General features: G+C 46.3%; 17 protein-coding genes and 8 gene segments (V, D, J or C); 9 read left to right on the top strand and 16 right to left on the bottom strand.

Annotated features, from left to right (window-relative positions):
* Window positions 1-412: 412 nt before the first annotated feature.
* LOC130601826 (olfactory receptor 49-like) lies at window positions 413-1,500 on the bottom strand. The gene has a single exon (XM_057414156.1). The coding sequence runs from the start codon at window positions 1,498-1,500 to the stop codon at window positions 475-477; it is 1,026 nt and encodes a 341-aa protein (XP_057270139.1). The 3' UTR covers window positions 413-474.
* Window positions 1,501-3,804: 2,304 nt separating this feature from the next.
* On the bottom strand, window positions 3,805-16,997 carry PLA2G4C (phospholipase A2 group IVC). Its single transcript, XM_057414191.1, has 15 exons — window positions 16,890-16,997; window positions 15,824-15,943; window positions 14,736-14,878; window positions 14,085-14,283; window positions 13,696-13,813; window positions 13,108-13,245; window positions 12,009-12,173; window positions 10,427-10,480; window positions 9,377-9,499; window positions 9,128-9,256; window positions 8,912-8,974; window positions 8,023-8,118; window positions 6,937-7,091; window positions 5,431-5,599; window positions 3,805-4,811 (listed from the first exon to the last, which is right to left on the bottom strand). Exons 1-15 carry the CDS (start codon window positions 16,899-16,901, stop codon window positions 4,636-4,638), a joined length of 1,860 nt encoding a protein of 619 aa, XP_057270174.1. The 5' UTR covers window positions 16,902-16,997; the 3' UTR covers window positions 3,805-4,635.
* Window positions 16,998-22,355: 5,358 nt separating this feature from the next.
* On the top strand, window positions 22,356-24,212 carry LOC130601817 (olfactory receptor 6N1-like). The gene has a single exon (XM_057414146.1). It carries the CDS (start codon window positions 22,589-22,591, stop codon window positions 23,537-23,539), a length of 951 nt encoding a protein of 316 aa, XP_057270129.1. The 5' UTR covers window positions 22,356-22,588; the 3' UTR covers window positions 23,540-24,212.
* A 4,076-nt stretch (window positions 24,213-28,288) lies between these two features.
* On the top strand, window positions 28,289-30,257 carry DAD1 (defender against cell death 1). The gene is made up of 3 exons (XM_057414144.1): window positions 28,289-28,601; window positions 29,383-29,532; window positions 30,071-30,257. Exons 1-2 carry the CDS (start codon window positions 28,361-28,363, stop codon window positions 29,511-29,513), a joined length of 372 nt encoding a protein of 123 aa, XP_057270127.1. The 5' UTR covers window positions 28,289-28,360; the 3' UTR covers window positions 29,514-29,532; window positions 30,071-30,257.
* Window positions 30,258-33,557: 3,300 nt separating this feature from the next.
* LOC130601796 (M1-specific T cell receptor alpha chain-like) lies at window positions 33,558-43,777 on the bottom strand. The segment is given in 5 exon segments: window positions 33,558-34,549; window positions 35,019-35,124; window positions 36,289-36,336; window positions 36,771-37,034; window positions 43,647-43,777. Coding segments are annotated over 5 exon segments (507 nt in total).
* A 9,301-nt stretch (window positions 43,778-53,078) lies between these two features.
* LOC130601805 (T cell receptor alpha chain MC.7.G5-like) lies at window positions 53,079-77,650 on the bottom strand. The gene is made up of 7 exons (XM_057414126.1): window positions 77,584-77,650; window positions 76,721-77,030; window positions 56,639-56,694; window positions 55,012-55,293; window positions 54,834-54,896; window positions 54,362-54,481; window positions 53,079-53,739 (listed from the first exon to the last, which is right to left on the bottom strand). Exons 1-6 carry the CDS (start codon window positions 77,633-77,635, stop codon window positions 54,363-54,365), a joined length of 882 nt encoding a protein of 293 aa, XP_057270109.1. The 5' UTR covers window positions 77,636-77,650; the 3' UTR covers window positions 53,079-53,739; window position 54,362.
* Window positions 59,478-60,402, bottom strand: LOC130601800 (immunoglobulin heavy variable 3-9-like). The segment is given in 2 exon segments: window positions 59,478-59,981; window positions 60,320-60,402. Coding segments are annotated over 2 exon segments (393 nt in total).
* LOC130601799 (Ig heavy chain V region 6.96-like) lies at window positions 61,224-62,289 on the bottom strand. The segment is given in 2 exon segments: window positions 61,224-61,841; window positions 62,202-62,289. Coding segments are annotated over 2 exon segments (399 nt in total).
* LOC130601798 (Ig heavy chain V region 914-like) lies at window positions 68,833-69,661 on the bottom strand. The segment is given in 2 exon segments: window positions 68,833-69,183; window positions 69,583-69,661. Coding segments are annotated over 2 exon segments (405 nt in total).
* LOC130601797 (T cell receptor alpha variable 9-1-like) lies at window positions 75,552-76,490 on the bottom strand. The segment is given in 2 exon segments: window positions 75,552-76,088; window positions 76,298-76,490. Coding segments are annotated over 2 exon segments (414 nt in total).
* A 1,560-nt stretch (window positions 77,651-79,210) lies between the features above and the next one.
* On the top strand, window positions 79,211-79,649 carry LOC130601804 (feather keratin Cos2-3-like). The gene has a single exon (XM_057414123.1). The coding sequence runs from the start codon at window positions 79,298-79,300 to the stop codon at window positions 79,598-79,600; it is 303 nt and encodes a 100-aa protein (XP_057270106.1). The 5' UTR covers window positions 79,211-79,297; the 3' UTR covers window positions 79,601-79,649.
* A 780-nt stretch (window positions 79,650-80,429) lies between these two features.
* LOC130601803 (T cell receptor alpha variable 1-1-like) lies at window positions 80,430-81,414 on the bottom strand. The segment is given in 2 exon segments: window positions 80,430-80,809; window positions 81,346-81,414. Coding segments are annotated over 2 exon segments (375 nt in total).
* Window positions 81,415-81,509: 95 nt separating this feature from the next.
* On the bottom strand, window positions 81,510-82,771 carry LOC130601848 (uncharacterized). Its single transcript, XM_057414192.1, has 2 exons — window positions 82,705-82,771; window positions 81,510-82,072 (listed from the first exon to the last, which is right to left on the bottom strand). The coding sequence occupies exons 1-2, from the start codon at window positions 82,754-82,756 to the stop codon at window positions 81,510-81,512; spliced, it is 615 nt and encodes a 204-aa protein (XP_057270175.1). The 5' UTR covers window positions 82,757-82,771.
* A 1,906-nt stretch (window positions 82,772-84,677) lies between these two features.
* LOC130601802 (T cell receptor alpha variable 1-1-like) lies at window positions 84,678-85,661 on the bottom strand. The segment is given in 2 exon segments: window positions 84,678-85,056; window positions 85,593-85,661. Coding segments are annotated over 2 exon segments (375 nt in total).
* A 95-nt stretch (window positions 85,662-85,756) lies between these two features.
* Window positions 85,757-87,006, bottom strand: LOC130601849 (uncharacterized). The gene is made up of 2 exons (XM_057414193.1): window positions 86,940-87,006; window positions 85,757-86,319 (listed from the first exon to the last, which is right to left on the bottom strand). Exons 1-2 carry the CDS (start codon window positions 86,989-86,991, stop codon window positions 85,757-85,759), a joined length of 615 nt encoding a protein of 204 aa, XP_057270176.1. The 5' UTR covers window positions 86,992-87,006.
* A 1,434-nt stretch (window positions 87,007-88,440) lies between these two features.
* LOC130601816 (T cell receptor alpha variable 1-2-like) lies at window positions 88,441-89,447 on the bottom strand. The segment is given in 2 exon segments: window positions 88,441-88,758; window positions 89,351-89,447. Coding segments are annotated over 2 exon segments (387 nt in total).
* Window positions 89,448-92,557: 3,110 nt separating this feature from the next.
* Window positions 92,558-106,682, top strand: MPP3 (MAGUK p55 scaffold protein 3). Of its 4 annotated transcripts, none has more exons than XM_057414139.1 (18): window positions 92,558-92,669; window positions 93,355-93,473; window positions 93,972-94,049; window positions 94,679-94,759; window positions 95,257-95,394; window positions 95,506-95,587; window positions 95,911-95,996; window positions 96,469-96,543; window positions 97,306-97,502; window positions 98,286-98,350; window positions 99,441-99,461; window positions 100,989-101,030; window positions 101,718-101,882; window positions 102,458-102,538; window positions 103,664-103,757; window positions 105,012-105,120; window positions 105,791-105,913; window positions 106,432-106,682. In XM_057414139.1, the coding sequence occupies exons 1-18, from the start codon at window positions 92,645-92,647 to the stop codon at window positions 106,612-106,614; spliced, it is 1,764 nt and encodes a 587-aa protein (XP_057270122.1). In that variant the 5' UTR covers window positions 92,558-92,644; the 3' UTR covers window positions 106,615-106,682. The 4 variants fall into 4 exon arrangements, with proteins under 4 accessions (XP_057270122.1, XP_057270123.1, XP_057270124.1 ...); XM_057414140.1 differs by having other exon boundaries at window positions 106,435-106,682; XM_057414141.1 differs by having other exon boundaries at window positions 105,012-105,093.
* Window positions 106,683-108,048: 1,366 nt separating this feature from the next.
* On the bottom strand, window positions 108,049-114,913 carry LOC130601813 (ras-related protein Rab-18-B-like). Its single transcript, XM_057414143.1, has 7 exons — window positions 114,780-114,913; window positions 114,650-114,705; window positions 114,392-114,453; window positions 112,323-112,395; window positions 111,290-111,408; window positions 110,389-110,455; window positions 108,049-109,970 (listed from the first exon to the last, which is right to left on the bottom strand). Exons 1-7 carry the CDS (start codon window positions 114,842-114,844, stop codon window positions 109,795-109,797), a joined length of 618 nt encoding a protein of 205 aa, XP_057270126.1. The 5' UTR covers window positions 114,845-114,913; the 3' UTR covers window positions 108,049-109,794.
* Window positions 114,914-115,053: 140 nt separating this feature from the next.
* On the top strand, window positions 115,054-119,307 carry DUSP3 (dual specificity phosphatase 3). Its single transcript, XM_057414152.1, has 3 exons — window positions 115,054-115,216; window positions 116,919-117,145; window positions 119,099-119,307. Exons 1-3 carry the CDS (start codon window positions 115,095-115,097, stop codon window positions 119,302-119,304), a joined length of 555 nt encoding a protein of 184 aa, XP_057270135.1. The 5' UTR covers window positions 115,054-115,094; the 3' UTR covers window positions 119,305-119,307.
* A 6,133-nt stretch (window positions 119,308-125,440) lies between these two features.
* Window positions 125,441-128,926, top strand: SOST (sclerostin). Its single transcript, XM_057414178.1, has 3 exons — window positions 125,441-125,658; window positions 128,229-128,232; window positions 128,300-128,926. The coding sequence occupies exons 1-3, from the start codon at window positions 125,459-125,461 to the stop codon at window positions 128,735-128,737; spliced, it is 642 nt and encodes a 213-aa protein (XP_057270161.1). The 5' UTR covers window positions 125,441-125,458; the 3' UTR covers window positions 128,738-128,926.
* Window positions 128,927-151,659: 22,733 nt separating this feature from the next.
* Window positions 151,660-156,106, top strand: MEOX1 (mesenchyme homeobox 1). Its single transcript, XM_057414164.1, has 3 exons — window positions 151,660-152,227; window positions 154,919-155,091; window positions 155,919-156,106. The coding sequence occupies exons 1-3, from the start codon at window positions 151,783-151,785 to the stop codon at window positions 156,039-156,041; spliced, it is 741 nt and encodes a 246-aa protein (XP_057270147.1). The 5' UTR covers window positions 151,660-151,782; the 3' UTR covers window positions 156,042-156,106.
* A 17,859-nt stretch (window positions 156,107-173,965) lies between these two features.
* On the top strand, window positions 173,966-185,019 carry ETV4 (ETS variant transcription factor 4). Of its 4 annotated transcripts, none has more exons than XM_057414186.1 (12): window positions 173,966-174,022; window positions 174,093-174,186; window positions 174,317-174,364; window positions 177,025-177,078; window positions 180,099-180,225; window positions 180,775-180,933; window positions 181,319-181,563; window positions 182,924-182,998; window positions 183,088-183,156; window positions 183,513-183,682; window positions 184,037-184,138; window positions 184,642-185,019. In XM_057414186.1, the coding sequence occupies exons 1-12, from the start codon at window positions 173,978-173,980 to the stop codon at window positions 184,861-184,863; spliced, it is 1,410 nt and encodes a 469-aa protein (XP_057270169.1). In that variant the 5' UTR covers window positions 173,966-173,977; the 3' UTR covers window positions 184,864-185,019. The 4 variants fall into 4 exon arrangements, with proteins under 4 accessions (XP_057270169.1, XP_057270170.1, XP_057270171.1 ...); XM_057414187.1 differs by having other exon boundaries at window positions 174,096-174,186; XM_057414188.1 differs by lacking the exon at window positions 183,088-183,156.
* A 2,440-nt stretch (window positions 185,020-187,459) lies between these two features.
* DHX8 (DEAH-box helicase 8) lies at window positions 187,460-200,063 on the bottom strand. The gene is made up of 23 exons (XM_057414184.1): window positions 199,912-200,063; window positions 199,522-199,607; window positions 198,745-198,817; window positions 198,396-198,481; window positions 197,713-197,822; window positions 197,302-197,613; window positions 196,887-197,031; window positions 196,263-196,466; window positions 195,597-195,684; window positions 195,188-195,285; window positions 194,522-194,669; window positions 193,971-194,152; window positions 193,393-193,587; window positions 193,004-193,189; window positions 192,322-192,532; window positions 191,814-191,995; window positions 190,942-191,082; window positions 190,498-190,653; window positions 190,202-190,339; window positions 189,654-189,782; window positions 188,461-188,657; window positions 188,189-188,368; window positions 187,460-187,709 (listed from the first exon to the last, which is right to left on the bottom strand). Exons 1-23 carry the CDS (start codon window positions 200,039-200,041, stop codon window positions 187,490-187,492), a joined length of 3,597 nt encoding a protein of 1,198 aa, XP_057270167.1. The 5' UTR covers window positions 200,042-200,063; the 3' UTR covers window positions 187,460-187,489.
* A 664-nt stretch (window positions 200,064-200,727) lies between these two features.
* Window positions 200,728-218,017, bottom strand: NBR1 (NBR1 autophagy cargo receptor). Its single transcript, XM_057414185.1, has 21 exons — window positions 217,905-218,017; window positions 215,914-215,976; window positions 214,646-214,664; window positions 214,239-214,261; window positions 213,512-213,727; window positions 212,904-212,978; window positions 211,579-211,796; window positions 210,340-210,504; window positions 209,657-209,863; window positions 208,841-209,000; window positions 208,054-208,341; window positions 207,475-207,627; window positions 206,965-207,040; window positions 206,562-206,672; window positions 205,896-206,084; window positions 205,643-205,777; window positions 205,027-205,384; window positions 204,657-204,748; window positions 204,027-204,105; window positions 203,345-203,450; window positions 200,728-202,987 (listed from the first exon to the last, which is right to left on the bottom strand). The coding sequence occupies exons 1-21, from the start codon at window positions 218,004-218,006 to the stop codon at window positions 202,811-202,813; spliced, it is 3,012 nt and encodes a 1,003-aa protein (XP_057270168.1). The 5' UTR covers window positions 218,007-218,017; the 3' UTR covers window positions 200,728-202,810.
* Window positions 218,018-218,556: 539 nt separating this feature from the next.
* Window positions 218,557-239,711, top strand: BRCA1 (BRCA1 DNA repair associated). Of its 6 annotated transcripts, none has more exons than XR_008972755.1 (23): window positions 218,557-218,781; window positions 219,292-219,345; window positions 219,664-219,744; window positions 220,239-220,327; window positions 221,327-221,469; window positions 222,090-222,198; window positions 223,088-223,133; window positions 223,612-223,754; window positions 224,227-227,463; window positions 228,086-228,171; window positions 228,641-228,812; window positions 229,255-229,387; window positions 229,574-229,740; window positions 230,197-230,522; window positions 231,184-231,271; window positions 232,411-232,488; window positions 232,679-232,719; window positions 233,503-233,586; window positions 234,002-234,056; window positions 235,210-235,283; window positions 235,777-235,837; window positions 236,869-237,025; window positions 239,119-239,711. XR_008972755.1 is itself a non-coding variant. In XM_057414179.1 (22 exons), exons 1-22 carry the CDS (start codon window positions 218,702-218,704, stop codon window positions 236,970-236,972), a joined length of 5,451 nt encoding a protein of 1,816 aa, XP_057270162.1. In that variant the 5' UTR covers window positions 218,557-218,701; the 3' UTR covers window positions 236,973-237,146. The 6 variants fall into 6 exon arrangements, 4 of the variants coding, with proteins under 4 accessions (XP_057270162.1, XP_057270163.1, XP_057270165.1 ...); XR_008972756.1 differs by having other exon boundaries at window positions 239,122-239,711; XM_057414179.1 differs by lacking the exon at window positions 239,119-239,711 and having other exon boundaries at window positions 236,869-237,146.
* The last annotated feature ends 2,565 nt before the right edge of the window (window positions 239,712-242,276 follow it).

A 242,276-nucleotide genomic window follows, 5' to 3' on the forward strand; every position in this document is an offset into this window, starting at 1 on the left:
TGCAGACAAGCCTGAGCACATGTGTATCAGTCCATCCTTGTGTGACCCTCATCATGAGGGTACAGGCACACCTTGGCTGGAGCTTGTGATATAGGGAGAATCATCAAGATCCTTTTCATGAGCAGATCCAGCAATGTCCCACTTTACAAGTGCAGAACCTGTTGTGCACTGACCACAACTCCCCAGTCCACATCCCACTGTGCTGCTTAATGGTGAAGCCACGAATGAAGGAGGGCAGTGGAGTCTGTGTTGTCCGGCTTGGATTTCACCACATCTCATTTTCAACATATCAAATACGGCTACTTCCAACTGATTAAGTCAAGGAGATGTATGTAGTCAGGGTAGAGAAACAGGTATCAATCATAGTTATTATAAACTTAGGTGTGGTGAATTCCATCTGTTTCATTCTCTATCCCCCTCTCCCTCACCTCCCCAGGGTACTGGGGGCTCTGCTAGGAAGTCATTCACATGCACTCACTGCTTTGTATGTCTGGATTTCAGAATATCATCAGAGCCTACAACACACCTTGCCACTAGATCGTTCAAGGCCTGTCTGACTTGTTGATTTTGAAGGGTGTAGATGTAAGGGTTACACAGCTGAGTAACCACACAGTAAAGGAAAGATACAACTTTGTCAAAATCCCTCCCGCCCCGTTGCCTTGGTCGGATGTACCTGAAGATGGAGCTGCTGTACAGAATAGTGACCACGATGAGGTGACTGGAGCATGTGGAAAAGGCTTTTTTCCTGCTTGCTGAAGACTGGATGTGTGTGACCGTGTGGATGATGTATGCATAGGAAAAAGCAGTTACTGACAAGGTGCCAGGTAGTATCAGAACACCAGTCACTAGCACTACTTTCTCAATGACGCCTGTGTCTGCGCAGGACAGCTGGAGCAGTGGTGCTATATCACAGTAGAAGTGGTTGATGACACCAGGCCCGCAGAATGGCAACTTGGTTATAACTGTGAGTGGGGAGATCATCAAGAAGAAACTCATTACCCAGCAGCCCAGCACCAGCTGGAGGCAAAACCTATTGCTCATGAAGGTAGCATAATGCAAAGGGCGGCAGATGGCCATGTAGCGGTCAAAGGACATGAGAGCTACATGGAAGAAAGTGCAGATACCCAGGATGAAGAAGAGGGATAACTGAAGGAAACATCCAGAGGGGGAAATTGTTTTTGCTCCTGTGAGGAGGCTGTAGAGAGTTCTTGGCATGAAGGTAGAAGTGAAGCAAATCTCCACAACGGAGAAATTCCTGAGAAAGAAATACATGGGGATGTGGAGGCGTTGGTCCACCAGTGTGATGGTAATGACAGTGATGTTTCCAAGGAGGATCAGGAGGAAGGCAACAAAGAGAATGGCAAATAGGATGATCTCCGAAAAGCGGTTGCTGGCAAGTCCCAAGAGGATGAACTCTGCTGTTGTCTGATTTGTCTCTGAAAGCTGAATAATAGTTAAAAAATAGTTAAAAAAAAATGTTAAAGTTGTTCCAAGAAGCATAAGCAAAAGACTAATCAGATGGTTACATGTGGTTGTCTTGACTAGAAGACTATTGTAAGCCAACAGTGAGTGATTTACATAACAGTTGACCTGAGTAGGCACCTGCCTGTGCTGCCCATATCAACTGGCCACAGGACAAACTTAGCATAATGAAGCAGCCTTTAGGCAGCTCCCACTTGGCACCAATAATGACACTGCCAAGCAGGTTCTTGTCCACGTTCTTAAAATGAAGCAGCATGCTCTCGTGTGGATATCCTTTTACCAGACAGAGGAAATCATGCACAGCATTTTTCAGTTCTTAAGAAAAAATGGTAAGAGTTCTAAATACCATAATGTGTGGGAATTACTCCGCAGACAGGATCCGTGTAACGGGCTGTGCCTTGGCTAGAAATCCATCCAGTGTGTCATGACTGCAGGTTCCAAGCATCTGAAGGGACACATTATCTATGCTATTCCCCTTCCCTTTTCACATTAGTTCAAAAAACGGCATTTTAATTAATACCTGTCAGAATCCGAGTACCTTTCTTAATAGTACCCATTACAAACCCCAGAGGCCATGCATTAGAATGCCTTTGAGGGCAGATTCCAAAGGAGAGGGCATACCCTTTTCCATAGAAACCTGAAGCGTTTCTTAACGCACCTGACTGCAGATCACTACTTGTCCAAGTACTGCATTCATCACTACTGCTGCATTGTCGAAGGCAGGGATTCAATACCTTCAGAGAGACTTTCTGCCAATCTTAAGATGAGTGTCAGAAGCACCGGTGTGTGTTCACCCCTGAAGATACAGACCCTACATGATGAGATAAGATTTAGATCCTCCCCTGTCTTATTTGTGTGCCACCACAGGTCAGGATCTGCAAGCACACCTTAGCATTTCTGCCCAATTCTTATCATTTCTGCCCAATTTCTGTTTTCCAGGCTGGCTTCCTGCCTTAGCAGACAAATATAAATTTTAGTGCTTTACTTTTAATCCCATTTTCCTATACTTATGGTAACATAACAACAAGAAGCTCCTGAATTCTTCCAGGTTACCAGTCTGCATCATCTTCCAGGTGGCAGTGAGCTGCCAAGGTCTCCTCATCACGTTTTAGCAACAGTGACAAACAGTAGAACTGTTGTCCACAAACAAAGCAAATGATGGTATTCCTTGACAAAACAGAAAATGCTAATAAATTATTCTCATTAAATGTCATTAATTCACCTTAATAAATACTCCTGGAGAAGAAAGCAAAACAAAAAGCCAACAATAACACCAATAAACATGATCTGTTGCTAGCAACGAATCCTAGCAAGGATTTCATAAGCAGTCTGCAAATCATCCCAGTTCTATATTATCTCAAGCCTTCAAACTCCCATTAGCATGCTCAAAGCCATTAAGTCACAATCCCTATGCTTGCCTTCTGAAGCTTTCTAGGTCTTTATTTTAGCATGAGAGGAACCCTGTGCTGGAAATTCACTCCATTAAGTGGAAAGGCTACCAGCCCACTGACGATGTCTCCCTTGTCTTTAGTCATCCCAAACAGAACACCACCAATAACTGAAGCAGAGCCATCTACCCCGCGAATTACATCACATCCCACATTACCTGTTTCTCACATGGAATACATCAGTTGTGCCTCCTTTCTCCAGCACATTTTATACTTCCAGTTAGTCCTTTATTTTACATCACTCTTCCAGCTTAGGGAATAATTAGGCACCTTGCTGATGGCACTGCTGGGACACATCGCTTACATGGCAGGGTGTGAGGAGAGCTGGTTTGTAGAACCATGGAAACAGAACACTGAAGTTTGGAAGGGAATTCTAGACATCATCTGGTCAAACCCCCCTGATCAAGCAGGACACCTACAGCATGTTGCCCAGGACCATGTCCAGTTGGGTTTTCATATCTCCAGAGGCAGAGGTTTTACATCCCCTGTTCCAGTGCTCAAGTCAGACAGACTCTCCTGTGTGTGTTTGTCCCCACTGCCTCTGGTCCTATCACCAGGCACCACTGAGAAAAGCTGGCTCTCTCCCCTTTGCACCCTTCCTTCAGGTATTTATGTACATTGATGAGACTGCTTCTGAGCCTAGATGACATAGAATCATAGAACGGTTTGGGCTGGAAAGGACCTTAAGATCATCCAGTTCCAACCCCCCTGCCATGGGGGGTTGAGCACAAGAAAGGTTTCCAGGAGGAGGATGTTTAATTAATGAATTTTTTTAATGTCACAGATACAGTTGTTCAATGCCAGATTATGAGAGATACATTCTTTGACTGGGATTATGCAGTACACTGTGGGACAAAGCGGAATATGTCTGCCATTAGGAACAAGCTATAGCTCATATTTAATAAACAATAAGGTTTAAATCTGATATATATGAAATGTGGGGGGAAAAAAAGAATAAGCAACAAATACATATAAAGAAAGAGGTTAGAAAAGCCAGTATCATGAGCAAATCAGAGGCTGGTATCAGTTCACGTTTGGTTGGTATAGACAGACATCTTGCTCTTGTACAGAGACACCCTAGTTTTACCAGGACGGTTTGTAAGTCTCTGACCATCAGACTTTTCATCTCTTTCATGGTTCTTCTATTATTCATCTTCCATTGTCAAAAGCAAATTATAGTGGCTCTTTTTTCCCTTTAAGACAGATTCATCTAATTCTTTATCATCTGTCGTGCTGCCTGGTGAGCTACTCTTCTGTGGAAAGCCTCTTTCTCCTTCTCCTTCTTCATCCCTTATTCTTCCTTGTGGTTATTTTTAGATTTTTTTGGCTGTTAGTTTCAGGCTTTCTTTGCAAACACCAGTGTGTCCATCTCAGCCACTTCTAAAGGAGCCTTTTCAGCCCTTCAGAAACTCAGACCATCTTAGTCTCACAAATACATTTAAAATGTGCCAAATAATTCACTCCCAAGAGCATCTTCTTGGCTCTTTTGTCTGTAGAGGAACTTCAAGAAGCAGTTAAGATGATAGAGAAATCTGTTATAGTTGTAGGAAGCACAGTGTGAAAACTCACAGCAAACGTCCAAAATGAGCAGTGCAGTGGGGTAAGTTTGGAGCCATTTGGAGCTTCATAAATCTTCGTAAAAAATAAAACTTACATTTGGAGTGATTCATAAATCCAGCATCTTGCACTGAAGGAAAAAACCCCCTCACTTTGGTAACTTATTTGTACGAGAGGAAGCCACAAGCCGCATTATCTCATTCTGAATCTTAACCTTATTGTTGGATACATTCAACTGTGCTTTCTTAAGAAGATCTTTGATGGCATCTCCTGGGAAAGACATTTGAAAGGTGGAAAACTGTTTTCTGTAATCTTCTATTTTACCTAGAAAATAGGTCAACAAAATATGTAAGTAAATGCCAAAGGGAAAACCACAGGATCATTCAAGAAAACTGCAAGATCTTTCTGCAAGATCTTTCAAGAAAAGCATTAATCATTGAACATCTGCAAGTTTCACATACAAATTCTTCACCATATTAGATCCTACCATAGCCAGTGAAGAGAGAGGAGGACATCAGTCATAGTCTGGAGGTACCTCTTTCAATATCTGTTTCATCAGGTGTCTGAGAGGGGGGGATACTGTTCCTCACCAATAACTATAAAGGGAAGCAGTGGTAAATATCCCAGGCTTGGATACTGTGGCTTCTAAATATAATGCCTTCCCAACAGCTCTTCAGTAGAAGGACCACAATTTAATCACACTGATTTACAGAACAAATCAAGAGTAGTGTAAAATCCTTATAGTTCAGGACATACATCTAGAGGGTGAGTACATTAATGCCTGTGCAAGCTTCTTCGTAGAGTCTGCCCTGCTCCTTCTCTTCTGTCTCCACTTGCAGCAGCAGCACTGAATAAAGGAGGACTCTAACATGCTTGGCACTGAATATATGTTGAGAATATGAAATGCAAAAATACAGAGACAACGCTGCATACAGCCTCTTACCAGGACAATTCACGTTGTTGAAGAGTGGAAAGTGCATGACTGTGGGGCATGACTTGTCTCCTCGGAAGATGTAGCAATCAGAAGGGTTGTTCTCATCCATTTTCTGATCCTTTATATTGGGAAATGGGATGTGGTTCTCCTGGCAGTATGAAGCCGTTTTCTTGATAGTCTGACACACAGAGAAGTTGTGTAAGCATTTTGTCATTAGCTTTTTCTGAACCCCAAGAATAAATCAGTCCTATCTCCAGTAATAAAACAAATTGCTACAGAACAATTTCTTGGGCTATACATATTTGTAACGTATATTTTATTTTAAAGTCTAAGTTTTCCACAAGAATTCTCTGAGGAACAGGCTAAGTCTAGAATATGAATGAAGACCAGGCACTCATTTCTGGGGTTGCTTCTAGCAGGAACCTTTGTTTAAGAAACTACAGCTACACCCAGCAAGGCAATGGGGCAGACACTGGAAGATGGTAAGATTAAAGGGATTTGGGGGCTATAAAATCATCTGGAGACATCACCAGGTTCCTCAACTTTCAGAACAAGTTTTATTTTCCAAAGCAACCCTTCCTGTTGCTCTACAGCTCTTACAAAATTCAACACTCCACCACTCCAGCAAAACTAAGAACTGCCCATGTCTCTTATGTGAATCTGACCATCAAAGGGAGACAACAACCTGTCTGATTTGAGGCACACATTAACTTTAACATTGGTTTAACTTTGCAGGAAAGCATTGACTGGGATAGGCTTTATGTTGGGAGTTTGCACAAAATGAGGTTCTGTGGTCTCCCTGAGCAGTATTATTCCCAACTGTTCAGGAGTTCAGAAGAAACAACCTTTGAGTCTTTTTCACTCTTCTCTGATGGGTTTGCAATAGTCTGCTTTAGATGGCACAAGGCCTGTGAACAGCAGCCACTTTATGTAAGCTTCCCAGAGTAAATGGCATATTACACGATTCATTCCAACAGCCCCTCCACAAAGAATGCACTTCACAGCAAAAGATGGGGTCTTAGGCATTAAGAACAGATTGGCCTCTCCCATAGACAGACTCCTAACTGATACTTTGGCATTTCTGTCACCAAATTGCCTCAGGGCTTAGATTATACAGATTTATTACTTTTCCTTAAGCACTCTTGGGAAAAGGTGAAGTTGTAGCTCAAGACATGATGACTCTTGCAGTCACAAAAGACAAACGTTTCACAAGATCTTTCTGGAATGATACAAAACAGCAACAACATTTTGCAAGCCTAGCAAGTTCTTTTTTAACTCAAGCTCCTTAAACTCATCCCCTAGGCATGAATGTTTAAATGGAAGCAATTACAGAAACAGGATTGTACATGTACCCTCATTTGTAATGAAACTTGTTTATAAAAGGAAATTGAGTATATTAGGAGGAAAAAGCCTACACAAAGGGAAACTGGGCAAGATTCTTACAGATCCTGACACAAGACCTCCTCAAAGGCAAAGAGGAATTTTGCTGTAAATACTGCCTGTCAAAGAGCGTACCTCAAAAGGATCTCCAGAGCTGAAATCAAAGGAGATGATCAGATCTGCTTGCCGCTGGGCTCGAAGTACCAGAGGATAGGCAGAATTTATCGCCAGACCAGCATCAATCAAAGAGATGATTTTGTTTTCGACCAGGTAAGAGGGCTTCATGTTAGCTAATCCAATGAAAGAAAGCAATGAGATTACATAAAGACATATATACAAATGTATAAAATATATACACACACATGACCAGCCCCCAAAATATCTATTGGTCTTCACTGATGATGCATCTCAGAAAGGTATTGAGACCCGCCTCTCCTTGCCTCTCCTGCCCAGCCAGATGTCTAGCTGTATTCTGGCAAGAGGAGTCCCCATCCTCCCGACCCACCTCTCTCTGACTGTGGTCAATTGCAAATCAGAATTCCCAATGGGCTCTTCAAGGTCAAACCTGGAACCATGCACCCATAGCTTTAATATAAGAAGATCATTGAGCAGAAAAATGAATGCATGAGCCAGCTAGAAATCACAACACCTAACTGCAGTTGATAAGTGCAGCTTTCTACTTCCATACTAGGTGCCAAAGCTTCTGTTATCACAATTGAACATACAGCTAGGGCAGGCAATGGAATCTAGAGACCAAAAATATTCCTCATGCATCAGGAGCACAATTCGATTTCATAAACTTAGCTGTCCAGTTCCATCTCCTTAGGTTAATTCTTGTGCCCTCCAGGTTCTCCTCCAAAACGACACAGGGGTCCTATAGGTTTCATTTTGTGTTTCCCAACTCAATGCTGTTGTCCCAGTCTGTACACAGGGACAACAGTCTGTGTGACATTAGATGCCTGTGTTTCTGAGACAGAATTGAGTTTATATATCTGCGATGATGTTGCAGATCTGGATTCTAGTAGAGTGTTGTTTATGACTAGTTTATTTGCTGCCCATAATAGGATGCTGTTAAGAGAGCAATGGAACCTGAAAAGCTATCTAAATCACTAAGAAGGAAAATGGCAAAGACAGCTGAACATCACACAAACATAGCATAAAAGCTCTGCTATACCCCATGCATTCTGCCCCATAGATCATTATTTAATTGGATTTTCTTACAGCATTTGTAGAAGAAGTTATGAATTGTTCCCCATTTCCAGGTCAGCACGCATTGGACTGTTTTATACACCACCCTAAGGACATCCCACACTGAGCCTGGGAGAGACAATACAATTCAGAACATGGTTAAATCCAGAGAACTTCACTTCTTGACTGGTGTTACAAAACCTGGGGGAGATGTATGGTGGTAGAAGAACATATGTGCAGATGCTGTACAGACATCCTGAGTGACAAGGCCCGAGTGTTTCAGAAGAGAACCACGCTTTCCTCTAGTTCAAATAATGAACATTAAGCAATGGACTCTTAGTACTGCTGAAACAGATCTGAGTAAGCCTTTCAAGGCACAAACTATCCAGGACTCTGGCCCTACACCAGCTGACATGTTCACCACGCTTGAGGCTCACAGGTAATGAACAGCCCTGGTTGCACCAGAGCTGTACATTAGAGAGGCCTGATCTTTTCTGGGCCTCTTACATCATTCTTGTGGTTCAGAAGGACTGTTATTTCTCTTCATCTTCTTTCCACCTGAATAAAGAACCATGCTACAACCCAATTGCACAACCTGTACAAGGTGGGGTATAGTAGGTGAAAGCCATGATAGCATCAAAAGATCTTGTGAGAGAATGTGAGATCAGGACAGTAAAAGAGTTTGGAGGACTGGACTGTGCAGACAGAGAACATCCAGGCTTTATCCATGAACACACTCCTTGGAACAGGCATTGGAGAGGAGGAAGACCTGTCTGCAATACCCAGATTTAACCTTGGAGCACTAGTTGGTTCACTCCAGAAGGAACCAGAATTTAAGTTCATAAAACTCCAAAGCTGGAATTTTTCAAAGCATGCACAATACAAAGAGTAATAAAAGATATTAAAAATAAGATACACTTGCCTAGGAGGACTGCTTGGGATGGTGGTAACTCTCCTTCCGGAAAACTTCCCTTCCCAAAATACGCTGAGGAAGATCAAGTGGAGAAAAAGCACAAAACCAACACATTAAAGAAACAAATTCATGGCAACCTTCAAGGTAACTTTTTATGCAGGTAGGTGTTTGTACCTGAGGTGGAGAGGGTGTTGTTAATGATAGGCATTAATATACAGTACTTGCCTCCAAATTCTTTTTCTATCTGTTTGCCCAGCTCAGCACAGCTCGCCATTCTTTCCTCCCTTGTTTTCTTTGCCCAAGAATCACGTATTGCAATGCACAGTTTCAAGGATTCACTTTGTCCCCCGTCTCCTTAAAAAGAGAGGAAAGAAGAAAAGGAAAATATGCAAATGCACAATAAAGGAATCACTGTTTGTAAAACCAGATGAGTAAAAATGCAGGTCCTAGGAAATCTCAGCATCATTCACTTGCCTGACAATACACTTATCAGTTTCTCGAAGACTTCCTTAGGATCACTCCCACTTACAGCACACAACTGAAGGTCTAGCAGAAGTAGAAGAGACTGACAAGCAATGGCGGTATCTGGGTTTCTTTCTAAGAAAGATAAGATGAAAGTTACATCAGAGTGGAATTTATCTTACCAGATATCAGATTATAAAGTAACTGATATATGAATCAGTGAAGATGTAGTCTCTACATTCAGTGGAATCTCTAGAAACACTGACCTCACTTCTCTTCTCCTGAAGAAGTTGTTTAAGCTCGTGAGAGGAACCATGTGCCATAGTATTTCTTGTTTGACAGTAAAACCACCTAACACTGAGCATTTGCAACTGGACAGATGTGCAGCTAGACCAGGATTCACATGGCCTTTGTGTTCATCTTGGAAGAAAAACTCCACGAAACAAAGTAATAGGAGGCGGAGCAGAAATATAGCTTGGAGTAAATGGGAATTATCTAATATGCTTCAAATACTTCATTCCCACTTTGAATTTAAAAAAACAAACAAATAAGTACATAAAGGAGTAAGAAATGTAATAACGATTTCATAGAATCATAGAATCACAGACTAGTTAGGGTTGGAAAGGACCTTAAGATCATCAAGTTCCAACCCCCCTGCCACGGGCAGGGACACCTCACAGTATTTGAGTGAGCCTGGTGTGATTTCTTCCAGTATTACCAAGAGAATACTGTAGGAATTTATTTTGTATTTTAGAGTCATTAAAATCTCCATTTTCCATGTGAACATTTCATAGAATCATAGCATCACAGCATCACAGTATCATAGATTAGCTCAAGTTAGAAGGGACTCATAAGGTTCATCAACTACCTAAAACTAGATCACACGACTAAGAGCATAATCCACATGCTCCTTCAACTCCAAATTGCTTGGTGCTGTAACCACTTCCCTGGGGAGCCCATTCTAGTTACTGACCACCTCCACAGCAGAAAAGAATGCTAAATTAAAAGCACCCCCCCCAAAAAAGCTACAAAAAATAAAGAGCAAGAAACACAAGAACTCACCGAACGCAAAGGAGAGGACGCTGGCCCGTAACTGCATTAAACTTCCTAGGGTGTCTTGGAAGAAATAAAAGGATGATTAAAATAAGAATACTCCTTCCAATAAAATACCCCTTCCCCTTCCTGCCAATGAAAGACATCAGGAAAGCAGCCATGCATCTAACCATAGATGTACAGTGCTGTTTCAGATGCCTTGGAGGATCCCACTTGCCTCGTGGCTGACACTCCAGAAGAGTACTTATTTCCTGCTGGTTCTGTTCATCACTCACAGATCCACGTTTGATGTCTCAGATGCCTGACAGCATCTCAGTCATCTCTTATTATCCCTCCAGCAATTTTGATAGTGTCCTACCTCAGAGTTTAAGATACCATCTCTGATACTTCCACATCATAAGGAATCTAACGTGGAGAAGATCAGTCCACATTCTACATGATATTCCAATCTGTGAACCTGTGGTACTGGCATGGACTTCTATGGTTCATGCTCATGCTACCATGGATTTATACTCAATGGAGAAGCATTTCTAGACAGTTTTGTCACCTCTTTAAGCAGGAATCCTAAGGTATCCATGAAGAGCACCTGTGAAGTTCTTTCTCACTCACAAAGAGACATTAAAGTGAGTAATACGAATGTTCACAAGAATGTTGTAAGTATCTAAAATGACATGCATGCATTCATAGAAATTGAACAGGATCCCCCTGAACTTTCCCTTCTCCAGGCTGAATAGTCCCAGCTCCCTCAGTCTGGCCTCATATGAAGGATGCTCCAGTCCCTGTGTAAGCCCATATCTTTCTCATACTGGGAAGCCCAGAACCAGATGCAGTACTCCAGGTGTGGCATCACCAGTGCTGAGTAAAGGGAAGAATCACCTCCTTTGACTTGCTGGTGGTGCTCATCCTAGTGCAGCCCATGATATCACTAGCCTTCTTTGCTGCAAGGGAACACTGCTGTCTCACATTCAACTTAGTGTTCCCCAAGATCCATAGGACTGATCTGAAACGCTGCCTTCCAGCTGGTCAGTCCCCAACCTGTCCTGGTTCCTGGGTTGCTCATCTCCATGTGCAGGACTTCAGATTTCCCTTTGTTGAACTTCATGGTGTTCCTGTTGGTCCATTTGTCTAGCCTGTCACAACTTCTCCAGATTACCAATCCAGTCCTCCCAGTTTCATGTTACCTGCAAACTTGCTGAGGGTGCACTTGGTCCCATCATCCAAGTCATTAATGATGATGTTAAAAGTATTAGATGTAGAATTCAGTCCTGTAATACACCACTATTCCTCACTGGCCCCTTATCATTAATGTGTTTGGAAAGGCTTTCCAGAAGGATTTGCTAAATCACCTTCCCACAGATTTAGATGTGGCTGGCTGACCTGAAAATTCCCACATCCCCCTTCCTGCTCTTTTGAAGATGGGAATGGCATCTTCCTTCCAGTCATCAGAACCCTCTCCCTATTGCCATGACCTTTCAAAAATGATTGAGAGTGGCCTAGCAATGACATTAACCAGCTCCACCTGCAATCATGGGTGTATCCCATCAGGTCCCATGGATTTGCATATGTCCAACTTGTTTGCATGTTCCTTAACCTGATGCAATTTGTTTACATGCTCCTAAGGATAAGGGGCTTCCTTGCTCCAGACTTTCCCACTGGTGCAACAACTCCTTTGAGCATACCAGCAACACAAAAAATGTAGTACCTCCTATGAACTTGATAATTTCTTCCATGCTTCCTAAAGCACTCCCCCATAAGCCTGAAACAACAAAAAGAAAATGTGTTCACAGTGCTTGCTTTAGCTGAGAATTCAACCCAAGTTTGTCTTTCAGTAGCACACTTTGCCTTAATGGAATTAAACAGTAAGAACTAGATTGTTTTTCTTTTATTCTTTTCCCCTATAGCATGGTGCCAAGGGTGCGTTTTGAGAAGAATGGGGCATGAAGTCATTAAACACAAGCGATGTTCAGTTGTGTCACAAACAAGTGAGAGGACACTTGCAGCTATACTGCTTAGGCAGGGAACGAAAGAGGTTTGGTCCCAGACTGAAACAGAGCGAAGCAAAATAGGAGCTTCGGGTCCTCACAAGAGGATGTCTCTAATTTGCAAAGCATCTCTCCCTGCAAAGCGAACATGCTGGGATGATAGAACGTTTCAACATCTGGGTTGGAACTATTTTATTAACTTCAGTAATTTACAGTATAAGTCTCTAACTTCTCATAACAACCATATAAACTGGTCAGTGTGGACAGTGGAGTGTAGAGAAGCATTCTGTAGTAGGGACTGTAGTGACAGGACAAGGGGCAATGAGTTAAAACTTAAACAGGGGAAGTTTAGATTGGGTATAAGGAGGAAATTCTTTCCTGTGAGGGTGCTGAGGCACTGGAATGGGTTGCCCAGGGAGGTTGTGAATGCTCCATCCCTGGCTGTGTTCAAGGCCACGTTGCAGGAAGCCTTGGGTGAGATGGTTTAGTGTGAGGTGTCCCTGCCCATGGCAGGGGGACTGGAACTGGATGATCTTAAGGTCCTTTCCAACCCGAACTATTCTATGATTCAGATGTTCCAGTTTGAACATGTGAAGTGAGAAGAACTGCTCTCCAGAATTCATATACTATTATGCATGCATTCATGGAATAATAGATGCATTCTTGTTACCTGCATTTTTTCTATGAAGCAGAATTAGGAAAATTCACCTTGCATATAACAAATGCATTTCTTCTTCTTTTTCTTCAGATTACCCTTCTCAAATTCACTTCCAAAGTATCTGGTACTCACAAAAGCACCCAAGGCACTATATCCAGCCTCATGGGGAGTGAATTCAAACCAGGTCCCTGAGAAAAATGAAACAACTTTTTCATTCAGTATTTGGAAACACATTTGACCTCACTGTCCCGAAGTAGCATCATAGTTGTTTTCCTTTTCCTTTCTAAAGTCCTCTGATGTTAGCTGACAAAGATGAACTGGCATATAGAGAATAAACTAAGTTGTAAGCATGTTACCACCTGCTCTATGATATGTTCTTGTTACCCCATACTATTCTAGGGATGGCTCACCTTATCCTACCATGAAAGCCACTTTTACAGAATGTGATTCAGACCTTTCGTGGAAGTGGCTGAATCACATGGAAGCCCATGGAAGCATATTTTCCTCCATTCTCAATAAACAAAGACATAGGCTCACAGTCAGCAATCAGGTATCAGCACAGTTAATGCCTGTTATTAAGTGAAAGGAATCAATACATGGTATTTAAGACACAGTTAGACTAGATGCCCATATTTTACCTGGAAAATTTCCACCTTTTTCACTCAGTTTTTCTTTGTCCACTGCTGCATAAATTGGGTACGGATTTATTCCAGTCTCTGAGGTCTCCTTGTGATCAGCCAGCTCATTCTCAACAAACTGAAAAATAAGCATGGACTTCTGAAGGAACATAAAATGCCCTTCCCCCCTGCTATAGCACTAAGGACACCCCCGCTTAGAAGACTTGGGTTAACCAAGGAGCTGGATTAACTGCTTCTGCTTTTTCATATCTAGAGATAAGATGTCATGATCCAAAGTATTGTTTCAATTTATACTACTACTCAAACAAACACCCACCAAGGTCAAATCCAGTTGCAATTACTCCGAGACCTTCAAAACAATCCCAAGGCATTTGCAGTTAGCTTCTTACCTGCTGCACTATTTGGTATACAAAACAGGCAGCCCAGAAGTCGGTCAGTGAGTAAAGTTCATCTCTTGATGCCTCCTCTAAGTACTTTTCTGCTTTTGCAATATGCCAGGAGGAATTACTGAGGCTTTTATACAGTTCCTCTTCTAGGGACATCAGTTTTTCTGACCATTTTCGATTCTCATACAGGAGGGACATGCACCTTTTAAAGAGAAGGAAAAGTCCTGTTTCCAGCATAGGGGAAATCAAACAGGGCTTTGCTTTTTGATCTGAATACACATGCAGGTACATTATCTGCGGTAGAATCACCACTGAGGTGCTAATTTCACCCTCTTTGGGGATCCAAGGTCAATCTTGTAGGACTGTAGTTAATGTCACAAATATTCCCTGTGCCTCCCACAATTGCACAGGCACATATCTCACCTACCACTCCACTGTGAGCCCAACAGGGAGTTATGAACAGTGACAACAGTGTTGAATATTCCCTGTGACAACAGTGTGAATATTCCCTGTATCTCCCACAATTGCACAGGCACATATCTCACCTACCACTCCACTGTGAGCCCAACAGGGAGTTATGAACAGTGACAACAGTGTTGAATTGCTATTGAATCTATAGAGCAGGAAAAGCATTCATGATCGCACCAGACCTACCAAGTGGATCCTGACACCCCACACAGATACGTGACAGCATCCAATAAATTTTGCTTCTTCAGCTCCACCAAGGTTCCTAGCATGGCTATCATGGCACGCAGGCCCCCGCCTGATCCCAGAACAACAATATTAGGCACCTTATCCTGGAAAGTGGACAGAAAACACATTTCTTTTAGACCAAAGGCTTAAACAGACAAGGATAAAGGCTACCGGAATTCTCACCTGACACGCTTCCTTGTTCTAAGACACATTCCATAACCTGCCTCTTTTCCGCTACTTTTTCCTTTACCTCACAGTCACAGAATGGGTTCTCTTTTATATTACGCTGAGATTTGCGCTGTGCTCCTGTGCTGTAGCTTCAAAATACACGCATTTTGAGCAGTGCCCCTTGTGTTCCTGTAGATGTCACATCTGTTACCTTTTTGTCACCAAGAACCGGGTTTTATTTCCAAAACAGGAAGGTAAAACTATGAGAGCCAGCCACAGGAAATTCTCAAGAACATGCAGTACTGCTCATGGGTGGAAGAGAGTCAACTTTCTACACAGCAGCTCATAGGGTGCTGTGCTTTCGATTTGTGGCTACAAAGCTACTGACAACACATAATGTTTCCTGAACAGTCTCCCACCTTCTCGTCTTCCATGTGCTTAGAGATTGCCTCCAGGTTTAGCTGTTCCATCACCTTTCCAGGGATGGAGGCTAACTGGCCTGTACTTCCGTGGCTCCTTATTTTTGCCCTGTTTGAAGACTGCGGTGAAATTTGCTGTATTCCAGTCCTCGGGCACCATTCCTGACTGTCATGACATGCATACAAGAGATATGCAAAGGCATGCAAATGATTAATTAGCTGATAGATATGGGAATTGCAGCTGGGAATTCCACTGATTGAATTCTCCTGCTCCCTTTTGTCTCCTTGGAAATTTCCAGCCTGAATCTTTTTCCCAGCAGTGGAAAGAAAGCCTGCACTGGAAAACTTGTGTCAAAAGATGATGCTTCCTTGGGTCTAGACCTCACTCCAAATGGCACTCTGTGTGCCACTCACATCACTGGACTGATACCTCCTTTCCTTACTAGGCATGTCAGTGCTTACCTGCTCACAACGAATCCCAAGTGCTTCCAGACACATCAGTACTTTTTCTCTTCTCTTATGGGTGGCTTTTATCTCACCTTCTGAGAGCTCAGGAGACTGACGGACCCAAGGGGCTTCATCCTGGCATACAAAGTGAAACACATTCAGGGTAAGAATATTTCTTACTGCAAGAACATCACTATTATGGGATCCATCCAGAGGACCCAGATTTCTGCAGACTAGCCAGTGTTCACTCTGACTCAATACCTAACAGCAGCATAAAGACCAGGGAAGTCATTTCTGTCTTACACTCTCAATCCAGGATGAAAGAGGCAGTATTTATGAACCAAACCACAAAGTGAAGAGGAAGGAAGAGGAACAAAAATTTTAGTTCTTCATGATTAAAAAGCCTCCAAATTCCTGACTGAAAACCCAGCCCCTTTTCTAGAGGAAACACTGTTGTGCCTGTCAGTGTTTCCCACGATGGTAACGCAAGTCTCTTGTTGGAGCAATTTCTGAAACTCAGTGAAATTTACTTGTTGATGCACTCAAGCCAATGGCATATTTGTCAGTTAGAAGCAAACGTCTAACTTGATCTAATGTTCAAGGTAGCCTAAAGAAATGCAACTTCTCCAGGTGAATCTTCATTGCTGAATCTTCATCTTCAGCCTGAGCTCTGCAGTCCTCTGAACATCCTTAAATATCATTGGAGAGGAAGAAGCACTTCCAGGGTACTACTCCTAAATCATAGTTCAGAGGTGCCTGTTTAACCCCAGTATGAAATGCATTCAGGACTAGCTCATCTGTAGAAACCTATAACACAGATGTTGGAAGTCAGGTGAGATGAATCCTACCCTTGTTATGATTCTTGTCCTGGAGGATCCTTTTTAGCTATCATCTAGAGAGGAAGTCTCAAAGAAATGGAGTTACTCCTTACACATACTTTGCAGAGTAATATTAGCATGAAGTACTTAGAACATCCATTTTATAAAACAATCATGACACAAGTGCCTTAGAATGTGGAAAATTAAGCAGCCAGGAGAGCGATTAGGAGATAGAGGGGATACCCAGAGTAGAAAGAGCATACCTTGGCAGCCATTGAGATGTCTGTCTTTACCTCCTGGAAACCTAGTGAAAATGGAATGCACAGCAATGTCTTAGCTCAGAATAACTTTCAAACGACAAAGGAGCTGAAGTTATTTCCCTACTGCCCTTTTCCAAGGTAAAATAACAAAAATCCCCCAACTCAAGTGCTTAAAAGGACTGAGTAATTTTGTATTTTATATATTGCACCATCCTAGTCATCACCTAGGATCAATGATTGATGCTACACATTGTCAATACTGTCAGTAGTGCTGCAACTTCCATGGAATACTGGTATATGAACAAGGAACTGTTGGATGTCAAAAGAATTTATGAATATTGTGTATATCCAAAGACTATCATTAGCCTGGACAGCTATACAACCTCTATCTGTCACTGCTGACCTGACTCAGACTGATTTTATAACATATATAAAAAAGCCCTTTCATGTTTCCAACATTCTGCTTCCAAAGGGGAAAACGGGAGCTTCCTGATACAGGTTGAACACCCCAGCTGGTCATTCAGAACCACACAGCCACTTGCTCACTCTCCCCTTCTTCCCCCCTGCTCCTGGGCAGCTGAACCCAGAACACCATCGTTCCTAGTCCTGTCACTGGGCACCACTGAAAAGAGTCCGGCACCATCCTCCTGGCCTTTGAGGTATTTTTATGCACTAATAAAATCCCCCCTCAGCCTCCTCTTCTCCAGACTAAACAGGCTCAGCTCCTGCAATCTCTCCACATCTCTACATATACCATACACATACTGCTTGAGGTGTTACCGGTATGGCACTCACCAAACAAAGCCTGGGCTGGAGCCACCCAATGTCAGAAAGGTCTCACTTCAAAGATGATCCGTGCCACAGAGTCCAGCGTCAGACAGGTCCTGTCCTTACGGAAGATCTCACCCACAGAGGAGCGCTTTGGTTGAAAATTTGCATTTATACTTTTGGTGTAGATACATAAATGGGTGTAAGCAGTGTAAATAGCTGGAACTTCCGGGAACTTTAGGTGTTGCCTTCTGCTTTCTCAGAAGGCTGGTTTGTTAGTGTGTTTTCTTTGTTCTGTATTTATCGCAGGCTCTGAGCCAAGTATATCAAGGATATCCTGGCCCCCCAGATAAGCAGTTAACCTTTTTTGTGTGGTATTTTTTCCATTATCATTGGCTTGCCTTTATGGCTGCTCCATCAGTGGATTTTTTTCAGTCTTAAGGAAAGGAGGCTCAACAGGACCTTATTGCTTTCAACAAGTGCCTAACAGAGGAGTAAGCTGAAATGACTCTTAGTGGATTCCATATCTTTAAAATGCCTCTCTTACTCTCGTTTCTCTTTCTCCCTGCATTGCTGAACAGTCACACCAGCAATGATATTACTTCTTACTATTGTTGCAGTTATCATCTTGATAACTTGCTTTTGTAGCAAACAGCATAGGGCAAATATCTTCTCTTTTTACTAATAAGGTTTGTACATTATCTAGCTGGAGAATGAGGTGATTTCCTGTATTCCCATGGGGAAAATGGGGGTGAATTTTTTCTTTTTCCAGTTATTTCTGAATTCTGTTCATCTCTGTCTTTCAAAGGTTTTATTTTCCTTGCAGAGACATCACTTAACACCCTTGAAAAGAGGCAGGTTTTCCTATAAGCCTATTTTTTCTGGGTGATAGTGAGGTGTTTGGGCTTTGCTGCTTTTACCTTGCCCCAGGACAGGATGTTGTCCCTCGCTTGCAGTGTAAGTGTTGAGAGTAAAGGAAGTGTGACTGCACAGAACCATCGCTCTTACCTGCATGAGTGGTTCAGAACATCCCTAACGCTCCGGGGGATGCCAAAGAAGGAAACTTTAACAACATTTCCAAACATGTGCCATACCTATGTTCTTTTACTGTCTAGACTACAAAACTAAGAAAGAGCAAGGAAGGAGGATGATATGCAGTCATTGTTCCCCCTGACAGTTCTCCCTATAGCCTTCCATTTACTGCTCTTCCTTTCCTTTTCTCCACCTCTTCTTACCTGCTCTGGCTCATGGGAGGTTAAGTTATTATGCACCCATATGTGAGGCTGTAATTCTCTGAGTGTAAAGTCCAGGTCTCAAGAATAGGACCACAAATATTAGAGGTTATACTTCTCTTATACAGCCATTGGGGCGCAGAGAAGGAACTCTTCTCAATCCCCCCATTAGTCACGGTTTACTTTCATCTACTCCTCCCCCACCGCTTAAACACTGCAATCTTTAACACCAACAACAGACATATACACACACAAAACATTTAGACACAGCACAAGACAAATACGCTTCGTCCGTCTCCGGCTGCTCTCCTCGCAGAGAACACAGAACCACGGATCAGGACTCCACACTTGCTTCATAGCTATGCCACGTCTCAGCCACACAAAACACTCAGACACGGGATCCCACAGACACACTCACACAGTGGTTCCGCTTACCCTTCTCCTGCTTACGACACAGCCAGTAGCAGGTCCTTCCTGGCTCCCAAAACCCTGGGATGCGGCGATAACCCGGACTCACCCGATCCACCCTCAGGATCGCTAGCAGCCACTCTATCGGTCGGCGAGTCCCCTGCTTGCAAGGCCTACCTGCCAAGGGGAACTACGCTGTGCACCAGACTTCTCTGCACACCTTACCAGCAGCCCCAGGCCACGCATATGACTTATAGGCCCCCTAAATTACACACCTAAATCCCAAGCATGCCGTTTTTCTGCAGCCCACAGAGGTTGGTGTCTGCCCCCGCAGTGAGCGGACAAGGAGCAGAGCTCCTCCAGGCAAGCGGCCTGGGACGCTTAGGATGTCCACTCCTCCCCTGATCCTGCAGCCGAGCAGAGGTCTCCTGGCTGGCTCACCAAACTGATACGCAGATTGACTCCACAACTCGTTAGAGTTGTAACATAGGGATGCTTTATTCAGCGCTGAGGCGCATGGGGGCTTCTCCTCCAAAAGCATGCGCGCCCCCCTTTGCCGCTCAGTTCGCTTATATTCCTTATAATGATTACCTAAACGTGAGATTGCTTCACACCTAATACATATGCAAAACCTATTCCCATCTAGTATTATAATTAGTTTTCTGGCATTCGTCCCATTGGTGCACCTGCGCAGTGCCTCCTGGTGGTGGTCGTTAGGGGGTCGTGAGGATGAAGGCCTGTAGTTCCTCTTCATCACCGTGAGTAACCTCTTGCTTTCACACAGACTCAGTAGGGTTTCGGCTCCTGTGCAGACCTCAGGTTCGGTACAAGCCAGTTTTATGTATCTGAAAGCAGAAACTTGTCAAGTGTGTAAATTTTGTTACTCTGGCTATCTTCTGTTCCTTTTCTTTCTAAAGATACTGTTTGAACAAGAATGTCTTAAATATTAAGCTATAAATCTTATCTACTACAATTCTGCCTAGCAGCTCTAACTCCTGCAATTCTGCTTCACCGTTCTGGCAACTTTGACTCCTACAGTTCTGCTTCACCAAGCACAGCAACTGCTTAAGCAAGCAGGCACAATGTTAACCCTTTATTTCCCAGTATCACTTCAGTTTCTTCATGTTCTCACAGGAAGGGTTTGTTAGTCAGCGAATGACCACGTTCAGAAAGGCTGAATGTAGCTGTATGGTCCTAGAGAATGGGCTCATCTTTCTACCTGTGTTGCACATGGACTTGTGTGGAGATGCTCTGTTCCTTGAGAAGCAAATTATGCCAAACACAATGACCTGAACCACTCCTCAAGAAGGCTGCAGGAGAGTTCTTAGAGCTTCATGTACTGGCACAGACATCTGTAGAAAATGGGTAACATGAGGCATTTTCTATGGAGGTGAATTGTACACTGAGATATCTACTTTGAGTAGTGCCTATATTTCATAGAATCATACAGTGGTTTGGGTTGGAAGGGACCTTAAAGATCATCTAGTTCCTATCCCCTGCCATCTGTATGCCTGTTCAGCCAGGCAAGAAATTGTGTCCTGCACTGTCTGTCACTCTGTTGCCTATACATAGGATCTAAATAGGTACAGCAAGTTTCATTTTCTTACAAAGGCAGCTATTGCCAGTTTAGACACATTATTTCTAACCCTAACTATTCTATGATTCTATGATTATGACATGGGACAATTGAAGAGGTCTGGTAGATAAGACAGAGGACCTGGATGAGATGCTCACCATTCTGGAGTGGCAAATAAGTAGCAAAAAAATGGAAGTTAGAAGTGTTTTGTCTCCTTAACATTCTACTCTCAAGGCAGTTCTTTGACCTTCTAAAACTTTCTTATTGTCTGAAAAGAAACATTACTCTTCAGAGCCTCCCACAGCCCCAGTTTTAAATGCCTCTAGGAGAAGTGCTAAGGGAGTTATTCTGCAAATGATGAAGGGAGATGCCAGGTTTTGCTTTTTTTTCCCCAAGGGAAAAATTACATGAATCACGAATCAATCTAGAGCTTTCCAGGCATAGGGAGGCTTATTTACTGAGCAGGTAGAAGGACTGTACAAAAGATGAAGAAGGAAAGTCTCATAAGATTTCGTAACAGTCTTTGAATATGACATGGTGAAAGCCTGGTGATGTTCTGCGCTACCTACACCCATCCACCAAGAAATGGGAAATGAGTGAACACGGTAAGTTATTTCAAGACCAAAAATTAAAGAGGAAAAGCTGTGTTAGATTTTTCTTGGGAAACAGATAGGAGTGGGAAAGGTCATTTTACACTTCTGCATTTACAATACTTTTCTGCATCGTTTTGCCTTTTCTTAGTTTCCTTCCTTACGAAAACATCCTGGTTTAAAACATAAAAACCTCTTTCATTTTCAACTGCCTCGTGCAGAGAGAAAAACAGGTCATTTTAGTTCTTCCCCATTTCTCATAAAACTTATGAGGAAGAAAAAAAGGGCAAAAAGATACCAGGAACCATTTTCAATGAACTGAAATTAACTTTTTTCATTTTCAATGAACTGAAATTAACTTGCTTTTTTAAAAATAAGGATATAAAAAAAAGGAGTCATTATTCTGATGCTAATAAAATACTGGCAAGAAAAATAAAAGTTTTTGAAAATAAAAATATTTGTAGGTCATGTAATAAAATTGATTTTTTTTTTTACTTTTCTTAGCCACAGCTGATCTTTCCAAGGATCTCTGAACAGAAGAGGTGGTTTGGTTCAGATAAAAGCAACCAATAAGCAGGACTTACTTATGCCCACTGAATATCTTTAAAACCAGCTTTATATACCAGAAAATACAGTAAAAGCTGAACATTAAATACTTTTATCTTTCCAAGCTGGTAACAGGAGAAATAACTTTATTACCTCCATTACTATCTACTTGGCCTCAAACATGGTTGTTTTATGTTTGGGAAATCGTGATAAGCTCCAGTCAATAAACACTTGACTCTTACAGGAAAACAGCATCTCAAGAAATGAAACTGAAAGCCACAAGAAAATTAAACATTTCCACTGCACAAGATGCAATCTATGGTCGAAATTCAAAGCAAATACATGTGAGTGTAGAAATTATTCTCTGAATACTCACTGCAAATTGACTTTTCCAAATCTCCAAAGAAAGTCGGGTCCCTGGCATTCACTGAGAGTGTGCAGTACCAGGCACAGATCCTTCTCATTTCACATGAAGCCTGCAAAGCAACTTCCTTTATTTTATTTTATTTTTCAACATCTGAATAATAGTTTAAAAGCAGATTAAGTTTTTATGTTAAAGACTTTACTATAACTGTTACAGTCATGAGAACAGAGCAAGTGAATAAAACAGCCGTCGTGGAATTCATCATTCTAGGTTTCCAAAGTATCCCGGCAGTACAGTTTACCCTCTTCTTGATGTTTCTAGTGATCTACATTACAACTGTGTTAGGGAACCTCCTGATCATGGTGCTGGTTGTGACTGATCATCACCTTCACAATCCCATGTTCTTTTTCCTGGGGAATCTGTCATTCTTGGAGACCTGTTACACTTCCACCATCCTGCCCAGAATGCTGGCGAATTTCCTGACAAACAAGTACGCTATTTCACTTCAGGGTTGCTTTTTGCAGTACTTTTTCTTCACTGGGCTAGCAGGTGCAGAATGCTGTCTCCTGACTGTCATGTCTTATGACCGGTACATCGCGATATGCAAACCATTACATTATACAACGATAATGAATAACCGGTGCTGCCTCCAGCTAGCAAGTGTCTCTTGGGCTAGTGGGCTGTTGGCTAGTGCCACAGTCACCTCTCTGATGCCACAGCTAACGTTCTGTGGCCCAAATGAGATCGATCATTTCTTCTGTGACTTCACACCAGTGGTAAATCTCTCCTGCAGTGATACCCATTGTATTGAGCTTGTAGAATTCATCTTGGCCTCCCTTTTGACACTACCCCTGTTTCTCTTGACACTCCTATCTTATGTGTACATCAGCAACACTGTCCTCAGGATCCCATCCTCCGCAGGAAGGCATAAGGCTTTTTCTACTTGTTCTTCCCACCTCACTGTGGTGACGCTTTTCTATGGGACCTTGATGGTTGTGTACTTGGTACCAAAGTCAAACAGGCTGAGAGACCTTCACAAAGTGTTCTCTGTCTGCTACACGGTTCTGACTCCACTGGTCAATCCCCTCATCTACAGCTTAAGGAATAACAACATAAGGAAGGCTCTGAGGACAGCAGTGAACAAATATAGCATTTTTCATAAGGCATGAACAAGCTCCTGTCAATGATTATGTGAAACTGAAATATCAGCCTTTAGAAAACTTCTCATCTGAACCTAAAGTTGTCTTTTTTCTTGAAAAGGAGACAAAAGGAATCATGTAAGGAAGCGCACTGGCTGCTGGACTCTTGTGGCAGCTCCTTTTATTGGACTAATTAATGTATGCCAACATCATAGAGCCATCATCATGAAATCACAGAACGGTTTGGGCTGGAAGGGACCTTAAAGCCCTGCCTCAACTCCGTGCCCCAGTGTAAATTGCAAACGGCTTAACTCACGAATTTGTGCAAAACTGGTTGAAGAACAGGAAAATCCCTCAGTGTTGTGAACAGATTCTGCCTTTAATGGTAAGCAACAAAGGGATTGATATAATTCAAGGAACCACGTCATTTTAATCTGATGAGAAAAGCCATGCTGAGATGCTTGTGCAAGCCAAGACTTAGTGCTGGCTACTGTCCAAACCCCTAAAGAAAATGTGTACAAGCAATCAAAGTTGCTGTCTCAGATGATGTTATCACAGACTTGAGCACATTTCCATGTCATTCCTTCCTTCAACTCTCATAAAGATGCGTTTCTAAATCATTTTCTTTTCCTCGTAATTTCACAGGGGATCTTCCAAAGAAACACTGCATTCTTGATGGAAGCTTTCTCCAAAAAGTCGAAGTGGGATAAAAAAGCAGAAAGAATTCATGAAGAAGGGTTAGCAGGAAAAAAACTCAGATCAAAAATAAAATCCTGACAAATGAACCCCAAACCATCCCCCCAGGAGACATGGACTGCTGGTACAGCCCCTCCTGGCTCACCCACACCAACCTACTGCCCTCCTTGGTGTTGACATCGGTGCAAGCAAGCCCCTGACGCCCCAACCCTGCTCCAGCTGCTGGCACACAGACCCATTTACACACAAAAACAAATCCACAAACACATAGGTGTGATGTACATGCCCAGAAACCAGCCTTAGATACCCACGCAGTAGCTGCATAGGTACCATGCTGAGATACCCTATGCAGTAGCTGCCCCTTGGATCCTCCCATCTTCACTTGCCACACGCACACAGCCACACACACAGAAATGGCCCTCCCAGGTGATGTCCAGACCTCATGGGCTCTACAGGGTTTGGCCTAGTCCTGCTTTTGAACCCTGGAATATGTCTGATACCTGGCCAAATGTTGCAGCCACTTCAATACCTGCTTCACAAGTCCCTTACCCTTCCCATGCAGGCTGCTGGCCTCTCCAGTTCCTGCCCACATGGGGCCCAGTGACCCTGCTTCCTGCACTTAGACAAAACTTTAATCTTTAATCAACGTTTAACCAATCTTCCACCTCTGAGCTGCCAGGTTCCTCTAGGGTTTCAACAGTTAAAGCGCACTGTGCTGCAGGCCACAGAGGGCACAGACACTGGTAAAGCAAACCACTTCGTGGGAAAGACCCATGCCCAGCTGAGGTTAGGCTGTATCTTAAAGATAACACAGGTATTTCTAATCTCATTCCGTGGCTGGTTTTCTCAGGGTTTGCAGTTTTTCACCAGGAAGTGAAGTCCCACACACGTTTCTCCTCAGGCCACCCTGCTCCTTCCATTTCCCCACCTCTGACCCTTCCTTTATCCATCCCCTAATATCTTTTCTACAGCCCCAAAATATGTTTGCTGGCATCCTGTTAGAAGTCCCCTCAGACTGCCGGTGCTAAAGTTCCTCAGCTCACAAGGGGCCAAAATTAAAGCCACATAAGAGAAACTGCAGGTCAGAGGCTATTGCAAGACAGTGTCTCCTGCTCCTGGACAAAGCCCAAAGCCAAGGACAGCGACACAGTGCAAGGACCCTTATCATTCAGTGCTGTGCTTGGTGTTGTCTGAAACATCTCCTCGGTTTGGGTCTGTGCTCCTTTGATATCACATTCTCATACATCACAGCAAGCAAAGCGGTTTGCAGCTTTCTGCTTTATCTCTTGGTAAAACAGACAGTATGTGGTTAAAAGGGCCCCAGGAAGCAGATTAACCTGAATGAGATGTCATGCTGGCAGGCTCCCAGGAATGAAAAAGTGAAAGTGAAAGCCAGCAAAGACGAGAAGCAGGCATTTTCTAAGAAGGCTGGAAAATTCCCGGAGCAAGTCTTCTGGAAATGCACATTAAAGCATATGAAGGAGAGGAAAGGGAGTGGAACAGTTAACATGCAGTTAACAGTTAACATTTTACCAAGGGTAAACCAGGCCTGACCAATGTGATTGCCATCTCTAAGTATGGCACTATGGATGGGGGGAGCAGTGGCTGTCATTCACCTTGACTTTAGCAAGACTTTTGACACTCTCTTCTCTCTAGGTTAGGACATTGTGCTCTGAGTGGACAACTGGGTAAGTAAAGAACAGATGGGATGATCAGGTTGCCATGTAATGACCAGCCCCAGCTGTGTCTTCAGCCATGCTCGTGCCTGTAACCTGCTGAGAACATCAGCTGGAGGGTCCTTCCACCACATCTCTTAACATTTCTATCACTTCTCCATCTCTCCATTGAGACAGCTCTTTCCAGGGTTCATGTCCTGAGGAAAGTGGAGTTCAAGGGGACCACAGTAAGAGACAGGATTATTTTTTTTTTTTAATTAAGATTTTTAATTTCTTTCACGAAAAGAAGGCCCTGGAATTCTTTTCCAATGGTGATAACTAGGCCTCCTGTTTCTGTGCATAGTGAGTACAACAGGTAAAGACAGTGCTAATTAGAGAAGGCAAAAGCTTTGCACATAAAGCCTTTGACACTGCTGTGGGTGGCAGTGATGAGAGAACAGACTAGAATAAGAACTCTTATTGCCAGCACATGAATCAAACTTAGGACTCTGGCCACTCATTGGTTGACCACAAACACACTTCCCCTCCCTCTGTCTGATCCCCACCAGGATATAAGCCAGAGTCATTGCCTTTCAAAATGTCTTCATTTCCATTCTTCGGGTCAGGCATAATTAAGACGAATGACAATCAAAAGTGATGCTGTTTGTGTTGACTGAAACACACCTCAGAGCTCCCTAATTAGCTACACAATGCTTAAAACTCTATGGGGAGTGGCAGAATGCAGAACTCTGTCAGCAGCTTAATGAGCCCCTTGAGGAACGTGCTGCTACCTTCCTGTTGTTTGTAGCTACAGCAAAACTTGGCAAGGCGCCTTCAAGAAATGACAGAGAGAAGCAGAATGCAAAGTTACTTGGAGTTTTAACAGAGCCCAGTGTGAGATGCAAGACCAGAAATGTCGCTGGACAATGTTTTCCCACCAGGGCTCATCAGAGCAAAACCTCACAGACTTTACTTACAGCCAGCACAGCAATCCATAGACTGCATCAAACTTCCCCTCCAGAGGTCAAACAGCAATCCTCAGCTATCAGGAAGGTGGTCCTTTCAGTCAGCGGTCCAAATACATGGCATGTGGAATGGAAACACTGTGGACCCACCTCTCCAAACCTGGAGATGCACAGGTCCTGCTCAGTCATAATGATCAGTGAAGACGCTGTGACTGCAACACCTGATGTAGAGGGTTGACCACCGTACAGGGGGGGTTTGTACAAGGGGGTCATACAAGGGAGTTGTGCAAGGGGGGATAAAGGAATTTTGCCTTTTTAACAGAAAGCATTGTTTGCAAATACCTGTCAAGCTTGCCATGCAGTGCCAGGACAATAGGCTATTGATAAGGGGGAGAAACAGACTGGTAAGGGGAAGGAACAGTTACTTAGTTCCAGTGAAGACCAGTTTTGTGGTTTGGACTTTGACCAGACTCCTAAAGAGCATGCATGACGGCTAGAGGTGAAAAGTTCAGGCTTGAGGAAGACTCATTTACTTCATCTTGAAGACCCCTCCTCACAAGAGGAAGACTCATTTACTTCATCTTGAGACTCCTGCCCATGACCAGAGGGGGCACTGCACAGGCGCAAAGGATCTTCTAGCTCATTAAAATACGAAGCGCGGATAGGACATGAATATGTATAGGCATATTGTGCAACCTTATGAATAACTTTAGAGAATAAATGTAGAGGGAAACAACACTGAGGCACGCATGCCTTTGGAGGAACTATCCCCCATGCGTCTCAGCGCTGAATAAAAGCATACCTACTTCACAACTTTAATGAGTTGTGGAGTCTATCCACGTATCACACCCACTGCTGACACATTCATGAACCACAAGCCAGGCTCCATCCTCAACCACACTGGCTCATCTCTGGAGCCAAACACATTCAGGCCTAAATGTGGCACCTCGTCCTCCCTTACATTAGGCACTGAACCCCCTCCTTCTCTGCTCTGTGCGATCAAAATCATGAGGTTAATGCCTGCCCAGTACTTAGGCCTATGATGCTTCCCTCCAGGGAAGTCAAGACAGGGAAGTCAGCATCGAGGCACCAAAGGAGTCCCTCCCTGGAGAGCTGTTCATTGTACCACACTAAGCAAAGCTCTGCTGCTGCTCTTGACGGGCACAACCCTGCTCTGGGTCAGCCAAACAAGAGGTAAGGGCTTGCCTGGGTTTTTTCTAGACTCCTTTTAGCTTGAACCTATTTCAGCTTGACCTTGCTGGCGGGGGCTGCAGCCGCTCCTTGCCCATCGCATCGGGAGCTGAGCTTCACCGCACGCCCAAGGCCACCCGGGACCCGCTCCCTCCCCGCGCCGCGCCTCTCGCACATGCGCACTGCGCCGGCAGCGCCTCCTAGCTCCGCCCCTTGACGGACCCGCGCCTGCGCGGCACCCTCCGACACGGCTGCGCGCTGGGCTTGCGCCTGCGCAGTACCGCCGCGGCCCGGAATCACTGCTCGCAGCCGCTTCCGCCCACCTCAGCCGGGCCGGCGGGACCATGTCGGGCGCGGCGGGCTCCGGTGCTGCGGGCGCGGGCTCGGTGGGCTCGGTGGTGCGGCGTTTCCTGGCCGAGTACGGCAGCGGCACGCCGAGCCGCCTCAAGGTGCTGGACGCCTACCTCCTGTACGTGCTGCTCACCGGCGCGCTGCAGTTCGGCTACTGCCTCGGCGTCGGCACCTTCCCCTTCAACTCCTTCCTCAGCGGCTTCATCTCCGCCGTCGGCAGCTTCATCCTCGGTGGTCAGTGCCCGCCGTGGCCCCGCGCGGTGTTCACCGGGACCCCCTCCGCGATAAAGCCGGAGCCCCCCGGCCGTCAGAGCGGTGCCTGGAAGTGCCCGTTTGCCTTGTAGGAAACGTAGGATTCCCTCAACCCGGCAGTCGGGGAGGTCCCATAGCACCCTCCAACACCCCTCGCTCCCCCTTGTGCTGCCGGAAGCCCCTTGGCTCCTGCCCCACAGCAGCTGTGACCCTGCAGGGGTCCTGCCCGTATGTCACTCCCAGGGTGTCCTCCCTGTCAGTCAAGGAGCCCTCCTTATTACTACTTTATATTTAGTAGTGCCCATGGTGAAATTCCAGCTCTAGCAACGACTTTTTCAGGGTATTGCTCACCCATAATACTCCCCAAAACCACCGTGCACCAGTGCAGCCCTCCTCAACGCACCCAGTGGAGGACATAGAGATATCCCTGTGTTCACCCCAAAACCACCTTGTGTCTGTGCAACCCTCGCCAATGCACCCAGTGGAGGACATAGAGATATCCCTGTGTTTACGCTAGTCCCATCTAAGCCTGTTCTTCAGATTCGCTTGGCCCCCCTGATGGTCTAGTGCTATGGCAGAATTGATTGTATAAAAGCCCTGCACAAATCCATTGCCAGTGCCCTGTTCATCTTACAGTAAAGATGGAGATACCTTTTCTTTTGGTAACCAGCTGGAATGGTGACCTAGACTGGACTGGGCTGCCCCAGGACAATTGTGCTTCTTTTTCTGGTCACTAATCTCTTATTCCTTCTCTACCGTACAGTCTGCCTCCGGATCCAGATCAACCCCCAGAACAAAGGCGAGTTCCAAGGCATTTCACCAGAGCGGGCGTTTGCTGATTTCCTCTTTGCCAACACCATCCTCCATCTCGTCGTCATCAATTTTGTTGGCTGAGCCTAGAAGAGACTCTAAGGTACTGATCCATGTGGTCACAAAAGGGGGAACCGCAGGTCACAGGACTGCAGTACTTCTGTCCCTGGGAGAGAACTAGAAAGATAGTGAATCCAGAAGGCCTAGCTCCCAGCTTTGTCTTGGCCAAGTACAGTAAAGCTTTTGGGTTAGGATTTATGGCTTTCTGGTTTCATGCGTGTACTTTTTTTTTTTGGCTTTTATCATTTAAAAAGCAGTTTAACTAAGAGTATTATGTAGACTCGCTCATGTTTCTCTCTTATGAGATAAATACGCTGTTCTTTGAAAGAGAGGCTTTGGAAGCTGGAAGTCCTGGGCTCTTTGGGTGAGGATTATCCTATTTGGAGGCCATGGAATGGCTGGCGTCTTAAGTCTGGAGTTTCTCAGCAGATGAGAGCAGGGAGTTTGGTGCTGGAAAATGGAGGATGTGCCCTGTTGTTACTGTTGCAAGGGGCTATAAGATCATTGGGGCCTGTGGGGTATTTCCTCTCCCATTGCAGAAGCCTTGCTCACATTGCCTTTATTTCTTTCTTTCCTACCAGGTCTTGAGCTCTGATGTCAAACTTGGCACTGGGAAGTGCTGTTCCCCAGCAGAGTCTTACCTACTTCCTTGGTGGAGGAAGGAGACCCAGGGCTCAAGATTTCTTTCCCTCAGACTGCCCTATGGAGGGGTCTGCTGCCTTGTTACAGTGACTGTAATCCTTTCTGTCAATAAAAACCTTTATGATACTGCAGTCTTTTCCCTATTGCTGATCAGTACAGAAGTTCTTCTGACACCTAAGTTCCCTCTCAGGCACAGCTCCCTGCCTTTTACATTTCTCCCTCCTATTCTACCCAGCAGGCTTTTTTCTGTGCCCCAGTTTCAGAGGGAAGCAGGAAACAAGTCATGGAAACTCGGTTGTCATCCACTCTTTTCATCTTCCTATTTCCTGCCCCTCCAAACCTTTGACTAGAGAATTTACTGGTGTTGCCTTCATGCATGAGGCTCTATCCTTGCTTCAGGCTTGTCCAGTTTGCTCTGCAGCAGAAGCACTGGATAGGTAAAATATGTGTTGAGGCAATGTGAAAAGAAATGTTTGTCTGCTGGCACTCGGGAGATCTGATATGGGATATGGGATCTGATAGCTTCAACCTCAGTGTTAGATTATGGCTTCTCTTCACCACCTTTTCCCTTCTAGCATTTCCAGATGTGCTACAGCCATTAAACCTGTAAAAGTGTGAAACCTGGGGCTCCTAAGTCTCTTGCCTATTATAGGCTCTGAAGAATGAGGTATGAGGGAGCTGGGTCTTTACTGTCACGAAGGATGCTCTCCGGGTCTGGTAGGAAAAGAGAATTCATGCCAGCTCTGACAGCACCATCTCCCTCCAGCCCCAGGCATTAAGCTGGGTTTGTACTGCTGGGGAGCAGGCAGGGAACATGACAGCAGGCAGGTCTTGTAAATGAGCCACCGCGCTCTTTCCCATAAGAGAGGCCCTCAGTCAGGCGGAGCAGAGCCAGCGTGTCCACAGGAAGCAAAGCAGAGCCCCATGTTCACAAGAGGCGGAGCAGCTCCGGCTCTCCCCTTTGCCACTGCTGTTTGTGAGCTGCTAGTGCCTCCGTGTGGTTTGCGTGACTCAAGGGCTCTTCTATGGCCACTTCTGCTTAAGGTCTACATGGAGCCTGTGGAAAAGGGGAAAAAGTGGGGATTCTGTAGGGTTCCTTCCCCCCCAGCTAATTTTTACCAGCTTGCAATGCCACTAGTTGCCATGAACTCAGCACTAACTAGAATGCAGGTCCCATTAGAGCTAATTCCACATGTGATAAAGTTTTAACAAGTCTGTAGATAACTTGAAGCTTTGTTCCTTACATAGACCATACTTTGGTGGCAGATGTCAGGGTCTTTTCTCCAACAAAACCCTAGAAAGGATGCAAATTCATCTCCTACCCATAACTAGGTATTAAGGGACAGGAGCTGGTGTTGGGGAGAGGGTGGTTTCTCCTTCCTTGCTAATGTGAGAGGACTCTGGCCTGCCCCATCTTCCTCCCTTCTCTTTTGAGTGAGAAGTGAAAGGATTTTTCTGCACAGATTCACTGCCTGTATAACAGGGTGCAGAGGCCTATCAGCAAATTCACAGTTCTAAGATCTCTTCCCCACCCCTTACCATGCTTTATAATGTATTTTTTCCCCTCGTTTACCCGGCCCACACTATAGATAGCTCAATCTTTCCTGCCATGCCCAGAACAACTTCCCCCCCAGAACTAAGAGCACCAGGCTGTGGGGAAGGGGCAGGAAGGGAGGGTGCCTTAACCTCATTCAATATTGGCTTGTGGCCTAACGTCTGCTGTTCTTTTCCACACACATCTCCTCCTCCCTGCCACGTGTCACACCAGCCCTGCTCCCCTCGCCCCCCGTTTTGTGCTCCACTTTCCAGAGGAAGTGGTTTATGTGGTTGGGTGTAGAAGAGCAGCGAAAGGTGACCCAGATCTTGTTTGTGGCATCATGGAACTGGTGGTGCAGCCTCTTCCTGCCCCACCTGGGCTCTCAGACCCCTTCCACATCCTGCCCTACTGTGTTATTTCCTGCCTTTGCTTTGCACTGCAGGCTTTCTTTCTTGAAATAAACAAGAAAGAGCAAAGTGGTGATGATATCTCCACTAATATCTCTAAAGTATATTTAAACTAGACCTACAAATTCAGTGTTTTGCAGATCGTATACTAAGAGTCACTTCAGTCAAAACATTTATCTATACACCCATTCCTCACTTGGCAAATCGTATTACTGGGGTCATTGAACCTGGAAAAGGCTGAGATGTGGAAAAAGAGGCAACACACTGTTCCTCTTTGACCATACAGCTAGGTGCAGGGTTGAAGTGCAACACAAAACATTTCAGATGGATAAAAGTAGTGAGGATGGAAACCCTCCTTCCCTGAAGGCTTCTGGAATGTGATTACTCCATTGGAAATCTGTGAAATGTAATGATTTGCTTTGTAATTCAAATCTGGTTTAGGCAGCTTCATCAAGTGACGTGACAGATCTCATCATGAGCAAATGTAAGCTTCAAGAGCTGCCTGAAATCTCATATTTAAAGAGCTGGAGAGAAATGAGTGGCTGTTGTTTCAAGGGAGAGGCAAGAGAATGAATCCCTGAGCATCTGTACCCAGAAAGTTTGAAGAGGTCAGTAACTCTGTCACCCTGTGACCTGCTAAATGGTCAGGTGACAGCACTGTGGCAGGAGACCAGGAAGACTATTGTGCTGTGGCAGGAATGCTGGCCTGGTTTCCACACAGGGCCCTCTCCCACGTGAAGCACCAGGGCTTTTGTCTAAAAGCATTTGAAGCATGAGCCTTTTCAAAATCAGAGTTCCTTGCAATTGCTGTGAATCCAGCAGGGTGAGAAATACCCGGGGAGGGAGAATCACCCCCATCATCCAGCAAGGCTTTCCCTGCCACTCAGTTTGGACCCTGGTGTGAGGTGTGAGCAAGGTTCAGTCTTTGCAGGAAAGGCTGTGTTTCTTTCAGAGCACCCTTCTCATTTCTCCCTCCAAATGCAGCTTGCCAGTAGCAGTCTGAGCCTGGAGACACAGTCTGGACAGTTGGTGTCATTAATGCAAAGCAGGGACCTTATTCTCCAGTGATGCTTGGGAGTGGGGAGCATTCAGAGGTAGGACACTTTAGGTTTCTGTGTTCTCCATAGCAGTAGGTATCTGCCTTCAAGAGCCTGGACTACTCCCCTTACTGTGGGCAAGCCATATTTTACCTTTGTCTTCACATAGTGCAAACTCTACCCTTGGAGGAGAGCTGCTTTCCACCATTCCCCACCCTCCAAGCTGTTCTTACCCAGACACAGCAAGGATGTTCTGGGAAGAGACTCTGTAGATCCCTGCAGTAGATTCCCCAAGTCCTGCAAAAAGTGCCTGGTGGCCAAGTCAGGCTGAAGGGAAGAGTCTGCTGCCCCTTCCCTCCTTCACCCTAAAGGCCAGGCTCATTCCTAAAGCTCATTGGAAGGGTGAAACAAGTGCCTTAAACTACAGATACAAAACACAAACAAGTTTCTTATTTTTGATAAGAACTGTTTAATAGCAGCCAAAGGCCCAAAGAAATGCCAAAGACATCAATGTGGTTGCCAATACAATTCAACCAATAGCAGCATGTGATTTTTACATGCATGCAGTGTTTCCAAGGAGCACAGACATGGGCAGGAAAATATTTCAGTGTGGTTTTATGCAATGATTATGAAAATACATTGGGAAATCCAAGATCATAAAATCATAGAATCCTAGAATGTTTGGGTTGGAAAGAACCTCAAGATCATCTAGTTCCATGGGCATGGGACACCTCCCACCAGACCATGTCAAAGATTAGAACTAAAGAAAAAGAACAAAAGTAGTTTGTATTTTTACTAAATGCAAAGCCAAATCTTCAGCTGATTTAAATTCAGAAAATGTTAAGGCCAGATAGACCCCAAAAAGTACTAAACCTCATTCTTTTGTTCTGTGATAATGAAGTGAGAAGTTCATTGAATTCAGGACTTTTGGGTGACCCGAGTAACTCTCCCTTTGCTTTTCAAACTGTTGCAACTGAAACGGTGTCTTTGGGTGTGCACCCTAAGAGGTGCATACCTGAAAGCTACCAAAATATGAAAAATTCACATTCAGGTAATATTTAACTTGCAGATTTCAACAAACACCACGTCCAAACAACAGAAATCGGATGTCATTTTAACACCAGTAGGTAAGAGTGATATTTGGTAATTTATAGTTATGCCAAACTGTGCTTTATGCAAAAAGAGGCATTGTCGTGCTAAATGAATCAGGCATCTGGGGGAGGAGAATGCTGGAAATTTTAAGCTTAGGTTTGAGTAGCTTTGGAACAATGCAAATAAAGCAATTTAGATTATAATGACTGGCTGATACACAGATAGCAAGTGATATCTCTTTCAATAGGAATGCCTGTGTGCCCTCTTGCAGATGGTGCTCTGGTAAAGGTTCCTCAGCAGACTTTTTTGATACTTCAGGCCTGCACCATCTAGTTACTTTCATTCCTGTAACAAAATAAAGGTGTGTTATATCATTATTTGGGATACAGCGACAAGATTGCAGACCTGAAGTGTCTAGGCAATAGAAAGAGGAGAGACACTAGACCAAAGCTAGTATATCAGGTGTAAGGTCTTAAAGTCAGTAAGCATCAAACATTCCCAGCTGGAGACTGGTCAGGGGATGAATTGAATGGATGAATGCAGACAAGAGAGGGATGCAGAAATAGAAGGGAGGGATATCTAGAAAGAAGGAAAAAGTTAAATTTGCATGTGGATAAGGAAAAGTAAATAGACTTCAGGGGTGGGCAAAAGCAATGATATGGCCAAAGGAGTGGAGGGATTTTACTGTTGGTATACAGAAAGGTGTATGCATAGACTGCATAAACACTTATTACAGAGAAGGGACACTCACAGCTAATGAACTGATGCAGATGTTTTCTGTCAGAGGCCTTGCCACCCCCCCATGCATACTCACTTTTTTTTCCACACCAGTATCGTCATCAGGACATTAAAAATTATTCCTTTCATTAAAGTTATTTTCAGACCCAGCTGTGATAAAGACATCGTGTTCAGGTTCTCATCTGTAAAAGGAGCAGAGGATGAAAGTCACAAGAGCACTGAGACATCCTCGCTTCCAGAAAGACTTACAAGCACTCTTAATGAAGCTGTTCTGCTTTGTATGACTGAGCCATCTAATAGGGTAGCTCCTGAGACAGTGAGTGGGACTGTCTCACACTTTAATTTCTTTCAATTGGTGTTTCAAGGGCCAGGTTTTCATTCAATAACCATTTACTCATGCAATATGCAAGTCTGCCGACCATCTAGCTGGCTTTAAATGAAGTGTTTTATAAACTCAGGATGCTGGAGGCATCCCTCTTTCTTCTCCATGAAGTTTTTTAAGATAGGCATGGGGATAACAAGTTTAATTTGATTCAAAGAACACAAAGGCTACTTGGAATTTCTATTAAGCTCAAGTTACAAAGCCATTTTCATTTGCAAATACATTGCTCTATATTGGGGAAGCAGGGAGCTGTCATCAAATAGTCATTTTATGTTTATCACACCCTGTAAAAAGACTGATCAAATCAGCCAAGTTTACTGGTGGGTGTTTCTCTGAAGTGGTGTTTTGGAAACATTTGGCTAACTGGGTTCTTTTGAGCAAGGTTTGCAAAAGCATAGCTATTCTGCAAACATGGCAAGAGCAGATGCAGGTCAGCTCCTTTGAACTAGCAGGAGCAGCAATTGCCTGGGCCCCAGCACTGGCTAGTATACTCCCACAGCCATAAGCTGAAGGAAAGCTTTCTCAGAGGCACCGTATCTTTAGTGCAACCCTGCTTCTGAGCACACACTGCAGAAACCACGTGCTTATCTTTTAGTTCATCAGGTGTTTGTGTACCCCAAAATAAAACTAACTCTTTTGAAGTCTGAAATGCAGGCAGGCATCCAGTAAGGCTGACTCATATTGGTACTTTCAGTCATTACAGGATGGGGAGCAGTGTTTGGCTGGTCTTAGCAAGGGCATGTAGGCACATGCTACACCAAATTACCAGCTCAGACCTGGAAGACTACATTAACCCAATGACTTCCAGCTTTGACATTTAAAGCCTCTGGGGCCCTTTCAGAAGTTTCCAGTCTGAGCTTTTTGCTCCAACAGGAGTTCTGCAAACAGGAAACATTAACCAAAACTTGGGAAGCCATTTCCTTTAATCAGGACAAGCTTTACCCCTCAAATGCTGTGTGCATACCTGTCCTGAATTGTAGAGACATTCCTGTAACACATAAAGCACTGGAACCTGCAAAAAGTAGCAATAAATGTAATTAATAACAGAAATGTACTTCCTTGGAAGTTCATAAAGAGAAATCTGCGCTGGCTGGATTAGAGTTTCTGGCTAGTAAACCCTCCCAGAAACACATTTCTGCTGGTTTCAGGGCAAGCATAAAACATGATCCAATTAAACTTTAGTGTTCCATTAGACAGAGGAATTTCAAGCTTTATATGCTCCACAGTGTGATTTTAAGAGCTCTTTGCTGTGACGGTACCAGTCTACCAGCCCTTAATCTTGTTTCCAGCAAGGGGGAACAGAGGCAACAAGTCAACATTCCTCTAGAGTCTGGGAACATAATGCATCTTTGCTTGCAGGGTTGGGAGATGTGAGTCCTGATCATACCACTAGCACAGAGACCAGAGTTCCACTAACCCTGTACAGACATGCAACAATGCCATTACCACTTTCAGGATCTTCCCCCTCCAGTGCTCCAAATCCCTTGTGATTTGCACCACACAGCATTTCATCTTTCTTGCCCCAGTAGGTTGACAGGTAGCTGGCTTCCTGTTTGTTCTCAGGTGTTGTCACCTCCACAACAGTATTTGTCACCTTATCAGCCCAGTTAAGAGTAAGCTTTTCAGGGGAATAATCTGTGATAAGGCACATTTCCACATTCTCATCATCTTTAGAGGTCAGCCTGTAGACTGAAGGAGATGGAGTAATGTCTGAAAAAGAAGAAGAGACATTAGATGAGAATACACAGTCATAGTTCCTGCTGCTTTTAGGGAAAGAAAGATGAAACCAATGAATGTTTCATCATGTTCCTCCACTTGATAGTGCAGGACAAGATTTTTTACTACATTTTCCCTCGCAGAAGAAGGGTGTGGGGAACTGAAGGCTGCAGATAGAAGACTAAGACACCTGGGGTTTATTTCTGTTTTCTTGCTTCAAATTCTGCTAGCAAGTCAGTTAGACTAGGATTTTCCACACATATCAAAACACGACCTGTGGTTAAACTCTCTTTGGCACGTTTAGCTTTGTAAACTGGTACCCTCAGCATACATTTCATCTTGTCTAGCTCTTGAAGTCTGATTCTTTGAGAAGGTGCTTTCCTAAATCTTTGCTTATGAGTAATAGTTAAATGTGATGGGCATTGTATTACTCTAATGATGAACAGATACCAAATATCATTGAAGGCTTACTGTAGCAAAGATGCAGGTTTGGGGGTCTCAGCTGCCCTCTGGCTGCATTTTCCATTGGACTTCAGAGTCACAGGTTTGAATGGGAGTTTCAGTTCACAACTCTTATCTTGTAGGGCTGAGAGTTTAGATTAGTATTTGCTTTGTGCCTGTTCACACACCACACTGCTAAATACTGTAGAAATACCAAGGAGTACTTAGCTCCTAGATGAAGAAGTTTCAATTTATTCCCATGGAAGAAATTTGAACTCAATCTTGGCTTTTAGAAACTGTCTCAAATCCTTATGCAAGTGTAGCCCCTACCCTGTCACTGAGATAAATGCTTTTCATCAGTTGTCAGCACCTTAAAGAAATAGCCTGCTTCTTTATTAGCATGATGTCAGAAAAAAGCCTAATCCACAAAGCTTAAGTATTCCTTCTCTGGCCCTTCTACTGAACTGCTCTCTATCTATCCCAGTTTTACCCTGGCTTTGAGGAAGTTAATGAGGCTTCCTCTTTCCCACCTGTGCAGAATACAGGCTAATGTATATTCTGACTCCTTCAACACCATTCCCAACTCCCATCCTCCCAGTTATTGGTTTGGAAATAGATTTCAGTGATGCTTGTTAGGGAAAGGAAGACACGAGCAGATAGAAAGCTTTATGGTAGATCCCTGTATAAAACAGAGATGAACCAGGGTACGTCATTGTCACGGAGTACATATATAGAAAGAAATAAGAAGGAGGAATTGATGGAGCTGTTCTGCTTCTCTCTCATAATGAGTATCATGCTTTCTGAAGAGCTACAGATCCAGCTCTCTCCAAATTACTGTGGTTTTCTCCCTTTCAATCTGTGCAATGCTTTTGCAGGCAGCTTCAGCAGCACCTATTTTGCAAAGTACTCATTCTTACTCAGAGTGGCCGCTGCCTTTGTTCTGGTACTAGAGTCTTTTTCCGATAAGGTCCTTTGCATATTTGCACCTTATGAAAGTTTTCAGCTAGTCTTGGTAAATGCCATCTATGATAACCACAGCGCTGTGACCTGTGCTTCCTGTTATTCCATCTGAATGAGTTGGCGGATGCATTGGAGGTGCTGTATCGCTATTTGTGACCTCTTCTTGTAGGAAAGATTGAGAAGGAAATCATGATACTCTGAGCTGTCCACCAAGCCTAATTTCATCTTTACTGGAGGATATCTTCCAGATGGAAGAACAAGAGCTCTTAGAATGCTATTCCTACCCACTCTACAGAGAAAGCCCACTCTGAAGACTGATTTCAGGGAGAAAGCAGTAGAAGATTGTTCCAACATCACACTGAAACCTATGCTTTTTTTCCAAACAAGCTGCAGTAGAAATCCTGAGCTGCTTTAGCACACAGCTTGTATTATGCAGATTTACATCACTCTCCATTCCCTCCAAAGCAAACTTTCTGTATCTCTGGTCAGACTGGAACTGGTGTGACAGAGATTAGATCCTCTTCCCGTTCTTCAGCCTGAGACATGAAATTCCACAACTAGAGTTAACCTGAAGCTGCTGCCCAACTCAGAGGAAATACACCTCCTCACACACTCATACAGGCTAATCTTGACCCCAGAGGTGCAACACCAGTGACTTAATGAGCACTTTAGTGATGGCTGTCCCCAGTGGAAGTTCCAAAAGGTCTGCCAGAGGTCTTTTATGGGCCCTGCATGGTTAGAGGTACTGTGCCACTAGGAGTAGCTTCGTGCCTGTGACATTGTCTAAGTCAGCTCTGTGTCATGGGTTTCCTTCCAATAGTTTCATAAACTGTTAAGAGTAGGAACTGACCTGCTGATTTCTCCAGGTATGTGAACTTCTCAAGTTACCCCACTACAAGTGGGGTACACTCAGTGAGAGATACTCACAGAAAACTCCATAGTTTATTTCTTCCCGTCAAAGTTCACACACCTGGAAGAGTGGCACGGAATGGTGCACCAACACAAGTTGTCAGTTTTACATCTTGTCTCCCAGGAAAGCTCCACAGCTGGTGGAACTCCATTCATTGCTCTGCAGAGCATCTCTGCGGCTCTGCAATATCCAGCAGAGACTGCAGTAACCAAGAGCTTGCCGGTGCTAAGTTTTGGGAACAGCTTCTGAACTGCAGCTCGCTGCTCTCCCAGCAAACATTCACCTTGGCCCTGGGGGGACTGAAGATTCCCCCTCAACAACTCAGTGTCCCAAACCTCAGCAATCTTACTTGGTATCACCACGAGCCTGGTCCCGTGTCCAAAGGTAAGTTGGTAGCTATTCACAGACACTGTGTTGTTTGCCATAGCAAAAACCTGCATAACACTTCTATCCACCCCAATCTGCCCAAGTAACATTCCTCAAGGAAATCCCACCATTTTGCATGAACATACTTCTAATGCATTACACCTTCCTTCCATGGCCATGGCTTATTTTTCTTCCTCCCCACACTACAGCCTCATTAAATGTGGCATTCCATGCCACAAAGAAGAGCCACAAGGCAATTCTCTTTCTACCTCCATCCTTGACAAATCCAAACCACCACCACTTATTAAAAGCTACTACAGTTTCTTTCTCATCTCTCTTCTTCTATTTCACTTACTTGTTTACCCAAGTTTTCACTTACTTTCCCCAGGATGGAGCTTTTCCTGGTCCACACTGATTAGAGAGGAAGTCTACCACTTCTTTAAAAGGAATACTAAAACCATCCCAAATAGCTCCCCAAAGCCAGTACAGTTATTTGTGAAGCTAGACCACAGAATTGTCTCTGTTGAGTCCATCCGAACATAGAGGAGACAGCTCACCTGGCACAACAACAAGTTTGGTTCCACTTCCCCACGTGAGTGTTTTCCATCCTCCAATATTGACACCGTGTGAGCTGTCTTTACAAAATGGGTCTCTTCCTTCAGCCACCTCAGTGGGTACTGGAGGCCTTGGATACATTCAAGCATCTATCTGGCTCTGCAAGAACCTATAAATACCCATACAGATGTCCACACATCCTCTAGCCTCTCTTTCTCAATTAGCTTTTTCCATGTTCAAAGGCATGGGAGCAACCAGATTTCATTACATCCACCTCAGGTATCAGAGATGGGAACACCCTGCTCCTTAAGAATCAGGGAAGGCTTTATGATCCCTTGACCCAAAGCCTTCTTCTTGTTCCATACAGAGTTTCCCTTTGCCTTTTCTTATTTTTAAGGCCTATCAGTGACACCTCCCTCCCATGAGAACGCTTTCCAGTATCAGGGGGACCGTGCAGCCCAAAAGTGCTGCTACACAGAGCATGGGGAAATTCATTCCCGAAACTGCGTTTCAAGTTGCACATCCAAGTGGGAGGTTTTGTGCATGTCCAGTATCCCTGAGACTCCCCTGATTACATTCTCTGCATTAAATGAAACACTGCCCATGTTCTCCTTCCCACCTACAACGTGACCCAGAGTAACTATGCCTAAGAGGGCAGTACAGTGAACAGCCAAGGACTATGGACAAAGCAAACACAGGAAAGATGCACACTCACTGGGTTGGACGGTCAGCCTGGTCCCGGAGCCAAAAGTCAGCTTGTAGGTGGACCCATAATCACACAGCATTTCCTTCCATAACAAAAAGCCTCTCAAGCCACTTGAGAAGCAGCACATCGCCCTAAGCCTACACCGAGTCATGCATAGGCAGTGGCAGCAGAAGAGTGGCAGTGCTTCCCACTCACTCAGATTCTTGGGCAAGGCTCTTGGAGTATATAGTCACAGTTTTCAAAGGAGGAAAGAATTTCTTTTGACACGTTTTCCCTTGCTTCTTTCCCCTGGGATGGAGCCTTTCCTCGTGCACATTGCTTAGATAGAAAGTCAACCACTTCTTTGAGGGGAATACTAAATCCATCCCAAATTGCTCCCCAAAGCCACTACACTCTTATTTGTGAAGCTAGACCACAGGATTGTGTGTGTTGAGTCCATCCGAACACAGAGAGGAGACAGCTCACCTGGCACAACAAGAAGTTTGGTTCCACTTCCCCATGTGAGTGCTGTCCATCCTCCAGTACTAACACCGTGTGAGCTGTCTTTACAAAATGGGTCTCTTCCTCCAGCCACCTCAGTGGGTGCTGGAGGCCTTGGATACATTCAAGCATTTATCTGGCTCTGCAAGAACCTATAAATACCCATACAGATTTCCACACTGCTCCTCTAGCCCCTCTTTCCCCTCTTTCTCAATTAGCTTTTTTCATGTTCAAGGACATAGGAGGAACCAGATTTGATTGCAGCCAGCTCAGGTATTAGAGATGGGATCACCTTACTCCCAAAGTATCAAGGAACAATTTATGATCCCTGCCCCAGAGGCTTGTTCTTACAGGAATGACAAAAAAGGGATGGGAATAAGAACACAATCCCAGTCCAGGGTGAGCTCCATCTTCAGCTGGGACTCCCTCCTTAATCTGGCTCTTGGGTCAAGAGCACTGTTAAACCTGTGCTTACAAATTCCATTTTGGAGGACTGCTGTTTCTGCCTTCAGTTACACGAGGGGGGATTTCATGAATACACCATCTGAGAGACTGCTCTTCATTGTCTGCCTGGAAATAGCACCTCTGTTCTCCTTCCCTAGGAAAGGTGAGCTCGATAGAACAAGTTTATCTGCAAGGCACCCTAAGGGGCTTTTGGCAAAAGGCACACAGAAAAGCTGCACACTTACAGGGCTGGACAGACAGTCTGGTCCCTGAGCCAAACGTCAGCTCGTACTTGCCGCTATTATAATCACACAACATTTCCTCCCATAACAAAAACCCCAAGCCACTTTTGAAGCAGCACATGTCCCCAAGCCTTTGCCCAGCTATGCCTAGGCTAGCAGGGGCAGCAGAAGGGTGGCAGTGATTCCCACTCACTCAGATTAAAGTAAGCAGTGCCCATGTTCTCCCTCCCACCTGTAACGTGACCCAGACAGAGTAACTATGCCTACGAGGGCACTATGGTGCACAGTCAAGGACTATGGACGAAGGAAACACAGGAAAGATGCACACTCACTGGGTTGGACGGTCAGCCTGGTCCCGGAGCCAAAAGTCAGCTCGTAGGTGTTGCCAATATTCACACAGCATTTCCTTCCATAACCAAAACCCCGCAAGCCACTTTTAGAAGCAGCACATGTCCCCAAGCCTTAACCCAGCTATGCCTGGGCTAGCAGTGGCAGCAGAAGGGTGGCAGTGATTCCCACTCACTCAGATTCTTGGGCAATGCTCTTGGATGTCAGTATATATTCACAGCTTCCAAAGGAGGAAGGCATTTCTTTTCACAAGTTTTCCCTTGCTTCTTTCCCCTGGCATGGAGCCTTTCCTGGTCCACATTGCTTAGGTAGGAAGTCAACCACTTCTTTGAGGGGAATACTAAATCCATCCCAAATTGCTCCCCAAAGCCACTACACTGTTATTTGTGAAGCTAGACCACAGGATTGTGTGTGTTGAGTCCATCCGAACACAGAGAGGAGACAGCTCACCTGGCACAACAAGAAGTTTGGTTCCACTTCCCCATGTGAGTGCTGTCCATTCACCAGTACTAACACCGTGTGAGCTGTCTTTACAAAATGGGTCTCTTCCTTCAGCCACCTCAGTGGGTGCTGGAGGCCTTGGATACATTCAAGCATCTATCTGGCTCTGCAAGAACCTATAAATACCCATACAGATTTCCACACTGCTCCTCTAGCCCCTCTTTCCCCTCTTTCTCAATTAGCTTTTTTCATGTTCAAGGACATGGGAGGAACCAGATTTGATCGCAGCCAGCTCAGGTATTAGAGATGGGATCACCTTACTCCCAAAGTATCAAGGAACAATTTATGATCCCTGCCCCAGAGGCTTGTTCTTACAGGAATGACAAAAAAGGGATGGGAATAAGAACACAATCCCAGTCCAGGGTGAGCTCCATCTTCAGCTGGGACTCCCTCCTTAATCTGGCTCTTGGGTCAAGAGCACTGTTAAACCTGTGCTTACAAATTCCATTTTGGAGGACTGCTGTTTCTGCCTTCAGTTACACAAGGGGAGATTTCATGAATACACCATCTGAGAGACTGCTCTTCATTGTCTGCCTGGAAATAGCACCTCTGTTCTCCTTCCCTAGGAAAGGTGAGCTCGATAGAACAAGTTTATCTGCAAGGCACCCTAAGGGGCTTTTGGCAAAAGACACACCGAAAGGCTGCACACTTACAGGGCTGGACAGACAGTCTGGTCCCTGAGCCAAACGTCAGCTGGGTGTAGCTGCTGCCATAATCACACAGCATTTCCTTCCATAACAAAAAGCCCAGCAAGCTGCTTGAAAGAGCAGCATCTGTCCCCAGGGCTCTGCCCAGCTTGGCCTTGTAGGAGAGGCAGCAGAAGGGTGACAAGAGACTGAAGGATCCCAGGGCAGGAGCAGGGGTTGCCACAATGCCCATGTGGGATGAGGCCAAGGCTGGGGACAGAACTAAGGGGCGCTCCTCAACCTCCTTCCCCTGTCCCCACAGTTCCTTCAGCTTTTCCCCTGGATTGTTGTTAAAGTGGGAAATCTACCCCAGGTTGATCAAAAACCAGTCAGGTGGTGCATGTTCCATAGAGCTCACCAAGCCTGAAAAGTGTCAGGCAGTCTTGGCTTGCTCAGCAAGCACTTTCTGGGCAACACAAAGAGCCTTGTCCCACTCCCAAAGGTGCCTTTGTGGTAAGCACCATTGCTCACACTCACATCCACCGCAGCACGAACAGTGCAGGGATACACGGACACTAGAACAGAAGGACTGCTGGAACAACTTTAGTATGGACAGGACCTGCCTCCATCCTTCTCTGGGGTATCAGTTCTCAAAAACCATACATCCATGAGTGCCCAGGCAGAAGAGGGAATTGGGAACAGGCTTCTAAAGAATCTTTGATTCCATAACAGACAGCACAGGAGCACAAGGCAAAGGACAGGCAGGAAAAGCAAGTCCAAGGGACACCTGGAGAACTGCACAATTCCCTTCCACGATTGGTCTCCATATAACTACTAAAAGCAAGATGAAAATTCAGCAATTCCAGTTTCCAGGACAAGTTGCTGCTTACCTGGTATCACCAAAAGCTCCGTTCCCTTTCCAAAAGTGACATGGGCTGCATTATTCACACTGTGACACATTTCATTACAAAAATGTCTGCATCAGCCCTGCACATGGCCTCAAACAGAAAGAACCTGCTTTCATGCCACAGCAAGGCTCCCTGACACAATAACCTTGAGTCCAGTGTCATTTCCTGGACAAGGGGAAAACTATTCCCAGCTCACTTGGGCTTTTCAGTGCAGGGTTTCCCTTTGCCTTTTCTTATTTTTAAGGCTATCAGTGACACCTCCCTCCCATGAGAACGCTTTCCAGTATCAGGGGGACCGTGCAGCCCAAAAGTGCTGCTACACAGAGCATGGGGAAATTCATTCCTGAAACTGCGTTTCAAGTTGCACATCCAAGTGGGAGGTTTTGTGCATGTCCAGTATCCCTGAGACTCCCCTGATTACATTCTCTGCATTAAATGAAACACTGCCCATGTTCTCCTTCCCACCTACAACGTGACCCAGAGTAACTATGCCTAAGAGGGCACTACGGTGAACAGCCAAGGACTATGGACAAAGCAAACACAGGAAAGATGCACACTCACTGGGTTGGACGGTCAGCCTGGTCCCGGAGCCAAAAGTCAGCTCGTAGGTGTTGCCAATATTCACACAGCATTTCCTTCCATAACCAAAACCCCGCAAGCCACTTTTAGAAGCAGCACATCTCCCTAAGCCTTTACCCAGCTATGCCTATGCTGGACTGTCAGCATCCTGGAGCACCATGTCCAAAGCACGTTCCCCTAAATAGCTGAACTCCACCACACGGAAACAATTTAAAGCATGACAGTACCTTGAAAGAGCACCTCTGCTCTCCTGCCCCTGTTAAAGGTGGCATGGATCTACCAGGTGCACCTACAGGCTGCTCTAGAGGACACTCAAGGGCTTTTGAAATATCAGACACGAGAAGCTGCACACTCACCAGGTTGGACGGACAGCCTGGTCCCTGAGCCAAAAGTCAGCGTGTCGGAGCCACTGCCATAATCACACAGCGTTTCCTTCCGTTACAAAAAGCCCCGCAAGGCACTTGAGAAGCAGCACATCTCCCCTGTACCCCCTGTACTGGCAGCCTCTGTTCCTTTGTTCACCCCAGCGAAACTGAGAGCAAGGAGGATTATTTCAGACCAAGCTAGCATGTTCCCTCAGCAAAGTCCATCACTAGATATAGCCAAACATACATGATCAAACACCCAGCCATGTCGCTGCTCTCAACCACCCCAAGAAAGGCCTCAAAGAAAGCAGAAAGCACAGGAGCAGTGTTGGACTTACATGGTCTAACAGAGAGTCTTGTTCCAGAGCCGAAGATGGGTGCATAAGCACCAGTTCCCGTGTTCACACAGCATTTCCTCTCTTTACAAAAAACCTTCCCAAGCCCTTGGCAAAGCTGGGCACCCACATCCTGAGTACACATCGCTGATTGTCACCGACAGTCACCTACATCCCCAAGTGAAGACCCCCTGGGATCAAGAGCACTGTTGGACCTATGGATACAAACTCCATTTGGAGGTCTTTTGCTTCTGCCCTGAGCCAAAGACTGTCCTGGAGGAGAGAAGGTGGCAAGTAACCCCATGGCTGAAGAACCATAAGCCCAGGAAGACTGATGCTGGGAATCTTGCTGGGCAGTGGGTAGCTTTACCCACCATGGAAGGAGACTACAATAAAGAGGTGGCACTTACTAGGGAAAACATGAAGTCGTGTCCCTTTGCCAAAGGTGAGCTTTCTGTCATTCACACAGTGGTTTTCAGCTCAACAGGAACACCAGCTCATCCACATTACAGAGACAGTCAGCTTGTGTTCGCATGGCCATGGCACAAAGTACCTGCCCCTGAGCAAAAGGGCTCAGGACCCTACACTGTTCACCCATTGGGATGGATACTCTTTTTCTCTATTCCTCTCATGAGGACAACTGACATCAATAGAGGCTGCCCACAAAATGATTATAGCCATTGCTCCAGAACCTTCATTGAACTCTGAACATTCACTAAAGTTATTGCTCTCCATGACACGTTCAGGAGAGTACAGGCCTCCAAATAGGTATTTAGATTTATAATGCTCTTTTTTCCCCTGAGGTAAGGTCAAACGTGACCTTCAATTGCCATAGAAGGAAAGAACAATGGAATTTTAATGTCTCTTTCACAGAAAAGGGGATTAGGCTTTCCTCCCCTTACTTCTTCTGGGTTTCTACCTACCTGGTTTCACTGTCAGTTGAGTGCCACTTCCAAATGTGACTTTCCAGTCGGATGCTGAATTCACACAGTGAAACAACGACTAACAAAAACCACACACAACTTTTGGTCCAGACAAGTATATGATGCATTCTTCAAGAGATCAAGGGGGAAAACAGATGTCACCCGTCACACACTTCCGACTCCAAATTAGGATGTTGTTGCAGTTGCATTCCTCTGATCTTACCATAGAAATGCAGATAGAAAAGATTCTGGAAAGTATGAAGTAGAAAATCAAGCTCATTATGCTGTGAGCATAACGTAGCTGAAGGTCTTTGGGCAGCTTTGAAGTAGAACAACTTTTGCCCTAGTTAGAACAGGAGAAACTCAGCCTTGCTTTTATGATATGAAACAGCTATTTGTTTCAAGATGTACCTGTGCCTCTCCCAAGGGTGATTTTCCAGAAGACCCAGTTGTCCCACAGTGATGGGCAATCAGAAATTGTAACAGAAAAGAAGCAAACAGATCTAAAATAAGCAAAAGAAGCAAAGAAAACAAGCAAACAAAACTGGAAAAGGAGAAGTTTCAGCCTTTAACCTTTTCTTTTAAACAACTAACAATAGTTTCTAAAACTTCTCCTGGTCTAAAGGAGTTCAGGCCAATCAGCCTGAGCCTATATACCAGACCCATAGCAGAAAGAAGCCAAGAAAAAATAAGCAGAAGGAAACCCCAAGAAAAACAGTTGAAGGTCCTATTTTCCCTTGTTTATCCCACTGGAACAAACCCAGTAAAAGTTCCAAATCTAAGCCCCAGAAGCCAGTTTCACCTAATCTTTGACATGTTATTCATGAACACTAATCTCAGATACATTCCCCCATAGGTTTCATTCTGACTAATATGATGCTTGCGCCACACAAAGGTCATTCACTAATCTTGCAGAACAATAGCAATTCCTGACCTGTTCCACACACGACAAAATGATAGAGAGGTTCAAAGGGAATTGTTTAGAATGTGCTCTTATTCCCCATGCCTTTTCCTTCGTATTTGAAAGAAGCTCTTCTGTCTGTGTTTCAAGGAGGGTCTGACAGAAGACCTGAAGTTCTCTGTCTTTCCTAACCGTATTGCTAAGAGATACCTACTGGGCTTTATCAGCAGCCTGGTTCCTCCTCCAAAGGTAGGTCTTGCTGTGTTTCCTGAATACACACTGCCAGAAGCTCCTTTACAAAATCTCCCAAGCTCTCCTGCCCATTTCAGGTTCCATGGCAGGAGACTCTGGTTACCAAAATGAAATGATGTGTGGGTGTTAAATATCTCCATAAAATAAAGGCTGGGTTGTCTCTTCTCCATCTCCTCGCAGGTTGATAGAGAGCAGTTACCAGAAGCACCTCACTCCCCAGTCCTGAACACAGCATTTCAGGGGAAATGTAACTGAGCAGTCAGAATGCCTGGCTAGTACACCTGAGCCAGGATTTCACAGCAACATAACTTCTACAGGCTCTTCTAGCTCTGTTAATGCATCTTAGATAGCATCTTTAAGCACGACAGAGAATTCCTGATCCTCTGAAGAGCCATTTTCTTCTTTTCTCTCTGTTTCTTGCTCATGTATAAGTAGCCCTTGAGATACTCTTCAGAAAGGATAACTATGAGCAGAAGAAAAGTCCATTCTTACACTGTGTGCAATGGCTCTCTCTACCAAAGAATACCATGAAGCTCCAGCTGCATGAGCAATGAGACAGTTCTTTAGCTTGGGAAAGATTTGTCACAGCTCTCTGACGCTGCATGCTGACTTACACTGGTTTCATTTGGATGGAATCTCATCCTTGCTTCTTTTGGGTGAGTAGAAGCTTTCCACTGTAGCTACTGTAAGAAGGACTCTCCATAAGCTGTTACTACCAGAGCTTACAGAAACTCCACTATTTTTTCTTGCTGCTTGTCTTTACACCGTATGTTCCAGCCACACTGTCATTTCAGCCTTAGGAGCAGTAGATACGGAAGAAGATCATTATGGACTACCAATTCCAAGCACTGAGTTCTCCAGTACTTCTCAAGGTACTTTTGTTCAGATCATGCACTTACCCGATGTGACGCTGAGCCTTGTTCCTTTGCCAAACTTCAACTGGTCCTGAGCTCACACATCATTTAATTCCTTTGCAAAAGCCTTTCCTCCTCTGCAATTCTACATAAACCAAGGAAACGGCAGATCTGTGATGATTTCTGGGCAGGAATGAACCAAGGTGATCCCATCCCAGGCTTACTCAACCCAGCAATGAAAATCTAGGCATATATTTGAAATCTCATTATAACATTCCCATTCTGCGAGCTACCTGGACAGGAAAATGCTTGCACCCTGACCACAAGCCTTCGTTCTTTGCTCTTCATGAAGATTTCAGATCTTATATGCAGACTAAAATATATGAGAGAAAGAGAACTTGCCTTTGCAGTCAAATAATTAACCATACTCCTAATGAATTGCTGTGATAGATATGAACATTTCACACTGTTGCATACAGTGCGGTCCCACATATATTTAAGTGGATTATTCGTTTAAATCAGATTTTTAGCAATGCAGTGATGAAGATGTCATGAATGCAGACCTACATAGTCCTTTTTGCACCTCATTAGGGCATAAATCACTCACTGCCTTTCAAATAGGATGCAGACCAATTCAAGTCTGTACCTGAATTAACCCACTCATTGTTACCTGAAATGTGACACATCCACTAACTGTGCAAACACAGACAGCTGGGGAATTTCTCACTGAGGGAACAAATGACCTTTAAATCCCCAAAAGCCGAAGTTCATCACAGCATCATCAAGCTCAGGTTTTGGGATGTTCATTTCTGGCACTTACTTGGATGAACAGCCAGCCTTGTTCCCATTCCAAAAGTCACCTTTGTGTAGGCACCTACGAAGTTTCACTGTGATATAGAGCTTTACCAAAATGCTGGCAGGAGGTTTCCACTCAAAGGCGGTTTCTAGCTTTGATGTGTACAAAGAGATCGCTCCGGGTGGTTCTTCTCAAGCTTCCTAGGGCAAACATTCTCATGACAGTTTGCTCCTGTGAATCCCACTGCTGTGGGATCCTACCTCACCAGCCTAGCTCAGATATATCGCAGAGGATAATGTAGTTGCATCTACCTATGATAACAGCAACTGTAGAAGTCAGAAAAATTAACTGTAGCCATGAAGATGAATAAGAAATTCAAGATGTTTTCTTTGCACGTTATGAATTGTAACTATTCCTTATCCCATAGAGGCATTGGTAATTTTCATTTTAAAACAAGTCGACAATTACACACAGCAATTAAGTATTCCAAGCCGAGACAAAGCCATTGAAATGAACAGCATCTCAAAAAACAGCCATGCATTTGTCTGCTGAGAAAAGGTAACTGGCAGAAAAGTGGTAAAATAAATAATTCTGCAGTAACTCTCTTAAAATACCTGAATATGTGCAGATGTTCTTCAGAGGAGGAAGAACATCTATTCAAACACTTTTGCTTTTCTCATCAATGCAATCTTTCTTCCTGTGTCACATCCCATAGAGAGGAATGGGTAATCAGGGTCAGCTATAAAAAAATCTGGGCATCACTTCCAGAATACCTTAGCTAATCAGATGCACTCCAGCCAAGCAGCCTCAAGGACATTTACTTGCAGCATTTGCATACATGAGAGGTTTTCAGGCGTTTCATTTCTCTTCTATTGCACACACACAGTGGACTCAAAAGGATGTCATTTTGCCAGAGACTTATAGCAAGTGACCGTCTCTATGGCCAGACCTATAACATCCACCCTCCCCATGACTGATTGCACCACTAAACCTGAGTATGTCTTGTTCAAGAGTATACCCCTTGGTATAGTCATTACTGTGACTTCAGTGGATCTAATATAGAGAAGGATTCCAATGTATGGCACCCTGAACTACCAGTCTGATGAACTATTACATACATAGGTTTGTGGCAAAATTCCTGGCTAAAAGCAAAAAGGCTTACCTGTTTCCAGAAGCAGCCAGGTCCATAGCCAGAACTTGATGGCACTGGTGTGGCTTGGTCCTTCTCCAGTGAGAAACCCTTCCACAGAAGATCTCAGAGTTCAAGGGAGTAGAGAGCTTCATCAGAGGAACGCAGCTTCTGACTGCCTCTCACCTGTAGCATTCCTGGATGCACCAACTTGCCCAGCAGTTCCGTTATCACAGGACACCAGACTCTTTGGCACTTGTGTTCATCCATCTTCCCATCAGCCTCTTTATTGCCTGAATTCAGAAAGTTTGTGCTGCTGTTTCAGACTTTCTCCTTGTTTAGCAAGATGTCTATACCTTGGGAGGACCCTAGTCTGCTTTAGACATAACAGCTTCTCAGAGCACAAACACATACCTTAATCCCAGCAAGACATCTTTTGTTCAACCTAGGACCACCAAGTTTCCTGAATAATTTAGAGTTTAAGCTCCCTTAGAACCACTAATGAATTTCAAATGCAGTGCTGTCAATGTTCCCTGTATTCTACTCCATTTTTTCCCGTTTCAAATCACCTACAACTGCCCAACTGTTTCAGCTTCCATCTTCGACTAAAGCTTCTTTGAATCTCAGTTCAACTACTCATCTTCTTTCACCTGTGCATTTCTGGCGCTGGACTTTCTAAAGCCTTTATATCACATAGCAGGGGCTTTCATCTACACCTGCTGGCAAGGCAAGAAGCCAAACGAAGAGCAAAGACTTTTGATTTGTGGCATGTGCAGAGACAACGCCCAGTGCTGGGGGTAGGGGTTTGGTTGTGGTTTGGGTTGGGGTTTTGTTCGTTTGACCTCTTTACTGGATGGCGTCAAACCTAAAACGTTGTAAGCACAATAAACACTTGGACCAGCAGGGAGCAGGAGAGATCAAGGGAAGGCAGGAAGTTCACCGCAATGAGCCGGGTTTCACCAGGCACTTCTTAGACTTTTGGGGGAACAGAACATAGAGGTCAAAAGATAGCGAGCAGAATGCAGGGATCGCTTTCTTATATTGTGTTTTTAATGCTATATGAGACAACAGAAAGATTCAGTTGTACAAGCAGACGTTTAGCATTTACCAGTCTCGTGTAGCTTGGTATTGTTTAGAGTAATAATAAGAAAATAATCAGTTTATCGTATTTGAAGTATCTGTAAAAGGTTGTATGATGAGAAGGTGAAATAGCGCCTGGTTTGCCATCTCAGTTGGCTTTCCAGTGGTCTTAAAAAACTGGCCATGGGAGTATCACTCAGGTCATGAATCCTCTAGTGATGGAGATGAAGGCTCTGGTGTCCTACACCAATGTGAATGAGTGTTTGAAACAGTAGAGACCGATGTCTTTACCTGCCTGATAAATTTCTGTAGGAGTCAACATTATTCCTCCATAGCCACACATTTGGAGATCCCATTCTTTGCTTGTGATGTGTTGCAGGATTTTAGTTCTGCCAAAGCTGCAAGGCACAACCAAGGACTACTGAGGAAAATGGCATTCCTTGATTTGCAGAGACACAGAAATGGTACTGCCAGTGTGAGTCTTGCCTGGGAGACTGGGAAAGGTGTGGGGAATAAGATAAAAAGGTTCAGAGTGTCATCAGAAAATGAGGATAAAAATACTAGTGAAACCTTCCCCCCGATATACATTATGTGGTAGAATGCACTAAATAAGCATTTTACTAGTTTGGGATTTCCATGCAAATTTCACCTATCTTCTGCATAGGTGAAGGTCTTCCTGTAGGTACCTGAAGGGTCTGAGAGACTAACTTTACAAAACTTAACTAAACAGACCTTACTATGCACTCTGTAGAGGCTGTCTTGAAGCTAGGAGCAACTCAGTGTGTGAAAAACCTTCTTCCCCCTTCAGGATGTGGTTAACTTGTTTTTCAAAACAAGAAGGAGTTAATCTTGCAGGGTGTAACTTAAATGTTGGCAACAGCATCCTGCCTGCTGCCTGTGAGAGGAAGACGAGTTGAGGAGTGTGTGTGGTGGGGTCTTTTTGACTGCTAACCAGGCTGCTATGGAAACTATCGCTCCATCAAACTACCATACGTTATTTCCTGTTGGCCTCTTCCTAGTATCAGTGAGTGGAAAAAAACACCGTGTTTTAGACATGCATCCCTTCTTGCTGTGATGCAAAATATCTTGCTGGGATCTCTTCAAAGTGATCTGAAAGACCAGACCTCATTTGAATCCCGAAGTCTACAATTCATGGCCCTGCTGATGCTTTTTAATGTGCCAATCTCCACTTCCTTGTACAAAGTCTACAAAATTCAATCAACAAGAAATCCAAGTTATCAAAACTGTATTTCTAATCTTAGTGGTCATCAGGACAGTTGGATTTCAGTAATCATCATCCCAAATTCAGAAGAAAAAGCACAAAACAAACCGCAACGTTTTGGCATAGTAAAGCTTTATTTTGGTCACTACCGCAGGAACCTAAAATGCACGTGCCATACACTTTGCAGAAGAAATACAGGTTTAATAAAGAAATGCTTCTATGGTTGAACATTATCTGGTTGAAGTGAATCACTTCAGATCCAAGCCAGGTCTTCTCTTCTACACTAGAAAATTATTGTTATTAAAGCTATCTAAGAAACATTAAAGCTGCAAATAGCATCTATTGTGCCTGAACTCTCTCAACAGCAATACACCAGCTCACAGACAGTAACACAATATGCCTGTAAAAGGTGTTTTACAAGTCTATATATGTCTACAATGAGGACTGGATTTTTCAAAGCTATTGAAGTAGGTGAGATGCTTTGAATCAAAAGCTATTCAAAGGGGAGATCAAATTCTACTTAGCAAAAGAATGAGGAAAAATACGCTCTCCTCAGGCACAGAGAGAAAAGAAACAGCAAAGGTGGTTACAACTCTTAAAACTAATTCAGCTAGGCAGGATTCACCTGTATAAAATGTCTTAAGGGGAAGGTGCTGCATTGTGTTCTGGATGGTTATAGTCAGCAGATTTGGCAGTGGCTGTTCATCCCATTGTGTTGCTGATACACTCTCCCTCCTGCTTGTTTTCAGGTTGCTGTTGCCTTGCTTCTTCACTGTCTGCAAGAGCAAAGTGTGGTTTAAACTACATTTAAGGCAATTGGACCTACATGCCACTGTTTCATAGCTGTCCGGATAAGACAGGTAGACTCACAAAACTTAAACTGCGGCTATCTTTTGCGCCTCTTTGGATGCCTTAATTTAAAACTCCTGCCCCCTTCACTCTTTCCTCCACTTCTTCACACCTTAGTGCTTTGGAAGCCTTGCTTTTGTCTCCTTTTTGGGGTTTCCTCCAGGCTTTGTGCTCTGCCACTTGAAACAGTCACTGAGATAACTCTGAGGAGCTTCTGGTAATACCCAACCTGCTCTCGCAAAGCAAGTTGGCTGCAGAGAAAATCTGGGGACCAGCCACCAAGACCTGAGCTTTGGCTACAGAAAGGGGGTGTCTTCTTTGTGATTTGTGAGGGAGCTCTTTAGTTGTCGGGGGTGGTTGTTGGTCTGGGGAGGAGTTTTTTGTCATGGTTTAGGGGGGTTCCAGAAATCTACAGGAGTAATTTAAAGGAAACAGGACCAGATGGAAAGCTATCGTTGCTTGTGGGGTTAGAGAGGTACACAAAGGCAAGTGGGCTTTCCTGGCATGTGCTTCCAGTATTTCTACTGGTCAAGCTGTGTGCTTCCTTACCTCAGAAAAGAAACAGCTTGATACTCATGAGTGTATTGAAGGCGATGCTTTTTGCCAGCAGGACTCTTATACCCAATACAGCCATAGAGAGCGTGTTCGCTTTTTCCACTTTGGTACCTGCTTAGTGATAGAGAAAAGATGGGAGAGATCATGGTCTAGATTTGGATAGTGTGATATTGGCAGAAAGTGGGGGGGAAAAAAAACAAACAACAGGTAATAGTTTAAGGGAAAGAAACAGCTACAAAGGAAAAGATAGTAGAGAAACATGGCAACACCAAGGGAGGAGGATGTCTGTCTAGGCTGGATTTTGCTTCCTGTTTCTTGTCTGTTACTAAACTAGCTACCTTGAAAAAGCAGGCTGTCTTTGATGAGTACGTTGTAGTCTGATTCCTCTACCCCTGAGGAAATACATTTCCATGCATTTATTCCCCAACATAGTAATGGAACTTCACAATCTATTTGGATAACTAACCTCGTGCAGAGGTGCCTGTGGTGTTGCAAACCTTCCCCATTTCTGGCTCTTCAGCGTTCTCTTCTGTAGCACAATAAAGAAAAGGAGTTATAAACATTATCTACATTTTTAAAATGATTAAACAAGGCATTCATATGACCCAATACAGCAAAAGCTGCACAAATGCACAGAATTGTACCTGCCAAGCTTGCGCTGGCTGTGATGGAGCTGCTGTTGAAATTGGCCGTGCAGTTCACCTCTGTGCCTTTTGTCACGCTCACCACCTTAAGAGTATCATACAACCCCTCTGATGTCAAAATGGGTGCACTCGGTTCATATGCGACTTCGTTAGAGGTCATGTCCAAGATGATGTTCTTCGTATAGACATTCCTTGCCAAACAAGCTGCTTTCCCAGTGCTGTCATCTTTCAGTTTCTTTGATTTCATCAAAATGACTTGTGGGACAGAACTTTTTTGGATGTCTGTGAAAATAGACATTGTTTGGGCATGATTTGATGAAGATCTTTTAGAAATTTGGGTAATGGACTGTGAACATTTCTTTAAACCAAGAACATTTTGTTGCAGTCAATGGGCTATGTGCTAACCTTCGGCTGAGGAGAAGAAAACCTTTTCTTGTCAGCAGAGGAACCAGTGTCCTAAACTCTTTTGAAAAGGCATAAAACCTTTTACGTGAGAGACCAGAGTATCACATCAGCATTTCTGTAAGTGTCTGAAATGGCAAGTTTGCTCAGTCCTCAAATATTACCTTCAAATCAATGTAGACTGATGGCAAAATAACAGAATTTGGCAGTTTCCTCTGGTCTTACATTTACAACTGAAGATTCAGTGGCTGGAAAAACAGATCTTTCTTCAGAATGGTAACTTTGTATTCCATTGTCCCTTTGGAATTGGAAGTGGCCTTAAATTGTTCCAAAACAGACATTTATTCCCATGCAAGATATCCTACAGACCTGTACTAGTATTAGGCAGCACCTAAGCAAACCCCGTACCCTTCTGGAATGAGAGCAAGATGGTTCAGGCATGCAAAATTACATGGGACATTTTTGCACCCCTTTTAAGACCCCTGAAATCATTGTCACAAGTCTTAAGGTGTGCACCTGGCTATTTAGGAAAACAAAGATCAACCCAACAAACTTCCCTGCTGCCCCAGCATTCTTGCTCCCACAGGAAAGCAGGGGGTGACAGCCACCTTTTTTGTACATGATGAAATTCCAGATAAAGACAGGAGGAGCTGAGGCTTTTTAGAACCTCTACGTACCTCATCCATGTTTTCAAAGCACAGCAATTTTGGTAGCCAGTTTTCATTTATCCTAAGTGGCCTTGGGTATGCAGCAGTTGTGAAAACTGAAGCCCAAGGATATTTAACCTCCTTCCTCCTCTGTCTCCATACCAGTGGAATTATTTCCCTGGTGTGGTGCCAGGGTCAAAAATTCACTTCTCATATCAGAGAGTTAAAGATCTGTCTCAAAACCTCTCTCCACTGCCACTGAACTCTGCATTCCTGCCCAAAATGAGGCAGTGAAAACCCACTGGAGGACAGGACACTTCACACCGGGCTCTCAGAGTGCTATCCAGCCTGGGATATGAGGTTCATGGAGTAATAGTGATGTACACAAGCAGCCCAGTTGTCCCTGTGAAGTCTTCCTAAGCAGATACAAGCTGAGGATTTAGCTTGAAGCCCCGGCCGGAGCGACTGCACTCTAGAGATTATTGCAGCAGAAAATTCTTACAGTGAACCCAAACCATCAGATTCTTTCCCCACCTTAATTTTAACATAGGTTTTAGAAATAAAATCCTGTTACTTACTTGGTTCAACCGTGAGCGTGGTACCACTTCCAAACACGAGCTTATGTAAGCCCACACTGGTGATACGTCCGTCAATAACTACCTCTTCCCCATGGCATTTGAAAGTGGTGTAAAAACAGAAGATAAAAAGCCAGCTATTTGTCCTACTTACCCACGTGTGCAACCCCAAAAGGGTATCCAGAGCCACATTTTCTTCCAAACACGGAAAGGGAAAAACAATCATTGAATAGTTCAGTGATTTCAAAAAGCTTGACTGAGCAAAACGTTCCCAAGTTCTTCCTTCTCTTTTCGAAACCCCGTGAGCTCTGTATTCCCAGGAGAAATAGAAATATTGAAATAATGTTATGTATGTCTCCTGAACGATTTCAGTCACCCGTGTCCTTTCTTCTCCTAGATATATTGCCTTTTTTCCTTCTCTGGGTATTTGTACAGAGCCCTGTGTTGTTCATACCACCGTGCTACTCCACGTCCCAGACACAGTGATACGTATCATAACAAAAACTACCTCTTCCTTCTTTTTCACTACGCAGATTACAGAGGCAGTCATATGACTTCTCAAGTGGTTTCTGAGCCATATGAAGGAACATGAGATGGCTTTCAAAGAAAGGTTGAAAATAATACCCAAAAGGTTGAATTATAAGTGAAAACATGGGGATTATGTGAGGCATCTGGAAAGCCTCATGGAGTTAAGCTGGACAGAAAGCAGGAAAGAAAAATCAGTACTTTTAGTGCTATCCCAAAGCATCTATGAAGCTGCTTCTGGGCTGCAGGAAGCTGTCCACTTTTTCACCTTGCGTTTGGTTTCAGTGCTCAGGAGCATGAGAAATGTACCTTATCTGGTCTCTTTGAGATGGTGTGTGCTGGTGATTTGGTGCCTTAAAAAGTCTTTGTGCTGTTTTAACCACGATGAGAACGTAGGCAAAATGATTGCTCTTTGTTAAGTAAAAGCACTGCACTCCTGGAAGTGGCTATTAAAGAGTAAAGGAATTGTTGCAGGTTGATCAAATCCTCCCTTGTTCGACACTGTACGGCACCGTGTTTCCACCTTCAGGAGAAGTGAGTGAGACAGTTTTGTGTGGTGGCTCAGGCTTTTTCAATCACTGTGGTACGTAGTACACACCATGGTAGGCAGTTTTACAAAAACATTTGGTTTTTCTCAGTGGCAGGTGGTGTCTTCTCTTTCCTGTCCTTTGAAGAGCTGGATTTTACTTTCCACCTACGCTGCTCTACTTCTGAACTCTCCAGCACTGATGCAGAGAGGTTGCTATACACTAAAAATAACGTTATCAGCATCGCTTTTTCTGGCAGATAGGGAGGGTAGTGTTAATCTCTCACTAAAATATTGCCCATACTGGTCAAAAAGAAAGAGTGTTCCCATTGAGTTGTTAGAGCTGCTCTCACTTAAAGGTTTGTCTTCTAAGAAACATCAAGAGAGTTAGGGTGAACTACTTTTCTGGCAGTCATTAACTTTCAGTTTAGTTTCATTCTACACTTTCTAACTCTTCCTGGACATTCAACTATTTATCCTCTCAAGGCCGATTTCATGCTGAATAAAAGTCAGTACATGTTTATGAATGGCTCAGAAGCGATCCTGGTTTAGCTGATGGTGGTTTAAGGGAATCTGTTTGTCTTGCTGTGTTACAGTTCCTTATTTACTCAAGAATTTGATTTTCAATATTTCTTGAGTGCCCTTTTTATAAGGGTCTTGGGAGGTTTTTCATGGTTATGTGCACCACTTTTTCTCAGTTTCTTTGATCCTGTGAACTAGATGATTTGAGTTGGCTTGGGACTTCTGATTCATTTGTATGTGCCTTTAACTGACTTTGAAGGTGGGGAACATTTAGTTGTGATTAACTAAAGTTGTTTTTTTAACTGGTTTTTATCTTACTTTAATGACTTTGATTAATGGCTACCTGGAATTGTGGAGGAGTTTCTGAACCCTCAAATCCAGTTCCAAGACACAAAAGGAAATAGCATTAACTCATCCTGCACACAAATCTGTGTGCCTCCCTGTCGCATTACTCAGTATTTTTATTTGCGTTACTGTTGTTACCAAAGGTATAGTTCTCATTTTTAATCACTGTTTTTATTCCTGCTGCTGTATTTTCCAGTGTTAACACAGGCATGTTCATCTGCTGTTCCCTTTATTGTATCAAATTATTTTCTCCTCCTTATTGACTCACTCTTCCAGGAAACTTGCAGCTGACTGATGTGATACTTCCAGTCTCTTGAGCTATTGGCAGGACAAAAAGAAGCTCTAAATACCTCCTGCAAATGACCTGGGTACTTCTCCCACACCCTTTCCAGTGAGACTGCATCCTCCTTGTCACTGAGATCTCAGATGCAGTTAAACAGCCTTTTTTCATTCCGGTGGCCACAGAAACACACCTGCCTTCACAGCCTCACACAAACCACACACTTGGATTTGGTTGGTTTAAAAGTTGAGCTCTGCCTTTGGTTTTTCTTTCTCTGTCCTCGTCCACCCCCCAAAAAAAAAGAATTGCAGAAGGTGCCCCAATACTGCCAGTGACGAATTAGAACATTTGGGCTATCGGTGTTCCACAAGATGATACTGAACATAGAATCATAGAATAGTTAGGGCTGGAAAGGACCTTAAGATCATTCAGTTCCAAACCCCTGCCATGGGCAGGGACACCTCACACTAAACCATCTCACCCAAGGCTTCATCCAAACTGGCCTTGAACACCGCCAGGGATGGAGCATTCACAACCTCCCTGGGCAACCCATTCCAGTGCCTCAGCACCCTCACAGGAAATTGTGTCCTTCAGTTCTGCTTCAGAGGAAAAAGTCTCCCTTTCCTCTAGAGAAGTGTCCTGTCATAGTGGGAACTGGTGGAAACAGCAAAACTTGTTTCCAAAGGTGAAGAGGTTTCAGACTGTGAGAGGCCTGAGGTTTGGCTTGAAGCATGGGAAGAAAGGTAGCAGAAGCTTAACCCCTATCCTATACAGCTCCAAGGCCCAATCTGGGACCCTGACAGCAGGTATGTGTTAAAGCCCAGGTGGATTTCGTGTCTCTGTGTGAACGGCACAGAAGTAGCGGGCAGAGTCCTGAGGCTGCAAGGCACGCAGGAACAGAGATGACTTGGATTGCGAATTGTCCCAGGATGTTGTGGCTCGACCTTCCACCGCTGCTGCGTACTCTGCAGCACCCAATGACCACGAAAGGGACACCCACTCGAGCCTGCCTCCGGGCGCCTGACGGTACCACCGAAAGGGGTAATCCTCGAAGTTGAGGCCGTATCCGCGGCAGGAGAGGAGCACGGAGTCCCCGGGCGCTCGCAGCCCTCCGCCGGTCTCCTCCAGCCTGAAGCGCGCCCGCACCCCTGTGGATGGAGAGCGCAGGCAGCAGAGCAGGGGGCAACCCCGATCCGAAGCCGTTCGCCCGCTCCCCCCGGCGCCCCACTCCCCGGCACAGAGACCGCCGCCACCCCACTGTCCCCCGGCAAAGCCCCGCCACCACAGCAGTGCCCGCCTGCCCTTCTCGGAGCTGAGCCGCGCCTGATGCCGACACCGGGGCCACGGCACGAAACCTTCCCTCTGCCTTCGGTCTTCCTTCCCCTTCTCTTCCCACCTCTTCTCTTCCCTCTGCTTTCCCTCCGCCAGTCCTGTCCCTCTCCTCTTCCCCAGCCCCGGGCTCGCTGCCCTCCCCGTCGGCCCTCACCTGCCGACCCCAAGGCCAACGCCAAGGCCAGCAGCCACGGGCCCAGCACGGGGACCATCACGGGAGAGCCGGAGAGGAGCCGAGGGGAGTCGGGCTCTGGACCTCTCCTGCCCGCTCCGCCTCCTCGGCCCCTCACCGGGCAGCGCCGCCGCCTCTGCCCGCCCCCAACAGACCCGCCCCGGCCCGGGTGACAGCACAGGGTGTGAGACATGGCCAGAGCAGGTCCTGCTCACCTCTCCCCAGCTCCTCTCTGCCCACACATCCGCTCTGCCCAGGTTTCACACATCTCTGGGCCGCTGACAGCACCCAGACACAATGAGACTCCCCCCGGCTCTGATCCCAGGCACAGCCTGCTCACTGACTTGCCACGGAGACGGGCCGTGACCCCTGCGAACATGCAGGAGGGGACAGCTGAAGAGGAGGAAGCTGATGTTGTTCAGACGCGCCCCAAGTATCTCCCACTGTGGTCCCTGCAGGGAGCAGTAATAGAGCGCGCTGTCCTCCAGCTCCAGCCCAGAGATGAAGAGTGTCCCAGAGCTGTCATCAGCTTGGCAGGAAAACCTCTTGCGAAAAAAAGGGGCTGTGTGGCTATAGGAGCCTCCCCGGCCTTTACTCTGCAGCAAGTACTGCAGGGGTCCACCCGGACGTTGCCGATACCAGGCCACGTAAACATAAGAGGCATTGGAGCTGTAAGTACATCTTAAGGTCCCGGTACTCCCTGCCTGCCACCACACTGCAGACACTGTCGCTTGGATCTCATCACTCTGAAATGCAACTGAAAAAAAACAAAGCAAGGGTATTCAGTTAGTGCTTTGCTCTCACTGACACAAGGCCCACGAAAGGGTCAATTGAAGGGGGCAATCGTTGCCAGACAACGAAGTTGCCGAAGTCCAAGAGCTTTGAGTACCCCAGAGAAGAAGGGGGCCAAGGGAAGAAGGAAAGGCACAGAGACTGGCTGGGTGACAAGGAATATTCTGAAACCCTCCACAGAATTCACTGCATCTGGGACTCAGGAGATGGGAAATGGCAGTGCTGGAAAAGGAGCTCTTGCTGGAAAGCCACGACCACCATGATGTGCACAGATGGCTCTCCCCTGCACCTCTCTCCCTGGAGCAGGCCTGTGATGCCACAGAACACTACTCCACTCAGCTTGTGCACCCTGGAGGGGCCCCAGTAGCTTTCTGTTAAAGCTCAGCTTGATTTATTGTCTCCGTGTAAACGGCACAGAAGTAGCGAGCAGAGTCCTGAGGCTGCAGGGCATGCAGGGACAGAGATGATTCAAGCTCTGAACTGTCCCGGGAGACGTTAGCTCGACTCTCCATGGACTGCGCAAATTTAGTGACTGAAGAATCAAAGCTGATGATGGACACCCACTCGATTCTGCCTCCGGGCGCCCGACGGTACCACTGAATTTCGTAATCCTCGAAGGTGAAGCCAATTGCCCGACAGGAGAGGAGCACGGAGTCCCCGGGCGCTCGCAGCCCTCCGCCGGTCTCTTCCAGCCTGAGCTGCGCCCACACCCCTGCGGATGCAGAGCGCAGGCAGCCGGGCAGGGCGCAACCACGACCCGGGGCGTTCACCCGCCGGGCCGGCGCCCCCACCCCGACACAGCGACCGCCGCCACCCTCCTCTGTCCCGGCAAAGCCCCGAGCCCAGGGCAATGCCCCGCCTGCCCTCCTCGGGGCTGAGCCGCGCCTGATGCCGACACAGGGGCCGCGACTGCGGGACGAAACCTTCCCTCTGCCTTCCCTTCCCTGCTCTTCCCTCAGTTACTTTCCCTTCTCTCTGCCTTCCCTTCTCCAATCTTGCCCGTCCCCGTTCTTTCCCTGTCCCTCTCCCTTCCCCAGCCCCGCGCCCGCTGCCCTCCCCGACCGGCGCTCACCTGCCGACCCCAAGGCCAAGGCCAGGGCCAGCAGCCACAGCCCCAGCCCGGGCACCAGCATGCGGGAGCCGGAGAGGAGCCGAGCGGAGACGCGCTAGAGCCCGCTCCTGCCGGCCAAGCAGCCTCGGCCCCTCACCGGGGCAGCGCCCACGCCTCTACCCGCCTCCAACAGACCCGCCCCGGACCGGCCCCCCGGTGCCGCGGCCGGAGAAGTGAGGGGGATATTGCGGGAAGGGTGGCGGTGCCCAGGAGGAGCGCTGCGCCCCGACGGAGGCTCCCGGCCCTCGACGTCTGGAGTTACGGTTTTTCTCTTCGCCTGTAGGCCCGAGGAAGGCCGGCTTTCCTGGAAATGGCCAAACAGCTGCCTGCGAATGGGAAGTAGGGAATGAATTCTTGGCTTGTGCGTGCTTTTTCTTAACCTGTTAAACTGTCTTGATCTAAACCTACGAGTTTTCTCTCTTTTACCCTTCCAGTTCTCTCCCCCATTCCTGCTCAGGGGACATTTAGCGAGCACCTCTATAGTGCTTAGCTGTCGCGGATCACCCACAATGGAAGGGGAAAACTCCTACCTGGGAACGATGCAAAGTACCAGACATGCTGGAGGCTGCTCAGCTGGAAAGGCTCTAAGGCTCCTAGTGGACACCAAGTTGAACATGTCAGCAATGTGACCTTATGGCTTTATTGGGTTTACATGGCAAGGGTTGTGAAGCCGAGCAGGCTGTGCATGTCTCTGCGCAAGAACAGGGCTGCCCCTGTGTCAGACATGGGTGATCAGCCAGCTCAGATTGGTCCATTGCTGGCCAAAGTTAAGCCAACCAGCTAAGCTGGCAGTGCCTTTGTGGAAGCATATTTGCAACAGGTAAAAAGTACTGCACAGCAGGGAAAAAACAATCCTGCAGACACCAAGGTCAGTAAACGAGGTTGAGAAGATGCTCCAGGTGACAGAGCACATTCTCCTGCAGCCTGTGAATGGTGAAACATTGTCCCGCCACAGCCCATGGAGGACCCTGTGCTGCGTAAGCTGGATATACCCTGAAAGAACCCGGTGCACTTAAAGAGCCCAGGGAAGAGCAGGCTTTCAGGAAGGATCTGTGGCCTTTGAGCGGTCCACACTGGAGCAGTCTGTTTCTGAACGACTGTATCCCATGGGGAGGTACCACAATGAAGTTCATAAAGGACTGTATACTGTGGGAGGGAAGTGACAGCACCTCAATCCAAGAGAATTGCTCTAAGCCTCACACCCCCTCCTCGACTATGGCAACTCTCTAAAAATCGGGCTGGGCGCAGCAGGTTTCTGTTAAAGCTCAGCTGCTTTTCCTGATTCCGTGTGTACAGCGCAAAAGTAGCGGGCAGAGTCCTGAGGCTGCAGGGCACGCAGGGACAGATATGCCTCAGACCGGGAATTGTCCCGGGAGACAGTGGCTCGACCTTCCACCGCTGCTGCGTATTCCGCGCTATCCGAGTAGCCTCTCGAGAAGGACACCCACTCGAGTCTGCCTCCGGGCGCCCGACGGTACCACAGAAGCTCATAACTTCCAAAGCGGAAGCCGTATCCGCGGCACGAGAGGAGCACGGAGTCCCCGGGCGCTCGCAGCCCTCCGCCGGCCTCCTCCAGCCTGAGCTGCGCCCACACCCCTGTGGAGGGAGAGCGCAGGCAGCCGGGCAGAGCGCAGCCCCGACCCGAGGCCCTCACCCCGACACAGCGACCGCCGCCACCCTCCTCTCCCCGCAAAGCCCAGCGCCCGGGGCAGTGCCCGGGACTGAGTCGCCCCTGATGCCGACACAGGGGCCAACATCGCCGGACGCAACCTACCCTCTGCGTTCCCACTCCTCCTCGTCTTTCTCTCGTTCTCCTCTCCCTCTGCCTTCCCTTCCCACCTCTATTTTCCCTCTGCCTTCCCTTCGCCAAACCTCTTTCCCCATCCCTTCCCTGTCCCTATTCCCCAGTCCTGGGCTCGCTGCCTTCCCCGCCCGGCGCTCACCTGCCAGCCCCAAGGCCAAGGCCAGCAGCCACGGCCCTAGTTCGGGCACCATCACGCGGAGCCGAATTGGATCCGAGAGAAGCGGAGAGGGGCACGGGCCCGATCCTGCCCGCCCCGCTGCCTCGGCTTTCTCTAGGCAGCGCTGATGACTCTGCCCGCCCCCAACAGACCCGCCCCACGGTACCGCGGCCCCTTCGCGGCAGTTGAGGGCAGAGGAGAGAAGGGAGCTCCGGGAGGGTCGCAGGTACAGGAGGAGCGCGGCGCCCCTGCAGACGGAGGCTCCCGGCCCTCGAGGTTTGGAGTTACCGCTTTTGTCCTCCCCGTAGGCGCGAGGAAGGCCGGTTTTCCTGGCAACGGCCAAACACCTGCCTGCGAATGGCAAGTAGGGAATCAATTCCTTTTCCTTCACCTATTAAACCCTCTTGATCTAAACCTACAGCTTTTCTTTCGCCCTTCCAGTTCTCTCCCCCGTCCTGTTGAGTGGGCATTGAGCGAGTGCCTCTATGGTGCTTAGCTGCCTGTCGGGGCTCACCCACAATGAGAGGGAAGGAACTGTGTCACGTGAAAGAGGGGGAGATTTTCTCAACCTCTGCTGCTCGATCTATCAGTGCCCCAGGAGAGCAGAGACCCTTGTGCCCAACCAGTCTCAAAGCATCCTTAATAAAGTGTTCTGTTAACTCAGTCCTTCATGGGTGCCAGCAGTCTCCTGCAGCGGGTAACATCAGGCGGGCAGACCCACTGAGGTGTCCCCCCGATGCTGCCTGTGCGTTTCCCTGAACCAGCCAGTCGAATCGGCCTCCGATCTAGCAGGACATCCTTGAAGAGTCTCTGTAATGGGACACAGACTGGCTGGGGATATCTTGGCTTTCTTTGGGTGTTAATGGACATAAACACCAGCGGCTGAGAAAATCACTCACGTGACAGCCCTGAAGCAGGTGGAAGAGACTAGAGATCCAGAGCCCCAGAGCCCCATGACAGGAGCTTGGAACTATGGAGAGCCCATTTTGTAACAGGTTTATCCCGAAGGACTGCAGCCCTTGGGAAGAAACCACCCGGGAGCATTTTCTGAAGGCCTGCTGACCACGGGAGGGAGGACGTAAGAATACCCCCAACCAATCGTCCCTGTGCCACCTGGAGAGAGGACGTAAGAAGCGAGGATGCATGAGGACAAGGTGGATTTAGTTTTCGCTCTGCTTTGTTCTGCTTCTCACATTTCTGCTTTTATTTTGACATCGATTATGTTTCCTTCACTATGCAAGAAAGGACAGGAATCCCTGTGATGAACAGTGATGGTCCCTCACTCCCTGCCAACAGCCTTGAGCTCTCATCGACGTTGCAGCACTCACACGTCCCACAGCTTTTGCACCTTGGGCAGGCTCAGCAGCTTTCTGTTAAAGCTCAGCTGCTTTTCCTGTCTCTGTGCGAGGAAGTACGGTGCAGAAGTAGCGAGCAGAGTCCTGAGGCTGCAGGGCACGCAGGAACAGATATGCTTCAGACCGGGAATTGTCCCGGGAGACATTAGCTCGACTCTCCACGGACTCCACAAATTTAGTGACTGAAGAATCAAACTTGATGTAGGACACCCACTCGGGTCTGCCTCCGGGTGCCTGGCGGTACCACCGAATGCCATATTCCTCGAACCTAAAGCCGTATCCGCGGCAGGAGAGGAGCACGGAGTCCCCGGACGCTCGCAGCCCTCCGCCGGTCTCCTCCAGCCTGGCCTGCGCCCACACCCCTGTGGATGGAGAGTGCAGGCAGCCGGGCAGGGCACATCCTCGGCACGAAGCCGTTCACCCGCCTCCCGGCGTCCCCGCAACGGCACAGCGACCGCTGCCACCTTCCTCTCTCTCGGCAAAGCCCCGAGCCGGGATCAGAGCCCCGCCTGTCCTCCTTTAGCTGAGCCGCTCCAGAGGCGGATAATAGGGCCACGACGGTGGGAGGAAACCTTTCCTCTGCCTTCCCTCTCCTTCTCTTCGTTCTTTCCCTCCTTTTCCTCTCCCTCTGCTTTCCATCTTTCTGCTTCCATTCCCTTCTCTGTTCCTTCCCTTTGCCAATCCTCTGTCCCCGTCCCTTCCCAGTCACTCTCCCCTTCTCCAGCCCTGAGCTTGCTGCCATCCCCACCAGGTGCTCACCTGACATCCTTAAGGCCAAGGCCAGCAGCCAAGGACGCAGCACGGGCACCATCATTCGGGAGCCGGAGAGGATCCGAGCGGAGCCGGGCACGGACCGAATCCTGTCCCCAACCCCGCCGCCTCGAACCGCCGCAACAGACCCACCCGGGACCGGCCCCCAGGTGCCACAGCCTCTTTGCAGCACGAGAAGGAGAGGGACGGGGTGGGTAGCAGGGCACAGGAGGAGTGCGGTGGCTCGGCAGACAGAGACTCCCGGCCCTCAACGTTTGGAGTTATGGCTTTTGTCTTCACCCGTAGGGGCGAGGAAGGCCGGCTTTCCTGGAAATGGCCAAACACCTGCCTGCGAATGGGAAGTAGGGAATCAATTCCACATTTTTCCTTCACCTATTAAACCCTCCTGATCCTCTAGGACTTTCTTTTACCCTTCCAGTTCTCTCCCCCGACCTGCTGAGGGGACATTGAGCGAGTGCCTCTGTGGTGCTTAGCTGCCTGTCAGGGCTCACCCACAATGGGAGGGAAGGAACTGTGTCACGTGAAAGGGGGAGATTTTCTCAACCTCTACTGCTCGATCTATCAGTGCCCCAGGAAAGCAGAGACCCTTGTGCCCAACCAGGCTCGAAGCATCCTTAACAAAGTGTTCTGTTGAGTCAGTCCTTCATGGGCGCCAGCAATCACTGGCAGCGGGTAACAAATGGGTAGATCCAACGAGGGGACCCCCTGATGCTGCCTGTGCGTTGCCTTGAAACAGTCGAATCTCCCTCGAATCCATTGGGACTGTTGGGTGAAGGGTCTCTATAACGGGACACTGACTGGTTGATCACACAGGTCTCGGCTTTGGGTGCTGATGGACAAAAACACCAGAGATTGAGAAAATCTCTCCCCCTTTCACGTGACAGCCCTGAAGATGAAGAAAACAGAGCCCCATGATAGCATCTTGGGACTGTGGACAGCCCATGTTGGAGCATGTTTATCCCGAAGGACTGCAGCCCTTGGGAAGAAACCACCCGGGAGCAATTTGTGTAGGCCTGATGACCAGGGGGAGGAGGACGTAAGGGTAGAAATGAAGTCACTGACGTACCCCACAACCCATCACCCGTGTGCCACCTGGAGAGAGGAGATGGATCAGTCAGGAGTGAAGCTAAATGTGGGGAGGATGAGGACAACGTGGATTTAGTTTTCACTTTCTGCTTCTCACATTCTTTTTAGTATAGGATCAAATATATTTCCTTCAGTGCGCAAGAGAGGACAGGAATCCCTGTGATGAACAATGGTCCCTCCCTGCCAACAGCCCTGAGCTGACCCGCACCGATGTTGCAGCACTCACTCGTCCCACAGCTTTTGCACCCTGGGCAGGCTCAGCATGTTTCTGTTAAAGCTCAGCTGCTTTTCCTGTCTCCGTGTGAATATACTGTGCAGAAGTAGCGAGCAGAGTCCTGAGGCTGCAGGGCACGCAGGAACAGGGATGACACAGACCGGGAATTGTCCCGGGAGACGTTAGCTCGACTCTGCACGGACTGCGCAAATTTAGTGACTGAAGAATCAAAGCTGATGTAGGACACCCACTCGAGTGTGCCTCCGGGTGCCTGACGGTACCACCAAACTCCGGTACTGTCGAATCTAACGCCGTATCCGCGGCAGGAGAGGAGCACGGAGTCCCCGGGCGCTCGCAGCCCTCCGCCGGTCTCCTCCAGCCTGGGTTGCGCCCACACCCCTGTGGATGGAGAGCGCAGGCAGCCGGGCAGGGCGCAACCACGACCCGATGCCCTTCACCCGCCGCCCCGGCACTCCCACCCCGACGCAGAGACCGCCGCCACCCTCCTCTGTCCCGGCAATGCCCAGCACCCGGGGACAGGACCCTGCCTGTCCGCTTCGGGGCTGAGTCGCGCCACCTGCCGATAACGGGACCGCGGGTCGAAACCTTCCCTCTGCCTTCCCTTCCCTTGTATTCCTTCTTCCTCTCCACTTTCCTTCTGCCTTCCCTTTTCATCTCTTCCATTCTCCCTTCACTCTGCCTTTTTGCCAATCCTTGTCTCCATCCTTTCCCTGTCCGTCTATTCTTCTCCCTCTGTCCCCTCCTCTCCAGCTCCGCGCTTGCTGCCCTGCCCGACCGGCGCTCACCTGTCGAAGCCAAGGCCAAGGCTAAGGCCAACAGCCACGGACCCAGCGCGGCCACCATCATGCGGGAGCCAGAGCAGAGACGAGCCCGTCTCCTGCCCACCCCGCCGCCTTGACCCCCCTCCAACAGACCCTCCCCGGACCGGGCCACCGGTGCCGCGGCCCCTTTGCAGCATGACAAGGGGAGGGACGTGGTGGGTAGTACGGCACAGGAAGAGCACGGCCCCCTGGCAAAAGGAGGCTCCCGGGCCTTGACGTTTGGAGTTACGGGTTTTGTCCTCTCCCGTAGGCGCGAGGAAGGCCGGCTTTCCTGGAAATGGGTGATCACCTGCCTGCGAATGGGAGTAGGGAATGAATTCCTTACTTCATCTATTAAACCGTCTTGATGGGAGGGCTCAGCACGTTTCTGTTAAAGCTCAGCTGCTTTTCCTGTCTCCGTGTGAGGAAGCACGGTGCAAAAGTAGAGAGCAGAGTCCTGAGGCTGCAGGGCCCGCAGGAACAGATATGCCTCAGACCGGGAATTGTCCCGGGAGACAGTGGCTCGACCTTCCACCGCTGCTGCGTATTCCGTGGAAGTCGAGGAGGGATTGATGAAGGACACCCACTGGGGTCTGCCTCCGGGTGCCTGACGGTACCACTGAATTTCGAAATTCTCGAAGGTGAAGCCACTTGCCCGACAGGAGAGGAGCACGGAGTCCCCTGGCGCTCGCAGCCCTCCGCCGGTCTCCTCCAGCCTGAACTGCGCCCACACCCCTGCGGATGGAGAGTGCAGGCAGCCGGGCAGGGCGCAACCCCGACCCGAGGCCGTTCCCCGCCCCGCCGGGGTTCCCCCTCTGAGGCACAACGACCGCCGCCACCCTCCTCTGTCCCGGCAAAGCCCAGCACCCGGGGCAGAGCCCCCACTGACCTCCCCGGGCCTAAGTCGCCCCTGATGCGGACACCAGGGCATCGGGGTGAAACCATTGTGTTCTTCCCTCCTATGCTTTCTCTGCATTCCCTTTCCATCTTTTCCCTTCCCTTCTATCTGCATTCTGATCTCTTCCCTTCTCCCTTCATTCTGCCCTCCCTTTGCCAATCTTCTTTGTTCTCGCCCCTACCCTGTCAACTCCTTTCGCAGCACCGCCCTTGCTGCCCTCCCCTCCCGGCGCTCACCTGCCGGCCCCAAGGCCAAGGCTATGGCCAGCAGCCACGGCCCTAGCGCGGCCACCATCATGAGGGAGCCGGAGAGGAGCTGAGCCGAAGCGGGCACGGGCCCGATCCTCCCCGCCCCGCCGCCGCGCGGACGCCTCTGCCCGCCCCCAACAGACCCGCCCCGGCGGTACCGCGGCCCCTTCGCAGCAGGAAAAGGAGCGCAGATATCGTGGGGTGGGCGGCGGGCACAGCGGGAGAGCGGTGCCGCGGCAAGAGGAGGCTCCCGGCCCTCGACGTTTGGAGTTACGGCTTTTGTGCTCGCCCGTAGGCGCGAGGAAGGCCGGCTTTCCTGGCAACGGCCAAACACCTGCCTGAGAATGGCAAGTAGGGAATCAATTCCTTTTTCAGCTATTAAACCCTCTTGATCTAAACCTACAGCTTTTCTCTCTTTTACCCTTCTGTTCTCTCCCCCGTCCTGCTGAGGGGGCATTGAGTGAGTGCCTCTGTGGTGCTTAGCTGCCTGTCAGGGCTCACCCACAATGGGAGGGAAGGAAATGCGTCACGTGAAAGAGGGGGAGATTTTCGATCTATCAGTGCTCCAGGAGAGCAGAGACCCTTGTGCCCAACCAGGCTCAAAGCATCCTTAATAAAGTGTTATTCTGTTAACTGAGTGTCAGTCCTTCATGGGTGCCAGCAGTCTCCTGCAGCGGGTAACATCAAGTGGTCATATCCAGCGAGGGGACCCCCTTATGCTGCCTGCGCGTTTTCCTGAATCAGTCAGTCGAATCTCCCTCCAATCCATTGGGACTGTTGGGTGAAGGGTCTCTATGATGGGACACTGACTGGTTGATCACACAGGTCTCGGCTTTGGGTGCTGATGGACACATTGAGAAAATCACGACAGCCCCGAACCTGGTGGAAGAGACCAGAGACCCAGAGCCCCATGATAGCATCTTGGGACTGTGGACAGCCCATATTGGAAGAGGTTTATTCCGAAGGATTGCAGCCCTTGGGAAGAAACCACCCAGGAGCTCTATGTGAAGGCCTGCTGACCACGGGAAGGAGCATGTAAGAGTAGAGATGTTTATTCCACAACCAATCGCCCATGTGCCACCTGGAGAGAAGACGTCAGAAGTGAAGCTAAAGGGAAGGAGGATGCGTGAGGACAAGGTGGATATAGTTTTTGCTCTGCTTTATTCTGCTTCTCACATTCCTGCTCTATTTTAGTTTGGGATCGATTATATTGTGTGCAAGAAAGGACAGGAATCCCTGTAAACACTGATGGTCCCTCATTCCCTGCCAACAGCCCTGAGCTCTCCCTCATCGATGTTGCAGCACTCACCCGTCTCACAGTTTTTGCACCCTGGGCGGGCTCCACGTTTCTGTTAAAGCTCAGCTGCTTTTCCTGTCTCTGTGGGCCGTACTGTGCAGAAGTAGCGAGCAAAGTCCTGCGGCTGCAGGGCACGCAGGAACAGATATGCTTCAGACCGGGAATTGTCCCGGGAGACATTAGCTCGACTCTCCAAGGACTCCACAAATTTAGTGACTGAAGAATCAAACTTGATGTAGGACACCCACTCGGGTCTGCCTCCGGGTGCCTGGCGGTACCACCGAATGCCATATTCCTCGAACCTAAAGCCGTATCCGCGGCAGGAGAGGAGCACGGAGTCCCCGGGCGCTCGCAGCCCTCCGCCGGTCTCCTCCAGCCTGGCCTGTGCCCACACCCCTGTGGATGGAGAGTGCAGGCAGCCGGGCACGGCGCAATCCCGATCCGAGGCCGTTCGCCCGCAGCCCGGCGTCCATACCCCGGCAGAGCGACCGCCGCCACCTTCCTCTATCCCGTCAAATCCCAGCGCCTGGCACAGGGCCCCGCCTGTCCTCCTTTAGCTGAGCCGCTCCAGAGGCCGGCAATAGTGCCACGACGGTGGGAGGAAACCTTTCCTCTGCCTTCCCTCTCCTTCTCTTCGTTCTTTCCCTCCTTTTCCTCTCCCTCTGCTTTCCATCTTTCCGCTTCTCTTCCGTTCACTTCCCTCTTCCCTTCGCCAATCCTCTCTGTCCCCGTCCCTTCCCTGTCCCTCTCCCCTTCTCGCTGCCCTCCCCTCCAGGCGCTCACCTGCCAGCCCCAAGGCCAAGGCCAGCAGCCACGGACCCAGCGCGGGCACCATCATGCGGGAGCCGGAGAGGATCCGAGCGGAGCCGGGCACGGAAGGAATCCTGCCTGCCCCGCTGCCTCTGCCCGCCCCCAACAGACCCGCCCCGGCGGTACCGCGGCCCCTTCGCAGAACAAGGAGAGGAGATATCGCGGGGTGGGTGCGGAAATAGGAAGACCGCTGCGTCGCGGGAAAAGGATGCTCCTGGCGCTCGACGTTGCAGCACTCACCCGTCCCACAGCTTTTGCACCCTGGGCAGGCTCAGCATGCTTCTGTTAAAGCTCAGCTGCTTTTCCTGTCTCCGTGTGAATATACTGTGCAGAAGTAGCGAGCAGAGTCCTGAGGCTGCAGGGCACGCAGGAACAGGGATGACACAGACCGGGAATTGTCCCGGGAGACGTTAGCTCGACTCTGCACGGACTGCGCAAATTTAGTGACTGAAGAATCAAAGCTGATGTAGGACACCCACTCGAGTGTGCCTCCGGGTGCCTGACGGTACCACCAAACTCCGGTGCTGTCGAATCTAACGCCGTATCCGCGGCAGGAGAGGAGCACGGAGTCCCCGGGCGCTCGCAGCCCTCCGCCGGTCTCCTCCAGCCTGGGTTGCGCCCACACCCCTGTGGATGGAGAGCGCAGGCAGCCGGGCAGGGCGCAACCACGACCCGATGCCCTTCACCCGCCGCCCCGGCACTCCCACCCCGACGCAGAGACCGCCGCCACCCTCCTCTGTCCCGGCAATGCCCAGCACCCGGGGACAGGACCCTGCCTGTCCGCTTCGGGGCTGAGTCGCGCCACCTGCCGATAACGGGACCGCGGGTCGAAACCTTCCCTCTGCCTTCCCTTCCCTTGTATTCCTTCTTCCTCTCCACTTTCCTTCTGCCTTCCCTTTTCATCTCTTCCATTCTCCCTTCACTCTGCCTTTTTGCCAATCCTTGTCTCCATCCTTTCCCTGTCCGTCTATTCTTCTCCCTCTGTCCCCTCCTCTCCAGCTCCGCGCTTGCTGCCCTGCCCGACCGGCGCTCACCTGTCGAAGCCAAGGCCAAGGCTAAGGCCAACAGCCACGGACCCAGCGCGGCCACCATCATGCGGGAGCCAGAGCAGAGACGAGCCCGTCCCGCTCCTTGCCCACCCCGCCGCCTTGACCCCCCCCTCCAACAGACCCTCCCCGGACCGGGCCACCGGTGCCGCGGCCCCTTTGCAGCAAGACAAGGGGAGGGACGGGGTGGGTAGTACGGCACAGGAAGAGCACGGCCCCCTGGTAAAAGGAGGCTCCCTACCCTCGACGTTTGGCGTTACCGCTTTTCTCCTCCCCCGTAGGCGCGGGGAAGGCCGGCTTTCCTGGAAATGGCCAAACACCTGCCTGCGAATGGGAAGTAGGGAATCAATTCCACAGTTTTCCTTCACCTATTAAACCCTCTTGATCTAAATCTAGAACTTTCTTTTACCCTTCCAGTTCTCTCCCCCGTCCTGCTGAGGGGACATTGAGTGCCTCTATGGTGCTTAGCTGCCTGTCAGGGCTCACCCATAATGGGAGGGGAAGGAACTGTGTCACGTGAAAGGGGGAGATTTTCTCAACCTCTACTGCTCGATCTATCAGTGCCCCAGGAGAGCAGAGACCCTTGTGCCCAACCAGGCTCAAAGCATCCTTAACAAAGTTAACTGTCCTTCATGGGCACCAGCAGTGTGCAACTGTGCAAGACAGGACAGGAATCCCTGTGATGAACAATGAACTCCCTGCCAACAGCCCTGAGCTTTCCCTCATCGATGTTGCGGCACTCACTCGCCCCACAGCTTTTGCACCCTGGACGGGCGCAGCACGTTTCTGTTAAAACTCAGCTGCTTTTCCTGTCTCCGTGTGAGGAAGCACGGTGCAAAAGTAGCGTGCAGAGTCCTGAGGCTGCAGGGCACGCAGGAACAGATATGCTTCAGACCGGGAATTGTCCCGGGAGACAGTGGCTCGACCTTCCACCGCTGCTGCATATGTCGTGGAAGTCGAGGAGGGATTGATGAAAGACACCCACTCGAGTCTACCTCCGGGTGCCTGAAGGTACCACAGAACGAAGTAAGTCCCGAAGTTGAAGCCGTATCCGAGGCAGGAGAGGCGCACGGAGTCCCCGGGCGCTCGCAGCCCTCCGCCGGTCTCCTCCAGCCTGAGCTGCGCCCACACCCCTCTGGATGGAGAGCGCAGGCAGCCGGGCAGGGCGCAACCCCGACCCGAGGCGGTTCCCCGATCCCCGGCGCTCCCGCCCTAGCACAGCGACCGCCATCACCCTCCTCACTCCCAGCAAAGCCCAGCGCTAGGGCCCAGGGATCTGCCTGCCCTCCTCGGGGTTAGCCTCCCCTGACGCCGATACCGGCACCACGACCACGGACGCAACCTTCCCTCTGCCTTCCCCCTTCCTCTCCTTCACTTTGCCTTCCCCTTTCCTGTCTTCCCTTCGGTAGTCCTGTCCCTGTCTCTTTCTCTTCCCTCTCCCCTTTCCCACCCCCTGGATCGCTGCCCTCCCCGTCTGGCTCTCACCTGCCGGCCCCAATGCCAAGGCCAGGAGCCACGGGCCCAGCGCGGGCGCCATCATGCGGGATCCGAAGAGCAGCTGAGCGAGGACGCGCTCTTGCCCGGTCCTGCCCGCCCCGCCTCCTTGCCCCCCCGTCATGGCAGCACCGACGCCTCTGCCCGCCTCCAACAGATTCGCCCCGGACCGGCCCCCGGTGCCGCGGCCCCTTCGCGCCCGGACAAGGGGTTTGGGGATATCGCAGGGAGGGCCGCGGGGCACAGGAGGAGCGCTTCCCCCGGGCAGACGGCGGCTCCCGGTCCTGATCTCCCACCACCGCTGCAGCTCTGTCCCGGCCCTGCCAAGCCCTGCCGAAGGGGGTCGGGCTCCATCCACCCCAACCCGCCCTGGCCCCGCTCCCATTCGCTGCTCGCGGGGACAAATGAGTGCGGAAACAACCTTCCGCAGCCTTGTCGCCTTGCCCCACACTCCTTTCTGCCGCTGTGAGGTCCCCCTTCCTTCTGCCATTGCAGCCCCTTCGAGCTGCAGTTCATCCAAGGTCTTGCAACTTACTATTCTTTGTTTCGTGCTTGGCCATAAAGCTGTCCTGTGTGTGACCAGTAACTTGGCATTCTGTCTTCCATGCTTTCTACGCAGAGGTGGACAGCTGGAGATGCTGCTAGAGATTTGACGGGGCTGCAGGGATCTGCTGGGGCTCTCAGGAGCTGAATCTCCTTGTCAGCCTTCTCAGGATGGTTACTAATCCCATGGACATCAGGGTCCACGAAGCTAGAACTGCTTCATCTTCAGCTTTCTGCACATTTGCCCTGCCTGTACCCTTGTCACCCCTGCCTCTCATCACACTATTCTTCAGTTAGAGCCCTGTTACCCCCTTGTTACAACTCTAAACCCAAGAGCCGAGTTGAAGGTAGTTGGAATTGCCAGGTCATTTTCACTATGCTTGCTTTAGCTTTTCCAAAGTAGACTTTGTGCTGACTGGGATGTATGTGGGAGGATATCTAACCATATGCAACACAGAGAAGGATATCCTGCATAGTGCTGAAGGCATTAAGGTAAAAGCTGCTTTCCTGTACCTTGGCTACTCTACAAGAGGAGCAAGAGGAGGGCCTGTGGTCCATCAGGTAGCTGTGCCAAGGGCTAGGGCTGGGTTGAGACCTCAGAACACTGTCACCCCAGCAGACTGGGGTGTGCAGTATCAGGTACTGGACAAACCAAGAGCAGGTAAGGACTGATGCTGCAGGTTAAGTCCAGGGAATATCGATCATTTCCTTTAGAAGTGTTGGTTTCTGTGTGAGGAAAGTTGTGTCCCCGCTGATCTGCACAGTCCCATGATCCTGTGTTTCTAAGTCCCTGGTCTGAATACCTCTGCTTAGATGGGGGCCTTTGAGAAAAGTAGGGAGTAATTGGGCTGGGAGATGTTGGAAAGGTTAATGTAAGGAGAGGATCATTTCAGGGACAAAAGCACTGCCAAGGCTGGAAGATGCAGAGGTTCACCCCTCCTATGCTGTTCTGCGCAATGCAGATTTTGCACGAGTGGAAATGTGGCTTAGTTTAATGTGGTACTTCAGAGCGCAGTAATAAATCGCAGTGTCCTCAAAAGAAACATTTGCTATTTCTAAGGGGGCTGTTTTATTTTTGTAGACCACCACAGAGAACTGGCCACTGCGGAACTTGTCATTCCCTGAATCTTTAAATGCTTGTAGGAGAAATTTCAAGGCTTCCCCCGGGAGCTGGCGGTACCAGAAGAAGTTCAGACCGCTGCCGCTGTCCTCGATGATGGACTGGCAGGGCAGAACCACTCGCTGCCCAACTGTGGCTGACACATTGGAGAGGAATTGCTTCGGGGGGTTACCTCCAACAAGACCTGCAAAACAGAAATGTGTCTGCAGAGCAGCTTGCTTCCTTCTCGCTTTGTGTTTAAGGCTGTTTGCTCTCCTTTTTCCGAGGGAAATTTCAGATATCTACTTCCACCACCCCTCTGCATTACAGCCTGACCTCATCTTGTCAGCACATAGCTGTGCACAGCCTACTAAAAACTGTGGGAGACGATAGGAAGCGCATGAATATACTCACCTGTCTGGATTAGCAGGACACATGCTGGCAAAGCCATGGTGAAGATCATTTTTCCCAGCTCCGGAATCCCTGTCCCTCGGAAGATGCTTAACACACTAGAGAGCAAGGCACAATGAAATCGCTGCTTCCTGAAGTGTGCCAGAGTGTGTGTGACAGTCACACCTCTGCTGTGAGGAGGGCAAGAATGAGGCCCATTCGCCTTTGTTTTCGCGGCTAGAGTGGACAGTCTCGGTGCCTTCCTGGGTTTCTGCCCGGAGCTTGGCTCCGGAGCCGCGTCCGGGGAATGCAGCGGGGCACGAAAGGGGGGTCCGATGCCGGTACCGGGCGGAGCAACAGCGCCACCTCGCGGGCCCGGGCGCCGCTGTCCGCGCCCCCGACACACGCGCCCGGCCCCGCCCGCGGCGGTTTTTGCTCGGCCGCAGCCCCGGCTCCTCTCTCCGTGCTTCCTGGGCGCAGTAGTACACCGCCGCGTCCCGGAGCCGGGGCCCAGAGAGCCACAGCACGTTGGACCGGCGATCTGCCGCCACCGAGAGCCGCCCCGGCGGGTCCAGCAGCACTTTGGAGCCTTGAAGAGCGCTCACGAGGAATGCGGGGCCACGGCCCGGGAGCTGACGGTACCAATGGATGAACTCGTTTAACCGTCTATTGGGGTGTGAGCAGTTGATTTTGATGCCGGTGCCCTCGGTGGTCTCTGCCCACGGGTCCTGCTGCACCTGGGCTCTGCCCACAGCTGCTGCCGACACAGGAGAAGGACAAACGTTGTCAAAGATCACCGAGATCCGATTTTCCCACAGAAAGGGTTAGCAAGAGTGGCAGTGAGAGTCAGACCAGATCGGGACACGTGCCCATCAACAGGGATGGAGTGATCCCGGCGTGGGTGGGAAAAATACACATGGAGAGAGAGAGGATGAAAGGTGCATGGGTGGGTGGAGGGAGGGAGAGAAAGGGGACGGGGGAGTTGAGGGTGCCTACAGTGAAGGACGGAGGGCTGAAATCCGAAGGAGAATAAATGCTGAATGCAGAAAGGGGTGAGAAGATGGAATAAATGCGGCGTGCAGGAAATAAAACTTGTGTCCAAGGCTGTGAAGGGGAGAAATGGGGGACGTGGTGGAGTAGGAAGAGGGTAGGAAGAGGAGACTCGGAGGGTTTGCAAAGGGGGACGAGGGGTGTCAGAGAGGCAGGGAAGGGGAAGGAGGCGTGGAACGAGCGGGAGAGGTTGGCGCTGGGCTCCCCGCGGAAGAGCCCGGGCACAAACCGGCCCCGCCACCGCCGCCAGCTCCGCGCACCCAGGAGCACCGCGGCCAGCCCCGCCAGCGCCGCCGCCCGGCACCGCCGCATCCCGCCGCTCCGCCGCCCGCGTCCTCCCTGCCCGCTGCAGCCCCGGCTCCGGGCTCCCGGCTCCTCCTCTCCGCCACCTCCGCCCCTTCTCTCGTCCCCTCCCCGCCGCCAGCTCCGCCCCGGGGCTGGGTCCTGCGTCGGCTTTGCTGGGGGTCTGAGCCGGCCTGAGGGTGCTCAGCGGCTGTGCGCGGGCAGAAGGGGGTCTTCGGGGAAAGGGACTGCCCCCCTCCTCCAGCAAGGACGCCCCATCAGGAACCAGCCTCCACCGCTGCAGGAGATGGAGCAGCTTCTCGGAGCTGTTTCCCAGCGTGGGGGCTGCAAACACCAGCCACGGATTTCCTGCGCAGGGCAGAGAGAAGGCTGAGCTCCTGCCTTCCCTTGCCCCTCTGCAGTCCCAGCACAGTGCCTAGAAGTTCTCTTGTGGCAGAGGGAGTGTGAGGAGTCCTGTGCCCATCGGCATGCAGGGCTCAGGAAGGCCAGGGCCGCTGTGGAATCACAGAAAGCAGGTCAGGAGGGACTTCCAGAGGCTGCTCGGAACAGATATCGTTAGATCGGGTTGCCCAAGGTCACATTCACTCCAGCCTTGAGCAACTCCCAGGACTGACATTCCACAACCTCCCTGGGAAACGTTTTCTCATCATGTGGAATGACCAAAAACACGCTCTGACCCTGGAAACCTGCTGCTCTGTGCTGCTAATGGACAGAACAGTGGAGAGTGTCCTCACTATGAGCAGGACATTTCCTCCTGATGAGGGGCACACAAGGACACAGACACACAGCTCATGCACATCAGTGTAGAATTATGTACCAATTCTTTTCCAGTGTGTACTCAGACATGCATGTGGCACATCCTCATAGACAGGAACCCTTGGGCTTCTTTCCTGCCGAGAATGGCTGGAGCTTCTTCCTGAGAAACTCGAGTGACCCAGACTAATGTCCTGGCCTTCTAAGGATGCATCCAGCACTTGAGCTAAGTCTTCTGCCAGGACTGCTGCATTCCTGACTCAGAAATCCCAAGGCCTTTCATGCCTGTGCTCAGAAGAAGCCTTCATTGGGAAATAGGCATGGCCCAAACCTGGAAATGAAAAGGCAGCAGTGTTGGAAACCAAAGCACAGCCCATATCATTAGCTGCAATGGTTTGCATCAAGATGAGCTTGTCAGATAATTGTTACCTCTGCAAAGGCACCTCTGGTCCTGCGGCAGTGATGGGCAGATATAAAAGGCAGGCCAGGTCCCTGCTCTCTCATCCACTTCTCTGGCCTCCTTCTCCTTGAGAACCAGGTGAGTCTGAAGCCCCTTGTCCTCCTCTTAGAAGCGCGGTCTATCCTCAGTGAAACTCTCAGCTGATGTTAGCCTTATCCTGTGCTGGGGCTTGCAGCGTTGTGCATAGGTGAGAGAAGTGGGGAGAATGTCTGCCTAGAGAAAGGCTGGGAAGTGGCTGAAGGGGCTTTTGGTTTACAAATTCCAAGAGACCCTCCCTGTCCCAGGCTGCTCTATATCGGCAATGGAGACCCTGTGGCACCTGGCGCAGCTTCCAGCTGTCCGCTCCTTAGCGGCCTTGGCTCTTTGCCACAGGAAAGCCAGGCTGCTCCTCATCCACCCTTGTGCTCATCCTCTGCTTGCCCCTGCCCTGTGTCCAGGTGAAGCTCCAGCATCCAGACATGTCCTGCTACAACCCGTGCGTGCCCTGCCAGCCCTGCGGCCCGACCCCGCTGGCCAACAGCTGCAATGAGCGCTGTGTCAGGCAGTGCCAGAGCTCCACTGTTGTCATCGAGCCTCCTGCTGTGGTGGTGACCCTGCCCGGCCCCATCCTCAGCTCCTTCCCTCAGAACACCGTTGTGGGCTCCTCCACCTCCGCTGCCATTGGCAGCATCCTCAGCTGCGGTGGAGTGCCCATCAACTCCGGGTGCTGTGACCTCTCTGGCATTTCCCGACGCTATGGTGGCAGGAGGTACCTCCTCTGATAAACGTGCTGGGAGAGCCCCGGGAGACACCTGCAGGAACTCAGGGCATGGTGCTGGATAGAGGATCGATCTTCTGGATGTTGTTTTCAACCCAGCTGAATGAGCTTTCCTTTCTCTCCCTTCTCCACAGCCAAGAACCGCAGACTCTTGGCTTTCCCCAGGGATCCCTGCACTGGGGCCCTCTACTCGCAGTCTTTGTTTCCCTCTTTTAACTTATTAAAGTTCTGCTTCACTGGCAAGCCTGGCCTCCTTGTGGTGCTTCCCCTGTGAGAGCTGCTGTTTCACCCTTCCTTCAATATGCTGTCACAGAGGCACTGTGTTGCTCAGCTTTTGGCAGCAGGCTGTCTTGGAGCCGGCTATTACTGGCTGTTACCTTCTCACAGAAGCCAACCCAGCAGACCCTTCAGTACCTGTACCTTGCCAGGTAAACCAACACACTATCGTGTGCAGAAACTGGCACAGAGGAACCTTGGCTGCAAGGCAAACTCAGCCACCTGAGTAACAGAAGAGGCAGCCGAAAGCTCCCTCTTGCTGCAGGCTGTTCCAGCACTGATATGCAAAGCACCAGGACGAAAAATGCCAGCACAAAGACGCAGGAATACTCACAGTGTACCCACATCATTTTCAGCTGCTTCCTAAAGTGTTGGTCCTGTGTTTTTTCAAGAGGGTATGTCTAGAGACAGGTTCACGACTACGTCACTTCTCATGTCCTAGTCTCAATGATTGTAAAATAAAAATTCCCTACTGTACGCTGCTGCAAATCTGGCATGTCCAGGACACAGAGTCCCTTGCTGCCATAGGAGCTCATCTCTGTGCCACCACCCCCTGTTTAGGACCTGGGGATAATCAAAGATCCCCCCAAGTCAAACCCTGCATCCCTGCGTTATTGCACAGCTGGGGCAGCTGCCTGCACCACGGTGTCTTGCCCAGCACAGAGGTACAAGGCACTGTCAGAGAGCTCGACCTCCTGCAGCTTCAGGAGGCTGTATTTCCCTGTGCTGTTCAGCAGCGTGCTGAAACGGCCGCTCTGCCTGGGGCCAGCAACTGCCTGATACAAGATGAGCTCTGGGGCTTGGTCTTTCTTTTGCTGGTACCAAGCCAGACCTTGAAAGTAGGATGTCTGGTATGTGCAAGTTGTTTGAAAGGTCTCTCTCTCCTTTACTGTGACTTGTCCTTCTTGCTGGGTGAGTGTGATCTGCCCCATGGTGCCTGCAAGAAAGGAAAGGTCAGCAGCTCTGCAGGGAAAGGCTTCAGGAAGCAAAGAAGGAATGGATACAAACCCAGCTGGTGAACGCTCCCTGCCCCTTGCCCGGCAGGAAAACACTGACGCCTGGGGATGCAAAGAGGAACAGCAATTTTGGGCAAAATGGGACACCCTATTAATGTAAGATAACTGTAAAGTGCCTGGGGCATCTTGGACAAGATCTGCTACCTTGTGTTGGAAAGGGAGAAATGTGGGACTGCAGAGCTGGATTTGATCTGCTATGGTGAAGTTGGATAGGAAGAGATAGGAAGAGAGATGGATTGAAGGGGAGAGAAAAGCAGGAGCAGTAGCATATCTCTCTGTACTAATTTCCAATAGGAATGGCATCTGGAGACAAGTGGTGCAAAGCCAAAAATGAGAGGTGATGCTTCCCAGATTTTTTCTGTTATTCAAGAGTAGTTCTTGGCATGACGCTGATAAAGCAGGCAAGGGTTCCCTGGGGAGAGGAAGAGGCATGTGCTTACAGAAGGGCAGGACTTACCTTGCAGTTGCCCCAAGAAAACAGTGAGGATGAGATATCCGAGTTGCATGCTGAGATCAACCCGCCTGTTTGCTGTCACAAAACCAGCTGCCAGCCCCGAGACGAGAGAGCTGCCGGGAACGGCTCTGTTGGGGCAGCAAAGAGAAGCGGGGAAGCGTTGTTGCTCAGCTGCCTGGGAGCAACGCCTCTCCCGCAGATGCCCCAGGACAGATGAACGCTGCCGTGCAGCAGTGCAGGCTCTCTGGCTCCGGAGCCGCGTGCGGGGGATGCAGCGGGGCACGTAAGGGGGGGCCTCGACGGGTCCGATGCCGGTACCGGGCGGAGCAGCAGCGCCCCCTCGCGGGCCCGGGCGCCGCTGTCCGCGCCCCCGACACACGCGCCCGGCCCCGCCCGCGGCGGTTTTTGCTCGGCCGCAGCCCCGGCTCCTCTCTCCGTGCTTCCTGGGCGCAGTAGTACACCGCCGCGTCCCGGAGCCGGGGCCCAGAGAGCCACAGCACGTTGGACCGGCGATCTGCCGCCACCGAGAGCCGCCCCGGCGGGTCCAGCAGCACTTTGGAGCCTTGAACAACGTTCACGAGGAATGCGGGGCCACGGCCCGGGAGCTGACGGTACCAATAGATGAAGTCGTAACGCCCTAGGTTGGGGTGTGAGCAGTTGATTTTGATGCCGGTGCCCTCGGTGGTCTCTGCCCACGGGTCCTGCTGCACCTGGGCTCTGCCCACAGCTGCTGCCGACACAGGAGAAGGAAAGGACAAACGTTGTCAAAGATCACCGAGATCCGATTTTCTCAAAGGGTTGGCAAGAGTGGCAGTGAGACAGAGCCGGACCAGAACAGATGGGGACACGTGAACGTCAACAGAGATGAAGAATAAATGCTTAATGAACAGGGGTTGCGTGGCTGCAGGGTGCAACTGGAATGCAGGAAACCAAAATTGTGCCTCCAGAAGGAAAGGAAGCAACGAGGGGTTTCAGAGCAGGAAGAGGAGCTTAGAATGGCAGATACAGGGAGAGATGTGTCATAAACTGACGGGATGAATGGATAAAGGGCAGATCAGGAGGGTGTATTACAGGTCAGGACAGAGGGCTGTATTCAGGGCAATAAGCTCTGAATGCACCGATGAAGGAGATGGTGCATGGCAAAGCAGGCGTACATGCAAGCAGGCTCGTAGCGACAGAGGCGGCGGAGAAATAGGGCGAGTAGGAAAAGGGGACTCGGAGGGTTTGCAAAGGGGACGAGGGGTGTCAGAGAGGCAGGGAGGGGGAAGGAGGCGTGGAACGAGCGGGAGAGGTTGGCGCTGGGCTCCCCGCGGAAGAGCCCGGGCACAAACCGGCCCCGCCACCGCCGCCAGCCCCGCGCACCCAGGAGCACCGCGGCCAGCCCCGCCAGCGCCGCCGCCCGGCACCGCCGCATCCCGCCGCTCCGCCGCCCGCGTCCTCCCTGCCCGCTGCAGCCCCGGCTCCGGGCTCCCGGCTCCTCCTCTCCGCCACCTCCGCCCCTTCTCTCGTCCCCTCCCCGCCGCCAGCTCCGCCCCGGGGCTGGGTCCTGCGTCGGCTTTGCTGGGGGTCTGAGCCGGCCTGAGGGTGCTCAGCGGCTGTGCGCGGGCAGAAGGGGGTCTCCTGCCAAAGGGGTTCCCCTAATCAGGCAGCACTGTCCTCGCAGCCTGGTACCTCTTGGGAGCACGTGCACAATCTTGTGTTTTGTATAATTAAAAGCTTCAGCTGAAATCTGATTTGTGTAAGACTCTGGAGACGTGAATATTTGCACTGAGGGATTTGACTCTGTGACGCTGTCGGTGGAGGTCCCTGAATATGTCAGATGAATCACCCTGCAAGCTGGTGACTGTCCAGGACATGGACAGGCTCGATGGGCACAAGGGTCTCGTTATTCCTGGGACCATGTTAGGCTGGTGAAATATGAAGGGTTCGAGGACCCCTCTGTCGTGGTTTAAACCCAGTCAGGCAACTTGTTCACTCACTTCCCCCCCTTCTTTCTCTCCCCCTCTCCCCTGGAGGGGTCGGAGAGGAGAATCAATGCAACTCCCACGGGCTAAGAACAGTTTAGTAACTAAGGTATAACACAAATCACAACTGCTACTACCAATAATGATAAATAACAAGGGAAGAGAATACACCGCAGCATCAGCTGACCAATAACTTGCCCCTCCAGCCCAACCAAGCTCTGACCGATGCCTCCTCCAACCCTGCCGTCGCCCAGCCCTTCCGGGTAACTCCGTTACATCCTGGCCATGACGTGCTGTGCTATGGAGTACCTCCTTGGTCAGCTTGGGTCAGGTGTCCTGTCTCTGCTTCCTCCCGGCTTCCTCTCCTCCCTGGCAGAACATGAGGCTCACAAAGTCCTTGGCCAAACCAAACCATCATTGTTGTCAGCTTTGTTCCCAGGCCGAAAGTCAAACCACAGTGCTGCACCAGCTACCAAGAAGGAGAAAAATTCTACTGCTGAACCCAGGGCACCCCCACCCCTTTAATTTGAAAGTGTTGGAATGCAGGACGAATATGGACAAGAAGGACAAGCACTCCACAATCCTTTAGATATAAACCTTTGACCAAGTCTAAGACCAAGGTTGGCTCCAGGTGCACCCAGCCCCTCTAACATCTGAGGATCAGCTGGAAAGCAAAGGGGTCTTTTCTGAAGCTTGTGACTCAACAGAAGGGTCTCTCTAACACATCTTGTCCACCAGCTTAAGGCGATCACGCGATCCATGACACTGAGGTGCCCCATGCAAACGCTCCCAGGATTGGTGCTAGTGGCAGTGTCCAGAAGGAAGTGGTGCCAAATGCATCTTTGCAGACTCCTTGTAGAACAGCTCACGATGGTGGAGCCCTGTCCAAGATATTTTTTAATTAAAGCACCAGCATGTGTTTAATCTGCCTGAAGGGGTAACAGACATTTCCCTTTCCGTACTGTAAGCTGCTGCAAGTCTTACATGTCCAGGACACACAGACCCTTGCTGCCAGAGGAGCTCACCTGTACGACACCGCTCCCTGTTTAAGAGCTGAGGATGATCATAGATCCCCCCCTCCAGCTCCCCTTAGTAGAGCATCAGGAGCCCAGGGGCTTGGTCGTAAAGTTCATTTTTATGTTGGTGTCTTGGCTTACTCATTTCGGACACAGAGGTCTGGGGTCTGGCTTCATCTACCTCATGAGTTCAGGTCTCCCTGGAATTTTCTTCCTTTGGTTGAGCAGGGCTGAGTGCAAGCCCCTAGCACCCTGGTTCCCAGCAGGCTCTGCCCTGTGGTCAGGCTCAGCCATGTCCAGAGCCACTGGGCATGGCCCCCGTCAGAAAGAGCATCTCGCTGTGCAGAGTTCTGGGGGCAGGGGAAACATCGCTGGCAGTGGAGAGTCGAGGCACCTTCCCTTCCTGCGTTATTGCACAGCTGGGGCAGCTGCCTGCACCACGGTGTCTTGCCCAGCACAGAGGTACAAGGCACTGTCAGAGAGCTCGACCTCCTGCAGCTTCAGGAGGCTGTATTTCCCTGTGGTGTTCAGCAGCGTGCTGAAACGGCCGCTCTGTCTGGGGCCAGCAACTGCCTGATACAAGATGAGCTCTGGGGCTTGGTCTTTCTTTTGCTGGTACCAAGCCAAGCCTCCGAAGTTGGATGTCTGGTATGTGCAAGTTGTTTGAAAGGTCTCTCTCTCCTTTACTGTGACTTGTCCTTCTTGCTGGGTGAGTGTGATCTGCCCCATGGTGCCTGCAAGAAAGGAAAGGTCAGCAGCTCTGCAGGGAAAGGCTTCAGGAAGCAAAGAAGGAATGGATACAAACCCAGCTGATGAACGCTCCCTGCCCCTTGCCCGGCAGGAAAACACTGATGCCTGGGGATGTAAAGAGGAACAGCAATTTTGGGCAAAATGGGACACCCTATTGTGAGATGAAAAAGTGCCTGGGGCATCTTGGACAAGATCTGCTAGCTTGTGTTGGAAAGGAAGAAATGTGGGACTGTAGGGCCGGATGTGATCTCCTATGGTGACAGCAAGTGAATAGGAAGAGAGACACAGCGATGAAGGGGAGAGAAAAGTAGTAGCAGAGGCATGAGATATCCCTCCTCTCTGTCCTCACTTCCAATAGGAATGGCATCTGGAGAGAACGTGCAAAACCACAAATGGGAGGTGATGCTTCCCAGCTTTTTTCCCGTTATTCAGTAGTAGTTCTTGGCATGACGCTGATAAAGCAGGCAAGGGTTCCCTGGGGAGAGGAAGAGGCATGTGCTTACAGAAGGGCAGGACTTACCTTGCAGTTGCCCCAAGAAAACAGTGAGGATGAGATATCCGAGTTGCATGCTGAGATCAACCCGCCTGTTTGCTGTCACAAAACCAGCTGCCAGCCCCGAGACGAGAGAGCTGCCGGGAACGGCTCTGTTGGGGCAGCAAAGAGAAGCGGGGAAGCGTTGTTGCTCAGCTGCCTGGGAGCAACGCCTCTCCCGCAGATGCCCCAGGACAGATGAACGCTGCCGTGCAGCAGTGCAGGCTCTCTGGCTCCGGAGCCGCGTGCGGGGGATGCAGCGGGGCACGAAAGGGGGGGCCTCGACGGGTCCGATGCCGGTACCGGGCGGAGCAGCAGCGCCCCCTCGCGGGCCCGGGCGCCGCTGTCCGCGCCCCCGACACACGCGCCCGGCCCCGCCCGCGGCGGTTTTTGCTCGGCCGCAGCCCCGGCTCCTCTCTCCGTGCTTCCTGGGCGCAGTAGTACACCGCCGCGTCCCGGAGCCGGGGCCCAGAGAGCCACAGCACGTTGGACCGGCGATCTGCCGCCACCGAGAGCCGCCCCGGCGGGTCCAGCAGCACTTTGGAGCCTTGAAGAGCGCTCACGAGGAACGCGGGGCCACGGCCCGGGAGCTGACGGTACCAATGGATGAAGTCGGTACGTGGTAAGTTGGGGTGTGAGCAGTTGATGCTGATGCCGGTGCCCTCGGTGGTCTCTGCCCACGGGTCCTGCTGCACCTGGGCTCTGCCCACAGCTGCTGCAGACAGGAGAAAGGACAAACGTTGTCAAAGATGACCGAGATTCGGTTTTCTCAGAGAAAGGGTTAGCAAGAGTGGCAGAGCCGAACCAGAACAGATGGGAACACGTGAACGTCAACAGAGATGGAGAATAAAGAATGAACAGGGGTTGCGTCGATGCAGGGTGTAACTCTGGAATGCAGGAAACCAAAATTGTGCCTCCAGAAGCAAAGGAAGCAACGAGGGGTTTCAGAGCAGGAAGAGGAGCTTAGAATGGCAGATACAGGGAGAGATGTGTCATAAACTGACGGGATGAATGGATAAAGGGCAGATCAGGAGGGTGTATTACAGGTCAGGACAGAGGGCTGTATTCAGGGCAATAAGCTCTGAATGCAGCCGTGAAGGAGATGGTGCATGGCAAAGCAGGCGTACATGCAAGCAGGCTCGTAGCGACAGAGGCGGCGGAGAAATAGGGCGAGTAGGAAAAGGGGACTCGGAGGGTTTGCAAAGGGGACGAGGGGTGTCAGAGAGGCAGGGAGGGGGAAGGAGGCGTGGAACGAGCGGGAGAGGTTGGCGCTGGGCTCCCCGCGGAAGAGCCCGGGCACAAACCGGCCCCGCCACCGCCGCCAGCCCCGCGCACCCAGGAGCACCGCGGCCAGCCCCGCCAGCGCCGCCGCCCGGCACCGCCGCATCCCGCCGCTCCGCCGCCCGCGTCCTCCCTGCCCGCTGCAGCCCCGGCTCCGGGCTCCCGGCTCCTCCTCTCCGCCACCTCCGCCCCTTCTCTCGTCCCCTCCCCGCCGCCAGCTCCGCCCCGGGGCTGGGTCCTGCGTCGGCTTTGCTGGGGGTCTGAGCCGGCCTGAGGGTGCTCAGCGGCTGTGCGCGGGCAGAAGGGGGTCTCCTGCCAAAGGGGTTCCCCTAATCAGGCAGCACTGTCCTCGCAGCCTGGTACCTCTTGGGAGCACGTGGACATCGCCGCCGTCCGGCTTCATGCCTCAGCAAACCATGGCTAGGGTGTGCTTTCGATGGAAATGGTGTAACCCCATAGAAATTAACTGACCACTCTGTGCGTGGTGGGAGGGTTACAGGGAGTTACTAACCTGAATCAAATCGTATAAATATCTGACATTAGGAATGGGAAAGTGGGGAAGACTCCATAGTAGCTCCGGGATCTGCTGAAAATGTCTTTTCCCACATAGGGATACCCGTTGGGTTATAACTCTATCTTCTGCCCTCTACCTACCTCACTCCTGGCTGTGTAGTCAAGCTTGGTTTCGCAGACAGTCCCTATCACTGGCAATCTCTGAACTTTCTCCAGTCACAAACTTTTGTATAATTAAAAGCTTCAGCTGAAATCTGATTTGTGTAAGACTCTGGAGACGTGAATATTTGCACTGAGGGATTTCACTCTGACGCTGTCGGTGGAGGCCCCTGAATATGTCAGATGAATCACCCTGCAAGCTGGTGACTGTCCAGGACATGGACAGGCTCGATGGGCACAAGGGTCTCGTTATTCCTGGGACACTGATAGGCTGGTGGAATATAAAGTGTTCAAGGATCCCCCCCTTGTAATTTGTTGGAATGCAGGACCAATATGGACAAGAAGGACAAGCACTCCACAATCCTTTAGATATAAACCTTTGACCAAGTCTAAGACCAAGGCTGGCTCCAGGTGCACCCAGCCCCTCTAACATCTGAGGATCAGCTGGAAAGCAAAGGGGTCTTTTCTGAACCTTGTGACTCAACAGAAGGGTCTCTCTAACACATCTTGTCCACCAGCTTAAGGTGACCACGCGATCCATGACACTGAGGTGCCCCATGCAAACGCTCCCAGGATTGGTGCTAGTGGCAGTGTCCAGAAGGAAGTGGTGCCAAATGCATCTTTGCAGACTCCTTGTAGAACAGCTCACGATGATGGACCCCTTTCCAATATATTATTTTCTATATTTTTATTTAATAAAGCACCAGCATGTGTTTAATCTGCCTGAATGGGTCACAAAAATTTCCTTACTGTGTCCTGCTGCAAGTCTGGCGTGTCCCAGATGTGGAGTCCCTTGCTGCCAGAGGAGCTCATCACTACACCACCACTCTCTTTAGCAGCTGAAGATGATCGTAGATCCTCCCCTCAACCCCTCCCTCCCTGTGTTATTGCACAGCTGAGGCATCTCCCTGCACCACGGTGTCTTGCCCAGCACAGAGGTACAAGGCACTGTCAGAGAGCTCGACCTCCTGCAGCTTCAGGAGGCTGTATTTGCTTGTGGTGTTCAGCAGAGTGGTGAAACGGCCGCTCTGCCTGGGGCCAGCAACTGCCTGATATGAGATGAGCTGCGGGGCTTGGTCTTTCCTTTGCTGGTACCAAATCAAGGCATCAAAGCTGGCACTCTGGTAAGTGCAGGTGGTCTGGAAAGTGTCTCTCTCCTTTACTGTGACTTGTCCTTCTTGCTGAGTCTGTCCCATTGTTCCTGGAAGAAAAGAGGAGGCAGTGACTGTGCAGGGAAGTCCTCCAAGGTGCAAAAAAGAGTGGCTGAAAAGTGTTGGAGGAGAAGGGTCCCTGTGTAACACAATGTCTTGGGACAGGAGATTAAGACTTCAGCTCAGTGTGGATCTCACAGCACAATAACATCAATTATTCCCCAAAGGGATACAGCTCAGAGGAGAATCTCTCATAGGAGAGCTGTGCTTCCATGCACGTCTTTGGTCTCCACTCTCATGCTGCCTGCAGTCTCCAGGGAACAGCTGCCTGCAGTGCCTGGCCCTCCTGTGCTGGCTTCAGGACACCTCCAGCAGTGTGAGGGGCAGATCAGCAGCGAGAGGCAGAGGGAGATGGAGAGTTGACAAGAAGGGCTCTAAGCTGATCAGGAGAGGAGATGATGCTTCTCTGTCTCTTTTCTCTGTCAGCTGTATCAGCATCTTGAGCAAGAATATGCAAAACCACCTGTGTGAGCTGATGTTTCCAACATGTGCCCATCGAGAGCTCCTCCCTGCAAGGAACTGTTGGGGTGAGGGTCTTTGGGAAGAAGAAGAATCATCCCATCAGTCAAAGCCAATGCTTACCCAGCGGTTTCCTCAGGAAGGCAGCAAGGATGAGGTACCCAAGGAGCATGCTAAGCCAAGCTTCCTGCATGTGTGAGAGAGACTCAGGAACCCACACGTCCCCGCCAAGATAGCGGAGCTGTCGGAAATGACTCTACAAAGGGAACAACGAATGATATGGGGAGGGGTAAATGCTGCTGCTGAGCACAGCTGAAATGCCTGTGCTGTGGTCTTGTCTCCTCCAGTAATGACACATCTTGCTTCTGCAGATGCCACCTTCTGCCATTCCTCTGCGAGTCCGTCCTTAGCTGATGCCTGTGTCCTCTCCCACCACCCCCACGCCCTTATCTGACTTGGTCTCTCCTGGATCCTACACTGTGTAAAGCCCCAAGCTCTTGGCAGCTCACACCAAGGCTCTCCAGCTCTCTCAGACCTTATGTTCAACAACCCCAAACCCTGCAGACACCGAGTGACCCCCTGCAGTACTGAGTTTTGGTCACAGGAAAGCAGCAGCGAGCCCTCCCAGTCCTGCAAGGCTTCCCATCCAGGGCTTGACTATGCTTTTGTGACTTGAACCCTTGGCTGCGTTGCCATAAAGGCTGCAAAAAGACCTTTTAATTCATCCCTCCCCTCAAAAAAGAAAAACCAAAACCAGGCACAAAATGAGAAAAACTTCCCCAAGCGGCATCTCATTACTTCGGTAACAGCCGTTTACATCGCGGCTAAACCCCTAAAAAATAAAGGGAGCACAGAACAAGTGCAAAACCCGAACAGTCTCAGCCCCCGCAGCCCCTGTTCCGCAGGCTGCGGAGGATGGTGCCACGTCTCTTGCTTGCCCTCTGCTCTTCTTTGACCCTCTTCTATTGCCGTGCTGAGACGGCCGCCCCAGGGCACTCCCTGTCCTCGGTCCCTGCCCACACGCTCTCTCCCCACCCGAGACCCCCCCCGTCCGTGCGTGCTCCAATGCCCCCCTCTTGGGATGCATCCCTCTATAAACAGATGCAGAAAGCCGCCGCCGTGTTCTTCCAAGGCTTCCAATGGCACAGCACACCCAGATGGGTGAAGCAGGTGCCTGTGCTGACCCGCTCCCCACTGGGCATTCAGCAAAGGAAGCTGTGGATGCCGGGGGCCAGGATCAGCCAAGCGGGCTCCCGGCGCGGACCCGGCCGGGCTGGAGGGAGAGATGGAAGGAGGGAGGGATGGAAAGAAGGAGGGATGGAAGGAGGCAGGGATGGAGGGAGGGATGGAAGGAAGGAGGGATGGAAGGATGGAAAGAGGGAGGGATGGAAGGAAGGAGGGATGGAAGGAGGCAGGGATGGAAGGAGGGAGGGATGGAAGGAGGCAGGGATGGAAGGATGGAAAGAGGGAGGGATGGAAGGAAGGAGGGATGGAAGGAGGCAGGGATGGAGGGAGGGATGGAAGGAGGCAGGGATGGAAGGAGGGAGGGATGGAAGGATGGAAAGAGGGAGGGAAGGAAGGAGGGAAGAAGGGGGGGATGAAAGGAGGGGGGGATGAAAGGAGGGAGGGATGGAAGGAGGGGGGGATGAAAGGAGGGAGGGATGGAAGAAGGGAGGGATGGAAGAAGGGAGGGATGGAAGAAGGGAGGGATGGAAGAAGGGAGGGATGGAAGGAGGGACGGATGGAAGGAGGCAAGGATGGAGGGAGGGATGGAAGAAGGGAGGGATGGAAGGAGGGATGGAAGGGAGGGAGGATGGGGAGGGATGGAAGGAGGAGGGAGGGGAAGGAGGGAGGGATGGAAAGGATGGAAGGAGGGGGATGAAAGAAAGAGGGAGGGGAGGGAAGGAAGGAGGGGGATGGAAGAAGGGAGGGATGGAAGGAAGGAGGGATGGAAGGAGGGAGGGATGGAAGGAGGGAGGGATGGAAGGAGGGAGGGATGGAAGGAGGGAGGGATGCAAGGATGGAAAGAGGGAGGGGTGGAAGGAGGGAAGGAGGGGGGATGAAAGGAGGGAGGGATGGAAGAAGGGAGGGATGGAAGGAGAGGGGGATTAAGGAGGGAGGGCTGGAAGGAGGGAGGCGGTGCGTAGAGCAGCTCCCAGGGCGCATGGGCGAGGGATGCTGCAGGCTGCCGGGACGCGGGCGCCGAGGAGCTGCTCTGCGACCCGCAGCCCCCACGGGTCCGCACTCGGGCTCGGAGCCGCAGGTAACGGTTCCCGGGCGGCAGCGCTGCTCCCGACGCGCGGAGCGGCTCCGTGCCTGCAGAGGACCGGCCCGGCGCCATTACGCAGCCGGGCGGGGCTGGGCCGGGCGCTGATGCTGCCTTCGAGGCGCGGGCCCCGATGGGGTGGGAGCCCGCGGGGCCGCTGGGGTTCACCGGGGGTTTCCGACCCAGGCCTCGGGCTGTGCTTGGCAGAAGCCCTCCGAGAGGCGGCGATGGGGCCGGAAAGGTGCCCGCAGAGCCCGGCCGCGCCTGGGGAAGCAGCGCTGGAAGCGGACGGGGGTGCGGGAGGTGCGGGCCGGGCCGGGCCGTAACCTCGCTCCGTGCCCGTCGCGCCTGCGGCTGGGTAGTGAGGAGGATCGGCCGCGCTTGCCTTGCCGCCGGTGGCCGAGCTCGGTGGAGAGCACGGAAAGGTCTCTGCGGAGCTGGGGAGCGCTGCCTGGCAAGGAGCATCCTTCACTGCCTGTATCGCAGTGACAAGAGAAAACAGCGATAAAAGCATCTAAAGGAATTCCTGGGTGTCGGAAGTAGCCTTATGTTGTAGCATCCTTAGTACCTGTGACCGAGGTTAACACTCCTATTAGCTCTAATGATTTGCATGTAATTGTAGCGTGGTCTGCATCAGAATGCCAGAGGGGTGTAAATGCCTTCGAGGCGTGCTTTTAGGAAGCCCCAGAACAACCTGTCATGGCAGCATCTTTCTGCTCTGTTTCTGTGCTTGTGGTGGTTTATTGGTGCTTTTAGATGTCCATTCTGTTTTCTGGCTTTTGAGACAGTTACTTGGGCCTTCTAAAACTGGCTGTCGTGAGAACAGAATAGGCAAGCTTGTGCTCTCTGCAGCATTGGCTTCACCCAAGATACCATCTGGTTATTAGATAACAGCATTTTTGTGTGCTTATTTGCATAGCAGAGCAGCTGCAGGGCTCTTCCTGATTCAGGGTAAACTGAACACTTGAGAGAAAGATGTACTAGGAATTTTCTAGTTTCACATGCTTGCCATTTTTGTTTTGAGTTTTGTGCTTGAGTTCAGGTATTACCTTTGCTCATTTCAGGGCTGCCTCTGAATCACAGTCCAGAAAGAAGAAACAATCAAGTTGACTGAAGTTGAGCGGTTGTCTCGGGGGATTAAGAACGAGGCCATGCCAGTGCTTTCGGAGGACTCAGGTAACTGATCTGCATGACTGAAACCTTGTGTATGTGTTTAGCACAGGAAATTAATTGGAGTTAATTAAAATAGCATTAAGATAGTTCAAGGAGACTTCTTAGTAACTGCCTGAAAGAACACAAGGAAGGTGCAGTATAAAAGGTGGAAATGAGTAAAGCTAGTTCAGGAAGTGCCTAGTTTTATGACAACTCTGTGGAGCCCCTGGATATATGCAAGTAGGCAGGCTCCTATGGGTAACCTTGGACCTCTCGGTATAACACTGGCTTCTGCGCCTGCTTATTAAAGATCAGCCCTTATGTCTCTGCTGCTTGCTGTGCCTCTTCTTCATGTTTTCTGAATAGGTGTTGTTAAGCTTCGTTAATATTCTTCCTTTCAGCTTCAAAAACCAGGGATTCGGTTTAAGGCTTGCTAGCCAGCTTCTCCAGTGTGCCACCCAGGGTGGGGTCATAGCTGCTGCTGATACTGAGTTTTAAAGCAGGAGTGACTTTGAGTCTCCCGCATCCAAATGCACTCTAAAATTCATGGAGAGAATAGCTAAAAAAGCAGAATTTAGCTGCTTCTTCCTTCCCCCCCTCGCAAACCTAATGATCACTAAGCTGGTTGTGTTATGTCATGTCTGTAATAGGAGATCCTGTGAGCCATGCTGTCTACAAAGCTTCTGTTCTGTGCTCAATTTACATTTAGGATTGCATGAAACTTTGGCCCTTTTGACGTCTCAGCTTAGACCAGATTCAAATCATAAAGAGGAAATGGGATTCCTTAGGGATGTCTTCAGTGAAAAGAGTCTCAACTACCTGATGAAGGTAAAGGTTCACGTATGAGCACGTGTTCCTTAGGTTACTTATTCTCTGTTCCCTTGATTGATCAACTGTTTACGATGCTAAAGCTCTCTGGTTTTTATTTTAGGAACCCTGTGCTGACCAAAGCATGCAAAAGCACAAACATTAAGAACATTCACTAACATTTAACATATCTTATTTGGAAAAAAACCCACCACATTTCTGCCTGGATTGCCACAATGCAGATCCAGTGCCCTGTATCTAAAAAGCAGTGTGAAATGGCTTCGTTTTTAACTTTACACTGCTGAGGTCTGAACAGATTCTCTGGCTGTCTGTGAAACTTAACGTGAGCAAAAAGAAAACTAAAGGACTTCTAAACAAACCAAAATAACCCCAGGAGAGGGGGTTCTGACACTTACCTCAGAAAAATTCTATTCCTTAAGTATCAAACTGTTCCAGTGGAGGTATATTCAGGAAGTTTTGTATCTCTCTGTAGTAATACACTTGAATAATCTTTTCCAGATTCATGAAAAACTCCGTCATTATGAAAGGCAGAGTCCAACTCCTGTTTTACACAGTGCAGCAGGATTAGTTGAAGATGTGAGTAAAAGTTTTTGTCTCCTTATTTTCCTATTATCTAAGCCAGCTTTTCTAACGAATCAAAGCTTTGGATTGTGCTACGTGGGGATGTATTTCTCATCTTCCCCAGATCCTTGGAATCTGTTGGCTAGTTTCACTCATGATTGATCAAGGAAATGAGAGCTGAAAAGTATGTCATTAAACGTCCAGTGAAGACAGACCCACAACAGAAGAGTGTTATTAATGGCCTTCATAAAGGAGAGGCTGAAGAAAGCATTCCGTCCTTTCCTGACAATAGACTATCCCAGCTAAGCATTCAGTCTTAAACCCATTCAGACTTAAACCCTTTACCCAAGCAGCATTGCTGTTCACCTAGAATGGTTTGGGTTGGAAGGGACCTTGCAGCCTAACCATGGGCAGGGCCACCATTCACTAACTCACATTGCTCACAGCCCTGTGGAACCTGACTTCAAACGTGTCCAGTGGTGGGCCATCCACACCTCTGGATCCAGCATCTCCCCCCCTCAAAGCTGTGATCGGTGCATGCTGCTTTGAAGGATGACAGAAGTTAGCAACACCAGAAACGCTTGCAAATATCTGATCTCCTTTGGTGGGCTCCTTTAATTTTGTGGTTAATTTTTATTTTAAAGGTAATAGAAGAATTGCAGACTGCACCAGTGAATCACGAAGAAAAAGAGCTGCTTCAGTTGCTGTCAACACCGCATCTCAGGGTAAAAACCCACCAGAGACCTCCATCTGATCAAATGTTTTCTATTTGGAGAAATGACATTGCAGAGTCCCCAAGAGAAAGGAAAAAACCTCCTGCAGGCTGTAGTTCTATTCCACTGTGACTTGTTGCAGAGGCTTTAGGATGCAAAGGGGATTGAGAAGACACAGGGTAGGCCCTTCATGCGTAATGCACGTAACTGTCTTCCCTCCTCCCCTTAATATTTCTGAGGGAGCAGAAAAGCAGAGGATACCGCTTCTCAACCTCCATTCTGTGAGCTTAGTTATGAGTTGTTATTGCCCAGATTTGCTTCCAATATCAACATACACCAAAATCTAGTTCACATGATGGGTAAGATAATTGCTACATCTTTTTTTGTGTTTGTGTTTATGGTGGGAGTGGGAAGGGGGAAGGCTAACTTTGCTGTAATGTTGGGAACAGGAGAACTGGAAACTGCAATATGACCCCTTTACATTACTGTTTCTTATTTCCTTTATGCAGGCAATGCTTTTAGTACACGACACCGTAGCACAGAAGAACTTTGACCCTGTCCTTCCACCTCTGCCTGATAACTTTGATGACGATTTTGATGAGGAATCGGTGAAAATTGTTCGCCTAGTGAAAAACCAAGAACCCTTGGTATATATAACATAACCTAGCTCTAGTCATAGAGCTCTGTCGTGCAAAAGCGTTGCTGTGAGTATGGAAGAGATCCTTGAAGATGATGCCAAATAGCCTGCTTTATTTCAGGGAGCTACCATCAGAAGAGATGAGCACACAGGAGCTGTGATTGTCGCCAGGATCATGCGAGGAGGTGCAGCTGATCGCAGCGGTAAATTGCTGAACAAAAGGGGACTGAAAATTGCATTTGTAAAGATTTTTAACATTTTCAAGCTTTTGCATGCACACATGTACCATATGCACATACCCAGCACGATAATTTCTTGCTAAATCTGCATGAAAACAAAATGCCATGTGGAATAAGGGCAAGAGACTTCAGAACGTGTTGCAAATGAGGCACTTAGCTCTAATAGGAAATCCATTAAGCTGGGGAAGGGAGGAGAGGAGGTACATGCTGTTGCCTTAGACTGGACATCAGAGGAGTGGTGCTTTCCATTCTGTAGACTTATTTTAATTTACCAACCATCTTTTCAGGTCTTGTCCATGTTGGAGATGAACTAAGAGAAGTCAATGGTATTACTGTGCTTCACAAACGACCGGAAGAAATAAGTCAGATTTTGGTCTGCACTGATTTTCATTTCACGATCTTTTGTGTTGGGGTGCTGTAGTAATTACAATAGGCAATGGAATTTAAGCAAGAGTTTAAAGTATGTATAGAGCTAAAAGATGCAATCCCTGCTTGTCTTTTGTGTTAAGTTTTTCTTTTCCCAGTATATTAGTCTTTTCCTTTTCACTTCAGAAATGTGTCATGCTAAAAGTCACAGAAGTATTTCATGCCCTGTGAACGGTAATCCAGAAATTAATGCAGGTCCGAATGTGTTCTAGCCAAGTAGTTACTGTGGATGTCTCCACGTGAAGGATTTGTGGGACATCGCAGTAGTCTCTGTAGTGAAGTTAAATAGTGGATTATGTTGGCCAGTCTAATTTCTGACAAGAAGAGAAAGATGCTAGCTCTCAACTGGAACTTGAATAGTCTGATTTGTGTCCTCGTGCTACTTTCAGAATAATAAAAGCCATTTCCCTCTTTTTCAGGCTCAGTCTCAGGGATCAATAACACTAAAAATAATTCCAGCCATCAAAGAAGAAGATCGTCTAAAAGACAGCAAGGTACCCAGCTTAGTGAAATACTGAGGCGTGCCTTTCCATATTCACACGCTTCTGGCACCTCTGTAAATGCAGGATTCCTGCTGTTTCAGTGAGGAGTGTCACAGACACGTGGGTGAACTAAAAAGATAGTAGAGCAGTTCCTTGTTGTAAAATGCAGTGCCCTTTTATTCAGTGGAATTACTCAGATGACTTCTCTCCATCACCTGGGCACATGTTCTATCCATTGCATGTCTGAGATCCAGCCCCTTGGTTTTGTTCGTGTGATCAAAATTGGTGTTTTAGGGAGCTGCTCTCTGCCCATTACCTCTGGCCATGGTTGCTGCTTGCTTGAGTCGAAACAGACCTACCTGCAGACCGAGCTGCACGTTCCCCCTCCCGCTGCAAACATCAGCACACACCTGACTGCTTCATTTGCCCTCCTTGATCAGCAATGACTTCTTGCTCAACTGGTCCCTTACAGGATTGCTCTGTCAGTCTCCATTTCTACTTCTCTGCTCTCATTTGCTGATATTTTCCTTGAAGCAATATATGTTCCAGAATACCAGTATAAAATGACTGGGCATGTGCTTGAAAATTAGGTTCTTTTTCTGCACAAGAGAGTAGGTCCAAATGCAGATGCAGCTTGGTAGATTTCGGTGGTTTTGAGTACCATAAAGCATACAGGAGACATGAAGAGTAAATGTAGTTAGTAATGTAAGCACTAGGTAAGCTTTTAAAGGCAGCTTTCTCCAAACCAGGACAATGTGTTGCTTTCTTTTAAAGGTGTTCATGAGGGCGCTTTTCTGCTATAATCCCAATGAAGACAGAGCTATTCCTTGCCAGGAGGCTGGGCTGCCATTTAAGAGAAGACACGTCCTAGAAGTTGTAAGCCAAGATGATCCCACGTGGTGGCAAGCAAAGCGTGTTGGCGATACCAATCTGAGAGCAGGCTTGATCCCCTCAAAACAGTTCCAAGAAAGGTTTGTTCATGAAGATTACAAATGGTGTCACACTGATTTGCTGCTGCTGCTTTTTTTCCACGGGACACAAAAGGCAGGATCATGCCAGGGGGAACAGCAGAGGCTTAGAGAAAAGTGCTAAAAAGCTCCATCTTCTCCACCTGCATAATAAACTTCCTAGCTTTCCTCACGTAGGTTGCCGTTGACTTACGCTTTGTAGGATGAAGACAGAAGCACCTGCTAAACAAACATATATGGAATGAAATGTGGAATAGCAGTCTCTGACTCTCTTGGTTTTTGAAGACACTGTATTTCAGACTCGTACTTTCATAGAATGGTTAAGGTTGGAAAGGACCTTTAGGATCGTCCAGTTCCAATCCTCCTGCCATGGGCAGGGACACCTTCCCCTAAATCAGGTTGTTCAAAGTCCTGTCCAGACAGGAATTTTGCCCATCCTTTGTAAACATGGTAACTAGGGGTTGGATTCTCAACAAGAATGGAATGGAATAGTGGGGGGTTTAATCTGCCAAAAGAGATTGGGTTGGGGAGAAGGGAATAGAAAAAGAGTGCCATTGCTAAAAGTAACATGCTGTTGATTTCTGTGCTCTGAGGCATGAAAGTGTTTTAGAATCTTCTCTCTCAGGCATGGGTTTAAAACCAAAAGTCTTTTAAAATGTTGAATCAGAGACATTTTATATTTTGAAAGGATTTGGTTCGCTGTTTTCACTGGTCTACGTAGAAGATGCTATAAATTCTTCATCATTCTGAGCTTATGTGACTAAAATGGAATTCTCTTCTCTTTAGACGACTGATTTACAGAAGAACAATAGGCACCCTGCCCAATCCGAGGACTGTGAAGAAACCAGTATGTAAGTCTGTCCTTGAGTGATGTCTTAGTCGATACCAACCTCTCAGTATTTCTCTGCTATTTTAGTAATGATATGTTTGAATGCATCTTGTGTAATCTGCCATGGATTCCATGCAGGGATAGAAGCTGCTACTTGAGAGGATTTGGGTTTGAGCTTTATTCAGTGTTGCTAGCGCCTGTTGTTTTCACAAAACACAGCTGTCCATCTCTTCCTCCTTTCAGGACCATGAGGCCTTACACATTGGTTAGATGCTTTAAAATTTGCCAGTGTTCAAGTGTTTTCTATGGTTTGAAACTTGAAGGCTGCAAAAGCAACCCAATGCATGAGCTGACTGTGACCTCATAGGAAAATAAAGTGTAGCTTTAAGGCAGATGAAAACCACTGGAGCATTTCAGCCTTAGTGTAACAGAGCTGGTCTTAAGTAGGCTTTAAAGTGATTCTTGTTTATAGCTCTCAAACATCTGTCAGCGAATAAATAGCACAACAATGCTGCTTGTGATGGAATTACTAGTCAGTGATGGAAGGCAGAAGACATTTGGGATTATCCCAGCATATAATGTTCATGTTGCTCTTGGGTACTTCAGCATGGCTATTATTGATGGGTGGGGAAACCCTGTGACTCCCTGAAGCCAGATATTGTGCTAGGAATACCATGTAGACTAGGAATATGGAAATTGTCCCTCCTCAGTAATAGAAGTGACTTTCTGTTCACTTAGATGTGCCATACATGGCACTTCTTGTGAGAAAATACAGGTATTCTTATGCTACAATGAGGGACGATGCTCAACCAAGCATCAAAATAGCATTACTGATTTAAATGAAGCTTTTCCAAATGATTTTCCATTGCATTCAGTGTTAGGAAGCATGCAGTGAGGACTGCTACTTAGGCTGTTTCTCAGACACTTGCAAGACAATGAAGCTGATAACTGGTTATAATACTGAATTTTAGTACAAAAGTCAATTAAGGGTACATCACTGCATTTCTTTTGAGACAGAAAAGCCCATTAAGCAAATCATTCCTTCTAATTTTATTCAATCATTTGCCAGTCTTTTAACATCATCCCAACTCTGCCTTTCATGCTAACTACAGATGATCAGTCTTCTGATAAAGGTAGGTACTCTCCTAACTCATTTTCTCTATGAATATAAATGACCAGTGCATTTTCTAAGACACTCAGTAAGCAAAGGGAATAGTGGATAGAGCTTGTTCCAACAGCAGTTTCTTCCTGAGTTAATACTTCATTTAGTTTGGATTGATGACTGAGGTAATGGTAACTTCCAAACGTACTTCTGATTGGAGAGAAAAGATTTGTGTCTTCTGATACGCATTTGCACATTCTGGGTTTCCGAGTGAGGCTGAAAGAGTTGCACCTTAAATGCAGCCTTTGTGTTGCTATATTTTTAAAAGAATAAGGAAATATTGGAGTTGAACATTTCTGAGCACCTGTATCAATCCAAATTGGTTTTTCTTCACTGTTCGCTTGGACTGTGTTATTTCATTATAAGCAACTGCTTTCAGAACTGTGTTATTTTCATTGTAAGCATTTCATTTATTGTTTTTTTCTGTGTTGTTTTCATGATGAACCTCTGTGTTGGGCTCAGGCATTTTATCACCTTTCCAAATAGCAAGCATTTTCAATTGAATTCTGCGCGCTGTGATTTCTTTCACGCTCCACCTGCTTCTTGAGAGTAATACTCCCAAGTAACAGCTCTGATCTTAGCTCTGGAGAGCTGTATATTGCTACTAGTGTCTGCTGTTAGCGTTGGCATTGCTTGATCGCACACCTGTGTGCAATGACCTGGCTTGGTGCATTTTGTTACAGGTTTAAACTGCACATATATTTGCCTGTGGCTCCTCCTTACAACGAGTAGAGAGAGCTCTGGGGATATTAGAGCACACAGGTGCCTGTATTTTAACAAGACAGGCAGCCCCCTTTCAGGAAGTAGCAGAACTTGGTATTTGGTTGGTTGCAATACAGTGTTTTGCAGCTAAGGAGCATGTTCTATTTTGCATGTTTTAGGGGCCCTGCGGGTGGTTGTAGCTTGAGGAGGGGTAGGTTGGCTTTTTCCTTAACATCGATTTGCATCTTATTTTACATCCATGCACATGACAAAAGCATCAAAGCTTTACCTTTGAAATAAAGCATTAATGCGCAGTGGTAATTTACCTTCGTCAAGATGGAAGGTGTTCAGAGCTCGTGTTTCAGTCATCTCTGCTTCCCCCTTTTTAAGCTCAAATGATATTAAAATGTCGCTATTCTTGCACAATCATACCCATTTAGAAAGTCATACCTGAAAGAAAAAAGCTTTGTGTGTGGACTCTTCTTTTTCACTCAAGTCTGAATACTCCTGTAGCAGCAGCACTGATCAAATAGAATGAATATTGAAGAGAATACCATAAAAAACAAGATGTAATTTTGTGTAATATTGACATCAAGGATGTTTTTCACATACAAGCCATGAGCCAAGGCAATTTCTTTATTATCATTAATACCGGTGTAGGAAAAGTGTGTGCACATAACGCAGGATAGAAACCTTCTCCTTCCCTCAGCAAGAAGGCAGGCTCATATCGCAGGCACTGGTTAAGGTATCTCACTCTCCTTTTTTACCTCCCCCTCCCCTGCTTTTTCATTGACAGAAGACTGTGACTGCGAAGGATATTTCAATGGCCAGTACATAGGTGAGAAACCAGAATCCCTTTTTCCTCTCCTTCCTTCTTCCCTGCATCGCCCCTGCCCCCGTAAAGGAAAGATAAAAGAGCACATGGTAAAATAACCTCTGGGTTATTTACATGAGAGTCAGTTGCCCAGATGTTCATAAACTAGATTAGCTCTGTGCAGACTGGACTGTGCATAGCCAACAATTGGTATGAAGGGGGTTTTATTATAGATGGAGTGGTTTTCTACCTGCTATGCATATTTTTCGTCTCTATAATTAGCACATAGGCACTGATGTGATTATTTTAAGAAACTCATTCAAAGACAGAGTAACTTCTGGCTGAACAAGCTTGAAAAGTGGAGACATGGTTCTTCAAGGATGCTGGCGAGGGACTCTTCATCAGGCACCACAGCGACAGGACAAGGAATGATGGGTTTAAAGTGAAACGGGAAGTTTAGGTTAGATCTAAGGAAGAAGTTCTTCCCTGTGAGGCTGGTGAGGTGCTGGAAGAGGGTCCCCAAAGAAGTGGTAAATGCTCCATCCCTGGCAGTGTTCAAGGCCAGGTTGGACAGACCCTTGGGTGACATGGTCTAGTGTGAGGCATCCCTGCCCATGGCAGGGGGTTGGAACTGGGTGATCTTAAGGTCCTTTCCAACCCAAACCATTCTATGATTCTATGGTTGAAGATACCTTTTGTTTTTCTCTACAGCTGGCTTACGCAGGAGCTTTAGATTAAGTCGTAAAGAGAAGGAGAACAATGTGAATGAAGGAAAGCAAGCGGAGCAGACAGACACAGCAGAGTTCCTGACTTATGAAGAGGTCACAAAATACCAGCAGCAGCCTGGTGAACAGCAGAGGCTGGTGGTTTTGATTGGTAAGATGCAGAATTGAGTCAAAATCTTTCATATATCTCCCTTTTCCCTTCTAAGAGGAACCCAAAACTAAACACCTAAAGGTTTGTGTTTAGTTTGAGGTTTCTGGTGGGAGGTTTTTTTGAGGCTTTTCTGATTTTGGTCAGAAGTTCTTTTCTTTTAAATGATATTAAAAAAGCCCACAAAAACCACTGAGCAAAAAAGGCAAAACTCAACCACACTCACTAAATCTTCCTAAAATAATGATGCTCATTTTTGTGACTCATTTTCTGTTGGTTCTCACCCAAACGTGTGCATGCTTGCGCTCGAAATCAAGGGTATCTCCTTAAACCGACTGCTAAGATTACAGCTTCCCTGATTTGGTGCCTGCCAAGTGTTTGTCCAACACTTGTTCAAGGGGGTTCAGTTTGTTTCTTGTATTCTTAAAGCAGAACGTGGCCGCTCATGAAGTCTCTCATGCACAGGTTTCTTCAAGCATGCTGCTGCATCAAACTGTTTGTGTGAGATCGATCTTACTTGTTCTCTTTGCAGTATTTCATTCCACACAGGAACGTGTCAGTCACTTCTATTTTATTAGGTTGCCTGGGGGCCAGATTAAGTGAACTCAAGCAGAAGGTCGTGTCAGAGAACCCGCAGGAGTATGGTGTGGCAGTTCCACGTGAGTAACATTGACTGGCTTTTGTGTGTCACTGCTTTATTCCATAGGTTCATTGGAATTCTGTCAGCGCAGTTGTTATTTTGTGGGTGTTTTCCCAAGTGAATAGATTGCATTTTTTTGTAGCGTCCGTTAAAAGAATTAGAAACTGAATACAGGAAGAAAAAAAGATTGTAAATTGCAAAAAGAACTCATTTGGAAGACTGGTAACTTAAGATTCAGCCCAAACATTCCGTGTCTTTAAAAGAGGATGGTTTTTCTTTAGCATATCACACCAGCTAAACTTTACAGAGAGGGGGAAAAGGGAAGGCGGGGAGTAGATAGCAATAACCCATGTCAGAAGTTCTACAAGATTTGCAGTTGTTGGTCAGTATATGTAGGCTAAGAAGCCAATCACAGTGGGAGAGAAAGCAGTGATCCTGCTCTGGAGTTTTGTGGCCAGGGTTACACAAATAATCCATCAATCTTTGTGTCCCACATTGAAAAATTCACCTTGAGGGCACTGTTTCCATGTCACTCCAGACATTTCAATAGCTGTCTGCCAGGCAGGCAGGCAGGCAGCAGTAGAGCTCAGGGATAATGGTTAGCTGTATTTAAATAGGTACACAAAAAAATAGCAGACCTCACTTTTATGGCCAGGCAGAGGTGCGTGGAATGCTCCCCAAAGCTTTTCCTGCTCCAGTTACTGAAAGAAATGATGACATCAAAAGGGAAGGGACACACAGAATTCTGCAAGTTCCACAGTCATGTGGGAAAGAGCCACTCGAAATTCAGAGGCAGGATAATAGAACTTCATGTATTTCCCTTTTTATTGTCAAAGTCTCAAAGGAAATGAGTCCAATATTCCAAAGAGTTAAGAGGTACTGTTCACTATAGGTTACACTCTGCTGCTTCTACCAGGTTAAGATGTGTGCCTCCTAATTTTGTGTTAGTTGTAACATGCTTGGGAGCAAAGCAGCTTCATTTTTGGTCTTAGAATTTGATTTATATTTTATGTTAACTTGCATTTGCCAGCGTGCAGCTGCCTTGTTTGTGGTCATGAAAATACGACTGGAACTAAACCAGAGAAGATACAGCTGCTGGCAAAGGCTGACCTGTCTCCCATGTCTCGCTTCCGTTCTCTTCTAGATACAACCAGGTCAAAGAAAAGTCATGAGAAAGAGGGAGTAGAATACAATTTTGTCTCTAAGCAATCCTTTGAGACAGATGTGCAGCAAAACAAGTGAGTTAACTTTAAAATACTGGCATAATTGACTGTATTTCAAACCCATTGCTAGTGAAATCTTACATCATGTGAATACCTACATCAGGTGTAAAGTTGGACTTCACTGCATTAGAAGGGTTCAGCTTTCCAAGTAAAAAGCTCTTTGTTCAGTCTGGACTTAGCGTTAACTCAGAAATGTAGTAAAAAGCAATTCAGAAATAACAGAGGACAAGTTCAGCTCTGGGCCCCTCACTACAAGAGAGACATTGAGGTGCTGGTGTGGGTCCAAAGAAGGGCAACGGAGCTGGTGCAGGGCCTGGAGCACAAGTGTGATGGGGAACGGCTGAGGGGCCTGGGGGGGTTTAGTATGGGGAAGAGAAGGCTCAGGGGGTCCTTATTGCTCTCTACAACTGCCTGACAGGAGGATGGAGTGGGGTGGGGTCAGTCTGTTCTCCCCAGTAACAGGTGACAGGACAAGAGGAACCGGCCTCAAGCTGCACCAGGGCAGGTTTAGATGGAGCTGAGGAACAATTCCTGCCCCAAAGGGTGCTCAGGCATTGGAACAGGCTGCCCAGGGCAGGGCTGCAGTCACCATCCCTGCAAGTGTTCACACACCCTCAGTGCCATGGGTTAGCCTTGGCAGTGGTGGAGTAAACGTTGGACTTACTTAATGACATTGAGGATCTTTTCCAACCTCGTTCATTCTATGATTCTAAGTAGGAGGATCGTAAGTTAGAATTTAAGCCTGCATATCCTAAGTAGTATTGGTCAGAATTGAATCTAGTGGAGGTAACATGCACTTAGCTGGGCTTACTTGGAACCCATCGTACTGAATGGAGATAAAGTTTTATTCCTAAGTCCACTTTAAAGTGTCTTGTAGGCTGAATCTGTAGTATGAAGGACTTTCTGTAAGATTGAGTGTTTCCTGAAAGTACAGATTCTTTTGGCTTCCATCTTCTGGCTTTCCAGAAGATGGAAAAATTGGAGTCCATTTCCTTGCCAGCTTTGTTCTGTTTTCTATGGGAAACATCCTCTTTCTTCTATTAGGCTTGAACATCAGTGAACTAAAGTAATGCAGGTTCTTCCTGTATCTGTCAGCAGTGCTGATAAGCTCTCAATGACATGGGAAGACTATTGCTACTAAGCAACCAGAGAAAGAAAACACACACTACCCCCCCCATTTGACTACTGTGACTTCAGGAAACAGCTGTATCTAATGTTTAAGTTCAGTATTTGTTCTGGATGCTGTTTAAAAATGTATTGCCTTTTTAGATTTGTGGAACATGGAGAATACAAGGAAAATCTGTATGGTACCAGTCTTGAGGCAATCCGGTCCGTGATGGCCAAAAAGAAGGTTTGTTTGGTGGATGTGGTACCTGAAGTAAGTTCTACAGCTTATTTTAAAGAAAGCAAGCATTTCTTAGTAGGCTGCAAGCTTGAGTAACTGATGCTGGTCACTATCTGTGGCTACTTGCCCTGCAAAGAACAATGATGCTCTTGGGACTTGTGTTTCTAACACATGGCCTGGTTGCTAGCGAAGTGGAATAGGGCTCTTGAGAAAGCAGTGCAGGGTTTCCAGCTCCTACGTGTCCATTGCTATAGCCTTGATGACACTTCTCAATAAAGTAAGTTCTCGCTGTGGGATTTTTCCCTTGCTGTAGGAGAAATGTGCATCACTTCCTAACCTGTTCCAAGTCCTAGAGAAAATACTGAGAGCATGGATAAGTATTTTGTTCTTGTTCATCCCTACCTCCTCGGAAGCATTACTGGGGTTGTAAGCAGTGCCAGTGTACCTACTCTTAATCCTTCCATACTGGGAGTTAATCTTTGACATTTTGATTCAGATTTTGTGCTCCAGGAAGCATATGTACTCCTGTAAGCTAGGCAGGACGCTGACATTAGCCTGTCTTTAGAAGAGGCAAAGATCACTGTGCTCAGCTGTATAGGACACAGGACTTTGCAGTGTGTACCAGTGAAACGGTTGAACCCAGTTTGAGTAGGCCTTGACAGATAACAGAAAACATCTGATAATGAAAGGTATCTGTTCACAGGCAGTAAAGCACTTGAGGACTCCTGAGTTTAAGCCTTATGTTATCTTTGTGAAGCCTCTTGTTCCAGAAAAGAAGAAACATGTCCTAAAGTCTCCCATGTCAGAAGAAATCTCAGTTCCTCTTGTAAGTATTCCAACTTTCATCTCTTCTTTCTAGATATGAAAGAAGTATTTGAGCTAGCATGTGTCTGATGTGGAAGGCCTCCTCTTCTGCGAGAGTGAGAGTGGGGCACTAAGTGGGTCTTAAGATGGACCTTAGAATGAGATATTTGACTCCCTTGTAACTTAACTATAAGCAACATGAAGCAAAGCATCCACGTGGATTTGTGTACCTCAGTCTGGGCTGCAGCAGGAGAAGCTGCTACTGAACTCAGGTAAACTAAGAATCATTTTACATTTCTGATGAGCAGTCCCATCAAATGGTAAGGGCAGCCACCTACTCCCAACACCTCCAGAGTGACCCTGTGTATCAGGTGCACTCAAAGTGCAGTGTATGGATGTCTTACAAGGACCAAACCGAGCCTGACTGCAAACTGGTGCTGTGTAAATGGGAACAAAAATACTGGAAGTGTGTAATGTCATTACTTTGGGTAATTAAAAAGACATGCTCGAAATTTCATACCATCTTCTCATGTTGATTAGCAGGATGAAGAACAGCAGGAAATTATTAATTCAGCAGCATTCATTGAAGAGCAGTATGGCCATTTAATTGACACTGTACTGGTGAAAGAAGATCTCCAGAGCGCTTGTAATCAGCTGAAAACTGTGTTAGAGAAACTAAACAAGGATTCATTTTGGGTGCCAGTCAACTGGGTTAGGTCATAGCTTGTTATCATCTGTTTAAGGCAAAGACACTATAAAAATGTCTTGTAAATACATGGATTAGAAAAGGGGACTATGTCAAATTCACCTCAAAACTGCTGGTCTGTCTAGAAGTTAATACATATAGACTGTATCGGGAAGAACTCAAAGTCAGAAGCAGACACTGCCTTCCTAAATGAGAATCTTGCATAACAGATGCTAACACTCAGCCTGAACAGTGCAGTAAAATATTGGAGTGACTTTTAGACTGTAAATAGTGCATTTTGTACAGTGAAGTTTCACAGAGGGCCCTACACTTCCAAACCATTTAAGCAGTGCTAGGGCACCAACCAGTGGAATCTTTAGCCTTTGGACACAAATTCTGTAGCAAGAGTTAAGATACTTTTCAGGAACCACTACGCCTACAGAACACAGTGCTTCAGGGATGGAGGGATGTCCTTTGGAGAGTGCTTACACAGTTACTGGTCATTCAGAAGTTCAATTGGCTGTCAGGCCAGCAGAAAATGCTTCCCTTCACTCAGGATCATTAATTGCAAATCCTCTCCCATTAGGCATTAAAACTAGGCCAGTTCTACAAGTTGTAGGTATCCTAGTGCCTGGGGGGGGTTATGTCAATCCCACATTGCCTCCAAGTTGTCTTGCACAGGTATGCTCATCCCAGTCTCTTCCTACTGCCACAGGACAAATGTTAAAACAACCTGTGAACACCCCTGTGTGACTGGGCAGCTCATAACCCAGAGACATTTTTTAGTCTACATGAGAATAACTGCATGTGACTTAAAACAGGACTTTTAAGAAGCCTATTTTCTACAAGACATCTTTGCAGATGCCACCTGATGGGATACCACCTTGACACCAACATAGCAGCTCCAAAAAGGGCAATAGAAGGAGGCTGAAGTACAAAGTAAATGAGCAACTGGCCCAAATCATCATACTTCCAGCATTTATGACTGTTCCAAATCAATTAAAGACATCTAGTTGGCTCCATCAAGTCCTGAAGAAGAAATCTTAATCGTGAAGAGGACTTTGTCTATATTTCAGGAGATTTGAATATACAGCATTTTTAGATGGGTGTTAAGAAAAGGCAGAGAGATGATTCTGGAAGCACCTAGGCTTTATTTGAAAACTGGATATTGTACAGGTATGTGTTAGTTGAAACTAGTTCCTGTTTGCCACTGCCTGCTGAGATCTAACCTTTCCCGTGTACCATGCCCCTTAACAAAACCTGTTGGTGCACCAGTCTCTTTCCTTGCATCTTAACAGTATGCTGTTATTCTTGTTCCACTGCATTTAGCAAAACCAACAATGTTGCATATTAAAAGCACTTTTCTTACATACCAGTCTTGCTGAACCTACTTAATCCTAGCCCAAGCGGTTGTGTAGAACAGTCACCGGTATCCATCTTCTCCGGATGCATACCCTGGCCCCTTTGATGCACTGAGGTTGCCATTGCTACAAGAACAAGCACTTCTCACAATCAGATACCTGCTCTGGCTCAACAGCACACAGCTGGTGTCAGACTGATAGCCTCAGCAAATGCACAAGAACTCCTTCACATGGGGGTGACCCATCACTCCTGCTATTCCCTCTCTCCAGCCCTATAATGTGGCTGACAAGAGAGACACTGTCAAGTATAGGACAAATGTACCTTTATCCTGTGAAAAACTGAGGGTAATATTTTATTTAAATAGCAGCACTTCAAACTAAGTGGTTTGATGAAACTATGAAATGGACAGATTGATCTCACTGTACATCTGTATTGCAGATTACAAGCATTTTTTTTATAGTCTGCAAGAAAAACATGTTGTTTAGAGGATACAGATTTAATTTAAAGAACACCAAGTAAGATACTGTCTAGGGGTCAGAATTCACTAATAGCAAGGTTGCTTCTAACATCTTAGAATATTCCAAATGACTAGCAGTAAAGAAGTTAATTTGTATGCTTTATGATCTAACATAGTCAAGTAATAGAAATCTGCATTAAGAGAAGTAAGGCAAATGACATACGGTGCTACACCTGAAGTTACAATACCTGAAAAGATATTAAAATACAGCATTGCTATTAAAAGTGAACTGAAATACTCGTTGTGAGTTAGTTTTTTAAGTGTATGCAGATAAGCTGTGTGGATGTACAAAGGCAGGTACTAACTCAAGATAGTGGCAGAAACATTGGTTTTGTTAATGAGGTTTGAAATAAAGGATGGCAAGAGGCTCTGTATTACATGCAAAAGATTGCAGGTAACTAAGATGAGCTTCAGTTGTAGGGGGAGGAAGAGAACACATTCAATGCTCCTATTTATTCTAAAGTGCTAGGAAGACGGTACATGCAGATGATTGTTCTGAAGACATGATTCCAGTCTTGCCAATGCTGAGTCCCTGCTGCATTAGCCATGCCTGGTAAGGAGAAAAAACCTTGAGAAGAGATTTTTGAAGACAGTCTGAATGCAAATTTACTTTAATCCCAAGACGTTGGCAGTAGTGCCTAAAGGTCTAAGTCAAAGTACTTGAACTCCTCTCCCTGTCTTGCTCACACCTAAAATGTACATAGTCTTTCATAATTCTTTTTTATGGTTTGTAGTATTGAAGGATGAGTCTTGGTTAACATCTACAGGGGTCTTCCTGTATCTGAAACTGATACAGGCTGTATCTGAAACTGCAGTTTTTCTGTTCTAACTTGACATCTTATATTGAACTGGGGACATGTAGCAATTTAAACTGCTTAAAGCCATGTGAAATAGGGAAACAATGCTCAGGGTGGCTCCTGTTAACTGCATTTAAGGGAACTTGGGTGCCTAAAAGACTCCCATACCATTCTGGGAAAGGAAAGCTTTTCAATAATCCTCCAAAATGGAATACTACCTTACTTTATGGCAAGGCAGGAATTTCAGAAAGAGTCCATGTTGAATGCCATCCAGCAAGAGCACGATACTCTTAAGAACTGTGACTTCATAGTGAAAAACCTGATAGTTACCAGAAAAATACCTGGAGATCTCAGTTGTGCAGCAGGGAAAGAGAAAGGGCATTTTGTTAACAAACAAAGAGTATTTTGCTCATCAGTGGGGGTTTGGATCCACTCAGCTGGTGACAGGACAAACAAAGCACAAACTAGTGCTTGGAACCACTGCTCCCACCCTGCTTTAACAAGAAAATCCCTTCCTTGGGGCAGAACAGCCACCTGTGAAGTTAAGCAAGTGGACAGTACGCAGCACAAAAGCTTTTATCCCGCTGTGCTGAGGATCCTGTCAGCTGCATTCGCTGCTTCTCTGCATTCCTACCCCAAACACTTGGGGTCTGCAGGATCTTTATGGCCAGTTCCTCAAAGGCATGTTGCACCCCATCCTGTGTCTTGGCACTGGTCTCTAGTTGAGGGGGAAGAAAACAAAAACGAGGAGAATTCCACTTTGTAAGAAGGTCTTTTGGGACCAGAGAAAAGAGGTTTTTTAATGATTGAACCTTCTCTCCGTTCTCTCTTAAAGGCACACTTAAATTGAAGGTGACAAACAGAAATGCATCCCAGTCTCAAGCACCACATGAAAACAATTCCACAGCTCCACTTTCTCTCCATAATGGAGAAACAGAAATTGTTCTAAGGTTGTGATAGTAAATCTACAAGACAATTACTCCCTAACTAAACCAGGAAACAAAGATTGCAGGAGGAGTTGCATGTTTTCCCCTAGGCATTTCAGTTGCTTCTGGAAATATTTTCAAGCTTCACTTCACACTTAGCAATACCAAACTAAACAGCAGTGTGCAAGGGTTTGGCAGAGAGCTACATACCTATAAAAAGCAGGGAGCGTTTCCTAGCAAACTGGAGTCCTTCTCTTCTCTCTACTTCACGATCAGGCTGCAGAGATGAAGAACATGACTAAAATAAGCCACACCTGCCACTTTTAGGAAGTCCCTGGAAGAGCACCGCTGGAGAAGGGAGGCTTTGTTGAAAGGAAAAGTCTCTAAACCCATGTAATAATCACGATCTTCCTACTCTACAGACAGCTTCCTGCTAGGCAGGCTGTTAGGGGTTCAAACTGAACAGCAGCAACATCACATCAGTTGGAAATTAATGTGTTGCTATCTTCTCAATCAACTAGCAGGAAAATACTTGCCAGAAAGAGGCATATTAGATCTGAGAACTGGCAGATGTGGAAGGGGGAAGAAGGGAACCTAGTTCAGGATACCACACAGGAAGCCTCTTGTGAAACATCTCATTATGTAACAGACACCTAAGTTATGTCAAAACACCCAAGAAACATGCAGCAACCAGTGCACCTCACACCTACAGAGATAAATACAGCCATCTGAAGAGCTGAATTCTCCTTCCCCACCACCTGTCCAAAACAGAGCCTGGTCAAAAAGAAAGCAGCAGTTGGGTTGCTTGTTGTGCTGCAGTTACATTCAGTGCGATACAGCAGTTCTTAGGTAGAACCTCACACTTTCTTAACAGAATCTCTCATCAACTGCATCTCTCCAGGTGATTTTCCATTCAAATCTTTTAAGATTTGCTTCTAAAACGACACAGTAAGTGGAGTCTGCCCAACCTAGCTCCCTCATTTATAGCAGCATCACCTCCTAACACAACAGATTTGTTAGTTTCAGCACTTATCTCACATTTATACTCTATAATGACTGAAAAATCAGTGGAAGAGTGCAAGAGAGCAAGCAAAAGCATTTTTAAACTGACCTTATCAGTTTTATTGCCAACTAACATCTTCACGGTGCTGTTTTTGGACGTATAGACTTCCAGCTCGTTCAGCCAGCCATCTAGTCCTGTGAATGTGTCTTTTCTTGTAACATCATACACTGGTAACAGAGGAGAAGGAGCTTAACTGCTGTAGAATCTTGGTATTATTTTTTTACTTGATTACAGCAGAACTTAGCCCTTCCTAGCTAACTAGTGCCCCCCCAAAGCAGTATTAAGGAATTCCAGAAGATGCATCAATCATACTCTCTTCCCAGAGCTGGAACACATTGGAACAACATCACTAAGGATTTAAGAACACGAGCATTTCTGCAATAGATCTGTGACTGGAAATCACACTTACCAGTCGTCATCTTATACATGTTACTAGTTCTGAATTGGGCCACAAATGCTTTAAAATAGGTATTTTGTCACCTCATTTCCCGTGTCATTACAGGCATTGCACTACTGCTAAAAACATGGATTCGGAGTAAAAAGTAACTTTTGGTCACTGGTAACTGCATTGATTTGATCACTTAAGGTTTAAAAAGCTGTACCCCAGTTGGAAAGAATATTTTGTAGAGCAAGGTCTTCAGCCTTCTCAAAACCAGAGAAAAAGAATCCCTTCTTTTCCTGAATGGTGCTGTTGCTCAGAAGGGACTGACAAGGCATCCATTACTTGTGCTACAAACCTCATGTCTTACAATCACATCAATAGTTTCAGGGGGGGAAAAACCAACACAAACCCCAATGTGCCTGATTAGAAGAAACTCCCTGAAGCAGGAAGTACAAAGCTGATAACTCACCCAGGCTGCAATGTGCCATCTCTGTATTTTAAAGTGTTTCGAAGCAGCATTACTTCCTGCCAGTGGTTTTGCATGCTGTGTTTGTGTTAATGATGTAGTGATGTGGTAAAAGCCACAATCACAAGCGTTCCTCTGACTCTCAGACAACCTCTTTTTGCAAAGATATGCACATATGTAGTAATAAAGACCACGCTTTTTGCAATCATGTTTTATTTCCATATACCTCCTACCTAAAACAACCCCTTGAGCTCCTCGGTAATAACTGGCAGTCAGTGTTCTAAAGCGCTCCTGTCCTGCTGTGTCCTACAGGGGGAAAAAGGAAAATAAAAGAGACAACACCACTCACACAAAATCAAATATATTTACAACAAAAAAGGTATTTTAAACTACTCAAGATATACAAAGTTAATTTTATCCTCAGCAAAAAGGATAACCATAAGACAACAGATAGAGGGAAGCAGACAGTAAACAGCAACAGCAAGCACATGAGGGAGGGTAGAAATGTATAGAAAGGACTTCACTGAAGGTTAAGGTGATGAGCACAGACATGAAAGTCAACGGGACTACAGTGAAATATGTGAAAGGTTATTGCTGCAAGCCAAGCAGCAAGGCTTCATCAGTCAACAATGAGCTGAACAAAGTAAGGTGAAGAATAACTGGTTTTCTAGTGACAAGACACTGCAGGAAAGGAGACATAGTGATTCCAAAGAGCTCCCTTTGCTCCCCCATAGCAGGAAAGGAGAATCCAGTTAGAAAGAACTACTTCAAGTCTGCCAAGAGTCTAAGCAGGTAAGTTTTAAATCAGCAGTCCCATTCGATTGCTGCTGCAGGATGACACATGCACTCGGTCACCATCTTCATATAGCTCCCAAGCGCAACATGAAATTCAAAAACTCAGAACAAGAAGGAGGCAGAAGAATTACACAAGTTTTACCAAAGAAATTTATTTAAGTTTCTGTACAGACTGCAATACAGACTAACAGCTATATTGTAATATACTACTGCTTGGTTAAAAAAGAAACTAAAATTAGCAATATAGGTATTTCATTTGTTTCATCATTACTAAAGAGACTGTATTATCAGGAACCTATGCACACAAGGGCACTAAAGCAGAAGCCTCTTTTTCACTTTGATGTGCTTTATATGTATTAAAAGTTTCGCACTGGTTTCCCCCACTCCCCATGAGCAGCTTCTCCAGATGCTGTTACACTGCTGCAAAAGTGCCCTTCCCAGTTACACAACTTGTGCAAGTTCTGGCCTTGCTTTTGATTTCATAGCAAGCAGATGCACCCTTGTATGATTATCAGGGCAAACATACCTTGGTTATTTTCAGCAAAGCCTCCGATCTGTGTGCAGCATGTTCAGAACACAGCCAATACTTATACTCACTGGCTACAGCAAGTGTGACTTTACCACTCCTGCTCTGCATTCTGCACACAAAGTGTGAATGAATAAAAGAATATAATCCAAGTTCTTGCATTTCTATTACTGTTGTTAACAGCAGGCTAAGGCACATTTCTGCTCACTTTACAGTAGTCACACTTACTTAATCGGTAATAGTGTGCTCTTTCTTAAATACCTACGACCATACACATACAATCTCATCCTTCTAGGGCTCTTTCATCCCATTCAGAACAAATGTGATGCTTTAATATTATAAATAACCCTGATCATACAGCTGCAATTTGATTTCCCATTTCGCAGGCGCTGGAAATACAGCTTCGGGAAGTTCAGGACAAATGCTCAAGTCTCCCACTAAATCTGACCCAGCCTTTAAATAGTTCAGGACTGAGTGTGTTTTCTTTTTCCATAGTTTTAACCAAAATAAAGCATCTGGACTGTTTCTGGTGTAACATACCCAGAGCTGCTGCACAACTCCTGCAGGCAATCATGCACTTCATCGCCCTGAACATCACTTTTCTGCAGTTTACCCGACTTCAGCGCTGTCAATGCAGAGAGCACTTCTGGGTCACACAGGCACGAAGTGCCTGCCTTTCCTGCAAGGCTAACTCTTAACAGAGGGTCTGAGTAACCCACTTGTATAACAGCAGGAACACGCAGTCACGATCTCTACCAGAACTGATGCCACAAACGTGGAGGAAGGCAGCATTTAGAGTTGTTTGGAATGAAGCCTGTCTGTAGCTACACTCGTACGGTCATGGCAAGGCATTCTGCGCGCATTTGCATCATCACAACACAATCTCAACATGCAAAAGAGTTTAGCGGAGGCCAAAAGAAGCTGGAGAAGTTTTTACATCTGCCAAGAGCAGAACCTATCCCTCTCTGGGACAAAACCTACCCATATCGCAAGCTGCACTGCACGGCCGTCTATCACCATTTTCTTCACTCTAAAATCAACACCTAAGACGTAGCAGAACGGAATGAAGGTCTGTAAGAACGAACCGGCTCATGCCGCCCCCCCCCCCCGCCCCTGCCTGCGCCCGGTCCCGGCTCCCCCCCCTTCCCCGCTGCCTCTCGCCAAAGGGACCCAACCCAAACCAAGCGGAAACACTCCCGGTTTGAAGGGGCGGAGGAACGGGAGGGGACCCGGACTCACTGATGGTGGGTTTCAGGCTCGGCTCAAACGCGCCGTCAGCGAACCGCAGCAGGAGGCTGTGGGGAAATGAACCCGAGAGCTCAGCGCGGTGCCGAGAGCGCTCCTCCCGCCCGGCCCGCGCCCGCAGCACCTGGACTTCCCCACGGCGCTGTCCCCGATCAGAAGCAGCTTCAGGGTGAGGCCTGCAGCGTCCATCCCCTGCGCTGCCCGGGTCCGGGTCCGCCCGCAGCCGAGGGGCGCCGGAGCCGCTGGGCCGACGGTACCGAAGCCCTGCAGGCGGATGAGGCGGCTGCGCTGCTCTGGGGTAGGCCCCGGCGGGCACCGCCACCAGAACCACCGGCCGCGGCTCCGCCTATGAGGGCGGAGCTGGGCGGGCACGAGTCGCTGCGCCGGGGCGGGCGGGGGAACCTCCGGCTGGCCGGCGGGGAGCGGCTTGGGCCCGGCCATGTCGGATTACCGGATCTCGGTGGAGGAGCTGAACGATCTCCTGGCCAACGGCAGCGGCTGCTACAGCCTCCCCAGCGCGCACAGCAACGAGGTGGTGCCGCGCATCCACGTGGGGAACGCGTGAGTGCGCCGGGCCGAGGCGGGCGGCTCGCGAGAGGCGAGGCTGGCCCCGGCGGAGGACGGGCCCGGCTCTGGGAGGCCCTGAGCGCGGAGGGCCGGGTTGGGGCCGCGCACGGTCGTGAGGGGCAGGGAGTGCACCGAGGAGCGGCCCGAACGGCAGCCGGGGTCGGAGGAGGAGGAGGCCCTCGGGCTGCTGCGCGGAGCCTGGGCAGCCCGAAGGCCCCGAGTGCTGGGGCGCTGTCAGCAGGACCCCCGCGGCTGCAAGGCCCGAGCTGCCGATGGCTCGGAAATGTCACCTGCTGAAATGTCCCAAATCTAAGCTAAAATCACGGCGAAACAAGGTTAAAACTAGTTAAGTAGCTGCAGAATGAAACGGCTGCGCAGTTGGGTCAGGACCGGGCTTTTTGCTGCTCCTGATGTTTCTTACCCCTGCTAACAAGCTGTGGTGATTCACACAGAAAAGGGAGGGGGCACAGGATGGCATGAGGTGTATGCACCATATCGTCTGCAGAAACCCAGTCACAGCACTGGTGTAGATGAGTGGAGTGAGCTGGAACATGGAGAACAAGCAAAGTAGCAATGCAGGTGTTAGATCTTGGTTTAACCATGGTCAGAATTACCCAAAGGAAGCAAGACTGTAACAGGAGCCTCCCCCCCCGAATCTCCTCTCTTTTAGTTTAAAACCATTACCCCTTGTCCTGATGTTACCATTTGGAGGAGTTAGCATTTCAACATTGAACGTGATGCAGCTGGAATGAAATGTTAAAGAGTGGGAGAGATCCAAGAACTGTTTGGAAAGGGAGAAGAAAAAGGCATACAAATCCTCCCCTTTTCACCTCTAGCTGTGTACGAAAATAATCTATAAAATCTACACAACTCATTCACTGGGAATGAGTTTGCCTCCAGGGGAGCCAGATTTAATCACAATTCCAGGACATGAGTTCCTATTGTTCCTGAGCAGTATATGTACCAATCTATATACTATTACTTAAGCTGTATACTCGCCCTGCTAAGAATAGGAACTCACAGCTGAATTAATACATTTTGTTTTGGCCTTGCACTGTAGGATTTACTTTTGTGTTGCAAGCAGGATCCCCCGGACACTGATACTTGTCCCCTGGCACAGATGATGTCCTGCCAGATGGAAAATCTGTCAACATTTGTTTGGGTAATGAAGTCTTTACAAATATTTGTCTCATTGCCATAGTTGTTTGGCACAGACAGCAGAAAATGCAGAAGCTTCAGTCATGCATAAGGATTCATCTGCTTACACTACAGTTTAAGGGGTGAAGAGTCATTAGGAGAAAAGGAACGCTCCAGATGTTCATTTAGCTTGTGTAGATAACAGTTAACTACTGGGCTTTCTGTAATCTGCAGGATTTTCCTACTTTGGTCAGCATTTTAGGTTCAGAAAGAGTTACATTTTTATGCCATATTAAGGTCTAACAGATTAAGTTTCATGTGTGCTCTGCTCAGTTGTCAGCCAAGAAAGAAGCATTTTCTCATGCACAGCTGATGACCATGGCTCTAAATAGTTCTGTGAATTTATAATCTGTATCTGATCGCTTCTGGGCACAGTATATTTAGCATCTGTTAACAGAAAAAGCTGAGGTTTTGCTTATCAATACCTTATGGGGACATCATAAATACTGAGATGATTCACCAAGTTCTAATTGTTTTCTTGACACTTTTTATCATACAGGTACGTAGCCAAGAACATTATGAAGCTGCAGCATCTGGGGATAACCCATATTCTGAATGCAGCAGAGGGGAAGTCATTCATGCATGTGAACACCAATGCAGAGTTCTATGAAGGCACAGGCATCAGATACCATGGGATTAAAGCTAATGACACGCAAGAGTTTAACCTCAGTCGCTATTTTGAGGAGGCAGCTGATTTTATTGAGAAAGCACTTTCCCAGAAGGATGGTAAGGCAGACTGCAATATCTTGCTGTCCTGTTTTCTGGCTACTGCATATGTTTCCTGGCAACTTCTTTTACTGTTTAAAATGGCTCTTTGCTCAGATTATCAGCTAAACAACCAAGTCAGGAATTCAGATCAAGGCTCTGTATCAAGACACCAGAATACATAATAAGACATCATAATCTTCTGTCTTTACATGTAGATCTCCAGCATATGACAGATGGAAGTCTGTCGCTGTAGAGGTGACTTGGAAGCTGTTGTGTCCTGTGATGGTGCTTTTTTTGGAAGGTGTTACCTTATTTTTCCATAGAAGTGGTGGATCACATGCACAGTCAATTTTTAGGAAAAACATTCAGGACCTGGAAGTTGTTTTAGGATATTGGGAATTACAAATTAAAGGCAAAAGTGATAAAAGTAATGCATTGCTGAAGGGTGGTTACAGCCTGTTTTTCTTCCAAATGTACAGTAAGGGTAGAGATTGGTGATGGTGACCTTTTTATTCCTGCAGGATTGCAGAAAGGCTGGAGATGAGATTTGCAATGTTGATTGCCACATTTCTCTCCTGTGTGTTTCCTCAGAGCAGAAACCTCAGGACATAGTGCAGTGGGCCAGATGGTGTTTGTTCTATTTCAGTATACCAGTTATTTCTACATAAGCTTAATTTCTTTCTTGCTTCATGACTGAACATAAAAAGGGAGGAACAAGAAATCCCACAGTTCTCTTAAGTTCTTTCTCTGAAATGGGCAAAGGGAATACACAAGATGGAGAACCTCCAGTTTGGTGGAGCACTGTAACTCACTGGAACAGGTTGCAGAAGGGAAGAAGAGTTTAACACTGCTATGACTGTCTCTGCTCAGTTTGATCTAAACACTTGTAGAGGCAATCTGAATTTACAGTACCATTTCTGTTTGCTGATTCTTTCAGTCTCAGTAGTTGTCTACCGTGCCTGCCACTGTGTTCTTATGGTGGTACACAAAGAGGATTGTGTAGCTAGGTGATGCTGGAGCCAGTTTTAAGGTTAACTTGCTATTGCACTTGGATAGTTTTGTTTGATGCTGAAATGTAGAGTAAGGATAGTGAAGTGAAGAGGTATGCTGTAGCATTTCCCTTCAGATTCATTTAGCTTTCTAGTTGCTTGAAGTTCTAAGACACTGCCTTCACAGAGCTAGAAACCCTTTTGCTTCTGATCATTTACAGAGGGGAAGTCAATTCTCTTGCACATATATGACCAAGAGTCTCTAAATCTTGCTAGTTTAGCACTAGAGGCTCTCAAGAGCTGTTGAGAATGCATTGTTTTAGCTATTGTAACGTGCTATTGGTGAGAAATTTGCCTTGAGCTGAGAAGCCTCTGCAGCTCAAGGCAAATGTGATAACAGGTTTTCTGTTGCTGTGGTTCAAAGCAAGTTATGGTTATGATTCTAGAGTGTGTGTATAGTTCATCAGTTCTCGTCTCAGATTTACCCTGGAGAGTAGCCCGGGGCCATATCTCCCATTGCATTTGAAAAGGGGAAAATTTTGTGTCTGGAACAGCAGGTCAAAGAGGAAGCAGCTGAGAAGCAGTAAAGTCGAGTTAGATGTCCTAAAGGGAGTACTGCCCTGCTTTATTATTGTTGGTTATGGTGCTGGGTGGAGAATGGATTAAGAGCAGCCCTGAGGAGAAGGACTTGGGGATGTTGTTTGATGAGAAGCTCCTCATGACCGTGCAGTGTGCACTTGCAGCCAAGACCTGTGTGCTGGGCTGCATCAAAAGGAGTGTGGACATCAGGTCAAGGGAAGTGATCCTCTCCCTCTATTCTGCTCTCGTGAGACAAACAGGACAAACATCAGTGAGGTTAAATGATTCGAGAGGAGTATCCATAAATCATAAATATTAATGTGCATTGTATCCTAACTATTTCATGTTGCTTTTCAAACCTGTATTCCAGAATAACCCAAATTATGACCTGTCTTCCCTGCAGGACAAGTGTTTGTGCATTGCCGTGAGGGCTACAGCCGTTCTCCTACCCTGGTTATTGCCTACCTCATGCTTCGCCAGAACATGGATGTCAAGACTGCGCTGTGCACGGTCCGGCAGAAGCGAGAGATTGGCCCCAATGATGGCTTTCTAAGGCAGCTTTGCCAGCTCAATGAGCGCTTGGTGAAGGAGGGCAAACTGAAGCCCTAGAACTGGGCACTGGAGTATTTTTTGAAGTTTCTCAGAGGATGTCTTAGATGCTTTAGATTCTCAACCCCCAAGCACCAAGCTCAATCGTTTCCTGTGAGGGAGACAGAATTCCTGCTCTTGGCTAGTGAAACTCTGGGTCTGTCTTTCAAGGAGGCACAAAACTGTGTCACTGTCCTGAGCTGTTGCAATGAGGAAGTGTTTTTAGAGGGGTAACTGCAGTGATAGCAGCTGTCTTCTCACATATGCCAGAGCCCCCTGCAGACTCTGTTGCATCTGTGGTTTGCATTGGCATTGAGTGTGATTCATTTAAGCCTTGTCTTACATCCCACCAGAGCACCATTTTATGAGAGCCCCAACACATCACTCACTTTTAATTAAAGTACTGTATTTTCTAAAGCTTCTTTTTCATGCACACAGTGCCTAAAGTTTGAGTGTAGGAGCTTCAAGGAATGGAGAAGCATATATATATAAATTCACAGAAGCACTTGCTTGTAAAATGAAGTCTATGCAGTGTTGTGTTTAGTGTGGATTTACGCAATACACAGTGTGTGTTAGTAAAGCCATTCAGAGCCCAATCTTGAGGCACACTATTTCCAAGAGTATTTGTACCTCTTGCTCTGGTGATTGACAAGAAATAGTTGATATTAAATGCTCTTTTATTTTTGTTTTGAAGTCGTACTAGAAAACAAAGTCAAGAGCAAATGTTGAGGAAAAAACTTGAGCAAGGAATTAAAAACGGTTTATATTTGGGAGTGCTTGTACTGAATGTGTGATAAAGTCCTGAGTGGCAGAATATAATGGCTCCCAAGGCTTGTGTGGAATTACAGTTTCTCTCTCCCTTCTTCCCTATCATTGTTCATTAACATAGGATAGAATGACCACATATGCAGATTACTTCCAGTAGGGCAGCACAGCTGTGCCTACAAAGCAGTTTGCAGATGTACACTCAGGAGTTCTTGGATTGCTTGCATGGAGTGATTAAATAGAAATGAGCATTGTTCCGTACCACACTGAATAGGAAACATTTCCTTTGTGTTTAAATAAATGATGTCTTCATGCTGTTTGACATAAAGTTGAAACGAGTCATTGCAATGTTAGGAGAGGGAGCTTTGTTTATGGTATGCCTGATGGTGTGTAGGTGTGTACCTGGGAGTTAGAGCACAGTATTAATGCAAAGGGCCTTCTCTGCAAACTCAGAGTTGTTGGTTAAACTAACAGAACTTGAGATATATCTGTTCCTTTTTTATCTGTGTTTTAACGTGGTTCTAGATTAGAAATCTTACCACTATCTTAAGCAAACACTGTTGTATTGGTAACGTGTAAGATCAGATCTACTTTTGTATATTCAGTTCGCTAATCAAAAAATCACAAAGGACGTACACTGTTTTGCTTCTGGTTGTTGGGGTTGTGTGGTTTGGGGGGGGGCAGGTGGGAATGTTGGGAGGGAATCCTGAATAGCTATATAACTTCTTTGAAGTTAAACTCCAGAAGTGAGTATTCTGGTTGAAGACCAGGCTTATTTCTGTTCCCTTGCACAGGATGGGAACTGGCAAGTCCAGTAGCCTTTTCTTATGTGTCCTTTAAAGGGACAACTGGAGAACACTCTCCATAGTGTTTTCTTTCATCTCCCTACAATCAGTATTTAGTGCTTGCTTTGAATCAAGATGGTTCAGTAGTGAGGAGCTGTAAGTAGTTTCATTGGCTAATTACATACCTGTACATCAGTATTACATAGTCATACACTGTTAGATCCCATTATATCAGTATTAAGTGAATAGCTTCTCTTTCTATGTTGTCTCACACCATGTATTCCTGATACCTCTCTGCACTACAGGGAGAAAAAAGAGCTTCATAAGCATGTACTTTGACCTGTTACTTAAGAAGTCAAAAATTCCAGTCCGTTAAAAAGCCAAGAATGCAGTAGGCATCAGACTTCTGTTGCTCTTCCATAGCTTGTAAGAAGGCTGATAGTTGTCAGATTAAACCAGAACACTTTAGTAAGTGGAGTCTCTTTACCTGTTTTTGTAAGAAATCCTGACAAATCAAGACATACAGGAATTTGTTCTCATATTCAAGATACTCTTTGAATTCATAGGACACTGCTCACTTCTGATGGGAACTTCAGTGCTAATGTGGCCCATTTAGCTTAGCGTGACAGAAATGATTTAACAAATGTTTTGTAGTAGGAGAGCGGAGAGAAATAAGACAGTGCTATAAATTGATCTGACAATTGAGCTGTAAGATGGTATGTCCTATTCTGAGTTACTGATGGGTGACTCAGTAATGAAACCATTCCTAGCTCTGCTTTTAGAGTAGGCTAAAAATAGTTTAGAATGTCAGTCCCCTGCTCCATTAATGGACCATAGGCTGCCTCTTTTATCTTGCTGTTTGAGTACAGTAATGTTTCGAATTCTTCTTGCCTATTTTAGCTTGCCAAGAAGAGACTGTATGCTTCGAATCCATTGTCATATGCTCTATACTTCTAAATCTCTTTTTTTGATTGTAGAATGAAAGCTTGTATAAAATGGGAATGAGAACTTTCTTTCCAGCTAATACAAAACCAGGAAAATACTGGAAGAAATGCACCTTTTTTGACCTTCTGAAGTGTGAGATGTTCCTTACAAACATGCTAATTGGGGAAGGTATTTCTTCAAATCACTATTGATTGCAACACTACATTTCTGGAGTTGAAACCTCTTGGTTATAGCTAAGATAGTGTGATGTGTTTATCCTGAAGAGCGGTGTGGTGCTTCTTGGGTAAATAGCAGTCTGGAGAATGGATGGAGTTTCTGTGAGATATGCATTTATCATAGACAAAATGTGTCTACCATGTAAAATCCAGCACAATGAAGGAAAAAGCAATGGCTTAGGGGTTTTGTACTTGAGAGTTAGTGAAGTTGGAGAGTGGGAAGAGTGGAAGTGAGAAGCTATTCGCATTGCATAACAAGTTACAAAGAGGAACCTCCGGATAGATCAAATGATGATATATGTAAAACTAAATTCACCTTCTACTCAGGCTGAACTAAATCTTTCTTGGCCTTTCCATAAGCACAGGAGAGAAGTTTGTAACTAAAAGTTAAAATTCAAAGCAAAACCCATGTTTTCTGGGTGCTTTCTTTGTCCTTTGGTCTTGCAGCTGAGATTGCAATGTTGACAACAAGAGTAGGAGCTAGCATGAAGCTCTGAACCACAGGTATTGACAGAACACACATAGGAGAATGTTGGAATATGTCCCTGCTGAAAAGTGACTATTCCATGAAGTTTCAAACTTAGAATGAGTAGCATCCGAATGCAGGATGTTTTTAGCACAGAGGAACTGTCTCATGGAATCTCAGTACAGCACAGAGGCTTCTTCTAAAATGACTTTCTGGGCTTTGCCAGTGAGTAAAACCAAAACTAGAATAAGCCTGAGAGGTCTCTTCTAAGGATTTGTCCATGAGAATTAGCGTCCTGTTCATTTTGCAAATAAATCCTGAAAATGAATTAAGCTGTTGTGGGGGTTTGTAATTTCACTATGCCAAGGTTCCTGGCTGGCTGACTCACCAGATGGAGCTGTAGGCTTGTTATTCTTCTCCAGATAGTCATCGTTCCATCCCTGAACAATGCTGCTGTGTAAATCTAATGTAGTCCTGTCCTATTGCTGAAAAAGGCAAGCCAGCAGTATGATTTATCAGTGCATTTGCTGGGCTCTGCTGAGAGAACACCAAGATTCCATTTATTCTTGGCTACTTGGAGGAGATCACACCATAGCGTTCTGCTTCACAAGGTAGTGCATGATTCAGCAATGAGACAAAGCTTGCTTGGGCAAGAGTGGCTTAGCAGCAGCTTAGAACTGTTAGAGAAGCAAATAAGTTACTGTTAAACATGTCAGAAGCTGAATTCAAGTGCAGTGTGTAGATTATAAGCCGCTGGCCACAGATAAGAGCTTAAGTTGCACACATGTATTATAGGGCTTGGATTCCAAACAGCACCTTGGCCATACCCATTGGCCAGGTATGGGCAGAGGGGGTGCATAGTGAGCACCAGATGTTACAAGTGACAGAACTGATTTCAGAAACTGGTTTGTATGTTCATGCCCTTATAGTAAGGAGTACAGTGGTGCAGTGCATGCACAGCAGGACATGAGTCAGAGTCCAGAAAGCAGCAGCAACACATTCAGGCTAAATATACAATGCCAATTTGTTCCTTGTACCTGCTCCCTTGATACGTCTGGTTCCTTCTTAGAATGTCTGTGGGATTTGGATTCATTTCCTGCCTCTATCAGGCTTCCCTCCACACCTGGGGACAAGGAGTTTTAAGCCAGAGGTTAAAGAGCTTCTGATTCTCACTTTCATAGATTTTCAGGTTATTTCTCCCAGTGGGTAATACAGGGAAGTGTTAAGACAGTTACAGAGGGGATTGTTCAAGTACTTAGAGAAGCTATGTCAAGAAAAATGTGATGTTTTATGTAACAACTGATGACTGTAAGTGCAGTTCTCTATAGCAGTTCTCTATAGCAGGCCTATAGTGCCAATGACAGCTTTTAGAAATAGTCACTACACAGACATTAAGTGAAAAGGAATTCACAGAAACTGAGCTGAGGGATACATACAATTCCGAAGGCATTTAACTAGGGGAGTGAGCAGGTAGCAGTGGCTCAGTGGTTATCAGTGCTCCATTTTCTTCTCCTCTCCTGTTGTGCTCTTCAGCTGTACGCTGTGCCACAAGCTGTGATCTCACTTTGGACAGGGTCACTATTGGTGAATACCAATACAATGTGGTATTCCTGTCTGACAAAAACAGTGTGTTGCATTTCTCCATGAAACAGTCATGTCTTAGATAATTTCTTATCGTCAAGGTCACCCCAAGGGAGGATGCACCTCCACTTTAACATCAGTGACACCCATTTTCCCAGGTCAGGGAAGTTGTCCGAATGGAATGCGAGCCTTAGGTAAAGAGTCTTGGAGCATTAGGGCACAGTCAGACAGTGAATCTCTTCTACATGAAGTATTTTTGTGAGGATGTATGTGACAAACATTGTAATAACACACATGGGTGTCTCTCTACTGCTGCAAGCAGTGTTGCTTGCAGTAGCTATGGTGAGCTCAGTGTAGTATCTAACCTTACTAAAACCTGAGACTCTTTCCAATTAGCCTGCTGTCATTTGTAAGTTACTGGAAAGTGTATGTAGTCTGAGACAAAGAAATGATGCAGCTTTTACTGCTATCATCTGATTTTTGCAAGGAAGAAGGATATCAGAGATGAGATTTTAAAACACGACACATGAATACATCTTGGGCGTAGGTGCAATGGACATAAGGGACATCAGTTCTCTCTTTTTGTTCGTTGCATCATGAATGGCAATCAATCTGGTCATGTTCTTGTGTTTGAAATAAGCAGGTGTCCTATATTCAACACTGGTGCAGAACATCAGCAGAAGCAGTAGCGTGCAGTGAGAAAGAGCACATCCGAAAGCACGATGTACGACATCCTGGCTGTTTCCCCGTACTCACATATTCCAAGTAGCTTATTTTTTTTTAAGGAAAACCAAACAAACCCCTTCTCATGTTGAAAAGAAGCCTTTCCTGGTTCCTGCAGGACATTGGTGAAACAAAATGCAGAGCTCCTTGGTTTGTAAAGTGGAAAAAAAAGCTACATTCTCCCACCCCCAGTAGTTTGCCTGCAGAGACTGAAAAGCAGAACAGTGTACACTGAACTACAGCTTGAGATTTGCTTTGTACCAGGGCAGGAGGGGAAGAACAACAGTAAAATTACAAAGTCTGAAGAACCTTTGGAAAAGACAATAGCCAAAGATGCCAATGTGGAGGCTGGTTTTAATTATACCAGCGTTAGAAAGAAACTGCAGAGAGGCTCGTCAGCTCCCGGTTCATCCCGGTCTTGTCAGTCACCATTGTTGCCAGGCACAAAACTGGACACATATGAGAAGTTTTGACATAGAAGTTGTGGAATATTGTTCACTAACCCACCCCCACACACCCATTTTATTCCACACTGACAAAAGCTGAGATGAATGAGTTGTTCTCTGGCCCTTCCCACTTTGCATAGTCATTGGCTGGCTTGGTTCTAAAAGGGATTTAAAAAAGGGGAATAATGTGCCTTTGCCTGGGATCTGAGACTGTCAGGGTGCTGAAAAGCTAATCTGCGAGCTGCCACCATGCAGATCCCTTGGGCTGTGTGCTCTGTCTGTGTCTTAACACAAATGGCATTTCGATCTGTGGAAGGGTGGCAAGTGTTTAAAAATGATGCTACAGAAATCATCCCTGAGATGACTGAAAACACAGAAACACCGATGGAGCAGACTTTCAGCAACAACAACACGATGAACCAGGCAAAGCATGGAGGAAGACACATACAGCAAGCTCCAGACCCTAACGGTAAGAAAAATACCATCGTTATTACAGTATTGGACCCTAATAGACAGTTTGCAAAAGAATACTTGTTCTTATCTATTTCTTATTTATTTAATATATATATTTAATTAAAACTTGCAGTGTGGATCTAATGCTGTAAGTGATAGGGAGTGATATCTACTGTAGAAGAAGTATCAATGTAAATGTTAGAAGGGATGCACTGGGGTTTACTGATGAAGAACGTGGTCTATGTATTGAACAATCCTTAGGTGCTACAATAGGCTTTGCCCATCTGCTCTCTGCAGACACAACTCCAATATAGAAAACCTGCAGAAATGTTACTTCAATTTCTCTGTGTTTTGTGCTTGCAAGGAGGAACTATCACAGATTGACTTTCTGATGTCAGGATGGGGCGATGGGTTGACACTGGAGATAATATACATTCTTGATCTTTAGAAAGAGTGGCACTAGTGATGCCAAAGATCACACGGCAGAAATGGCACATGGAGGCTGTGTTCAGCTAGAGGAGAAGTGCTGCTCACTGCCCTTTGCCCACAGCCAGGTCCCAGCAACCAGAAAAGCTGCTACAGAGAGTTAAAACACTCCCAAGGCGAATTCTTGCCCAAGTGAATTGGAGGAACTTTATTTTGCAGAGGTGTGCAATCTTGGAATCAGTTTGGCTACTTTAACAGCACACATTGGCACTGCATTTCCCCAAATACATAACATTTGCAATGATGCAAAACACAAGCCTTGTGAGGAGAGATGGAAGATGAGGAGTTGGCACCAAACAGGGAAAGGTAGTTTTAAAGAAGTGGCTTACTGGCAAACAGGACAACCCTGGTCCTCCAGATTGACACGTGCCTACCAAACACAGAGAGCAACAAGATCGAGTTTCCACTATTGTGCACTGCAGAGCTAGCCTTCTGCTTCCAAGGACAACTGGAAGGGAATCATGGTTTTCTGCTTTCATAGCATTAACAGTATTTTAAAAGCAGGTTTTGAGAGTGTAACTTTACAAAGATAGTAAATGCCTAAAAGGGGGGAGCAATCTGCTGCTCACAGCAGCCCTGGCAACCACCAGGTCAAGGCAGGTTGGTTGTGTTGTTACAGCTGAATACCTTCATTCTTTAGCCTCTTACCACTCTGACATCAGTGAGGGGGGGAAATCTGTCCCACTGATATGTGCATTTACTTAAGCAAGAGAAGGTGGAGGAGCCTGTGCAGGTATTCAAGATATGAAATGGTTTTACATCTTATTTTAATGTCTTTAATACAAGAAATCAAGAAAATGATGCAAAGTAGCCCAGTCTTCCCAGGACACATGAGTTTGCACCAGACCATGAATACTCTTGCAGTATTGCACTGACAGAGGACAGGACATATATGCTTGTCACTGATAGAGTCAGAATCCTCTCTTGATGTACCAAGGAGGGGACCACCTTGTGAACAGCAAGGAGAATGAGCCTAACAGACACAGCCTTCTATTTGTAACGTGACCTTTGAGGATTTGCACCACAAGTAGCATTCCTGAGTTAAACTATCCTGTTGGCTAAGAGCAGAACGTTAACATGAGCGTATCTGGTGAAGTTCTTTGACAAACACCTTCAGAAATCAAAGTATGTGTCCTCCAGACAAGTCAATTAACCAAGCAGGTCACCTGGCAAAAGAGATGCCTTCAGAATAAGCCTGTTCCTACAATTCCCTACAATTGGAAAGTTCTTCTAAAGCCTTAATGTTAAAAAGCTCTTGTATTTCCCAATGTTTCATTTGCCTGTATCTGTTGAGGAAAAGGAGGAAAAACCACTATAAGATTCCTAATCAGCCTGAAGGTGCCTCTAGCTGTCTGAAGGAAACTATGTGGGATATGTAGAATCATAGAATAGTTCGGGTTGGAAAGGACCTTCAGAGCATGCAGTTCCAACCCCCTGCCAGGGGCAGGGACACCTCACATTAAACCATCTCACCCAAGGCCTCATCCAACCTGGTCTTGAACACTGCCAGGGATGGAGCATTCACAACCTCCCTGGGCAACCCATTCCAGTGCCTCAGCACCCTCGCAGGAAAGAATTTCCTCCTTAGATCCAATCTAAACTTAGATTGGGATTATCACAGAGTGCAGTAAACACAGAAAACCTAATGCCAGAAGAGTGGGAATCCCTCAGCACTGTTGTTGCCTGCTCTTCTCTGGCACGCACTATAGTGGTTGAAAATCACTTAAGGAACACTTAACTTGTTACACAACAGGTTTAAAACTGGAGTCAACCTCTGAAGCCAAGAGAGTTAAAGCAGAGCAATGAGGGGAGGTTTTGCCCCCAGGTAAATGAAGCCAGGAGAATCCCATCCAGATTTGCCATGAAGTAGCCGCGGCTGCAGGGGTTTCACTTCAGAAGCTCTGCTGCCCGCATGCACAAGTCTGAGCTGGAATTTACCCAGTGAGGAGGATTTCAGTCATCAATTCGTACACTGCTAGTCAAGGGCCTCATAACTAAATAGCCGAACCTTCCAATGCTGCCAGGGTGATCTGGAGTTACTCTTCCCCTTCAGGATGCGCAGCTTGTGTCTAGCTCCAAGCCACGTTACCTGTGACACAAACACCAAAGTGCTTTCTCAAGGGTGGGGAGAAAAGGAGTCCGTAATTAAAGTGTTTCTCGTTTGCAGACGCTTCCGACTTCAGCTGCAGGGAGATGCGCACCACCCGCTACGTCACAGAGGGGCCCTGCCGCAGCATCAAGCCCGTCAAGGAACTGGTGTGCTCTGGTCAGTGTGTCCCCTCGCACCTCCTGCCCAACTCCATCGGCAGAGGGAAGTGGTGGCGGCAGAACTCCCTGGATTATCGCTGCATCCCCGCGCACACACGCACGCAGCGCATCCAGATGGCCTGTCCTGACGAAGAGACTCGGACTTACAAATTCCGAGCTGTCACGTCCTGCAAGTGCAAGCGCTACACTCGCTACCACAACCAGTCCGAGCTGAAGGACTTTGGGAAGGAGCCTGCCAGGCCTCAGAAGAACAAGAAGCCCCGTCTCTCCAGGGCAAGGAGCAGCAAATCGAACCAGCATGAGTTAGAAAACGCTTATTAGAAGGCGGCTCCGAGCGGTACAGCCTGGCAGCTCTGGATATCTGACGAGACATCGACTGGCACTCACAGGCCACAGCATCACGTTCTGACTGCAGTAGGTTTTAATTCCTTCTGCTAAGCGGGGTCAAAGGCTCACACAGTGAAAAACCTGTCCGACTGTAGCAGCTACGGTGTGATAAAGGAACGAGAGAAACTGAGCTGGAGGTAGCAACACCTAAATTCAGTCCGAGAGGAGAGGTACACCTTGGAGGTCCTGTGGCTTGTACAAGTAGGAAGGCAGAAGAAAATGAAGCTGTTATGGTGACAATCACACTATATTAGAAGTCATTCTACTCTATGTGAAAAGAATACTGAGATCTCTTTCCCACTTCTGTAAGTGCCATGATGCAGGACAAGCATGAGATTAGGAAGCACCAGGAAAGCTGCCACTCTCTGAATGAGTTGTAGGAAGTTAGTGATAGCAGGGATTTCCACAGTAATGGTGCCTGAAGTCAAGTTGTCGGGATGTCAGATGCCCTCATGACCCAGTTGTCTCCTCCAAAACACAGAAATCAAACGATGATGCTCATGTTCTCAAAAGTGTGACAAATCTGTTTCATACTGTAGGATAGAGAGATTGAAAACTGAGATTTGACAACTAAAACCACAGAATCATGGAATGGTTGGGGTTGGAATGGACCTTAAAGCTCACCCAGTTCCAACCCCCTGCCACGGGCAGGGACCCCTTCCACTGGAGCAGCTTGCTCCAAGCCCCTGTGTCCAACCTGGCCTTGAGCACTGCCAGGGATGGGGCAGCCACAGCTTCTCCGGGCACCCTGTGCCAGGGCCTCACTCTCATAGCAAAGTTTTTTTCCTACTATCTAATGTACATCTGCCCTCTTTCAGCTTGAAGCCATTTCCCCTTGTCCTGTCACTCCATGTCCCTGTAAAAAGTCCCTCTTGTAGCCCCCCCTTAAGATATTGAAAGGCCACGATAAGGTTTGTATTAGGGACAATGGTTTAGTTTAGGAACCATTAAACAAACTCTACTAAGTGGAAGGGGATTTATGAAAGGATGCTCCTCTCAAACCATTTAACCTCACTGTTGTTTGTCCCCTGAACAGCTAACAATGTGTAGGATTGAACATAAAAGGTACTGATTATTCCTTATTTCCTAGAATACAACTGACTTTAGCATCACCTTAGATGTACCAATTTACATTTTCTATTCTATGGAGTTTGGGTTATCTGGCCACACACTTTCTAGTGCTGAGACTGTGTAAGCCAAGTTCTGGGAGTAAGGTGCTGGTTAAAAGTGAGCCTCTGCTAATCTTAAAGTCATTAATTCCTCTAGAAAAGTCTTTGGTATGTGCAACTTTAAGTCCTTAGCTTGACAGCAACTTTCCCTTTGTGTTTTTACAATAAAGAATAGTATTAGAAAGTGAATCATCACATGCTGTATCTATCCTGTAGAAGTGCTAAGCCTAGTATCAGATGAACACAGTTTGGGATGAAGCCAGTTCCTCACTGTTCTTATTTTCTATGTAGAGTTTATGATGAAATCATATAAGCTATGGAAGTTTGCAATGTTGTTAGATTTTATGTGGGACCAGAGCCTAGAGATGGAAGGTGTTGGTTCACAGAGGGAATTACGTATTTATTTTGTCCTCAGAAATTATTTATACAATGTTTTTCCTTGTAGACAATGAGAAGTAAAATCGCTTTAAAAATAATAGGCTGTTCTTTTTTCATTTCAAATACACTGTTAATAAAGTGGAAACAATGATTAATTGCAGGAAGACTCATTGGTTTGAAACTATAGGAGCTAGCTGATTCACAACAAAGCTGGGGAATTACAGCACAGTCAGGGAGTTGCCTCCCTTTTCTGTCATAAAGTGTCAGGGTCCTTAATTCTCCATCAATCAATAACCCACAGAGCTCCAAAGAAATTCCATCCTGGAACTTCTTGCTCCAATGCAGGACGTTTCTCATGGAAAAAGTCTTCCTGGGCAGAACTCTTTCAATATTCTCCTGTCTACTTGCCCTGGGGAATTCAAACTCAGCCCATTTCACTTTCCCTTTACTCCCAGTGCCACCTCCTGATTCATACGTTCCCACCCTGATAAAGCCACCCAAGCAAACAAGAAGTCTGTGAACTGCCCACTGAGATTGCTCCATTGCAATCTGACTGCTTCAGGCTTCTCTCACTGAAAAAGGAAGAAGCCTGGAACCCCCGGCAAGTGCCAAGCAGCAGTTTGTCTGTTTGACAGTTTGATAGCGTGGACTTGTGCCCATTTTCATTTATAAGACCATATCCTGTGAGAAACAAAGACATTTTCCAATGAAGTCAAGGGAAACTGAGCTTGAGCTTGGACTGCCCATAGCATGCAGGTCTTCCGGTACAGCTATGAACAGCTTTGTCAAGACAGCCATAGAGAAGGTGTCCTTGCCCTGCAGTTATTTGATACCTCATATAAAACCATAATGGAAACGGCTGCCAAACCTGTGATAACATTTCCCAGACTTATCTTTGACTTTATGAATTTGGCACCCAGGGCTTCATTCGCAGAACTGAGCGCGGATACCTGCAAGCGCTTCTTAAGCAAGAAAAGCAGTTCAGTTCCTCTGCAAAGCGATTCCACGGTCTCACTGGCATCTGAACTCACTAGAATATGGAGTTTAAAGCGTTGGCTGCGATAAACCAGTGAAAGCACTCACTCCACTATCTGGGACTGCACGCTGGGTGCCAGGCAGGGCTGAAGTACAGAGCCTGCTGCCTTTGGGTGAGCCCCTGACATCTTTCTCCCACATGGTTCACCTTAAAGGCATCCTTTTCAGAAACCAAACCAGTGCAGAAACCTAAACCCAAAGAAACACAGGAGCCCCCAAGCCCCACAGAGTCCCCCCACCCCAGCTCTCTTCCACAAGAAGCGCCTTCTGCCATTCAGAATCCTGCAGGTTTCTGATTTACAATGTAAGGATTGGTTCTTTGCACGTTAGAAAAGCTTTTACAACAATGCCAATGGCCAGGCAGTCTGGAGGCACTGCTGCATTGCCTCTCACTGCCCATCCTGTTTAGGGGTGCTCCTCACTGGTTTCTTACCACAGGTTCCTTGCAAACACAGCATTTGGATTTTCTCTCCCCTCTAATAAAGGTGCACATGGTTTTAGCTCCCCATTAGGACACATTACTCACAGCTCTTAGTAGGGCTCTAGAAAAAGGAGATTTAGAGACTTCCTGGTCCAATAATCTATGCTGGTGTTTGCTGGAAGCATTATTGTGGCTCAAGGGATGTGGTGTGCACAAGAGATGCTCAAACTGGGGCTTGAGAATGAGCGTCTGCAGGTTATTTCAGCTTGTCTTTCACACCAAATCTCTACACTTCCAGTTCTTCCCAAAGAAGAAAGCTTGGTGCTGGACACAGAGGGAATAACTGAAACCAGAGCGACATCATAGATTGTCCTTCCCTCAGTGCAGCATTACTGAGCATAAACCACACATGGCACAGGAGCTTTCAGAGAAACAAATACTGCAAAGGCTTGGCAATGGGATGGGACCTGCTCTGGGCTCCTTTTACAGAAAGGGGCTTGGAACTAGATGATCTTAAGGTCCTTTCCAACCCTAACTATTCTATGACTGTAAGCATTAAACAGTTTTTCTCCAGGGCTATAAATTTCTCAGGCAAAAGTGAGCTTCTTCACTGTAATTTTTGCAAGAAAATAGCACAACAGAATGCAACTGAAGTGCTACTGAGCTATAAGTAGCAACAGGTCACTGAATTTGTCTTCACTTGGCTGGAGAGAGCTGCCTGTCAGCAACGGGGCAACTGCCACGACGGGCAGCCCACAGAAGAGCAATCCCATTGCTCTTTTCCAGACGGGATTCATGATTTCCCCAAATCAGCTTTGAGCATTCATCCCTTTGCCCCCCATTTTTATTCCCACTTGTGCAGAGAACAAACCATGGCAGGTTCTCTGCAATGCACTCACACCAGCAAGTGTGCCAACTCTTTCTTCCACTGTCTTCTGCTATGTAAGACGAACATCCCGGCAGCACAAACAGCCACAGGGTATCCACAGGGTCCCACAGGTTTTGCATGAGGTTCAACGTTTCGATTACAGATTGCACAAGAAAGGACATAACTTTCCCCAGGGAGGCCCTAAGCCCAGCAAACACAGCGTGTGTGTGTTCTGCACCCGTGGTTGACAAAGTCAGCATTGTGAAACACAGAGGGAACAAACACGTATGTTTTTAGCCATATGACATCAACTTATAATTAGCTTCTTTCACCCGAATTAGTGCAGTATATGGGCACACAAAACAACTTTTCTATAGTAAACAAGCTCGGGAGTCTTAAATTAACATAGAACACAGTTGTATGGAAGTTGAGTCGGGATTGAACGTACCGTGAGCTGTAACCTGAAATGTGAATACACTAAAACTGCCCCTGATAGGCAGTTCGAAATAAAGCCAGTCCAGCTTGAGTGAACTGGATGATCTCCAGGTCCTTTCCAACCCGAACCATTCTATGATTCTATTGCCAGCTCATATTGAGTTTTTCATCCACTAATACTCTAATTCAAGCTCTTCTCTGCAGGGTTGCTGGTGATCCCTGCGTGGCTCAGCCTGTACCATGGGTGGGTTTGCCTCAATCCATGTGCAGGAGCTTGCACTTGGCCTTGTTGAACTCCATGGAGTCCACACAGGCTTACCTCTCTAGCTTGGCAAGGTCCCTCTGGATGGCATCCTTTCCCTCTATAGTATCAGCCACACCACTCAGCCTGGTGCACACTTTAGTATCCAAGCTTGTAATCCCAGCCCTGCCTCTCCTTGCTGCTACCAGGGTCTGCCTGGATCATGCTGATGCCATGAACATCCCTTTTAGCCCAGTGAGGTGAGGCGGTGTGTGATGTGAATCCCTTTTTCACCACATATTGGTTACTCAGGTTCTAACTGACACAGATGGGGCACTTCAGATTGGAATTGTCCCTTATGAATTTGTATAGCACCCTCTGGGTGCTGGAGAAACATTGACCTATACTTGACGTCCATAACGGCAATACCATCGCTTTCACCTTTAAGGGAAGCAGCCCCAACTCCTTGACTGTTACAAGGCCAAAGTCATGCATCTCCCTCCTGAAGACTTCCACATCAGGCTGCTCGTACTGTAGTATTAACCTTCAGACTCAGGCTTTCTTGTTCATGGCTTTTTAGGCAGCTCCCAAACCAAGAAATACAAGTGTATTTATTCTATGGTTATCAAGCCCCTAAATTAAACAGGCATCTTGATCAATTCACTAGCAATTTAATGCTCGTGGCATGAGGTTATTTCAATGTCTTAAGAAAATAGCTCAGCTCTGGCTAAATAAATAAGTGATGTCATTCTTCATTCAAGCTACCAGATTCTTTGGTATAAAAATTTCCCTTAGGAGAGGCCTTGGGACACAGTGGCTCCTCCGAGACTATTTACATCTGTCGGATTCTCTAATCTCTTCTTCCTTCCTCCTCTCCATTTCCTTCCCTTTCCCTACAAAATGGCCAGTATTTAACTCTAATGCTCCCAGTCTGCAGGGCATGGGTTAGAACTGGGTGGTGGTTGGTTTCTTTCGTTGTTTTACTGTTGTTTTGGGGCAGGCTTTTTTAGTGGTTGTTTTCTTGTGCTTGTTTTCTGGTTGGTTTTGGTTGGGTTTTTGTAACCAGGAATGAGGCTTAATTTCAGGTAATTGCTCTCCCATCAGGAGGGGTTTGCTATTTGTGGGGCCTGCTTTTTTTTTCCCCCTGTCAAATTAGCAGGAGAAGTTAATTTTAAGGGTGATAGTTTGCTCCTAAAATTGCTCTGCAGATTAAAGGTGTGCTCGGGACCAGAAACCTTCCACTCGTGATGGGTTTCTGCACGTGGAGATACCAAAGAAGCACCATCAGGAACTCAGGGTTGAGGGGGAGAGGGGATAGACAGCTGCAGGCTTGCAGTGAGCTGAGGAAATGCATGGGAAATTTCAGCCTGCTCCTCCAGCAAGATGGGCTTCTGAAGAAGTAAAGCTTCAAATCAGAGGTGCCCACATTCCTCGAGGGCCCCAAAATAGGCTTCATCATTTTAAAAGCTACATTTCGCTAGCATTAGTTTTTATTGACATCTCTAATACGGCCTCAGGAGCTGACAATCTGTCCGAAGGGCTGTTCTTTGGACTTGCCCTTGCAACAAGAACAGAACAACGGTACTTTATGGAGAGAAAAGTGCTGATAAATGCATCGTTCAATCATAGAATTAGGGTTGGAAGTTAAGATCGCCTAGTTCCAACCCCCTGCCATGGGCAGGGAGCATAGCCCAGTGGCAGGAATTCGTGTGTAGGATATCCTTCGTGGGAAAACTGTCAGAACTTTGGAATTCAAGCACTGTATCCTCAAACATGTCCTTCTCCTAGGTGGAATGCTGCCTAAGATGTGAGGGTTTTAGCTAGTTCTCCATTATTTTGGGGTACTTCAAGCTCAAAGTGACCATCAGGTGTGCGCTGCTTGAGCTTACTGAAGCAGAAAGCCTGAAGAGAGTCTCCTGGTCCTTTTGAAACGATGATGATTAATAACTGTTATTTACAGCACTGGGTGTTTGTCTACCTTATTTGTGTGGCAAATGCAGACAGAAGGCATCACACTCTGGATTAGGTGACTGGATTCACAGCAGGCTGTTCTTACACAACAGAACATTCAAAAGGGGCTCTAAATAATACCCTAAGACTTCATTCAGCAACCAAGCTGGTGAGAAATAAATAGGGTATATATTAAGTTCTGAGTAACGGAGCAGTATGTAGACATACTTAGCTCCAAGTAGGACATACATGAAGGATATAGATTGGAAAGAAACAAATGAAAACAGAGCAGGATAAATGCATTGCAATTGTGGGCAATGGATTTTTTTAAGGGAGAAAGGCTGGAATGGGTGTTACACCCCTGCCATGAGTCCATTCTGTTCTGAGCACAGCCTCGAGTTCTGGCTCTGCTTGGTGTTCTGTAGCGAAATAACAATATCTGGTTAGAGAAAAATAAAGGCCAACGAATCTTTTCCTTTGATCCTCAGTTAAAGCAGAGCGAGAAAATCCCTTTATGGTTGGTTAATAGTTCATGGGGCTGAAACTGTTGTTGTAGCACAATCTGTGGGAAAAACACAGGAGAAACATTTCCTGCAGAAGGAATGCTGCAGTTTAATTACCACACATCGCCTGAGAGAGGATTTCAATTTATAGGGCCCTGTGTTCAGGCAGTTACTAGGTAGCCAGCTTGTACTGGAATATTGATGCTTCAGTCTAATCTCTGCTGTGCCAGAGAACAGTGGAGGGGCCTCATTCTCATGATGGGATAGAAGGAATGCTGCACATTTCTTAGGTCTTATCATGGTGCACATTGCTATGGCCTGCAGTTTAATTAATAACTGTCGACGTCTTGTCATTTATCATCGCCAAAAGCGGAGGTGAGGACCCTGCCACATGCATGCTGTACAAATAAATTAAAGCTGTCTCAACCCGTCTCCAGGGTTATCTGCTGTCAGTCACTCGTGTTGTCCTTCCTGCGCTTCAAAGACTTGCAGCTTATCTTGCTCTCGGGCCCAGGCAGCTGTTTATATCGTGTAAACCAAAACCAGATGCACGGGCAAGCCTGGTGGAGAACCAAGCCCAGCTGATGTTGCTGCAGAGGGTTCGCAATAAGACGTTTGCTATGAGGTCTGAAATGCACATCAAGGAAGAACGCTTCGGGAGCAAAGGCATGCGTAGGGATTGGTCATTGAGAGAGTGGGGAAATGCTGCAGTCAGATACTGGTGGTGGTGTAAGCTTTTTCACTGACTTCAAAAGGCATTAGAGCAGTACCTTCATTTCCTGTGACACAGCTAAATGCTCAGTAGTTCACTATAGAATGGTTCTGGGAACTAGGCAGGATTTTGGTTCTAACAGTCAAGCAGGAAAACTTCCTCTTTGTGAATCTGGATTCCTGGAGGTGGTTTATAGGAAAGACCGATTCCAACCGGAACGAGCAGGTGGACGTAGGTGGAGGGGCAGTGCGACCCGCTGCCAGACACAACCCGCTTTGGGACATAGAAATAAGCTGTTCAGTAGAGGTGCAGCTCCATCCTCGGGGGCACAGTTTGCAAGGGGTTCACGTACACAGAGAAACAAGCTCCCCACGGATACTACTGACGCTAAAAACCCCAATTAAAGGAACTCTGGTTACTCTGTACAGTAAACTGAATGGTGAGAAATGTTCATGGTAACGTGTGGGTGCAGACAGAGCTTCCTGTGCCTGCTGAAGCAAATGGGGGAGCATCTCTGCTTTGGTTTCTGGTTTTGGAGATATGTTTGACTGACTTTGAGGGACCTGCATCATTCCTGGCTATTGAAGGCCAGTATTAAGTGCTGGAAACTGCCAGAACCTTCCTTCCAGAAGGCAGGTGAGGCTGCCTTTAAAGAACCATATGAAGCTGTGACTCACTAAAGTACTTGTTAAAGCCTCCAGCCTGAGTCAGGTCACACTTCCACTGACATGAGGAAAACAGTTAAGCAAATTGTGGGATATGGCAGTGTGGCCACACCGAGTATCCCAGCTCTTTCCTTGTACTGCTTTCATGTGGGGGTTGACCCTACAGACAGGAGAGTTCCCATAGCACCGGGTAATACCTGGTTTTCATGCACAAGCTGCGCATCACTGCATGCAGATTTGCAATGAAGAACATGAGGAATGCGGTCGGATGGGCACTGCACACAGGTAAGTGCAAAGAAGAAGATCCTGCCCCAGAGCCTGTGAATGTCACACATTTAAAACGCCAAAAGGACAAAAAGTGACAGGCATAAGGCAGACCAGGAAGACAGAGACCTGTCACCGCCATCCCTAGCAGGGGCCCATGGCAGAACTAATACTCAGGGGTCAAACGGCTGAACCAACCATGAGAGCGTTCTAATAATGCGATCTGGTGGTAATTATGGCTCCTTCTGGCCACAGTAAATTGCCCTGTTTGGCTGAAGGCAAGCTGAAATAGCATGTTGTGCATGCTGCAGGAAATGAGCTCAGGATATACAAAGCCTCAGTCTGGAGGTGATAAGTAAGGGCCCAACAAATTAATCTCATCAGCTGCATTCAGCCCTGGGCGCTGCTCTGTGCCAGGCCACAGTGTGTGGGCTGGAGGCTATATTTTCAGTTGTCTGACTGAAACAGGTAGTTTGAATTACCATGATCCGAATGTTCTATTCTGTGCTGTCTGCACTGGAGATTGTTCTTGCTGAAACGGGAAGCATTATCATGTCATATTTTACAGGCAGGGAGACAAATCATTATGCTGACAGCTTACTTGGGGCAATATGTTTGGAATTATTCACTCTGGAAGTCTAATTAAGTGCATTTCTTGTTTTCCTTAGACTTCTCCTCTTTAATGGCAAGCATCTTTAGGAATAATTGTAATTGAGTTATTTACGATGCCGTTCCGAATGCACCAGGTTCTACAGTCTATCCTTCAATTGCATTCCTCACGATATAGAATAGAATCAGAGAATAGTTCAGGTTGGAAAGGACCTTAAGATCATCACGTTCCAACCCCCCTGCCGTGGGCAGGGACACCTCACACTAAACCATCTCACCCAAGGCCTCGTTTGTTATGAAGTCCTTTCAAGATCAGGAATCACATCGAAGTGGAATGGTGCCTTAGGCACCCTTTAGCAGATAGCTTGCTATTAAATAAGGAAGGGGGAAAAAAAGAACACTAGAACACATTAATTTCTAGAGAACAGCCCCCCCCCCCCCATCTGAAAGCAGCACATCGATCTTTCCAAAACATGCAGGTAAATTTTGCTCTCTTCAAGCCCTAATTACTGTGCTGGCCCCACACTCTGAGTGGGTTTCTAATTGGTTGCATTTATTTGCAAAGCCTCTACTGCACAGTGATAAATATAATCACACTCGTGGCTAATTCGATGGAGTTTTGGGGGGTGAGAGGGGAGAGTAATTTCATGGTAAACCATAATTACCAGTACAAGTAGTACCTTCATTGCCAGCCCAATCTGAGAGGGAAGCTGAGGCTCACATCAGCCTAATTCGAATTCTACTTGTTCATAAGAAATAAGTGGCAATTGCTAATTGCGTGTAGCCAAGTTATTTTCAATTGGAACAATTTAGCAATGTGAATTTAAGGTCAGTTTGGGTTTAATTTTGGCCATTTCCTACTTGAATTAGGCTGAAAGTCAGAGAGCTGAACAGAGCAGACATCTGAGTTTTCCAGGTCTTCTACTGCTATTAGCTTACAGTGGCAAAAGAGAGGACTTAAAGCAGCCTATTGCTCTGTGTTGAGCTCTTTTGACAACCTAGTTCCAGCTATAGGGGCAATGCATAGCAAACGTGGTCCTAAATGTATTGCCTCCAGCTGTAGGGTAACTCAATCACCATATGGAAATCTACTTTTGACTTTCAGGTCCCCTGTTTCTCAACTTTCCTAATGAAAACACACTCCTTCCCAAGTTATTTGGATCACTGATGGCCAGAAACCATGAGTTCCCATTGACTCCAAGTAAACAGAGGGATTACCACTACGATATACTCAGAACTTGACTCCAGCTGTACATTCAATATGTGTTTAATCACAAGGGATAATATGAGCAGATTGTCCACACTTTTCCTCCACAGTTCACTGACCTAAATACCTGAGACATTCTCTCTAGGAACAACACTAGCCAGCAATGGGAATATTGAGTTAGACCTATAAATTCATTCTAACTGCCAATTGAGACACATGGTCAGCTGATTTGGGAATTAGACCACAAAAATTCAGTCAAAGGTTTTTCATTTCAAGTGAACCTTCCCCTTCTATTATCTATTGAGTACGTGCAGGGACTAGGTTTGTTAAGCATGGCAGGTATAGTAGTAGTGGCTTTACGAGTCCCCTAAAAAACTATGGGTAAGAAGCAACTGTGGGAATTAGACCAAAATGCACATTGTGGCATCAACCTGAAGCATTGCAGTCTTTTTAATGAGTAATTTTCACAGCCAGACTGACTGGCCAAAAGACAAGTCCCTTCTCCAAGTCCTCCCCAGCCAGCTGGCCTGAGGATAATCTAGAACCTTTAATGTATTAACATGCTACTCTTGACAAGAGTAAGAGAGTTCTGATTTGTAAGCAGATCCAAATATATGGCAGACACAGGAAGACATAAGCATCAGGGTGTTTAAACCTGCCAGCAGCAGTATATACTCCTAGCTGCAGCTAGTCACAGCATAATGCATGCTCTGGAGTGGATGGATCAGTAGCTCTTTTTGCCCCATTTTTAGCTCTTTTTATTGCCATTTGGAACCCTTCAGAGAGAAATGGAAGAATTCCTTGGGTTTTTTTTTAGATAAGCTTCTGTTCTCATAGCTTCTGGGCAAATACCTCCTTCTTTGCAAGAGGGCTTAGGGCCCTGGGAACCCAGCGAGGGGCATGTGGAAGAGCTGCTCACAGTCTTTCTTACCAAGCTAAAAATCACTTTTTCTATCAATCAAACCCCACATGAGGCCTCCTTCAACTCGCAGGCTCCTCACCTTTGTGTTATGATCCTGCTAGTCACTGTCATGGCAACCGCAGAAGCCATTCCAGCAGGGAAAACTGCCTTGGCGATGGGGAGGGGGGCCTGTGGGCTGGGAGTTATGGTCCAAGGGATCGCAGGGCAGGGGTGAGGAAGGAGCCAGCACAGTGGCAGCTTTGCATGGAAACTGCCATGTCAGTAAAGTAAAAAGTAAGTAAAAAACCCCCCTAAACCAAACCAAACCAAACTAAACCCCAAAACCAACCTGGCCAGGACAGTAGTTTCCTTGACAATGAATCGGGATGCACAGAGAGCCCTTCTGGCTGCTACTAATAGGAAAGACTGCACAACGATGCCATCCTTACCCTTCCAGAAGTGGTACCCTGCTCATTACACAAGCACCTACTGCTGATGGTCCCCACGTACGCTTTGGAGACTCCTCAAAGACATTTGTGCCCTTCACCACATTCCTCCAACTGCCTAAGAAAGAGCAGATCATCATCCCGGAAAGCTCGCATCCCTAACTGGGAGGCTACTCAAAGTCCTGATTTAGGTGAGGCTTTCACCAGGCTCTTCCTGACTCTACAGAACGCAGCTGCACTTGGATTTTTTGCATCTTGTTTTGGTTGCCCAAGCTTCTATTTACTTGTCCTTCTCTTCTGAAGCTCCTAAGAACCAAAGATGGCTTTAAACCATAGAAAATACACGTTCTTCAATGTCTGGGGACTTTCACGTGAAAATGTCTTCAGGAAAAGAGAGGTTTTCTCTCTTAAGTAACCTCTTCACAGCAGTCTCTATAGATAATGCTGCCTCATTTATCTTCATTCTTACAGCCAGGCTTAAATAATTCTGCCCTTTTGCCCACAGAGGACTGACAGCAACAACTGTAAAGTACCTGATTAAGCAGCCCAAGTGCCCTACAGAAAAAGCTCATTTCATCTTTTGGAACACATTAACTGCAGTTTCTTGATTTCTGCTTAGAGAATCACTGCCAACAGGAGGAGAGTGTCCATAATGTCTCATTTTGATGTGTTGCAGCAGTAGGACTGATCAAAGCCTCCCAAGACTTTTATAGCTTCTGCTATAGATAGGTCTATTAGATGGTCCTTTATAGACGATATTAAACTTAGAGCATTTTGGCAACATTTGATGCAGTTTATCTGTGTCAGATTCTGCAGCAATAAGAATCAACTCAGCTCCACTCTAAGCTTTTAAGAGCTTTTGCTTTCCATTGCGAAATGTGAAGCTTTGAACCGCAGAGTGTGGTTGTTTCATCTTTCCATAAGAAGGCTAAAGCTTCCAGCTCTGGAAAACAATCATTTATCTGGAGCTAAACAGGTTTCTTCAGCCTGAGCTGGACCCTCCTCCCTCTATCAAATTCAATATTGATTCATTCCCTTAGTGGCTGATTGCAATGTGCTGTCCCTTGGTCATTTCCTGTTCTGGCTCATCTCCTGCAATTGCTTAGTAGCTCTTCTCTGGTTTAATACGGGTTTTTTGTTCTAAACTGCCATGCATCTTTATCCTATGTATTTCTATACTATAGCATCATTCTGTACTATATCTTCTATACTATGTACAAGAGCATCATTATCCTGTGCACTTCTGCCTCTTCAGCATGTCAGGCACTGCATGCGAATAGTTAGTGTGTGTGTGAACACATTTGACCTCAGTTTCCCTGATCTTATGCACACATAAAAGTTACATGGCTTTTTTTTTGGGGGGGGGGGGCAATTGCTCAACATGTAAAAAACACGCCATCCACTAGAAACATCTTAATTTGCTTTTTCATCCATAGAACTAAGCAGAGCAAGACGTGTAGTGCTCAAGACAATGTGAAAATCGAGTTTCCCCCCCCTAAACCATAACTGGTACCTCCTGATTCATGGTGGGAACCACAGCGCCTCACGGTCTTCGAGCAAAGGACCACAGGAGCGGTTGTCGTGGTCACCTTCTAGCAATGGGCTTTGCTCCTCAGACACGTTTCTCCCACAGTGGCGACAGTCCAATGACAAGACAAAAACCGGCTTCTTCCCTTACTCCCAGGCAACAATCTGGCAAACGCACTCATAATTTGCCTGGAATGTGTAAGCCATAAACGTAAACCCCAGTGAGGAGACAGCCATGAGGCAAAGGTTGTAGCTGGGGAGAGATGAGCATGAATTCAGCAAGCCTTATGGCCACGCAGGACTCAATGAGCCCAGACAGGCACCAGCTCCTGAGCTTGCCCTTGTTGGCCTGTTGCAAAACCAAGCCTTCACTTTGAGTAGCCCAGGAGAATTGTCCTGTCTGAAGCTGTGATTTCCCCTCACCCTTTGCCATTGGTGCCTGAACTGGTTTGACTTTGCTAAACTGAACAGAAAGCATAGACCTTTCCTAAATGATTTGGTCCAGCTGGGAATTTATTAACCACTTCATATGCTTAGGTGTGGACTTCTTCCATGCAAAGGTGATCCTCCCTGGTTTTCCTTAGCACTCAATGCACGCTCCCCAGCTCTCAACCGCAGGCTCAACAAGCAGATCTTGCCAGTGGGTCTACAGAACGGACACTGCAAAACGACGGGGGAATGCTCACGTCCACATCCACCCAACTGTGGAGAGCTGCAACAACGCAGTGATTTTTTTTAATGTGGAAAAGAATAATGGAGCTGCTTGATAAAGCACCTGCAGACTTCCTTTCTATTTTATTTACTTATTTTTCAGTGCAAGGAGGGGAGGGGGAAGGCAGCATTTTATTTAAACCTTAGCTACAACTTGCCAGTTAAGTAGGGCCGATTTAGGAAGACTTGCAAGTAGACATCTCCACCTCGTGGAATGAAATGGGAGTATCTTTAGAAACGTTCTGAAATGGTCTTCTATGCAAAGGCAACACGTCAAATTCACCTTTGTAAGTTATGTTCCAAGGGAAACTGTACTTGTCAGGGCGTGCTCATGTGAAAAGGCAGGAGGGAAGAAGGTTGTATAGAAAAATGGCCATGTATATGTGTGTTACGGTGCATCATATAACATAAATGTGCTGCACTCGCCCTTTCTATATGCGCAGATTCATACTTTGCACATCATGAAGAGATTTCTCATAGGTTTAAAGCGTTCTTGTCTTGTAAGTATTTCTTTTGATTAAAACCAGAATCTTTAAGCATAGAATCGTTTCTATTAGAAGGGAGCTTAAAGCTCCTCCAGCTCCAACCCCTGCCACGGGTAGGGACCCCTTCCATAGAGCAGCTTGCTCCAAGCCCCTGTGTCCAACCTGGCCTTGAACACTGCCAGGGATGGGGCAGCCACAGCTTCTCTGGGCACCCTGTGCCAGCGCCTCAGCACCCTCACAGGGAAGAGCTTCTGCCTAAGAGCTCATCTCAGTCTCCCCTCTAGCAGGTTCAAGCCATTCCCCTTGGCCTGTCCCTAAGGCCTTTGTCCAAAGCCTCTCTCCAGGTTTCTTGTCTGAACACAGCAGAGCAGTGCCCAAATCAAGATGAAAATACAGGTCTTAGGAGTCGATTCACGAACCACATTGTATCTTTAGAAACAAAAATGTCTAGCAGCTGGTATGAGGACTTTGTGGTTTGACACACTTCTAAGTAGGTATCGAGCAAGGGATGTGGGAAGCTTTAGACTACACCCAGTCTCCAAGTCTATAATCACTGCATTTTGTTTTCACTTCCACTGATGGGGTAGCGGCTTGCAAATACTATTGGAAAACAGAGGATTTAAAAGGAGTTATCAACAAAATTATCAAATCCCCATTTTTCTCAGTCAGTCTCTTTCAAACACACCATCCCCATGTGAGAGGAAAGGCTGTAGGAGGAGCCTTCTCCCAGTTTTCTACCTGATAGTCTAAAAATAGGAAAAATCAAACAGTCTTTTCATTCTGCTTAAGGCACTTCCTCTGAATTTCATTTCGAAAGCACTCATTTGGAAAGAACCTCTTGGAGGAGAGGTTGTCAGGCAACGGAACAAAGGCAGTATGGTTCAAGCTTTGCCTACAGACAAAAAACACCAAGAGGAAGGTCAGGACCCAACCTCTACTCTCGCAAGCAGACACGACCCGCATCCATCAGGGGCTTGATTTCCAGCTGCAGCTCTGCTCAGTGGAAATGTCCTTACACGGGCCACAGAACTTCCGAAGATCGGGAATTGGTGCTCGGCCCCATGGAAGCCGCAGGTTCATTGCTTTTTCAAAGGCTGCCACAAGAGGGGAATACTCACCCACTAATAGCGGGGAGAAGAGAGTTTAAATCGAACCGCAACAGATCCTCATCGCTCCAGCTCTAAAGCGTAAGGCGATATAATACAATAGCTGCGATGTGTCCGATGGTTTCAGCAGAATTCCCTAACGCACTGACAAATGGTAATGACTGAACTTTAATTAACATGTAAGATACCATGAGACATTCAAGGCCAGGTTGGACGAGGCTTGGAGCAACCTGGTCTAGTGTCCCTGCTTATGGCAGGGGGTTGGAACTGGATGAGCTTTAAGCTGCCTTCAAACCCAGTTCAGTCTGTGAGTCTGTGATTCTTAATACCAGAATTAGAATCATAGAATCATAGAATAGTTCGGGTTGGAAAGGACCTTAAGATCATCCAGTTCCAACCCCCCTGCCATGAGCAGGGACACCTCACACTAAACCATCTCACCCAAGGCTTCATCCAACCTGGCCTTGAGCACCACCAGGGATGGAGCATTCACAACCTCCCTGGGCAACCCATTCCAGTGCCTCAGCACCCTCACAGGAAAGAATTTCCTCCTTAGATCCAATCTAAACTTCCCCTGTTTCAGTTTTAACCCATTACCCCTTGTCCTGTCCCTGCAGTCCCTCATGAAGAGCCTGATGCTGGCCTCTTCAAAACTAGAAACATCTTGTGACTATATTCAAAATAATAAAAATTTGAATACTTTTTTAATTTAGGCAAATTAAAAAAGTAAGTAAATAATGTCAATGTCCATAACAGTCCTTCAGCATAGAAATGAATCCTGGCTCTCCTGGAAATCTTTTCCAGAGTTCTCATTTAACTGCAGTTAGTTCAGCTGGCCCCAGTGAAAGAGATCACAGTGCCAGGATAAAACCAGCAGCAAAGGATCGTCTCAAGAAAAACAGTGCAGAAGTCTTGGCACTGAAGAAGTTTAAGAGCTTATTACTTGGCAGATAACCCTGTGACTCGATCGATTGGGATCTCCAGAAACAGATGGGATTCTTACTACAACAAGAACTCAACGTGAAAACGTTGCTCTCTGTCCCACCTCAAGACACATGAAGCACACACTCAAGTATGAGGGCAGATCTGTTAATCTGGACCCACAGAAAGGGTTTGGGAAGGTTTAATGTTCCGTTCCTATCTGCTCCTTGGGGATGCCACGGTTCCTGTTTCTTTCGTGTGGTCTGATGAAAACAACAGATGAGTTTCACAGCCTGCCAAAAGCTGAGCTAATTCTGGATCTTTCACAGTGTTTGCCCATCAAGTTCTTTAACCATTCCTTTGCTGATCCCCAAAAGTATTCTGGATTTAATAGAAAGCTTCTGGTGCTTTGGACCTTGTTCAGGACATTCAGCCCTTCACGAACTAGCCACAACAGCATGCACAATGGAAAGACAGGACTCATGATAAAAGGACGATTTATCAAAGCTATTGGCAAATGATCTTTCCTGTCTGAAGGATTAATGTTGTCGTTGAGGCACTGCTTGCTTTTATGACCTGCCAAGGAAAGGATATTCCTCATCTTTACAGGGTGCTGGGCCTCAAATCCAGAAAAAGAACCTGAAAGAGGAGACAGACAAGCAAGGAATACAGAGGTTGGGGTCCAGACTTGCAGGCAAAGATCTCTTCTCCCTTTGCACATCTTAAGACACCGCTGCCGAAACAAGTGAACATATTTTGCGCCTCCTGCAATTGTCAAGCCTCAGGATAAGGATGTATGCTTACCTATTTTTCATTATATTCATTTCTTAACAGTAAATAGAAACCAAAGACAATGTCTTAAGCAAACGGCACAAGAAAATCCCAGTTAAGTGGGAACAGATCCAAGGTACGAGAAGAAGGTGAACACATCTGCCTACCCTAGGTTTTACTGCATTGAGTTCCTCAGTTTCAGTGGCAGCAGCACCACCAATTGAGAGCTACCTGTCAAGTTTTTAGGCAAGAGACATTGTCAGTGTCTCTGCCAGAGGTTCTTTCTCCACATCTCGGATAATATTGCTTGCTTGTCTTCTGCACACTCCAGTTTCTTCTCGTCTACTTACAGGGTTAGAATTAGGTAGGATTAGTGACTACTTCAGTGGGAGGAACAGGGATACTAGTTTTATCCTGGACCAGGGAAAACCAAACTGAGTAAGACAGAGATAGAGCTCATTTATTCCATGGAATTATTGCAGATGGAACTGTGTTTTTCTGCAAGCAAAACCACTCAATCCGCTTAACCCAAGATCGCCATCATACGCTATTAACTCCTATCACAGCTTTCACTTAAAGCCCAAACCCCTCGTTGTAGTGAACACAGTGATGAAACCAGGTTAAAAACCAAAATAGGACACAAAGAAAAAACTCACACAAAAAAAAACCCAACAAAACTAAATGACCTTTCAAACAAGAAGTGTTAAAAATGACAGACTCTGCGTGCACTGTGGGATGGGATTGAGCAGTTGCCAGCTAATGTTTCTTCCTTTTACTATTCCTGCAACCTTAAAGCTAGCTGCCCCTTTCGTCTGCTTCCTCTTCTACTGCTTTCTGTCCTAAGATAAATTACCATGTGTCTCTGCACACATCTTGATGTTTCCTGTACCTGAAGCGGGTTCTTTTCACTCCTGCAAACCCATCAAATTTAATGAATACCGGAAATGTTGACTTAGTGCTAAGAGAAAGGTTAGCATTGCATTACAAGTCCTAGTGGTGGGGATGCCAGGTCCCCATCGGCAGAGCTGGTCACACCCTGGGTCTCACTAAAATACAGATGAGACTGTGGAAGGAAGACAGCTTTTCATAGTTCTGCTCAGTGGTTTGACTGCACAGCTTCTGTCAAGCTAATAAAGGTTATACCAACACCTCCAGTCTTATAGGGAATCTTCCTGCTAAGGTTCAGAGAGAGCTTATTCATGACGCAAGTTTGCAAAACGCCCCTGAAAATGAACTTCAGAGATGCTGAGTATTATGATCCATTCTTTAACATGCAAAAGCTGCCCAGCAGATGAGGCAAACCCAGGGCCAGCTCCAGTCTTTTATTTAGACTCCCCATCCTTCCTCTTTCCTGCCAGTGCCAACACATTGTTTTAGCTACACAGCATCATGAAAGCAGGACAAATATGACATTGCCATATGAGCAGTCCTACATATGAGAACAGTGCAGGAGGAGTAGCTCAGTGAACAGGCAACAACACATTTCCTCACATTGCAATCACTTGTGTGACAGAAGATGACTTCCTAATGGAATATTGAACTGTCTCCAGGAGCATCTGCTGTGCCAATGAGTGTAATCTCATACTGCTATCAGTGCACTTACCAGAGGGGCTTTGCTGATACAGCAGCTTCAGGCAGCAGTATTAATGTTTTCTCATCTCTGTCTCTGAATGTCTTGTTGCAATGGCTTTTAGCCTCACATCACATTCATTCTTTAAGGCCATGCTGCTGTTCAACAGATACACAACATTTGGTATAGGGGAACACATCTCACACAGAATCTGTTGGAAACTGGGTTTCATGATCTGCAGGTCCCTTCAGGAATTATTCTCCCTTCTTCCCTAAAACCACCAACAATCCCAGCTTGGTGCCAGTGAATATTAATTCCTAACACTGCAGCTGAGAGAGAATTCATAGCACCAGAAACATGGTTAAGAGGCTGCAGTGATTGACTTAGAGGAAATATTAAGGGTCTGAAATACATCTGGCTTGTGTTTAAGACGGCTTAGCACAGATAACACAGACTTTTAAAACATGCTGGAATAATCACTCTGCACCTGCACAGTGCCAATGTGTCAGCTCGAATAATGAGATGGAGGCAGTAAAAGCGAGAGCTGAGTCTATACACGAGGAAAGAGCAAAGAACTGGCTTCCCAAAGGGAAAGTGGAAGACTGAAACTGCAGCAAGTACTCAGGGCTGGGCAGTACCCTAGAAAAGGACACTGGCACAAGGTGCCCCATCCCTGGCAGTGTTCAAGGCCAGGTTGGACACAGGGGCTTGGAGCAAGCTGCTCCAGTGGAAGGGGTCCCTGCTGTGGCAGGGGTTGGAACTCGATGGGCTTCAACCCAAATCATTCCCTGATTCTATGGAAATGTCTAATAGAGAAAAATAAAACAGTCCTACCTATAGGGAGAGCAAGTAACCCAATAAACTGACTCTAACCTCTAACTAACTTCTACCTTCTGCAACTAAGCAGCAGCTGCCTGGATTTAGTAGTGGCTGTTTGCTGCTCTCCAGCTTCCCTTCATCAGTGCTAACATGACAGTATGGTCAACAACGAAGGCTCTGCCATGTAGGAGGAATTCCCCAGGCTTGGCCCGGTACCCGCACGGAGGAAAACTCCCCCAGTTGCTTCAGTTGCACACATGGCAGGTCAGAGGGTGGCACTGCTTTGGATTTGTTAAAAACACACGGTTCCTTTATAACGAAGGCTGTTGTTCCTTTGCACTTTAATAGCTCATACAGCTTCAAGGAGACCGTGGTGCCTGGAGCCTCTCCATGATGTGTGCACGCTTTGCTTAAGCAAGGCAAGCATCCAGCCAGCGTGGGGAAGCGAAGGCTTCCTTTGCCTTGCGAACAGGGTAAGATCTGGCGTCTAAGAAATCATTTTGCATTTGAGGTGCAAACGCACCAGACAATTGTAGAGGGGCAGGTGCAGCAGAGTGAGACCAGGGCTCCTGCCCCACAGAGCCCCCGTGTTCCAAGAAACAGCACGAGCAGGAAGGTGATTGAGAAGAGGACCCCGTTCGAGTGGGCTGAGGTTGGTCAGGTCTGTCTTTATTGTGAAATAACATTGCCTTGCCAGAAAAAGGGGGAGGAAGCCATGGCACAAGTTTCGTCCTTTCGCCCTCATGAGGTCCTGCAAATTACACTGCAAGGTCTCAGGGTGGGCCAGACCTCAGATGGCTGAGAAATGCTTTCCAAGGAATGAGCTGATAGGAAAGCTCAGAGATAAAACTCCGCTTTCCAGCCTTCAGCTTGCTCTGGGAGCGTTCATCACCACAACCGATCTCCACCCATGCCATTCTTTCCTACCCAGCACAGGGCTTGACTGAAGAGATGTTGACTTTACAAAGGTTAAAGGTGGCTGCCTCAACCAACAAATGGGATTTAGCAAGAGGGAAGGGTTGTTGTTCTTTCTTCTTTCAGGAATGAAGTGTCAGGAGGATGCAGAGGTCAAACAGGCCCCTGCTGAGCGCTGAGCGACAGCACCAGCTGTGGAGGGTGCTGGAGTGATGCAAGACCCGAGGGTTCTCACATTTGGGAGGGGAATGGCATCTCCTTTTCCCACGTCTGAAGTCAGAGGAATAACAGAGAGAGCTCCATTGGGAAAACAGGGCCCAAGCAGTTTGGAAAGCAAAGTGATGGGCAAGAATCGAGTCATGCCCTACAGCCAGACCTCTGGCTCAGAACTCATGGAGATTCCCAGATGGGAGCCTGAAGCGACCACTAGCCTAAGGGTCAACCCTCCCTTCCCTTCTACCCCCCCCCACCAGGTATATGTGCAAGGACATTAAGGTTTGCATAACTACCTAGGTCATTTTGTAGTCTGAATGTAGGACAGCGCTAGGCTTGGGTTCCTACAAACCCCCAATAACCTGTGTGACTGAAACGAGTGTTACACACATGACAACACCCACACACAGGCTGTGAATGAGATGCTTTGCATTGACAGAAAGTTCTGGACTCTGACTTCAATTCTGGCACATTTGAAGTATTCCTGAATTCATTATAAACTGCTCTTCCAGAAGAAGAGCTGCCTGCCTGGGAGCTTTCCCCCTGCCAGTGAGTAGGAAATAGGTTTGGGTGTCTATCCTCTAATACAACGCAGCAGCAGATTGAAGTGTTTAGGAGACTTTTTCCCTAGAGGATTAATGAGGTGTCAGAGGTTTAGGGTTTTGCAGTAAAGTCAAGGTTCACGCGATAGAACAGAAAGATCTGGACTAAACGCACCTGATTTCTTAGGCTGAGCTCAACGAACCAACAGCCACATCAGGGTAAGCACAAATCCCCCCTAACCCCACCAGTTCCTTGAAATTCGGAATTACACAGAAGCCAAGTAGAGAGGTGTCACTGAAGGCCCTGGGACAAATGAAGGCTCTGGGTCCATCTGCTGCACACCTGTGCCTGTGAGAGACCACAAAGCCCAGCACAAATGGTGGGAGAGGGGAAAGATGAGCACACAACGTACAGCAGGGCCCAGTGGAGACAGTACTGGGAATGGCTGCAAGCAGATCATGGAGAAATGGAAGACCTGCACACGTGAGTTGTCATTAAAACCATGGAGAACAGCCCTGCAGCAGCCCTGGCCTAGCAGGGTTCGGTCACTGCCAGCTGCTTCGTTGCTGTGAGAAAGGGATTGAGAACACGTTCCCTGTTGATGTGTTTTTGGGATAGCTCTGGGGTCGAGGAATCTGCTTTCTGTTAGGAAAACCCATAAAACTTTCAACAAATGATGAAAAACATATCTTCCATTGGCATAAAAGCAGATTTCCTTGCAGGAAGGGGTGGCATATTGAAACCCCCCTGGAAAGCAGAATACAGGAAGAATAACTGCCACTGGCAGCAAACTCCGGCTCCCAGCAAATACATGTGTTACAAAGCTAACAAAACAAATTGACTCAAGACCTCGTGTGTGTGCACAAGCCAGCTTTAATGCTATTTTCAGCTTAAGATTGGGCCTCAAATTGTCTGTAATCAATGAAGTCCTTTCTGACTTCCATTTCCCACTTTAGTTGGTGTCTGTTGAATCCTGTGTTAGGGCTTTTTCCAAAGCCAAGACTTGGGGGATTTTGTTAACAGTGCAATAAAAATGACTTCCCAATGTCAGAGGGGAACTTTAAAGCCTTTTTTTTTTGTGTGCTGCTCTTTTCTTTAAAAAAAAAGAAAAAAAAGCACAGACATTGTTTCTTTAAAAGGCTCCATCTGCAAATCCCATTAGATGTGCATATAAGGTTTCGGATGATTAATAGTTGCTGCTTGGCTTTGGTTGGAGGACCTGGGTGCATGTACATTAACCCCTCCCTCCCCTCTCTCACATTTCACTTCACAAACTTGTCGCTCTCTCCCCAGCACCGTATTTAAAAGTGTTTCCCTCATGTCCAGCGCCTCACAAGGAAGGAAGCTCCAGGCCTCGGGAAGCGGTTCAGAGCAATCACTGCCCACACCTGGTTACTGTTCTCCAGTCAGGACAATGAAGACATTCAGAAGAGTTCCCATTCTGCAGCAGCCTAAAGCCCCCAGCGAACCTGTTGTTTAGGGATGAGATCTGTTCTGTAAGGTTTGGAAGATTTCCCTTTTGCTCCTTTGCTGATTTTGAAGCCTGAGCTATAAGCGGTCACCAGCACCGGTGTGGGAACAGGACTGGAAGCACATGGATCCCACCAGCAGCAGCTGCATGCGCGCTCCCCAGCCTCCTGCCCCGCTCTGGGGGTGCCTGCGGAGCACCCACATGGATGTGACCCCGGCGTCAGGGCTGAACCACTACCCCCCAGCGTCCTTCTCCTTCCATCAAAAGTCAGATTTCGCTGCTTACCCCGATTTCGCAACCTCCTGCCTGGTCACTGCTCCCCACAGCTTCCCGCAGGAGGAGCGGACGTTCGTGGAGCAGCATCCCTCCTTCCAACACTCTGACTGGCATTTTGCAGCAACCGAAGCCAGAAGACGACTGAAGCCAGGACTGGCTTCTGGGGAGTCGGAAGGCAGCAGCCCAAATGTAGTGAGTGCAGCGGTGGGGATGAGTGAAGATGATGAGGTACCAGTAAATACTACAAATGAGACTGAGAACAAGGCATCGAAAAGGAAAAAGGAGAACTCAGGTAGGTGATGCGAAATCAGGGTTGTGGGATAGCACAAGCTGGAGAGGAGAGCATCTGTAGGATCAGGCATTAAGAAATAAAGCTGATGAGGAAAACCCTTGGTAAGTCTTGACTGGGGAAGCTGACACAATAACATTGAGACTAAATGGCTTATTCTGTGATGACCTCTGGTGTTTGTATTCCACTCCTGCAGATCTTGTGTAGTGAACCAGGCATTTCACCCCCCCCAGCACAAGGCACATTTGCTGTAACTAAACAGGAACCGCATGGCATGTGTACACTGAGCTGGAAGTCCTAGGATGGGGAGCTATATATTGCATACCTGCCATTTGTCCAAGCGTAAGGAAGCAGCAGTCAAAGAGCAAAGATCTCTCACCTTGAGCTGCCTGTGCTGGCTGGAAATGTTATAGTAGGGTTTTGACATCTCACTTGATAGTAAGAAATACAAGATGTGAAGGCTCCCTTCAGAGAGAAATTCTGGTTTGGTCTAAATACGCAATGCTTTTCAACTCAAAAGACCTACAAAAGGTTTCCCCATCAGGACGATGCCCAGCGAGACAGAAAATGTAGACCATTTTCATTGTGTCATCCTAACTAGCAAAAGGCACTCTACAGAGTCACAAGCAATCATTTCATAGTTAAAGAAACCCCTGATTTGCTGCTCTCTCAAATGAAGATATGTGAAATATGCACAAAATTGCTTTCTCCTAAGGAAGCTGTTAAAAATTAATAGGCTTATATACATCCATTTGCTACAATATTCATTTACAAGCTACAGCATCCTTTTTCCCACAGCACTGCTATGAAGTGGGGAACATTTTCCAGTATCCCCATTTTACAGGTAGAGAGCACGGTGATAAAAGTATTTATCTATTTATTTCTTTATAGGTTTTATGGGTTGGCTACAGACCAGCAACCTTTCCCCCCCCTTTCATTTCTCCAGGTGTTCTCTTTAGAAACCCAGCTTTGCCAAATTGAAGTTCATTTTTTCCACAACGTAAACGTAAAGAAGTTTAGAAAATAAATAATCAAAGCGAGTGATGCTTTTGTTAAAGCATTTGCAAGTCATAGGGAAACGGTGATTTCAGTGTGCTCAGATTAGAGGGATAGCCTTATTCTTAAAGAGACTGATTTCAAAGCACGTCTCCCTGTTTTAAGTAGAAGACAAATGTTGCTTCTATTCTCTATTACCAGCACCCCCAGAGTTTCTTGTCATACTTGCTGCTGTCCCATATACTTTTCATTATAGGGGAGCTGTAAGCAATGACATCACTGACAGATCCAGTGTTTCCTGCCTCCTAGCAAGTGGTGCTGTCTGTACACGTTATTACTTGAGCGAACGCAGAACAATGAAAACATCCCAAAGGGGATTCCGTGGCTTTTCATTTCACTCCTTTCCTTGCTTACTGAGCAGCAGACAGAATTATTTGATATCCCTCCTGCAAGCTTTTCCTTCCTTCTGTCCCCAGCCGGAATAGAAGGGGAAAGTCTGAGCAATTTCATTGTGGTTTCTTTCACTTTTACAGCTGTTCCAGAACTGCAGCTGGACATAGCACGTACTGACTGGTTGTTCTAAGTAGAAGATAAGTCTTTTCTCTCCTCCTGATAATCTTCCTAGATACCCAGGACCTTCTCCTCGGAGACTAGGCTAGTAAAGAAAAATGCCTCGAAATCACTTCATGACAAACCCCACAATATAAACTATTCCCTTTTAGCTGGTGCCTGATCCACTACAAGTTTCCCTGAGCCGCAATATAGACACAGCATTACCATGATCTGTACCAGTGCATGCAAAACCCAGTGAGGGCTTTGGAACGTGGCTCTGCAGTGTTCTGAGAACAGTCTAAACTGAACCCATTTCTCAGACAAATAAGCAGGTTGTTATAAAAGCAAGGAAAAAGCTTGTCAATCTTTAAAACTTCCTTTGAAGCATGGGTACAGTAAAACCATGCAAAGAACGGCTTTCTCATGGCAATAACAACAGTTGCATCTGCTACAAGTACTTGTGGGTAAACACGCACACAACCTTCCCCTCCTCTACTGTTTAGATGCCATAGTCAGTCTTGACTTCACAGGCTCACCAAGTGACCTGAAGGTAGAAGCTAACCTTGTGCTGGCCCTTACAGCTGCCTCTGCTGTCCATCCCCAGGCATTAACGTTTCCAAACAGAACTTCAGCTAAGTTTGTTGGACTTGTCCTCATTCATACTTGTGTTACCATGTACCTGAAGTCCTCAGCTCTCCAAATAGAGTACTGTAACACATCATAGAATTCTGGCAGCTTTCTTTTATGGGAATGAAACAGTACGGAAACAATACAAAAAGTGCTGGCTTTGCTGTCTGTGGCATGGGAGATCAAGGGAGAGTGATAATATGGATGTAAGGAATGAGAGTTAAAACATGGGGAAGGAAACTATTTTGGTGCAATGATAGCAAGGAATGAGAGCTTCTTTCCCATAGCTGCTCATTTCTGAGCTCACAGACCCAGGCAAGCTCTGAGAGCACCTCATTCTGTGCTGTCCCAAGGCTGACAACAGCGATAAGTCATGCGGAGCTTGGGAGGGCACATACAAGCTTCTTAGAACCTCCACTGAGCATCTCCATTAGTAGTTAAGCTCAGAGCTCAGCAGTACACAAGTCCACACAGATCAGTGCAGCTTTAAATGACACAGTGTATGTGCTTGCCTCTTAGACACCCAGAATTCAAGCAGCAAGGCAGAACCAAGCAGCAAATCCCGGAAGGAAAGGACAGCTTTCACAAAGGAGCAGCTCCGGGAGCTGGAAGCTGAATTTGCCCACCATAACTACTTGACAAGGCTCAGGAGATACGAGATTGCTGTGAACCTGGATCTCACCGAAAGACAAGTAATGGATGAACCCCTGCCTCCCCAGCTTCTTCATTCCCCCCCCCCCCCAGTTTCTCCCTAAAGCTAAAGCAGATCTGTTACTCAACAGTGGACTCTTGCAATGGCACAGAGCAATTCTAATACAAAGCTTCCACATTCTTTTAAAACACATTTGTCACAATTTTCCATAATAACAAATGTAATTCTGCTTTATCTAACTAAAGACGCATTTGGGAATAACCGATATCTACCAAGCTGTTGTTTCCCAACACTCCTTGGTACATATCGAGGCTTACAGATGGAGTATGGATATCACCTTAGACTGCAGTTACAAGGAAGTTATCAGAATGATACATGTCTGATACAGGCACTCTGCCTGGGGCAGAAGTATTTTGAGGGGATAAAGGAAGACAAAATTACAGAGTTCTGGAGAGATATTTCTGTTCTTCTCATTGCGATCTCGGGGTTTCCTCATCCAAGCTTAGGGAACAATTTAGGAGTTGCTCAATACTATCCACATCACAGTCCCTGAAGCATTAGATTGGACAGGCTAGATGTTAAAAGACATGAGATGCACTGTGCCCATTGGATGGACACGTCTAGTTGACATAAGGACAGATTCTAGGCAAAGCACTTATACTACCTCTGTGGGTCTCAGGGAAACATCTGCCTGGAAGGATTGCTCCTGCCTTTGTTAGATGGATTACCTCAACTTGTGAGGTTCCTTGCACCTTTTCTTCCAGAATCCCACAAAAGATCTCTCTATGAATACATACATGTGTGCATAGGTCTGCTTATACAGCTGAGATTGAGGCAATAAGTAATCATTTCCTTTTTATCACTCAGGTCAAAGTATGGTTTCAAAACAGAAGGATGAAGTGGAAACGTGTTAAAGGTGGGCATCAAGTGTCCCCACACGAACATGACACGGAAGATGCGGACTCTGCTGCCTCCCCCAGCTCTGACTAGTCCTTGCAGCGACGAGAGGGAAGCATGGAGAAAGACAGTGATCAGAAAGTGGATGCAACACTGCTCTGGTTCAGCCACACGAGATGATCCCACCTGCAAAACCTGCGGCCGTGAGCCTTTAACAGGTACATGATGCTACAAAGGCAGTTAAAGAACACAATGGAAAAAAGCCAAAGGAAGGACATGATTCTGAGCTTGTCTGAACTGACTCAACTCTGTAGAACTGTCTTGCTACCAATGATGTGTCTTCATAATAAAAGCTAACAAACACTGAATATGAACCAGGCATCGCGTTGTGTAGGCTCTCAAGCACTCAGAAGATACAGGCTATCAGTCAGTGAATGGTCACACCTCTCCATTCTGCAATTGGACTCGATCAGGCACCTTTTCCTCATGCCTTACTTTAAAAGAAATAGACGCTTTGGTATCATGCAAATCGAATTGAACACCTGTAGGTAGGTAGTGAGATTACAACATAAAAATGAACCCAAATCTGTGCAGAATTCTGCTTACCAGTTTCAGAAGAGGTGGCTTTCACATTGATGCTCCAAGAGGAGAAGTGCTAATCTGACTTGCAAATATCTTTTCCAATAAACCAAATCCTGACAGCTGTAACCAGCTGTCCCAGCAGAGATTAAGCCCTGTCACTGTTTTGTTTCCAACATTTCCATCTACTTAACTAAAGGAAAACTCCTTTTCAGTGCTGCATTTCTTTCAGATTCATGGAATCTCTCTGTAAATCCGCGGTTTTCTTTGTGAATTCAGGATTGTCGGGAGAAGCAGAAAAATGTTATCGGTGGTGATTTAAGTGACTTTACTGTCTACAAATTCTTGTTCCATTTTTCATGGGAGACAAAACTTGCCTCCAAATAAACACGTACATGGGTATAGTTAAGTTACGTATTAAACCATCTGTTAATCTGGGTATTATGTGGATTTACACTCATTACTTACTGTCTACTAGATCAGTATCCAGACTGATGAAATGCAGTTATGGGACCAGTGTAGCCCTTGAGAAGTGTGTGTGGGGGGGAAACGGCATCACTGATGTTTCACAGGGCCTCTGCACATCCTACACTGAGAGCACAGCATGGATGCAAACATGGAAATCCTGTGTGTGCATTCACAGAGGGGTATTCCCATTGCTTCTCACACAGATATTCAAGCACTGTTAACCCTGAAAGTTCCACCTGCCTCCCTGCAAAAAACCATGCACGTTGTCACCATAAGCTTAAATGGCTGCTGCACTTACTAATCAGCTAAAATGATGAGAAGTATGCATGGCCTCTCTCTGAGCTACCCACATCTCTTCAGATGAGGGAAACACTACCCTCCATTTCCTCCCGGGTCATCTCTGTGTGACTGGTGCGATACTTCAATGGGAGGTCTTGCAGACAGGGAGTTATGGCCGGATCCCAGTTACTCCAGCAGTAATAAGATGAGGTATACTATGGCAGAGTACTGTTACTTGGGTTACAAAGCTGATGTTAAGAGTAGGTTAATAACCCACTGTTCGGGTTACATAAAATGAGCTGGCTAAAAGTACTGCCTGTGCACAGATAAGAACAAGCTACAGTTTACTGTAATTTTAAGAGCAGAAAATGACTTGGTCTAAATGGCTCTGCTTAAACCTTGGTGCCTTCTGATTAAGCTGCTGCCTAAATTCACTAGTTTAGGTCTTGGCAAACATTGAAGAGAGATGATTTTGTGAAGAACGCTGCTGCAAGCTCAGACATCCTACCCTCATCTCGAAGAGCACAGAACACTGTGGGGCAGGAGTTATTTGTTACTCGTTTCCTTCGTAGCTCTTAAGCCAATTAACTGAAATCTGTTCATCACCCCACTGCCTCCTCCCGACCGTGGTTAGAAAGCCTGCAAGCTGCAGAAGCAGCTTATTTTGTGATGAAAACTTTTGGGCTCCTGGCTACCAATATAAATCAAAATCAGCTCCTCACCCTGAAAGCAGGCGAATAAACCTCCCCTGCCAAGGAAGCTGTCAGTGGTAGCATATGCTGGGTGATGAGAAAATGAACATGAGCTGGCTTCAGTGTGCACTTGCAGCCCAGAAAGCAACCTTATCCTGGGCTGCATCAAAAAGAGCGTGACCAGCAGGTCGATGGAGGTGATCCTGCCCCTCTACTCTGCTCTGGTGAGACCTCACCTGGAGCATTGTGTGCAGTTCTGGTGTCCTCAATATCAAAATGACATGGAGCTGTTGGAACGAGTCCTAGGAAGGGCCATGAGGATGATCAGGGGCTGGAGCACCTCCTGTATGAAGACAGGCTGAGGAAGTTGGGGCTGTTCAGCCTGGAGAAGAGAAGCTGTGTGGAGACCTCAGAGCAGCCTTCCAGTATCTGAAGGGGGCCTATAGGGATGCTGGGGAGGGACTCTTCATTAGGGACTGTAGTGACAGGAGAAGGGGTGATGGGTTAAAACTTAAGGGAAGTTTAGATTGGATATAAGGAAGCAGCTCTTTCCTGTGAGGGTGATGAGGCACTGGAATGGGCTGCCCAGGGAGGTTGCGAATGCTCCATCCCTGGCAGTGTTCAAGGCCAGGTTGGATGAAGCCTTGGGTGCCATGGTTTAGTGTGAGGTGTCCCTGCCCATGGCAGGGGGTTGGAACTGGATGATCTTAATGTCCTTTCCAACCCAAACTATTCTATGATTCTATATCGCATCCTAATTCACTTAAAAGCTGATCAGTGGGATCTCAGTCCATACCTGTAACTACAGCTCCTAAAGAGCTCTTGATCTGGCTTTCGAGGAACAAGGTACGAGTCACCTGCGAGACCACTGCAGGCTTAGGCAGTTTCTGCATGAAACAATCTGCTTAATTCTAGGACTTGTGCTTTGCAATGAAACCTTTCACTCCTGGCATCAAAGCATTTGACCCCTGAACCTGCAGTGCCAAGAATCTTCCAGGCCAAGCCTCTTGTCTAGGGGCAAAATCTCTGACCTGCAGTTATTTGCTACAGAAACACCCAGGAGGCTTAATGCTCCTCAGAGAAGGGAAGTGAGAACCTGGGGATGCTCAGCAACGCTTCCCATGCCTGCTTCTCAGTGCATAATCGGAGCATGCAACCACACAACCATCCACGTAACGTCAGCCAGGGCTGTTGGGTAGCACATACAGGCTACTTAGACACGTTCCCAAGAACTCCACGCTGTGCTATCAGATAGCCACAAAATAAATGCAAGTAAAAGAATGCCAATTATGAAGGGCACCTGTGGGAAGACCTGGCTGCTTCTCTTTCTATATCTGATGAGCTGGAGGAGCACTTTGTCAAAACTGCTGAAATGCAGGATGAATTTCACAAAAAATAACCCCTTCTCACTAAAAACCACTGGGGGTTCTTCAGAGAAAAGCAGTTCAAGTGGTGGTTCAACCCCTTCTGGTGACCCACAACCGCTACAGAACACTGCAGCACCCTGTTTCAACTGCCCTGAGCGTAAAGAGGTTGTTTCAGGAGCAGTTACCCAAATCGAGGGTAGGTACCAGTGGGAACTTTCCCACAGCCTGGCCTCTCCTCATTAGTCAGTGTTACTCTGTGTGCTGGCAGCCTCTATTTATTGCTGTGGTAAGGTGGGTCTTTGGAGGTGCACCAGCAATGCTAGCCCACACTCCTGTGGCAGGAAATGGTCTGGATGAGGCCTGACAAGGCAGCCACGTGATGGAGAGGAGTCCCACAGGATATGGCCGTGCTCTGTCAGACGTTATTTCAGGGTACATCTCGGCCAAGACACAATCTCAACGTTTCAGTGCAGAGTTATTGTTTCAGCTGTTGCATACTTGGTTTCTGCATGCCCTTTGTCATCAAGCTGGTGTTGGGTGAAAGGGTGCCCCAGGTAGCATGGATAGATATCCCATATAGTTTAGAATACCCTAGCTTTTACTGTCAGATCCAACAGCCCCTAGAAGGATGGGTTACAAGGATGCTGGAGAGGGGCTCTTCATCAGGGACTGTAGTGATAGGACAAGGGGTGATGGGTGTAAACTGAAACAGGGGAAGTTCAGGTTAGATATAAGGAAGTTTTCCCCCGTGAGGGTGCTGAGGCACTGGCACAGGTTGCAGAAGAAGTTGTAAATGCTCCATCCTTCAGTGCCAGGTTGGACAGTCTTGGGTGACATGACCCAGCGTGATGCATCCCTGCCCATGGCAGGGGGGTTGGAACTGGATGATCTTAAGGTCCTTTCCAACCCAAACTATTCTATGAGTCTATGATGCTAATTCAAAGCTCTCACTTTCTACCTCCTTAGACCGAATACAGTAATATCCTCCAGGGTCTAGGGAAGCAACACCAAACATTACTCTCTACTGAGAGGCTGCTCTGCTGTAGGAGCAGACTGTCAAGGTAATGCGGAAGCAAAAGCTAGCCTACCATTTTCCTCCTTTCACTGGATACACTTCCCACATGGCCTGAAAAGCCTGATGTTTTGCTAAGGAGCACGAGGGCTAACACACCCCAGAGGGCAGAGAAACAGACTTCCATGGAAGCTGGGGAAGTGCTCAGCTGGAAATCTCGGGAAAAATGAGCAGAGAATTCCCAGCATTTCACAAAGGAAAAACCCCATTGAAAGTCCTGCTGCCTCCTAAAGGTCTGCAGAGCTGCTGCCCTGTGTCACGGAGCATCACGTTTCACCTGACACACCGGTCTGTGGGCAGCTTGAGAGTCTGCACGTGTAGAACACCGGGGAGACACGCGAAGCCCTCACGGAGGGCACTGTGCCTGCTGCTGAGCTCACACGCAGCCGCTGGAGCTTTACAAAGAGAGCAGTGGAAGTTCAGAGCTTGTGGTTAGCAGTGATTAGGTTTTTAGGCAGAGTGAACCCTTATTACCAACACAACAGCCATGGCCTTGAGGGTGGCCAGAGCTCCGCCTGATCACCGTTAGCTCACCCAAAACAGACTTCCTCCCCCTCTTGGAAGAGCTCCCATGCTTCCACCTTCCAATGGCCTTTCATACCCCAGCCACCAGGACACAACCCATCTCTTCCCACTCACGCACGGAAGAGGTCTGGGGGCACAGAGATGCCGTACCGCTCCCTGCTTGGCACACATCCCCACTGACACAGGGTGCTGCAGGGAGCCCAGCCGCACCCCCAGCACAGAGGTGGGGTGCTCGGCAGCTACCGAAGGTGCTCGTTTCTCCTCCGAGCTCCCACTCTGTCACGAGCTAACGAAGAGCATCCTGAACCCCCCCCACTATGCACAGTGCTAACGATGGGGGTGCATGCTGTGACTAAGGGAGCAGAGCCTGCCGTTCACACTGTCTGGAAAACAAAAGAGCCCTTTTAGCAAGCGTCTCACAGGCAGAGATTGTGAACGGGTCGTGTTCTACGCGAGCAAAGCTTACAGATCCCCCTGCCAGGAGAACTTCCTAGGCGCAGAGGCAAGCACACACCGGGCGGATGAGGACAGCTTACAGAACGGACACGCAGTTTGTCAGCTACCAGACTTTCCCCCCCCTCCTCACCTCTTGCAGAGCTCAGATTGAGTTTCACCAGCCACTATCTCATATTTTGGATAATTCCCTTCCCTCGAGGGAAGAGCACAGCCCCTTCAAGAAATGTTATATGTCTGTGTTAGTGACTGGGCTCTGAACGCTGGATCCGGGCAGCGCTTCCAGGCAGATGGACAGGAAATCCATTTTCTCCCAGTGATTACAGTAGAAGGGCTTCTGTCTGACTGGAACTTGCCTGGTGCGGCTGTAAAACAATCCCAGCATCAGGCTATCACCTTTCAGGCTGTACTTGTGAATTACGGGGGGGTGATTTCCACTGCAGCCCTGCGGATGGGCAGCTGCCTGCGGAGCTCTGCGGCTTCTTCCCCCCCTCCCTCCAATGCCACCTTGTTTTAATTTCTACACCAAGCAAGGGTTTTCACACAGGACCAGACTTTTCCACCTCTATTCCCTCCCTCTATACTCTCTCTCTATATATATTTTAAATAACTTCTACACAAGGGTAAGCAGCCGGTTGTCTGGAAGCTCCCCTGGGAACAGTTTGCAAAGAGATAACAGGAGTGAGTAACGGAGAGGATGGTGACTTCACCCCGTGGAGGTTTGAGTCATGTTTCTCTCTTTCCTTTATAAAGAGTAAAACATCTCTCAGAGCTCCCTCAGTCATGCTCATTCTGTATTTCTGGATTTTAACCCTTTTCTATGCATCCACCCTTTCCATTCTATGTTTCTCTCAGGAGAGATGAGCGAGTGATGTAACTGATGAGGATCTGGGCACAGTTTCCCCCATTCAGTAAAAGAAGAGTCTATCAGATCTAATTTCATCGCTCCATCCACTTTCCTCAGCTGGGGGGGGGGCAGACCTCTGGTGCCAGTACCGTGATCACTTACAAATGTGGCCAGGGAATTCTTTTCCAAGGAAAAGTATAATTCTCCATGACAACAATTCACAATTGTTTCTGCCTGAAGCTAATTGAAAAGGAAATTCTGGATACAAACACACCCAATACCCCATGCATTCCACCAAGGAAACGACAAAGTGCAAAGTAAGGCTTCTTATTGAAGAGGACGAGCAGCGTGGGCTTGTGTCCGGGCTGAGGCAGAGCAAAGTTCTTTAAAGTATCACCTTCTAAAATAAATCTGGTAGAGAACGAACGGATGAGAGGAGAAATCCCCTGTCCCAATGAAACATTTCAGGCACATCTCCGCCTTGTTTATTTGCAGAAGAGAGCGCAGACACAACTGGGGTATGTTTTACATTACACAGCATAAGGGTTTGGGGCGTTCCTGTCTGCACTGAAGACATGTTTATACTGTTAGGTTCCATTATGAATCTGTTTAATATCCTGTGAATGCTCAGGGTCCTTTGCGCAGTGCAGGCAGGAAGCCTTTAGTGCACATACTGAGAAGACATTTCCAACCATTCAAGCATCAGATAAATATGCATGGAAAACCAAGGCATTTTACTGCAGTAACTAAATGCTTCTTGTGCTTTTGCAAGATTTCTTAGAGAGCAAACCCCCCAGTTCTAGCAGAGTTGTTCATAAAGCTCCGGGAAAGCCATAAAGGAAAGAAACTCAGTGAAAGACAGGCTAAGTCTTAACATACCCTTTGCATGTTAACTGGGCAGCCATCAACGGTATAAAACTTAACTGCTGGATTCCACACTTAGGAGGGAGCTACCAGCAATGTGCCCTGGCAGCCAGGAGGCAAACTGCATCCTGGGTGCATCCAACACAGCAGAATCAGCTGCTCAAAAGGGGTGGTTATCCCACTGTAGTCAGCACTGGTGAGGCCTCATCTTGAATACTATGTGCAGTTCTGGGCCCCAGTTTGTGGATGTTAGGGTGCTAGAACTGCCAACAGCAAAGCTGGTGACAGGGCAGGAAGGTTTCTCCTATGAGCAGCAGCTTTGGTCTTGTCTGCTTTGGAGATAAGGAGGCTGATGGGTGACCTCATGGCTCTCTATAGCTTCCTGAGGAGAGGATGTTGAGAGAGAGGTGCTGATCTCCCTGGGATGCAGGGACAGGATGCCTAGGAATGGTTCAACGCTGCAGCAGGAGAGGTTCAGACTTGACAGTAGGAAACATTTCTTTACCAAGAGTGTGGTCAAACACCGGAATAGGCTTCCTAGAACGGTGGTCAATGTTGTCAGTGCTTAAGAGACATCAGGACCATGCCCTTAATAATATACTTTAACTCCTAGTCAGCCCTGAACTGAACTATTCTATTCTAGTTGCAGTCGCTTTGACATCTTTTACATACGTGAAGAATATAACTCACCATTTGGAAAACAAGGGTAATAGTGTTGGGGTTGGAAGATGTGCCTAACTTCAAATATGAAACTTGGCTGGAATTTTCACTTTCCTTCCCAGTTGCTAAGGCCAACTTGACCAGCATTATTTTTAGGAGAAAAATGAGCTCCTCTCCCTGCTCTAAGTTCATTGTGTCTCTGCCAGAATCAAGATGAGAAGATGCCAAGAAAAAGGATGAGCTCATTGCATTTAACGGTATGAGGATTCACAAATATAAACTGCATTACTCTATGCAGAAGCAGGCAATGGTATGCAATAGGGTTTTAAAGGCAGGCAATTTTGATTAGAAATGAAAAGAATATGTTGTATTCTGCAGGTGTAAAACTGGCTGCTGATGTAGAGAGTGCATTTCTTGCAGTACTAAATGACTTACCACACCATTTTAAAGGAGAAGGGATCTAGGAAATTCCTCCTGCTCATGGTCAGAGAACTGCTCTGATTGCCCTTCCATAGGGGTGGAATTTCTGATTATTCACCATTATTTTATTGTTTCTGCTATTTTATGACCTCACATTAAATGAACAGAGAAACATTATTGGGAATACAACACAGTGAAGTACAACAACGAGTCATTTGGATTTTCCTGTTCAAATCCCAGGTATAAATCTCAGCCTCTGGAATGATGCATTCAGCACCCTTTCCACGCCTGCTGGATTCCAGGTTGCATTGAGCTCAGGAAGTTCTTATTCCAGAGAACAATGAGTCCTGCTCAGTGAGGCTGTACTAGTCCAGAGGAACCTCTCAAAGCTGAGAGATCTATGAACCATCACCTCACCAGCCAGGCATCCCCTAAGCAAACCGGGGCACAGACTCTTGCATAAACCCCATGCAGTCTTTTCACTGTGTTGCATAAAAATACAGGAGTCTTCAACAGGGAAAGGCAGCTCAGATGTCTACAAGAGACATCCCAGGTCACAGCATGTCAGACTTGTTGGCTGGACTTTTGCACAGGGCTTGGGCAGGTACAACGACATCATTTCATGCAAGATAGGTAACACCAGGTGTCATTGCCTCATTCTCTGTGTGACCAAAATGGAAATAAAACCTAAAGATACATCATTTCCCTGCGTCCTTATGAAAAATCCTTAAGCTCCTCTGCCAAGTACCCCATGGCCTCTCTTTGGAAAGCGATAGGACCCATTCCATCTCCTCCCGCAGCATCACCGCATCACAGTGCTCTGTGACTTCCCCAGTGGTGTCTGCTTCAGTGTCTCACTGACACAAAATGACCTAATTTGTTATGGCTGGTACAAACCGAAAGAAATGAAATCCAGGGCATGCAGTTAATCAGGGTCAGGTTGAGATGATTTATGATCTGAGGAATGTACTGACTGCCGACGCTATCATCCCACCAACAGCATCAACCGGGCTCAGCAACATTTGGAATCAAATTAAGCCCGGGATTTTCCAGCAAATGGGAACTAGCCCAGGTAAGACCTCAGGAAGAATGCAGAGTAGTGAGCAGAGGAGGATGCATTTGCTCTATAAAGCCAGGCACCTTCTCTCCGCGCACCGTCAAGCACTTCACCTTCAAGTCCTGATTTATCATGATTCAGAGGAAAGATGTTGCCAGGAACAGGTCTATGCCAAGAAAATTTCATCTGTCTGGAATCTGACAGGAAAAACTGGAGATTTCAGAGGGAGGTGGGATTTGTCCTGGTTAAAGAGTCTCCAGCATCCCTGTGTTCACTCAGACGGCTCCTGTCAGCCAGCCAGGCTCACTGAAAAACAGTGTCGAATGGGGTTTCATCTCTCAAGAACCTTGAGCTGATCCCAAGTCAGCAGGCTGTGCAGTGTAACCATGACCCTAAACAGCAGGAGCCTTCAGCAGGTTCCCCCCTGCCTTTTGCCTATATCTTAAATCAACATCCTTCTGTTCTCTGTGGGTTGGTTAAAAGGATTACAGAAGAGTTACTCGATTTTCAAGTCCAAGGGACTTTAACACACTTCAGAAGTTAAATACCACATGAAAATAGGTTCATTCAATACTGATTTCCTCTGGAAAGAATTCACTGGGCTTTATTTCCCTTGGTATGGCTCTGCTGCTCCATTCTTGCTCCCTTTGCGTACGGCTCTTAACTGCGCAAGATGCAGCCGTTCGTGAGCCCAGTGAAATCTGTGCCTGAACACCAACTCCAGGCATACCCTTTTGCCCTCCAGTACCAAAAGGTACTTTAACAAGCTTGGAAAGCCCAGCAAGGAGCCTGAATCTTACAATCAATCCTGGAAACGTCGTATTTCAGCAAACACACAGCACTGCTGCTGAAGCAACCACAAATGGCTATGCCTTGTCACGTCAAGGAGGAAAGGTACGTGCAAGGCTGACGATGACCAGGTTTTGTAAACACCATGGGATGCTATTCAAATTACTCCATCTCGTGCTCAAGGTTCCTCCAGACATTAGTGAAGTTTTAACCTTAATGTGTTCTATGAAGGCCTGGAAAGACGTGGTATATTGAGTCTGTAAGCTGGCCTGTGTACTGCTCTTCTAAAAGCCCAGAAAGGAAGCAGTTATCTCCTGACTGTGTTATTGCTGAGACCCAGGGGCTGGTTCCTGCCTTTTTCATTGTTTTGGATTAGGTTTTTTTAATCTCCATTTGTCGTGGGTTAAATCCAATGGCAACAAAGCCCCACGCAGCCACTCACTCGCTCCCCCTTCAGTGGGAGACGATCAGCAGGGTCAAAGTGAGATAAAGACAGTTTAATGAGTAAAGCAAAAGCTGCACATGCAAACCAAGAACAATAAGGAGCTCCTTCACCACTTGCCATTGGCAGGCTGGTGTTCTGCCATCTCCTGGAAAGCAGGGCTCCATCACATATCATGCCTACTTGGGAAGACAAACAGCATCGCTGCCGTACATCCCACTCCTGCCTTCTGCCCCCAGCTTTAAATGCTGAGCATGACACCAATGGCAGAGGAAGGGAAGGGGAGAAAGAAAAATGGTTGCAAGCCCAGAACTAGATGATCTTAAGGTCCTTTCCAACCCTATTCTATGGTTCTATGCTAAGCGGTGGTTGGAAGAAGCCTCTGTAGGATGCTGTGCTTCTTATTCAACCCAATCTTGCTGACACATACCTTCACCTGCTGGCTAAATGGAAAGTGCATTCACCCTTCACCTTCCTATGCCCTAAGAGGGTCTTTGCATGTTACTCCACAGGGATAGGAGCCCAAAACATGTAAAGCTCCTTAGAAAATGAATTACCACCGTGGAGAGGGTGGAGTTGTGATGCAAAATGCTTTATAAGCAGCCTACACTGAATCATCTATGCTATATCTCAGTGGCTTCATCTAAAGGCACATGCTAAAGGAGCAAAAAGAACCTAAGATTGAGTCACACTCTGGTCCCACTGGAAGCCCAGAGTGCTCCAGTTCCAGCACAGGGAAAACTAGGAATGTAACTTCATCCTTATAAATCTTTCTGACTCGCTATCATCTGCAGAGCTGTCAGTGGATGCAGAGTGTGGCAGCAACTACATTTGGCAGTGCTCTTTGCTACCTGCAGTTTAACTCCCAACCAAGCAGACTGCAATAACACGGGGTATTTATTCAGCTGTGCCTCTCTTGTGGATCCTGGGGAGAAAAGATATGTTCTGGCCTCATTAATCACTTCACCCTTTGCTGGAGCAAATAAGAGTAGCCACAGGGGGTTGTCTTTGCTCGGGAGGTTCTGCAATGCATGGGGTTTGCTGAAAGAGGCACCTTCACTAAAAGAACACAAAGTTCCTTCACTGGAAGGAGGGGGAGATGGTCTGCGGTGACTACAGATGATAAAGGGAGTGCGGAATAGGGTTAAGCAGTGGTGCAAACAATTCCTTTCTGTCCCTCCCAACAGCTCAAGCACCATCTCGGCTGGAATACCCTGTGCTGCACCCAAGGTAGGAAGTGTTTGTTACCCTCCAGACGTTGGAAAGAGCATGCATCAGCTACTCCCTGCTCCTGCCTGATCTGTGGCAGAGGAGCAAGGATGTACTCCCAGGCTGCAAAAGCTTCTGGGCTTCACAGGTTTGGGTGTGGATTTGTTTGTTCCCTGCTCTGAACTGCCTATCTTCCTTCACAAGGCGCAGTGCAGTGCTCCTTTCCACAAAGACCTCTTTGCAGGCAAGGGCAGTATGGAGTCCTGTTCTTCAGGCACACGATGGCTTCACTTCTCAGACCACCACAGGTGCCAGAAGTTAGGAGAGAACCATGGCATCTTTGAGCCTCAGCTGCTGTTCAATGACTGGGATGTATTGGTACTGTACTGGTCGGGGCCACTACAGCTCAGAGAGGCAGATGAGAGAAGCTGACTCAGCATTTGATAGGAACGACCAGCCCTGACCCCACTGTGGCTGGAAGACGCTGAAAGCTAAAGAAGTATTTTTCCTTTGTCCAAGTATGCAAAAGGATTAAACACCAAGGGATGAGGGGGAAGTGTGTACAGAGTGATGCTCCAGAGCAACCTAATGGTCTGCCGTGTTGCTAATGTTAGACATCAGCTTTGCCAGGCCTTCTACTCCATAACTTCAGCAGCTTTCAGGCACATTTATGCTGACTTAAAATGGCTTATAAAGAGCTAATTTTAAGTTGTTTTCATATAAAACACATTCTATTTGTATATCTTTAGGGTTTGAGGATACCATACACCAGTGTGTCTGCATGAACCCCATCCCATCTGAGGTTCCATTCAGAAAATGTGCTGTAAATGGATGACTCGCTTCTTCCCCTCACTAAGCACCAAGTCCTCTCTATGAAGCCTACTTGGCCCAACACCAGACCTAACAGCCAATAAAGACAACAAGCTCAATACCTGATAAAGCAGGGTCCTCTTTTCAGCCTTTCAGAACCGGGGGGTTTAACATAATGGCTACTACAGGAAGACAAATCTCAGCTCCCTCAGCTATGTGACCTCCCAGTCCCAAGTCAGCATCTTCAGAAGGTTAAGTTCTCTCAGATTGTAATTCTATGCATTTTCCTTACTGCTTTTAGAAAGAGCAGAGGTTACACATGGTTTCCACTCCATCTCCTGGTGTTTACAAGCTTTCTCCCCCCCCCACTCCTTCCCCTTTCTGCTTACATGTAATAAAAAACTCAGAGGCAGCAAGGCAAGAGGAAAGCAAAAAGGGTTTCGTGTCCCCGGGGGCAGATTTGCTGTATTATTTGCAAGACTTTTAAAATGGAAAATGTGGAAACAGCTTTGGCTGATACCCCTGCTTCCACGAGGATGTTCTTGGCTTCTTTACAGTGATTCATGTGCAAGAATAAAGTCTGTATTGATTGATTGAGAGCTATCTCTGGGTAACTGATTTTCCTACATACCTGGCTCGTTTTGCATCGCTGGGTTTCTCTTCATCTTTATGTAATGAGCAGGGATGGCAGACCATGTAGCACCTGGTGAAAGTATTTTACACCTTAATGAGCCCAGTTAGTCTTAGCTGGAATTTCACGCACAGCACAATCCAAATGATTCCATTTTCAGGAGCTCTGCATCTTCAAGATGCTTTGCTCAGTTTTGTTCTGGTTTCCTCAGTGGTTTCCCAGGACTGTCAGACCCCTGTTTAGTTTCTGACAGAACAGAGCAATTTCCTGAGAAGAGGCAGTAGGAAGGCACAGATTCTGGTTTTTGTCTTCTAGCCTTAACAATCAATCAATACTGTGCAAAGCTGGGCAACGGAAACTGATTCAGGGACCAGAGAATCCTATGAGAAATGGATTTCTTGGGTCTGTCAGATTCCTCTTCTGTCCTATCCTAGGCTCAGGATGCCTCGCCGGTTACCAGGGCTCTGACTGGCTCCTTCAGCACAAAGAAGATGAGCTGTGACCGCAGGTATGCTGTGAACCGACAGCGTGGCAGGGAGGGAAAGCGCTTCAAGCTCCTGCCAGATGAGCCTGTCACTAGAGCAGCGCTCTCCCTTATCGCCACACTGCCGGGGACCCCGCAATTCCCTGCCGGGAACTTCGCAGCTAAGTGAAAGCCCCATCGACTGCCCCGGGATTCCTGCTCCAGCCCTGCCCTTCCCTTCCCTTCCCAGCCCGCAGCCACCTCCTGCCATCGGGGGACGAGGCAGGCGGGCGCTGGGCTGCCTGCAGTGCCCTCTCCTGGGCTGCAGCAGCACGGATGGCCCTGCTTGGCATGGCAGCATTCGCAGGGTTAAAAGGCTGCTCTCAGTTTTGTGGCTTCTTTCCAAAAGGTTTCAGTTAACACCAAAGGTCTCCTTATAGCTCGCTCGCTTTAATAGATTTTTCCCATTGACTTCTCACTTTATAGACTATCATTTCCTTTCCTGCAGGGGAGCTATTTTCTGGGTCACTGATCCAGCCAACTTAAAAGGGGTTTCATTGATTGGGTTTTATTGGTGGTTACTTTAACCATAATGGGATAAGTTGCTAGTACCTGCTAACACCTACGTGCCTCGCTTTGGTACCCTGGCTCCGTACCTCTACAAGTGAAATCTGGGCTCCTCTCCCCTGCCTTGATTGAGGGCCTGCTAACTACTAGCACCTCCTTACTACCTCAGTTGCTTTTGTCCTTCTTCACTTCAGTACAGCAAGTAAGTTGCATGGCCAAGTGCTGCTGACAAAATCCTTTACTTGTTGAATGTGGCACCTTCTTCCAGTTGTGTCTGCTTATCTCTGATCATCCCTACAGTCACGCAAATACCCCCCAACTGCCACGAGGAAAGCTAAATATAACACTGCAGCATCAGGCCTTGGAAGCTGAAGAGAATGACAGGGGATTTCTTTGTACTCCCTGTCTCTTTACAGGACACAGGGAAAGGGACTCGGGGGTAGCAGGCTGCTGCTCACTCCCATTTCCCTAAAAGTCCCTTTCTTGGCACTTTCTCTCCATACATCCTGAGCAGATATTTCTCTATTTGCTCCCACAACGGCCCTGGTACATTATAGCCGCATGACAATCAATTAACTGCTCACTCTATCACAATAAAGCAGCCACCCATCCTTATATAACTCTTTTTAATTGTTTTCTTACATTATAACGTTTTGCTAAACTTATTCTGCCATAACTTACATAGTTTAATTTCTCAAAGTGCTAATAATCTAATTGCTTCCTTCCTGCAGACAAAGTGCCGGAGCCATTTTCTCTCATTTCAGAGCATTATAAAAAGTAGCTGGCATGAATACCTAAAAGGGGCAGTTTATTCACAAGACCTTAGAGAGAACTGCTTTCTCCAGAGTGTCTGTGGTACGCCTTAGGCAGCCATAAAGAAACCTACCCAGACACTTCCTTGCACTTTGGGACCATCTTCCCCATAGAAAATCACTTTGAGATTAGAAGCGTGGCAAGGCTCCTAAGCAGAGTTCTATGGGCTAGTGGGGCTCTCCTGCCATGTCAGAGAATCATAGAACAGTTAGGGCTGGAAAGGACCTTAAGATCATCTATTTGCAACCCCCCTGCTTGAAATGAAGCAATGACATTGGAATTACAAGTAAGTAATTCCTGCTACCACAGATCCTCTTGGAGACTGCAGGAAGAGGCTGAAAAGAAGCAATCTTTGCTATTTAGGCTTGAGGAAAAGAGCGTACCAGCAGAAAGACATTCCGTGCATTTCAAACCTTGATTAATAACCCCTGCCTGCAATTCACAATTCCCGAGTCTCCTGTTTCTAGGAAGATGGATTAACTACCCCAGAGCTGGGTTTGAGCTTCTTTGGGCACAACCTTTCTTTGCTACGTTCACATTACTAAACTATACCATGAAGAACAGCCACAATACCCCAAAACGCTCCGTGATGGACACATTAGGAAGGGGATTGCAGAGCAGTCTGCAAGTTGCCAAGTGAGAACTCACGTTTTCTGTTTCTGTGCAACGGAGTGGCCGGGCCGATTTCATGTCTAATGTTAAGAAACCCGAGTTCTTCATCCAGCTGTTTCTTTACTGTTACTTTTCTAAAGGCTATAGGTCTGCTCATGCTTCATTCATGCACAGAGAACTTTGGGGGGGTTTAGCTTTCACACTGTCATTTTCTGAGACATTTGTTCCTGTTTCTGTCAGGATCTATCACCAGCAGCTTTATATTGCACTAACCATCGCTGGTGCAAACTGGGCTTTCTCAACCCAGTACAATAGATGAAGCAGCTACACCTTGGGGGTGGACACAAGAAGGGGGAGAGAGATTAGACACACAACTCAATTGGTAACTAAGGAAAATAAGCTGTAAACCCAGGGAAGAAACATTTTAGGCAGCGTGGATTACAGTGGTGGAATAAATCTATTGCTAATACCCCATAAGAAAGAACCAGTTCCCCCCTGGTTTGTGTATCACTTCTGAACTCTTCACAAGCTCTATACTTTAAGAAAAAAAGGTAATAGAAGGCAATTAATCACCGTGCATGTTAATTGCTGAGCCTGCAAAGAGAAACTCGGGAATCATAGTCCCACAACTGATTAGTCAGCCTCTGAAAACAAACATGACACATTCACACAACAAGCCCATGAGGAACAGAGAAGAAACTATCAAACAAGTGACGTAATTTGCCACCTGTAATTTTTTACTAACCTTTTACCCATCCTGAATGTTCCCTGGTAGGAAGCCAGCAGCTTTCCCAGGAAGCTCAGCCTTCTCTCTTCTCTCATACCCTGTTTATAAACTCTTCATCCTCCAAATCATTCACCAACAGTATTTGTATCATTCTGATCTTGTGAAACCAGAAGAGAGAATTCATATAGATCCCTGAGAAAAGCACAGAACACAGAAAGGAGCAGGTAGGCAGGCAAACTAATTTAAAACATGATTTATTCCCCAGGGCCATTGCTGTCATCAAGGGATAAATCAGAGACAGGCCTTACTCGTGATCAGCAGCATCAGTTTCACCTTGGATATGTAACTCATCATCAATACCAGCTGTGATTGATCTCTTGAATGTGCATCTGGGTGTAAACATCCTGAGAGCACGTTCTCATTCTGCCACCACAGACTGGTCAGGACTGTGTTTCAATTGAGTTTCCTGATGGAGTGGGAGTCCTAGGAATGCTGGGGCTGGCAGAAAGATCAAAATATATATGGACTAGGTCATTACAGATGTTATTCTGCATAACAGACATCCCTTTCCTAGCGAGCACATCAGTCTGTCACACTGGTGATGCCAGCTATAGAGAAAATGTCCAAAATGTACAGCTCCTTTTAGTCTTGAGGATAACTTTCCCTTTTCCTTCTTTTTCTCTCGAGTGTCTAGCTCTCTTCCCGGAGATGGCATTCCATGAACTATTGTCTTCTCATCACCGGGTCCCAGCTATTTCTGATATTTTTTGTAGGATAAGTAGGCTCAATAAATGTTAAATGGGACCATGGAACTTAAAGGAGGGATTTGAAAGAATGGCAGGACACACTGGTATGCACAAAAGCAAACCCACTTTTCTGCTGTGCGAATTCCAGGAGTAGGTTTTGATTTTGTATTTTTGTCCCTCAAGAGAATAAACCTGATTTTGACAGCCAGGGCCTTCGTTATTTTCAGTCCAGAGGAATGAGCGAGGTTTTTTCCTCTAAATCTTGTTGAAAGTTCAATAACTTCCCCAGAACAGAACCGAATGTACCTGAAGCTTTGAAATGACTGCAATGTGCGTGAGAAACAGCGAACCTGATCGTGTGCCGCGCTGGGTGGGCGTCTGGAAGGGCAGGCTGAGCACAGCTCTGCCGCTCACCACAGGCCCAGCTGGAGCGCCTTCGCAGCCTCTCGTCAATGAACTTCGAGAGGGTTTTTTTATGAATGGGAGCTCCGCCATTGAATGAACACCAGGGCGCTGCGCTCCGATTGGCCCCGAAGGCTAAACTCCGCCCACTGTTCCCGGGGGGGGCGAGGGCCAGCGGGAGCGGGGATTGGCGGGCGTGCCCCAGCCTTGAGCTTCATTCATAAATTCGCTGGAACAAAGGAGTGGGCGAGCCGCGGCTGCGATGGGCCAATGGGAGGCCGCCCCCGGGCCCCGCAGCGGTCTCACGGCCCAGAGGGGCGGGGCTATGCCGGGCTCCGCGTGGGCTGCGAGCAGCCGCCGGTGAGGGACGGGCACCGGCACCGGCACCGGCACCGGGACCGGGACCGGGACCCGGCTGGAGCTGACGAGCTCGGTCCCTCCTCGGAGCCCAAGTTTCGGCAGCCGCGGACGCCGGGAGCCTGGGGGAGCCGTGCCGGGAGGCAGGCAGGGACCAGCCCGGCGCACGGGCGGCGGGATGAAGGCGTACCTGGACCAGCGGGTGCCGTTCACGCTCCCGCAGGTGAGCGGGGAGAGGTCGGGGGTAGAGGCGCGGGACCCCTCTGGCCGGGTCTGATCCGCTCCTCCCGCAGCAGCCTCCGGGCCAGGCGGCTCCCGGCGGAGCTCTCATGGGCGTTGGGAAGAGAACCGCGGATCCGGGCTTGCTGCCGCCGCAGGATTCGGAAGGTAAGGGGGAGCGGGAGGGGATGGTGACAGTGAAGGGGAAGCCGAGTGGGCGAGGAGCGGGTTCCCTGCGCCTTGGTTCCGCCGGCCCTCCCCAGCGCTCCGCTGAGGAAACCTCTCGCTTTCCGCGCAGAGCTCTTCCAGGACCTGGGCAGGCTCCAGGAGACCTGGCTCACAGAAGGTAGGTGCTTCCCTCGCTCCCTTCTGTCTGTCTCTTGCCGCTCCTGTGCTCTGTTTGCCCGGCTTCATGCTGTAAGCGCTTTATCGAGGCTTGCCAGCCTCTGGCTTGTGAGAACCAGGAGGCGTGAATCGCGCTATGGTGCAGGGTGTTTGTTCGTGAATGGAACTTGGCAGCTGGCCACTTATTTCCCTGGTTACGGTTTTCGCTTCAGGCTACTTGTAACTGGTTCTATTTCGTGCTAATTTCATAAAATCAGAGTCTGGTTTGGGTTGGAAGGGACCTCTTTGAAAGGGACGTTCCTGGAACTGTCCCACTGCTCAGTTTGGTGTCTGAATTGTTGTGCCGTTTGACTTCAAGAAAGAGCAAACTTCAAATCCCAGGAAGTCCCATTAATGCAAAGTGAAACCGTTTTTACACCGTGCACTGAATTTGCTTAATTCCAGTGCTACGAATGATCGGTTTTGATTTGATTAATCACATTTAAACCAGATCCTCAAGCACAAACTCTTGCTTAACACAAAAGTGCTTATTACGATGTAGGAGCTTTACAAATATTTCACAATGATACTATAAAAATACACATACTGGTGAAAAAGGGGGTTTTAAGTCTCCAAAAAGGTTTTTGTCGATTAAGGGGGGGGAAAAAAAACCCTAAAATCAGATGGTTTATGTTCATTTCAAGCTGAAATGACGCTGATCAGGCAGCGGTCAGGACTGGGAGGGTTGGAAGGATGCAAGAGGAATTACCTGGAGGCTGTTCAGGATTGAAACACTCACCTAACTTGCATCAGGGCTGAAAAATGAGTTGCTGCTCATGTCCTAGATCTCTTGAATGTGCACACAGGCTTGAGACTGGTTTCTCTTAACTGCTCAACAATCTGGAGCTGCTGAGAAGAGACGTTTGCTTCAGAACTGATTTCTAATGGTTGGTAATATTTTTAGCTCACTAATCTAAATAATTCGCATAGAATCGCTTACAATACGATTGTCAGTAGCAGGGTGTTTGGAGAAGGAATTCACAAGTATCCTGGGGTGAAGGGAAGGTCACACATGGTCTCATAGCACTGCACAGAAAGAGGGAATCTGCTGCTATACATGATCACTAAATGTTCATGAAACCCTACTGCATGAGTGTGCTTAGAATATAAGAACAGATATATATATGTAAGTATAAATGCAGGTTTGGGGAAAGCAAGAAAATGTCTATCTGTATTGCAACTATATGAAGTAGATAATGAATATTGTGGGTTGGAACTAGACCATCTTTAAGGTCCCTTTCAACCAAAATCATTCTATGATAGTATAAAAACACATATTTTCTCCTGCAACTTGGCCTTGTAGCCTTCTACTCCAGCACTGCAAGTAGCACTGTGCAGCAGTGGGGCTGTGTGCTCTCACTCCAGCCATTCAAATCCACTGCCCGTTGTTAATGCGGTGTTATTCCCTAAGGTTTATTTTTGGCATGTCTTGTCTTAGCTTCAAGTGACTGAGATTAGTGGGTTTCCATTGTCCATGTCCCTTTACTTTGACTACATCACCTTTGCTTTAGAGCTGAGGGAGTGCACGCTGCAACATCCCAAACTCTCGGTTGCTCTGTTCTGTACCAGCATTTCTTTCAGCGGTGCTTTGTGAGAGGTTTTGTGAAATATCAACTGCTCCAGGCTGTCCCCTGCAGTAAAAGGGATGGAAAAGTAATTGTTAGAAGTAATGAAATACTCTAACACAACGCGTGCTGTGGTTAAGGTTCTCCCCACAGGTTCTCCCAAGGCACACCCCAAAGCTTAGGTCTTTACCACATTAGTTGCTGCCTCTGGATAAGGGAGCACAGCTCAGGAGGTGGTCTGAGGCCACCTGCTCTACTGGAAGGTGTCCCTGCACATGGCATGGGGTTGGAACTGGGTGAGCTTTAAGGTCCCTTCCAACACAAACCATTCTATGCTAATGTTGTTAACTGTTTCCCTGCTCACCGCATCCAGTAGCATCTCGTTCCAAAGGGATCGGCTGCTCTAAGGGCAATGAGGCCTCTGCAGATTTTCAGATGTCTTTGTTAGACAGTCTTTGACACATTCAAACGTCTCAGACCTTGCTGTTATTCTTGGACTTGTTCTAACAATGCTGTCCATGGGGCAGATGCCTCAGAATAAGCTTTGCTGTGCTGATACGTGGGGAAAGAACAACTGGTTGCTGTCAGGTCCTCTTTGACTACACCAGCATTTCCCATTGCAAACCACACACGCTATTAACATTATACACACTATTCACCATCTCCCCTTCCTGCTACCAGATATTCTTTTCGTTCTTCTGAAATGTTCTCCTGCAAATGTATTAGTTGGTAGTTGCTTTTCCTATGCTAAATGCTTTAAAAATCCCTGTGTGGTTTGTTTCTAATGCAAACTGGGAACCCTGAGCTGATAAACTTGCTGTTGTCCTTATTTCCAAGGCAAGGGAGAAAGAAGCTGGCAGATTTAAGGGGCAAATCTGCAGGCAAAAGAACGGTACTCATTAATCCCCAAGGGAAACTCGCCTTAGTCACTAAAGTGCATCCCAGCAGAAAGCTCGGACGGATCTTTCCTGCATAGGCTTATTTCTGCCTTACTGTTAATTACACCATACAAAGTGCCAAATCTAATTCTCCTCTCCCTCTCTCCCTCCCCTGGCAGCTCAGGTTCCAGACAGCGATGAGCAATTTGTGCCTGACTTTCATTCAGAAAACTGTAAGTAGCACGGGGGTGATCACACACCTCAGGGCAGGCTACACTGCAACCAAACCCATAAATGCAAGGCACGGGCATTGAGGCATCTGACTTCTGTGTTGTCGTGGAACAGGTTGTTGTGATGGTGACAAAAACAACCCCCATGCTAACCGTCCACATCTGCACAGTGCAAAAGTATCTTTGTGTGGTGGTAGCTGCACAGTCCCTTATGCACAGTGGTTTCAACGGATAATGTGTTTTAGTTGGGGTAGGTGTGAAGAATTAGGCCTCCCTGAGCAGCTGTGGAAATGTGTCGCCGTGACAATCGGATGTTAGATTTGTGCTATTCCTCCTCCCAAAGCAAAATAAATCAGCACGGAATTGTGGTGCTGTGACCCCTGCAGGTGCTTTTGGGGGGCTCTGCTCACCTGCGGGGCCCCTGCCTGAGCATCCGCTGCCAGCGTGGCCTCTGTGAGACAGCGGTCCTGTCTGCTGCGGGAGGACACAGCATCCCTGGAGATGTGCTTGCTGGCTTGCTTGCTCTCTGTTCTTACGAACAGATTGCATGTGCTCACACAGGAGTGCACAAATGTGTGCTCTGAGAGCTGGGCAAAGCATTCAGGTTACAACGGAGCTGAACCTTGCACCCAAAGGCCGTGCAGCTCTTTCTGCTTTCCTCCCGCTGGCCCTGCAGCACAGCCGGGTTTGCTCTCTGAGTCATGTATCTTGCTTCTTCCTCTTTTTGACCCAGAACTGAGGAGAGGGTTGGTCCATGTAGCACATTGAATGAATGAATGAATGAGCTGGTTGTAATGCAATAGCCTGTTCCAGCTAATAGGGGCCGGAAAGAATTGGCTGCTCCTAGCACAGCCAGCTTCTTGACACTTCAATGGAGTGCAGTGTACTGGGCAAAGCAGTTTGGTTTTGTCCAGCCCTCCTTCCCCCCCCATCAGGCTCAGCTGACACATCATCACTTTTAGATGGGTTCTATGTATTTGCTTAAGCCATCCACTGGAGAGAGCTGCTGCAGACAGGAAGGGAATGGATGCCGCAGGCATAGCAAGACCCTTTTGTCTTTGGACCCTTGCGTGGGCCTGGGGTGTTTGCACCAATGCAGGGGGGTCACATCTGGGGTACAGAATCCAGCACTCACCTGCAGCAGCTTGGGCAGTGCCAAGAGCTGTTTGTGCCAAAACTGATGTTCAGTGGCAGCCCTGGGAGCAGCCATGGGAGCCACTTCTCCCTCAGAAGCTGCCGCAAACAATCCGAGGCTCCGGTATCTTATGAGTTCACTTGTTCCTCTTGCTCCTGTCAAGCTGGCTGGATCCCTTCGGATGCTGGCAGGGTGTAAGGATGGGCTATTCCAACACCAGCTGAAACCAAAGCAGGCAAAAGGAGTCAGGTTGGGGTTGGTTTTCCCCTCTTGCTGAGGAAGTTAATTCTGGAGAGGGGTGTCTGCGATAGAAAGTGGCCTTAATCCCGTGTGCCTAGAGACAGCAGCCATCCCTCCAGCCGTCCCGATAGCCACTTGCTGCAGCACTTCAGAAGGGACGATGTGTCCTTGTGTGAGGGAGAGCTGGCTTGAGGCTGGCTGGTGCACACCGAGCTCGGGTCAGTCCTGAAGCTAACGCAGTGAAAGGATGAGGTCGGGCTGCTTCTTGCCATCCTGAAAACAATCCTCACAGCTCTGAACATCCCAGGCTCTGTCGGCGGCATCGCGTCGGCTCGAAGAGGTGGGAGGGATCTCCTGGGGAAGGACTGCAGCTTATGGGAAGTTCACAGTTTTGATGGGCAGGGAGATCTTTCCCCTGTTTGAAGAACCAGCCTAGACCCAGGTACCTTCCTGCGGTCACTTTTCTTCCCTTACTAAGTGTCAGCGAGCTCCTAAGAGCATCAGCAGAGCCCAGGGGCAAAGGCAGAAGATGCTTGACCATGTCCTTCCATTGGGATCAGCTTCTCTGAGGAACTCGTGAAGGCAGTTTTGCTCCCTGCTGGATTTAATCAAGCATGAAAAGGAACAATACCCACATCCTACTTCCTGGTGCTGTAAACTGCAACCCGCATTTGTTATTCATGAAACCCTAACCAGCCCGAAGATCCCTTCTTGTTTGCATTAGGCCACGAGCATGAACCGCCGGGCTGGCAAGGCAAAGAAACCCTTTTCCTTTGTGCCTGGGTTGTCCCTGATGTTTCGGCTGAGCAGAGCAGTTCAGGGATTCCCCCAGTCCCACACTGAGGGTTATTGGACTGTCAGCATAGAAGAGGTTTAACACAAGGAAACCTGTATTAGGAAATGATACGGGGAGCTGCAAAGTACCCATTGGCAGCCTCCTGCCCGGGAAGCACCGGTATTAACCTGGTACAACTGATGACATTAGGTATTGAGAGGCCTGGAAGCTGCTCTTCCACCTCTGAGGGATATCACAGTGAAAGCAAGGACATGGAAGTCAGACTTCTGGGTTTCACTTGTATTGTATTGCAATAGGATGCAATACAAGCAATAGTATTTATTTTCGCTCAGAAAACCTTCAGGTTTTCAGCTGTGTCTACAAACCCCTGACATTTATTGTCTACTGGACAAGCAAAACTATCAGGGTATCATACTAGTGCATTATCATTGAAGGCTACGTGGTGATGCTACTCCCAAGACATGCTCACCAGGGATGCACTGGGCTTGATGCAAAGCAAAACTTGGCTTTTATGTGGTTAAAACAGAGTATGTGCAAACTGTCCCAGCCTGTGCAGCTCAGGAAATACCCACTTCAAATCCCTTCTGGAATGATCGCAGAGCACGTTAGCACTTACCTTCGATTCGCTCTTGTAAGGTTGGTGTATCACACAAATCCTCCTGAACTGAGGGCAGAGCTCAGGTGCATCCAGCAATCACTTGTGCCTATTGCTGTTCCTCTGAGCCACCTGAACAAGCACAGGGTGGTGGAATCTCAACTGACTTTTCCTGGCTGATAGATGTAAATGTAAGCGTATTGCTCTCTCTATACCCAAGCAAAGTCTCAACCTGGTCTCTCATTTCTCTCCTACAGTAGCTTTTCACAGTCCTCCTGCTAAGATTAAACAGGAGCCACAGAGTCCCTCCTCGGACCCCACGCTGTCCTGCACCCATAAGCAGCCATTCCAGTACCCCAAGGGCGAGCAGTGCCTTTACACCAGGTAACACAGCTTACACAGGGGAGGTGGCAGGAGCTGCTCTGAACTCAAGCACTACTGCATCAGCTAATAAAGAGGTGTTATGACAACAGCCTGGTCTGTCTGCTGGGTAAGGGCAGCGCACACGTGCTGCAGTGGGTCAGCTCATGGCAGCCTGCTCATGCTTCCATGTATTGCACTGCATAGGGCAGACCTCTTTAGGGTAGATCTGGGCTCACCTCTTTTTTCTCTTCCCTGGTGCCGTTCCTCAGCTCCTCTGATGCTGAGAGCATCTCTCATGTGCCTTTCTCTCCCCACTGCCTTCCAGACTCTGTCCCACAAGGAGCTCCCTGACACCGTTGCCCACAGTCCCAGCTGCTTGCCTGAGTTTTAATACGGGTTCTTCAGCACAGACACATCCAGTGTTCTCTTTGAAGGGTTATTGCTATCGGTTATTGCATGGGGCAACCAGAAAGGAAGGAGTTTATGCCGGGGGGTTTTGGCCCGGGAGGCAGCACAGAGGGGCAGTGTCTGTGTGAGAACTGTAATGCTCCAACATCTGTTTGTCCCCAGTGCCTATGATCAACCCAGACAAGTTGGAATCAAGTCCCCCAACCCAGGAACCCCGCTGCAGTCACCATTTCAACCGTTCCCTAGACAGGACAGAAGCTTCCTCACCCCTGCGGGGCCACAGCATCCCACATCCAGCTGTGGATACTCCAACGAGAACAGGTGAGTTACTGCCAGGAGGAGGCAGGCACTGGGAAGAAGGGTTTCCACCTCCGTGCCTGAGGGAGGGAGAGGCTGCAGCATCCAGGTTCAGGCGCTCAGCTTCCAGCCATCACGGCATCCCCCCCATCCAAAGTACCTGGGACCCACCACTGCTGCCTAGGGTCTGTAAGCCTAAGCCTGTCAGGTTCTGCAGGCCATGGGCTCTGTAGCTGCCATGGCAAACCTCTTTCACGAGGGTCCCTTCCTTGCCCCAGCCACACGTGCAGCTCCTGGAGCCCTTGTAACAGGCTGAGGCTGAGTTTCTGTTCCTCAACCAGCCCTGCCCCGGGGCCAAGATCAGAGGGGCCAAGCAAGCAGCCAGCCCGTGTCCTCTCCCCTCTTCTAGCTCTGTGTACCAGCCACCTGTGGAGACGTTCCGCTCCTTCCCCTCCTCCCAGGGCACAGCCCAGGAAGACCCTATTGCCTACCAGCGCCAGATGTCTGAGCCCTGCCTCCCATACCCTCATCAGGGCCTCAAACGGGAGTACCAGGACCTGCGGTACGAGCAAGGCAGCCAGGTGGGCAGCGGCAGCCAGTACCCAGCAGCTCTGGTGATCAAGCAGGAGCAGGCGGACTACGTGTACGACTCAGGTAGGATGAACTGGCTCTTTCTGACTGCGTAAAGCTGGCATCAATGGGGGTGAACAAGCTCCTGGGTGAACACCCATGGCTGATGGCTTTGGAACGCTACTCCAGCATCCTCAGGCACGTGTGTGGTCTGGGAGACAGGCTGAGCGCAAGAGAAAAGGGTTGCAATTCTGGAAACCTCTCTCTAAGACACCTCTAAGAGGATCGGGTGATCCTCTTATCTTCCCACAAGGGAGAAGTCTTATTTCAGCAGACCTGTCCATCAGACCCTGACATCACAGCACCCTCTTCCAGAGGGAACGTTACTTGTGGTCTCCTTCTCCATTGTGAAGTGTTTTCCTTAGCAGAACTGGATAGATAAGTCAAAAGCTCCTATGAGGGTACAGAATCCACCACTGTGGCTATGCTGATACTACACGTTCACCGGGTCTTTCTGTCCAGACAGGGCAAGCAAATGTGCAAACCCAGAAGCATGCTGTTTGTGAGGGTAGTTTATGACTGTAATAACACCCAGACTCAGCCCAGAGTAGCCTTTGCCCTTAGCATCAGCAAAACGTCTGCTGCAAGCACTAGCTGTACACAGGAGTCCGAGGGAAATGGAAGGTAAATCTTTCCAAAGCCCCCAGTTACAGCTCATGGCTCAGGTGGGAATGAAAACCAGGTTTGAAACAGAAAGCCAAGATTCAGAATACACAAGATACAGAAGACGGGCCCTGCAGCGCTCGCGCGCAGAGACCATGAGAAGACTTGCTGCTTGTTCTCAAACTCAGCCTATCCTTTCCTTTATGTTTTCTGAGCTGTTTGTGAGCATATGATGTGAAAAGAGACAGGGAGACTGAAGACATCTGCAGTCACAGTTGTGGCTGCAGCAAACATTCAGATGCTGCTACAAGTGAGGTCTACTACAACGTTAAGACCACCAAGAAAGCAAAGTGATGCTGCTACTCTCCATTAACATGATGGTAGTACTCCTGGGGAAAGGTACTGCCTTCTCACCTGTGGAAACAGCAGCAGAGCGTGGTTATCTTAAACTCGGATAAGGGAGAGGTGTCATAGAAACTTAGCCCATCATCCAAGGTTTTGGATGGAGCGTGCATGGGTGACTGATCCTGGCTCCTCTGAAGGACGTCATGGGATAGTACTACAGAAACGTACGACTGGGATTCATGCTTGGAAGCGGGATGAAGACGAGGTTGTGGTGGGATGGCTGAGACATGAAACGTTCTCAGTCTGCCACTACCCTTTCAGGAGGGCCTTAGGAGGACGTTGGTTAGAAAGCAGCGTTTACCTGCCCGCCTCTGGAGATCAAGCTCCTTCTGCTCCTGTGCTTCTTAATGAAACAAGTTTATTACTTGCTCTGTAGATGTTCCTGGCTGTCCTTCCATGTACATAAATGTGGAGAGTTACCCGAGCCATCCAAACACAGAAGATACATTAGGTAAGAACCTCAGTGACTGTTGTCTTTCCCCTGCATTGCATTGCCCTCTGTACTACCTCTACGACTGCCTCTGTTGCTTCCTCTTTCAGGCTGCAGCTATGACAAGCAGATGAGGTCCTTCACTGATGATGTCTGCGTTGTTCCAGAAAGATTTGAAGGTTGGGAAAAGAATGGCTCGGAGTTTGGGTGACAGATGGGGTTATCCAGCATCTCTGCCAACCGCTTACCCACTGTCTGCATAGCTGGGTACACTGTGTTCCTGCAGGGGTGGTAGCTGGGGTTCAGACCTGCCTCTGGGAGATTCCATTCCTTGAGCTCTTTGAACAGCAAAGAGGCCTTTTACCATAAGCAGCTTCATTGTGAGGCTCTCCAGAGCTCCTCAGGGCAGAGCTGCTGGTGAATCGGCTGCTCTGCTGTGCTTGAACTGGAATATTCCAGGTGTGAAACGTGCTTTGTGTTTGGTAACTGCCTTTGCAGCGTTACCCGAGCAACACCCGCTTCGTTCTCTCCGCAGGAGACATCAAGCAGGAAGCTGGAGGGTACCGGGAAGGGCCCCCATACCAGCGACGGGGATCTCTCCAGCTCTGGCAATTCCTTGTGGCTTTGTTAGATGATCCAACCAATTCCCACTTCATTGCCTGGACTGGTAGAGGGATGGAGTTCAAGCTCATTGAGCCAGAAGAGGTGAAACCATCAAAGCAGTTAGCTTCTCTACAGGCTCGGGGGAAGCAGCCCCTGCTCCTGAGGCTGGAAGTTCCTCTGCCCTGGGAAGGCTCCTGCCTACCAGTGGTACCTTCAGTCAGGTGCTGACAGCAAATGGGCTCTGTAGTGGGAAGGAGAAAGATTTACATCACACAGGGTTCTTCAGTTCGAGTCCTACCCTTCTTGTTGGAAAGCTGCTAAGTAATTAGTTTGAATCTATTACTGTGTGCTTGTATGTGTTGTACCATTCCTCACAAGAGAATCTGCTGGATAATGTTCTTTTGCCCTTGGGTTGGGTTCATGGACATTCATGCACGTGGCTGCTTTATTCTACAGGTAGCCAGGCTGTGGGGTATCCAAAAGAACCGTCCGGCCATGAACTATGACAAGCTGAGCCGATCCCTTCGCTACTACTATGAGAAGGGCATCATGCAGAAGGTCAGTTTGCAAACAGATGTGGGGTTTATGCCTTTAATGATGCTTTTCATGTTTGAGATAGGAAGTCTTTCTTCTTCTGTACCCGGCTGCAGTCAGGAGAGTTGGCATTTGTGCAGCTGCAAGGATGGATAATCAGTGTAGACTTCCAGCTGGTGAGCAAAATGCTGCTTGGGGTTGATGCTCTGTGGCAGGGATGGTGTCTTCCAGATCCAGAGCACTGGAGAGGATAGCTGTGAGTGTAATCATGTCCAGTAGAGTCCAGCCAGGCTCTGCGGATGCTGTTGCTACCTGGACAGAGTCAGCTGGCAGCATCCCATTGCCCAAGGGCTGTGTCAGGGGAGCCCAGAGCAGCAGGAAGACAGCACCGGGGGTAGTTTAAAACTCCGACAGGTCCCAGGGTGATGTGCTGGAGCAGGCAGAGGGCTTGCAAACCTCCCTGCTGCCTCGGAGCACTGCGTGGTGCTGCCTGGGCGCTTGCAGCATCCATCCCTTCTCCCCTGCAGGTGGCCGGGGAGCGCTACGTGTACAAGTTCGTGTGTGAACCCGAAGCCTTGTTCTCTCTGGCCTTCCCCGATAACCAGCGGCCAGCTCTGAAGGCAGAGCTGGACAGGCAGGTCAGTGAGGAGGACACGGTGCCTCTGTCCCACCTGGATGAGAATGCTGCTTACCTGCCAGACCTTGGGAGCCTCCCCGCACAGCTTTACAGCAAGGGCTACACGTACTAGCACCGCCGGGAACACACTCTGCCACCTTTGCTTGTGTGTAGTAAAAGTCTGGATAGTGTTCAATCAGTATAAGCAGTTTTCCAGGCCAGCCTGGGGTGGCACTGAACTATGGATACTTGCTTTGGTCAGGAAAAGCGTTCAGGTACACGTGGGTAAGCACCTGACAGGGCTCTTGTGTGCTTGTGGCAAGCCCCTCATATTGATCAGGATGGGGCTCGGGCTCAGTCTCAGTGAAGCAGACGTCCGAGCAGCAGAGCTGCCATCCCCCAGGGCTCTCTTACAGGTACAAGGATGCTACAGTGCTGCTGCTGCCTCCATTCCTCCCCTACATGTACTGCACCTCTGTATAAGCTGTCCTCGGCTGTCTCTGACCCATGTGGACTCACCTCTGCAAGGCCAGGCCTGTCTTCTTCCCAGGATGGCTGCAACGCAGCACTCACAGATCATACACCTTCCCTGGGACCTGCTTTGTGGGGATGGGGAGCACTTGCCCTGTACATGCATAGTCCTGCCTTGTCACCTCCTTGCTCACAACGCTTAATGCCCGGGCTGTCTGAGCAGGGCAGCTGGAGGCACCGGCCAGGACTGCGTTACCAATCCTGCCCCTGTGGCAGCTTGTAGCAGAAATCCTCTATATTGATTGAAAGCCTCATTTCCCTCTCAGCCTCTCCCCCTGCATGGCTGATGCCAACCCTCTTAGCCTTGTCCCTGGGTGTAAGGGCCAGGAAAGGCAGCTCCCTCCCTCTCTCAGGCCAGGGACTCAGAGCAGCCTTCTACACCAACGCCTTTGCTTGCCCCCTGCAATCCAGAGACTTGGTGTTCTGGCACCTGCCATCCCACCTGCCCTGCTGAGCACTTCCTCTGGTGTCCCAGAAGCGAGGGTGAAGGGGAACCCTGCCATTGGTATAAGCTGCCTTTACTATTTATGAGTGTAAAAAATGCTGTAATTAATAAATTGGTTTATGGCTTTGGCCAAGTGCAACTTCATTCAGCCCCTGCCGGGTCCTCCCTTGCCTTCTGAGCTTGCTTTGCCTGGCTCCTCAGCAGCTTTGGGTAGCCCAGGCAGAGAGCTCAGGGGTGCCTGGTTACTTCTGAACCGTGGTGGAGTTCAAGAAACAAACACAAGCAGTCCTACAGCCAGGACTGAATGATCACAACGGAACATTGGCACTTCCTGCTGTACCTGGTGGCAGGGGAACATCCCTGGAGCCAGGAGCAAGGGCAGTACCACCACAAGTCCTTCTCTTTCTTGTATTAAGAGCAAACAGTTGGGTTTTGATGTGCTCATATACATGGGAACATGTGAGGTATTCTGCTGTGACTGTGGTGCTTGTGACAACCAGCTGATGTGTGGACACCGGCCACAGAGACTGAGCCATTCAGATCCACACCTCCCCAAGCAGAATGACCTTCTAGTTCTGTTTCACTTTATGAAGATCTAAAAGCATGAAAAAGCTCAGGGCATTTATACAACGTAATAAACCAGTATATACAACATCCCTGCCCACCTCTGTACACAGGCTTCCAATGGAACTATTTGTCAATGTGAAACATTCTCCAGTCCACAGAGTGTAGAATCTACTCACCAATGATTTTAGCAAATGTCCCAGCTTTAGAAAGAAAAGGAGAAAAAGAAAGATGGGGTCAAATCTGCAGCTCTGAAGTCAAGTTAAGTTTCATCTGCTTGCAACAGGAACAGTAATTCACAGATGCTTCAGCAGCCGCAGCACACTCTGGACAGTCAACTCCTGTTTAACCAAGGAACTGTTATGCAATGTTTCATAGACATGTGAGCTGTAAGAGCCCATTCAAGCCAAAACCCAACAGCTGTGAAGTCACCAAGCACTGCAAGTGGAAATAAAACACATGACGCATTGTAGGGAAAGGCAAAACATCTGTAAGCACTTATGCTCACAGACAGAGCCGTGCTGCAGAGTGGATGTGGTTAATTACTGCTCAATACATCAGCCTTCAGCACACAGAACATGGTGATGAAGGATAAGACCTGCAGTCTGACCTGTGCCATTGGCCAAGTAGCACTGACATCCTAGCTGTGTTTCAAGGGATCATTTCTGCCTTATCCCAAAGGCACAGATACTAAATATCTCACCACAGATGGCTTGCATAAGAGACAGTTACAGTGAACAGGAAAATGCATAAAATAGGAAAAATGGAGACCAAGCAGCTCCTCCAAACCAGCCACTGTACAGGAGTGTGAGCAGAAATAAATCCCTTTGTGCAGGGTAAAGAAATAAACGATTCCAGCCCACATTTTTCTGCTCATTCAGAACACAGGCTGGAGAAAAACAGTTTTCTACTCACTACCCTTTTGCTGTTGCTCAGCTCAGTGCCCAGACTGCAGAGTCTTGGGGTTTTCTCTCTTAAAAGGAGAAGGATTAAGGAACAATGGTTCAAGAAGCATTTCAGAACACTGAGAAGACCCAGGACATAGCCATGCAGCTATGGAACCCGAAGGGCAGCTGACATTAACACACATCGCCCCCTTGTGTTTTTGCTCTGAAAAGACTTATTTCCTGTTCATGGTGGAATTCAACCTCAACCAAAGGTTGAGTCCTGAAAGGACTCTTTGCAACAGTCACAGTGAAAGTTCCTGAGGGAAGCAGGCTCATCGCCGCCTGAATGCACGTGATATCCTCCAGGCATTGGGCTCCTCGTAGCGGTTGTAGAGGGGTTCCAGTCGCTGCTGCTTTTTCTGCTTGCTCAGCTTGGTTGGATCAGAAACCTTGAAGAAAGCTGGTGCAAATTCCACCAGCCAGCGAGGATCAATAGTTGTCACTTCACGCATATACTCCTTGGTGGTCAGCACCAGTTCATGATACACCACCCTGTAAATAGGGACAGCAACTTTGGAACTCGGTTTTTCCAAACAAGAGACAAAAGGCAAAGGCTGGAGTATCTAAGCTTGCCCCTTTATCTCCCTTTCACCCTCCTTCAGCATAAGGCTCCTTATGCTTCAGAAGAACACTCCAGAAGAACTATCTTCTTTTTCCCCTCCTAGTTCACAACTACTCTTCAGTACAGAGCTGCTTCATTCCACTTAAAATGAGTTTCCTCTCTACCGCCTCCCTAACACTCAGTGTTTTAAACTCACTTCCACAATACAAAAACACAGAACTGCAGGCTTCAGGCCTGTCCTTGGCTCAAAAAGTCCATCTCGCCTCTGCACAGGCACTAATTTTAACTGCAGAAAGAGCTAGAAAGCAGCAGCCTATACTCTGATCTGTACCCTACAAGTAGTGCACACCACAAGCTTTTAACTTACAAAGTCTGAACTGAAACAGAAAATGACATGACGTTGCCTTACCATTCTGGCTGCCTGTTGAAGAGAGCACTGGATGGGTGGATATAGACTACTTGTTGATCAATTAGTGTCCGATAGCCTTCCTGGGGATCCTTCTTTGCTGCATTTCGGAAGAAGCCACTACAGATGGCTTTCTGGACCCGAACTGTTGCCTTGCCACAGGATACCACATCCAGCTTGTGCCTGCCAGGCAAGAGTTAGAAAGAAAATTAGAGTTGGTCAAGTCTAACCATCAAGAAAGCAAAGTCACCACTTGTGCTTCGTGCCATGCTCACCTGTCCATAATGCCCAGCATCTGCTTGCGGATGTCCTGGGCTCTGCGTAAGGATCGGGCCTGGATAAAGTTTTCATAGCACCAGGGATTTGAAAACTTATTGTTCTTCCAGGAATTGTAGACAGCCAGTAGAGTGAGGTGGTCCCCTTCTGTCTGATGGAACTTGGCTTTCTTCTGATCAGCAAGTGCTTGTTTATCCTAATATATAAAATAGTTATGAATCAGCATCGAGACAATCCCCATGCAACATTGAAGGTCATGGGCTCCTTGTCACTCCTACCCTGACATTTTAAGTCTACCAAGAAATAGGTGATGTAAGACTGAGAAAACAACATCTGGAGTGGTGAGTGGCTAAGCACCAAAGAGATGAGAATCTGAAGGTCACTGGCTCTCACTAGGCCAAAACCATGCCTGTATGAAAGGAAAGCCTAGAACTGTTCTTGCCAAAGAGAGACCCCAGTAGACTTTCCCAAAGTCTTTCCCATGGGTGACAAGGGAGCATCAGAAAAGATGAAGGGCCTAAGTGGCTCATGCATACAGCAGGAAGTCTTTGCATGCACTGAACTAGCTATTTTTTCACCACTCTAAAAGCAACCTCAATTATTCATCATCAAAGGAGCTGAAGCAGCAGCTCTGACCCTGCTCGCCTACCCACCTCTCCCCACTTCTCCAATGTGCAGATAAAACATTCAAACACTGTGGCTACCCAGATCAAAACAGAAGTTAGACTCAACTGCAGCAGTTCATCATAATGAAGAAATAATGCATTCAAGAAGAGTCTGCTCCTGAGAAATCCTACCACAGCACAGGCTGCTACTTGCTGACTTAGAAGAAATCAGCATAGGGTAGGACAGCCATGATAAAAGTGTACTCTGAAATCTGAAAATTACCAGAGCATTCTGAACTCCAGAGCTGGAGCTGGTTTAAGGTTGATTTAAGGTGTAAGGCTGGTTTAAGGCTGTACGTGTTTAGCGGGAAACACAAAAGAGAATGTGAGACTTCTAACTTCCATCTTCCCATCTGTAAAGAAACAACCGGCATCCACAGCTACAGGATGTTTAACCAAAAGGCACACTGGAAATGTAATGAATGAGCAAATAGTCTGACAAAGCTACAGATTTATTGTGTCAAATATGCTCACTCTGAGGCAGGCACAGAAAACCCACGTAAACAGTAACACTGCTGGTTCCTTACCTTTGGCCTGTAGAACACGTTCTGTACAGACAGCATGGAGACTATTGTCAACATCTCTTCGCTGCATCCCAGATGTACAGACATGATCAACATCTTACACAGCATAGGCTCCAAGGGGAATTCCGCCATCTGCAAGAAACCCGTTTCAAGATACCCTGCAATATCTCAGAAAAACCCTGAGTTCCCCCAGTGCAACAGAGAGCACTGGCCCTTTCTTCCATGCTTCCTTTCCAAAGCAGTGTGCTTTACTCAGAACAACTTTACTCAACACAAACCAAATTATTTCTCTATATTCACTATCCCAATACTTACAGGGAATTTTTAGATATTAATAAAAGTAATCCTATGAATAAGGAGAAATAATAGCTGCTCCTTAAACAGCAAATGGTACATTAACTATGGTAAGTGAAAAGCTACCCATAAAACACATGAGAATAATAGCAAAAGGAAATCAATAGTGCTAGGCAAGTCCTTAGACAACTACTCTCATGTCACCCCCTGAATATTTATAGCCCTAACAGTGCTAAGGAGTATTCTCTTTTGCTTACCCTGCGCCCAAGTCGAGTGAGCAGTCCCTCATCGTCCAGGGCTCCCAGAGTGTACAGCTGCTCCATGGCAGTTATGAGAGTTTCCATTGGGGGAGCATCCATAAAGTCAAAGGAGAGCAAATCATTGATTCCCATGGCCTGAGCAGAGGGAGTGAAGAAAACCCAAGTTAAAACACTGAGAAGGAAGACACCAAACTCCAGCCACAGCCACAACACCGCTGAACAGCGAGGCAGACAATTGTTTCTTGAAATGCTTATGATCACATTGGCTTGCTCCAAGCTGGTGAAATACCAACCTTCAGGGAAAGTACTGTACTGGCCAAATTTGTTCTCTGGATTTCAGGCACATTAGTGGTTAGCATTTCGTCACGATAAGCACGCTCTGTATATAGCCTATAGCATTTTCCTGGTCCTGTTCTCCCAGCCCTTCCTGCTCGCTGCTTTGCTTGAGCCTAAAGGGAACAAGGCATCTCAGTGATCAAAAACAGGCACAGGTGAACACAAGTCAAATAAAATGATCAACTACTCAGTTTTACTTGTATTAATAGGAAGAGATTTCCAATACAAGCCAGGAAAGTATGTATTCCTTAGGCACAGCCTAACGGAATCTCAGAGAGTTATAAAAACATGGCTTTGTTATTGCCTCACTTTGCTTTCATGTCTTCGTGTGCCACATCATCATGATACACATAACCAGCAGGGTTAAAAAAGGATGAAGAAATCAAACACAGAATGCCTACCTGCGAGATTGGTGTAACAACCAGCTGGTCAATTCCAGTCTTGGAGTTATAAACCTTCTGCTTCACAAAGCCAGGATCAACAACGTAATATATTCCATCAATAGTCAAAGATGTCTCAGCGATATTAGTGGCGATGACAACCTGCAAACAACAGTGTGATTCAGCAGCAGTTCTGTGTCTGGTTGCCAAGCCAACCTTGCTGCTCAACTTAAACAACCCATTCTATGTGATACAGTTTGTTATAAGTGCAGCTACTGTCATTTATCATCTAAAGGAGAAAGGTGTTCATGGAAGAACAGAAAGGAACATTACCTATAATCAAAGGACAAGTTTCAAGTGTATCTACATTTGGTTTGCATTTGTGTAATATGGGAAAAAGCATGATATAATCCATAATTAAAACCAAGTGAAAGATCATTTTAAGTTTGCAAAGACACTGCACTGACTACAGAGAGAATTCCTGCCTATCACTCACAGTCCGTATTTAGAGAAGAATCTTCCAGAGAGTATTTCTCTAGTTATTCACTGTTTGGTAGGAAATTTACAACTATCCAATGGGAATTGCATATAGATTTCACTGAAGTTCATATCTCTTAAATGCAGCATTAAAAAGCAGACTGAGAACATTCCAGAGGTTTGTTGCACCAGAGGTTTCTATACACATTTTCAAAGGCTTAGAGAACACGTATAGGTATGTACACATGCCTATACACATGCAAAAACATGCTCTAAGCTACGTATAAGCCACCTCTTCTTCAAAACTACATTACTTTGTCTGAAGCCATAACTAACAATCAGAAGATCAGCAGTGGAATACACCCCAGTATTAAAATATATCAGCAGAAACTGAAGCCACACTGAGCTGAACTTACCTTTCTGCTTCCCGGTGGGGCAGGGTCAAAGATCCTGGTTTGCATTTCACTGGGTAAAGCTGAATAGACTGGTAGGATAATTAACTCTGGAACATCAGGTCCTAGAGATTTCATCCTCTCATAGAGAATTTCACAGGCAGTGTCAATCTCTTCCTGACCAGTCAGAAACACCAAAATGTCACCTACACAGGAAGTAAAGTACAACATCCACAGAATCAATACTGTGCAGTACAACTCCTGCATGACCACATTTCCATCCCTCACCTTTTCGATTCAAAGCAGAATATGCTCAACTCTTGGCTAGCCCTTGTGCAACAACTTAGCCAGAAGCAACTTACTTCAGTCTTTCACCCAATTTTCTCAGCATTTACTGTATTTTCAAACAACAGGATAGTGCTGAGAGCATTTTTCTCATGTTACTAATACATGATCCATGACTTAAAGAAAGACCTTGCTTATAGATTAGTGACTCTGAAACACCAATAACCCTAGACCATTCTCTACTCACCTGGGGGCTCTGTCAAATGGATCTGCATTACTGTAATCAAACTGGCATCCAAATAATCTGTCTCTGGCTCTTTTGTGTACAAGATTTCCACTGGGTACGTTCTGCCAGGAATGGTGAAGATTGGTGCTTCATAGAAATACTGAGAGAACTTCACAGCATCCAATGTTGCTGATGTCACGATCAGCTTCATATCCTGCCGCTTCTGCACTGTCTGCAGTGGCACAGAACATTCTCAAGTTATTTAATGCCTTTGGGACTATCAACCTATGGCACTTAAGCCGAGAAATATGACCAGTAAAAGCAGGTTTAAGGTCTGAGTAGAGGGACAGGTCATTGCAGTATCCAGAATTTCAAAACAAACCATCCTCTAAAGTGACATTTCAAACCTACTGCAGAAAGCCTTTGTCAGACAAGGAAAAATGACAGCAAGAACACTCCTCTGCTCATCCATCATTACAAACATCCTGGACTGCCAATTCTTATTGTTTCTGCTGAGTTTCGCTTACTGTGTCTTCACACAGAGGCTCATCTTATGAAAGTTTGGACTACAAACCCTTTTGAGCATTTGTTTTGCTTCAGAAGAGACTCTTAGAGCACAGGAACGACTTGTGTGCCTTTTCCTGTGAGCTCCTACATTGCATAAAGAGGACACTGAAGCAATAAATATCAAATGCTGCATTACCTTCTTCAGGAGTCCAAAGAGCACATCTGTGTGTATGGTCCTCTCATGGGCTTCATCCAGCATGATAATGGCATACTGGGTCAGATCAGGATCTATCAAACACTCCCTCAGTAACATACCATCTGTCATGTATTTGATAACAGTTTCAGGGCTAGTGCAGTCTTCAAATCGAATGGTGTAGCCAACCTAGAAAGAGGAGTTGCACAGAAACTGAAGCTTCAGAATTAAGCTCTTAGGACCATTAATTCCCAGTTTGATTACTCTTAAAGCTCACTGTACTACCTACACAGGCAGACACACATGGGCACACAAGCAAACTAGCTCTAGGACTGATTTTTTCTCCTTTTCCTCATGCTTAGTTTGACATGATCTTCAGCATGGAAACTCACCTCTTGTCCCAAGCAGCAACCAAATTCCTCTGACACCCTCTTCGCAACAGACATTGCAGCCACTCTGCGAGGCTGAGTACATCCAATCTTTCCTCTCGATGTATACCCTGCCTCTGCCAGGTACTGGGTGATCTGGGTTGTTTTCCCAGATCCTGTCTCTCCAATAACAATCAGGATCTGGTTGTCATGCACAGCCTAGAAAAGGTCGTAAGAGACACACTTGTCAAAATTCATGAACAAAACACAAACCAAACCAACCCAATACAGTGTATGTAGGACTAGACTGAGACCTGCTGCTGAACCAGACAAAAATCACACACATGCTCTTACTGATCAAGTCAGCAAACTGCTTAACCATTCATCCCCTGCCAACATGATGCTAGTTTCACTTTTGACTTACAGTCAATAGATTCATGGATGTTTGTTAAAATATGCAGCTACATAATCCTTTACAACAATTATTCCAAGCTACAGCTCTGCACTTAAATTGATCAACTGGCTATTCACATGACAACAAGCCAAACCAAGATTTGATGTTACTGCTTGCTCAAACACGAACGCTGTCCCAAGAGCCTTACTTGTATCAGCTGCTCCTTCAGTCTGAAGATTGGGAGACTCTCTCTCTGCTCAATGATGGAAAGCTGGGTCTTCTTACCATAAGAAGCTTTGTTACCACCAAATGCATGTTTCTTCCACTCTGGGATATCATTGGGCATCATTCCAATACCTCGCATGTTTGCAGCTATTTGTCTTCCATCCACTAGGAAAGAAATAATCTCACCATTACATCTAGCTTCACACAGCAGAGACCCTCATGATCCTCCTCCTGTTATCCATCACCCATGCCTTCTATACTTGTGGATTTAAGTATTTAAGTTCCTACATGCATACCCCCACTATTACATTAATCCCCATATAAAAAAACATGCTTCACCACCCAGCACACCTTTCATGGACAGCACGATACACCTGTACATTTCCATTGACATTCCCGTTGCCACTTTAGTGGAAAAGAGTTTCTCCTTTGCCTCACTTGACAAGCGAAGCAGACAAACACAGCATCAAGACACTGCTCCTGGGTTGCTCAACTGTCACAGCACAGTTCACACTTCCACATATTCAGGCATACCATCAGGGAGAGGATCCACCCAGTGTGTGTTGAGCCCCATTGGGATGGAATCCATCTCTGCTTCTCTCTGGGCTTGTTTAAGTTCTCGTCTTTCTTTAGCTAAAGCGCTCTGCATCATTGCGGCCTGGGACAAGGAACCATCCGGATTCTGGAGAGCAAGAAAGAAGTTAAGATTTCAAGCACTCTCACTTCTTCAATTCTCTGTCACCACTGGCCTTTAGAAGCTTTAAAACATGTTAAACTTTTTATCTATTTAACTTCCAGAATATCTCCATTAGGTTTCATGAACTTCCATGGTTATGACTAATATGCAGCATTCCTACACTGTTGAGTCAGAAGGATTATGGGACAGCCAAAGAAAAATGAGTATATCTAGACCATCTTCTACTTTCAGAGGGTAAGAAAAAGCACAGCAGAGAAAGAATGTTCTAACATACTTATGTGAAATGGTTGCTGCTGCAGTCTAATACGCATTTGGGTTCTATTATTTCACTTCACTGTCACCAGTTAAATAAGAATCCAGCTTTGTAAGTAAAGAAAGTATCATCAGTTCAGTGACCATGTTTTTCTGGGCTCTCAGTAACGTCCAGCTGGAAAACTGGTTGTTAAACTCCCAAATATTTAACTGAATCAAGTACGCTGGATTTAGCCCTGGATATCTCTTACCTTCACTATCTTGATCGGACTCATATCCATGCTCTGTTTAGTATGACCTCGAAGGAACGGTGGCTCTTCCTCAACTAACTCAATCTCCAGGTCCTCATCTGAAATCCAAGTGACATTTGTTTAACATCTTTCAGGTACATAAAAGCACCTCCTCAAACCATGCTTTAAGGGTATTCTGGGTTATGATGTACTTAAAAGGTTTGTGGAAACAGCACAAATAAGAATGCACAGACAAGACACATAGAAATGGCACTAATAATAAGGCTAGAGCAATCCTAGTTCCAGATGTTTAAGATCACAACAAACTGTGAGATCTTTCACATTCACTTATATCATTAGCTCTTTCGGAATCAAAACACATCCAGAAACACAAGGAATTTACAACAGTAAGACTATTTGGAAATGGTACCTTCTTCATCATCAACTTTAGGGAGAATCCCAGTCTCCTCATCAAAGTCAGGAAATTCTTCCTTGGAAAGCACATTAGCTGCAATCATCTGGGAACAGAATAAGCACAACATGAATTTGCCCCCATGAACAAACACAACTCATGTCTATGAGGTCTCAGTTCTAATGCAATTAGAAGATTTGTAAAGCAGGAACAAGAGAATGTTGTGATTGCAGAACAAAGGAATGGTCCAAGGGCTGAAGCACCTCTGGAAACAGGCTGAGAGAGCTGGGCTTGTTCAGCCTAAAGAAGAGAAGGCTCCAGGGAGAACTTGGAGCAACTCCCAGTGCCTAAAGGGAATAACAGGAAACCTGGAGAGGGGCTTCTGACAAGAGCCTGTAGGGACAGGCCATGGGGAATGGCTTTAACCTGCCCGAGGGGAGACTGAGATGAGCTCTTAAGGCAGAAGCTCTTCCCTGTGAGGATGCTGAGGCGCTGGCACAGGGTGCCCAGAGAAGCTGTGGCTGCCCCATCCCTGGCAGTGTTCAAGGCCAGGCTGGACGGGGCTTGGAGAAACCTGCTCTAGTGGAAGGTGTCCCTGCCCACAGCAGGGGGTTGGAACTGGATGAGCTTTAAGATGCTTCCCAACCCAAACCATTCTGAGATCCTATGAATACAAGAACACACCTGTTTTATTTCCCATTTCTCTGGGTCTGAAATCCGGGTGAGGCGCTTCCGTTCAAGGCTGTCATCCTCCACCTCCGGGGCATTCACCAGGGACAGGTGACTGGGTCTGTCTGGGTTTCTCATAGACGTTTCTTCATTGGTTTCTCCAACCAGGTTTCTCCTCCGGTTTGGATTCAAGTCTTCCCCAGTGTCTTGATCAACATCCTACATCAGATTGATTGATCAGTCTATTTATACTGCACTTCTTATCTTTTAACATTAGTGCTTCCTCTAACACAAGAGAAAAAGGCGAGTACATTTCTCAGAGTACTGCCAACACCAGCCCAGACACAGAAAATGTTAGTTTCTCATACTACAAAAGGAAGACAAACAGCAACAACTTGAGGTTTGCTGCCACTTAGCTACCACAGCAAGTCAAAAATTTGTTAGGAACATGACATCACAAGACTCTATAGGAAATGAGTAAGAAGTAATAGGCCACAAATATGGAAGAGTAGCTCAATGTTTTTTAACTCCTCCTTGAGGGGTTATGCATTAGTTTTCATCAAAAAGAGCTAAAAATGGCAAAAAGAGGGATCCTGGCACCACAAACTTATTATAAGCACTACAGAATGTCTTCCATACCTTCATGCTCAGGCTGGTTTTGGATCCAGTAAAGGATAAGACTTTAACTTTTACTCTTTGTCCTTTGCTCACCACATCAGCAACATTGGCAACACGTCCTTCTCTTCGAAGCTCTGAGATGTGGACCAAGCCCTCCCAACGCTTCCTGCAGGTGAAGCAGAGGAGCCCGAGATGTCATAAATTATTACTCTGACAGTCCTAAAGAACATTCAGAGCCCGCATTATTTTGTTGTCACCTGACTGTGCATGTTCATAAACTAGCTTTTGTAAGAACATTCTCCACTGAGAGAAATAAACCTTCATCCTGGCATCAACCCCAGCATTCCTTACTGCAGCCTTAGAACCTCTAAGATGCTGAAAGGAAAAGGAATTCCCATGGAACAGTACCAGATTAATTATGAAGAGCAGAAAGTACCTTAGTCCTTCCAGTTGCACAAAACATCCAAATTGCATTATACTTGTGACTTTGCCATTGTAGATGTCCCCGATGGCAGGCTCCTCAGGTGGGGGACGGTCAATGTGTTTGTCTCTCCATCTCTCATTGCTCCTCTCAATGTATCTGTCTCGATCTTTACGGTCCCTACTTGGACTCCGAGTTCTGCTCCTTGACCTGTATCTGGATTTTCCCCTGTTCCTGTCCCGAGTTCTAGAACGAGACCTAGAGCGAGATCTGTGCCTTCGCCTCCTGTCCCTGCTACGACTCCGGCTCCTCCTCCTCTTCTTTGCCCTGAGAAGCAAACAGAATATATTTGCAGTGAAATCCCACATAAGAACAGGAAACACCAACTGCCAATACCCACTCCCCAGACACATGCTAGAAACCTACCGGTGGTCACTGCTCCTCTGCTTGCCTTGCCTGTCCACACTGGGCATCAGAGCTTCAAGTTCTTTAAGTGCATCAGCTGCCACTTTTACGTCATCTTCATCTAGCATAGTCTGTGAGAACAGAGAACTGGTCTGTAAGAAGGCTGATAATCAGTCTACAGAAGGAATAACCACTCACATGGCTATTTAGAAGCCATGTAAGAGGAAAAAAGATCAGACATAATACATGTTCTAGGGGAATAAGAGTAGTAAAGCTACAATTCTGCTTTTATACAAAAAGCTTTTGACTCAATACATCAAATTATTACAGAAATATAATATGCAAATCCCTTGGAGCATTTGAATGGCCAAAATGTGCATCTAGTTTGCAATCCATCATGAGTTTGAGCACTATGTAAGAAAGGATTCAACTATAACTTCCATGTCACAAGAGCCCCATCTTCCAGATATCCTGCAAAACAGCTTCCATGGGGCAACTGCTGGAACAACCATTCTTGGAAACTATAAGCAACAATATTAACCTTCTGCTGCTTCTACATTTCATTTCTCACAATCCGCTTCTCTCCATGCATCAGCAAGAAACACACTAACATAAAAAAAACCCTGAGACAACTTAAAACTAAGAGAAACATAATCATAAATAATGTTTTCATAGACAAAGGAAATCTATAAGCATGACCTTACCCTGATATTGGGATTGTCTGGCCTGCAAAGAGCTGGAAACAATTCCTTCAGCTTTTCCTTCTCTGACTTGGGTTTGACAACTGCATCTGAGAAAAACCAAAATCAAAATAGAGGAGCTTGAGCCTTCTGTTTCACAGTGAATCTGTGAAAGACATGAATACTTCCAACAGCACACTCAGGGTGGTTTTAGAGCCTAAACAGATTTGCTAATCTACTGCTAACAACAGAGAGCCTCCCACTCCACAGTAAGATACAAAGCCTTGCAAGCCTAGAGCAGTAACTACACCAGTTGCCCCAAGCATGGCCAGAATCTAGAAGACCACCAAGCAAGAGTTTTGGTTTTCCATACCTTTGCTCGTAGAGGATTTTGGTGGGGGCCGCATGGTCTGTATGAGACGGAGCAAGTTACTAATAAGGGAATCCTGAAAAATGGAATAAAATACTTTAGTCTAAAGCACGACTGCAACCCTGGCTTCCATTCTGAGAAAGCACCAGTGAGGGCTTATCGGCACCACAGACAAAGGGCAATTCTGAAGATTCAGGTTCATTTTTAAAACATATCACTGGACACATCCTAAAAACATATAATAAGCTGAATCTGAGAACTATTCTGATCATTCCCTTTAAGTGACTTTTCTACTTTCAATCACCTTTGTGACCACCTACTTAATCCAACCACACTCATTCCATGTAAGTATAAAAACACTTACAGCAACATTTACCTTCATGGAAAGCTGCTTTTCCATATTTTATATACTCATTCCATATAAGTATAAAAACACAGCAACATTTACGTTCATGGAAAGCTGATTTTCCATATTTTATATACTCATTCCATATAAGTACAAAAACACTTACAGCAACATTTACCTTCATGGAAAGCTGCTTTTCCATATTTTATATACTCAAGGAGACAAGCAGAACCCTTTGCAAAGACTACACAAGCTTTTAAACAGGAGGGAGAGGGGGGCCTGGCCGAGGCAGGAATCCCCAGCTGCTAAACAGGAGTTTTCCAACTGAAAACAACAACTACAGACATTAATCCCACCCCCTTCTCTTTAAAAGAAGCTTTATGAGATAAAGCAGGCCAAGGAGAACCCGTAAGTAATGCTCGGCTCTCACTCACAGTGAACTCGGCACCATTCTTCAGCAGAACTGCTTTAAACGTCTCAAACGTGGTATTTTTCTCAGCGAGGTTTATCACAAACTCGGCTGCGACGAAAACACAGGGAGGAAATGAGGAGCAATAACTGCGAGGCCGTGGAAGCGCCTCACGCTGGGGTAAGAAGCTGCTCCGCGGCTCTACCTCCACCCGGGGCAGCCGCAGCGCTGCTTCCCCCCACCCAGCAGCGGCTCCCTCCCTGCGGCAGCAGCCCCGCCAGAAGCATTTCCTCGCCCTCACGCCCCCCGCCGTTTTGTGAGGTAAAACCCCCCTTTTCTTCCCCAATTCGGAAGCCCCTCCGCAAAGCGCTCGCGCGGCCGCCAGGAGCGGCTCCAACAGCCCCGGCCGCCTCACCCAGGTCCTTGTCGTTGATGCCCAGGTGATTGTCCAGCTCCGTGCACACCTTGGACACGAGCGACAGGTACTCGAGCTGAGCGAGCTCCTCCACCGCCAGCTCCGCCATGGCCGCGCCGCACTTCCGCATCCGGGCCGCGGCGGAAGCGTCATGGAGACGGAGTGGGCGGGGCCTCTCGGGGCTATGGGGCGGGGCCTCTCGGCGCTATGGGGCGTGTCTGTGTGACGGGGGTTGAGGGGGGGGAGGCCCCCGGGGCATCCCCGTGCCCCCCAACAGCCCCACGTCCCTCTTGTGCTCCTGCCCCCGAGCTGGATCAGGTCTGCTGGGGGGGGGGGTCCCCATAGCGCAGCAGACGGGGAGGTTCCCAGCCCAGCACATGGAGGGGTTCTCGGCTCAGGAGTACAGTGAAGCCGGGTCATGGGGAGCTTCCCCTCACCAGCACCCCCAAGTCCTTCGCCTCAGGGCTGCCCCATCCACTCGCCCCATAGCTGTGCTTGTGTTTGTCCCAAGCCAGGGGCAGGACCCTGCTGAACTTGATGTGGTTCATTCCTTCCGGTCACAGCTGTGTCTTCCCTTACCGTCTTCTCCCACCAAGCCTCCCATTTCCCCTCCGTGCCCATATACCTGCTGATTAAGAAGCTGCTCCATCACTGAGCCAGCCAGGGCACAGGCTTCTGAGCACTCTGGCCAGCATCCCTACCCACAGGCCAAGAGGTCTGGTGTAAGGGCAGAGGAGAAGGGGCTCTGTCCCGGCTCCCCCTCACCATGGTTGACATTGAAGGCACTCACCCCAAATAAGATACAGAGGTCACATCTGCACTATAGAATATATTATAAATTATACCATGCATCCATTAACAAAATATACAAAGCCAACAGAGAGATCTCTATCTTAAGCCTGAGCATTCATTGTCTAAACCCTACTAAAAATTAACATATGGAAAAACAGCATTTCACACTTCATATTTCACACTTCACTCTGCCATGAAATGCTCCTCCCCAAATGCTGTAGTGCTTCATTCATTTACAGAACACTTCAACAGGCCAAGTATGAAGGTACACACATAAAGAGCACACGTCCTGCTGGGCACGCCAGATCAAAGCAGATAATCACTCCATGCTCCAAAACATCATCAGCTACTGCTCTTCCTCCACATCCTTCCTCCTCCTCATTCTTGAGTAGGCAGCAAACAGTATGCATAAGTGCAGGTGAGAAAAACACCAGTAGTTCCAAGTTACAGAATGATCTTTACCTGGTCCCAGCAGACAGTTGTACTGGTGTACAGAGATGGGAAACACTGCAAAATAGTTCTACTGTATTTCAAAATAAACATTTAAGAGTATCTCCCCCACAATCTATAAAAATAGGTTTAAAACAAAAATGGTATGATACATTTTATTTTCTTCACTTATTTTAATCATCTCTTATGTCTAAGGGTATTATGTCTTTTAAAAACTTACTACTACTGATCACCTGGCCAGCCACAATCCTGATCGTGCTTCAGCTACAGTGTGACACAACAAGAACATCTTGATTGGAAGTAGCAGTAATATAAAGTAGTTTAGGATCAATGTTTTTTTTCTGCAGCAAGGAAAAGTCTGCTTGAAAGCAAGAACGTAGCCAGCACTGCTGTCACCTCCAGAGGGACCAGACTGAGGAGTTACCTCCAGGTACACCACTGCACAGCAGTGTATACTGCTGGTCTCCTGTGCTGCTTCAGAATCAAACCTCTCAACACATTTAGAAGAGGTCCAAATTAAATACGGGCATTTAAACCAAAATCTTGTGAGCACAACGGATCCTACAGACACATCTGTGGAAACACAGGAGCACCTAGAACCACCACAGGATACCACACCCATAAAACTGCTTCGGTTAATGCCTTGTTCCAACTGAAACACAAGTCACGCAGTCCCTGCCTCAAGCACTCTTCCCGTTCCTAAACGTCACCAGAATTTGTACTCCAGTTCAGCTCTGGGTTTCTACACTTTCCTCAATTCTTCTATGCGGTATTAAACATGAGAGGTTTGCATTACCCTGAAAGAAAGACTTAACATTTCTACAACAAGCCTGTAAAAGATTCTTCCAAAGGCCTTTCCTTCCCTCACATTCTACTTTAACAAAACATTTTATGTAAGCTATATTTTCCCCTAAGAGATATGCTTTGTGCTATCAGTACTAGAGCTGGTTCTATTGCTGCTGGTAAATTCACTCTCCTGCTTCATGCTGCTACATTCTGGTATTCTTAGTTTAAGAGTGATTCCACTTTCAGACTTTTCAGAAGTTGTTTGATGCTTTAAGATGGCTTTTGTGTCTGAGCAACCTTGTTCTCTAGAAATCATTTGTAAGGTTTAAGTCTGTCACATTACTATCATGCACTGGACAAATCAATTACTACATCATATCAGAAGGAACAACTTGCTAGTTGTGGGCATCTCTTGTAAATTAGGCAAGACTACTTTGTACAGCAGCGTTTTACATTGGTTGCTAGTCCAAAGCTTGTTAAAAGTCAACAAAACAAGTTTCCAGCTGCCTAAACGAAAAACATCTTACATGTGATAAGAGGGGAAGTTCTCATCCAGGTGGAAGTTTAAGGAATTCTACAGGGTTCCCTGATAGAAGGATTTGGTATGAAATTAGAGACTTACAAAGCTACTCATGAGGTCTAACTGTGAGGTCCAAATCAAAGGTGAAATTCTGGTCTCCAATTCTTAAGATGCTGTGACAAGCACTGTTTGACATTTCCATGAGAAAAACAAAAAGTCAAAAGCTCAAAGAAAAGCCAAAGTTGTAGTCACAGCTCCAAAGAGAACACAGCTGAGGCACAGCCTGCTACTGCTGGGGTGTTCTGGGAGAGTTTATCCAATGAAGAAGACTCTTCCCTCCACCAGGAAGGTTCAGCACCTACCACTGTACCAGTCACTGTTTCCAAGCTGAAGCAATTCAGTTACCACTTGAACCATGTTATTGTTATGTTTCTTCAGCAGTCGGAGGTTTAACTGCCTGTCACAGAACCCCATCTCACACAGACTGGAAAGAAGAGTGGCAGTTTGCTCTTCTGTAGCTGCAGAGTGCTGGAAACAAAAGGCAGATAAGCTATACAAAGAGTTTTTCCCATTTGAAGCATTATTCTGGAATATAATTAAAGCACAGAGATCCTTTTGTCCACAATTAAGCTGTTGATATTCACTGTTTACTTGCAAAAAGGTGAATTACTACTCTTCCATGAGGCTGCAAGAGACATGTCCCCATAGTATGGATTTCCCTGCCTCCTCATGAAGCAGCATATTTCAAAAGGATGCCACTGAGCTGAACATTCTACTGTTGCATGAAGTCCTATATACAATCTCAATACATGTATGAAACATACACCTATAAGTTTAAGGTTGGCATTCTATGAAACTCCCCTAGCATACAGGAAAGATATTTACCTGTTCTATAGTGGGTGGTCCAGCAAACAATGCTTTGTAGGCAGAAGCAGCAACCGACAAAGCACCTTTAACAAGTTCTCCTGCAATGCTGCTTCCTTGAGGGTATCTGCAGAGAAAGAAATCAGCCATTACTTCAGGGTCAATAAAGTATGTGTTTCATGTGAAATGCAAGGCTCTTCCCCGTTGATGTGCCAATGGAGACTTAGTTCTTGGGGAGAGAAAAATCCTATGATCCAGAGGAATTACTGCTGTCTGGGGACTAACCTATATGACACATCCGTTCAGGTCAGAGTAGCTTCAAGTTACTTAATATGCCGCTCAGTGTTTTCTCTTACTCTTCCAGTGTCAGTATCTTCAGGTGCCTAACGGAGGTGACTTATAAAAATCTCCATTTTAAGAATCCCAAGATAGTCAACAAAAAATCCAGACTTCTAGAACAGTTCAGTCTGACCTCTTCATACGCTTCTACCTGCCACCTCTACATCCTTTACCCTCGTGTCTAAGTAGACACCAAGATCTTACGCCAATACAGTATTCTGCAATTCAGCATAAGCTTCCTTAAAGAAGTGAGGCCTTTCTGGAAAACACTAAGTGAAACCAGTATTTTTAACTAGGTGCCTAATTTAGCAAATTTAACAGTTCTTAGTTTAGAACAGTATGCGTGAAGTCACAGCTTCATTACCTTGGGTATTCAGAGCACTTCCGTTTACTAGCTAGAAATCCAGAAGATCCTGGTCCATGACTGTCTTCACCACTGGGTTCTGGAAGAGGAAGAAGCAAGTATCATTATCAACATGTCCAGTAAGTGTGAAGCCGAAGAGACACAATATGCAGATAAATGGAAAGGAGTGGTATTCAATCCAAAATTAACACTTTCTACATTTAGTTTTCCAGATTCTAACTGAATTCTCACTGCAGTCAAAACAAGCAAAAGTTTCAGAAGTCACTTGGCTGTTAAGTCGTGGGTGTTTACTTCAACATGAGACAAACCTGAGCTCTCAGTGACTGTAACAGCAGCTTAAATATACAGCTCATTAGTTCCAGAGCAAGCTAATTTTCCAGGTATCTACAAAACACTTCCAAGTCCCATCCTACCATTTCTTTCCATTTCTTCACTGAGCCACAAACCCAATTCTTTCTTTATTCAAATCTTCTACATAGTAAATTTTCAGCAGCCAGAGGAAAAAAACAAACCTCAATCATTACTTGGTAGATTTTGCTCTCAAAAATAACAAGGTACCCAATGCAATACTTGGCATAAGGAATAGGTGATAACAATAGGATGCATCCTTCATAAAAGCACTGTCAGTACCTTCTCTTATTTGATTATGAGTGGAGGAGAGATTCTCTGAAGCTGGTAGGTTTAGTTCTTGGAAGATATGATCCTGAGGAGATGCAAGATTCCTGAGAACATAAGGCAAAAAAAACACCCTGCTTTTACTACTTTCATTCTACATGTAGACAGGCAGATAAGTCAAGATCAACAGACGAAAGAAGTTTCCCATGCCTCTTGCACCCCCCTCAGCAGTGAGTACAGGCTATGTAAAAAGATGCAGGATTTATCTCCAGTGCGAGATAAAAATGTTTGTTACAACTATTTCTGTTTGGACACTCAAGCACAACACCTGCAGACTCTACAGCAACATTAATGTAACCATTTTGTTCCTGTCTGAGAAGCATACCTTTGTGTCTGGGTTGAGGTGTCTGCAGCCTCTGGGGTTAACGGTTCGGCGGCCAGTGTTTGTGAGGTTGTCAACATATCAGTGACACTGTGGACCTTTGTCTGGCTTCCCCCTTCTGGGTTCTCTGCTCCTGTTTCAGGTTCTCCTGTCTTCTCCAAACTGGGCTGGGAAAGAGCTGAACTGTACATAGACTCCCCTAAAGGACGGCTGGTGTCAAAGCACTCAGGGAGAATAATGATATAATCCTCTGATGAAGCAGAGGAGCCCTGACTTTGAACATCATCCTTATCTTCAACATCATTGGAATTGCCAGTATCACTACAGGGACCTGCTCTCTCATCAGGTAGTGGTAGGTCCCCTAACAGAGGAAAAAAAAAAGATAAAGAAGGAAAGTAGAATATTAACAAGTGTCTGTTTTGTATGGCTAGCACAAGGTCAGTATTGTCTTGGAAATTTCACTGATTTTTTTAAGCAGCAGTTAAACCAGCTGCTTGTACCAAGTACTGACACCCATTTCCTGATGTCCTAGAACAGCATCAGATGGTTTTAGATCTCATTCTCTTTTGTTTAGCCCTTTTTACAGCTTTATCTTGAAAATCAAACCTGTTTTACTTACCACAGTCATTTTCCGTTATTGCCTCCGACTGATGAATCTTTGCTTCCTTTTTGAAAGTGGAATTAGCTTTGATCCCAGAAGATTCTTCATTTATTGTACTACAACTGAAGGTGTCTTGCAGAGTTTGTGAAGAGTCTAATAAAACAAGCAAGAAAAGCAAAGCAGTATCACCACCTGCAGAGCAGAGCCATTTGCAGCCAATAGCTGACTGCACAACAGTAAAGCCACAGAAGGCAGCAGAGACAGAACTTACTCTGGAGAACTTTCTTCTTTTGGGGGGGCTTATGGTCAGGTGCAGCATCCAGGGTTAGGGAACGAATGACAGTTTCACACACAAACTGAGTCCCACTCATGTCTTCCTCCCCTTCCTCCTGATTCAATGGATGTTCAGCTTTTGCTTTCACCAGACAAGTACCTGCAGGAAAGCAGGCTTCCCTCACTCCTTCCACAGGGAAACAAGAAGTTATTCTAATACCACTTCAAGGAAATGTTAAGTGCAAGGAGGATTTTTTAGGCTCAGCAAGGCTAACACTGACCCTGTGTTAGTGCTTTTCAGAAACTGAAAGATTTTGGAATTCAGTTCGAGTTGAATGTGACAGTGATTGGGAAGCATGGGGGCTACACCCAGCATGTTTGAGTATAACCTACTCTATACAGGGCAAACTACTCATTCTCCCAACAATTCTAGTGGTTAAACAAGTGAAGGGAAACATTTGTATTTCTGAATTCTGCATGTATTATGCTCCAACTTCTACAATCAGAGAACAGCATCAGACCACATGTTTATAAGGCAAACAACTGCTTTGGTTTTCCACAGAAGACAGGAGTTGGAGCTCCCTTTAGACACTGTCTGCTGACTGCACACAAGTGACAATATCCTCCTCCCCTCACGCCCAAGCTCCCCGTGACTCCTGCTTACCAGGCACTGGTTTAAATCCACTCCCCTCGTTCTCCTCCTCTATCTGACCTAAACCAGGCTTCTCCACCAAGGGGCTATCATGTGGCAAAGGGGACATGCAGGGAGTCATGTCTGAAAAACAAAAGTAGCAAAGAGAGTAGGAACCTTCCTTCCTCCAGGTGGCAACCTTACAAGAAGCGATCTTCTCCCAAGACAGAAGAAACTCAGTTATCTTACACAAGATCAGTTAGTGAAGTTAATCACTAACTTTGCAGTACACCAGCACTAGGTGAGCAAAGAAAACAGCCTTCAAGTTCTGGACTCTTACGGTCTTGGGACTGTGAAGCTGAAAATAAGCCAAGACTGAAAACTACAAAGCATAAACTGTCTGTGCTAGATAGCACACAGACTATGAGAACCTTACCAACAGGAGTATTGTGTGGCACTCGCTCCAACTCCTGCACAATGTTAATGTCCAACAGCTCAAAGGATAACAAGTCCTATGAAAAGAAACACCAGAGTTCTCATCAGCAAACCCCGAATGAAATCCTACACTGTACTTCCCAGCACCAAATCCCATTAACTTACAAAGAACTCACTTTGTTACTCAGCATGATCTCCAGACAGAGGCAGTTTTCCCACAACATCCACATCACAGAATGTGGCAAGCAACCGAAGGGAGCAAGAGGCCCCTCCCTTGTCAGGGGCCAGAGAAAGACCCCACTGACACTTAAGTCTGTCCCTTCCACACAGTGACAGTCCCAAATACCAAGCTAAGAAAGTAGCTCTGCAATAGCAAACGCAATATACACTTCCTGAAAATACAGTGGCTCTTTCAGATTTCAGAAGGCTTTTGTTCTTACAGACATTTATATACCTAGAGATTAAGCCAAAGGTGCTTTGCTTTATCTCTATGCGTATTTAAGCACTTTACCTGCGCAGTGAGGAGGTCAACAGATGGGATATAAAATTCTCTCTCACTTGGGAGATTTTTGACCTTTAAAGGAATAGTTGGCAGAGGTATTTCAACCTGCTCCATGATATCACCCATTACTTGAGCACCTGCTTCTGTCTTAAAGGAAACATCCTGCAAAAGGAAAAAACAGTGATGTCCCAGAAGCACCTCATGCAGCAGATAAAGCAAGTTACATGAAACATAAAGCCTGAATTTTGTGTGTAAGAACACAAGTAACTTGAAAGATATTTTAATCAACATTTTAGAGCCAAGAGAACAACATCTAACATAAAGAGAATTCTGCAGTGTTTCAGTTCAGTCAAAGGACTGGACAAGTATCTGCAACAGACTGATAACTAATCACATGCCTGTCAAAAAGAACTTTACACAGAAGTTCTGCTTCTTTTCTATTAAAGATACAAGTTAGAAGCAAACAGCTAAAAGAATTCCATGGAAATCAATATAGCTAGGAACACTATGCCACTGCACTAAACAAGACATGTTGCTCCTTCTCCTAGGCAATCCAGAACCACCTCAAACACCTGATGAGCTACTTGCCTTTTTGGTGCTGGTAGCTTTAGCTTTCTGGCAGGAGTCAGGATCCTTTCCATTGCTTTCTAGCAATTCAGCAGCTGGGGAAGGATCCACAACAATACTGCACCAGATCCTGGGCCCAAACTGTTCTCCTCTGTGTGACAATCTCCAGTGAGAAGTGTAAGTTCCTTCTATATTAGGAGCTACGAACTCAACTGAAACAGTTCCTACTTGTCCTGAGGGAAGGGATGGCACCAACACGTCTTTCTTTTCAGAAGATGCCAAAGTCAGGTTTCCCCACATCAGCTTCAACTGAAACATACAATAGGAAAAGCAAAAGTTAACTTCACAAACTTCTCTACATACTGAGCAGGAAGGAGCATTCAAAGTTTCTCTTCTGAAAGACCTTGCAGATACCAGCATGGAGAAGAGAGGCTGCTAGTAAACATTCTCACATTAGTCACTATCACCACAAAGTAAGATTATAGCCCTATTTTTCAACATGAATGCCCTCACTCACAGAAGAAAGGCTTTTTGAAGTCAGAAAAGCAACGCATGTTGTAAACAAGGCTGAAGTGTAACATAACAGCACTGGAAGGCATGTTCAGGGATGTTAATTGCTTTCCTCCTGTAGTCTGCAGTTGTAAAGAGTACCCAGACAGCTTTTCATCTCACAATTTCTACCTTGTGAGTTAAGAAGCCTAATGAAATCCTAAACAGGCTCTGACAGAGAATTCAAATTCCTAATGCATGCAAATACTACCTTCAAGAACTATTTTAGTGTTGAGAAGTAATAGCAAAAGCAGGATACCTTTGTGTCTGAGCTCCATTCCACACTGCCAGTATTCTTCATTCGCCAGTGTTTGATAAACTTTGTTCCTGGTTTCAAGCGAGTCCCATCTGGCAAATTCTCATCCACAAATACTGCACTTAGTGTTGGGACAACTGCTTGGAAGGGTTGAACAGGACTCCTGGGATTGGGGGAAGAAACAAACAGAAAATACACCAAAAACCCACCCAAATTGAGAAAGCCATTCAGCTATTCACTGGCTAAGAACAGAGGAGGCCATTTAGCTCAACTCCTCCTGCTATCTCTAGAAGTGTTGTCAATTCTGACATTGCAGCTACTGTTTTCAGCTGAAGTCTAAACACAGTTTTACAGCTGTACATTCCTAAAACTAAAGGGGATAGGAAACGTAAAAGCTGCTCATGAGCCCCAGCCTAAGACCACAGAACAAGAAACTAAGAGTACTGCACATGAGCACACACCATGTACTTTAATCCAAAGACGATACAGCAGGAAGATAGACTGACAGTAACATTCCTTTACACCATATGCACATGCCTGGGATATATGTATTCCCAGGCACTCCCTTTGCTCCTTGGTCTGTATCAATATGTATGTTTCTGGGAATAACCACCAGTTGGGCTTTTAATTCTCCTACTCTCCTCCCAGGTAAAACCAGTAAGAACACTTCACCTTGCCAATTCCACCGAGACAAAATTCTCACAGGGTCCACTGACAAATAACACTTTCACATAAGCTCCTGCTGTTACTTTAAATTGGTCTCATCACAAAAGCTCAGGCAGCACAACTAAGAAATGCTCAGCTAACAACATCTCTTACAGGAAGGTGTTGGGTTGGAGACTCTCAGATTTCAGAGTAGGTGAGCCACTCGTTTCCAGTACATGGACAGAGTTCCACAGATGAATCTTCCTATGCAATTTGAGCTGCTTTTTCAGCTCTCGGACCTCTGCTTTTCGCTGTTTCTTCTCTGCTCGTAATCTTTGCTTTTCTGCCTTCAGAAATCTTTTGTCCATCTGTTTCTGGAGCCTGCAGAGAGAATAAGCCACGTTGTTACAATACATTAAGCTGATTAGAATTCAGCTCTAGCCAACACAGCTTTAGTCTCCAAGGGAACACTTCAGGAAATGCCTCATACTTCTAGACTGGATACCAGATGATTTTAAAAGAACATCTTCATAGTTGCTTGTGAAGATATTTTGAATGGCTTCAGTGAAAGAACAAATTTGAAGGCAGATTAGAGTATGCTCAAAGAAAAAGCAAGCTCTCAGAGTTTGCTGCCCACCTATGACAACACTCTGTCTTTTCTACTTCGTTATTAAAAATGCTGTAAGATTCATGACTTAGGCCACTTGTAAGTCTACAGCTATTTTCTGCTACTCACAATGAAGTCCAAGTACAATTTCCGTTTCTCATTATCGCTAAATCTACACTAAAAGCTGAACACCAACCGCACTTTGATATCAGGATAAACCTGTCAGGTATTGAGAGGTGCCACCATTTACCTAACTTGCTCCAGAGTAGTAGGCAGGCGAGGGGAGAACTCTGCAAGGCTGTAATTCTCAGCCACACATAGCACAGGTCTTCGCAGCTTCAGCAAGACATGATTAGGATCATGTGCATATGTTCCTGCTTCACACTGTTCACAGATATTGTAGGCTGGGCAAAGGCTGCAAAGCAGAAGATGCAGAAGGTTACCAAGAAGCAAAGAATTAATGCAGAGAAAAAGACACTGAAGGATAATTAAGCCTTAAATTTCTGCAGAGCAACAATTCTGTAACATGCTACCATTGGAAGCAGTGCCTGAGGGAAACAGAAGCTGGTTTTCTCACTTATACATCAATATTTGGAGCCATCTGGAATACATAGATCTCTCTTCCTGGCAAAACTGCAACATAGCTCCCACTTCCTTCTTCAATACACATTGAAAAAAAAATAGAAATCAATGTTTCCTTTAGCACAAGTGATTAACAATTGTTGCTATGAAGGATAAAACATTCTACTGAAATTCAATGTCAGAAACAGCATCATATTTCTGAAAAGAGAGAATAAGTCAACCGAAGCATTCAGGGATGCAAAGCAGATTGGTCCTGCAGGACTGGTAAAAAACAGACTGGCATTTCCTGCCACCAAGGAAAACAAACATCCAAAGAAAACCTCCTACTGGCATTCCATTCACTGCTGCTGCCTAGTCCTAAAGTGCTGACCTCTACAGCAACTGCCTCATTCAAATAAAACCCTCACTTCTGACACCTCACTTAAGACACTTGTCAGAACCTATTTCATGGTATTAAACTGACAACAGTGAGATCATTAACGAGAGACATGACCTGCCTTAGCTTCACTGAGTGACGGAACTAGCAGACTATTGTACAGTGGTGGATCCAAGTTTTGCCCTTTTTTGTTTGCTTTTCTGTTTAGTTAACTGAACAGAACATTTTCCTTACCATCACTGCATGTTATATGCAAAAAAGGTAATGAGTGTTTGAGAATATAGCACGTGTTATTAAAGTTCTCTCATTGTTTTAAAGATCACATTTTCTCAAAACAGTATTAATCTTGTTCTTATGCAGATAAGGTCTAGTCACAACAGAGCACATAAGCTCTTTGAGACACATATTACACAATATGAGATGTACAGCATGCTGCAGCTTAGAAAGCTAGAGATCTACAACAGCAAGGCAGCTTCTCGGTCTCACTCCCATGTCAGGTTTCCCACACTCCCATCTCTCATCATATTCTACCTGCACTGGTAACGAACTCCGACGATCCGGGCCTGGCAGTTGCAGCAGGAGATGAGCCAGTCACACTGATTGCCATCCTCTGACTGGCTCTCTGACACTGGGGGTTCTGCTGTAATAGTGCTCTCTGGAAAGTCTGGAAGCTGATTCTGCTGAGCAAGCTTCTCATACAGCTTCTGCTCCAGCTTCTCAACAGTTTCCTTAACGACTTGTTCCCTAAACTGGAAACCAAGTAGTCAGGAATAAAACCCACCTACGCAGCTTCAAAAGTTAGATTACACTGTCCCAAGTCTTCCAATACATAAATCATAAAGCAGCTCATAATCCACTTCCCATCCCCCCAGCACATTCCAGATGAAATTAAACAAGCATCACATTCCTCAAAGGGGATCTGGGTTTTAGAAAATACCAGCTCAGGGCTTTTAACGAGAAAAATTCAGAAATCCTATACTGCTGCTGACAACATTCAGGTTCTTCCATAGCTTCACACAAAGGGAAAGAAACCAACTGCTGAGGCATTAACCCCAACAAACCCCTCTGGAGTCACTAGCATTAGGCCTGGTCCACCAGGGATGTTTTAAATACAGCCACTAAGTCCCCCATCTTTTGTTTGTATGAAAAGGTGGCAAAGGAAGGGAGACTGAGAAAAAAGCTTAAATAAAAATGCACATACTATTGTATACTGCACCTTTTAGTTTCAAGAACTCACTGGCTAATTTATTCTAAGCATTCACACCTAACTGTCTCTCAGTTATGATTATTGGCCGTTCAAAACAAGTTAACACCCACAACTTATTAACCTATAGGGTATATTCAATGGTCTCCTCAAAGTATTTTCTTAAACTGAACAATCAAGAAAAGCAAGGTCATCAAAAGCTCTACTCCAAGTTTAGGAACTAAGTATCATCCTCCTGAAACTGGTCAAACCAGAGCATCCAACAGCAACACTGTATTTCATGCTCTCTCATCACAAGTGAGGCTCCTATAGCTACCAGGAGCACAACAAGGATTCTATCATGGGAGCTACTTTTAAACCTGCACTCAAACCCATCAAGTGCATAAACCAAACAATCCACTCTGCACAAGAAGTGGCACATAAACTCTTTTTAAGGTAACAGCTACACTGTACAGCCATATAGACATTTCCCTTCCATTTATCACAAAAGCAAAAGGATTAAATGCCTAAATGCCCTTTAAGATTCCTAGTCACAAGTGCTGAGAGCAAGTGTGATCAGATGAATAGAGTCTGCCATCACAGGGATCTTTTCTACCCACAGCCTCTTATGTATTCCTTTAAGAATACTAAATTCATGAGAAAATACACTTACTGTTTCCAGGTAGCTAGTAAACCATTCTGGAGGTTTTTCATTTGTTCTTCCTGTTCTACTGTGATTTAAATTTCGCTGGGGAAAGAAAACCCACAAAAATAATTCACCAACCTCAAGCATACAAAGCTGCAAAACCCCTCACCCCAGCAAGTTGAACACTTGGGAACAGCTCTTACGTGGCTTTAGAAAAAAAAAGAGATCTCAAGTTATTTGGAAAACAGTGGGAAAGCAACACAACAACCCCCTGACATTCTCCTGAGAGATTTCTGCATTGTTAGCATTTAAGTGTAATTCTGCATCAATGCCAAAGAAACCAAGTCAAGCAGAAGTTACCAGATGGCAATCAGGCTTCAGGAGACCAATTGCTTTGTTTATCAAAACACTTACGAATGGTCAACATGAAAGCAGCTGTATTTCTAAATGCAGCATCAAAATATCTTGAAGACACTCACTTTCCCAAGCTACAATGGGTGCAGCTAGCTGAAAATGAAGACCAGCTTCCAATCTCAGATTTCATGCATGGGTAAAGATGACAATCAGCCTATAAAGTGACTTACACTTATGAGTTCTTTGTTGTAATGCATACATAATTCAGCTCTGCCTCCTACCTGAGCTGCCAGCTCTTCATTTTTTAAGTCTTCCTCTAACCCCTGACCCAGCACAGAATAGTGCAAAGGAAGGTTCTTCTCATCTTTAAGGGGTGCCAACTTTTCTGTTCCAGTTTTCCCATGTGGTTGCAGAGAACAAGAATATGAAGCTCCTCTCAGAGAAGAGTTTTCTTCATACACATTCATCTGAAGCTGATTTCCTTGTTTAACTGCAATCTAAATAAACAGTATAGAAAAATCACCATATTTACTGCACTTACAACCAACACAGAAAATCCTGTAAAATACAGCACCACACTACACTGAAGAGGTTGGTGAAAGACTGACACCCAAACCAAAGGAAAATCCAGTGAAATGCCAAGGCCCAGTCAGCTATGTTTGATATTCTGTTCTGCTTTTCTTAAAGGCTACCAATATGCTTATTAAAAAGTTGATTATAAGCAAAAGGAGGAAAATGCAGACATTACTGCAGGAATTTTTCACTCTACAATAAAGCTGCTCAGATGAGAGATAAACAACAGACATTCTACCCTGGAGCTTACAGCAAGCTGTAATTTATGCTTATTTTGAAATTATTAGCAGATTTGAGGAAAGAGCTGAAAGCATTAACACAGCACAGCTGACATGTAAAGGAAAGTGATTCGTCTCTGTAAAATTAACCAATTCCAATTGCAGAAGGATGAATATGTTGGAAACCAAAATCCAAAGAGTCAAAGAGAGCATTTACCTTCAGAGCTTCCTCGTATTCCTCTAAAGAAAAAAAAAAAAGGAAAGAAATGTGAGTTTTCCCTGTCTCAAGCAGCATAGAAGCTTAGCACACAGTATTTTGGGACCCCTACATTAAGGAGCACCTCCCATACCTTGCGTAAACCCTTTTACTAGTGCTAGTGGAAGCTGTACATACAGCAACAAGCAAACATATTCTAACAGCCAAGAGATTTTACATTCCATTAATTCAGTCATTTCCAATTTGGTCCTACGGATTGAAACCTCCTTCCCTCAGGAAGGATTTGATGCCCAAGCATACACATAACCTAGAAATCAAAGAGGAAGCCTTCTCAACTGCTTCTCCAGAAACATCAACAACAGCTGGGGTCTGGGTACCAATTTCACTCCAGTAAAGTAGCAGCTCACCTTTGCTGTTCACAGAGACCTGCAAAGAGAAATAACAGTAATAGACATGAATGTATTTCTACAATTCTCTGAACATTAACATGCTTTCTGAACAAATGTACCCACTCCTTCAGGTATTTGTTACTGCTGCCACCTTTAACCATTCCTCAACGTTGTGGTGCTCTGGAGCAGAGCATGTTCTTCATTAGATCTGTGCACTAAGAAAGGGTTCTGCACCTACTAGCAGCCAGAATAAGCATGATCTCACCTACTGGCAGTAAGCTGGCACTGGTACTGCTATACAAGTAACAGAGAGGGGGGACCCAGTTACTTTTAATGCCCAGCTGTAAAGTGTTTCATGATTTAGATACAAGCCCAACCCATCATCTACAGGTGCTCATTTATCCATTCTGCACACAGAAGTTACTAATACAAGAAGCTATTTAATCACTACAGCATTGTATGATTCACCCTATTGGTATTTTAAAAACACTTTTAACAGATGCATCTATATCCTTATAGAGATACAGGCTGGAAAACAAGGGGACCACCTTTCCCTGAAGTGTTTCTGGAAGCATCTTAACATTTCCCCTTTGGGGAAAAAGAAATAAAAACACAGATCCCATCTCTGCAATTTAGCAGAGCTGCAAACCAAGCAATGGAACACAGAGTTTACAACAGTTACATTCTGTTCCAGAGCTACATTCTTCTTTAGATAACCAGAAAGAATATGAAAGGGTGAGGTTATGCCAAGCAGGAAGTTACTCAACAGAGACAACCAGAAGTAACCAATTTGTTTTCTGAGTCAGTAATCTGCTTGGAGATTACAGTATTTGCATAAAACAAGCAGAGGATTTGAGTACACCAGATCACCGAGCTGAACATATGCTCATGACGGGGGACCTACATTTTTCAGAGGCAAGAACAGACTGAAAAGACAGGGCTTTCTCATGGCTGTAAGCATCGTTACCACCACTTTATTCACGTCAAATGACAAAGAACAATTCCCCAACAGAAGCATTTCTCCTCAGAGCACCCAGAATCACTGGCTGTTTCTATGGATGGATGGGATGGAAAAAAGAAAGGCAGCAGCTTCTAAAAAAGCATTTTAAATAAGTATGCTACATTATGAGTGAAGCCACAAAGCTAACAGCTATTTTCTTATCAAAGGGGCAAAAAAACCCCCACCTCCGATGCATAAGATACATTCCTGAAGAACCCACTACAAATTATCAAGAGGCAGGAAGGTTCATGCCACTGCTGGGATGGTGGAGTGGAAGGTATTTTACCTCATCATTATCCTCATCAATGTATTTGATCTGAATGTTGTCCAGGTCAAATGAAACTTTAACCTGTAAGGAAAAAGGAGGACAAAACCACAGTGAGACACAAAGAGATACGACTACAGGTGTTTTCAGTTAACCATGATTAAGGCTTTAACCCTCCAGACCTCCCTTCAGTTTCTCCATCAAAATAAACACTGTCCTACAAAACCCATTCTGGAGCTGAACAACTCCTCCCAAGGCCTCCAACATTGACTAACTCCTATAATGAAAAGAAAAAGCTCTATTTCTTCCATGCTTCCCCCTTGCCAGTTAATGTTTACCCCCGGGACACGCTCAGGGTTAGGAGCTCAAGCATGCCAAAGGCACCTAAAGCCAGCAATCACCACATCCCAACTCTGACATTCCAAAGCACCAAGAGGGCAGCTCATAGAGGCGATCAGTCTCAAATGAGCCATAAACAAAGGCACTTTTCACCCCCCACCCCATGTCGAATAACAGCCTTGGTGGCTCACGTACATTTGGGTATCATTTACCTACCAAGTTGGACTTTTCTCCATGGAAACTCTCTCTGAAAGCCTGATATATTTGAGACATGCTCTGCTAGCCTGGGCCTCACATAAGAACACCATCAGCCTTAGAAGGCAGCAGATAGTTGAGACCTACATAGCACTTCAAGGCCATAGCTATGTACATTCTGCAATGAACGTGCTACACACGGGTTCTTCCAGTGGTACAGCCCAAATTAATTTGGGAGTGCAGCAAGAGAAACAACTCAAGTTGTCAAGAAGAAATCATGGTCTGCATCTACACTGGCTAGTACCATAGACTGTTCCCTTGAAACTTAAAGTAAAACCAGAGATTGGGTTATCCCTTAGGAACAACAGGCATTCACTAATGTACTAAAACACAGGCAACAGTTTAGCAGATTCTATCTTGAAACAGTAATTCACACAGCAAAGTGCAGACACCCCCTGGTACCACCTTGGCTCCACAACAAACATCACTGTCAGGGAACACCACACCTTGCACAAACACACCCTCAATCTTAAGAGCAACGCTTTGCTTACAGAGCAATCAGCAAGCAGGGTTCCGACCAGCTCAGCCATTCCTGCAGGGTCTATTTGCCAGCACTTCAGTGTTTAAGCCTGACCTACCACCTCTTCCAGACGAGTGAAATACAGCGAGTGAAGACGATGGGGCTCAAGGTTTGAATGAGTAATTCACAATGCAAGAACCACCTACAAGGTACACTGGAACATATTAGCTACATGCCAAGAACTGAAAGAGAGAAAACAAAACACTGCCAAGATCTCTTAAGATGTAACTTTTCAAACTCTGCAGCTTCATTATAACCAAAGGAATCCTTATTACATCCTTATTATAAAGGAATCACAACCTCAGCCAATACAGGCCTTTTCACTAACACTACAAAGGAAACCAAACAGGACCTCTTCAAGATACCAAATACATGACACACAGACCTCCATAAGCAACTGTCTACACACACATGACCCAGTAACAGTTATTTCCAGATTAGCACACACGAGGCACCAGGAAGCAAGAAACCAAAAACCTGGCAGTGTCTCGGTACCCAGAGAGCAAAGATAACCCTCCGGAAACTGTTCTGTAAGTACCAGAAGGGTGTTATTTCACCAGATCTACTTCCATGAGGAAAAGAACGGGAGTAAGAAGACCAAATACAGGGGTACAATGCCAAGAATCCGTAACTGTGGAGAAGAGCACAGAGCTCGCAGGGAAAAAACAAGTGACCCGTAAAGAGCTTTACGCAAAAAAAAAGGCTTCAAAACACTCCCAAGTACGCAATAAATACAAAAGTTAACGTGAACGCCAAGAGCAAAACTGAGGCCGCAGCACAAAAAGCACCAGCCTGTGGAACGGGGAACATGGCCCCGGCAGCCGAGAGCGAAGGCGCTGGGACCCCGAAGCGGCGCGAACACCCGCAGCTCGCACGGCCGCGGCCCCGGGGCGCTCACCATGGCCTCCACGTCGGCCCACGTCGTGAGCGCCGGATCCGACACGAGGAAGCTGCGGGTGTCGCCGCGGCAGGTGACGCGGAGCTCCACCGGCGGCTCCATGCCGCGCTCCCCGAGTGGCGGAAAGGGCGCGAAATGCGCCGCTGTGGGGCGGCTCCTGAGGCGGGTGGCGGAGCGGCTCCGGGGAGCGGCGGGGCTTTGCTCGTGGCTCGGCAGGGGCCCCCTGGGCTGCACCGGCGGGGCCCGCCTCTCCCTGCGGCCGAGGGACGGTGCGGGCCGGGAGACCGGAGCGAGGCGAGCAAAGTGCTGGGCCGCTTCGCTTGGGCCTGCTGAGAGCCCTCTGCGAGGGACCCGGCCCTGCTCCCGCCGCAGCGTAAAGGTCAAGCGGGTTTTGTTTGTGTTCAGGGCTCGTGGTACTCGCGGTACGGCCTCACTTGTACTGGTCGGGGTCGGGAGCTCCCAGGGTTCTTTCATGAGCACGGCTGCTTCCTCCTTTGCATCCTTTTCCACAGAGAAAGCTTTGGGGTTTTGCTGTTCTGCTTACGTGTGTTTGCTGTGTCTGTGCGTCTGTGAAGTCGTCCTGTTTGTTGCTTTGACTGCAAGAGACTTGACAGGTTTTAACTGAGCAAGAACTACACAGATGCTGTAAAGCCTCGCTCAAGAAATAGCAGCCAAGTGTTCAGTACTGATTAGCGTGTTATAGAAGAGTCAAGGTACAAAACATCGTTCATGGGATGCAACAAATCAGAAACAAAGCTGTTTACTTCTTTTCTGTAGAATATTTCCGGCTATGAAAGATGGACTTCTCAGCGATTGCTGTTGGAGATGTGCAAAATGTGCTTTCTGCTATGCAGAAGAACTTGGAGTGCCCAATATGGTACGTCAGGAGAATAACGTGAATCTGTGTTGCTACGGTTTGAGGCTTTTGTTTTTCTCTTTCTTTCTTTTCAAATGCTTTGGAAGATTAATGGGTTATCAGAAAATAAAAGAGAATTGAATTTTAAGAGTCCTGTGGGCTCCTGAACCCACCAGAACTGCACTGTCCTTCGCTCTTGCCGCAGGAGGTCAGTGTTGAAAAAGGTGTTGGTGTTCTAACACCAAGTTTCCTGCCCTGCTGAACTGGCAGTTTATGAAAATGCAGTCTTTCTGCCAGTGGCAGGCAAAGACTGGGAAGAGCTGGTAGATCCATGTGTATCTCATAATAACAGTATTTGTTACCATACCTGGTTTTCAAGTGAAAAACTGTCAAATGTTTCCTAATTCTCTTCCCCACCATGATTTTTTTCTTCTTAAGATCAGGCAAGTGACTATTTCTGAATCTTCTTTTGTTGTTCCTGGTTTACATGTAACTTTGTGCTCTTGTTCTCCTTCATTTTTCTCTTTGTAGCTTGGAGGTGATGAAAGAGCCGGTCTCAACAAAATGCGATCACATATTCTGCAGGTAGGATTGAAAGCTTGCGATGGCAATGCTTGGCCCATCTGTTCTTAAATCTCCAAATAGATTTGTTTAGTGCTAATGTGGTCTGTGTTTTGATAATGTAGCTGTTTGAGGGGGAAAATCCATTCTGAATGAGAAACAACTGCAGTTTTATATGTGTCAAACACAACTGATTAATTCGTCAGAACACCAGATCAAAAACTCAGGCATTCAACTTGATAATGAAGGGTTTCTACTAAGTGCTGTATGGATAGGATCAGGTGTAAAACAAATGAAATTCTTCCCTTTTGTTACCATCATGATTATTCTCTTTTCCACCAGGTTCTGCATGTTCAAACTCCTCAGCAGAAAGAAGAAAGGTGTGACAGAGTGTCCACTGTGTAAGACTGAAGTTACCAAAAGGTAACTTCATCTTTTCAATTGGGCTTGAGGATAAGAAGTTTGAACTCAAACTAAAAGTTAATCATTGTCCTAAAAATGCCTGAAATAATCAAGAAAAGATGTTTTTTCTTAAGGTAGCTGTTACCTTCTAAAGGAGTAACTCTTTCTGCCTTCCCCCAGTATAAACCCATTTCAGGTTTATATGCAGGTGAAGACACTGTTCTTAGCAAATGTTTGCACTGTCAAGGGTAGGCTGTGTTACTGTTCAGTCATTACAACTGGTTTCTGTGTGCTAAACCTACACAAGGAAAACTATGACATCTTCATTTTGTGATAGTTTTAATTCCTACAGTAAGAGTTGGTTTGGGGAATCGTGTTGTTATTCTTTGGTATCAATTTCTCATTGTCCCATTTTCCACTTTGGAGTTTTACTCCTTTTTTGTTCAGCCAGAATTCTAGGAGAACTGTTACCATATATTTGTCTTAAAACAATTTCTATGGTAATGTTATTTCAGAAGTCTGAGAGAAAATTCCAGATTTAAGCAGCTAATTGAAGGATTGTTGGAAACTATCCATGCGTTTGAGCTTGACACTGGAGTAAAATGTAAGTTGTATCATCATTATTTGCAGGGTATCTCATTTCCTGTGCAGTTTTCAATATGGGAAGAACTAGCAAAAGTTTGTTTTTTTTTTCTTGGATGTAGAAGCATATGTTCCATTAATTTTCCATCATTTTTCTACAACAACCTCTTGCACAGTGTAAAGGGGTTTTACTGTGCATTTGATGACTCTGACCAATCTTATTTTCAGTTCCTGAAATATGGTTGAATGTGTATCAAATAATCTTTAGAAATGGCAAAATCCTGTTCGTGATTATCATACAATCATCAAATCCTAGAATGGTTTGGATTGAAGGGACCTTAAGTCTCATCCAGTTCCAACCTTCTGCCACAGGCAGGGACACCTTCCACTTGAACAGCTTGCTCCAAGTCCCATCCAACCTGCCCTTGAACACTAACAGGGATGGGACAGCCACAGCTTCTCTGGGCACCCTGTGCCAGTACCTCAGCACTCTCACGGGGAGAGCGTCTGCCTAAGAGCTCATCTCGGTCTCTACTCTGGCAGGTTAACACCATTCCCCCTTGTCCTGTCCCTACAGGCCCTTGTCCAAAGCCCCTCTTCAGGTTTCTTGTTTTCAAGATGCTGTTGGGGCAAGTGGTGGGTTGTGGGGTTTGGTTTGTTTCTTCCTTAGCAATATATTGTGCTGTAAAAAAGAGACTTTCCAAATTCTTTTCAACTTGTTCAGTCGTTCTAAAATGACCAGTGGTAGATCCTGGTTTTGCTGGATTACCCATAGTAGCAAAACTGCTTGGCAAAGATCTTTGGTGAGATCAAGATTTTACTTAATACTTGAAGAGAACTCCTAAACAACAGTCAGGCCACCAATTCAATTGGATTTCTTTCTCTGATAGCTATATTTTAGCTGTATGTATGCTGGTTGTATCTGCTCTGTTTAAGATTGCTCAATTAATATATAATACCTGTTGTCATGCTCAGTGTAAGGAAATATTTTTGCTTTTTATTTCTTATTGCCATTTTTCAGTTTTAAACAGTCGTCACTTTCCCAAACCATCCACAGAAGCCACCGCTGCTGAGTTCCCGTGCAAAGAGGGTTCTGTCATCCAAAGTAAGGGCTTCAGAAACAGGAAAAGTACTAAAGAAAATGGACAAGAAAACTGCACCTTGGTATTATTTTTTTTTCACCCATTTTCTTGTGGATTTCACAGTGTTTTATTTGGAATGTGTATGTGTGCGTGTATATAAATGAATGGAATAGGAGAATTTGCTTTGTTTTCAAATCACTCTTTGACTTGAATATTATTTCAGGCAAGGACATCTAAATATTTTTGTCTTCCTAACCTACTTTCAAAAGTTTTTTGCATGAAATGACCTGAACTTAAAGAAAATACTGCCAGAAAATACTCTGTTACCCAAAGCTTTTTCATACTCCTATTTAACGAGCTCTAAATATTAGTAGGCTTTTCAGTGGTAGGACCACAACTATGTCTTAAGACTTCTTAAGCCATTACCAACCCAGTGTGATTGCTGCAGGTAGGAGTTTTTTCATGGTACATTGGTTTCTAGTCTCAGCTGCTTACTACTGAATAGAATGTTAATCCAGTAAGTTATATGTATTGGATTTTTGTATAGAAACTGCCAGTTTAAATACTTAGTTCATGTATGTGTATATATATATATACACATATATATAAGCCCCCCACCCGCTGTAGCTTAAGTAACCTCCACTTATTTTATGAAAACAACCTACTGTTATAACTAACTGTTCCTTTCTGTTCTCCTGTCAGCAGGAAGCTAATGTGGATACACAGCTTACAGATAGTAGGGTCAAAAGGAGGTCCCTAAGAAACAAACCCCAGAAGTGTGGCTCTCAAAAAGGGATTTACATAGAGTTTGGTAAGAGCTGTTGTTGATTTACAGTAGTTGGGCTTACGTATAGTGCCTGCAAAGTAATGAAAGGCAGTGAGGTTCCAAGTCTTTATAAACACGTATTTCTCCTTAACACCCAAAATAAGGATGAAGGGACAAATTGTGACAAATCCAAATTGGTACATCAAAGGGCTTTTTCCGTAATTTATTCTGTTGTAGGAAATAATGCTGCTGTAGTAAACCTTTAAGGCTCAGTGTACAAGATCCAAAGAAGATGCTTACAGATGTGAAGAAAGTTGTTATAACTAATGGTAACTATTGTTGTCTAAAGAATATTAAGTTTTGTCACCAGTGCTTGAGGCTGTAGTCAATAACCAGAAGTAAACCTGAAATCTAATTAAGGAAAGAATATTTCCTTTCTCTCTCTCCTAGCTGGTGCTGACTGCTGTGAGAAACTGCTGTGCATAGTTCATTCTCTCCCTGTTCCTTCAGGGAAGGAATTCCTCCTTCTAACAGCCGGTGTTCATCGCTTCTCTCTTCCTTACCGCTTCTGTCACCATCAGTCAGAGGACCCAAAGCAGATACTCAAATATATTGCTCTGTCTTCCAGTTCAAAATTCTAAATACTAGTGGCTATTTCATGTAGAAATGCAGAAATTGGAAACTTAACTCTTAGCTAACTAACCCTTACTAGCTCTCTGTTACCAGTCACTCTAAACAATTTTATGCTGGAGCCATGTGGATATTTATATGTAGAAATTATTATAATGAGGTTAAAATACTATAGAATTTAACTTGATTTGTCTTATCAAAGTTGCAAGCATCTACCTCTAGAAGGAACTAAGCTAAACATTGTTTGTGGCAAGTCATCTTTCTCCAAATCATTTCAACCAGATAACAGCTGATTTGGTTTTAGGCTCCGATTCATCTGAAGAAGTTTTTAAAGAGTCAAGCAATACTGGGTAAGTAACAGTGATTCAGGAATTCATATTTTCTAAAGATGTAGTCTCATTTCTATGTTTTCATTTCTTAGCACAGGACTAAGAGCATTCTTAACCTGATAAGTGATTTTCAACTTTCAGGGGCACCAGGGCAGAATGGGTGGCTGACTCCCAGCAGTTTGTCATATAATATGCGTTAAAGCTGGTTTATAAATGTTCTATTGCTCACCCAGACATTAAATCTTCAAGAGAAGAGCATGTCTCCTATGCTTTTGAGTGTCAATATTGACACTCAAAAGCATAGGTTCATGAAGGAGAGAGGATCTTTCAAAGAAACGGCCCAAAACTCTGAAGGGATCTAGTTGTGGCAAGTGTCAATCATGCAGTCTGGCTTCTCCAAAAACTGATTCAGAGAGCAAAAAGGGAAGATTAAGTATCATCTTTTATTATGTCTATTGTTTCTTTCTCTGTCATAAAAGTAGATTTCCCTTCCCAACAGGTTAAAAGACAAAGAAGCACTTCAGATTTCAGCTCAAGAGAAGTTAGAAGAACTTCAGAGTGCTGAGATGGAGAATGAATATTCTCCCAATACACAGCGTGACAAGCTGGCTGCTGAAGAAGTAATTCTACCAAATGTCATAGGTGTGTTCATTATTTTGGTGACAAAAATGATTGAAAGCTTGAAAGAAAAGACCACAAATTAACGTTTTGAGTTCACGTTATTAAATATGTACTTGCAGTCTTGTCTGTTGCAGTTTTGATGCCTGCAGCTAGTGACACCATAATACAAGACTGTACCTGTAGACTAAATACTTAAAATGTGAATATTTTAAGTATATACACAGGAACAGAAGAGGGGGAGAAAGCACCTTAATCAAATTGCAAAACTTACTCTATTCTCCATCAGCCATATTATGCCTTTTAATACTGGCTGCTAATTCATGTAAGAAGTTGGATGAACATCTTTTCTCTAGAGGGAGATGAGTGCAGCATAATATTCTGGTTTGGGGGAAATAAAAAGAGTTCTTTTAAAACAAAGTAACCATTAAGTGTGTTCTTGTGCCTCTGCTTGTAAAATAGGGTTTAATAATTTCTAATACCTCTAAATCTTCAGGTGAAAGTAATTCCTCAAAGGAAGTCTTGAGCAAGAAAAGCACTCAGAACATCACTGAATGCGCCCAAGCTGGCCAAGTGACTATGACCGAATACCAGAGTTCTCCTTTCAGTGTTCTTCCTGGAGACTTCCTCACGGAGCAGTGTGACACAATAGGTAATGCCAGTCCCTTAAGGAGTGGGGACACATCTTTCTTTAAGAACACAGAAGAAATGGATGCAGAGCAAATTCAGTGCGACAGTAAAAGCAAAGAGTTTGTCTTAAAAGATAGCTCAGCGAGCAGGTTGGATAAAAGCAAGGAAATAGATGTTGCACAAAGTGTGGAAGCTGTGGAAATGGATGAACCTGAGAATGAGTCTTCCCATGAGAAAGAGCTTCCTCTGGAGAAACTGCTTCAGCCAGAGCCGCCTCACTGTGCTGCCCTGAATCCAGTTTCCAAGAAGAGACTGAAGAGAAGCATTCAGAAAGTCAATGAATGGTTTTCAAAAAGCAACGAGATTCTCTCTTCCAGTTCTTCCCAGGGTGATTCTACTGGAGCAGCTGACATTTCAGGGGACAGAGATGCATGTTTCTCAGATAAAGATTCCTGTATTTCAGAGAAGACTGACCCTATGGTGGATTGTGTGGAAATTGCAGTGGTGGAAGGAAATGAGAGATCATCAAAACAAACAGCAGATAGCATCAAAGATAAAATATTTGGGAAAACATACAAGAGAGAGAGGAAATCAAATCCCTCTGTTATCTTCAGAGACATTTTACCTCCTGCAAAAAAGGAAGATGTGGCTGCTGATAAATTATTGGATCATTCAGGGAAAGACAGACTAAAGCGAAAAAGGAGGATTCCCCGTGTCCTGCAGCCTGAGGATTTCATCAGGAAAAAAGATGAAGAGGCAAATGGGTCCCCTCAAAGTGTTAACTGGTGCCTTGGAGATGCTGAAAAGAAAAGATGTGATGGAAGTTCTGCTGTTCATGAGGGTCAGCTCTCTGAGAATCAGGAGGATAATACACTGGCAGAACTTGAGGAACCAGGGGGATCTGTATGGAAAACAGCTACTGAAAAGGTGCCTTTCAAGCACAGTGCTGGGGAGCTAAAACTGAGTGACTGTGATCAGAAAAGCACCAAGAAAAGTTCTGCAGCAAAAAGATGCAGGCATTCTACTAGATCTGTGTGTGCCCTACAGTTAGTAGTGGATAGAAGCTCTGATTCTGCTGGCCCGGCTGAGCCACAGATCGATAGCTACCCAAGCAGTGAAGAACCCAGGAAAGCTGATTCTGAGCAAAGACAAGTCAGGCGCAGCAGGAGGCTGCAGTTACTTTCTGAAGAAATGACAAAAGAGACAGGAAAAGGAGTTGAAATGAAGGAAGCAAGAAAGTATGACAGTGATCATGAAGGGGCTAACTTTAGAGTCCAAGCAAATGCATTAGTTCACACTTCTGCTTGCAAAGACCTGGATGAGCCCTGGGGTACGTCGAGTTCCAAATCACTTACTAATCTGAAGGGTGGTGATCTGGAAGCAAATGAAATACAGATTAGTCTAAAGAATTCATCTAATACTGCAGAAAGTGCTAAAGCTGTCTTCAGTCCTGCATCTTCCTGTCAGCATTCAACTTGTAGTTCCTTTGTGCCTGATACAGGTTCTCAAGAAGGTGAAGTCCAAGGTAGCCCTCTTCTACAGTTTCCTTCAACAGCTGTTGTGCAAACTGCTTCCCACCCGACTGAAGAGATGACTGAATCATGTGCTGGACGTGATACGCCAAATGTTCCAGGGGACTTGAGAGCTGAAAAGTTGCCAATGGCTGAAAATGGTTTGGAATTGACCAAGGATGCTGAAGGGAGCGAGTTGGACGTATCATTTGTGCAAAATATATTCAGGCATTCAAAACGCCTGTCATTCAGCCTTCATTCCATCCCCAAGAAGGTGTGTGCAGTAGAAGATACTGCTTCTGAAACTTCTAAGACACCATGCACTGAGCAGGTAGAAAATAAGCAGAGCAGCTATTTAAAACCAGGAAACCTAAAAGGAGAGAAAACAACTGCTGGAAGCTTGAGTCGGGTTTGTGAGGAAGAGAAAGATGTTTCACAGATTGCAAATCAAGGGACTCTGACACCGATAAGGATGGGCACTGCTGGCACTGAAGTCAAAAGCAGATTGCAAGGAGGGCAAGGGAAGGAAGAGACATTGTCAACTGGCACAGGAATAAAAAGGAAGCTGAGACAGAATCCAATTAAAAGTAATGTAAGGCAAAGTGATCAGGCTGATACGAGAACTGATGCAAACACAGATGGTGAAACATGCTTCAATTCAGAGAACAGTCAAGCAGGAAAGGCCAAAGTTGCTGATGACAAAGGACCAATAGAACCTTTTCACTCTGGCTCAATGATTTGTCCTGCACCTTGTCAGCAAAGGGCTGCTGAATTCAGCTGTGAAGTCACTGGGGAAAAAAGTAGCAAAAGAGAAAGCAAACCAGTAAAGGAGAATGAAGAAGGAGCAAGCCAGGCTGCTAGCACAGGGATGCCAAAGTTTTCACTTACAGAAGCTTCAGAAGAATCTTGTAAAAGGAATAGTGATTTTACATGTTTGTCTGAAACGCCTGATGGCTTACTGTGCTCTGATGATGAGATTGGAGAGAACATCAGCTTTTCTGCAGCTCATGGGAGAGAGAGATCTGCTGTGTTTGCAAAAGGAGGTGACAATGCTCTGGAGCAAGAACTACACAATAGAAGTGGTAGTTCTAAGTCAGGATCTCAACGTATTCAAAGACCTCGAAGAAGAGCACAGAAACTGCAATCTTCAGATGAAGAATCTAGTGAGGATGAAGATTTACCATGTTTTCAGGCACTAATATCTGGCAAATCAGTGAGCACACCTTTGCAAAGCCGTAAACCAGCAACGTCTGTGGTAGCGGTTTCAGTGAGTCCCATCACGTTGCCTCACCCTGGAAGTCACAAGGACTATAACGTGCAGAAGATGCCTGAAGCTGCCGTAAGCAATGAATGCGTTTCCCCAAGCCAGGAGTCCGAATGCTCTGTCAACTTATTTTCTTCCCAATCCAACATGTCTGAAGAATTAGTTGAAGCAGCACAAGAGCTCAAGATTCCTTCAGGACAAGCTCATACATCTAAACAAGTGACAGAGAGTAAAGAAACTTTCCAAAGTGGTAATGGAGGGCTGAAGAGAAGCAAAACTAGCTCCAAAGATGAGCGCCAAGAAGATGCAAGCATGGCAGCAAACCTAGGTACAAACCAACGTTTCTATCTCTGCAGCTGTGTGTGTCATGTCATTGCACCTAGGTGTTTGACAGGAGCTTAGTTCTGTGGTTATGTGGTTCTTGAGTGTATCAGCCCTGAGCAATCGACCAAAAAACCCTCAGGGGGTTATTTCCTGAAAATTAAGTTCTTCCAATATTCTTTGTTCAGAGCAAAAATGAGTAGAGTGGGCACTGGAGACCAGGCTGAGCCTGGCTGGAACTGATGTTTGTGTGAAATGCCCATTTCTTCCTGTAATGTGATAGCCATAAAGCCCACAAAGTTGTTTCCCCTCCTGAAATGTTTGTTGAACTTGACTCTAGAATTCTGTAGTGCTTATTTTTACCTTACAGCTTCCATAAGTAGCTGTGACTCTCCCATTGCTATTGAAACACTTGGAGTTCTATTTACTTTGCCATATGTGTGCCATGATGTTCTTTGAAATGTTCAGTTAAAGTAGGTCTGTGATTCTAACTCCAGTGTTTTCAAAACTTGTCACTTTGTCATGATAGTTAAAGAGTTGGCTACAGGGGCTGTGTGGTAAGAGCCATGATTGTTGGGTTGGTTTGATGTGGATTTTATAACTAAGATTTTTCTTCTATGTTCTTCAAGGTGAAGCATCTGCATACGACAGTGAAACAAGTAATGTAGAGGATTTGTGTGAACCATTTTCTCAGGGTGAAATCCTCACTACACAGGTAAGTGAGGTTTTGCACTAAATTGGAGAACTGTTTTGTCTTGGAGCTACATTGCTCCCTGATGTAGCTCCACTGACAGGGATTCTATGCTATGCCTGGGCTGGATGGAATGGTGGCTGTGTGGTTTGATGGGGAGCTTTTAGGTTTGTTGTGTGATGGGGTTTTCTGTCTGGTTGAGGTTATTTTACTGATTCAGTAAAAAGAAGTTCCACATGGTGTCAGTGCTGGAGCTAGGAATGTATCCAGTGCTGTGCAACTACTTTGTCCTATAGGGTGAAAGTTTTAGGTTTTCAAAAGGATTCCCGAAGCCCTGAGCTGCTTTCATGGGAAGGTGTACATGGCATGTTTTTAATAGAGGGTATTGGAATTTTTGAGAGAGAAAGTAATGAAATAAGAATTAAATACTTTATTCCTTTTAAACGGTCTTTGGGGCTTTCAGGAATGATGCCACATTGTGTATCCTTTGCAGCAGAAGAATATAATGCAAAATAACCTAAAGAAACTTCAGCAAGAAATGGCTGTACTTGAGGCAGTGCTGAAGCAGCATGGAAGTCAGGACTGTGAATTTTTACCTGTCCATGGGGAACTGTCACATTCCAGCAGTGAAGGAACGCCTGGAATGGAACAGATGAGACAAGGAGGTAAATAGCAGTGAAAACCTTTCCTAGCTTTCTCACAAACAGTTGGGATTAGAGTTCTTGATGGTTTGATACAAATTACAGGCATCTTTAGCTAGCAAATAAATGCCTGTACTGCTTGTGAGGAGAGATACAGGAATGTGTTGAGGGATTCATAAACTGCACTAAATAGTGTAGATTTGCCTTTGGCCTTTTTTATATGCTACATTTTCCACATGATATGAAGCTGAGCATCTTAGTTTCTGAGATGCTTTAAGAAAAAAATATGGTTTAGTTGTTAGCCTGTTTCAGATGGATTTGTACTTTGTGTAGCTTTCTGTTTCTGGACTCTTCCCTCTCTGAAGTGAATCTGGACAGAGATTTTTAGAGGGTGTTTGGCTTCTTATCTGAACAGCTAAGAATCGTTGCTTTTATTTTGCTTATTTAAGAATTATTTTTCTTCCAGGGGCAGAGTCAACCTCAGAAGTCAGTTTTGAAAATGACAGAGGCAGCAATTCAAAGGGATTTTCAGCCAATGATTTCCATGTCTTGCCAAGTGATTCTCTCAACAGCGAAATCAAAGAGCAAGGGAAAGAAAGGTAGGTGGTTTGGGTTTCCTTTGTGTTGGTAGAGGGGAGAGGTGTTATTTCTACTCTTGTAGTTTAACAAAATTGGGGGGTGAGGAAAAACCTTGAAATTTTTGAGCCCTTGCCATAACTCAGCTGTGATGCTTAAAAGAGTAACAACAAAGAAAACCCTATTAAAACCAATTTCCCTCTCTGAAGGTCTCCAGAATTGTTCCTTCCATCTTCTAAATGCCATTTGTTAAAGAGACCAGATTTGGAGCAAGTTCTTCAGTGTGACAGTGCTCTACAGAACAAAGCTGCTTTGGAAAAGACTAAACCTGTGCAGGAAGTGGTGCAGGAGCATAGTCAGCATCAGCTTACATCAGGTAACATTGAAGATGGATCCAATGCATTTTGATTTCTGCTTTTTCCTGCTTTGTAACAGTTTTTCTATACCAGCAAGATGCAACTTTTTGTTATAAATCAAGGATTATAATTTATATATTCCTGGCCAATTTAAAAAGATGTTAGTTTTGTTTAGTTGGGTTTGTTTTGTAGCCCAACTGTAGCTGCACATCAGGGTGGGGTTGGACAACATTTGTACAGTAATGGGAGTGATTCCCACATTTAAATTAGTACTTCTTGACTACTAAAAGTTCCACAGGTCTTGTGTCTCAGCTGTAGATCGGGCAAAAGTAATGATGGAGGCAAAGGTGAAGTAATACACAAATAAGGAGAGGAAGTGACTGCAGCATTTAAACTTCAAGACTGAGCAACAGCCTTCCCCCATGACTAAAAGGAAGACAAAATTGTTTCAAGAAGTAATTTTTCTTTTCCTTTAGAAAATGCAGATGAGCAGAAATGTGGGACCAGGTCAAGCAGTGCATCTGTCTTAGCAAATCTCTCTGGAAATGTGACCAAGAGTTCAAATAACTCTTCCTCCTCTGTAAGACTTCTTAACCCTCGAACTGCAGAAGCAACAAATAGTTCTGTAGTGACTCAGAAAACTAATAAAAGCTGTGCTCAAGAAAGCAAGTCAAAAAGAAGCGTGTGTTTTCCTCTATCTGCTCTGCACAATGCAGCTGGGAAGGAAAATCTTACAAGTCCAGTTGTGACTAACAGGAAAGCAATGTCAATTGTGGCATCAGGCCTGAGTCAAAGTGAACATGTAAGTATATTTAAGAAGTTTGAGATCACTTGTTAAGCATTCCTGATTGTTATAGTCCTCAACATAAAGAGAAAATGGGAAGTATAATGGAAACTAATCTTACAGGACCTGCAGATTAGAAATACAGAAACTCGGGTCAAACCTTTTCTCTCCTAAAAATCTGAGAATGCTTCCTGTAAATGGCACAGTTCAGCTTAGTGAAATTTGAACTTTTTAAATGAATGCCTGTGGGAAAATCCAGTTATTCCAAATGAAGAGGATTTCACTTCTAGAAAGCCTTGTGGCTTGGAAGGGAGGGGGCTTGTGGTTGGTTCCCTGAACGTTCTCAGATGCTGCTTAATTACCCAAATTCTGAACCAAAGTGAGATTTTCTGTAATTAATCAATTCTGAGTTGCTAATAAACCTCTTTCATTAATAAACCTCCATGTCCAGGAGGATATGGCTCTTGGTTTAGAAACTACTGACCCAGAGCTCTTTGCTTTAGCCCTTTGAATGGTGCCAAAGTTATTGACTTGTGGAGAAATGTATGTTCTGTGTGCCAACACAAATAAATCTAGGACTTTAAAGTAACTCTCTTACTATGTTGTACTCCAATAAACTGGAGTAGTTGGGGGTTTTAATCTGTTTTGCTAACTATTTATTTTCTTAACTACTTTTCAGTTGGTGGTCCAGAAGTTTGTGAGAAAAACTCAGAGCACTTTATCTAATCATGTTACTGAAGGAACCACCCACGTCATAATGAAAACAGGTTTGTTGGGAGCTATGTGAACTAATCCTGGATATATACACTATGTAGAATGTTAACTCTAAGCTAACCAACAAGAAAGACAGCTCAGCAGTACATCTGAGTAAGCTTGAGGAGAAGGTATTGTTTCAATAGAAGTAGAAAACTGGAAGTGGAACTTTGCTGTGTGTATAACTGCTGGTAGTTGATAGTGAAGTTGTGCTTCCATAGGAACAAAGCAGCACTGTTTCATCCTAACTATTATTTGTGTGCTTAGTTAAGGTACTTAAGTTGGGTTTTGCTCTTTGGTAGAGCTCCAGAATCCTATTATTAGAAGTTGGAAGGAATTTGGTACAATACTACAGTTGTACATTTGACAAATGTATTCTGAAACAGCATTATGTTGACCTGAGCAAAGCTAAACATCAGTCGGGAAAATTAAGTTACTTTATTGCTGCATCTAGGCATAGCTTTTAACCAATGTTTTAAAAAGCAAGCTATTTTGAGCCAAATCTGGATGTGGGGATGTTCTATGCTATGCTTGCATTTTGCTTTGTAGAAGCACTTGTAACTGGCTCATATTTGGATACAATCTGTCACATAAGCCTTTCTTGCTTTTGAAAACCAACAGAGGAAAGGAGCCAGAAATTACAGTTACTCCAAATATATGAACTCAATTTTTGCCCTTTTCTTCAGGAAGAGTATGATAAACATCATGACCATATGCTTTTGGAGAGGTATATGGGTTTGTCTTCATACAAATTCAAATAGGATAAACTGCCTCTTGAAGTTGTACCTGTCCTGGTAGAGTAAAAGATGATCTTACGTGGCTAGTCATCTAAACGTTCCTGCCAACATTAGCACTGAATCCTACTGTTGCTGTTCTCTCTCAGCTAATATTTGTGTTTGTTTTGCCTTTTGTCTTTGCTGAATGACAAAAATAGAGTTCAGAAGTTGTGCATGTGATTTGCTTCCATTCATCTCCTTCTGTTTAGTAGAATCAGGGCACAAGAATCTGGGAATGTTTCTATAGATGGTTTTGATATTCTGCTGCTGCACTTAACAAAAAGCTTTTGCTTTTAGGTACAAATAACCTGAGCTGTTTTGAGGTTTTTTTCACTATTGACAAGCTGAAAGAACTCTTTCTCCTTTTTGCTCTGCAGATAAGGAGCTGGTGTGTGAACGGACACTGAAATACTTCCTGGGTATTGCAGGAAGAAAATGGGTGGTTAGTTATCAGTGTAAGTATAACTTGGTTTGGAGCTGAGTGGTCTCTGCCCTTCTGCCAGAAATGTACTCTTCACTTGTTCCATAAAAGGATCTCTTCATGTCTGTTCATGTTGCAGCATTTCTTTTAAGTACTTTAAAATCAAACTGTTAGCAGTGGAAGAATAATAAAATGACTTGTTCTGTTCTGATCTTTTTCTTCAGGGGTAATTCAGTCGTTTGAAGAAGGAAGGATATTGAATGAGGTAGGTCTTTTAGCTTAAGAGTGAAATCTTGAATGCCTAATGCTATCACATTGAGAGATCTATTAGAGTAACCTCAGATATTGTCTATATATTTAATATATGGAAATCTGGCTTTGTAAACCTTAGCATATGCTAAGACCAAAAGCCACACTTGGGCTATGGGTCTTCATTGTTAATGAAGGTATATTGGGTCCTTAACAGTTTTTTGGAACAAGTTAGGCATATTTTTTTCTAAGTGATGGATGACAGCCTAGAGGAAAAGATCTATTGTTTGTTAAAGGAAATACTGTCGGGACAGAGCTACACACATAGTTTTGGTTTATTTTTAAACTTTAAAATACCCAACTGAAAATTCATTCCAGCATTTACTGCCTCTCCTGGTAGCAATGGTTTATTTGCTATGACCCTGACTTAGGTGGATTTTTGTATTCTTGGGTGGTATTTGGATTTTCATTCTCTAGTACATGTTTTTGGAGAATGTGATAGTGACACAGGATGGATTTCATGTGTCTAATGAGCAGGCATGCCACTTTCAGGTAGAAAATCCATATGCCCTTTTGGCAAGCCAAGAAGAAAAGCCTTGGCCCCAGTAAGGCCCTAGGAAGGGATATTAAAAGCCCTCCTGTGCTTGGGTGAAAAGGGAAAGTTGTTGCTACAGCATTGACTGGAAGTGTTAGAACATGGGACACACTCTCACAGAAGCAAGGAGAAGCGCCTTCAGTTATCATAGATCATAGATATAATTATAATGAAGACTCAAACTTTTTGTTTGTTATGTTGCAGGAGAACTTTGAAGTTAGAGGAGATGTAATCAATGGGAGAAACCACCAAGGTCCTAAGAGGGCTAGGCAGTCTCTGACTAAAAAGGTATGAGCATGTTGGGGATGAAAACCCTATCCTGCTGTGACTGTTACAGGTATGTGGCTATGCCAGCTGAACATCTAGAACCTTTTCCCATTTCTCTGCTGTTCTCTATACAGAGAGTTGTACATGTTCATCATTTCTAGAGATGAAAGTGAGCTCTATCAGCAGCAGAGGAGATAAGGTCCTGGCTCACTCTGCTTAGAGTGAATGCTACCCTTTTTATAACTGGTTTAGGATAGCACAGGTTTTGGGAGTTGAAACAGGGGGACTCATGAAGTTTTGTAGGTTACAAAGAGCTTCAGATGTGGAACAGTGATAGCTTGATAACCTGTCCGAGAAGTGCAGTGAAACAAGCATGTGAAGTGTTGTCCTTTAAAGACACCATATGTACTCTGTTAACATGTTCCTTGTTTTTCAGATCTTTGAAGACTTTGAGATCTGTTGCTATGGCCCTTTCACTGATATGACTACAGGTGTGTCAGTTGAGTGGAATTAAACTCTTAGTATAAGAAATATTTTGAAGGGGGTTGTGGCCATTCACCAGAGGTTTATATTTGACCTCTTCTTGGATGCTTTTGTCCTTCTTACTCTGACATTTTCAAAACGCCTCCATGAGGCAGAGGTAAAGAACTTTACCCAGTTCTATCTCCAGGTAGAACAAAGTGGTGTTCTCTTCTATTTGGCTGTCCTCAGAGAACTGCTCTGGCAATTTCACTCTATTTCAAAGCAGGCCTTTTATCTAGTTTCTAGCGGTGAAGGAACAGCATGAATATCATGCTGTCTGGCAGTTGCATTACATGCTATTGAACTTGTATTTAAGCATTTTTTTCCTTCTCAGTTAACATTTTTCTAGCAAAACCTACCTAAGTATCATTTTTGTAGCAGTTGACACATCCTCAGTGTAATCTTCTCTAGAAGCAGATGTTAAAACTGAAACACACAACAAAGCACAAGCTTTTATGCAAAGCAAAAGCTGCTTTTTCTTAAACCTGAAAATTTCAGCTCGAATTTTGTTACCTAAAAATATTTGTACCTCTCTTCCCATTTTTGTAGCTTATTCAGCAGTTCCTTTCTGGTTTGTCCCATTTAACTTCATTTTTGACTGGGTAGAATATCCTCACATCTCTTGACATTTACAGTAATTACTGCAGAGGATGCAGTGCTTTCACCTGCTGCAGTGATCATCAGTTCTGGCTCTTAGACTTGAGAGTGTTATTTCTCTTCTTCACTATCACTTCAACAGATTGGTGAAATTAAACACTTTAACTACTTCTGTTAATGAGAGAGAATTGCAGTTCTGACTTCTGGGTTTGAATTTGAATTTCGTGGTTTACATCCTTATAAAAGGAAATAAATTGTGAGTGACTTTCTCTTTGGTTTGTGCATGTGCTGTTGTGCTGCATCAGGGGTTTGGTTTTGTTTAGTCCTGACTTAGGGAAGAGAGTGAGTTGTTATTCCTCAGCAGGCTAGAATCTGAAGGGACTTATTCTCTACTAAGGCTTAAATTTCTTTCAAATTATGGTTGTTTATATCTTGGAACAAAGACATGAGGGCTTAGGGAATAGTATCAGTTTCAATGTGATAGAAAACATTGAAGTAATAGGCTGTTTGTCTGATTTTCTTCAGAACATCTCGAATGGATGGTGGAGCTTTGTGGTGCCTCTGTCGTGAAGCAGCTTCATCTGTTCACACGCCCTCCAGTAAGTGTTACTGAATGTTACACTTGACATTGTGAAGAGTCTATAGCTGTGTAATACACAACATGTTGAAAGATTACATGGCCTTTGTGGGCTTGTCAAAGGCTAATATATACAGGTATGGTAGAGAAGTGGCTGCACAGTGATGCCGAACTGCACAGCAACAGTTCTTATATTCTAGGCTCTGGTCACTGTATTGGAAGACAGGCAAACTTGGAGAGGAAAACTGATCAGAGCACTCTCTGAAACCAGCACTGAGCCTCACTTTCCAGCACAAAAACCCTTCAGTGCTTAGTCACAGAAAATCACAGAAATCACAGACAATTCTTAAGAACTTGCATCTTTCTCCCTTGACTACCAGTTCTGCAAGTCCTCTCTGAAGTGATGTGCTGAAGCAGAGTTAGCACAGTTATCACTCTCTGCAGACGGGTGTGAGAGTCATTTAATGACACACAGATAACAGCAGCGTTTGTATTTTCCTGTCTTGCAATCCTAGAATTCTACTGCTGTCGTGGTTGTGCAGCCAGATGCTTGGATGGAAAACACAGATTATAGAGGTAAAACAACTGTCGTGGACTGTTTTATGGTACACATTGAGTGTCTTCCTGGTCTCAGCCCTTTTAATAGTTAAGCATCAGAGAGGTTTGTGGAGGAATCGAAATAAAATCCTGCTGTATCTGGAGATGGAGGTATGTCCCGGAAAGCTCTGGAAGAACAAGGTATATTATCTCAAGAATCAGCACTAGATAGGTCTTAAGGTAGCCTGGCAGGCAAATCCTGTTCTTGGCTCAGCAGCAGTCTTACAGAAACTTTTCTCATTGGAGATAGCTTCTAAAAGGTGGAAGCGTGCCCTTGGAGCCTCAGACAGGACAAGATTCTCTTGGTCTGGAAAGAATATGAAACTGCAGAGCAGGATGTAGCTTTGCCTTTTTATTTTTGTTATTATTTTTCCTACTCTTTTAATCAAAATGCTCCAGAGAAACCATCAGACTTTGCCGGTGCAAGTGTTCCAGAGTGACTTCTGTGTGAGAGAGTGGGAGTTATGGGATGAATGGGAGCTAGTTAGGCTACAGTGAAGCTCAACAAAAAAGAGAAGCAGGAAGATGATGTATTTCCATCACTATTTCCATGGCACTGGGGAAAAATGAGAAAATAAAAAGATCCTGAACTGATGAAGCACAGGCAGGGAGCACTTCAGTGATTTTCTGTTGCTTCTCTCCATGAGACTTGTTGCTCGTCACATACTCAGTATGCTTGAGTAGACCGGACCTGAGGCTCTGTCACCAATCCTCAATGAAAAGATAGCAAGGGCTGCACTCTTTGCTGTTGGTATTTATTCTGTGGTGTTCACATCTTCCTGCCTCACCATTTGCCCAGCAGCTGCTCTTTGGAGCAGCACTATTACCTGCATTGTTTACAGGAGTAGTAGTGCCACATCACTGGTTTGAGACTTGGGGTATTTTTATCAAGGCCTTTAAAATGTCCATGATAAAGCAAATAGCTTAATCTGAAAGACATCAATAAGTTTACCTTCAGCTTGCTTTGACTCGCTGATAACAGATTTATGGTTTGTGTCTTTGTCTTACAGCAATCCAGCAAAAGGACAAGGTTGCCATGGTGACTCGTGAGTGGGTACTAGACAGTGTTGCTTGCTATGAGCGCCAGGAGTTTGATGCTTACCTTGTGTCCTAAGGCTGAGCTGCATTTCTTCCAGCTCAGAAATCCTCATCAGTGCTGATGGCTTGGTAATTATTTAAGGACTGGAAATTTGAAGTCACTTACGCAGAGATTATGTGTATGTAATGGTCTTGTTAAGAGTAAGATAACTACATTTGTATTAACAATAAAGTTACTTGAACAACATTACCATATAAAGATGGAATTACCCACTGTTCTTTAAAGATTAACATTTCCAATTTTAAAATAGTCGTTTAAATTAATGGAAAACAGATTTGAAAAGTTAGAAACTGTAGAATGTGGCCTCCTCAGAGAAACGGTCAAGTATTATTTACCATTGCAGTAAGTTCCAGTTTCTTACCTGAGGACATCTTGGAGACAGTCATTTAAAAGAGTAATATTGATCTCAGGGCTTGAATGAAAACATATTTCCACTCCCAAGTAACCATCTTTTCATTTTGCATGAACGCCCTGAATAAGGGTGTATACTGATATGATGGAATGCTGTTTTGTGATTACTAATGTGTCAGCTGGGTTAATCTCAGGCCAGGGATTATAGTTGTGTTGAAAACTATACAAACAGCTTCTCTTGTATAGAGAAGTGACAACTTGCCCTAACCAGGGAAATTATCACCAAGTACAGGAAAACAGCACTTGATTCTCAACATAAACCAAGCCCTAAAACCACCAGCCTTTACCAGTGTTGTGTCAGTCTTATTTCTGAGAAGTGTATGAGGCACCAATGGAGAGGTAACAAACAGATGCACTTTAGTATCCCAGTGACCTATAATAAGCCCTTTAAGAAGCTACTTCTTAATAGCCCCTGTCTGCAAAATGAGGCTGCAAAGAAAATAAATTGCTTTCTTATGGCTGAAAATACATTGCTTGATTCTGTTGCTAAGCAGTTCCCCTCACAGATGATCTTGGACTTCAAAGCAGAAAGAGAACCTGTTTTCAGAAAGTTGTTGTTTAAAGAAAAATGTAGCTAAGTTCAGAGAATTGTTCAGTGCTGGAATGCTGCTGGGTTGTCTTGGGAAGTAGAGAAAGCCTGTTGAGAAATACTGAATGCTCAAAGGAAACAAAATGAGTTTGGAAAGTGATTTCCTTATTTATTCAGTTTGTGGTGTAAATGAGGTGAATACAAAACGTATCTGGAGTCAGCCTCCTGCAAGCGGGGATTGACTGGAGGAGGCCAGAAATGTAAATTACAATTTGGGGGCTGGAATCAGAGCCGTATTTTCCATTGACCTGAGAAGCCAATGTGTTATCAAGTGTCCTGCAGTTGCCAAGTGGAAGCAAATGTTCTCTTAATGAGGCATTGCTCCTGGTAGTGTAAGTGCTGGAAGCATTTGTTCAGTTGCCATACCTCACTGTTTGCTTCTGTGTGACAATATTTCTTAACTATTGAGGCTGTTGTACCAGCTTCCCCTTCAGAGTGATGCTTCTCTTATCTCTAGAGCCCACATTGCTTGAGGGGTTGTTATGTTGTTGCTGGAATGATGCCTGGGACATTGCCCTTCCTCCTTAGAGGTGACTGGAGCTGTGGAAACCCTGTTTCTGATAAAGCAGCTATCATCTGTGAATTCCTGGAGTAATCTGTGTCTCATAAAGATGTGAATGAAGGGGAAGGGTTTGAGGGCCATGTTTCCAGAGAAGTAGGTGGTTTAATGGGAGCTGATGTGGCCCTGATCAAATCCATATTGACTTCTCTAATCTGCCTTTCAGCTTCAGTAAGAAATCCCAGCACTTGGAGCTTCACAGCCACTCTGTGGACTGGAAATGCCATTTTATACATGAGGGTCAAGCTGCAGTTCCTCCCTGTTTGCTCATGTGCAGCTTCATGGCACCTCACCTCAGAGGCTTCCGACCCTGGGAATGCAGTTCTGAGACGTGCCTGCTGTGCCTTTTACAGTAGTTACCTCAGGGTAACAAGTAGCAGAATCAATCACCATGAAAGGACTAGGCAGGTAGTTAAAGCAGCTGCATACAGCTATCCTAGTCAGCAGCATGTGCCTTTTATACTATTCCCTAAAGTGAGGGAAGAAACGAAGTATAGGCTGGTGCTGGTTGGAGGTTTGCCTGAGGCGCTGCCAGCAGGCAAGTGCTGTATTTGTAATTAGAACTGCTCTGCTTTTGTAAATTAACAGGAGCTTTTCTGGAGCAGGGTCAGCTTCCAAGGAACCTGAGCTCTGTTGCTGCTCAGTGTGCATACCCCTCTGCTGCTGGAGGCATCCCAGCCCTAGCAGTGTCTGTTTGCCAGACCAACTGCTGCTGTCCTGCAAAAGGAGGCTGGCAAGAGCTTGCCTGTGGCTTGGGATGGTAGGGATTTGCTCAGCAAGGGTATCTTGCAACAACTTCATTCTGTGGCTTCTCTGTGGGTGCCTTAACATTGAAATAGTGCTCCTTTGAATTCTGTAAGGTTGGGCATGTTTTGGTACCTGGCCTACCACTGGTGAGTGACTACTGCATAGCTTTTTGCTGAAGTAGTTTACTCTTTAAAATCCTCCCTCTACATTTGGATCCATAGACAGAGAGTTATTTCCTTGCAGATCTGAAGCCATTTATAAGAAAGCAGCTTATTCAGGGATGCAATTAGAGCACTTGTCTGACTCATTACTAGAGCTAATGGTAAATCAAAGAAATATTCAGTCTGTACCTATAATTATTCTGGGGGATCTGCTGGAATGTCTCATCTTGGGTCTGGTTTTATGTTGCTGATATTATGAATAAAAACCTTGTGCACAGTCTAGTGAGCCATCATGGTAGAAAATGCCCATGAGCTCACATGCTTCACAGGCCAGATGATGCGAGCTGGGGCTAAGCACTGAAGGGCTTCATCCTCTCCCTGTGTTGTCCTGGGTATTTGCTGTCTCTCCTTTAGAACCTCAGCTGTGATCCCAACACTGCAAAAGCACTGTTCAGACCCTGCAGGGTTTGTGCAGGGATGCTTTAGTGCAAGTTGCACTATGTGCCTTTCTTTGCTGTGTATTAAATGTATTACCAGGAGGTTACAGAACTAGAGGAGGCTGGTCCAGTTGCTCTCAAGTCAAACATACATTAGACTCATTCTTCTCTATGCAGGTTCACCTCTCTTTGAAAGGATGTGCTATTTGTTATGTGCCTACCACCAACTTAGGCTTGAAAAGCATCAGTTCTTGAGAGCTGCTGAGCACAGGGTTATTCATCTTTTAATTCCTAATCTTATTTTTGCTAGGGTCACTGAACTGGTGGCAGTTTTGTGTGGTGTGTCCTGCAGATAATACCCCTCTTAGAGCTGCAGGGGAGGCGAGAGAAGGCTGAGCTGATTCTACCCTCGCCAAGCAACCAGACATGCATCTGTGCAAGTGTGTGCTGGCAATGCTAATGCAGCTGCTCCGCTGTACAGCACCAGCTCCTTGTTTTGCTGCTCACCAGCAGCAGCTCTCTAGAAACCACTGACCCTTTCTTGATCTTCAGCTCGCTCTGGCAACCAGGCTCCGGGGTTGCTGTTTCCCTGCACGGTACCAGAGCAAGTACAAGGTTTCCTGCTGCTGTACATGAAAAGCAGGAGCTGGGAATGGGGCTGGGTGTGGGGAAAGCCCTCCACGGGTGAACAGTGGGCTTACACCTGAGCTGCAGAGCGGTTCTTCAGATCCCCACAATTATAGAGGATTGTAACAAAAACAGCTGTAAAAGGCAAGGCAGAGCCGCAGTGCTGGGGGGCACCATGCAGGGAGGCACAGTTCACTTTCTCATGCTTCCAGCTGGTAAAATCTGGAAACCAACATCTTTACATGAGATGTCTAACTGATCCTGAAAATGGAGGCAGAAGGCTGGGAAAGGACAGCCACTGACTGCAATTATGTCAGCTCTATGCGATACAGGTCAGCTTTTTCTTGCAACATGTCCTGGACATACTTCTTGGTCTTGAATTCAAGTAGAAACTCTTCAGTTCTTGTGATGGGACAGAAATGTGCTCCTGCGAGATGGTTTTCCTAAGGCAAAGAGGTTGCCAACTGTTTAAAAGGGTTTTCCTTTCTCTGAAATACCCAGAACTTACCATGAAGCTGATAACTCCAAATGAACTGTGTGCAGAGCAGCCGCACCTAGAGCTAACCGCTGGGAGCACCGGGCACAAAGGAGACAGAGACAGAAGTGCCTGATGAGGTGCTGGAGCCGTCTCTGCTGCAGACCACAGCATGGTGTAGAGGTGCCTACGTGGGCCTGAAGGAAAAGGCAACTGCAGCAACACAGCCTGGTTCAACAGCCTGCAGCAGACAGAGCCCATGTACCACAAAGAGGGCTGCTAGCAGTCAGTCATGAAGTATCCATGCAGGAGCCACGCTTCAATCTCAGTTCCAATGTCAAAGCAACAGGCCAGGCTTGTTCCACTACCTGGATGTCAACAAGCTGACTCAAAGAGGAGGAGGAAACTTCAGCTGTGTCTTGCACATCCTTATCTTTCCTATCTGCCTTTGTGCCTCCCCTTCCGCCTTTCTGTGGCGATAAAGCAAGAGCCAAGAATACATTTGTGCAGCACAGGCCATAGCAAGAGGCTCAGGGAGGAGGTTCTGTTTATGAGCCTCCCCAGCCAAGGCCTGGCCCACTGGTACCTGCAGGAAAAGTCTGTTTCATCGCCTGTGTTAATATTCAGGCCATGAAGTCATCAGCATTTGTCTTTATTCCTTTATAGAAATGGAACAAGCTTCCCAGAGCACTGCTGCTGCTGACAGCACATTCCCTCGAGGCCCTTCCTGGGAGAAGCATTTGCCAGTTTGCATGCATACATTTCAATGAATTACAATGGGCTGATTGATGAAATGCAATCAGATGATTAATTGACAGTTGTAGAAATCAGCCGGGGTCAGAGGAAACACATGGCAAAGGCAAGTGGTTCGCTTACAATTCCAGTTTCACCTTGGATCAGGGGTTCTCGGTCACTTCTTAGATACAGGGGGGTTTAGCACTGAAAACCAAAGCAGAGCCAGGAACCCCAGTGTCTCCTCTGTGCTTCTCCCGGCCTCTGATCCATGCTCTGAGCCTGGCATCTCTTTTCCACATTATCCATTTGCCATGACTGTGAGGGGTTAATGGTGCTGGTTAGGGCTGAGCACAGTTCCTGTGTTCATCTCTTCCCATCCGTGCACAGGCACAAACTGCAGCACTGACACTGCTCCGGTGTTCTGATGGCTCTGCTGCAGTGTCACACCAGGCTGTGTCCTCATGCATCTGCCTTCCTCCCTGCGGCACCTCCTGGTGCTCTTTCTAATCCTCTGGGCACAAAGTAGCTGAAACCAGTCCCAGGCTTAGTATCCACTTCAGTGGTAGCTGGAGAATGTT

This window comes from Pezoporus wallicus, unplaced genomic scaffold, assembly GCF_028554395.1.
Source record: "Pezoporus wallicus isolate ANWC-B61680 ecotype Strahan unplaced genomic scaffold, APGP_CSIRO_Pwel_v1 contig_13150, whole genome shotgun sequence".
In the NCBI taxonomy this organism is placed as follows: domain Eukaryota; kingdom Metazoa; phylum Chordata; class Aves; order Psittaciformes; family Psittacidae; genus Pezoporus; species Pezoporus wallicus.

Bases quoted from the DNA above. Each gene is read 5' to 3' on its own strand.
- SOST (XM_057414178.1), top strand. From the start codon at position 125,459: ATGCAGATCCCTTGGGCTGTGTGCTCTGTCTGTGTCTTAACACAAATG.
- MPP3 (XM_057414139.1), top strand. From the start codon at position 92,645: ATGCCAGTGCTTTCGGAGGACTCAG. The intron at 92,670-93,354 runs GTAACTGATCTG...ATTTACATTTAG, and splicing joins AGTGCTTTCGGAGGACTCAG to GATTGCATGAAACTTTGGCC. The intron at 99,462-100,988 runs GTAGGTACTCTC...TTTCATTGACAG, and splicing joins TGATCAGTCTTCTGATAAAG to AAGACTGTGACTGCGAAGGA.
- LOC130601813 (XM_057414143.1), bottom strand. From the start codon at position 114,844: ATGGACGCTGCAGGCCTCACCCTGAAGCTGCTTCTGATCGGGGACAGC. The intron at 114,454-114,649 runs GTGAGTCCGGGT...GCTACGTCTTAG, and splicing joins GAGCCTGAAACCCACCATCA to GTGTTGATTTTAGAGTGAAG. The intron at 109,971-110,388 runs GTATGTAGCTCT...CCCCTCAACTAG, and splicing joins ACGCTCCCTGCTTTTTATAG to AGACCAGTGCCAAGACACAG.
- PLA2G4C (XM_057414191.1), bottom strand. The intron at 14,879-15,823 runs GTAAGCACTGAC...TCCACTTTCCAG, and splicing joins TTGGGATTCGTTGTGAGCAG to GATAAGGTGCCTAATATTGT. The intron at 14,284-14,735 runs GTAGGTCTGGTG...TCTCTTTAAAAG, and splicing joins GGGGTGTCAGGATCCACTTG to GTGCATGTCCCTCCTGTATG.
- DAD1 (XM_057414144.1), top strand. From the start codon at position 28,361: ATGTCGGGCGCGGCGGGCTCCGGTGCTGCGGGCGCGGGCTCGGTGGGC. The intron at 28,602-29,382 runs GTCAGTGCCCGC...TCTACCGTACAG, and splicing joins CGGCAGCTTCATCCTCGGTG to TCTGCCTCCGGATCCAGATC.
- LOC130601848 (XM_057414192.1), bottom strand. From the start codon at position 82,756: ATGCGGCGGTGCCGGGCGGCGGCGCTGGCGGGGCTGGCCGCGGTGCTC. The intron at 82,073-82,704 runs GTGCGCGGGGCT...CTGTGTCGGCAG, and splicing joins GCTGGCCGCGGTGCTCCTGG to CAGCTGTGGGCAGAGCCCAG.
- LOC130601817 (XM_057414146.1), top strand. From the start codon at position 22,589: ATGAGAACAGAGCAAGTGAATAAAACAGCCGTCGTGGAATTCATCATT.
- LOC130601804 (XM_057414123.1), top strand. From the start codon at position 79,298: ATGTCCTGCTACAACCCGTGCGTGCCCTGCCAGCCCTGCGGCCCGACC.
- BRCA1 (XM_057414179.1), top strand. From the start codon at position 218,702: ATGGACTTCTCAGCGATTGCTGTTGGAGATGTGCAAAATGTGCTTTCT. The intron at 228,172-228,640 runs GTAAGTGAGGTT...TATCCTTTGCAG, and splicing joins GTGAAATCCTCACTACACAG to CAGAAGAATATAATGCAAAA. The intron at 235,284-235,776 runs GTAAGTGTTACT...TTGCAATCCTAG, and splicing joins ATCTGTTCACACGCCCTCCA to AATTCTACTGCTGTCGTGGT.
- LOC130601849 (XM_057414193.1), bottom strand. From the start codon at position 86,991: ATGCGGCGGTGCCGGGCGGCGGCGCTGGCGGGGCTGGCCGCGGTGCTC. The intron at 86,320-86,939 runs GTGCGCGGGGCT...TCCTGTCTGCAG, and splicing joins GCTGGCCGCGGTGCTCCTGG to CAGCTGTGGGCAGAGCCCAG.
- NBR1 (XM_057414185.1), bottom strand. From the start codon at position 218,006: ATGGAGCCGCCGGTGGAGCTCCGCGTCACCTGCCGCGGCGACACCCGC. The intron at 206,085-206,561 runs GTAAGCAGGAGT...TCCCTGTGGAAG, and splicing joins TGGATTTAAACCAGTGCCTG to GAGTGAGGGAAGCCTGCTTT. The intron at 204,749-205,026 runs GTATGCTTCTCA...TTATGTTCTCAG, and splicing joins ACCTCAACCCAGACACAAAG to GAATCTTGCATCTCCTCAGG.
- DHX8 (XM_057414184.1), bottom strand. From the start codon at position 200,041: ATGCGGAAGTGCGGCGCGGCCATGGCGGAGCTGGCGGTGGAGGAGCTC. The intron at 196,467-196,886 runs GTATGGAAGACA...AATCTGATGTAG, and splicing joins AAACCAGCCTGAGCATGAAG to GATGTTGATCAAGACACTGG. The intron at 187,710-188,188 runs GTAAGGCAACGT...CCCTATTTACAG, and splicing joins TTCAACAGGCAGCCAGAATG to GGTGGTGTATCATGAACTGG.
- LOC130601826 (XM_057414156.1), bottom strand. From the start codon at position 1,500: ATGCTTCTTGGAACAACTTTAACATTTTTTTTTAACTATTTTTTAACT.
- ETV4 (XM_057414186.1), top strand. From the start codon at position 173,978: ATGAAGGCGTACCTGGACCAGCGGGTGCCGTTCACGCTCCCGCAG. The intron at 180,934-181,318 runs GTGAGTTACTGC...CCCCTCTTCTAG, and splicing joins GGATACTCCAACGAGAACAG to CTCTGTGTACCAGCCACCTG. The intron at 183,683-184,036 runs GTGAAACCATCA...TTTATTCTACAG, and splicing joins AGCTCATTGAGCCAGAAGAG to GTAGCCAGGCTGTGGGGTAT.
- DUSP3 (XM_057414152.1), top strand. From the start codon at position 115,095: ATGTCGGATTACCGGATCTCGGTGGAGGAGCTGAACGATCTCCTGGCC. The intron at 115,217-116,918 runs GTGAGTGCGCCG...TTTATCATACAG, and splicing joins CGCATCCACGTGGGGAACGC to GTACGTAGCCAAGAACATTA. The intron at 117,146-119,098 runs GTAAGGCAGACT...TCTTCCCTGCAG, and splicing joins AGCACTTTCCCAGAAGGATG to GACAAGTGTTTGTGCATTGC.
- MEOX1 (XM_057414164.1), top strand. From the start codon at position 151,783: ATGGATCCCACCAGCAGCAGCTGCATGCGCGCTCCCCAGCCTCCTGCC. The intron at 152,228-154,918 runs GTAGGTGATGCG...CTTGCCTCTTAG, and splicing joins AAGGAAAAAGGAGAACTCAG to ACACCCAGAATTCAAGCAGC. The intron at 155,092-155,918 runs GTAATGGATGAA...TTTATCACTCAG, and splicing joins TGGATCTCACCGAAAGACAA to GTCAAAGTATGGTTTCAAAA.
- LOC130601805 (XM_057414126.1), bottom strand. From the start codon at position 77,635: ATGCGGCGGTGCCGGGCGGCGGCGCTGGCGGGGCTGGCCGCGGTGCTC. The intron at 55,294-56,638 runs GTAAGTAACAGG...CTATTTTCACAG, and splicing joins CACGCTCACGGTTGAACCAA to ACATCCAAAAAAGTTCTGTC. The intron at 54,482-54,833 runs GTTAGTTATCCA...TCTATCACTAAG, and splicing joins CACAGGCACCTCTGCACGAG to CAGGTACCAAAGTGGAAAAA.